We start from the raw sequence: 272,235 nt of genomic DNA, 5'->3' as shown, positions 1-272,235 counted from the left end.
GATCTGTCTCGGGCATGTTCCTGTTAATAGATAAAAAAAAACAACTGGTTTTTGCTATTCTATGATTGCTATAATTTTATTTTTTATCTTTAATACAGTGTTCAGATACCATTTTAAAAACTTTACAAAAACATCATTTTTTTTTATATTTGCAATGTCCAAAGAGATTTCATCCAAATATTGTCTTTTTCGTCTGATGCTTTACCAGTAATTATTACATGTTCTTACTTCTTCCACTATTGTTTGCTGAACAATTTATTTCTATGGAGACAATTTAGTCATTCTACAATTACAAGTCACTATTAGAGTAAGCAATTCTCGTTTTATTCCTGTATAAATTACATTGGAATGCATAACTTCACGTTTTCTAATCATTTATCTAGCTATAATTGATAATATTTGCATAAAAAAATTGTTTGTCGCACCTTTCTTCTGAAAAAAATCAAGAAGTGAGATGACTAGGCAGATAATGAGTCTGCATGAAATTGCAAGCTATCTGTTTCAAACTATAACAAAGATTAAAACAATCTCACAGTGTCTTTGTACCAGTACATGTAATATCGGTCGTCGTACAGTGGCACCATTCGTCTAGCGTCAATGATGACAGCAATGTTTATGTATTGGTAGTTTATAGCGAGAAATCGCCACTGTACAATGTTTGTAAAGGAACGTCCTCGTCTCTGAATGTACTGAGAATTACTTTTTATTGTATATCCACCGCAAGTTTGTTTTACTGATCATAGATTACAATATACTGTTGTAAGGATTGTGTGTTAAATCCGTATATTCCATGTAATATTATCCCTATTTGGATCGCTCCGTCATTGACCAATGGTTCTTACTCATACTGAAAAGAAAAGAACTGGGATTTGGATATTACGTCATTGAGACAGCAGCTCAAAGAAATCAATACCAAAAAGACATAGTCAAGTTCTTAATCATCTGGATACTCTAAAAGTTGTGAATAGAATAAAAAGAAACTATCAAAGATCTGCCATCAACACTTAATTCTCCAAAAAAAAAATAAGCAAAAACATCCAATATGACATTTAACTAACACCGATAAAGTTCCTGACCTAGTTCAATTATATGAAATAATTCATAGAAGCCATAGAGTTGTTTGACATTTACACATGGCCTTGAGCGTTAGCGATGGATTAAATTAACGAATATCACGGCCCAGGCCATGTGTAAATTTACAACAACTCTGTGGCTTCCATGAATTATTTCGATTCTAATAGGACAAATACGGTTATTTAAAAACTGAAGCGAGGGTAGCTATTCCGTGTGTGTGGCTGTTCTATTTTACCCCTGTTAGATAAAGCTTAAAATTTCCAATAAATCTATACCGTGCATGAATTATTTCTTAAATAACCGCTAGAAAAAAATGTGTTCAATTCTTTTAATTCTCAACCCCAACATTTGCCATTTTTGATTTACATTTTTTTTTCTTGTAAGCTACCGTCAAATCCACAGTTGACATTTCGTAACTAAGGAGCCGCCATGTTGACTTGCTGAAATCAGTTAATGTGCGAATAAAGCAATAGCATAGAAAATTGAGCAACACCTACCTCAAAACTTCATGTTAATGTATTATTATCCGAATTTGGAGGGTTCGCTCAACGGAAAACCTTCAGTTTTGGTGTTTTCATTCGTATGACGTCATGTTTTGATATCTATACTACTAAAGGAAAAGACCGATTTCATTGAGCCGCAACTCCTCTGAAACCATACAAAGTCGGAAATATTTGTGATATGACGTATAAATATAGTGTTTTGAAATTCCTAAATTTGACTTTGAAACAATCTTTTTTCCAGAGAAAACGCCATTTTTTGAGAAAATATCCAAATTCTGAGACCGTTATCGATCCGTGTCTTATACGCTTTCTTATGCTCAGTCGACGTACTGCATTGACGAAATTATTTTCTAACTTGCTTCTACTGGCTCAGAAAGCCAGTAAAATAGGCATTAAAACATTTTATTTATATCTACAGACATTCATAATAGGCTAAAATCCAAGAAATTTGCACAGTTCCTTCAAAAACATTGCAAATGGCCGCACTTCCGGTATTTGAAACTAATTACGGACTCAGACTTGGAAAAACCATGATAATTTTCTGGATTTGTTTACGATGTCATAAAAAATTTTTACGGATTTTACGTAGCTCATACGGTTATTGAGTTAAAAGGGTAAAAAACTACTAAAAATCACACTTTGCCACACTTTTCTTAGGGTATTTAATATTTTTATTTTCCAACCGAGATAAATGGGGTCTTTTGCATTATGTTCCTCATTTTCATCTCTTTAAAGAAATAGATTTAAATGCATTAACAGTGTCCAAATCCTTACTGTTTCCACCTTATTACTGTGTCAACACTCTTTTTTTCAACACTTAATACAATTGTACCGCGATTTCGCGGGCATCTTCTAGTGACTTCAATGTGGCAAAAGCATTAACAGAATTTCGCGGACTTTCATTTATTTTGATTTTGTACGTTTTTCCGAGCTCTAATGCATTAAATCTTTTTGTTATGCATCCGAATGAGAATACAGGTTATGTAGTTTTTTTCAATTGCAATTTTATATAACTTTAGTTTGCCTCAACGAAATGTTATGAAACTTCTACACAATGCTTATCAAGTTTGAATTTTGGTTGCGTCACTTTTACCGTTTTAGACACCACCGTTAGGCACCACTTCGGTGTTAACATGTATATCTATTATATAGTCATTTTTATAAATTTACTGTTTGCTAAAGTATGAATTATTCTAAATACTAAGGATTTTCTTATCCCAGGCATATAACCTTAGCCATATTTGGCACAACGTTTTGGAATTTTTGGTCCTCAATGCTCTTCAACTTTGTACTTGTTATGGCTTTCGACCTTTTTTGATCTGAGCGTCGCTGATGGGTCTTATGTAGACGAAATGCGCGTCTGGCGTATTAAATTATAAGCCTGGTACCTTTTGATAACTATTATTTGTGTGTGTCTCTGTCCTATATGTTCTCCCATTTATTTGTATTGTAGTCCTGTCATGTAATCTTGTCATTTTAATGTTATATTTAACATTGCCATAAAAGCGGGAGGTTTGGCTAGCCACAAAACCAGGTTCAACCCACCATTTTTTCTTAAAATGTCCTGTACCAAGTCAGGAAAATGGCCATTGTTATATTATAGTTCGTTTCTGCGTGTGTTGCATTTTAGTGTTGTATTTCTGTTGTGTCGTTGTTCTCCTCTTATATTTGATGTGTTTCCCTCAGTTTTAGTTTGTAACCCGGATTTGTTTTTTTCTCAATCGATTTATGAATTTCGAATAGCGGTATACTACTGTTGCCTTTTTTTGGATCTTTAGATTAATTATGTCAAAACAAATACATGTATCAAAACATTTAGCAAAAAGCAGAAAAGTCTATTACTTTAAACAAACATTTGAAATTTAGGATACAGAAGAGGAAGTATTCATTGCAGTAAAAAAAAAAGGTTACAAAAATATCAATGTACTATTTTAACCAGTAAAAGAAAACAAAATCATTGTCAAACCGAAATTCTGTCATAGAAAACTGCATCATAAGTGTAAATAAAATAAATGTCTTTACATTTTCTTTAACTACTACTCATATTTAGCGATTACGTCTGTTTGCAGTTTATAAAATCAGACACAGAAAACCTTTTATATTATCCGAACACACTTTGGTATCCAATGGTTTCACATCAGTTTGATAAGTTATCATGGCAGTACATCAGTTGACGTCGGCTGTCTCATTCGTTTTTGGAATTTCCATACTATTAATATAATATATTGTAGGGGCTTTTGTTATTGTTAATCACCGTATTTTTGCAAATTTGTCACTTTTACCATCGTCATATTATATTTGATCTTCCGCGGTTCTTTCTGAATCAGGAGCAAACGCGGCCTATTTCATCTTGTGTCAATATCCCACCGAAACCGCGGATGGACAACCTTTCAATTCGTTAGTGTATGACTTCATAAACTCTCACTAATCACAATGGTTGTTTCTAAAAGAGATGCGAAAGATACCAGAGGGGCATTAAAACTCATAAGTCGAAAATAAACTGACAACGCCATGGCTAAAAAAGAAAAAGGCCAACAGACAAACAATAGTTCACAAAACACAACATAGAAAACTAAAGACTGAGCAACACAAACCCCACCAAAAACTGGGGGTAATCTCAGGTGCTCCGGAAGGGTAAGCAGATCCTGATCCACATGTGGCACCCGTCGTGTTACTCATGTTAGTACAAACCCTGTAATAATTCTAATTCGGTAGGTCAAATTCGGGAAAAGGGGACGGGATTGTAGTTACGACATTAGGAACATCCGTTATCATCTATGTAGCAACATTCCAGCAGCGCCTGCATACGGAGTATATATCTCTCAGTTGATACGATATATATTCTAGGGCTTGTATTTCCTATCATGATTTCCTTGATGAAGGGTTGCTGCTCACAAGGAAGCTATTAAACCAAGAGTTTCAAGTGGTGAAGTTGAAATCATCCCTTCATAAGTTTACGGACGTCATCACGAGTTGGTTGACCGTTAAACATAGTCACCAAATTTGAATTATTTAGTGAGAGAACATCATCTATAAAGCGGAAAGTAAAGTTAAAGGATACTGATAACTTCTTTTCTTTCTACCTAAGAAGTTCTTGAATGAAGTCAGCTTCATATGAATAAAGGAGCAAGTCGGCAAGAAGAGGGGCACAGTTTGTCCCCATGGGAATGCCGATTGTTTGTTGAAAAACACGTCCTCCAAACGTAGCAAATATGTTGTCCATCAAGAAATCAAGCATCCTGATAATGTCAGTTTCAGAAAATTTGTTGTTTGAATCAATGTGATTTTTTACAAAGTAGGACGTCTGACGTATTGAATTTTAAGCCTAGTACCTTTTGTTAGCTATTATTCGTGTGTTTCTTTGTCTTATATGTTCTCTCATTTATTTGTATTGTGGTCCTGTCATGTGATGTTGTCGTTTTGGTGTTGTGTTTGACGTTGCCATAAAAGCGGGAGGTTTGGCATGCCACAAAACCAGGTTCAACCCACCATTTTGTTCTTAAAATGTCCTGTACCAAGTCAGGAAAATGGCCATTGTTATAGTATAGTTCGTTTCTGTGTGTGTTACATTTTAATGTTGTGTTTTTGTTGTGTCGTTGTTCTCCTCTTATATTTGATGCGTTTCCCTTAGTTTTAGTTTGTAACCCGGATTTGTTTTTATCTCTATCGATTTATGAGTTTCGAACAGCGGTATACTACTGTTGCCTTTATTTATCCCTTCCTAAGACAAGATACTTGTATCTACGTTGGCCATTCTTTTTTATGAAACAAAGCAGGACCATATCTTTCAATTTGTCTTTTAGTTTGGAATGGGGAATACTTGTGTAAAGTGTACAAAAGTCAAATGTTTTAATACTATTTCAAGATGAAAGAGTCTTTCATTGTATGTACTCTAAAAGATCTTTTGAATTTTTTAGTATCCACATCTGATTCACTCCACCTCTAGAATAGGTAGTGTAAGGACACATGTGTAGATTAGGTATCCAATACAGTGATGGAAGATCCTGTTCTTCATCTTTGGTCGAAATTCCAAAGGAACATAGAAGAGATCTATGATTATCCAGGAATTCCTCTTTAGTAAGTGTCGTGGGGGTATATGTTGAGTTTCCAAAAAGTAAAATCACAAAAATACTGAACTGGTGGGACAAGTGTTTTGCAACATTTGGGTCTTTAAAGATTGATGTAGCATTGGTATTAATAGACCCATTCAGTTTCTTATTTCTGATTTGTATTAACGACCTCACATCCTTAATCCATTCCAAAAGAGTATATACGTCTTCTTTCTGGCGTTTAGCCCATTGCCGGGCATAATCCTGTACTGAATCCATCAGTATTTTGAAGTTGTGTTTCCTGTTAATGGATTTAGGCTCACGATATTTCGTGCACAGTAGGTTTAGACTTGAAGTCGTCAATATTAAGGTTTGTAATTAAAGATTTTAGTTGCAATTGGTTTGGTATAAGAAATGATAGGTAAAGACTGATCTTTAAAATAGGGAGGTATTTTCGAGTGAACTGATTTATGATATTGCCCAAGTTGCTGGAATCGAGACCTTTGTTCGCAAAGGAAAGTTTAAGAAAGCATCTTTTCTCCTTTTCATCTTTTCCAATGCGAACCGGTTTGAAAGTCTGTGACTTGTAATTCGGAAATGATAGCTGTAAGTTTGTAATGGTTTGAATGAGGGTTAGTAACAGTGGTTTCTGAATGCATAACAAGTATATTGTTGGATTTTCTAATGTTTCTAATGCAATCTATGTTCTAAGAATCATATTATCAGAGGTAAAAACTGTTCCAATCGCCTTTTGGGTTTTTGGGGGTTTGGATTAATTTTTTTCTAAATCCTCAAGCAGAAAAGAAAATAATGCGAAGTAATTCAAATATCAAGTTTGACCGAAACTCCCTAGATAGTAAAATGAACCACTTTCAAAAAACAAACTTATTCATAGAAAATATACATAAAGAATTGTCGTTCAATTTTCAGTTAAAGCTCACATATATGGAGAAAAACATGTCAAACATACATACCATGTGATCAACAGAGCGCTGAAATAGGAGTTACTGCTGCGGAAAATGTGAGTGAACTTTTTATCACTTTTCATTGAAATGAAATAATTCCAATTAAAAGCAGATCTGTAAAAATTAAATCAGACCTGTTGTTATAGAAACAATTTAATAAAATTACCGAACTCCAAGGCAAATTACAAAAGGGATGTCCATAAAAACTGACGAAATCAAACGTTATCAATTGTCGGCGCAAGTCACTCGTAAAGAGACCCTTAATTAAAAAAGACACTTTCAAATGAAAAGTTATGATTTTGTTTTTACCGACTAACTTTTAATTAGATTTAGCACAAAAAGACAAAAGACGCAGAACTTGAAACTGCGAAGGCAATATATGTAAAATCTACTACGATAATGTGATTTCTTCCAATTCTCCCAATGAGTATGTTCAAAATTACTGATGATTCCATGTACAATCAGGTTTGAGTTTTTAATTTTAAAAAAAAAACAACCAATTGGCTGCTTTAAAGTATGCACCTAATTCGTGAACAAGTCATTTATTTGAAATAAAGTTGATTCATTATGACAATATAAGCATAGTGATAGTGAGATGACGAGTTGAAACTTTAACCGTGCAGTTTGACAGTATCCGCACAGCAAGATCTCCCTAGTTTACTCTTTCGACAATTCACATCACCTTGCACATGAAGCATAAATATACGATACAAATGACATGAAAAGTTAATTATGTTATACTATGTAGAAATATTAAAAATACAGTAAGAAATTATTATTAAAAGCATATTAAGCAGTTTAAATTACATGAGCAGTTACAGCACATTAAGAATAAAGCCATTATTACTACCATCATTAATACTACTTACTTGCAAACGCTGAATTCAAAAAGAGAAGCGAAAGATACCAAAGGGAAATTCAAACTCATAAGTCGTAAATAAACTGACAACACCATGACTAAAAAGGAAAAAGACAAACAACAGTACACAAAACAAAACATAGAAAACTAAAGACAGAGCAGCAAGAACCCCACCAAAAAATTGGGGTGATCTCAGGTGCCCCCGTCGTGTTACTCATGTATGTACAAACTCGGTGATAAGTCTAATTCTGTACTTCACATTCGGGGATAAGGGGACGGGGTTGTAGTTTTGACACTTGGAACAGGAGCCAAGAACCTTTAATTCAGTGGTTGTCATTTGTTCCTGTATATTATATTTGTTTTGCATTCATTATTTTATACATAATTCAGTTTTGTTTTTACATTTGTCATTTCTGGGCCTGTTATAGCTGACCATGCGGTATGGGGTTTACTCATTGTTGAAGGCCATACGGTGACCTATAGTAGTTTATTTCTGTGTCATTTGGTCTCTTGTGTTGTCTCATTGGCAATAATAACACATCTTCTAATTTTCATATCTGTCGTCATCTGTGAATGCAGATGCGTTCATATATGCGTTCAACAAAGTCAGCAAATTTTGAATTATTTAGTGAGAGAACATTATTTATATAGCGGATAGGGAAGTTAAAGGATACTGCTATCTTCTTTTCCTTTTTCCTGATTATAAGAAGTTCTTGTATGAAGTCATCCTCACATGAATAAATGAACAAGTCGACAAGAAGAGGTGCACAGTTGGTTCCCATGGGAATGCAGATTGTTTGCTGAAAACACGTCCTCCTCACGTAATAAATATGTTATAAATCCAGAAATCAAGCATCTTGATAAAGTCAAGTTCAGAGAATTGTTTCTTTGAATCAGCGTGATTTTGTACAAAGTACGATATATACTTGATAAGGTACTTTCCGTTTTGAATTTTCCTTGTTAAGTTCGGTATTTTTGTTATTTTATTTTTTCCCTCCCTAAGACAAGATACTTGTATCTACGTTGGCCATTGTTTTTGATGAAAGCAGAATCAACAGTTTTAATTTGTCTTTAGTTTGAAATGGTGAATTCTTGTGAAAAGTGTAGAAAGGTCAAATGTTTTAATACTATTGCAAGATGAAAGAATCTTGTATTGTATGTACTCTAAAAGATCTTTTGAATTTTTAAGTATCCACATCACAATTCCTTTGAAGCCCGGTTTTGATTGCTGATAAAATTGATGTTAATAATTTAGAAAGAGGTTTCGAGGAGTACTTGGAAGACCAAGCAATATAACGTTGTTTGTAAGGACACTTGTGTTGTTAAAGTATCCAATACAGTGAAGAAAGATCCTCCTCTTTGGTTGAAATTCCAAAGGAGCATAGAACAGACCTATGATTATCTAGGATTTCCTCCTTGGTAAGTGTCGTGGGGGTATATGTTGATTTTTCGAGTGAATTTTCAATACCTAATTCATTTATCATTCAGTTTATGTAATGTGATTTACACACACAAATGATGTTGTTTGGGCTTTATCTGCGGGGACAACAACATAGTTTTCATGGAGGTGAGGCAGTTGTTTTGCAACATTTGGGCCTTTAAAGATTGATGTAGCATTTGTGTTCACAGACCCATTCAGATAGATAATACTAATTTGTATCATAGCCTTAATCCGTTCGGAAAGAGTATCAACGTCTCCCATCTCGCGTTTAACCCATTGCCTGGCATGATCCTCGACTGAAATCATCAGTATTTTGAAGTCGTGTTTCCTATTGATGGATTTAGGCTCACGATATTTCGGACCTTTGGATAACACACTTCAAAGAGAAGTGTTATTTAAAATGTTTAGGTCAGCAGTAATAACGTGGCCAGTTAGATTAAATATGAATGGGGAACTTGCACACGTGCAATTGAAGTCGTCAATATTAAGATCCTGCAACATGTGTTTGTAATTGAAAATTTAGTTGCAATTGGTTTGGTATAGGTATAAGAAATGATAGATACAGACTGATCTAAAACATAGGAGCTGCTTTAAGGTGAACATGTACCCCTCAAGAAACCGACAGTCTGTCACTATTTATGTATTATATTGTTATATTATATTATATGTGCTAATGTAGGTTATCTTTTAGCCTAAGCTTTTATTAGAATGTTGTTCAGATAATACATGTATCTTCTAGAATATTGCCGTCTGTGTTTGAAAACCAAAGATATACAGTTAAGTACAGCCTATCACTTAGCACTGAAACGTTATAACTTCATTATTCCCACTAATTTTTTTTACTTGAAAATTTTTTAAACCCTCTAAGGTTTTATCTAAATGATGGCAAGAGTCATTCTTAAACCTCCGAATTACAGTTTTGTTTGTAACTTATACGATTACTTTATTGGTAATGAGGCGGTTCTTTTACCTTATGCCAGCCCCAAATTGGCAGTGCTTTTCAATCGTCATCATTCAAAATAAACATTTGATTGTAATACAGAATGTCTCTTTTTTTTGTTGCTCTGAGCACAATAAAATCGGTGTCAATATGTTTATTTTCGAATGAATTCGTCATGTCTCATAATATGCTCAAACGAAATGTTTGTATATGTACACAAATCATTAGTCTACTTTTATGATGCTCGAGTACCAATAGTGCAACAGGCTTTCGTTGTTTAATTAACATTTTTACAATGTTAAACTTAAAGTCCGAATAGTCCAGAATGTTGCATAGATAATGATTAATTATATATATAAGTCGTTGAATCGCAAGATATTTTCTCCAGCAAATCAGAAACAATAAATTCGTTTGAGTAATGGAGTGCGATTGTGTGTTAGCCCTATTGTTCAAACAAGTTCTAAATGAATATTAGGTTGGTAGAGAGTAGTATGATTAATTCATTTGATGAAGCCTATTTATTCAAAACACTTGTACACAAATCCTGTTCAAGGATTTGAATGAATTTTTGGGTGAATTTAACAAATTTAAATATTCTTATCTTAATCACTTGCAGATCATGAAAAACAAACATGAACCTCTTGTTTGACATCTGGAGCAAGAGTTTGGAGTCATATGCCAGTGATCGAAATCTTCAACATCATTGCTCAACGGAAGAAAAACTCCTTGCCGTCTGATGAACCGGTTCAACGACGATTTGAAGTCGCGACTTCTTGATTGTAAATTTGACTAAGACTACACTGTTGATATTCTAACCATCTCTAAAACCTAAATGTGTGATTCTGTACAGGATTTATTTATTACATAATATGATAATATGGTGTAGTAGGATTTTAAAAACACGTGTTCGTAATTTGTCGTCCATTTCTTATTTCACAATGATTCACGTAAATTGGTGTCATATAGAGAGTAATTTGACCAAGTCCAACAAAGATTGTTGTATTAAACGATTCTTTCTAATGTCAAGAAACGTCGAATTTAGTGACATGGAATTTAAAATTACATAAGCCTAAGGTCATTTAAATTTCAAAACGTTTCCAAAAAAAATGTTACGAGAAACAAATAATCGTAGGTCATGATAGTGGAACGACCAAGCCAACGAACTTTCAACTTTAATGGACCACCCTCCCTGCAGGCTAAATTATGATTTTTCGTTTCGAGAAATGTTGAAACTTTTATTTTTTCCTGATCGTCCAATCGAAAAATTTAAAATTTTTTAAAAATTTGAGATTAAGTTCGGAAGTTGAGTGTTTCTTTAGTGCTAAACATTTTCACATGGGGTTATAAATAGTCAGAAAATAATATCAGAATTGTGAAATAGGCAAGACATTACTCGTTTAACAAAAGAATAAACAATAGCAGTTTATTTTTACGAGTCAATTTGAAAATATTGTAATCATCAAATGCCCATTTTTAGGGACATTTAGGTGGGCAAAAAGAAAAAACTAAAGACGAAACAGGAAATGACTTTCAATTGATATTAAAATTGAGATTGGAAATGGGGAATGTGTCAAAGAGACAACAACCCGACCATAGAGCAGACAACAGCTGAAGGCCACCAATGGGTCTTCAATGCAGCGAGAAACTCCCGCACCCGGAGGCGTCCTTCAGCTGGCCCCTAAACAAATATGTATACTAGTTCAGTGATAATGGACGTCATACTAAACTCCAAATTATACACAAGAAACTAAAATTAAAAATGACACAAGACCAACAAAGGCCAGAGGCTCCCGACCAGGGACAGGCGCAAAAACGCGGCGGGGCCAAACATGTCATATTGTTTACATTACATGTACATTTATACATTTTTGAATCTAACGTGGTTTCTTAAAAAATGAATTGAACTTTAATTTGTTTTTGTTTAATTGTTTATTGATTGCCAGCGGCAAATATTTCACTAGGTAACTAAATAAAATGGTTTAAATGTAGTTCTGATCGGTTAGCGTTTATTTTTTTGTTCTGACTATTGAGATTGTATGGGTAATAATTTTGACATCAGCAGTCTACTTTGGACCCGTCAGAATTCAAGGACCGCCTTCCATACGTAAAGAAACCAAGAGAACCTTAAAGGGGATTGCAACTCCTGTAACACCACGATTACACTTTTCGCAAATAAGAATCTGTTTATTGTATTTTGAGCATAAATTCCAAAGACAACATAAAAGTCCGATAGCCCAGCTGAAGTTAATAACTTACCCACTGTTGCTATATAAAAGATGAAAGCCCGTGCCATCCTCATATCCTCGCACCGACCGTGCGAGGGCTGTATAGCCAGTCAAGGTAGTTAAAAACTCCCATCATCATCATTCTCATATTTTTATAATGTGGGAGTAAAAAACATCTGCCATAGACCATTTGTCCTTTTTGGCAACATCAAATAATTGCTGGTCAAACGTTTGCTCTGCATTTTGCTGAACATATCTTAACATTGTTTCATAGTGGTGTATATAATAAATTGTTGCCATGTTGCTAGGTTTGGTGTATATGACCGGAGCATGAGCTTGAAACGTATACGAGTATTCAAATTTTAATTCTGAAAGCCTTTTCTAAAAGCAGGTCCGAATTAGGACAATTTTTAAAGTGTCTTCTGCAGAAATGGGAATAGGAACTAAAGTTTGTCTTGAATTAAGTCGAAGAAATATCCAAGACATATCAGATGTATCCTACATTTGATTCATCCTGCCCTTTCTGTTTCCGTGTAACGATTAATTTTCCACAATATTTGTTTCTAAACTACACTGTAGTTTGGCTGAAGCGTACCTTGTTTTCGTTTTACGAAGTAGGAAGCAGCAGTATTTTTCTAAAAGAAAAGACATGATATAGGCTTCTTATGAACAAGCAACTCTTCATAGATGTAGCCAATAGGGCAATGAGAGACCTAGGCCTTCTCGTAAAACATTCAACTTGTCGCTTAATTCTTCTTTCTTCGGAATGCTAAGTAAACAAATAACCAAGCAGCCCTGTAGTAAGGGGCCTTGGTTTTAAATTCTTGTGAAGAAGGCGTGATTTTATTTCTAAATATCGTTTTTGTCCGATATTTCTATTACTTTTTTGGAGTCCTTCGTCAGTTCCAGTATAACTTTGATGTTTGTCGCGTTTCTACGATCTGTGTTTGCAGAAAATATTACATGTAGGTCGGTTGATCATCGGCATGGAAAGTATCTGTATGAATATCTAAAATATCAGAATGTGTGAACTTTTCTAAATTTATCATTCTAGTGTAAGATTTGTTATAAGATTTGTGATAATGATACTTTTATATTACAACATCATCAGGCGAACTACTCTAACTTCATGGAGTCGGTGGTACACATCCTCTTTTCTTGTGTTCGCAGCATTATAAAGGGTTCCTTTTGCAGTTAGACAGGAAAGTTTTTTACTTGTTTAAATCAGATATACAATTTGTTAAATCCAGTTGTTTGAAGCTCGGCTTCTTTAAGCTTGCAAAGATGTCAAAAGTAAGTATACATATTCCGGGAACACGTATCCGCTCCAAATTAAATCAATTTTTACGGATAGAAAAATTATATGTTTTACTTCAGAAAAAAACAAGATAGAATATCTTTTGTCCAAAAGTAATACAATAATGACAATACTAACATATGTAATTGGCACAAACACGAATAAATGTTATGATGCAGTGCTGGTGGGAAAACGGTAGTATATATTCTTCCATAGGCGACAATACTAACCATCTTCAAAAGGAGCTTAAGGTAGCTGGGGGGCCTAAATTAAAATCCATAGAATTTTTTAATAATTTGTCAAAATGTAGTTTATATCCTGCTTTTTTCGAAAATATAATAAAAGTATGGGTCACCGGGCTTATTTTCACGCTACAGGTTGTGCTAAATTGACATATTTTGTATAGATAATGCATGGAAAACCTAATTTTGTGTCATAAAACGAAAACTACACCATAGAATTTTGAGATAAAATATGAGAAGATAGCTCTAATAATATGCTTTCTGATAAGAAAAAGAAAAAATGGGGTCACCGAACTCGTTTTCTTGCTTCATAATAAAAAAGGTTAATTCTTAACACATTCTATTGTAAATAGGTACCTTTAAAATTACCTCCCTTTGTTGATGTTTATCGTGTGTGGAATCACGCTACTTCGTTCACAAACTGTTGTCAAACCTGAGTCTTCCACAGCGTAAGTAATGACAATTTATAGTCAAAATCTAATCAGATAGTGTATCATCTTTGCATAATATTCGTATGAAACCAGAAATGTGAATTTACAAACTTTGATTGGACAATTTCTGCATCATCACTTGTATGTACCTGCGTATGAATTTCAGTGACAATAACATGTAAGGAAACATTGTATAAGCCGAATTTACCTTTAAATACTATTTATGAACATTTTAATACCCTGTTCTCTCACATTTAGTGAAAATTGGAAATTTTATAGAACACTCCTTTTGTGAAAAATTATTTCTATGGAACACCGTTTGTGGTATTATTTGTAAAGCGTACGTATTTTTAAAATTTCTCAAAATAGCTTATTTTTATGTTTTTTAGTTTTTTACCGCATCATGTCATGTTTGGATGTTAAATTAAAGAATATAGAAACATTAATCTTGGTTATCTGTGGTTATCTTTATGTCTAAATGCTTGAGGCATTACAGTAAAAAAGCCTCAACTGACTCTACTTGGCAATTTGGTGGACATCATGAGTACCAGCGTGGATGAAACATATATTGATGCACCTAGACTACGTACTCTTACCGAAGCAGGACTTTCACTCTACGAAAAAAGGAAAGAGAAACATTGAGCTAGAATTGCTAAATCTTGGGATAATGTTGAGATTATTATCGATAGTGTCGGAAGTCTTCCAGATGAAATCAAATCCGTAAAAGAAGCTGAAGCCGATTTCTATGAATTTGTCGATAATTACGAGACTGTAAGTGAAAATTACATAGACTTTCTAACTAGAGCCAGAACTGAAGACAGTTTAACTGAGAGAGATATTTTCGAGAATAAATTCAAAGGATATAGGATACTAATTCAAAGTACTCAACGAAACTTACGTAAGCATATTTCAGAACTTTTACGCAAAGATGATAGATCATCCACTCATTCCAGAAGATCATCCAATCATTCCAGAAGATCATCTACTCATTCACGGAGATCTAGTAGAAGTAACTCATCAAAAGAAACGTCAAGATTAAGTGTGAGTACAGTTGTCATGAAGTCAAAGGTTAAAACTGAGGCAGCGAAAACACGATTGAAATTTATGGAAGAAGAAGCTGAATTAAAAAAGAAGCAAGTAGTTCTAGATGTGGACTTGGAGGTTCTTCAATGTAAAAAAGAAGCGGCAGTTGCTGTTGCTGATATGGAAGTACTTGAATCAATGAATAATTTACAAGGGATATCTGAAAAAGATAGTAAAGCTGAATCAGTATCAGTGGTTGCTAGAGAACGAACCAAAGAATATGTTAGAGAACAAAAAGAAATTAATAATAACACAATTCCTCATGTTATGACAGATCTGAATGACAACTATGCTTCTAGATGTCTAGAAGAAAATGAACTTCCTGATATCGTGCAAAAATCAACTCTAAACGCCAGTGCACCATCGTTTGTACACAAACCATCTGAGTCTTGCAGTAAAAACAATGAGTCCTTGACAACAGACTTAACTAAATTCCTGTTGAAAAAAGAGCTGCTTATGACAAGACTAATAAATTTTAATGATCAACCTGAGTTTTACTCAACCTGGAAGGCAGGCTTTTCGGAGGTGATTAAAGACTTGGACATCTTACCGATTGAGGAAGTAGACCTGTTAATCAAGTGGACAGGACTCGAGTCACAACAACAAGTACGCAGCATAAAAGCTGCAAATGCCTATCGTCCTCAAAAGGCACTGTTAAGGATATGGGAGCGGTTAGAAGACAGGTATGGGTGTCCGAAAATGGTGGAGGCTGCATTGAGACAGAAGCTAAACTCTTTCCCAAACAATACATATAAAGATTATAAAAAAATCTATCAACTTACAGATATTTTAACGGAAATCGAGTCACTAAAAGAAGATAAGAAGAATTCGACAATGTTGTGCCACTATGACTCGTCGTCTGGTTTAAAACCTATCGTTAACAAACTTCCATATCAGTTACAAGAAAGATGGACTTCAACTGCTGTAAAATACACGAACGATCATTATGTTGCATTTACTCCATATACCGTCTTTGTCAAGTTCATCCGAGATCAGAGCAAAATTAAGAACAATCCAAGTTTTAGTTATACATGTAATGAACAGCCAGTGAACAATACTGGAAAGAGAGATCGAGGATTTCAAAAGTCATCAGATAGGAATGTAAATATTTCAACAAGAAAAACTGTTCTACCAGATAAAGATCAGTCACACAGAACATATCAGACAGTGCAATCAGATCAGAATAATACATCTTGTGCAAAACGTTGTCCTCTGCATAATTCTAACCATAGTTTAGACAAATGTCGTGGTTTTCGGATGAAACCAATTGAAGAAAGGAGACAATTTCTGAAAGAAAACAAACTGTGTTTTAGATGTTTTGAGACATTTCATAGACAGAAAGATTGTACAAAGTCAGTTGAATGCAATGAATGCGGAAACAAAAACCATTCATCAGCACTTCATATAGATAGACCTCAAGAGAAAAGAAACATTACTGAGCATGGCGAGGAGATAAAGTCAGACAGAAATGTTCACTCTGATAGTTCTGTAGAGTAAAAATGCACCCAGATTTGCGGAAAAACATTCAGAGGTAAATCTTGTGCCAAAACACTCTGAGTGAATGTATATCAAAGGTCCAGGCCAGATAAAGCTGTTACATTGTATGCGATTATTGATGACCAGTCAAACAAGTCATTGGCTAAACCAGAACTCTTTGACATGTTCGCTATTAAATGTGAACAAATTGACTATTCATTGTATGATTAAAGCTTCAGGGAGAAAGATAGAAGGACTTGTGATCGAATCTCTCGATAGAAACGCTACCTTCAATTTACCTCCGCTAATAGAGTGTACTGATGTTCCAGGTAATTTGTCAGAAATCGCCACAGCAGAGGTAAAGTTATACTACCCTCATCTAAATAACACCAGAGAATACATTCCACCGTTAAATGAAAATGCACACATTCTTTTGCTCCTAGGTTGAGACATTATTGAAAGTTCATCATGTCCTAGATCAAAGGATAGGACCAGGCTGCTCACCTTATGCACAACCCCTACCACTTGGATGGACCATCATAGGTGAGACATGTCTTGGAAATGCTCACCAGCCAGAGGCAATGAAAACTAATCTGATAGGGAATGACCGTCCCTCGCTATTCTCTCCGTGTGTCAATAACTTTAAGATAAAAGAGAATGTTTTGAAATCTGGCATTGTTTCATTAGGAGAATGCTCACTTTATAGTAGGAAAAGTGAAGTTTTTGGAAAAGAGATTTTTCAGAGATCAGAAGATGACGACACTTCAGGTATATCAGTAGATGATATTGAGTTCATGGAAGTAATGGAATCAGGATTTCACAAAGACAAGGATGGAAGATGGACAGCACCACTTCCATTTCGTAACAATAAGTCAAAATTACATAACAACAAAGATCAAGCAGTTAAAAGAGCAAGATCACTAGACAACAACCTTCGCAAAGATCCCTTGAAAAGAGAACACTTCACAGAATTCATGAGTGACATTTTTAAAAATGAACATGCTGAAATGGCTTCAAAGGTAACCGAAGAAGAGGAATGTTGGTACTTTCCAATCTTTGGTGTGTATCACCCAAAAAAGCCCAACCAGCTGAGGGCAGTGTTTGACTCTTCTGCGAAGTACGATGGCATCTCTCTAAACGATGTACTTTTGTCTGGTCCAAATATGACCAATAGTTTATAAAGTTTACTGATCCGATTCCGTAGAGAAACTTTTGCCATAATTGGAGACATTAGGCAAATGTTTTATTGTTTTCGTGTTGTTAAAGAACACAGGAAGTTTCTTAGATTTTCTGGTATCTAGACAATTATCCAGAAAATCAGCTAGTTGAATTTCAAATGTGCGTGCATGTGTTTGGAAACTGTCCATCCCCAGCCATTGCAACTTATGAATTACGAAAAAAACAGCCAAACTTGGTGAAGACAAATTTGGCACTGAAGTCGTAAGCTTTGTCGAAAGAGACTTTTACGTCGATGATGGACTCACTTCTCTTCCGACAGCATCTCTTGCTATTGATTTAATGCAAAGGACTCAGATGGCACTCAGTTCTGAAGGCAATCTCCGGCTTCATAAGATAGCGTCCAATTCCGAAGAAGTAATGAATGCCTTTCCACGGGAAGATCTAGCTAAAGGGCTAAAAGAACTTGAATTAGGCGAAGATAAATTGCCAGCTCAGAGAAGTCTAGGCTTAAATTGGGATCTAGATTCTGATTTATTAATTTTCAAGCTTGAGACAAACGCTAAACCTTATACACACAGAGGCATACTATCCACTATCAACTCTATATTTGATCCGTTGGGGTTTCTGTCACCAGTAATTATCCAAGGAAAGTTGATATTGAGATCACTACTTCAAAACACATCTGACTGGGATGAGCCTCTTCCTCAAGAACTGTATAACAAATGGGAATCATGGAGAGTTTCGTTAAAGGATCTGGAACATATAAGAATACCTCGTACTTACCTGAAAGAATCATATGTCAAGTCTGCTGACAAATCTATACATATTTTCTCAGATGCCTCTGAAAAGGCTATTGCCGCCGTTGTATATTTGAAATCGACAACCTCAGATGGAAGTTGTGATTTAGGTTTTGTTTTAGGAAAGACTAAAGTTGCACCAGCTCACGGTCATACAATTCATAGACTTGAACTTTGTGCCGCGGTTCTTGCGGTTGAGATAGCTACGTCAATCGCAGACCATTTGGATACTTCTGTTAAGGAATTCCGATTCTACACAGACAGCAAAATCGTACTTGGTTATATCAACAATACCTCACGGAGATTTTATACCTATGTCACGAATAGGGTTGCCTTGATACGCAAATCTACAGCACCGGAACAGTTGAGTTATGTTCCATCAGAGAAAAATCCGGCTGATAAAGCAACAAGATCTATTCCTACTTACGAACTGAATCATAATGAAAGGCTGAGAGGTCCTCATTATCTTAAAAGACATGAACAACCAATAAACAATGATTTTGTTTTGCCCGATCCAGAGAACGACAAAGAGGTTAGACCGACAGTTTCAGTTTTGAAAACTAATCTTGCGCACAAACCTCTACTTGGATCTCATAGATTTGAGAGTTTCTACCCGGAGAGCTTTAGTAGAAACTATTTCAAGAATAAAACACATCGCTAAAACTTATCGTAGTAAAACTAGTTGCAAAGGATGGCATATATGCCAAGAATTCAGAACTGTTGATGACTATGAAAAATCTGAAATAGAGATTTTAAAAGCTGTTCAAGCAGATACATTCAGTGAGGAATTATGTAATCTAAAAGACAACAAACAAGTATCAAGTAGTAGCTCGCTGTCTTCTCTGAATCCATTCATAGATGAAAATTGTATTCTAAGAGTTGGAGGTCGTCTAAGAAGGGCTTCTTTCGATTAAAAGGAATTACACCCAATTATAATTCCGAGCAAGCACCACATTACAGTATTGATCATCCGTCATTTTCATGAAAAGGTCAAACACCAAGGGAGAAAAATCACAAGTGGAGCTATCCGAACAGCAGGATATTGGCTAATTGGATCAAAGAGACTTATTTCTAGTGTTATCAGTAAATGTGTTGTCTGTAGAAAGTTGCCTGGCAAGTTCGAATGCCAATTGATGGCGGATCTTCCCGAAGATCGTCTCAAACCGGGTCACCATTTACATATGTGGGAATTGATACGTTCGGTCCATGGGAAATAACTACTCGTCGAACAAGAGGTGGCGCAGCTAATTCTAAAAGATGGGCGTTCTTTTCACTTGCCTTACTACAAGAGGAATCCACATAGAAGTCGTCGAAGAGATGTCCTCTTCCTATTTCATTAACTATTTCAAAAGATTTACAGCAATTCGAGGATCAGTCAAACAGATAAGATCCGATCGAGGTGCAACGGATGATCTTAAAATAAACGTTGTGAATGTAGAAGATAATTTGTTGAAACAACACTTGTACGAATCTGGAACAACATGGATTTTTAACCCGCCTAACTCCTCCCATATGGGCGGCGTGTGGGAAAGAATGGTCGGGGTTACTAGACGCATTCTTGATGCATTACTTGGAGAAAGAAACAACATTATCTAACCCACGAAGTTCTGAGTACATTTCTTGCTGAAGTATGTGCAATCGTAGATTCTAGACCTTTGGTTGAGATTTCTACCGATCCAGAAGATCCGGTCCCTCTTAGTCCGTCAATGTTGCTAACTCAGAAACCAAACCCTATCGTCGAAACAAACGTAATATGTGACTCTAAAGACTTATACCGTGCTCAATGGAAAAGAGTTCAAATTCTGGCGGACATGTTTTGGAAGAAGTGGAAAACTGAATTCCTTTAACAGTTACAAAATCGTAGAAAATGGAAGACCAATCATAAAAACGTATCAGTAGGAGATGTAGTTCTACTTAAGGACAATTCAGTGGCACGTTGTTATTGACCAATAGGACAAATTACTGCAACATATCCGTCTGATGATGGAAAAGTTTGAAAGGTTTCTCTCGAATTACTAAGTCAGAAGGAGGTGTCACAAACCTTACTCGTCCGATCACCGAGGTTGTTCTACTAGTAGGAACTGACTAACTTTAAAATCAATTGTTTATGTAGTTTGTTTATAAAATACTGTGTGTAGTGATATCTCAAATATCAGACGGGGAGTGTGTCATCTTGCGCTCCATATGTACTTTTAAAATTACTTCCCTTTGTTGATGTTAACTGTGTGTGGAATCACGCTACTTCTTTCACAAACTGTTGTCAAACCTGGATCTTCCACGGCGTAAGTAATGACAATTTCTAGTCAAAGTCTAGTCAGATAGTGTATCATCTTTGCATAATATTCGTATGAAACCAGAAATGTGAATTTACAAACTTTGATTGGACAATTTCTGAATCATCCCTTGTATGTACCGTCGTATGAATTTCAGTGACAATAACATGTAAAGAAACATTGTATAAGCCGAATTTACCTTTAAATACTATTTATGAACATTTTAATACCCTGTTCTCTCAAATTTAGTGAAAATTGGAAATTTTATAGAACACTCATTTTGTGAAAAATTATTTCTATGGAACACCGTTTGTGGTATTATTTGTAAAGCGTACGTATTTTGCAAATTTCTCAAAATAGCTTATTTTTATGTTTTTCAGTTTTTTACCGCATCATGTCATGGTTGGATGTTTAATTAAATAATATAGAAACATTAATCTTGGTTGTCTGTGATAACTGTATGTCTAAATGCTTGAGGCATTACAGTTACTTTATCTGAATTATCTCCCCTTACATTTGAGTTGTCTCCCCTTATGTGGCAAAGTTGAAAAAAATTGAATGAAACAGAAATAATCTGTTTTTTTTTTAAAATACATCCGTAAATATGATAAAACATGTCATTTTCTGTCTTAACTTGAAAAGTCTAACATATGAATCACCTTCTACTCTCGAAATTTGCACATTTCATTAAAGATCTAGACCGGTATTTCAAAATCCAAGATGGAGGAAGACACCCGAGCCACCTTAAGCTTGTGTATGGTATCCATGCCCACCGTCATTTTGCATCAAATCTATGAAAAATTGGAAGCCTATTCGAATAAATCTCAAGAAAATATTTCAATGTATTTCAAAATGTATATTGTAAATTTACACACTGCAGTAGTTCACAAATAAATCAAAATATATATTATACCCTTACATCCAATCTGAGCGCTCAGTAGTTGACTTCCCTCACCTGCCTTGGGTACCGAACCTAAGGCCGGGAAAATGTAATAATACTTTTTTTCCCTGAAGCGATTCGTCATTAAAAGTAAAAATTTAATCTACTTCGTATAAGTAAAAAAAAAAAAAAATCCGGAAATTCACTGAACTATAAGGTCTATTAAAAATATGTCGAAAACGTAATTTTATCAGAAAAACTGAGCCGGAGTGGTCTCATAACTTTACAAAATGAAGATTTATTATTTTATATCACGCACAATTTGGAAGATATCGATGTAATATAAATTTACAAATGTTGTAATCACTCCGTTGAAATAAAACACGGCGCATATTATAAAAACTGGGTAAAAACGAACAAAAGTAAGTTTTTTTTTACAATACAAATTAGCTCTTTAACTCTTCATAAAATGCAAAATCAAGAGTTTGAAGACAAAAAAAAAAAAGAAAAAAGGAAAATGTTTTGACAAGCTGAATTTTGAATGAAAAAATCAAAATATCTTTTTCTTTCTATTTTATGAAAAACTGAACCGTAGGAAAAAGCTAAACAATAATATTAAGGCATTGGCTTTGCCAAAAAAAAACTTTTTAAGCTGCAGTTATATCGGTCCATTAAAGTAAAAAAACAAGCACCGTTTTCTTGATTTGTTACTCTACTATGAACATTTCAGTAAGAATTTACTAATTAAGTTAACGATCAATTTTAGTCGTACTATTTTTTTGTGAAAAGAGTCCCAGGATTGTAACTATAAAGGTACGTCAAATGTGTTAAAATATCTTATAGGTCTAAAAATCCTAGGGATTTGGGGACAGGACATTTTGAACTTCCCCTTTTTCCGAAATCTGTTATTTTTTTGTTTCCATTTAATTTCAGCTATTTTCGTGTTTTTCTGTGTAATATTATCACTACAAACAAGTAAAAGTCTGAAATGGCCTATATTTGTACTCGACTGTACTGATTTTTACTCCACCAGTCTGGATTGGTCTGAAATTTACTTGATAATAATTGACTGTAGTCTGAACCATACTTAACAGTCTGAACTTGTACTCCACCTTTACTCGACCAGTACTTAACCATTTTATTTTCGTCTGAACCATGCTCGACCTAGTCTGAACCATGCTCGACCTAGTCTGAACCATACTCGACCTAGTCTGAACTATACTCGACCTAGTCTGAACCATACTCGACTAAGTCTTTACCAACCTAGACCTAATTTTTGTATCTATCTATTGTATTTCATCAATTTAGGTACTGTTTTTAACAGCTATTTCCCCTGGCTAGAAATTTGAACAACAATTTGAAATTTAAAATGTATTTAATATGGCATTGAATCCAAAATTTCACAATAAACATAATATAAATTCAACACCATATTTATCAACACTTACATATATATATATATATATATCACCTCTAAAATAAAAAAAAAACAAGCTGATCAAATAATCTCAAAACTGAATTGAGACTTATATTTTCAATGTTATTCAATTTTTTTTTTAATGTTTCAGATATATTTTATGGTTACTGGACAATTTTCACCATTTACTTAAGCCTTGTATAGATTTATGGTGTCAGTTGAGTTTAGTTAATAATGCAGTGAACATTTTTTTTTATTAAAATATATTTAAAATAGTATATAAAGCAACTTAATAAATTTTAAAAATCACACTTTTGTTTTGTAAAACCAAGAATGTAATATAATCATGTTAATAGAACTTCCATAGCAATCCTTGATAACCATTTAAAAAAGGAAATGTGTTCTAAAGTTGCAGAAATTTTTTTATTTCAATTAAATTTAAATAACGTTTGTCAAAATTAAAGACATTGCATACAAGAAGCACTTTAATAAGGTTTAATTACCTCAGTACATGTGTGTTTTACAGGTAAAAAGAAAGCCCTTTTTTTCTTAAACTCGTGTATTACTTATCTAGTGAATTCAAAAAGATTTAAGTTTTACAGGATGTTGCAATTTTTAATGAATGTTTATTAGAAATTAATACTCTTTGACCAGGTGTGATCTTTTTAATTAGTTTTCCCCAAGCAGGAGGTATTACTTTATACTTTACCACTAAAAATAATCAGAAGGAAATTTTATCTATTATTTTAATTTTTTTATCCCTTTTTGATATATATTATATATAATATATCCCAAATTATAATAAGAATAGATATATTTCTAATATAAGGTTAAACAATTTCAGTGATTTTTTGGCTGTTGTTACCTCATTAAAAAGATAATTATGTAACTATTGTATGTAACCATGAAACCTATATAGTTTTTCTTTAGGAATTTAGGAAAATTAAGTTTAAAAAAAACAAACAAAACACATGTCAAACAAGAAGCACCTTAATAAGGTTTGATTACCTTCAGTAAAGGTGTGGTTTTTAGTCACAAGAAATTTTTTTTTTTAACAAAACTTTAAAATTAATATTATTAAATTATTATATAAGATAATTTAATTTAGCTATTTCTATTTGATAAATCTGAGAATCATGTAAGGATGTAGAAATATGTTTTTATATATATCTTTATTTTATTGTGGCTGTTGTCATGTCAGAAAAAAAGAACTAATTTTAACAGCTAAAATTTAAAAAAAAGTATAGGTTTTTTGGTCAAGTATGGTTCAGACTGGTCGAGTATTGTTCTGACCTTTGGTCGAGTATGGTTTAGACTGAAAAACTTTGGTCGAGTACAGGTCGAGAATGGGTTAAGACTGTTTCAGACTGGTCGAGTAATAGTTCAAACTATTTTCAATGGCAAAGATAAGGGTCAAGTACAAATCAGTACGGTCGAGTATGGTTAAGACTGGGGTCGAGTAATGTCGAGTAAAATTCAGACCAATTCAGACTGGTCGAGTAAAAATCAGTACAGTCGAGTACAGATATTGGCCATTTCAGACTTTTACTGGTTTGTAGTGCATTAACGGTCCAAAATGCGCACTTCGACAATTTCTCTCTCTCTCTCTCTCCTCTCTCTCTCTCTCTCTCTCTGTTGTAATTACTTTACCTTTGTCGTATGCTTTTGTTTGTTTTAATATATAAAATTGAGAATAGATATGGGGAATGTGTCAAAGAGACAACAACCCGACCAAAGAGCAGAAAACACCCGAAGGCCACCAATGGGTCGAGAAAATCCCGCAACCGGAGGCGGGCTTCAGCTAGCCTCTTAACAAAAATGTGTAAAAATAGATCATGATTATCTTAAATAGGTCCCCCAAGGGTGACTGGGGAGTAGAATATGGTCACTTGGTCTTCTTCCGACCGGCAGTGAACCCCTTGCCAAAGTGGGGCGTCCGTTTGATTGTGTAGGATGTAAAATTACGCAGACACGTCCAGTCAGAATGTGGACGTTAAATCCGATGCCTTGTGTAAAGAAAATGTCACGTTCTCTGCAATTTCAGAAACCTTGCAAAAACCTTTTTGTGGGTCTTTACGTGGCCTGTTGCAAACCAAATTGCTGTCCCTATCCAATATACTCTCATCTTCTAGTGGAATTCAAAATTTACGAGACTTTCATCCTTCACGCCTATTACAGGACCTACCTATTGTATTTATTGTTAATTTGCTCTCGTCCTGAATATGCATCAAATATTTGTCACTGGACGTGAAGCAACTAACAATAAATCAATCAATCCTTAATAAATAGTTCAGGAAAGACTTGATAAAGAAAAAAAATGGGTCAAAGACTCAAATGACCAGGTTACACAGACACCAAAAAAATGTAGCGGCTATTGAAACTTTCTTCTACAGGAAATAACTAATAGTGTTGCTTTTAAGTTTCAAGGCTGTGGGTTGAAACTGTAGGAGTAATTAATGTATTACACAAAAAAGATACAAGCCTGCCCAAACTGTACCAACCTATAAATATAGAAATAAAAAGATGTACTATGATTGTCAAGGAGACAACTATCCATCAGAGATCCAAAGACGAAGATGTAAGCATATATAGTAAGCTGTAAAAAGCCTTGACATGAAAAATGCAAAACAATTAAAAAAAAGCAGCAGCCTCATTTATGTACCAAACAATAAACAAAATACACAAACAAGATAGAATACAACCACATCAACTACTGCAGAAAAGGCTGGGGACAAATTTACAAAATTGACAGCATGGTCAATTTGACACGAAAGAGCAACACATTTTTATAAAACTTTTCAATATAAACACTAACCTATAGTTTTTTTAAGTTAAATTTATTCAGATTGATTAACTTCATCTTAAGTGAAAGTATGAAAAAAGTTTATTGTGAAACTGTGATTTTATTCATGATAATAGCCCATAAATGGGTAAAAAAATGATGAAAAATGGGGTACTTTCAAATGGCCGTAAAAAAAGTGCACCACTATATGATTTTTTTCTTCATCAATTGCTTTAACCTGAAGCGGGATAGACGGACGAACAGATGAACAAACGAATGGACGCACAGACCGAAAAACATAATGCCCATAAATGGGGCATACAAATGGAAAAATTTGTTATTTAAGGAAAATAACTCCTATAAGAAGTCATCTGACAGTTTGAACTTATTTCGACAATTGGTAGGGCTCAACAATCTGAACATTTCTGCTTTGGTTAGATTTTCTCTATTAATAACGGTTTTCAAAATAATAGACAAAACTTGCATTTTACCCCTGTGTTCTATTTTTAGCCATGTCGACCATCTTGGTTGGCTGACGGGGTCATCGGACATATTTTTTAAACTAGATACCCCAATGATGATTGTGGCCCAGTAATTTCGGAGAAGTTTTTTGTAAAATTTAACAGACGACGACGGACGCCACGTGATGAGAAAAGATAAAAAGAACGAGAGTTAACACAAGATAAAGTACCAAAAACCTTAGCCTTTGATAGGCTAAACCTGAACACAAAATGACATAATTCAACCGGTCAAATTGAGGTCAATTTAGACAAGGACAAAAGTAAACAAGTACAAAGCTGGCACTGCTTGCTGATGGTCATAGAACTGCACACTCAGGCAAAGGAAATGCTAATATTTGCTAAGGTTTTAAATACTTATATTCTTGGAAGCACACACCTTTGTAAGCTAATTGTTCACCAGTTTAAATGTGTTAAAATTCAAAACCTTATACCAATTCTTAACAAATTTTAAATAATTGAATAGAAGTGACCTCGACCCCAAAATCGAAAGGATCCTTTCTTTTTCTTCCATATATTTTCCATCTGTATAAGTTTGAATCCAATCAAGCAAGAGAACTCAAGTTACTATCCGAAAACCATTTTTACATATTTTATCTATTCGTATGAACAATGACACTGACCTTTGATCTACTGATCCAAAAAAAAATACATTGGCTTATACCCCTTTCCAATATCTCTAATCTGTATAAATGTCATTACAATCTTGCAAGGTAATATCAAGTTACTATCCAGAAATCATTTTTGTATGTTTCTTCTTATATTATGACCTTGATCTTGACCTTTAAATTACTGACCACAAAATATATAGGCTTCTACCATCCAAAAACCATTTTTACATATTTTTGTTCTATTCTTATGAACTATGACCCTGACCTTTGATCAACTGACCTCAAAAATGCATAGGCTTCTATCCCTTCTCTATATCTTCCATCTGTATGAGTTTTATTCCAATCAAGCAAGGAAAATTCAAGTCACCATCCAGAAACCCTTTTTTCATAACTGTTTCTACTTTTAGTTTAAGCCTATTTTACCTTTGCCTATTGACCCCAAAATTAATAGCGTTCACCTTCCCCTTCCCTATATCTTCAATCTCTACAAGTTTCATTTCATTCATGTAATAAAAACTCAAGGTACAATCCGGAAAACATTTTTTTCGGACACCGGACAGAAGGACGGACAAAGCGATCACTTTATGCTAGCAAAATGTGTTCGGGGAGCATAAATATCAAACTTACATGTATATACATGTACCTAACACCATTGACCTAACATGGATAGGGACTGAAAAACAGCTATAAGGCACATCTGTCCAACCATTAAATTGATTTCAAGGACAAAAGTAAATTGATCTATTAGAATCCCTTCAGTAGTTTCAAAAGAAATTATTTTAAGTTAACAGACGGACGACGGATAGACAACGGACGTCAATTGATATCAATAGCTTTGGGTTAGATATGAGCTATAACAGTCTTCTGTAAACAATTTTAAAATCAACATTTATCCTCCCCCCCCCCTTTCTCTTTAAAATAAACACTGATAGTCATATTGAATTGAAATTTCAATTAAACGAAATGCGATCATGTTTGTTTATACAAAGAGAAATTTGTCTTTTATATAATATCCATTACCCAAACTGAGATCTGCAAAACTGACAAGAATTCATGTTGTCTTGTATGTTTTTTTAATTTTAGTTCATTTATATGTTTTGGAGTTTAGTATGACGTTCATTTTCACTGAACTAGTACACATTTTTATTTAGGGGCCAGCTGAAGCCCGCCTCCGGGTGTGGGATTTTCTCGCTGTGTTGAAGACCCATTGGTGGCCTGTTTTCTGCTCTTTGGTCGGGTTGTTGTCTCTTTCACATATTCCCCATTTCCATTCTCAATTCTATTAAAATCCGGATAGTTAGCATAAAGTTTTGGCAATTCTAATACACACCCACACGTGTGAAGATCGACAAAACGTACTGGATTGCATTTTTTAATCATTAAATCTGATCCTGTAACAAATCTCAGAAAATCTGAGAGTGAATTGTTCTCAAGGTCTTTGATGAACCGTTGCTGATGCTTACTTACGGTTTTTTCTAGCACACCCATATCTGTTAGGTAGCTCAACATATTATTAACCTTTCTTGGAGTTGGTGCAGGATTCTCATATATGGTGTCGAAATGTTCTTTCGACAGTTTTGTCGACAACTACTTGGAAAAATTACAATTCCAAGAATCAATGACGAAATTAGGTTCTTGGATTATTGCCTTATGTGCTAGCTCAGTTATGATTTCTAAAATGTTCTGGTTGTTTAGTAGTGATTTACAATCAAAACTTTCCAAAATTTCCAACAGGTCGTCTGTATCAACTGAATTACAGTCAGTCAATGCCCGATTTAAGACTTCCTTATCTGTTGGGAAACGGTGCAAAGGAATGCATCTATCAGTGACATCGTTTTTTCCATATAGACACTGTTCCATAAAAGCTTTTGAAATTTCATTTGAATTGGGAAATAGCCTTCCTGTTCCCACCCTATTACGATAATTTTAGAAACAGCTTTCCATCGTTTTTTTTTTCGAAATCGTGGCGTAGAATTGATAGTTTGCTTGTAGTACCTGTAGTACACTGTTGGTAGAAGTATTTCCAAAATTTTGTTAAACAATCACGGAGAACGCCCCCGTTATCTTCAGCTGCTTCTGACTTACCGTTTGGTAGGATCACTTCTATTGATAAAATGAGATTATTTGGGTCATTCTCATCTTTTTGGAAAAAAGCTAATAAAGATTGGAGAACTTGACCCCTGAAAACTTTAACTATTTTGCACTGGTAATCATTTACCATTTTCATAGGTAGCTCGGAATTTGGTGCAGCATGTTCAGCATCTACCAAGTTCATAAGCCGTTTTATCATGAAATAATTCTGGAATAGTTTCGTTTAGATCTGCATAGGAACTACTGTCAAATGGGGCAAATTGAACACCATTGTCTGTATCATCATTCTGATATTCATTGATTATATTAGATTCAATTTCCGCCATCTATACTAGTACTAAAGGAAGAGACCGATTTCATTGAGCCGCTGCTCCTCTGAAACCATACAAAGTCGGAAATATTTCATTATTTGTGATATGACGTATAAATGTTATGTTTTGAACTTCCTAAATTTGTCTTTGAAACAATATTTTTTTCCACAGAAAACGTCATTTTTTGAGAAAATATTCAAATTCAGAGACCGTTATCGATCCGAGTCTTATACGCTTTCGCGCATGATCAGTCAGCGTACTGCCCGACAACTCGGTCCACAGACAAATCGAACCACTCAAACACTCTCACTAATTATTACAACTTGCATCACTTTATCAGTTAGCAATTTCCTTTAACTTTACGTACCGCTATATAGATGATGTTCTCTCACTTTATAATACGAAATTTGGTGACTATGTTGAACGAATCTATCCCATCGAACTAGAGATAAAGGATACTACAGATACAGTTAAGTCTGCCTCATATCTTGACTTACATCTACAAATTGACAATGAGGGTCGGTTGAAAACAAAACTGTACGACAAAAGAGATGATTTCAGCTTCCCAATTGTGAACTTTCCATTTCTATGTAGCAACATTCCAGCAGCGCCTGAATACGGAGTATATATCTCCCAATTGATACGATATTCCCGAGCTTGTATTTCCTATCATGATTTCCTTGATAGAAGATTGCTGCTCACAAGGAAGCTATTAAACCAAGAGTTCCAAATGGTGAAGTTGAAATCATTCCTTTGTAAATTTTACGGACGCCATCACGAGTTGGTTGACCGTTACGGAATAACCGTTTCACAGATGGTATCGGATATGTTCCTTATGTCGTAACTACAATACCCTTCCCTTTTCACGAATGTGACCTACCTAATCAGACTATTTACCGGATTTGTAATAACATAAGCTACACGACGGGTGCCACATGTGGAGCAGGATCTGCTTACCCTTCCGGAGCACCTGAGATCACTCCCAGTGGGTGGGGTTCGTGTTGCTTAGTCTTTAGTTTTCTATGTTGTGTCATCTGTACTATTATTTGTCTGTTTGTCTTTTTATTTTTGGCCATGGCGTTGTCAGTTTGTTTTCGATCTATGAGTTTGACTGTCCCTCTGGTATCTTTCGTCCCTCTTTTATCAATCTCGCACCACTCAAAACAAAAAGAAATATAACAAACTCGAAGAAATGTGTTCATTAGATTGTTTTCTTCTTCTCTTAGTAAATTCCTCCTTTCTTGGAGCAGCCGTGTCACACAGAGACAGAACTCGCACCACTCGCAAAAAAATACTACAAACTGGCACCACTGAAGAAATGTTTTAAATCATCAGAGAGTTCTAGATTGTCTTCTTCTTCTCTGAGTTATTTCCTCCGTTCTTGGAGCACCCGTATCACACAGAGACCGTACTTGACTCGCACCTTTCGAGAAAAAATGATACAAACTAGCACCACTGAGAAATGTTTTAATCATCAGTGTTCTAGGTTGTCTTCTTCTTCTCTGAGTTATTTCCTCCGTTCTAGTAGCACCTGTGTAACACCGAGACAGAAGCTACTAATTTGACATTAAAACTTCTATGGAAGAAGAACTGACAAACTTATAAAGACAGAATGCATCAGTGCATAGAAACATCAACCCAAGCTGTGTATCACCATAAACATTTCAAGTAGTCTTCAAGCCGCGCTCGCGCGGGTTTTTCTAGTACGTACAATATTCATCATCGGAGGTTCACTTTCTACAAATACATTTGGTGAACGTTTGGTAACTTTCTTTTTTTCTTTAATTTTCCTTCTTGTATACTTCATCCCTGGTAACCCGTCTGATAATACATTATCAGAATCATCATAATGCTGTATATTCTCTGTTAAACTGTAATCATTACATAATTTCAACTTCTTTCTTTTTGAGTTTTCAGGGTTCTTCTCCTTTTCTAATTCTGTGTATAAGTAATACCTGAGAGAAGACAACCCTATTACTTTATATGTTTCTCCAACAGTTACAGAATCAGGCATTTTGTTTCTTGCAAAATCCCAAATGTCGAAAATGAAGTTTTCAGTAGGCCCTTTTGCTGAGACTCTGTTTGGAGAAAACTTAGCTTTTGCATATTCTAGAATATTAGTTTTCACTGCACCTTTATCTATACTAACATTTCGTGGTTTGGGTTAGGGTTAGTGTTAGGGTCAGGGTTTGGGTCAGGGTTAGGGTCAGGGTTTGGGTTAGGGTTAGGGTTAGGGTCAGGGTTTGGGTTAGGGTAAGGGTCAGGATTAGGTTTAGTGTTAGGGTCAGGGTTTGGGTTTGGATTAGGGTCAGGGTTTGACGTTTTAGAGCGTTAGAACATTTCATATCTTCAGAATCATTATCTTCTTCGTCCTCACAGTTTTCCTCAGTTGTCGTCTGTAATTGCATTTGCATCTTAAGTTTTTCAAAAAGACCAGGATTCTTCTTCTTTGACGATTTGCTATAAAGTTATACAATGCGACTCTATCCCCATAAATCGGCAAGTATTTCGATAATGATACATCATCAATAGAATTTATGACATAGACATCAATCTGAAAGCAAAAGAAAGTATCAATCAACATTTTTTCAATACCGAATGCAAGGTCTTACATTTTCTAGTTTCTAAATGACATATATTTCCCACATAAAAGGGTTATTCTTCTTTACAGAAGGTATTCTATAATAGATCAATAGGGTGAAAGTTTTTGTTTCTTTTCAAAAGATATAAAAGGTTGCAAACTAGACTAAATTCTACTGAAGCGTAATAGGGACATAGTAAAAATTAAATTGACATCGAACTTTATTTTTCAAAATTTAGACTTTAAAAATCTCGAAATTTTGACTTTTAAAATCTAAATTTAGATTTTTAACATCTCAATTGCGCTGTTTTCAAAACCCGAAATTTCGAGTTCAATTTCGTAATTTTTACCCAAAGAAACTCGAAATTTTGACTTTGAATTCAAAATTTCTACTTTTCAATTAAATGTCGAAATATTGACTTTTTGAAACCATGATTTGCTCGGGCTTTTTTTAGAGGTAGGAAATTTATGACACGTTCAGTTCTTTTTAAACATGGCAGAGGATGGCGGACATTTTACAGTTTTAAAAGATTAATTTTCCATAGTAGCAGAATTCTATGATAGTAACTGTTACTATGGATAGTATTGGAGTATATATGTGTTTAAATTGCAGTTTTGGAAGTATAAAGAAATTAAAGAATTCAGTGATTTATTGCTGTTGTCTTATACACTCTCTTCATATTCTCTTATCACCCGTTTCTGTTTTGTCTTGCCTTATTTAAAATTTGAATGCGAGATACATGTTTGTATTGTAACACAGTGACAGTTGTGACTTTTGCATATATTTTAGAAGGTTGTAGAGCTGAATAATCAATATTGTTATAAATAAAAAGGTCTCTTGTACATGGGTACATACAACTCTAAAGTGTTCGTTGGTATCACGACAGACAACATTTAAGGCCGTAATGTGACCTATAATTACTTATATGTACTACTTTTTGTCTTGAGTGGAGTGTTTTCTCATTGGTAATCATACCACATCTTCTTATGTTTATATATATAGTATAGTTTACATATATTTCTGAAATATAAATTTTAATAATATTTCTACAATCCTCAAGATTCATCTTTACAGTTGGGCTAAAATGACGGTTTTTACACTACAAAATTTACTATGAGTGCAGACAAACCTGTGCAAGTGGAAACATTTTATTTAAGGTATAGCATGACCTAGAGATATACATTTCTAATGCATTTTATTTCGGAAAAATAAAATTTAAACTAGATTGTGATGTGCAATATTTCTCGTTTCTGTTAAAGGCAACAAAATAAACAGACTTAAGTCGGGAAAGATATTTGAGATCTTTCAACAATAATTTAAGTACATGTTTATGGCATAAACATGTCCCAAGAGTATAATATCCAATAAATTAAGTGGGGACCTACATCCATGTCTGACATGGTTCATCTGACCATGACCTCATTTCATGGTTATTTTGTCAATGTTCAGTTTGTTTAATAAAGTATGTTTCTTGGATACCATATACAACAGGTTAACTATATTTGATGTATGATAAGAGTGTAAGGTGTACATGCCTGTCTGGTAAGGTTCTTTGACCTTGATCTCATTTACATTGATAATTGATGTTCATTTTATTCGAAACTTATAGTAAAACCCTTATACTACACACTTTCACCATAAATTCAATCATGATAAGTTAAGCAGGCGAGACATTTCAGCATGTGCATTGTTGTTAGTTAGGTTAATCATGCGCTTTGTGTCGATGAATTGAGCTCTTTTAAGCGAATTCTTATATTTTGTTATTATGTGGTACTGTTACACAATTGTTCAAGGCTAAGGGTAGTGACGTTAGCAAACACGTTTAACCCCGACACATTCTGTATGTGCCTGTCTCAAGTCAGGAGCCTGTAATTCAGTTGTTGTCGTTTGTTTCTGTATGTTATATTTTTTCGTTTATTGTTCTGTACATAAATCAAGCCGTTAGCTTTCTCATTTGAACTGTTTTCCTATTTTAATGCCTTTTATAGCTTACTTTGCGGTATGGGACAACCGAAAGAAAATCTTAGACATGTCAAAACATTTGCCTTTACTTTCATGGGTCCTCACGAGTGTCTGCGAGTTGTTACGAGTTATTAATAACGGATACCAACGAGTTATGTACGGATGCCCTTGATTGACTACGAGTTGGCGATCGGTAAGGGCTCACAAAAAATATCCCTCTGTGAAGGGGGTATTAACAATCAGATAAAACGTATACTTTTATATCTTTCAAAACTTATTATTAAACTTGGACCAGAACCATGACTAAATGTATAATTCATTGTGTATGTAATGCACACTTTTAATTTTAGTTTCTTGTGTATAATTTGGAGTTTAGTGTGACGTCCATTATCACTGAACTAGTATACATATTTGTTTAGGGGCCAGCTGAAGGACGCCTCCGGGTGCGGGAGTTTCTCGCTGCATTGAAGACCCATTGGTGGCCTTCGGCTGTTGTCTGCGCTATGGTCGGGTTGTTGTCTCTTTGACACATTGCCCATTTCCATTCTCAATTTTATTTTTTACAGAGTTTGTCTTTAGTGCCGTGTGGAGACAGTTGAGTGCCTCCCCGTGCTTCAGGTTTATGCTCTTATAATATACTAGATTATGGAGTGTGTGTCCGAGCGAGAACTTCTCTATGTTCATTACTTTAGGAATATTTATCAAAAAGTAGTATTTCACATTCAGCCCCATTCTTCTATTTAGTCAGATGTCAGTCGCTACCCTGATATACCCTATTTTTTGTTTTATTTTTCGGGTAATTTATGACGGATAGCGTTTGACGTCTTTAGCCGAACAGTTTTATCATATTCACCTAATTCAATTTATTGTGTGCTGATTCATATTCTGGACGCCAGTCTTTGATCCTTTCTAATAAAATCCACATAACAAAAAACAAATATGAAGCTTATTAATGGAAAAATATTAAATACTAAACTCGTTCAAAGGGTATCTACACGTCTCAATCTTCAAAATCGCGTATCTAAAAATACTACCATCGCTAACATTTTTAACAATAAAAATCGTGGCTACTCTTCTATCGATAAGTGTCATGCCAAAAAATGAATTACATGTCCCCGTCTTTCCACCAACAATACGATAAGGTCTACGTTTAATGGTCGCACATTTTCTTTAAATTTTGAAACTGATATAACTTGAAAAACAAACAGTATTATTTATTTACTCACATGAAACAAACCGGGATGCGGTATTCCGTACGTAGGTGAAACTGGACGATATTTATCTAAACGCACGCAAGAACGCCTGTATCGTTTTAAAAGACCCAATAAATTCAAAAGTATCATTTATCAACATCTTAAAAAGCACAATCATCCTATTAAATAATTAACAGTTCAACCTTTAGAAGTAGTAAATAAGCAGCCTGGTGAATCTCATTCAAAGTTTGTATGATCACGGAAAATAATTGAATTAAATTGGATTAAAAAATTACAGACAGTCTACCCTCTCGGTCTTAATGATAATATCATGGGAATTGGTAATATATCAAGAACCGATTCTGTTAACATTTTGGATATAGTTTCTAAAAATGTTCGTAAAAACCATTCTCATGAGCGTAGAAAAAATCGCAATCAAAGAAAATTTCAGACCAACCATACAAATATTTCGGACCTAATTTCTATTACAAAAAACAACGGCAGACATTATCTATTAACCAGGCTCTGTTCTTTACCTATAAATAAATTAAATAAAATTTTAGAGGATTGCAACACAATTTCATATTGCAGTCCTAAGTATGAAATCCTTCAAATTATAATGGCATATTGTTATTCTAAACTGTTTCCCAAAATTGATCGCCCTGAAGATCATAAAAAACATTTTATTAAAATAAAGTATGTCAATAAAGGTTTTGATTTTGTAAATATTGCCGGTATTTTTAACGACCATTCTGTTAAAGAACAAATTCCTGGATATTTTGATAATACTGAACTCCCTCTTATTTGTTATATTTACAAGAAATCTATCCGAAAATTTGTGTTTAATTATAGCCAAGTCTGTAAAGATGTAAATATCAGTGAAAATACACCTCCGTCATGTAATTGTAGTAATTCCGAATACACTTATGGCCCCATTTCCCATGTTATAACAGGAGACCTTTACATCGTTCGCAACCGAGAATTAAGGACCTAAATATCGTCCCCCGTCAATTATTAATTGGAATGAGTGTCGTAATATCATCCACGACTCACTTCGTGCTTACTGTTTGAAATGGATAAAACGGGAAAAAGCTGACAAAAAATCTTTGGACTCTTTTTTTAATTCAGTAATGAAGATAGTTGATATACGTATACAACATTTTAAAGAACATTTTACTCTTAACAACAACCATAAAAATCCTATTTCTCGTATCAAACATAAACTAACAGAACTAGCCAAGGAATTTGTTTTTGTCCCGGCTGATAAAGCTGCTTATCATATCATTATAGTTTGACGTAAATTTTACATTGAGGTTCTGCAAAAGGAAATCACGAATTCGCCTACATTCCAACTGACTTCATTTTCAGAAAACGATATCTGTAACAAACATAAACTATTAGCTACTTCTTTACAAGCAGAACCAAATACAATGAAAGTCCCAACTATGTACTGGATTCTGAAGCTACACAAATCACCTTACAAATATAGATTTATTTCGTCTTCAAGTCATTGTTCCACTACTAAATTGTCTATTCTACTTACTAGTACACTTGGTACAATCAAAAACCTGATAATAAATTGTTCAAATAAGGCCTTTGAAAATAGTGGAATTAACTACTTTTGGAGTGTCAAAAACTCGTTGGAAGAACTTGATAAATTGCATGCATATATTGGTGATTTTGAATCTGTTCAAAGTTTTGATTTTTCTACCCAAATACCACTTTGCGAATACATATGTTCGAACTCTTTTAGGTCATTTTTTAGTAGCAACAAACAAAAGAGCTATGTCAATTGGACATGCTTTGATACTATATCTGCCCTTGAATTTTTACTTGATAACATTTTTGTTCGCTTTGGAGATTCCGTATATCGTCAAGTTATCGGAATTCCAATGGGGACTAACTGTGCACCACTTATTGCAGACCTGTTTTTGTATTGTTATTATGACTAAAATCAGCAAAGACCCATCGAAACAACATCTGATACAAAAATTTAACAATACTTTTAGATATTTGGATGATATATTGGCTCTCAATAATGACGACTTCAGTATGTATACTAAAGAAATTTATCCTGTTGAACTTACTTTAAATAAAGTTAATACTAACAATGGCCACTGTCCTTTCCTCGATCTTGATATCTATATCATTAACAGGAAGCTTAATACAAAAATTTATGATAAAAGAGATGATTTTTCATTTCCTATCGTTAATTATCCATGTTTAGATGGTGACGTTCCCTTGTCACCATCTTATGGTGTTTATATATCTCAACTTGTACGATTCGCTCGTGTATGTAACAACGTATTAGATTTTAGCGAGAGAAATTTATGTATTACTGAAAAATTACTACACCAGGGTTTTCGATATCATAAACTAGTCAAAACATTTACTAAATTTTATCATCGGTATAAGGACATCATTCGTAAATATAACTCAACATGCAGACATCTTATACCTTCGGGTATTTCACATCCAATCTTTTATGGTAATATTCTTTACAAAGCACAAAAATGTCAGTATTCACCTCAAAAGCTAACAAAACCCTTAAACAGACTTATTCAGAAGGGATATAGTTACGATACTGTTGTCAGGTCATTAAAGATTGTATATTTTGGCTTTAATATTGATTCACTTATAGGGTCTTTGCATCGGAATTAAACATATTTATTCTAAAACCAGTTGTTGGCATGACACGGGTTATGTTCTTCTCATATATTTTATGATGGTATAATACTAAACCCCTAACAAGAGGGATTGTGCCTGATATTCATATGATGAAGACATAATCTTTCAATCAGTTTAATTCAGGTCTGGAGCTGGCATGTAAGTAACTGCTAGTAGTCTGTTGTTATTTATGTATTATTGTCATTTTGTTTATTTTCTTTTGTTTCCTATTCTGACATCGGACTCGGACTTCTCTTGAACTGAGTTTTACTGTTCGTACTGTTGTACGTTTGTTTTTTCTGCATTGTCTAGAGGTATAGGGGGAGGGTTGAGATCTCAAAAAAACATGTTTAACCCCGCCGCCTTTTTGCGCCTGTCTTAAGTCAGGAGCCTCTGGCCTTTGTTAGTCTTGTATCATTTTTAATTTTAGTTTCTTGTGTATAATTTGGAGTTTAGTATGACGTCCATTATCACTGAACTAGTATACATATTTGTTTAGGGGCCAGCTGAAGGACGCCTCCGGGTGCGGGAGTTTCTCGCTGCATTGAAGACCCATTGGTGGCCTTCGGCTGTTGTCTGCTCTATGGTCGGGTTGTTGTCTCTTTGACACATTCCCCATTTCCATTCTCAATTTTACACGTGTACATACTAATTTGGTTCACTGCATGCATCAACTATGGTGGTAAACTATTGTTTGTATATTATGCTGTGTATACACACGACTCTCTATATGATATAATGGACTGCCTATAGCATCCCCTCCTATATGTACTCTTAATCTCTAAGTTATAGGCGTCTTATAGGATATCCCAAGGACGGTCTTCAGGACCCCCCTTTAACTGTACATTATGTATATACTATAGGGTGTTCTATTATCTATAGGATCCCATTGGCGGTCTAAAGGATCTTTCTTAAGCTGTACATTATGTTTCTACTATAGGGCGTTCTATGATCTATCACAATCCCATTGGAGGTCTACAGGGTCCCCCTTTAATCTGCACATCTTGCATCTACTAAAGTGCAATCTATAGGATCCCATTGGCGGTCTACACGATTCCTCTTTATTTGTACATCATGTGTATCTACTATAGGGCGTTGAAATTTGGCATAAAATGAGCACACATATGTCGTTATTGACGAAATGATACAAAAAAAAAAGGGTTTGGCTTTGGATAGGCGCAATATATGTTTGCGGGTATGAACTAGTAACAGTTTAATTGGTACACAACCCTCTCCCTTATACTAAAGAGCAAATTATCAATAGTGTTAAATTTCTTTAAAAAGACCTTTGATACTTGGGGACAGGACAATTTTTTTTAGCCCTTCCCCTTTTTTCCAAAATCGTTTTTTTTTTTTTTCCTATTAATTTCAATTATTTTCGCGTTTTTCTGTTTTATATGAACATATATATTCTACAAATAACTTGTATATTTGCTATTTACTATCAAGAGCAAAGACGCAATAAATTTTGGCGGTATTGAACTAGTAAATAATCTATAGTGTTAAAAGAGAGGCGGAAGGAAGGGGATGTAATCCCGATTTGCCGCAAAAAAACATTGAATCCGGAATTCCCACAAAAATAAATAAACAACTAATCTGGGGCCTGAATTCCCGAAAATTACATCATCCATTCCCGACTCCCGATAAGGGTAAATCGCGAATTCCCGTAAAAATAAAGGCCCAAAAGCGACGTCCCGAAAAATGTCCTTCCGTCCCACTTAAAAAAAAACCAGATAAACGCACAGCCGCTGCCTATCAACGCGTGTCTATCAATAACTCTGGTGCAGGTAATGGGCGATCGTCGAATCTTATTTTCATATTAGAATCGTGTAAAAATTGTAAAAAAGGGGACAATTTCGAAGTGAATTCGTTTTTTGGATGATCTTACCTTATCATTCCTCATTTGTTCAATAATCTTTTGTGAAACGCGTCTTCCCTAAAAAATCCCCCATTTCTGTTACGGTTTCCCGCGTTTAAAAACGCTCGTGCAGCATCAAATGATGTCATTGAAATGACCTCAGTTTTTTTATATGCCTAAATATAATCTCTAAACTACTACTTTTAAAATCTCGAAATTTCGAGTTTTTATCAAGTTGAAATTTCGACTTAAAATAAACTCGAAATTTCGACTTTAACTAAACTCGAAATTTCGAGATTTTAAAAGTAGTAGTTACTCTGAAGTCGAAATTTCAAGTTTTTCCAAAGTTAAAATTTCGTTTTTTACTGAACTCGAAATTTCGAGTTTTCTAAAAGTCGAAATTCCGAGTTTTTATAAAATTGAAATTTCGATTTTAACTAAAATCGAAACTTCGAGATTTTAAAAGTTGAAATTTTGAGTTACTCTAAAGTCGAAATTTCAAGTTTTTCCAAAGTTAGAATTTCTTCTTTTACTGAACTCGAAATTTCGAGTTTTCTAAAAGTCGCAATTTCGAGTTTTCTAAAAGTCGCAATTTCGAGTTTTTATAAAGTTTAAATTTCGACTTTAACTAAACTTGAAATATCGAGATTTTAAAAGTAAAAAGTCTGAGTTACTCTAAAATCAATATTTCAAATCATTTATAAGTTAAAATGTCGTCTTTTTCTGAACTCAAAATTTCGAGTTTTCTAAAAATCGAAATTTCGAGATTTTATTATGTTGAAATTTCGACTTTAACTAAACTCGAAATTTCGAGATTTTAAAAATCAAAAGTTTGAGTTACTCTAAAGTCGAAATTTCAAATTATTCCAAAGTTAAAATTTCGTCTTTTACTGAACTCGAAATTTCGAGTTTTCTAAAAGTCGCAATTTAGAGTTTTTATAAAGTAGAAATTTCGACTTTAACTAAACTTGAAATTTCGAGATTTTAAAAGTAAAAAGTCTAAGTTACTCTAAAATCGAAATTTCAAATAATTCCAAATGTAAAATTTCGTCTTTTACTGAACTCGAAATTTCGAGTTTTATAAAAGTCGAAATTTCGAGTTTTTATAAAGTTGAAATTCCGACTTTAACTAAACTCGAAGTTTCGAGATTTTAAAAGTCGAAATTTTTAGTTACTGAAAAGACGAACTTTCAAGATTTAAAAGTCGAAATTTTGACTCTAAATAAACCCGAAATTTTGAGGTTATTAATAGTTAAAATTACTTGATTTAAAAAAGTCAAAATTTTGCATTAAAGTCAAAATTTCGACATTTAAAAAGTTAAAATTTTGAGTTAAAGTCGAAATTTCAACATTTTAAATGTCAAAATAAAACACGCAAAACAAATATATTTTAGTTATGTCCCTAATACGCTTCTGTAAATTCCTGCATTGCATGTGACATATTTTATTATTTCCAGTCGTCAATCCACGAGATTACCAAGGATCGAAATTTCGAGATTTTATAAACTCGAAATTTCGACTTTAACTAAACTCGAAATTTCGAGATTTTAAAAGTAGTAGTTACAATGTACTCTGAAGTAGAAATTTCAAGTTTTTCCAAAGTTAAAATTTCATTTTTTACTGAACTCGAAATTTTCGAGTTTTCTAAAAGTCGGAATTTCGAGTTTTTATAAAATTGAAATTTCGACTTTAACTAAACTCGAAATTTCGAGATTTTAAAAGTCGAAATTTTGAGTTACTCTAAAGTCGAAATTTCAAGTTTTTCCAAAGTTAGAATTTCTTCTTTTACTGAACTCGAAATTTCGAGTTTTCTAAAAGTCGCAATTTCGAGTTTTTATAAAGTAGAAATTTCGACTTTAACTAAACTTGAAATATCGAGATTTTAAAAGTAAAAAGTCTGAGTTACTCTAAAATCGAAATATCAAATCATTTATAAGTTAAAATTTCGTCTTTTTCTGAACTCAAAATTTCCAGTTTTCTAAAAATCGAAATTTCGAGATTTTATAAAGTTGAAATTTCGACTTTAACTAAAGTCGAAATTTCGAGATTTTAAAAATCAAAAGTTTGAGTTACTCTAAAGTCGAAATTTCAAATTATTCCAAAGTTAAAATTTCGTCTTTTACTGAACTCGAAATTTCGAGTTTTCTAAAAGTCGCAATTTAGAGTTTTTATAAAGTAGAAATTTCGACTTTAACTAAACTTGAAATTTCGAGATTTTAAAAGTAAAAAGTCTAAGTTACTCTAAAATCGAAATTTCAAATCATTCCAAATGTAAAATTTCGTCTTTTACTGAACTCGAAATTTCGAGTTTTATAAAAGTCGAAATTTCGAGTTTTTATAAAGTTGAAATTCCGACTTTAACTAAACTCGAAATTTCGAGATTTTAAAAGTCGAAATTTGTAGTTACTGAAAAGACGAACTTTCAAGATTTAAAAGTCGAAATTTTGATTCTAAATAAACCCGAAATTTTGAGGTTATTAATAGTTAAAATTACTTGATTTAAAAAAGTCAAAGTTTTGAATTAAAGTCAAAATTTCGACATTTAAAAAGTTAAAATTTTGAGTTAAAGTCGAAATTTCAACATTTTAAATGTCAAAATAAAACACGCAAAACAAATAAATTTTAGTTATGTCCCTAATACGCTTCTGTAAATTCCTGCATTGCATGTGACATATTTTATTATTTCCAGTCGTCAATCCACGAGATTACCAAGGATCAAAACGTCACAAGAACATGAGGCATGCAGTCATTTAAAAAGTCCCATTGACATGCTCTGTAGATACATTTACATGTATAAAGATGCTTCAATGCTTTGCTATTAACTGACGTAACCATACATGTACACCTTAGAACATGGTTTACATTTTTAAAAAACTCATTTTCATACACGTAGATTTTCATTAGATACAAACATGTGTTTCAGGGAAAAGAAAAGTTTCTTGTTATTTCATCTCCGGAAATAGTTGTCTGCAAATTTGAGGTTTTCTCTGCTACACAAAAATGCAGCTTACAACATTAAATCACCAGTTTCATATTTAAAAAACGAGGCATTTATCGTCGCGTAATCTGCAGTGGTTTTAGTTGTCGGATGACTCCTGGTAAGAGTAATTGCCCTTAAATGACGATTTTTTAAAACTTTTTTTTAAAAGTTTTTATTAGAAGTAACCAATGCAATTTCATTTAGAGTTGTCTTTAAATCAATGGGATGAAAAAACGTAGTTTTGATCAATTATGGAATCGTAAACCTTAAAGTGCAACCTCGTTTTTTTAGTTGCTGTAAAGTAAGGTTTTTGTCAATAGTGATAGGTAATGTAGATTTTCGTGAATAGTGTCATACTATCACTTCTAAATTATTAATAAAACATTTGTATCTATTTTATATGTGTCGGAAAGTTTAAAGTGTCATTAACCTCAATTTAGTTTTTTTTCAGAATTAAAGAAATGAATCGTTTCTAAGTAACCCCCAAAGTATAGTTTAAAGCTATGAAAGACAATGTTTTGTTTTGTTGTGTATGTAATATGTTTAAGTATCACTTCATATTATTTCACGCTCTATTTGCCAACAAAGGACCGGTTATTTCTTTATGAACATTGTTGTGTTAAAATATTAACTTCCTGGTTGTGGTTTCCGTTATGAAGCAATTTGTGCTAGCTGTCGTTTTAATTATTCTGAGAGTTTATGTATGTGATGGTGGTAAGTAAGTTTAATCAGTTACTCGTATCATTTTATTGAGAAACCGTTGTGTTTGCTATTTCACAATAGACAGATCTGGTAAAGTATAAAATTCTTCTTTCTTTAATAACAGGTTTTAAATGACTAATATTGAAAGCATTACACTTACTGTGTGCATAGTAAAAGTGTGGTTTCTCTGAAAGTTTTGATAGCTTATAAATATTTTATATCAATTATCAATACTTTTTGATAATATGATGTTTCAAAAATTGTAAATTGATTATACAACACGAAGTGCTTTTCTTTATTACAATATATGCAAATACATATAAAATATGGTAGCGCTTCCAAGAAAGTTTGGTATATTATGAGACGGTTTGAAAATGTTCAATCTGCTATATATTTGTAACAAAGGAGGCTGCTGGTACTGGGTTGGCTCCCTGGATATTAAGGGGTTATGCTTTTATTTGTAAATTTATCAGAAAAACATTTCAGTCTTTAAGGTACCACTGACAGAAATTAGTAGGTGCAGTTCACGAATATCCAACACATTCAAGTTTTATCATTGAATTCCAAGCCGAACTTTCATACAATGGTTATTGTCGATACAATATGACTCCTACTGTAATAGTACAATACTACGTATGTTGTTATCCTACTCTGTGTGTTCTATTTTGATGTTCTAATTTCAACATATTTCATAAACAATATTTATACTAAATATTGAAAAGAGACAATGCTCAATTAACATGACAAGTTTGTAATGTAGCAATACTCTGATTAAAATGACATCTCATAACCTTTAGCCATATGTGACAGCTTTCACATTAAAAAATATGAGAGATATTCACAATTATTACTCATATAATCTCATTATTACATTTTTTCCCCTTAACATTATTTTTACACCTTTAGTATGAATAAAGGATTGAAGTTTCTCATATCAATATCAGTTACTTCACAAAATAAAAAAATCTGTCACAAATATCTTAACATCAAATATCACTTGTTAAGATGATACATAACTTGTCTTAACTTGTAAATTTTTAAATTTGTAAAAAAACAATATAAGAAGATGTGGTATGAGTGCCAATGAGACAACTATCCATTCAAGTCACAATGTGTAAAAGTAAACAATTATAGGTCAATTTTTTTAAGCACGGCCTTATTTTCTAAAAACTCAATTTCTCAATAAAAGGATAAAATAAAAATGTAAGTCCAAATTAACCTGGTGACATGTTACAGAAATACCAATGGGAAATATAATGTTCTATCGAAGTTGAAATCTTCAATTTCAAAATTTTGCTTGTTTTCACGAGAGTCTTGTTTGTTTTAAGCTTATTAGAATTCGAATTTAAATTATATCTGTATGTTTTTTATTTGTTTTTTTTTTTAAATCAGTGTTGAGATTTTGATGATATAAAGGATTTTCTTTTACAAAAAAGTTCTAGTACACTAGTACTTGTTTTATAGTAAAACTTAGCCATTCAAGTATATAAAACATATTTAACTTCTTTTTAAATTGAAGTTTCATATGGATTTATAAAGAGTGGCGAAAGATACCAGAGGGCCATTAAAAATCACAAGTCGAAAACAAACTGACAACGCCATGACTAAAAAAGAAAAAGACCAACAGACAAACAATAATACACAAAACACAACACAAAAAACTCAAGACTGAGCAACACTAATCTTACCAAAAACGGGGGGTGATCTCAGGTGATCCAGAAGGGTAAGGAGATCCTGCTCCACATGTATCACCCGTCGTGTTGCTTATGTTAGTACAAACCCGGTAATAAGTCTATTCGGGAAAAGGGGACGGGATTGTAGTTACGACGTCATTAGGAACATATCCGCTATCATCTCAAACAACCAACTCGTGATGGCGCCCGTAAAACTTACGGAGGGATGATTTCAACTTCACCACTTGGAACTTTAAATATCATCCACAAAGATTTTGTCTTCTTTATATATAACACATCAATAACTTTAATATGAACAAAGGTTAAATACGAAAGCGTTGGGGAAGCATACCAACAAAATTAGCCAATCCATACCTTTTAAATTAAGTCACCCAGTTAAAGTAAAAGGAACTTTTTCGGATATACACGTTTATTTGAAAAAGAAATTAAGAAGACTGTGCGTGACTTATTAAAACAACATAAAGATATTTATAATTTACAAAAACATTTTTTATTATAACTAATATTTTATGTTAATTATCTGACTTATGTTGTCATGATCACTACTACATGTAACATTGACCTCATTTGAAACAGTTTAATACAAATATTACTGCTAGCCAGTTATTTTATTTAACACTTGCGGTCTTGTATACACAAGGTTGTGGTGTTGTATAATACTGCTTTTGTTAAATACTTTTCAACTTCGTACTTTTTTTTGGCCTTTTTAACTTTTTGATTTGAGTTTCACTGATGACTCTTTTGTAGACGAAACCTGTGTACAAAATTTTCATCTTGGTATCTATGATTAGTTTATTGTACGTCTTTCACAAAATCTGTCGGATTAATTGATATTTAAGTCTGGGATAGCATGGTTTACTTACAATTTGAAATTGGATTTTGAACTAGTTATCTAACAGAGACCAAATGACGTAGACGATTAGCAACAATATGTCACCGCACGGCTTTCAATAATGATTAAAACCCATACCGCATAGCAAGCTATAAAAGACCCCGAAGTGACAAATGTAAAACAATTAAAACGAGAAAACTAACGGCCTGATTTATGTTCAAAATAATAAACAAAAACAAATTTGATATACAAAAACAAACGGCAACCCCTGGATTACAGGCTCCTGACTTGGGATAAGCACATACAGAATGTGGCGGAGATGAACATGTTATCGAGCCTCCCCTAACCTGGGAAAGTAGTGTCGCCACAGCATAAGAACAAACTATAAAAATAAGCTTAGTAGGGCTTAACTTATCAGATCGACACAAAGCACAAAAACAACTTAAAACACAAAAGACACAAAGAGAGTACTCGCAGTTACTGAAAGCTATTTCAAAGCGAATATAACAACTAATAATAAAAAATATGTATCCAAGAATACAATATCAATAAGCATCCAACTGCAATGGATTTAGTGTTAAGAAGTCATTAACAGACAGGGAAAACATGACCTTGTGCAATGCCAAAACATAGGTTTCTACAGATTGCAGGACCATAAATGTACATATGAATGTACATATTGGTTTGACAATAATATTTAGTTGGATTCGAATTATTGATAACAAAGTAAATATGTATACCGATAAGAACAATAATCTAAGATCTTATTACACTGTTGAATTGGTAACCTTTTTGAATAAGTTTATTTTAAGGATCGATAAGTTTTTCCAGATGGTATCTAAATTTACGGGCTCGGTAAACAACATCACCGTAAACATTAGGATGTCCTTTCCCGTTTGTAATAAGTCTTCTACTGGTACAGACAAACTTTTAAACTAAATTGTGGTATATACGATAGAATTTGGTAAATAGAGAATAATACATGGCAAAATCCGGATCACATGCCGTATCATCCCGAGATACCAATATCAGCCCGAGGGCCTTCAGGCCCTAGGGATGATATTGGTCGAGGGTTATGCGGGATGTGATACGGATTTTGCCATGTTTTATACGCTTTATCATCTTTTTAAACAGGAGAGTATAGGAGAGTATAGGAACTGCTTACTGATCCAAAGCACCTGGGTTACCTTCAGATTTATTTTTGCCATGATTTATAAGCTTTATCATATATAGGAACTGCTTATTCATCCGAAGCACCTGGGTTACCTTACAATTTAGGTTCTGTTGTCCATAGAATTATTTTGTTTATTGTATTTTTTTGTTGTTTGTGTGTGTTTTGTATGGTATTTCATCGAGTTTTTTTTATTCTCCTTTAGTAATGTTGTATTATATAAAAGACATTCTGAATAAAACCTGTTAATAAAAAAAAAATAGTAACAATAAACCAACAATTTAATAACAAGTATACTGTAATAAACAAGAGACTACCTAGAGACTGGTGAGTAAATTGTGCACTTTTAAAATATCAAAATTTAAAGTTTAACAAACATCGGATTTCATGTAAATTTAGTCGGAATCACTACTGTCATGAATGACCCATTTCCGTTTTTTTCAAGGTTTGTCGCTGACTATTTTCTTTTTCCTCAACCGGATTTCTATAATTAATTATGATATTCCCCTTCACAGAAGCACCATTCAGTATTGAAGGCACTGGATATCATTGTGTTCTTATTTTTCATTTGGTCGATGTACTTATCTGTTGTCATCTGCTCAGCAGCACAATCGCGTTTCTCAATTCGATCTTCCGGCTCTAATACATCCTGAGCTAAACGATTCATCACTTCTTCGCCCATTTGAATGCTGTGTGGGCTCCGTGGCCTTGCCATGATGGCCGTCAATGTCGTCTGCTGATCCGAAACTGTCCGAGAGACTCCGTATAGAATACGAACGTGAAATCCGAGTAGGGGTGCGATAAAGGGATGTGAAAAAGGGTAGACATGCAATAAAGTGGTGTGAAAAAGGGTGCTCAACATAGTTGAGTGATACGGATTAAACAGCAGGTTATTTATCAAATATTCAAAACTACTGTATTTATTACTAAATATATGATGAAAGATTTTATGTCATTTGTGGTAAAGAAATTCTTGACTTAATATTTACCAGTAATACATAGATTACGTTCATTGAAATCCTAAACGTCAGTACGGACATGGGGATATCAAACGATTGAACTATATGAATGAATGAATGAATGAATGAATGAATGAATGAATGAATGAATGAATGAATGAATGAATGAATGAATGAATGAATGAATGAAGGAAGGAAGGAATGAAGGAATGAAGGAAGGAAGAAAGGAAGGAAGGAAGGAATTAGCAAATAAAATATGTTAGAAGCATTCATTTCTTAAAGAATGAATAGTAAGCATGGACTAGTGTCAAATTGTTCTAAATATTTAAAGAAATAAAACAAAATATCTGTTATTCGACTTTTAAGGATGTGAATTTAAGCATGGATGCAATTTGGGTACTCCTCATTACAGAACCATTGATCGTTTTGAGGTCTGTTCAAACCCATTTTTATATGATTCAATATGGATTCAAAACTAAATTGGTGGAACTGTAGAGTAAAAAAAGATACATCTACAAAATAAAGACAGAATGGAAACTTTTGTCTCGATCATAAATAAACGTAGGTGGAAAAACCTTCAAAATAGGTGCAATTTGGGTACCCTCACGTTACAATCATTAAGTAAAAGGCACAAGATTTTTCCCAGTCATTTGTGATATAAATATCCAATTATTAAGGTAAAAGTATACAATACTTTGTTTATAAATATTTATACCAGCTGATACAGATACAGCAATCTGAGTAGAAGCCTCATTTTTTTTTCCATTTCATTTTCATAATCTATAAAATACCCTGATAAATTTGGCAAGGGCTACTTAGCTGTGCTAGCTATTCTAATAATTGAAGTTAACTATAATAAAGATTTTAAAATTCAAAATTATGTCACTTATAATTTTAAGTATTATTTTTTACAGAATTCCTGTCAATATTTTTGGTAAACTTATCCTTTTTCTGTAGGATATTTTCTCGGCAGTATTTTACTGTTCGACTAAGAAACATAGGATGGAGGTCAAAGGCTTTTTTACTTTGAAGAAACAATTGTGACTCTGGGTCCAACTTTTTAGAATATGAAATTTAAATGGTCAGTATTATTTGTTGTTTTTATTTCAGAAATATTTAAATTGTACAAAGTATGTTTTTATATTGCATTAAACATTGTTAGATGTATTTAAAAAATAAATCTACTATGAGTGATCTTATATCCCATTATAAAAATTTCAAAGTAAATTTCATCAGCCAGAGCTAATTTACATGTTTATCAATTCAACAAGGTTTCTAGGTGACATTTCGTAATTTTCACCGATATATTGTCTTTTAATTTTTACCTCTAATCCTTCTCTGAAAAGTAGGGAAGTATCTTTTTGTAAACTATACTCCTTTTTATTCATTTTGCTTGGTTTTTATTTTTGACAGGTGATATCAAGGGGAGATAACCACTTGCACAAATCTGTCAAAAAACCACCGCTTCATGTTGAAAATAACTTGACGTTTGCGTATCCAAAACTCTATTGCCTAGATATTCATATCGAGTGTTTGTCTTAAAGAGATGCTTTATTAAATTTAAATTCAGCCCATCATTTTTAGTTTCCTCGAAAATATTTAGATTTTTCGATCTTGAGACTTGACAATTTTCACGCAATTTTCAAGTTTGAAGATAGAATTAAGAAAGAAGTACTTTTAGTTGATGTGTAAGTTTTGACAAGCTAAAACTATGTATATTCAAGATTATTTTGATCAAGAAATTTTTTTCATGACAGTGGTATTTCAGTGAGTAAAAATGAGGTTTGTCTCATCCGTAGTTTTACTGAATTTTCAAGATCACGTGACTCTATTGTTGCTGATAGACTTGGGGTCAAACCGTGACCTGCTTTCCAACTGTATGAAGGATGAAAGCGCTAAACTTGAAATTTTGTGTTTATTTTGGTGCTTATTTCATTTCATATTTATACAAACACGGACAAATCAACTAAAAAGATCAATACATTGTACCAGTTAAAAGTAATAAAACAAAGATCAAATCATGTCTGTAATTAACACTGATGATAGCAGGTAATATTCACCTCAATCCTGGTCCTCATCAGAGACATACCGCAGTGAACCCTTGTGGTGTTTGCAACAGTCACGTGACTTGGTCATGTGAGGGAGTCTGTTGTGACAAAATGCAGTATTTGTCACCAATGATCATGTATTGAGCTCTGCACATATAATTATAAATTGCTACAAAGATCCAATGTACAATAGATGTGCTGCAAATGCGATACCATAAATATTAATTCATTTATAACATACCACAGTTTTAAACTGAACACGTCAAACCTGTTTCACCGCTAAGCAGATCAACATTTACTATCCAGTCAAAATCACACTAGTAGCTCGAATACTCGTACCAACCAAAGAAACACTAACAACAAAATGAACAAAATCAACCAACTAAAATGTGATTAACATATCGCCTAAAGAAAACCTGCGAATAATGACTGTAAATTACATAAGTGTAGTCGACAAAAAAGAAAAACTTGCTGCTTACATAAGCTACATAAAGCCAGCTTAAATCTGCGGGAAGGAGTCATAACTATTAGGAATACAACTTGGTAAATCACAAAAAAGGACACACTTGAAGTATTCCCAGAATACTATAAAAACGACGGAGGTACTCTTGGGAAGGCGTAATCGTTGAAATTCAAGATGATCTTATATCAACATTAAAAAAACCAGAGTATGTCACTGACTGAATAGAATAACAAAAATCAAATTGAAAAACAAGAAAGAACTACATTTCTTCTCATACTACATGGTTCATAGAAATATAAAAAAAAAACATAGAAAGCCCAAAAGCATCAGTAAAGAAAATAACAACAGACAATCATAAACACATCATATTGACTGGAGATTTCAATTGCCCAGATATAAATTGGTCAGACATGGATATTGAAACATATGCATCATAGAGAGATGTCAAACAAGCACTATTAGATGTTACAGTAAAATATGGTCTAGCATATGTTCATGATAAAACCACCAGAGAAGGAAACATATTATCCTTACAAACAACCCATTCCTAACCAAGTCAACCAGTAATGTACCACGAATATCAGAACAGGAAATTTTCATAGCAGACTCGATGAAAAGACCATACTACTGTCAGTAAAAACCAATAAAACGTTGCATCTACTCTTAAATGGAAGGCTAACAAACGATGGCAGATATCTTGATTAGTATTTACTCAAACAAGTACAAGCAAAAGAAATTTACTAATGAAAACGCCAACCTCTATCCTAAAGCTAACAATAACCACTACTGAAAAACATAAACATCTCGACAGCAGTTGGACCGGATAGTAATAATTAACCTGCATATTTAATACATAGTATCATGATTTAATCGACAGTCGTTAATGTGTATTGAAGACCTTCGATATATTTGACCACGGAAATATTCAGTTCATTTAAAGAGATGTTGGGTATACGCAAGAGAGACAACAATCCAACCATGATAACCAAAATAGCATTTTGTCTCGCCTTGACGGAGTCAAAAAGCGAGACATAGGTATGCTGTTTCCGGCGTCGGCGGATTAGTTTGTGATTAGGTCTAGTTCATGGTGAACCACTAGTGGTAGGTCAATGATATTTGGTATGCAGTTGTATTAGCATTGGCACATCTCATTACCATGGAGATTATTTGGCCCCGCCCCCTCAGTCAAGGTCTATTGACTTTGAAACTTTTTATAGTTAACATGTATTAGTTTCTGATTAAGTCAATTTATGGGGAACCATTAGTGATTGGTCAATGATATTTGGTATGCAGTTGTATAAGCATGGGCATATCTCATTTCCATGGAAATTATTTGGCTCCGCCCCCTTAGTCATGGTCTATAGATTTTGAAAATTTTGCTAAGTATACATGTATTTGTTTGTGATTAGGTCAGTTCAAGGGGAACTATTAGTGATAGGCCAATGTTAATTGGTGTTCAGTTGTATAAGCATTAGCACATCTCATTTCCATGGAGAATATTTGGCCCCGCCCCTCAGTCATGGTCTATTTACTTTGAAACTTTTGCTTAGTTTACATGTATTAGTTTGTAATTAGATCAGTTTAAGATGAACTGCTAATGTTAAGTCATTGATATTTGGTATGCAAATTTATTGGCATTTGCAAGTATCGTTTCTATGGAGATTATATAGCCCCACCCCTGATCATGGTTCATTGACTTTGAAACTTTTACATAGTTTACAAGTTAATGTTTGTGTTTAGGTTTGTTTAGAGGGAACGACTTATAATAAGTCAATGGTATTTGGTATGCAGTTGTATTAGCATTAGCACATCTCATTCCATGGAAATTGTTAAGCCATGTACCTTCAGTCATGGTTCATCGACTTTGAATATTTGCATTACTTACATGTTAAAGTATTGCAATTTTAATTTCAACATTTGCATTATCAAAATTACAAAAAGGCGAGACATATCTCTGTGATAACAGTTTATTTATAAACTTGTTTCTTTTGACTTGTGTGTATTACAAATTGGATGTATTTGTTTTTATTTCTTGTGCTTGTAGTATGTACTTGAAATAAAACCGTCTATGGGAATTGTGACATATGTTTTCTTCTGAAGTATCGGAATAAAATAGTAACTTTGATTGTTTTGAAATGTCATAAAAACCAGTTTGCTCAATTCTGTCTCCTTTTGTGGATTGTATGCAAAGTAAAGTAAGAAATGTATTAGACACTCAATGCGTGATTTGAGAAATGGGTGATGCATTCATGTGCTATTCTTAAGAATTGCTTGGTTTCAAATTGTGGCCCGTGGACGATAATAAATCTGTCTTCTCTATTCATTTCGTGGTTGTATTTTTATGTTCATATCTTTTTATTGTTTATTTCGTACACTTGAAAATATCACATAGTACGTGTTATTGTTATAAAAACGCCAGTCAATTGTGTAAATAAAATAAAATACGATTGCAATTTTACTCTGATGCATTGTACGAATTAATTTCCGGAAAAAAAATCGTATTGCGGTCTTTATGTAGAAATAAGAAGATGTGGTATGATTGCCAATGAGTCAACTAGTCACTATAGACCAAATGACATAGAAAATAACAATTACATGTCACCGTACGACCTTCAACAATGAGCAAACCCCATACCACATAGTTAGGCTGTTTTTAGAAATGGAAACAATATTCTGCTATGTTAACCGGCGACTTTTAAACAAACTGCTTAATTCAAATTTACAGAAATGTAACCTGCTGTGTATACATGTGCAGTAAGGTCTTCGAAATTTCAAAATGGCTGCTGTTACCATTGAAACTGCATGTGTGAGAATTTGTTTTTTGTTAATTTGGTGTTAAACTGTTTAGATATTGCTTATCGATCCAAAATGATCAAAAGATATATCTAGATAATTATTGAAATCATGTTAAATGACTATGTAGATATACAGTTGGGTACAGACCAAGCATAACATAAAGTAAACGCACATTAACGCCGCGTGCACGTATTTCGTTTGTTTGCTCCAATTTTCGCGTTTACTATACCTACGTTAACGCGGTCAAAATGGAAACGCGCGTTTACTCTGTGTCCGTTTAGTCAGAAGTTAACGGGCGTTTACTTCAGATTTGACATTTTTAATGGTACGTGCACTTAGAAAACGCGCGTTTACTCTTCCCATTTACTATTTGTGAAAATTACAAATACCCTTTTATTCTTGTTAGAAATATTTTTAGTTTTAAAGTTTGAATATAAAGCAACTATATATATAACTTTCTATCCGATTCTAATGAAATATGTTAATCTTGATTTCAATAACATTTAACACTTTTATTTTCTTTATTTATAATGACTTATTGATCATATGTTACAAATGATAAATTAGTAAAGTATCGCTAAAAAATATTTTCAGAAATTATTGGGTAATTGAATACTGCAAAGCTTAAAAACAAGTTTAATATGTTGCCAACAATATTCATTACGGTAGATTTAACTAGGCAATGCTTCAAGACTTAATATAAAACAGACGACATCATTTAATCTATGAAATTTTGTTTTTAGACCATACATTTACTTCAAAATATTTTCTGTAGTTCGTGGTTTACTGCATTTAACAATGATTGTGTTGGTCGACCTCGATATGCGATGTATAACGTCAATTTCATTAAACCTGTTCATCTCTTCAGACCACAGAAATTGCTTTTTATAACTTTGAAAAATCCGTCAAAATAATTCCTTCCCTTTTATGCATAACAATCCATCCTAAGGTACAAAAAGATAATTTATCAGGCCAGTACAAGCTTTTATTATACAAAAAAAAAAGAAAAAAAAAAAAAAAAAAACTATTGGCAATTTTCATTGTTATCGACATAAATATTAGTAACCGTAAAGAGCACTCAAGTTGTGTTAACCTATTCATCCTTAGGTACAAAAAGAACAGAATTTTAATGCCTTTGTATAATATTCTAACAAAATGGAAAATATAGGCACCTTTTGTTGATGCGACAACAAATTTTAAATTTCTTCCCTTTTATGCCTAACAAGGTAAACACACATACTCAATTATCAGGCAAGTACAAGACTATTAATAAAAAAGAAATATTGGCACATTTTATTGTTATAGACAAACAGACTTATAGAGCTCTCATTTTTTTAAAAATTATTCATCCTGAGGTACCAAAAGAATAATCAGGGAAAAGGTGGATAAATACAACAAACACGTCAATTTGAAACCTTAATTCCTTCACTTTTATGTCTGAAATAAAATTGAAAATGGAAACGGGGAATGTGTCAAAGAGACAACAACCCGACCAAAGAGCAGAAAAACGGCCTAAGGCCACAAATGGGTCTTCAACACAGCGAGAAAATCCCGCACCCGGAGGCGGTTTTCAGCTGGCCCCTAAAACAAATGTATACAGTCTAGTTCAGCTAAAATGGATGTCACACTAATCTCCGAAACATATAACATGAACCAAATTTTTTTAAAAATCCATCTTAAGGTATAAAACGTAGTCTATTATGAGGCCAGTACACGAATATTACAAAAAAGAAGAAATATTGGCACTTTGTATTGTTGTTGACAAATGTTTTAGTAACCGTAAACTTATGAAGCTCATATTCTTTGTGAAGATCCCGATTATCATTTAATATATTTCACATAAAAACAACTTATTATATTCATATGAAAAAACTGATATCAATATACAACATTATTTATAACACAAATACACTTGTTATGATAACAAAGTACGTCCCAAAATTTGTTTCCGTTCTCTAACTTTAGTTTGCCTTGACCAAATGTTATGAAGCGTATACACATTGCGTATTACCACTAAAATCAGACACGTTCAAATATGGGTGGCGTCACTTTCACTATTCTCGATTTATTGGTTTTAGTATTTCTTCTTTGATACGGATTTGTTTATATATGGTTTCCTTGAACCTGTGTTGTTTATCGTATAAAAGAGTGACGTAATGATTTATCATTGTAGTAAAATCCTTGATTTAACACATCCACATGTTCATACGCCATCAAGTCATGAAACTCGGCGGAGTTTGCTTTAATTTGTTATACTTGATGTGTCTTGATTGTTTTTGTATGAATTGGGGAATTATGTTATTGGCAGATAATTGATAGCCTCTGGGAAATAGTGACATGCTTAAAAAATCCATTGTTTACCATTTGACGTGATTAGACTATCCTTGTTTGGCGTAATATAAATTCTTGGTTATAAACTGTGTTTGTTTTGTTGGTAGGTTTCGTTTCTGGTAAATCCATTCCATCATATATAAATGGCAGTGTTTTACAATCCAACGAACTTAGTCCAATTTCAGATGACAAAGGTTCCATAACCGGTAGTTGTTGTATATCAATACAGGAGACTGGATACATGAACGTTCACATACTTTATTTTTCCATCGAACATATATACAGTCAGTTCATAAAACATATTTACAAAACAGTAATCATGGCAACATACATTAACCCGCCGCTACTCGCAGATCGAGAGCGGGGCGAACCGATGCGTCACATGGTTCTCTCTCTTTCTCTCTTTTTTTTTCAAAATAAAACTTTATAAAACATATGATCATAGAAACGTTTTGACCAATAAAAATGGAAAAAGGTACTTCTAAACAAATAGTTTCCAAACAATGAAATATATCAAAAGCAGATTAAATCAAGTGTTAATTGACATTATTCCATCTATATACAATTGGTATATTGACAAATAACTTAAATTGATGACCATTGTTGTCAAAAAGTATTCTGACGACACAAAATTAATCTTAATCCAGAAATATTTCCTAGTAACGCAAACACGATTAATAAATGTCTCTTATAAAAATTCTTTGCAAAATAGTTCAAAATCTTGTTTCCCGAACAAAATGCACTTTTTGCTCAATAAAAATATTGAAACTTATCTACTTATGCGGAATAATTACTTTTGATACCAAACACGACCAAATTCGGACCTCGAAGCTGTATATATTTTTACATGAACATTTACATTTGACATAAACATTTCTCAATTTTTATAATCTTGCGTTTTAATTTAAAAAAAAATAGATCATGCGGACGAACCTCAAATTCGTAAACTTAAGTGAGAACCATTTTACACGAAAATAAAAACAAAGTAATATACAAAAATAAAACATCGTCTATTTAATGCTAGGTTTTGGTCCGTTGAGGTTCGAAATTCATCTAAGGAAGGCCCCCTATAACCTCCTTAAAATTTCAACCCGGACAGAATACCGTTTGCACTTTCAATAGAACAATATCTTGGTCAAAGTTATCAGAATGCCTTCCTTAGCTTTGGATAACATGTCAATTGCCTTAATTAGCTTTGTGACAAATACCAACGATATCCAGTTTTTATGTTTTCGTAGATTACAAGGTGCGTGATCATGCGTTTTAAATCGCTCGTCTTCATGAATTAAAATAAAAAAAATATGTTGCTTACAAATTTATATTGATTTTGACTGAGATTTTAATTTTTTTGTAGTTGTACAGACTACGTTTAGCAATATAAACATCAAGAAAAATAAACAACAGACCGGCTATTAGACTTCAACTAGATACGAAATCGTTCAATCAAAAACAATAAAATATGCAAGTGTAAAATAAAATATAAATTAGAAAGCAAATGTAATATAAGTTCAAACTGAAGTTCAATACAAGTGTCAGTAATTTCAAATAGAATATCATTTCACAATTGAATTCCAACCGTCTTCTCTGCATACAATACATCACATCCATGGTAGAAATCCACCATACTGCGAATATAAGTGGTCACATCCACTTTAGAAATAAATTACAAGCGGTTAATCTTATGTTCTTCCTAGTCATGATCGAGAAATGTCATGTTGTTTCGATATTCGTCATAAGTCGCTGTTCGTTGATCGTGTTTATGGTCGCTTCGTCAAAAGGTATGTCCATATTGAATAAGTGATTCTGGAAACAAATTTCGAATAACTGGTATAAAGTTCTTCAATGGGGACTCTCATCTTGGCAGCGAAAGGTAAACACAGGATCGGCACTCGTCCTCCGCCATTTGACACGCCTAAAAAATCCATTGTTTATAATTTGACGTGATTAGAAAATCCTTGTTTGGCGTAATTTAAATTCTTGATTATAAACTGTGTTTGTTTTGTTGGTAGGTTTCGTTTCTGGTAAATCCATTCCATCATAGATGAATAGCAGTGTTTTACAATCCAACAAACTTAGTCCAATTTCAGATGACAAAGGTTCCATAACCGGTAGTTGTTGTATATCAATACAGGAGACTGGATACATGAATGTTCACATACTTTATTTTTCCATCGAACATATATATATAGTCAGTTCATAAAACATATTTACAAAACAGTAATCATGGCAACATACATTAACCCGCCGCTACTCGCAGATCGAGAGCGGGGCGAACTGATGCGTCACATGATTCTCTCTCTTTCTTACTTTTTTTTCAAAATTAACCTTTATAAAACATATGATCATAGAAACGTTTTGACAAATGAAAATGGAAAAAGGTTCTTATAAACAAATAGTTTTCAAACAATGAAATATATCAAAAGCAGATTAAATCAAGTATTAATTGACATTATTCAATCTATATACAGTTGGTGTGTTAACAAATAAATTAAATTGATGAACATTGATGTCAAAAAGTATTCTGACGACCCAATCTTAATCTTAATCCATAAATATTTCCTAGTAACGTTTAAACGATTAATAAATGTCTCTTATAAAAATTCTTTGCAAAATAGTTCAAAATCTTGTTTCACGAACAAAATGCACTTTTTGCTCAATAAAAATATTGAAACTTATCTACTTATGCGAAATAATTACTGTTGATACCAAACACGACATAAAAAGTAGCAAATGCTAAAACTTACAATTTCAAGCATTTTTACAACATGACAATAGACTCACATTTTGTTTACCTATACTGAACACTAGCTATGCTTAGTGTACAGATTGTAATTGTTCTTTTTAATCAATCGGTTGCAGTCATGTTGTCGTGTATTCCAACTCTCCTTTTATTTATATTTACATTTCAGACTTTTTACTCAACTATCAATTATTTGATCATGCCTACTCCTGTAGTCTAAAAACGTGAAAAATAAAACGAAGAGAATGTATTCATGAAGTATGTTGTCTTTGGTAATAATAGGGTCCACTATATATATAATATCAATATAGATATTTAAGGCTGACAAGTGAACATCATTCAACTTTTTCCCTTTCAGAAACAGTAATTGTTGGTACAACAAGTCAGCTTCTCTGTCAGTTTTTAAATGGAAGCAAATGGCAGAAATTTGACAGCCCGACTGGATTGTGGGAATATATATATGATGGTGAGAAGTACTCCGGTACTTCTTCTAGAGCCCTCACAATATCTAATTTTCAAATAGAAGATTCTGGAAGCTATAGGTGCTTGGCCGGCATGACCGGACCTGGAGGTAACACCACAAGGCTCAATCCTGAAAGTGAGTTGAAATGAATTCAAAAGGTTCTATGTTGTATTGCACTGGACCTCGTAATCATAAGATTACTTATTAAAATACAGTTTTTACGATTTTCAGCAAAACATTGGTTACCAATTTTTCAAGGATAAAGCACAGTTTTATTATCAAGTACGAATGATTTTGGTTATTGTATAATTTGAATATTTATCGGTCTGACAAAAATGCTTTTTCATATTCATATAATCCTGGATTGAACTAATAAAGTTCTAATGAATAATAAAACGTGTTTACCGAAAACAACAGACATCGTGAGTGTGTAGTAGAAGTCATATTTATAATTTAAGCTCTTTTGTAATATTCGATTAAAATTTTAAATGAGAAGAATGAATTGTAAACATGGTAAATAAATGTGGTCAGACGAAGCGCCCCAATAAAAGGCTAACAACATTATTTAGAATATAGCAAAGTGCTCACGACCAATGAAAGTGTACAATTTGGTGTTCCTTAATTGTGAAGAATGAATGTAAATCATGTTCTTAGTAAGGGATTATCCTTTTGCTTAGGCCTATTTACAGTTCAAAACAAAGAATTTCTATAAAATTAGTTATAACTGCCTGGAGCACATTTAGAAGGTTTACTGATTGAAAGTTAAACTTTGAAACAAACAAAAATCATCAAAATAAGTTTGAAGTTTACTTGTGCAGCACAGTTTATACCGTTTGTGTTATTATGTGAATATTTAGAACTTTCAAATTACAAAAAAGAAAAAAAAATAATATCAAGAAGAAAAACAAAAACAAAAACTTTTAAAAATTAAAATTAAATATTACCTAAATCTTTACCTACATGTATTACGCTTACCAATACGCAGGTTACTGTATTCTCAGTAAGTAAGAATAGTCATTTCCGAAATACCGGTACATACTTTTGAATTTCCTATAAAAAGCAATTTCTTTCACTATTTAAAATTTAGTTAATTAAGTAGAATTTAATGCAAAGAGCTGAAATAAAATTGGCTGTAGAATACGATTTAGTTGTCACTCTGATTTTGAATTTATTAAATTGAACTGTAAATAAACAAAAAGATAATTTCTCATTAAAATATTACATAATTTACACTCATACTAACAATTAGGAAACTTCTACAATTTCATTGTAACTTTGTGTCATCTAATGTCTAAAATTTTTTATTGAAATTACCCAAATCAAAAGTAAGTCCTAACATAACTAAGACCAATACATCGATGAAATGCCTAAAAGGGAAGTCATCCATTAATAGTAACCATTGCACTGACAATGAAACAAATTCTGGAATAAAACCAATCAAGACATCATTTGAGCCTTGAGCACTTTACAATATTCTAAGTTTGTAAGAGAATGATAATCCCATTCATCATAATAAGTACTCGCTAACGCTCGTACTTAATCATGAAGAAAGGATTATCATTCTCTTACATATACAAAACGTATAAATGATAAACAACAAAACATGTAAAATCATTTAAAAAAAAATGCTACAAAAGGTATAAACTGATTAGTGATAAAGGGATTATCAATAACTTTGTTTTCACTTAGCAATGATTAATTTTCAGTCGAGAACATTAAACAATTTGCGAGAAATTCAACTAGTTCTATAATAACAATTACCACCTCCGTGCCTCATCAATTCAAGATAGAAATCCTTTCGTTCGGGAAACGACACTTCTGAAATTGTAACAATTCGTTTAAAAAATTCATCAGAAAAAGAGCGTGTAAAGCAACTGAAATGAATTGAATTAGAATACTGCTTCCGAAGGGGACGTTGCTATCGTCTGAAAATTGGATTTTTGTCGAGCCTTCGACATTTATGTCGCGAAAGTGATACATAGTGATCACAGGTTCCGTCGTCGGCGTCGTCAACATTTAGTTTCAGTCTGTGGTTTAAGAGTTTTTTTAGACATTAATAACCTTGTCCAACCTTCATCGAATTTTATGAAATTTAGACAAAAGTGTGATTATGATTAGTATATACAGAATCCAGAGAAAAACTTTTTATTTCATTTTCCAGTATTTTATTGATAGACGGACTGAGTTTTATTTTTACAGTTAACAAGTAGATATAGTATTAATTTAAAGTATGTTACGCACCAATGACTTTGTCAATTCTTCATAGAATTTAATGAAACTTTGACAGAAGCAATTTTAGATTAAGAGAAAATGTCTAAAGCAAACTTTTGAAAATATTTTTTTTTATTTTGTAGTATTTATGGTAGATGGACTTAGTTTTTTACAATTAACATATACAGACAGTCTGGTTATAGATTTTTTTGACATGAAAAATTTGTAAACCTTCATGGATTGTTATAAAACATGAACAGAAGCTCATCTTCAAGACTAAGAAATAACTTTAAAGAAAATTTATGAATGATTTTTAAATTCTGTTTTTTACTGATAAGTGGACTCACTTTTTCAGTCAAAACAACACTTTTACACTGTACTGACTGCAGTAATTGCAGGCGAGACACAGGGTTTCGCGGAACCATTTACGAATGTTATTTTACCTAAATGAAGCAATAGTTGAATAAGGCTGTCATAGATCGGAAAACCTATGCATGAATAAGATAGAAGAAAATGAGCGTCTTCGTACGCTATATATAATCACATAGAAATAATCTTGTGACGTGAATCGACATTTTGGCGTAATTAATGAACACTGCTCTAACCGATGACAAAAGAATAAGGTTTTTTGGTTAATTCCATACATTATTCTACATTGGCTAGAGGTATAGGGGGGGGGGGGGGGTTTGAGATCTCAAAAAACATGTTTAACCCCGCCGCATGTTTGCGCCTGTCCCAAGTCAGGAGCCTCTGGCCTTTGTAAGTCTTGTATGTTTTTTAATTTTAGTTCATTTATATGTTTTGGAGTTTAGTGTGACGTCCATTTTTATTGAACTAGTACACATGTATGTTAAGGAACCAGCTGAAACCCGCCTCCGGGTGCGGGATTTTCTCGCTGTGTTGAAGACCCATTGTTGGCCTTCGGCTGATTTTTGCTGTTTGGTCGAGCTGTTGTCTTTTTGACACATTCCCCATTTCCATTCTCAATTTTATTGGAATGCCGAAAATGATATGAAACATGTTTTTTTCCATTTACATCTATACTATAAGATTTCTGCATGTGAAAGGTTAGTAGTCTTTACTTTTTACCTCTGAACATGAATTTCATAGATACTGACTATTTAAAACGAAAGGGATAAGAAACCAGAAGCTTTCATACCCAGAATGATTGCATTATTTTCGTTTATCCATTTTGAAGTTAAAACAAGATACTAGGAACGTATCTTTAACTGAACATTAATCTAAAATATAATTTGAATGCGCAATTTGTTTGTAACGACGATTTTCATTTTTCATCGTCATATTTTTTTAGGGAGTAAATTCCGTGGTCTACATGACTGTAACTAAGGTAAGTTGCCATTTTGAATACCGGATTTTATAAGGTATTCAATTCCTTCAAAAATAAACGTAAAAAACACATTTTTCTTAACATGAAAACCTTTATTTTGTAAATATATATATAATTCTGAAGCTCTCGCAAAGTATAAATTGACTGGTGTTTACGTTAGTCTATGAGGTCATGATGTTTATGTCAAAGACTAGAACAAGTTTCGCGGAATTTTGTAAGAAAGAGAATTAGAAACAAAAATAATAATGAAGATGGAACGTATTGATTACGTTGCATTTGAATGGAGATTATCGTTTTGTTTATTAAAGCCTAGCCTAAGTTAAACTTGGTTTTACTATCGCAAACAACTCAAGCCTGGCCTACATTAAACTTGGTTTTACTATCGCAAACAAGTCCACAAAGCACTACATATAAAAATAAAGACTGAGCAACACGAAACCCATTTCAAACTGGGGTTGATCTCAGATTCCCCGAAAGAGTAAATAGTTCCTGCTCAACTGATAGTACCCGTCATTTTGCTAATTGTAAGTACAAATTCGGTGATAAGTCTCATTCAGTGATGATCAAATCGAGGAAAAGCGTCCGTAAAATTTTAGATGGATGACTTCAACATATCTCATGGAACCATTGGTTGAAATAAATTCTAGATATCTGTAGAATAAATACGGCTGAAATCAATTTTCGTGTAATTCTTACTTGTCCAAACTGGTCTGGTAATGTTTGTACGTTAGATAACTAAATAGCTTTAATATATAGTTTTTTATTTATCAAACTTATTTGTTATAATGATTTTGGTTGCTAAAGATGTGAACACGTCGAATAAACTATAAATATGTAGTGTTGTATTTCAATTCTGAAAAAAAAAAGATTGTACATGTAAAAGCAACGTTTGGCTACTTAATTTAAGTATTCCATTCCAAACCTTATCATAAGGAAAAGTATCTTGATCTTACAAGTTTAATATTTTATATTACGTGTCTTGGATAGAATCCGTTTCCCATTTTATTGTTCATCTCTCGTTACAATTATATATGTTTGAAACATTATATTCATTTTTCTTTTCGTGAAGAAATTTAGTAAATAGTTGGGATTAAGTAAGATTGTGAAAGTGACATATGGTTTCCATGCGTATGGTCAGTTAAATACTCATGGTCAAATAGTATGGCGTCCGTGGATTTCATATTTTTTAAATAGGATCCCGGAGATTTTCAATCCAGTTGTTTTGTGCTTTACCACCTCTTATGAAAAATTTGTTTTCTGGAGTTTGTATATTCTGCATCAGTAAATTTAAGGTATAATCGTTATTGGACGCGCTGTTGTTGTGGGTTGCTGAACCAATTGTTACCAGTGAACCGGTGGTGGATGTTAAATCACCCGAATATGATGCTGAACTCTATCCAGCATGTTGTTACTAGGGCGATGGCAAGAAATCAACAAAATGATGATTTACAAGAAGACCAGTTTAATTACATGGACCTTTCTGATACTTTCCTTGCCGACATAGGTCCCGGTAGCTCAGAAAAGGCCGTAGTAAGACCACCTAGTACTAACACGAATGTAATTATGCCATGAACAGATGTTAACAGCCATTCATTAGACCGAAGGAAATTTGTTGAAGAACAAAATAAAGACCCTGAGGTTCTTCAGCTCCGCAAGAGGGCTCAACCACAGGAGGAAGCAGACAAAGTTGCGAATGCTACTACCATCAAGACGGCATTTTAATGAAGAAGTAGAAGCCCCCTGATTCTACCCTAGAGGAGGAATGGAGAGTGTTATACCAAGTGGTGGTGCCTAAAAAATTAAAGTTTATAGGCAAGAAGTTATTGGTCTTGCCCATGACACCCCCTTGCAAATCATGCCATATATGCCAGGTTGATGAAAAGCCTAACCAGAAAATACCACCAGCACCACATCTGCCAGTTCCAGCCTTTGCAGAACCTTTCAGCAGAGTACTAATTGACTGCGTTGGACCTTTACCAAAGACCAAGACTGGAAATGCGTATTTATTGACGATCATGTGTACATCAACTCGCTTTCCTGAGGCTATTCCGTTAAGGAATATCAAGACACCAACTATTGTCAAAGCTCCTATCAAATTTTTCACGTTAGTACGACCAGGGTTCAAACTTTATTTCAGGTTTATTTCAGCAAGTCGTGTACCAATTAGGGATCGCTCAGTATAGATCAAGTGCTTATCATCCAGAATCTCGAGGTGCCTTAGAGCGTTTTCATCAAACATTGAAGAACATGATTAGAACTTTTTGTCTTCAATTTAACAGAAACTGGGATGATGGAGTTCACTTTCTACTTTTTGCGGTCCGTGAGGCTGTTCAAGAATCCCTTGGTTTGAGTTGGTGTTTGGTCATACTGTAAGGGGACCTTTGAAAGTGTTAAGGAAAAATGGCTTACGGAACACACTGACTTGAATCTTCTAGACTATGTATCTAGATTTAAAAAAAAAATGTATACTGCTTGTCAAATTGCTCAGAAAAATTTAAAAACTGTTCAGAATAAGATGAAAATATGGTATGATAAGTGTACTTGTATTTTTGCCAGTCCCCGGAAAAATTATAAATTTATCTGGAGTGATCATTATCAAAACTCTTTTGAAAATAGCAAATCACTTTTAATTAATAGTCCAGTTCTGATCACTCCAGACTTTGAAAAACAATTCAAAATTGCCGTTGATGCACGTGATGTAGTTGGAGCCGTTTAACATCAAGAAACTGATGATAATGTTCAGAAACCTATATCATATTTTTCTAAGAATATGATAAACATCAGAAAAAATATTCAACTATTGAAAAAGGGTGTTTTGCACTATTGTCTGCACTATAACATTTTGATGTATTTTTAAATCCCACTATATGCATCGTATTATTGTGTATACTGATAATAATCCTCTCACCTTCATACATAAAATGAGAAACAAGAAACCCAAGGTTGACTAGGTGGAGTTTATTGTTACAGCAATATGATGTTATTGTGAAACATATTAAAGGAAAAGATAATGTAATAGCAGATGCTGTATATAGATCTTTTTAAAACACTGTATACATACTATGTATTTTTGTACATATTATTCATGAAAAGTTTTTGTTACACTCAAACTTTTTTTAAGGGAGGAGGTGTTATGATATTGTAACTATCATATTCATTTAGTTGGCCTAATTTGTTCTATGTGGTCTTATAGTTGTTTACAAAATGATATTGTAACTGTGCAGTTTAGAAATCACTGGAACAATCATAGATACTGATGGAATGATTAGAACTTTCTATTTGACTTACATAACGATTCCAGAATGATCATAATAAAAGATGCGTGATTCAAACTTCTTACACTGTTCTAAAAGATTCCTTTCTACAATTTTCTATGAGTTTCTCTTCTACAGTGTTCTAGAGATTTCCGTGACAACTATATATATATACAGACACTAAAGTTAAATATTCAGACATACGCATAGACATTAATATTCTCAGAAGTTCTCTCAATTGGATTGACACTTTTATTTACGAACAACATCATACTAGATTGTTACCTATTGGACTTAATATTCTGTTTGGATTCCCGAGAACAATTCCGGATAAAGAAAAGACAAAAGATCTGACATATATTTTGAGAGTTAAGTTGACATTTCTATTTGTGTAATACTTCTTGTAAATTTGTGTATACTAAATCTTGTTAAAATTTATAATTGATTTGTGTCTTTTGTTGGCTACAATTTAAAGGTGATTTCTGGCCGAAACAATATTGAGTACAAGGTTTTGCTTAAGGGTGCTATAAACAGTTTTATACAAAAAAGGGGTTATTCCCCGACTAAACACAGCCATGGAGGGAAATCCCTTTTTATTTACATAATTGGTGAAAAAGTATCACGTTTTTTTTTGTATTTGGTGGTAAAAATTAGTTAGTTAGCTTTCAATAAAAACAGGTTGAATAATTAAAATAAGTTTGAAAATTAGATTAAATATACATATTTTAAGGGGAGACAACACTGTAAACTTCCTGTTTTTTTTGGTAGTGAAAATTAAAACTTATTATAGATACTGAAGCTCTTTCCGAAGGAGGAGAATGTACCCTAAAGCGAGAATTTATTAAAAGACCAGGTAAAGATCTATGAAATTCATAGTTTTGATTATCTGAAATGTGCCTGTATCATGTCTACATTGATATAAACATAACCTGATTTCATGTTTTTCATGTTGAGATTTGGGATTTTTTTTTTTCATTTTCTCTGGATAGAACTTTTTTTTATTTTGTTAAAATGACACTTTATTTTTTTATTTCACTATAAACTAGAGAAACTTCTAATTCCAGTGATATCTAGTTTTATACAAGTATCTCCATTAACGATACCACCACTAACGGTCACTTATGCATGTTCGCTCAAAATATGACGTCATAGAAAACAAAACTGTTGATTCACCCTTATAGGAACAAACATATGATATGGTGAGGTTCTAGCATAGTAATGTGTTAGTGTATGGAGTAAAACCATTCTGAAAAACATTGTATGGCATGTATACATTTATTTTAAAGCATCAGTTTGGTATATTTAATGCAAATATTACAGATTTGTATATAGCAACCGGATATAAGAAAACTAGACTCTGTCCAAATTTTGAAGTTTTTTCATCTTTGAGCTACGTCATGATATTTTTATTTATTCTCTCATATATTTTGAACCAAAAGTGGCACATAAAAAGTGTAGATTTTTTCTACCTTGGCCTTTACTACTAATCAGTGTAACATTACAATTTTATTCATTATCATATATATTTGGTACTTTTGATAGTCAAAACGCAACAAGTGCGATTCCTTAAGAAATACACTATTTCAATATTTTTCGCAATTCATTTACAAATAAGTTCATATAATATTGGGGACAAAATGTGTTTACAGAAACTTTATCTATACTTTTTCATAGTTTTCATTCTATTCATTCTAAAGAAACCAAATTTTATGATTCTTTTCTTTGTAAAATTGATGAAAATGAGATAAGGAAATGTTTAGACTATGCCAGTTAAACTATTTGCCACTAGCCAATATGTCAATAGTATGCGACATATAAAGAAAGTTGAAGTTTCACTATTTATATTCGAAATCCTTAAAATAATACATCATTTTATTCGGTATAATGTACAGATTCAGAAAAGCTGAGAATTATTTATATATTGCATACAAGGTTTCGTTTAAGGGTGCTATAAACAGTTTCGTATAAGAAACTAGGGATTATTCCCCGACTAAAAATAGCCATGGAGGGAAATGCGTATTTGATGGTAAAAGACCAGGTAAAAAACTATGAAATTCATACAGTTTTGATTATCTGAAATGTGCCTGTATCATGTCTACATTGGTATATACATGACCTGATTTCAGGTTTTTCATGTTGAGATTTGGCTTTTTTTTTTTCATTTCCTCTGGATAGAATATTTTTATTATGTTAAAATTATACTTTATTTTTCTTTCATTATAAACTAGAAAAACATTCTGATTCCAGTGATATCTAGTTTTATACAAATATCTTTATTGACAATACCATCACTAACGGTCACTTATGCATGGTCCCTCAGCATATGACGTCATAGTAAAAAACTGTTGATTCACCCTTATAGCGACAAACATATGATATGGTGAGGTTCTAGCATAGAAATGTGTTAGTGTATGGAGTAAAACCATTCTGAAAAACATTGTATGGAATGTATACGTTTATTTCAAAGCATCAGTTTGGTATATTTAAGGCAAATATTACAGATTTGTACATAGCAACAAGATAAAAAAAAACCAAATGTCCAAATTTTGAAGTTTTTCCATCTTTGAGAGACGTCATGATATTTTAATTCATTCTCTCATATATTTGGAACTAAAAGTTGCACATAAAAAGTGTAGACGAGCGAGAACTTCTCTATGTTCATTACCTTAGGAATATTTATCAAAAAGTAGTATTTCAACATTCAGCCCATTCTTCTATTAAGTCAGACGTCAGTCGCTACCCTGATATACCCTTTCTTTTGTTTAATTTTTCGGATAATTTATGACGGATAGCGTTTGACGTCTTTAACCGAACAGTTTTATCATATTTACATAATTCAATTTATTGTGTGCTGGTTCATATTCTGGACGCCAGTCTTTGCTCCTTTCTAATAAAATCCACATACCAAAAACAAAATGAAGCTTAGAAATGGAAAAATATTAAATACTAAACTCGTTCAAAGGGTATCTACACGTTTCAATCTTCAAAATCGCTTATCTAACAATACTACCATCGCTAACATTTTTAACAATAAAAATCGTGGTTACTCTTCTATCGACAAGTGTCATGCCAAAAAATGACTTACATGTCCCCGTCTTTCCACCAACAATACGGTAAGGTCTACGTTTAATGGTCACACATTTTCTTTAAATTTTGAAACTGATATAACTTGAAAAACAAACAGTATTATTTATTTACTCACATGAAACAAACCGGGATGCGGTATTCAGTACGTAGGTGAAAGTGGACGATATTTATCTAAACGCACGCAAGAACACCTGTCTCGTTTTAAAAGACCCAATAAATTCAAAAGCATCATTTATCAACATCTTAAAAAGCACAATCATCCTGTTAAATATTTAACAGTTCAACCTTTAGAAGTAGTAAATAAGCAGCCTGGTGAATCACATTCAAAGTTAGTACGATCACGGAAAATAATTGAATTAAATTGGATTAAAAAATTACAGACAGTCTACCCTCTCGGTCTTAATGATAATATCACGGGAATTGGTAATATATCAAGAACCGATTCTGTTAACATTTTGGATATAGTTTCTAAAACTGTCCGTAAAAACCGTTCTCATGGGAGTAGAAAAAATCGCAATCAAAGAAAATTTTGGACCTAATTTCTATTTCAAAAAACAACGGCAGACATTATTTATTAACCAAGCTATGCTCTTTACCTATAAATAAATTAAATAAAATTTTAGAGGATTGCAACACAATTTCATATTGCAGTCCTAAGTATGAAATCGTTCAAATTATAATGGCATATTGTTATTCTAAACTGTTTCCCAAAATTGATCGCCCTGAAGATCATAAAAAACATTTCATTAAAATAAAGTATGTCAATAAAGGTTTTGATTTTGTAAATATTGCCGGTATTTTTAACGACCATTCCGTTAAAGAACAAATTCCTGGATATTTTGATAATACTGAACTCCCTCTTATTTGTTATATTTACAAGAAATCTACCCGGAAATTTGTGTTTAATTATAGCCTAGTCTGTAAAGATGTAAATATCAGTGAAAATACACCTACGTCATGTAATTGTAGTAATTCAGAATACACTTATGGCCCCATTTCCCATGTTATAACAGGAGACCTTAACATCGTTCGCGACCGAGAGTTAAAATTATTCCTCAGTAAAGGACCTAAATATCGTCCCCCGTCAATTATTAATTGGAATGAGTGTCGTAATATCATCAACGACTCACTACGTGCTTATTGTTTGAAATGGATAAAACGGGAAAAAGCTGACAAAAAATCTTTGGACTCTTTTTTTAATTCAGTAATGAAGATAGTTGATATACGTTTACAACATTTTATAGAACATTTTACTCTAAACAACAACCATAAAAATCCTATTTTTCGTATCAAACATAAACTAAAAGAACTAGCCAAGGAATTTGTTTTTGTCCCGGCTGATAAAGCTGTTAATAATATTATTATAGTTTGACGTAAATTTTACATTGATGTTCTGCAAAAGGAAATCACCAATTCACCAACATTCCAACTGACTTCATTTTCAAAAAACGATATCTGTAACAAACATAAACTATTAGCTACTTCTTTACAAGCAGAACCAAATACAATGAGAGTCCCAACTATGTACTGGCTTCCGGAGCTACACAAATCACCTTACAAATATAGATTTATTTCGTCTTCAAGTCATTGTTCCACTACTAAATTGTCTATTCTACTTACTAGTACACTTGGTACAATCAAAAACTGTTAATAAATTGTTCAAATAAGGCCTATGAAAATAGTGGAATTAATTACTTTTGGAGTGTCAAAAACTCGTTGAAAGTACTTGATAAATTGCATGCATATATTGGTGATTTTGAATCGGTTCAAAGTTTTGATTTTTCTACCCTATATACCACTTTGCCTCATATTCTTATTAAGAAAAAATTCACACACCTAATTAAATGGGCATTTAAAAAGTCGGAATGCGAATACATATGTTCAAACTCTTTTAGGTCATTTTTTAGTAGCAACAAACAAAAGAACTATGTCAATTGGACATGCTTTGATACTATATTTGCCCTTGAATTTTTACTTGATAACATTTTTGTTCGCTTTAGAGATTCCGTATATCGTCAAGTTATCGGAATTCCAATGGGGACTAACTGTGCACCACTTATTGCGGACCTGTTTTTGTATTGGTTTGAGTTACAATTTATGACTAAAATCAGCAAAGACCCATCGAAACAACATCTGATACAAAAATTTAACAATACTTTTATATTATAATAATGACGACTTCAGTATGTATACTAAAGAAATTTATCCTGTTGAACTTACTTTAAACAAAGCTAATACTAACAATGACCACTGTCCTTTCCTCGATCTTGATATCAATATCATTAACGGGAAGCTTAATACAAATATTTATAATAGAAGAGATGATTTTTCATTTCCTATCGTTAATTATCCATTTTTAGATGGTGACGTTCCCTTGTCACCATCTTATGGTGTTTATATATCTCAACTTGTACGAATCGCTCGTGTATGTAACAACGTATTAGATTTAAGCGAGAGAAATTTATGTATTACTGAAAAATTATTACACCAGGGTTTTCGATATCATAAACTAGTCAAAACATTTACTAAATTTTATCATCGGTATAAGGACATCATTCGTAAATATAACTCAACATGCAGATATCTTATACGTTCGGGTTTTTCACATCCAATCTTTTATGGTAATATTCTTAACAAAGCACATAAATGTCAGTATTCACCTCAAAAGCTAACAAAACTTTTAAACAGACTTATTAAGAAGGGATATAGTTACGATACTGTTGTCAGGTCATTAAAGATTGCATATTTTGGCTTTAATATTAATTCACTTATAGGGTCTTTGCATCGGAATTAAACACATTTATTCTAAAAACCAGTTGTTGGCATGACACAGGTTTTGTTCTTGTCATATATTTAATGACGGTATAATACTAAACCCCTAAGGGATTGTGCCTGATATTCATATGATGTAGACATAATCTTTTAATCAGTTTAATTCAGGTTTGGAGCTGGCATGTCAGTAACTGCTAGTAGTCTGTTGTTATTTATGTATTATTGTCATTTTGTTTATTTTCTTTTGTTTCCTATTCTGACATCGGACTCGGACTTCTCTCATACTGAGTTTTACTGTACGTACTGTTGTACGTTTGTTTTTTCTACATTGGCTAGAGGTATAGGGGGATCGTTGAGATCTCTAAAAACATGTTTAACCCCGCCGCATTTTTGCGCCTGTCCCAAGTCAGGAGCCTCTGGCCTTTGTTAGTCTTGTATCATTTTTAATTTTAGTTTCCTGTGTATAATTTGGAGTTTGGTATGACGTCCATTATCACTGAACTAGTATACATATTTGTTTAGGGGCCAGCCGAAGGACGCCTTCGGGTGCGGGAGTTTCTCGCTGCATTGAAGACCCATTGGTGGCCTTCGGCTGTTGTCTGCTCTATGGTCGGATAGTTGTCTCTTTGACACATTCCCCATTTCCATTCTCTATTTTAGATATTTTCTACCTTGGCCTTTACTACTAATCAGTGCAACAATACAATTGTATTCATTATCATATATATTTAGTACTTTTTATAGTCATAAGGCAACAAGTGCGATTCCTAAGAAATACACAATTTCAATATTTTTCGAAACTCAGTTACAAATTAGTTCATATAATACTAGGGACAAAATATGTTTATAGTAACTTTATTTATGCTTTGTTCATAGTTTTCATTCTATTTATTCTAAAGAAACCCAATTTTTTTTTCTTTGTAAAATTGATGAAAATGTGATACAGGACATGTTTAGCATATGCCAGTTAAACTATTTGCCACTGGCTAATATGCCAATAGTATGCGATATTTAAAGAAAGCTGAAGTTTCACTATTTATGGTCGAAATCCTTAAAGTAATACATCATTTTATTCGGTATAATGTACAGATACAGAAAAGCTGAGAATTATTTATATATTGCATACAAGGTTTTGCTGAAGGGTGCGATAAACAGTTTCGTATAAGAAACTAGGGGTTATTCCCCGACTAAAAATAGCCATGGAGGGAAATTCCTTTGGTTTACATAATTGGTGAAGAATTATCACGTTTTTTGTATCTGACATGTCTGATGGTAAAATCTTGTTAGTTAGCTTTCAGGAAAAACAGAATGAATGGTTAAAATAATTTTGAAAATTAGATTAAATATGCATGTTTTAAGGGGATACAACACTGTAAATGTCCTGTTTTTTTTTTTTTGGTAGTGAAAATTGAAAACTTATTTGTAGTTACTGTAGCTCTTTCCGAAGCAGGAGAACCTACCCTGAAGCGAGAATCGTTTAAAAGACCAGGTAAAAAACTATGAAATTCATACAGTTTTGATTATCTGAAATGTGCCTGTATCATGTCTACATTGGTATATACATGACCTGATTTCAGGTTTTTCATGTTGAGATTTGGGTTTTTTTTTTTCATTTTCTCTGGATATAACTTTTTTATTATGTTTAAAATTACACTTTATTTTCATTTCATTATCAACTAGAGAAAATTCTCATTCCAGTGATATCTAGTTTTATACAAGAATCTTTTTTAACAATACCACCACTAACGGTCACTTATGCATGGTTCCTCAAAATATGACGTCATAGAAAAAACTGTTGATTGCATACTTAAAGCGACAAATATATGATATGGTGAGGTTCTAGCACAGAAATGTGTTAGTGTACGGATTAAATTATCTGAAAAACATTGTACGATATGTATACATTTATTTCAAAGCATCAGTTTGGTATATTTAATGCAAATATTACAGATTTGTACATAGCAACCAGATATAAGAAAAACCAGACTCTGTCCAAATTTTGAAGTTTTTTCATCTGTGTGCGACGTCATGATATTTTTATTCATTCTCTCATATATTTGGAACCAAAAGTGGCACATAAAAAGTGTAGATTTTTTCTACCTAGGCCTTTACAAATGCTTTACTACTGATCAGTGTAACACTACAATTTTATTCATTATCATATATATTTGGTACTTTTTATAGTCAAAAGGCATCAAGTGAGAATCCTAAGGAATACACATTGTCAATTTTAATATTTTTCGCAACTCAGTTACAAATTAGTTCATATAATACTGGGGACAAAATATGTTTAAAGTAACTTTATTTATGCTTATTTCATAGTTTTCATTCTATTTATTCTAAAGAAACCCAATTTTTTGATTTTTTTCTTTGTAAAATTGATGAAAATGTGATACAGGAGATGTTTAGCATATGCCAGTTAAACTATTTGCCACTGGCCAATATGCCAATAGTATGCGACATTCAAAGAAAGCTGAATTTTTACTATTTATGGTCAAAATCCTTAAAGTAATACATCATTTTATTCGGTATAATGTACAGATTCAGAAAAGCTGAGAATTATTTATATATTGCATAAAATTGAGAATGGAAATGGGGAATGTGTCAAAGAGACAACAACCCGACCACAGAACAGACAACAGCAGAAGGCCACCAACAGGTCTTCAATGCAGCGAGAAATTCCCGCACCCGGAGGCGTCCTTCAGCTGGCCCCTAAACAAATATATATACTAGTTCAGTGATAATGAACGCCATACTAAACTCCAAATTGTACACAAGAAACTAAAATTAAAAATAATACAAGACTAACAAAGGCTAGAGGCTCCTGACTTGGGACAGGCGCAAAAATGCGGCGGGGTTAAACATGTTTATGAGATCTCAACCCTCCCCCTATACCTCTAGCCAATGTAGAAAAGTAAACGCATAACAATACGCACATTAAAATTCAGTTCAAGAGAAGTCCGAGTCTGATGTCAGAAGATGTAACCAAAGAAAATAAACAAAATGACAATAATACATAAATAACAACAGACTACTAGCAGTTAACTGACATGCCAGCTCCAGACTTCAATTAAACTGATTGAAAGATTATGTCTTCATCATATGAATATCAGGCACAATCCTTCCCGTTAGGGGTTTAGTATCATACCATCATAACATATATGAGAAGAACATAACCCGTGTCATGCCAACAACTGGTTTTTAAATAAATGTGTTTAGTGCCGATGCAAAGACCCTATACAAGGTTTTGCTTAAGGGTGCTATAAACTGTTTCGTATAAGAAACTAGGGGTTATTCCCCGACTAAAACAAGATTCCCCAAAAGAGTAAGCAGATCCTACTCAACTAATGGTACCTGTCATTTTGCTCATGATAAATACAAATTCAGTGAGAAGACTCATTCGGTGATGATAAACACGTGTACATCAATAAAAAGCGGATGAGTTACGACAATTATAAAATAGCATTGATTATCTGTGACACAAATATTTAATTACGGTTAACCAATTCGTGTGGTTCGTAAAACTGCCCATCACATCGAACCCTTGGTTCGAATAAATTCTAGATATCTGTAGAAAAAAACACAGGTTTAGGACTTTTTGTGAAATTCTCACTTGTCCAAAGTGGTCTGGTAATGTTCACTACAGTTTTTACGTTTGATATGTAGCTATATAGCTTTAATGGTACGTTCGATATCTATATAGCTTAAATATAAAGTTTTTATTCATCAAATTTATTTGTAATAGTAGTTTAGGTTCATAAAGATGAACACACGTCTTATTAACTATAAGGACAACGTTTTGCTAGTTAATTTAAGTTTTCAATTCCACATTTTATCATCAGGAAAAGTGACTTGATGTAACAAGTTTAAAATTTTATATTACGTGTCTAGGAGATAATCCGTTTCCCATTCTATTGTTCATCTCTCGTTACATTTTATATATTTGTTTAAAACGTTAAATTAATTTTATATTTTTTGTAAAGAAATTTAATAATTAGTTCGGATTAAGTAAGATTGAGAAATAGGCATATGACTTCCAGGCAAATGATCTGATAAATACCAACGGTCAAGTAGTATGGCGTCCTTGCATTTCATAATCTTAAGATAGGTGATTTTCAGTCCGTTTGTATGCTATAATTGAAACAATAATTGTTGTATTGCGTCATTGAAGAAATTATAATATTAAACATCATCTACACTATGTTTTCTATCAGCTTTATTCTCTTTGATTATTTTTTTGATATACTTTCCCGACTGTTATGCAATTAAAAAAATGCATTGCCATTTGTTAATAATCTAAGCTCCTAAGGTAATCTGAAAGTATCGAGTTTGACTACTCGATCTCTTAGCTCACGATAGATGAAATATCTTCTTTTTCTCCTCATCATCTTTCTTTATTTGGTCTTTTTAACTTTTTTGATTCGAGCTACACTGATGAGTCTTTTGTAGACTAAACGTGCGTCTGGCGTACAAAATCTCAATCCTGGTGTCTATGATGATCCCCCCCCCCCCCCCCCTCATAATTCCCGCATGAACCCTGTGTGATTGTCAATAAACGATTCTACCATTTAGAATATCATTCATTTTGGTTCGAGGACCACACAATGCATTTTTGAATTTGAATCAGGGAACGTTATGAAATTTTAATTTCTACCACTATTTCGATTCCGTACGGTGACATTGTATCTCAGTAAATTAGATTTGGTCACATTCCAATAAATATTATGTATTTTAAACTAAATCTTATGTATGCCAGATAGTACAGTAAAATGGAATTTTATATTTTTTTGAAAATGTTGATTATTAAAAAAACAAGGATTTTGTTTAGTTTTATCAAAATAGACCTTGAAAGATCAGGCAACGTATTAGTTTGATCGTGAAAGATCAGGCATCCTGTTATTTTGATCGTAAAAAATCAGTCAGCCTGTTATTTTGATCGTGAAATCAATGCGCGACAAGACCAAACTGTACAGGTTTTACTCATTGTTGAAAACCGTTCGGTGCCATTTACGTCATTTGGTCTCATTAAATTAGTTTTTGTTTTACCAATTGGTATACTTGAATTGAGTGAATCGTGTAATATCTTTATAAGAACGTATATTGATGTTTTCATTTTTGTTAGGTGTAATTGACCACTACATGTACCTCCTTTTCCTAAAAAACTTTAAAAATAATACTTTTTGATAATACATTTATGTATAAACAAGTCGGATTTTGATGGTCATTCACTGAGGGAAAAACAACATAAATATTAAAAGTCTAGCATTTTCATCGTATTGATTATTATCTCTCTATATATAAACACATATTAAGTATAAAAATAAGGATTTATGGTATGATTGCAAATGAGACAGTTATCCACCTGCTTTATTAGGACTGTTTTCACCAAAGAGGCAATAATAACTAGACATCCAAGATAATTGAGCCACCAGGGGCCTTCCTTGTCGATGAATAAGTATATTTGTATCTGTATAGCTAAACTCATTTGCGATTGTGCGAAGCAACAGGGGGTCTCTCCAGTAAATAAATTGAATATGTACGCCACTTCGTTTTTTGCGTAAGGGTTGTTACGCTCCAGGCAACCTGCTATTTTGATCGTGAAATCAATGCGCGAAAAGACCAAACTGTACAGGTTTTACTCATTGTTCAAAACCGTTCGGTGACATCTACGCCATTTGGTCTCATTAAATTAGTTTTTGTTTTACCAATTGGTATTCGTGAATTGAGTGGAGCGTGTGATATCTTAATAAGAACGTATATTAATGTTTTAATTTTTGTTATAGAGAGTTTCGTCCACGTACATAGATATACGACATAGTACCAAACTCCAAACTAGGGGTGAAATATCCAACGCACGTACCTCGAGTGTGGCGGGATCAACTCCCGAGCTCGGTCTGTAAATTTTCCAATTGTATTCAGTCTTTTCTCAATCGCTTGGCTGGTGATGCATATATAGCAAAAGACGCTTATCGTTGAGACACATCAGCTCTAGCTCAGTTTGGTGATAGCTGTCATAAGGTTTTTTTTCTCTTGGTTTATATTCTCAAAAAATGTTTTTAATCTAAAGGGATAGTCAATTCCTTTACGTCTATCTCGCATCACTAGTAATAACAACTAACACAGTCTAACTCTGAGTCAAAAGCATACGTCCGATCATATTTATTCTGCGAACTGTTAGCACTTTTTTTCAGACAGAACGTGAACATTTCAGCTCAGCGTATCTAATACAATTAGAGCAAGACTCTCATTTAATCGTAGCATTCATTGTTTCCATCGCCTCTATTTAGGCGTAGTACTTAAACGTTTAAACAAAATAAATTTAAACCTGGAATTATTTCGGGATATGTCCTTATTGGACACCGCTTATCAATTTAAATAACATATGACCCCTAATTCAATTTCCTTCAAATTCTAAAGCAAGAAGAGAAAGAAGTTTCTTGTGTGCGTGGTTTTTTACTTTTAAAATCAAGCTGTTATAGATAATTTGACACTGAGATTTAATTTGTAAATTCATAGTACACCGTAATATAAATCTTTGTTTTTTATCTGTACATTTTTATCGATATTTAATAATCCTAACTCTTACCTAACTCTAACTCTAACCGATATCATGGATCTCGTCGTCGTGTATCGAGAAGCGTGTAGTCCAGTGGTTTGTCATTCTTTGGTACAGCTGAAAACAATTGTGTTAAGTCTTTTGAATCAATATGACAATAGAAATATTCTGATCTTTTGGTTTATGGAACAATTGAAGATACGTTCAAGCTGGTAATAATCTAATTTTAGTTAATTTGAATCTCTATCATATAGTTAATAATTGACGAGAATTATGCTTGCGTATGTCAATCTAAAATTTGCTTACTCTTTTCTCGGGCATAAATAAAAAAATGATTTACTGCCGGTTACATCACATACGTCGTTATCATGGTTATAATATGTAATTGTCGTTAATTATTCCGAATGTGTCATGGTTTAGTTCATGTAATATATGGTTCAGTTCTGTGATTCTTATCGGTTATGAATGAATAGTAGTGATAAAAATAAACAAACGTTATTCAAGTATTGAAATACTGTAAACAAACGTATTTGGCAGATCCTTTTTTTCGCGTTTAACCCATTCTATCCTATTTCACGGCAATACATTTTCACCATTCCTAATGTTGTTGATTTGTTCCTATCACAGTTGATCTGAATTGCACATATTTGCATTGATTTTTTACTCGCTAAAATAACTTGTTTACGGTAAATTTAAGTTGCATTCGCTGTTGATCACGCTTGTATAAAGAAACGATTGATTGGTTGATTGTTAGTTGCTTAACGTCAAGCGGCAAACATTCCATGCATATTCAGGAAGAGAGCAAATTCACAATAAATACAATATAAATAAACGACGAGGATAATAAAATATTTCATCAGCTCAGTAGTCAGTACTTCGGTACTGACATGATTTATAACAAACTTTTCTAAAATTGCCCGTTTATAAATTTTGAAATTATAAAGAAACTAAGGTTTCAACCCCTTCAGGCAAAGTTGACCTTAGATGGATTTGGCTATTTGTTTTAGGTATTTTTGTCATATAGCTCTTCAACTGTTTCGGTACTTATACATCCCTCGGATTTCAAATGTTTGGCTTTTAGCGTTCCTGATGAAGGTAAATCAAGAAAAGCGCTTCGGACGCATGAAATTATTAAACGTGTTTGTTTTCAAGTTTTTAATACGAGTCAATGGTAACTGTCTTTAAATAGATGTTCCAATTTGGAATAAAAAACGACATAAGAAATTACATAATACTATAAATTAAGGATATGTGATTTGATGTCAATAAGACAACTATCCATCCGAGACCAGATGACGTAGATGTTAGCAATTATAGGTCTAGGTACGGCCTTTAACAATGAACAAACCCATACTGCATAGCAAGTATAAAAGGCCCCGGCATAACCAAATGTAAAAAAATATCAAATGGGTAAAAACAACGGCCTGATTTATCTACAATACAACAAACGAAAAACAAATTGAAGCATGATAAACAGTAACAAACGACAACCACTGAATAACAGGCTCCTGACTTTGGACAGGCACGCAAAGAATTTAGCAGGGTTTAACATGTTTGAGGAATATAAACCATCCTTTTTACTTGGACAGTAGTGTATCAGCACAACACAAGAAAGAAAAAAAATATTAAAAGTAGTTGAAAGACTTGGTTTATCAGATCAATACAGAGCAAAACAAACAACAGCATGTAACATAAACACTTAAGACATGTAGAACAGATTGGAGAGTAATCGCATTTACTATAAACTAGCTCCACCAATAACAACTAATAAAAATCATGTATTTAAGACAAAATGCTGGTTGAAAGGGTTTTTTTTCGTCACGAGGTATCACCAGCAAAGCAGTCAACACTCCTGTGCTGACATTAAATATCATTTATACAGTCATGGCCTGTAAATTTACATGTTTACCCTGTCACAACTTAACGGAATACTTGGTGTTAATATGCATTGCTCTTTAAATTAGTTATTTTTTAGCATTCTAACTGTTAAGATGCGGGCTACACCGACAGGTCAAAAACATATTTCAATTTCTTTTCAGAAATCAACCAAATAAGGATTTTGAGAGGGACTTATGCACTTTAGACTTATATTTGGCCTGAAACTTTTCGATTGTCTCTGTTTGATCTGTTAACACCTTTATAGACACTGGGTGATTAAGAGCTTGACATATTTTATAGACACATGTCTTTTTTTGAAGACTGTATGGTGCACTTTAGTTTAGTTCTGTAGTGGGATTACTGTATCATTGGCGTATATCCCCACATCTCCTTTCATACTGACTTCATACAGGATCTTCTTAGGAAGAAAGAAAAGAAGTTAACTTTAACTTCACTTTCCGCTATATAGATGATGTTTTCTCACTAATTAATTCAAAATTAGATTACGTCCCTTGGTATGCTAAGGCTGTCCACGAGCGAGCTCCGTAAAAATTGTAATTATATTTAAAAGGAAACAACAGTGTCGCAAACAATTGAACAGTTGTGTAAAGAACTTAATCAAGAGCAGATCCAGCAGTAAATTCAAAGTTTAGTTTGTATGAAATCTCCAGAAATTGAATGTCAAGATGAAAATCACAGTGGGAGATATTATGCAAACAATTGTGCAAATCGTGATACAAGCATGAAATTTGGTATAAAGGTTAACTAAATGTTAATTTAAAAAAAACAACAGCTGCTGGCCATAATTTTTTTTAATATTTTAAGATGGCCACCGCTCATTTTGCAAATGGCGTCAGCTCAAATTGGCTACATTTCGTGAATCCTTTGAAAGCTGTGTTGTAAGTATAATCCAATGTAAATTTTGATAACAAAGTAACTTACAGTTCCTAAAGTACGATGAGTCAATACATTTATGGTTCCAAAATTGTGGCCAAAACGGCGAAGATGTCATGTTTTAACATTTCCATCAACTTAACAAGAGATATCTCTTACTTTTTCAGTTCAAATGCATAATTTGGTTAGAAAGACAGGTTGCTTTATCTAATACTTATCTAACTGACAGTTGCATGTACATAAGCCCGTACAAGGAAGGCCAGAACGGTAGCATTTACAGTTACCCACACAGCTGGATTTCCTTCATCCCCATTTCAAAAGTTCCTGACACGAGGATGCGACGGCAAGCAATGAAGTCCAACTGTCATTGTCTTTTCTTTCATCCAACCCCAGTGTTCAGGACTTGGTACCTGTTGAATGCATATATCCGTTTGAGCCCAAACATATCCCGCCTTGATATGCTGCTCTTTTTGTGTGTTCCAGAAGAGCACCTCTGGTAGGTGGAATGGCATCACAAGGCCGTTACTTTCTGGCAAAACAATTCGAATCGTGCCTCGTTAAAAAAAATGTCGTTGTTATTCTGTCATACATTATGCAAACAAATGCTTCTATGATGTCCATGTCTGTGTCTTCAATAGAGTTTGGTCTCATGCTCAAGCGGGTAAAAACGTCCGTTACATCTGGAAAAACTTCCCATGTCTGCCAAGCTTACTTCTTCCTTTCCCACGAAATGCCGATACAGTGTCACATCCACTGAATGCATGGAAGAAAGGAAGATCAGATACACGAGGACCTAACGAATTTGATATGTCATGTAAAGGAAGCCATCGAAAGTCTTTATTCCTTCCAAAACCTATCCACAATTTGTCCACACCTAGTCTTTCGAAAGCTGAAATTCCTAAAACTGCTACATCCGTGTCAGTACTACTTAAGATTACTTCTTTACAAAAATTAACAACAGCATGCTCAACATGGACAACATTCGTGAATCTGCTTCTTCGTGATTACAAGGGAACAGCTGGGAAGTATCCGTATTGAAATTGCAAAGAACATTTTCACCTTAAGTAGCATAAACATGTTTATCTTTAAAGAAGCAATTCTGTCGGCGAGAAACTTGACCAATTCCGTTTTGTTGTCATCTTCACAGAGAAAACTACTCCAAACCCTTGGCGTTCTACCAGAACCAACAACTTTCCGTCTAGCACCAGCACCTCGCTTTCTTCTAGTCCCAGCCTTCAAACTATTCTTTATGTAAACGTCTAATATAATGTCTACTCTTGAATATTTATAGGTGCAAGATTTTATGTAAGGCAGTATGACATCATTTGCATAAATCACCAAATGTTTTTGCCCCACGTCGTGGCCTGGAATTAACCATTGCTACCCTAACAATGATAAAGGCGTCAGAATGTGGATCAGTTAATTACAAATCGCGGAATGATTCAAGTATATCCATTAGCTGCGATTTCATACCACTGTTTAAAGTGCCATCCTGATATCCTGATACAAAGACGGTGGAGCAGTTTGGTTTTCGTGGCTAAAGAAATCTTCCAAGTCACACTGCCTACTTTTACATGAAATGAAAAGTATAGAAAAGATATTGCAATCGCTTTTCATGTTATTTAGTTTTGTTTTTGACGAAGACGTTTCTGGTTTCGTTTTCGGCAAAATACTAGTAATGGGAAATTGATCTTTGTTATCGGGTCATTAAAAGCAGATTCTCCTTCGTTTTGCAATTGTTTCAAAAAGTCTTCGTATTGTTTGGACCCAGTATCTTGGAGTTTACATATCTTACCTGCTTCCGAATCAACAATTTCCTTAGAGTCAAGCTTTTACAAATCAGATGACTCCTCTAAAAATGGATTTTCAAACTCATTCATCACTTTAGAAAGCCTTTGAACCTTTCCGAAGAAATCCTTTTGTGTTGTCGTAGAGTCTTCATGATGTCGTTCATTTGTTGTAGAATGACTCAAACCACTAGATTTTTCAGATAAAATTGAGAATGGAAATGGGGTCTACTGACTTCTGGTCCAGCTACATGTACCATCCATCGTCTCAATGCTGAGGGATCTTCGGTTTAAGCTATGTCATCATCATTGCCCATCACGATTGCGTTATTCTGTTCATGTGCCTGATCAATTGCCATATTAGAAAACAATTTGCTGGTCTTACGTACAGTGAAATTACCATTTGCAAATTCCATTGCCATCTGTGGGTGATGTTCGTTAAAGGGAGGTCATATCTCGAAGATGAATCGGAAACCATCGAGCATAATTTACACGAGCACAATTCAGTGTTAAAGGCTTTCAATTTCGGCCGGAACCGTTGTTTAACCTTCTAACGTCTAGTGATACATGTATAGGTAAGCTATTCATTTCGTGAAACTTGGGGATGTTTGTAGTCAACATTTTATACCCATCGGAAGTTGATTTTAACGTTTCAATTGTTTCTTCCTGACACAAACAACACTTTGACCAGTCAGTTTCCCAACTATCTGTTGAAACTGATGACAGACGAATTATTTTCACCATTGTGAAAAATTAAGACAAATCCAATATAAAAACTAACAATAACAACAATAATTGCAAAACAGAAATCAAAATTAAACCTATCTAAAAGTCACTGTAGAAATATTTGGGAAAATACTGTTAACAGGCCGAGGGATTATCCTTTTACCACCTGAAACTGCACTTTATTGTATGGGATTAGACTTGGTTCGTTGATGTTGTACCTTCACCCAGCCCGATCGTTCAACTATTGCCATTTAACTTCCGTGTGACCTGTACACCATCCGGAGGATTTATGCCAATTCCTTCTTGGCTCGGCTATACCGCGTTGGCACATCCTGTCAGGTACGACTTGATGGCTTAACTAAGGGGCAAACCAGAAAGTATTTGGGAGACTTTAAAAAAAACCTGACAATGGACCCCATGACGTGTTTATAATCGGCAGCGATTTACACCAGTACGTGTGCCCTCGAAGTGCGTGCAAATCGCTCTTTATATATAAAAATAATTTACGCATGCGCGAAATTGTTAAACGCATATGTAGAATAACCTTGAAATAAAATCAATTCATAATATCAATTAAAATCCAAAAAAATTGAGTATATAGTCAATAGTTTCAAGGTTTTTGTGTGATTTTTGTAACATTTTTGCGCATGCGCAAACCCTGAAATGTAAATCATTCATTTATAGTATTTACATCACATGTAAGGAAGGTAACCATCAAACCTTATAATTGTTTACTAAAAGAAAAACAGTTTTCTAGAAAAATAAGTATATTCGAACTGGAAACAACAGCCATTTTAGAAAAAGACTGTGGCCATCTTGAAAAAATGAATTCTTTTATGGCCAGCACTTTTTTCTTAAAAAGTATATAATAATGATGCTTTGTGCTAATGTTCATGCTTGTATCACGATTTTGCTTGCTAATATCTTCCATGTAAACAATGTGAACAAAGCAAATATGGCGTCTTATTCTAATGCGTTAACTGGACAAAATAGTCAAATAGATGATGACAATGATAAAAACAATGATAAAAACTACAGTTATAATCCTATTAGTCAAGACCGAATAAATTCACCAAACAATTCACAATCTAGCGATCGACTGAAAACCATCTTTCTTGATGAAGATGTACACGGCTCGACCAAACCTGCCCGATCTTTATGGCTTACAAATGTCGAAATCTATAAAGCCATATCTCTTAAAGTCCATGCTGGGTATATGAAAGGTATTCAAGGAATCAGAAATATGTGGAGAATATACATGGATAATGAGGAAGACAGACTGTCATTGTTGATTCAAAGGTTAAAATCTGCGTGGCAAGCAGATTCCCTTGCATCCACATAATCCCCGTAATCCTTCCAATCTCCAACCAGATACCATACGAATAAAAGTAAAAAAATGTTCCCTTGTCAGCGGACGACGAGAAATACACAGAGCTCTTACTTTAGCAGGATGCATCATCCAGGGTCTTTTTGGAGAAAGGTTGAGAGTGGATGATAAACTAACAAACTGTCAAACTGGGGACAGATTAGTCATCAGTAAAATATTAGATAAACCCATACCAAGAGATCTAACAATTGGAAAATATTATGCTAGAATATTTCATCCTGGTCAACCTGAATCTAGCCATTTCAAAAATAGCACAAATTGCACAAGTTTCAATGAAAAAATATGCCATAAATATTTGTTAAAAGGGCACATTATGCAAAATTGCCCTAATGACTGGGTGTGAAAGTCTTGTCATGAAAGTGGGCATAAAATGATGGATTGTATAAAAGATTTCTCTGAAAATGAGAATGTCCTAGAAAACGAAACGAATGATGAACACACAAATAGCAAAGTACGATCAACACAGGCACCTATACAAAATGATGTTAGTGACAATATTGTTTACATGAAAAATACCAGTAAATCAGACAAAGATGAACAAAAAATGAAAAACACAACAAAAAGGTTAAGATTGTTGATAATGATGTTCAAGACAAAACAATCAAGTCTCAACAGTCCATGGACAAATTTGTTAAACACCTTCAGGACACATCAAACCAGATCCAAAAGCAAGAACACCGCCTACACCACCAGAAAGACTTAAGGACAGAAACAGTCACAACAGAATGCAAAAGAAACAAAATACAGGGAAAACTTAAACATCTAATATAAATATGATAAATGAAAACTCTGTAAATAATTTTATCTTATTAAAAATATAAAAAATACAAAAAAATATGAAAAATAGTAACCTCAAACTGAAAGAGTTATTAATAACATATTAACAACGTTTTTCGAAATTGACATACATGTATAAACAATTTTGGAAACAATGTTTTTGTTTTGCTGTATTTGTGTATTTTATTATGTACAAGTTGTGGCAATGAGACAATACTAAGTATAGTAACACGTTATAATGTTATGATATATACAAGTAAAGAAAGTGTGATCTCTTATTGTATAGTTGAGCAAGATATAAATATATGTAATATTACAAAAATATTAAGAACATGCTGTAGTAAAACAGTAATAGATCTTTTACATTTCACCTTTTGATACATAAAACGGGAATTTGAATTAAGTTTGAAACAACTAAAATATGATCGTGATATGTACCTATTGCAGTCAATACTAGAAGACATCAATACAGATAAAACGTTGATGAACTCAATATAACTGGTTTATGTTTACATATTATATAGGTTTTTTCCTGTACTATTTATAGAAACGGAACGCCTAATTCAAACATTTAATGATCATAACAATATTAGGTTGCAGTCTTGTAATTGACTGATCCATAGGCTTACATGCAAAACAGCTAGGTGATCTTTGAAAAAAATTTAAAATAAAATGCTACATAGAAAAAATTTTTCATGTGCATATCATGTATGTAGTAATGTGAAATTGTGATTTAATCGAAAAAAAGTGGGTCATGCCACGAAAAATAAAAAGTTATGTAACCCTGAAGTCAAAACTATTTTTTTCTACTTTCTGTTTGCTGTTTTTACTAGGCCGCACCACTTCCAGTAAACATGATATCCTTTCACTTTCATGGTTTGATATCCCCAAAAAGATGCAAGATTTTTTTTTAAATCTAAATATATGTTTCAACTCAGCATAAATTTTTAATCGAAAAAATTGAGTCCAGAAAAAAATTCAGAAAAAAATGGACTATTTCACGTCATGTTTGATATGCACCGAAAACTGAAGTTGTAATACAAGACTGGTACCTATAACTGTAATGGCATGTCTTAAAAAAATAAATCATTTATTTTATTTCATTAAGCAGCCATATTTGAACATAAAATATGCCATTAAAAGAATTGTTTACTTGTATTATTAAATATAATCCCATTATTAAAGGAGTACCCTTTTCTCAAACAAGGCAAACTTTGGAAATCAGTTATGCCTATCAAATGATCTGTAAATCTCATTCTAGTTTATCTTTATGAATGTTAAATAATTATGTGGATACTGTGAGCCTCTTGTTTCAGTCAAATTGAAAAACTACCCCATAACTCTTTCATATTGAAAAATTTGTTGCAATACAACTTTTCAAAGACAAGAAAGACTATACCTTTCTCTTTTTTGACAATACATGTCTTTATACATGCCTACTATATGATGGTTTTGGGCTGTACTTCACACCCCTATGCATATACAATTTGCAATAAAATCCTAGAATAAACAAAATGAATACTCAAGTTGGTGTTTTTGGTAAGAATATTGATTACTTGTCACACCTAGGCACAAAATTCTTTGTCATCATGGATAGTATTAGAAAAATTCTACTTTTTAAACAAATTTTTAACCCAAATATGGAAATTTCAATTAACAATGCAGTGCCGCAGACAGGAAAAGAGTCATAGACTCTGGTAAAGTGAACATTTTGTGAAAATCTTTTCACCAAAAGTTCATTTTATATATATTTTTCTACCTAAATGTCAACAATTGAGCAAAAAAAATAATAACCCTAAAGAAAAAAATTACTTTTGTATATAGCTGTCTATTCAACTTTACACTGATTTCCAATGAAACTGCTCAACTAGAATTTTAATCACAAGAAGAAGTTTCCATGAAGGAAAAAATCTTTCTATGGTCTTTTTAATTGAAAATCATATGTGTAATACTAACAGAATCTCAATTTACCTTAAACTGTTGTGCTTTATATCTTTTTTTATACTTTTGTATGGTGTCTTGTTTAAAAAAAATCATAATTATTACATAATTTCAGTATTTTCAGTGTAACTTGATACCCCATGATTTTTATTTCTGAAAAAGTACTTTAATCATAATGTTTTGTCATTCTGGGCACACAAAAGTCCACATAAGATACTTCCTTGCAGTGAACATAGGGAAAAAAACCCATTGCAGGTTGCAGTCTTGTAATTGACTGCTCCATAGGCTTACATGCAAAACAGCTGATCTTTGAAAAAAATTTAAAATAAAATCCTACATAGAAATTTCGTTCATGTGCATATCATGTATGTAGTAATGTGAAATTGTGATTTAATCGAAAAAAAGTGGGTCATGCCACGAAGCATAAAAAGGTATGTAACCCTGAAGTCAAAACTGTTTTTTTCTTCTTTCTGTTTGCTGTTTTTACTAGGCCGCACCACTTCCAGTAAACATGATATCCTTCCACTTTCATGGTTTGATATCCCCAAAAAGATGCAAGATTTTTTTTAAAATCTAAATATATGTTTCAACTCAGCATAAACTTTTAATCAAACAGAAAAAATTGAGTCCAGAAAAAAATTCAGAAACAAATGGACTATTTCACGCCATGTTTTGACATGCACCGGAAACTGAAGTTGTAATACAAGACTGGTACCTAACCAAACCTATATTTTATTTCAAAAAGTGAAATCGTATGCACACACAAATTATGTATCGTTCTTGATGATATTCTTTCTAATAATACTTTTCTGTGTTTCATATTTATAATAAAAGTGATATATTACTAACCTGTAAAACATCCATTCAACAAAGGTAATTTCCATGATTTCCGTGCAAATTTATATACACATATTTATATCAGTTTCACAAATTCAATGTGTATAAATGAATGTTACATATTTAATCCAACAATGTATGTTACAAGAGAGTATTATAAATATCTCGGTTGTAGAAACATAGAATAGAGTTACACAAAAGATTTTCAGAATAATAATCCATGTATCTGTGAATGTACAAAAAAAATGAGTATGCAATCCCGCATTATGATGTTTATAATTATTACCATTATTTTACAAGATGTGTGTATACCAAATTGATATACGTGTGTAGAGAGAACTGCATGTTTTATTTCAATGTTATTGATAGAATTGTAAACTTGGTAATATGTTATTTGATAACACAGTAAAATTGTGTAATCTTAATGTAAATGGCATGCACTCAAGAGAAAAGCGCAATAAGGTTTTGACATGATTAAAATCTCAAAATATATCAATAGCCTTATTACAAGAAACTCATATAGAGATTTAGACATTAAAAATGAAATCCAAAATCAAACTAACTTTTATGTTTTATGCAGGAATGGTACATCCACAAGCAGGGGGGGGGGGGTCTCGATATTTATTAACAATTTATTGAAATATGAGGTTATAAATCATTTTACAGATAAAGATGGAAGAATTGTGTTATTAAATTTGCAAATTAATGACATAATTTTTTCAATTGTTTGTTTATATGGACCAAACAGCAAAACTGCAAGAAATTCATTTTTTTAAAAAGTGGAACACTTTATAAAAGAAAATGGAATAGGAATTCCAATAGTTGGGGGAGATTGCAATGAAACATTAAAAATATTGACAGAACTAGTGCAAATAACAATCACCAAAACAAACAACCAGTATCAAGCTTGAAAGCATTATTAAAAGAAAAAATCTTATTGATATTTGGCGAATTATGAATGAAATTGTACAACAGTTTACTTGGAGGAGAAAAGATAAATGACAGGCGAGTAGTATAGATCTAATATTGATTGGTAGTAATTTTAGACCTCAGATAGATATATGCAAAATTAAACAAGCAACGATTCAGTATACTGATCATCTGAGTGTTTGTTTAATATTTAAAACGGGGGCGTCGGAAAAGGAGCATGGTTTTAGGAAACTAGATAATTCTTATTTAGAAAATAAAGAATATCAAAGTTTAATAATTAATAATTTGATTACTAACTTTTTAAATTAATACCAAAATAGAGAAACAGACTGTCGGATTTTTTTGGGATATATTAAAACTTGAAATCAAAGACGCTACTTTAAAATATTGTAAATCAAAAGCTAAAACCAAAAGAGAAGTCACACGCACCTTAGAAAAAGAATTACAAGAAAAGATGTTTGAAAGAGACCACTTAAACATGTGTAACTCTAGTTTGAATGATCGTATTAAAAATTTAGAATCAGAACTGAATAAGATTTATAATGAGAAAGCCATTGGGACACACATCAGAGCCAGAGAAAAATGGACTTGAAAAGCAAAGACAAATTCAAAAATCGATAAATAAATTATGAGATGAAAAAAAACAATGTTTTAAAAGATCAAAGCAAGATATTACTTGTAATTAAAAACTATTATGAAAAATTATTTTCATCACAAAATCCGAATGATGCATTATCTCAAGAATACATTAATAATACAAAATTAGAAAAAAAAATAAATGATAAAGAAAAGCTGATGTGTGATGGTTCAGTTACGCGTGAAGAATGTTCTGAGGCAATACAAAACATGAAATTGAATAAGTCTCCTGGGCTTGACGGTCTAACCGTAGAATTTAATAAAAAAATGTTTTGGGAGAGGCTTAAATATATACTTGTTAACGTATATAATAAGGGTCATGAAGAACGTTTATTGACCTACTCGCAATGGTCTAGTGTTTTGTCGTTAATATTCAAAAAGGGGGACCCATTAAAATTAGAAAATTACAGACCAATTTCATTATCAAACGTAGATCTAAAAATTCTGTCCCGTGTACTAGCTCGACGACTGAAAAAAGTTCTACCAAAACTCATAAACATAGATCAATCTGGATACATAAAAAATAGATTTATAGGATTCAATTTAAGGCAAATTCAAGATATTATAGATTATGCAGACATATATAATATAAAAGGGGCTATTGTTTTTGTCGATTTTCAAAAAGCCTTCGACACTCTTGAATGGAAATTATGTTATATACTTTATATCACTTTGGATTCAATGAATCATCATAAATTGGGTTAAAACTTTGTATAATGATATTCAAATATGTATCATTGATAATGGGTGGATTTCAGAAATGTTTAAAAATTCAATAGGGATTAGGCAAGGGTGTCCTTTATCTGCTCTACTTTTTGTCATATCCGTTGAAATATTGGCACTGAGACTTTGAAATAACAAAGATTTAAAAGGATTTCAGATAGGAAAGCACATTGTATTAAAATAAGCCAACTAGTTGATGATACAACTTTATTTTTTAATGATAAAAATGATATCAAACTAGCATTAAATGAAATTAAAATCTTTGGATCTTATTCGGGATTAACTATAAATAAAAATAAAAAAGAAGGTTATGGATAGGAAAACTCGAAAAAAGTAAAGACAAGACAGCAAATATTAATTGGACAGATAAACCTGTAAAAGCTTTAGGAATTTATATTGGATATGATAAAGAAGAATGTGAGAAATTAAATTTTGAAAATAAAATAGAGAAAATGGACAAGTTGTAATTTCCTTAAAAAGAGCGAAATCTCACTATGTTAGGAACAATTTTGATCATCAAATCTTTGATTATACCACTCTTCACCTATTTAGCTAGCTCATGTGTATTTCGAGAAAAATATAAAAAAGAAAAAGAAAGAAAATGTTTTAAATTTATCTGGAATGACAAACCAGATAAAGTTAAAAGAAATATGATGACTGGTAGTTATGAAAACGGGAGTTTGAATATGATTGATTATGAAAGTCACTTTCAATCACTTAAAGCATCATGAATAGGTAGAATCTTAAATACAGATATTGTCAAATGGCAACTTATACCTTTAAAATATTTAAAAGGCTTTGGAAAAAACAGCCTAGTAGTTTATATGAATATGGATTATAATAAAGTTGATTAATATTTACAAAATATTCCAAAATGTTATAAACATGTATTAAAAAGCTAGATGAAAGCAGGAGGAGGACAGACAGATAAACTACAAACCTTTTACGAAATTAGACAAAAAATTATTTGGGGAATAAATACATTAAATTTGATAACAAAAGTCTATGTTTCAAAAATTGCATAAACGGTAATTTGATTTATATAAATGATATTTTAGATGAAAATTGGGAAATTTCACAAAATGTAATTTTGCAAAAAATAGAAAATAAAACCAACTGGATAGCTGAGTTAAAATCCTTAAAAAACGCAATCCCAAAAGATTGGGTACAATGTCTAAGATCAGAGAGTTCCAATAGAAGTAGAGTCAATGTAAAAAGACAATGTTTGTCAATAAGTGGCAATTATACTGACATTTCTTTTTTTGTCAAATAAATTAGTAAAGAAAAAAGTTAGAAAACCGATTGGTATAAATATATGGTTGGATGTATTACCATTGCAAACAGAATTTCATTTGAAATCATTGTACAGTTTTATTGTTTTACTATTTAGAAGAAAATAAATTGAAGATGTATCGATGGAAACTTTTACAAAGTATATTACCTACAAAAAAGTAATTGTTTAGATGGAAGGTAACAAACAATGATTTATGTAACAAATGTTTTACTGAAGAAGATTATTATCATTATTTTATATCACGTTCCTTTTTAAACAAATTTTGGAGAAAAATTTATAATTAATTGCAAAAAGTAAACATAGAAAAAGATATTACATTAAAGGATCTTGTTTTTGGCTATAAAATATCAGATAAATATTACTTTGGTTTTACTATCTTATTACTATTATTGGATATTCAATATATAAATACTACTATTTATCTGATCAGAAAATGAAAAGACTTGATGTATTTTGTCTATTCATTAGAGAATTTACAAAACGAATGTGTTATACTAAAAAGTTGGAAGAAGCTAAATTCTTAGTTAATGTAAAAAAACATTTATTAGATTGATGTTTTATAATTTATTAATATAATAGAATTGTAAATTATATTTATTCTTCACAAGGAGCTTGGACTTGTTGAAGTCAATGTAACAAGCAATTGATGGAAATAAAGTGATATCTAAAAAAAAAAATCAAAATTTGGTGACATGTTGACCGCATTTATCCCATTGAACTTGATATAAAGGATACAACAGATACAGTTAAGTCTGCCTCATATCTTGACTTACATCTAGAAATTGACAATGAGGGTCGGTTGAAAACAAAACTTAACCACAAAAGAGATGATTTCTATTTCTATGTAGCAACATTCCAGCAGCGCCTGCATACGGAGTATATAATATCTACCAGTTGATACGCTATTCCAGGGCTTGTATTTCCTATCATGATTTCCTTGATAGAGGGTTTCTGCTCACAAGGAAGCTATTAAACCAAGAGTTCCAAGTGGTGAAGTTGAAATCATCCCTTTATAAATTTCACGGACGCAATCAGAGTTGGTTTACCGTTATGTTGTCATCTGTTTCACATAGTCTGGTTCAAAATAAAAACAACCCATGAATAGTTTGCTAGAGAAAATATCAAACAAGAATAATTAGCCGCTATGTCTTGCCATTTAAAGCAAACGTCTTTAATCATTTGACTAATGATGCTGCTCATGATGTCTGTAAATCCCCGACAGAGTCCACGCATCATCGACATACAGAAAAATGATTGTAGGTGAAAAAGAAGCAACGCTTTCTGTTTTTGTTATTTATTTTACCGAATGCCAGTTGAAATGGATTATATTATTGAGATTTACTCTATAATTGGAAAAGAGAGGCAACATATACCAAAGGGATATTCAAACTCATCAGTCGAAAACAAGACAGGGTAAAAACAACAAAAAACGAACAGCAGCACACAAAGTACAACAGAGAAAAATAATGACTGATCAACACAAACCCCAACTAACACCGGGTGTGATATCATGTGGTCCGGGAGGGTAAGCAGATCTTGCTCCACATGATGCAGCCGTCGTATTGCTAATGTAAGTACACACCCAGTGACAAGTCTTATTCGGACGGGATTGTGTTTACGACAATTGGAACATATTCGTCGGCATCTGTGAAACAGATATTCCGTAACTGTCGACCAATTCGATCGTGATGGCGTCCATAAAATTTTCGAAGTTTTACGGTTTGCTAATTACGCTCACCAAATTTGGTTAAAAAGTTTACTTTTCTTACTCAATTGGTAAATGGTGCAACTTCTTCTTTTACAAGCGCCTTCAAACAAACCAATAGTATTAAGGTTAACGAGTATATATTAATTTTGATCTAAACCATGACAAATTCGATAAAATTGTTTAGACACTTTACTGAACCATGTCAATCTCTTTTCCTGCGTAAATTCTTAAAAAACAACAATTTCAATGTAGATCGTTTGACTAAAAATATTTTTTCAAACATCTTATTTGCTTTTTATTTGATTATTTGAACAGAACTGAGGCAATCGTTCTGGAAAGTGACCTTACCAAACCATGACCCACTGTACCAAATGATGACAAAATCACTGAACTAAATGCTCCTCGATAAGACGACGTTACTACCCGTTGATATGCTATCTCCTTTCAATAAAGAGAAAGACAGTTTTTCTATGAATGAAGCATTTGGAATGTTTCCTTTTATAAATTCAAACTTATTACTAATTCATTGTTTACTTGATTTAATTAGTTTCCACCGGTTGATTTCCCAATATTTAAACTTGTATATAAATGCGAAACGCTAGCTTTCAAGCAGGTTCAACTCAGGCAGTCTGTCTATTTGTAATAAGAATTATGTGTCATTTGTTAGAGTGTTTGTTGCATATCATCGCACGTAATTTAAATTCCAATATCAGAATACTTTTTTCTTCTTTATTTTTTACAGTTCAAACTTTCATTGATTCAACAGTCGCGCTGACCTGCATTTTATCAGGAACACCTTTATATTGGTATATTATAGACAAGAATAGATTGCAAACATTATCAGACAACGACAAATACGATATGTCTTCAACTAATTCTTTGAAAATAAAAACTATAACAGCAGATGATTTTGCTATTTATTACTGTCAGCCACTAAATGGAATGAAAGGACCGCAAATTACAGTTTCGTTATCAGGTGAATGCGTTATTTTCATGTATACAATTTTCATAATAGGTCTAAAGTTTTAACTACTGGGTGACAATGGGCAAAATGTTTACACACACTTACATTTTGGTCTACTCAAACGAAAAGAAAAAACAAAACTATGAAATAAATACAAACACTATGTGTGATATCAGCCCAGTAGGCATTTATTAATTTTATAACATACATGTATAACTTATGTTAATGTTTTTGAACTGCATGTCCTTAGCAGCTTCCTTATCATTACATTTACAATTTACAATCTACAAAAGAAAAAAATTAATTACTATTTTTTATTATTACAAGTTATTTATTACTATGTTAATTCTTATATTATTCGATACGCACCCATTTCTATCAGTATTACAAGTATGAACACATCGAATAAAACATCAAATCTGATAAACTTTAAGTGGATGGGTCAGAGATTACCAGACCGGACTGTCCGAAAGTCAAGTGTCAAATAACACATTATCAAAAATTGAATTACCTATACAGTTCTTCCCGCTTAATTAAGATCGTATAACCAAGGTAAAAAAAAATACTTAACGAATGTGTTCATGACATTAACAAATACATATATTAATAACTTATTTTTTGTAGTATTTAATTCAATGTTGTAATAAGATATTTGATATTGTTTTTATCGGACCTAACATTGATTTAAATATTAAGAGAAAAAAATACATAACCAGCACTAGTAAACACAATTTTAACTGAACGATAATTTTTATCCTATAGCTCTTAAAAGACTGAACAATAAATTATTCAGTCATTCTAAATCTTTCTGTCAATTTTCAGACATATCCACTGCATTATATTCAGTACCTTTTAGACAATTGGCTTGTAGTTAATTCAAATATGTTTGGTCTTAGTCAAGTCTGTTCTAATTTATCTGTATAAAAAGCAAAATTCTTCGAAAACCTGGTCTATTTTAAAATGTGGCTTTATTTTGATGTATTTCATTTCCAAGAATAGCAAAAGGTACTGGACAAAGTTATGAAAACATTAGAGACGTCATAAATAGAATTTGGACTTAGAACTAGCATCCAGTAGCTCGGAGTTCCCCTTGATCGTTACTATCTTTTTTGTCTTTTGTCATTTTGTTTGTTGCTTTTATGAATAAATAAAAATCGAATCCAAACCATTTTAATTGGTTTTCACAGTGGAATTTCAATCCGTTGTTCTTATGTTGTGCTTTTACACATCCCTCCTATATTGGGTTAAGGGTTAAGGGTTTAAGACTTCCATACATGTGTAAATCTGCCATCTGTTAGTGAGCCTGTATTTAGGTGGAAGTTATTGGTTGCGTTCTGCCGTTATTGTTTTTGCATTATATATTATTTACTTAAATATTACCGTTTGTAAATATTTTTTTGTGTGTGTCTAAAATCACAGATTGGTCGACTTGGACAACGTGGGGTGATTGTAATGCTGCATGTGGCATTGGTGAGCGTCAGAGAACACGCATCTGCTCGGGTACATGTACAGGTGAAGCCATTCAAAGAGAGTCATGTACTGTACTAACCCATAGTAAGTTTCCTTGTGTGTTTCCGTTATTTCATTATTCAACCTTACATGTTAATGCGACTGTAATAAAGCCCAACACTGCAGTTGGTTGTATTTTTTTTTTTGGTTTATTGGTTTATTTTTGCTTGCATAACGTCCAAATGCAAATGTTTTGTGCACATTAAAGACAAAAATATTAACAATTTCTTCAGTAGGCAGGTTCACCCAGGGAAGGTCGACATGGTTAAAAGGGATATAAGTGTATATGTGACAACTCGGACCACTTGTAAAGACAACTCGATCCACGTGTAAAGACAACTAGGAACAGTTAAAAACTAGTCAGATCATTTAAAGACTTAGTTTATTAGTTTTAAAGACAACTCGGACCACTTAAAAATGGAGGGACTTCATATAAAACACAAGCATTTGACTCGTCTCTGAAAGTTTAACTTATATACCTAAATATAACATTCAGATATATAATGTTTTTGTTAGACCAATGCCTGCGAGATAAAACTTCTATTGTTATATTCTATGGATTAGAACAAGAACACATTGAATAACTGATAACAAGTTGGAATATTAAAGAACAGTTACTATAAAAATTCAAACACAAAATATATATGTATATATAGAGAGAGAGAATGAGAAATCAAATCCCTAAGCGCCTGTGTTTTTGATGACATGTTAATGACGCTGTTTATCTTATCTTGCTGTGGCAACTCATCGGCTTGATGCATTATAATTGGCTTGTTTGTTTATAACATATTTCTGTAACTAATAATTCTTTTATGCCTAAAGAGATCAATTAGGTTGATCAACTCATAATTTATTTAGTTTAATTTGGTCTGCCACCGGAAAATAATTGTAGATTGAACATGAGAAGAAATTTGACTTGTAACAGGCCATCTACTGATCCCTCAAACATAGAATTTTGTTCACATTCCACCGCATGTGAGATTAAATGTTAATATAAGATGATATTTTGTTGTCTCTGTTAAATTTATATACAATGTGTCTAGACTTATGGCTATTTAACACTTGACACAAATTGTCAATTTATGAGCAACTAGTAGATTTAATTTTCTACAGTCAGGATCCGCAATCTTTCACTATTCACATTTATGGATGTTGGAAAAACCGGTAGAGAGTACAAAAAGAGCAATAGAAAAAAACCAGTTCGAAAAAGAACAGACAACACCATGAACAAACGAAAATCGATGAAAAAACAAACAACAGTCCAAAACACTACACAGAACGATACAGTTTTACGGGAGTAAATGTAAGATGTCATTTCTCGCAACGTCAAACTGTGACACATCTGCAAAAGATGCATGTTTGACTGATTTTAACCATTAGCTCGAAAACGAGTACATGTACATGAACCCCTCTTTTAAAAAACGACATTTGGCTTGATTATGTATGCAGATTATTTGTATCAAATTTTATGAAAAATCACCAATGATTTTTTTTCAAATTAGATAAATATACAGCCAAAAGTGCTGTTGTTTTCCTAAAATCATTAAGATTTGATAAAAATGAATTCTTTCCAAAAAAGTTTTAAACAAATGTAGAGCATACTTATGTAAAGAAGATATTGCAAATGATTTTACCAAAATCTGCTTGCGTTTTCTAGGAACACAAAAGTTAGGTATGTCTGTATAAAGTATAGAAATGTCCGAGAAACCAAAGTTTTTAGTAAAGGTTAATTCTGACCGCATTTATCTCTAATAAGTAGCACATGAAGATATGTTTTATAACATATTTGAATTGACTAGGTAAAAATATCCTTTAAGCAATTTTCCGTCAAAAATCCATCATGGGTTCAAAATTGTATCGTGTGCCCTTAAGTTGGAGCCACACGATTGTAGCTAATGAACTATAACCATATAACATCTACGAATATACAATAACGGCCAAAGAAGAAGTGCAAACCATAGTATATCGTATCAACTTTGAGAGACCTCTTGGAATTTTGCTTCATAGAAATGAAGGTCCACAATAGGAAAACTCAAATTATATTTTACGATGTGAAGTTTAGCTCACAGCCGACCCTGATTTTGAATTCCTATATGAAATTCCAGAAATTAAGCAAGGAAAAACTACGTGCGCTTTCTCTTAAGCCTTATAGTAATGTGTTATGTAATGGTTTGTTGGTTTGTATAGTTTTATTTATTTTCTTCTTTAATAGTGTTCAGAAACTATTTTTTAAACTTTATAGAATTTGGTTTCTGATTTCTGCAATATCAACAAAGCAGACTACAAATATTATGATAGAATGTCTTTTTCGTCTGCTCCTTTTCCAATATTAAAATAACAATGATATTTGTTCCCAATTCTGCCACTGTTGTTTGCTAAATTTTCATTTCAATAGAGATAATTTGAATCATTCTAAAGTATCAAGTCACTCAAATAGTAAGACAATGCTTATTTTATTCCGGTATCAATTTCATTGGAACAAACAACTTTATATATGTTAACCATTTTTTCTTACTAATCAATAATATTTGCATAAAAATGTGTTTGTCTCGCCTTGCGTTTGATAAAAATCATTAAGCATGATGACTAGGTATACAATCAGTTCACTTCTTTTCTGAATGTATTGACAATTACTTATAATTTCAAATTTACAGCAAGTTTCTTTTACTGTACATACATTACAATGTACTGTAGGTATTTTATGCGTTTAGTCCGTATATTGTATGTAATATTATCCCTATTTGGACCGCTCCGGCCATAACCAATGGTTCGTACTCGTACTGAAAAGAGCAGAACAAAGATTTGGATACTACGTCAATGAGACAGCAATCCAAAGACATCAGTCACAAAAAGAGATACACACATCGACATTCAGTCTTTCACAAAATTCAGACGTGTATACAGTCAGTCAAGTTCCTAATCGTACGGAGACTCTAAAAGTTGTAATTTAATTTAAAAGAAACTATTAAAGGTCTCCCATCAACACCAAATTCTCCAAAATAAAAATAAGCAAACACATGCAATATGACATTAAAAAAAACCGACGAGGTTCCTGACCTAGTTTAGTCATATGCATATGATAACATAAAGGTTTTGTTTTTTATCTTAATCCTCTCCCTTAAACTTCAACCATTTCACGAACAAAGGGTACAAGAAAGAACCAATTGAGAAATGTAGTAATCTCAATAACAATGAGCCAATCAGGAAAGGAAAACTAAAAATTGGAATTCAAAATTCATTCTGTTTATCATTACTTCTAGTCTGCAAATTTCGATTAGGAATTATCATATCAAGATTGAAAAACGGCATCAGTCACTATTAATGTTTAATTAAATTCCATTAAGGTACTTATTCGAATTGTGGTTGTTTACAAGAATATACTGTCTATATATTTGAATTTATAAGTGTTTAGTATATATCTAGTATGTGGTACATGTACGTCGTAGAGGTTAATATAAATTTTCACTACAAAACTCTAGCTTTTTATGAATGTACAATTTCAGTTCAAAGATTTGCAATATCCTACTAGCTCTTATTTGTCTTATATCCTTCCCCATTTTTCCTATCAAAAATATGTAGAGGTATACGTATAAGTATCAAAACCATCTTTCATGTGGTGATTCGTTAAATTCTATATAAAATTTTAACATACATATTTGAAATTACAGGAACGAGAAAATCTACAATAAGACTTAACAGCTAGTCTTTATCGGGATACCAAATAACGTTGCAGTATATTTGAACTCCAAAACGTAATGCAATGTACATATAAGATGAGTCTTCTGACACTCTAACTTTCCATGAATGTACAATTTCAGTTTATAGAATTGCTAACTCCTACGAGCTTTAATATGCTGTACATCCATCCCTGATTCGTTCTGTCACTTAAACTGAGTCTGTGCCCTACAAATTGTAAATTTTACTACTTTACATAAGTATGTCATACGACAGATAGTAATATTTGGAAAACAGTATGTTATCAAACATCTAAATAACATCGCTATTCTTTCAACCAGTAATTTTGTATGAACAATTCACACATTTATGTCCTTTTTATAAATGGCGCCATACAAAGCTAGAGAGCGAGTAATGTATATAGTAAACATAATCAGCCGTTTTTGATATGATCGTGTTCAGGTTGCAAAGTATAAATAGGATGCAATGATAAGGGGAACGCTGAAACGCTGGCTTGCTATATAAGAAATAAAAACAGAAAATATTTGTTTGATCTTGCTACCTGTACATTTCACTCTGTTTTTATATGAGTAAAGTACCATATGGATCAATACAGTGTAACAGGAGGAGGTCAGTGTCGACAACTCCCGGGACGTGTTGTGGCTAGTACTTCGTCCCGATTCGATCATCGTGAAACCTGACATCAGATTTTGGCTAAACAGAGACATACATAAATAGAACTCAAAAATTTATTTACAAATGTACAACAATCAAGAAAAAAAATAGAGGAATGAAATTTAAAAAAGAAATTGTATTTCAAAAGTTAAGTTAAAAAATGAATATAATTAAATAGTAATAGTTTGCAAATACAATCAAAAAGAAAAGTATATCAAGTCAAATGAAATCAAATAAGAATAGTAAATCAAAAAATAAGTTTATAAAGCAAATTCAATTGTATTTTTATACATTGCGTTGTGTAAAGAATTTACTGTGACAGAATTGCTGCGTATTAGTTAATCTTTTAACTTTTAATCTTTTAATCTGATTGATCGGTGCAGCAGATACAATGGGTAATCATTTTAAAACTGATTGACAGGTATCATTTACATGACTGTAACTATAGTTGTTCATTTAGCAATATCCGTAATGTCCACTAGGATTAATTAGGACTATCATGAGATAAAGTTTTCATATCTAACATTGACTTTCCTTTAGAAATAAAGTTATGTTTTGCGGTATAGATCTGTCGTCTGTGAAACCGATGTTTTGAATTAGTCATCCTATTGACATACGTTCATGTGTGGTCTTCATATTCGTGTTCGGATTTCCTTGAAATATTCGCGGTTGTTTTATTTTCGTGTTTCAACTCTGACCGCGAAAATAGCGAAAATAAAGCTGGCGCGAAAATTTCCCTGTTAACAGTAGTAAAACATATCTAAACAATGCAAAAATAGTTGCTGATAATTAACTGGAGTGGAATCAGTGTATTCCTGCAAGCTGTAGTCCAATTTAAACTTCATCTAAAGTGTAATAGAGAAGGGTGGCAATGATACACTACCGGCTCATATATACTTTTTTATATTTCAAACAAATACCGGCTCATATGTACACGTGGAGAGTATGCTTCTTTACATCGGAGTCACTCCTGATCAAGTTTCAAGGAAAACCTTATCAATTTCAAAGATGTGTTAAAATATGGTATTGAAAAAATATTGAAAACAATAATATTCAATAGATATATAAAGTGACTTGATTTTATTTTTATAGTTGAATTAGCAGAGCTACTTTATATTTAAGCAAACATTTAATTCAGAAAATACTTATTTGAAACATACTAATTTGAAACTTAGAAATGGAGACTACCCAATTTACATCCAATACAACAGTAATATTTGAAAATTATGTTAAAATATTTAAAACATACATCTTGGTTGGTCAAATTCATTTCTGCATTTCTATGTTTAAAAAATTAACGTAAGCCCTTTTAGCCGTTACCTAACATTGTTTAAAGATAAAATAAAACATTAAATATTTGATGGAAATTAGCATTTAGTACTTGAAAATTTATTTTTATATATTTTTCTAGCTGATGGAGGTTGGTCGTCATGGGCAAATTCAGGACCTTGTACAGGATCATGCGGAAATGTTTTCCAAAAAAGGATTCGTTTTTGTAATAATCCTCCACAAGCAAATTGTGGTGCAGACTGCAAAGGAAAAGATAATGATTTCATCTCCTGTTTACTATCTGCATGTCCGGGTAACCTGATTTTCCTGTATTTATTTCAGATAATGATATATATGTTAATGTAATTGTTTTTAAAGAATAATGTCCTTAAATAATACTAGGATATGTTACATTTTAGAATAATTGAAAGCTGACTATATAATGTATATACATCTTTGTTTGTAAACAAGTCTAAATTGAAAATAACGTTCAAACCTATGATTGCGTTGGATAAAAAAACCGCAATTTTTATACGTGTGCATGCAAAACAAATGTCTTGGTGGAGGGGTATAAATACAGCACTAACAACATTTTCCAAAAAGACCAAAAAAGTGAAAAAGTATATTTTAACAAAACGCATTTGACTAGCAGGTCGAACAACGGATGTTCTTAAACACTGCTGATTGCCATAGCGATTGCCAAATAAACGGATCACCAGATGTAACAAAATGGATCTTAATTATCAATTTAATACCAAACAGAAAACAATAAACCTGCGGAAAAGATATACATAAGAAGTTTTATTATTTTTGTTTAATGCAGATGATAATGTCGCTTGTGTGTTTCTCTCTATTAAGAGTTATTTCATTAGTCAAGAAAATATTCTGATTTCAAAACGTATAGAAATTTAAACTGATAACCAATTCAACACAACACCGAATCACCGCGATTGTATTCAAATGAAATTATTAAAAGTAATTACACACTTCCTCATTGAAATATTTCACTTACATTGTATTTTAAGTTAATGGAGGATGGACGTCATGGCTTTCCTTGGGAGCTTGTACCGTTTCATGTGGAACTGGACTACAAAGTAGGACCCGTTATTGCACTAATCCTGCACCAGCAAACAACGGATCTCATTGTCAAGGAGAAGAATATGATTACATCTCCTGTACATTATCTGCATGTCCAGGTGACTATTTTTTCCTATTATTTCCTATTTGATATATGAGTATTACTTTTAAACGTGAACAGTTATAATCATGAAAAGTATAATGTTTAACACTAAGTGTTACTCCATTGGTAAAAAAAAAAAAAATTCTAGAATGACTAAAAAATTATTATTGACCTTTGAAAATAAAGAAACACTGCGATTGTTAGCGGACGAAATTATTGAAAACAGGCGCATATTAGATCAAAATAAAATGTTGTATTTCTGTTAATAGTTGATGGAGGATGGTCCTCTTGGAATTCCCTGGGAGATTGTACCGTTACATGTGGAACTGGACAACAAAGAAGGAGACGTTATTGTGACAATCCATTACAAGCCAATGGTGGCGCTAGTTGTCATGGAGAAGAATATGACCTCCTTTCATGTGAACTTTCTGAATGTGCAGGTTACTACAAATAATATTCTTTTAAACTTAATTGTAAGACATTATATGTACTTAAATGTATAGGCATATCAATTAAAACATGTATTCCCGAAATAACAAAAGACGTTGGCAAATTGGCTAATTCATAAGATCAACTATAAAAAGAGGTTAAAAAGATACTGAATTGATATTGAGCGCCAATCTAAATTGAAACAAAATAAGGTATAAATAAAAGTTGTGTATGTGTCTGATAAACTGTATGAAAGGTAAGTACTAACTCTTCTTAAGGGCATTAGCTGTCAAATTCATGTTCAGCGATTTGACTCAAATTCTCATGTTTGATTTAAAACATACTAAAACGTATTTTAAAATTATACAACGTCTAAAATAAACAATTTACGATGCATGGACTTGATTATAGGTATCAGCATTTCATGTGTATTTTAGTCTAGACGCCATCTAATTGATCATCAGGGTGACCTTCGAAGACTGCCGACGGTCATATAGCGGGATATAAACATACATATAGATATAAATAGGTAGCGAACACGTGCTATTGGATTATTTTAGGTCTGTTTGGGTTCATATTATAGATTTAAAAATATGTTCATTATAGTGTTTACCTGTATAAAAATGAGTTTTGTGGATCGAATCAGTCAATCAAATGGTTAAACCTTGTTTCACTTTTAATGTTGACATTCTTTTCCCTTTAATAGCTGAACACGCCTAGTGTATGCGTAACCCATCTCTAGCTTAGGGTTAAATTGAGGTTCAGACGAATACGGATTCAATAAGGTCGATTTATTCACTTGCCAGTCAATTGTTCATCAGCGATGTTTCTTTGCTTATTTTGACAAAGTTGAACCAAACTGGCTGCTAAAAGCGAATTATAATTTCACTATATCACTTTCATTAATGATTGAACAAAACAAAATCATATTTTAATTTTTTTTATGTCTCATAGCTACTGCCCTTTTTATAAAAGACAATTAAAATATACAAAGGAAAATAACAGTCTATCAGACATTTTCTTATAGTTGGCTGATTCAATTATCTCTATAGAAGGCCTCGTATTTGAGAAGCAATTGACATTTACCGATACATTTTTTTTTTATATATTTATAACTTTCCTACCCTTAAATAATATATATGTTATAGATAATGCATATGTTAATATTTTTCTTGTCGTATAACACACCGAGGGGTGTCAGGATTGATCAAATGAAAGCACGACCGTAGGGAGGTCTTTCTTTGGGCAATCCTGATACCCCAAGGTTTTTTTATACGACAAGAAAAACCTTAAAATATGCATTATCTGACTTGTATACCGTAACAAAAATATTATTTTCTGCAAAGATTTGTAGGATTTGTATGAGTGGCCGTTCGTGTCATTGGCAGTATGAACATACCGTATGAAATTTTCAACGCGTTGGTTTTTACTTTCAACGCGTTGGTTTTTATTATCAACGCGTTGGTTTTTACTTTCAACGCGTTGGTTTTTACTTTCAATGCGTTGGTTTTTACTTTCAACGCGTTGGTTTTACTTTCAACGCGTTGGTTTTCACTTTCAACGCCTTGGTCTTCACTTTCAACGCGTTTGAATTCATACGGTATGAAAATTCCATACCGTAAGTTTTTCATTCCATACCGTAAGTTTTCCACTTATGTCTACCAATCAAAATCTTTTTAACAAAGTACAATCTAATTAACCGTTCGGACGGACTCCAAATTGTTGTTAAGTTTGGCGGGAAAATATATTCTCCGTTGTTGAAGATACTTACTGACTTACTACATGGCTACACGTATCGATTCAAGGAAATGGTGAATTATTGCAGCCGGATTAGCACTTCAAATACAATGGACGATGATACATCAGAAAATGTTCGAAGAAGGTACACATGTTTGATATATGTTTAGGGTTAATAAAAACTACATGATAAGTCCAAAGATATTTCTTGACAGTCTGAGTTCTCGTCAGAGCGTACATTCAAGCAGTACCCACTACAAAGAAAATTATTTAGGTGGAAAACTCCTTCAAAAGATATAATTTTCCTTACAAGCAATAACAAATGTTTTGTAGAAACTTTTATTCAACATTTTTTCCATAACCTACAACTCATATTATTATATATTGTCATAAGGTTACGAAACGTCTCAGTTACAAAACGACCTAGTTAGTTACGAATCGTCTATGTACGAAACGACCATGTTACGAAACGAGCTGCACCCATGAAAGTTACAACAATTGGGTTTCAAAGGAATAACGTTCAGATAGTTTGCTATCAGAGGTTCCTTGAAAAATTATATACAATTTATATATAGTAAAGTATTTACACTAAATTTACAGTATTATGAGAAAGTGTGCATGGTTATTGGAACCCGGGAATGAGGGGGTTAAAAATCGGGGGTTAGAGCAGAGGGAATCAGAAGTTAGGGACAGGAACTGGGAGAAAAGATGACTAAAAATATAGTTAATTTATACTTGACAAATAAAATGAAATAACAGGGGAACGGAATTCTGAAAATTTAATGTTTGGGAAGGAAAGTTGGAATTCAGAGGAAAGGAATCAATGACTCCCCATGTCTACCAAGCTGCAGACATGAAGTGTTTTTATACGAAAATTTTAATAACATACACAATTTCTACTCAGCTACAAGCTCAGTGGTTATATTTAGGACACAAGAGGCTTCGCGAAATTTCTTGAACTCTCTTGACTTGAAATAATAATGAAATCACTAAAGTTAATATGCAACGAAATACCTACGACGGTGTAGTTTGAATTTCAACTTGTTATACAAAAATATTTTGCAGATTACAGTTGTTGTGTCGAGATATTGAAAGAGCCAGTGGTGGACTGATACATACATGGAGCACAAAAAAAATACTAGATATAACTGAAGAAGTACACATGCTTTGCTTTTTCTATGTTTTTATTCCACGATTAAATGAAAGCCAAGTTATGTTTAACTATCAGTACAACAATCACCCACTATCAACTGAAAATCACAAAACACCAAGTCAGCTATTCATAACAGGTGTTCTGACTAAGTTCAATTCAGGAAAAAGACCAATAAAAGCTTGTGAAAACTTTTCGAAAATGCTGGAAATCATGACGAATTTCAGAATTCTTTACCTCCAGAAGACTAAGGTGTTAGCGATTTGGATGATGAGGATGTAGCCATTAATAGTGAAGATGAAGACATACAGACAATTCCTCAAAGGACACCTGAAAACCATCTTCTTTCAAGATTGGATGCAGGAATCAACCCACTAGAAAACGTTAGCAGTGTGGAATATGGGCTTAAACTATTTAGGAAAGCATTAAGCATTATTACCACAGAAGAAAATTAAACTTTATATGTAGTCACTTAAATTGAGAGATTAACATTGTTTATAGATTGTTCAGTTTAATGTCTGTTATTTTTCTTTCTTTGCTAGAATAATGAGGTCACAAACACTGCAATGTCTTATCTTCATATGATAACAAAACCTTGCTATGACTGTGCTAATAAAACATTGTAAATAGCATGTACAAGTACATAATGTCTTTATTAATTATCATAAAAGTTTAAAACATCCAAAATAATTAAATCTAACAGACCTCAATAATTCTTTTCTCGATTTAATAAGTGTACATGTTGATTTTAACTTTTGAAGGCCATAATTGTATATTGTTTGGGTTACAATAACAACACAAGATGATGACACTGACATGACTGACAGTGTAAGTAGAGCTGTATCTAAAAACTTAATATTCTATAAAAATATTCAATTAAAACTCGCCTGACCAATTAGACAAGCCCCTTTGATACAAGTTACAACACCGCATCAATAAAATAATAACAGGGACGTGTATAAATATAAATAAAAGTGTTTTGACTTAAATTTTGATTATCAAAAATCTTTTACCGGACCTTACCCAGACAAGAAATCATCGTCATCTTAATTTTCGACAACAGTTGCTTCTGTATTCAATCTTTGTGCCCTGTTTATTAACATTTGCAGACGGGCTGCGGACGATTCAGCCATATTTATACTTTACCGCCAATCTCAAGAAAAATCCGGAGGCTGTCCGAATAGTTAGAGAGATACACTAATGACGACAGGATATTTTTAGAAAATACTTTGTAACAAACATTTTGATTGTTGACAAAAGTGCAAAACTTACGGTATGGAATTGAAAACCAACGCGTTGGTTTTTCATACCGTATGAATTACGAATCAACGCGTTGAAAGTAAAACCAACGCGTTGAGAGTAAAAACCAACGCGTTGAAAGTAAAACCAACGCGTTGAAAGTAAAAACCAACGCGTTGACAAATTCATACGGTATGTACATACCGCCAATGACACGAACGGCCATTCATATATTTGCATCCTATTTTACCGACCACACTAAAGTGGTATATTCTTTTCTGATGCGTTCAGGTTTTAATACGCCCTACGGCTCATTTTTAATGTGAAATAAAACTCAATAATTAATCTAGATATGAACGTTAGCAATCATTATTCAGATTCAATAGAAATATAATTGTAGCTGCATGAAGCAAGGCGCAAATGAATTGTTACGATGTATGAAAAATACAAGTCACTTTGTAAGTAATTTACTGTATCAACTTAGTTTATGAAAGGAGGAAGCTATTTATTTTCATTTTTCCTGACATTTTCATCGCGGAAAAGCAGATGATTTTTTTCAACAATTTTTAACGAACTGCTCAGAGTAATTGTTTTCTTCACTTTTGAATGGCAATACAAATTTTTTTGAACAGAGAACTTAGTCAGAATTAAATAGTATACCCCCCCCCCCCCACCCCCTACCCCCCAACCCAACCCTATCATAAAGTAAGTGGCTGTTATTCTATAGAAATTAGCAATATTTGGTCAATTGATAATTTGATAGAGTAAAATATATACAAAGATGTAAAAGGTTAAGAACTAACACGAATAGAGCACGAAATCGTTATACATGTAAATATAAAACAAAAAAATATCCATAGGTCAAAGTATGATTTCCAATACTATGTGAATTAATAAGATTATCAAAATCCTACACACGAATGTGTTAATTCTGGCTTGTTTTAAAATTGTGATGAAAAGTTTTGCATTATTAAATTCATCTCAAGTAATGTCCCTTTATTGTAGCGATAAATTACCAAAATCTCATTATTTGTTTCGAAAATTAAAATGTGCGATTTTTTGTATTTCAGTCTTAATAAATGGAGGACATGATTGTTTCTGCCTTAATCAACAACACACTTTAACTATCAAACGAATCAAATGTTTAAGTAAATTATAGTTTGCAATTTTAATCAAGGAAAGTAAAAGGTCATTATTTTATGCCTTGAAGCAAATTTCGTTGAAACTTGGTATCGTCCGGGTTGATTCTTCAAGAGAAAATAACTCCATATAGGTATATAATGTATAAAAAATTCATCTAATTTTTTTTCGATTATTCGTTACTAGTAATAATATATATATTTTTTCATATAGAGTCGAAAAGTTTACTGTAACATGTGATAATTAAAATTGGCAAAACGGCATTTTGATAGGAATCAATGTAACATAATGATATACCTTTCAGTGTTTCCAAATTTAATTACTTCCATATTTTTGCACCAAATATACCCTTTAAGTACCTTACTAACCGTTTATGTGTTTCCCTCGTACATATTATCTACCTAAAAATGCTTCGTAAATGACATTTTCCCGACCTACCACAACTAAAATGTGGGTCAGGAATCTGAGCAGGTGTATGATCTCCTGTTACTTTACCCTAGCCGCAGTTGAAGATTCTATCATATATCAATATGAACTCGAAAAAAGCAAATGCAGTTCCAAAAGAGGTATTCTATGACCCAAAACGATTCAATAGAAACAAGAGGCTCAATATAGCTGATATCGCTCACCTGGAACAAAACTATTCATTTTAAATATTAATATCAGTTATTAATGTTTACCGGTAATTCTTGTCTACATGTTTATTGATGCTGTCTTCGTCTTTTATACTTTTCACGAAAATGTACGAAAAAGGAGAAAAGATACAATTAAAAGGTTATAAATCTTACGAAGAATAAATTGACGATTGCAATCGAGGCATCGGATTTAATTTCCCCATTCTGACCGGATTTGGCTGCATACTTGTACATCCCGCACAGCCAAACGGACGCACCACTTTGGCAAGGGTTTTACTGCCGGTTGGAAGAAGACCTGTATTGAACATATTTCGATTCACCCTTGGGGGAAGGTTAATACTAAGATATGTTATAAATACTAGGATATGTTGATTGTGGAATCTGACGTTTTGTTCATGACTTTATTACCCTTTTTCTATAGGAATGTAGGAAGAGAGATAATATTCATTCCCCTTGCTTATACGTTACATCTTTAATCACTGAATTATAATCAAACTAGTGTAAAAAAAAAAGGATATTTATTATTAATCAGTAAAATTGAGAATGAAATGGGGAATGTGTCAAAGAGACAACAACCCGACCATAGAGCAGACAACAGCCGAAGGCCACCAGTAGCTATATGTGGAACTAGTAAACAGATTAGTTTAAATAGAAGGATAGTGAGAAATTTGTTCATGAGACAGCGAATCAGAGACAAAATATAAAACAATCAACACGGGATAAGAATCATTAGTAATGGAGAAATGAGTTATACATTTATGTATGTCAAGCAGACAACATCCTAAGACCACAAAAACCAAATGACATGTAGAAATCAATATACTGTCTTCATCAATAGACAAGTGTCTTTTCAATATGTTATTTTTTATCTTGTCTTGAGGTCTAGAAAAGTTCTTAATAGTTGTAAGAAAGAGTAGCAACACTCTCCCACTAACCAAATTTCCTAAATGACAAATGCAGCAAGACATATCAAAATACAACCACTGGCGAGGTTTCTGATATGAGACAGAAACATTTATAGTATCTCCGTTTAAACTAGTTTTTAAAATCTTAATTCCCCCCCATTATTGTCTCTCGATTAGTGATCCAGAATATCAAAGTACACGTTAGCACACAATACTTTGGCATATACCCGTTTAATTGATAAAACAATTACAACTGTCAAGTAAAACAACAATAAACTTAACCGTATGAAATTCCCACAGTTACTTAAATCATCCGCAACGGACTTCAACTGTAAGTATACAAAAATGCAGGTAAACAGAAGTTGTGTGTGAACAGTGTATATATCATACATCAATGTAGCAATCTTGTGTAATGTCGTGAATAATTAAACTTGTTTTATAGAATAAAAATACACGACAAAATAATTAAACAGCATCTGTATAATTACCTGAATACATCTGCTATTAGAAAGATTTAAAAAATACATGTAAAAAAGATAATTCCTCAACTAGTTTGCCTGATAAATGATATTACCGTCAGCAAATGGGGGTTTAACATGCCTTTTTTAAATTCCTGCAGAAGGAATCATACTCGGTATTGGTTTTGCTCATTGCTGAAGGCCTTACGGTGATATATAGTTGTTTACGTCTATGTCATTTGGGCTCTTGTGGAGAGTTGTCTCATTGCCAATCTTACCACATCTTCTTATTTTAATATTTCACAATACATTCTGTATTTGTGATACACATTACAAAAAGTTTACCAATTGATAACCATGATAACAATAAATCTGCTGTGAAAAATTTTTTGTAATGAAAATATAACCTACATTGATATCGTTCTTTTAAAAACGCTAAAACCACACCAATTCAAAAATGTATGAGAAGGAGGCAGATATGCATCAGCATTAAGGAAGGAACAATTTACAATAATTAAGAAAACTCGTTCTGTTGTGCGTTTGTTTTTTCTACATTGGCTAGAGGTATAGGGCGAGGGTTGAGATCTCAAAAAACATGTTTAACCCCGCCGCATTTTTGCGCCTGTCCCAAGTCAGGAGCCTCTGGCCTTTGTTAGTCTTGTATCATTTTTAATTTTAGTTTCATGTGTATAATTTGGAGTTTAGTATGACGTCCATTATCACTGAACTAGTATACATATATGTTTAGGGGCCAGCTGAAGGACGCCTTCGGGTGCGGGAGTTTCTCGCTGCATTGAAGACCCATTGGTGGCCTTCGGCTGTTGTCTGCTCTATGGTCGGGTTGTTGTCTCCTTGACACATTCCCCATTTCCATTCTCAATTTTATTATCGTCATGCATTTTCGCATAAAGATCTAGATTACCACGAGCTGTTCTTATTATACAAACTTGTTCAGATGTGTAATATATATATGTGTGTGTGTGTGTGTGTGTGTGTGTGTGTGTGTGTGTGTGTGTGTGTGTGTGTGTGTGTGTGTGTGTGTGTGTGTGTGGGTGGTTTTTTTTTATGGTGTGTGTGTGTGTGTGTGTGTGTGTGTGATTTGCGCAATTTAAACAAATGAATTGAGAATGATCAGTTTAATTTTACTAATGTAGAATATATTATTCTTCTAAATTTTAAATTTTAAATTGTAAAGCTGCTCAGATTCCTGGCTTTTATCTGACTTGAGTCAGGTCGCGTTATGTTCAGATAGGTAACTAAGTGTCGTTTAGGAATATAATATGGGCAAGTAGTACATAAACGGTTAAATAATAACATTATGGATATTTTTGGCGCAACATTTTGAAGAAAATCATTTAGGAAACATTAAGAAAAATAATTGTAGCGTGTCATTAGTTTACATAGGTACAAAAAACGATATTTTGCATATATCCCTTGACACAGCCTTAACCTGTGAAAACCATTTAACTGTATATCAATAAATGTGTATGAACAGTCAAAGTCATCATCAAGACTGGAAAATAAATCAAACAACTTTTACAATATGCACTATTTATGAGAAAGAAAATATATTGTAGAATATTGATTATTACTCAAATATAAGCTTTTTAAAATTGAAAGGGCATACAAATAAGAAATGCATGTCTTTGATAAACAATTTAAAAACAATTGCTCAATATCAAATCAATATCTTTATAACATATGTTTGGTAGGTCAACTAACTTACCCGATCGGCCAATTTTTAATCATACTTCAGAAATTGGTAGTTTCGGCTAAATTGAGTTTCTGTTATCTAATACATGCTAACTCTGCTTTGATTATTACTCTTAACGGCTTTGTCGCTAAATATCTTTTAATGTTGAATAATAATACACATTATTTGTGTAATAATATATAATACTACTTTAAATCTTATTGATCAGCACGCTTAAGTAAATTACAACCAATATATTTATGTTTACAGAACCAGAGCAACAGCAATCAGGAAATATACCAATAACAGTGGGAACAGTTTGTGGTGTCTTAGTCATTGTAGTAGTAATGACAGTTGTGGTTATATATGCGAAAAGGTATTGTTAGTTATTGAATCTTCAAGTTCGACACGTTGGAAGCTTTCTGTTTTCTTTTTGTAGCGTTATTTCCTCCCACGATACGGCTTATGCCTATATAGTTTATCATTTCGTCGTTTTTATACTTCGTTTTCCAAAAAGAACACACAGACAAGTATTACCAAAACAATCCACAAATATCATGCATAACGGCGGTTATATGTGCTCATTTCGCTGATAGGACAAAACGTGTCCACGAGATGTACATGTATGCTCCTTCGGATTTTTCAAGTTGTAACTTGTTTCTTTTCTGTAATTCGGAGGCTAAAAGTCTTTTAATCCCATTACAAAGCTGATTGAGACAAACTCATAATCTTTACAATGGTAACGCACACGGACAATAAAATAAAATTAAAATAACAAACTACGCAAACCCTTTCAAGAAATATAGTAATATATTATATATATATAAGTGATTTATGAATATCTTTCTGTAATCCCGAAGGAAATGGTACAACTCAAAGAAGGCGCCGGATTATGAAATAACTGATATAACGAGAGGTTAGTTTCTAGATTTTTAGATTAATTATGTAAAAACAAATACATGCATCAAAACACTTGGCAAAAAGCAGAAAAGTCTATTACGTTAAACAACAATTGAAATGGAAGTAACAGAGGACGAAATCGTCATTGCAGTAGAAAATCATTTATTGAAAAAAAAAGTGAAAACAAATTTCGATGTACTATTTTAACCAGCAGTAGAAATTACAAAATCATTGTCAAACCAAAATGTTGTCAAAGAAAACTACATCATTAGTGTACATAAAATAAATGTAAAATTCTTTGATAACTACGACTCCTATTCAGTGATTACGTCTGTGTGCAGTTTATAAAATCAAACACAGAAAACCTTTTATATTATCTAAACACACTTTGATATCTAGTAGTTTCACATCAGTTTGATAAGTTATCATGGCAGTTCATTGGTTGATGTCGGCTGTCTCATTCGTTTCTTGAAATTCCATACTATTAATATATTGTTCGGGGCTTTATTAATCTCCATATTTTTGCAAATTTGTCTCTTACCATCGACATATTATATTTGTCCTTGCGCGGTTCTTTGTGAAATGGGAGCAAACGTGGCCTATTCCATCTTATGGAAATATCACACTGAGACCGCGGACTGAGAACCTTTCAATTCGTTATTGTATGACTTCATTACCTCACACTGATCACAATGATTGTCTCTAAATACATGACAAGTATATTGTTGGATGTTCCAATGCAATCTATGTTCTTAGAATCATAATATCAGGGGATCGCTGTTGGGTTTTTGGGGGTTTGGATTACATTTTTCTGAATCCACATTCAAGCAGAAACGAAAATAATGCGAAGTAAAGCAAATATCAAGTTTGATTCAAACTCCCTAGATAGTAGTAAATGAAACACTCTCAAAAAAAAATTTATCTATAGAAAATTTAATTAAAGAATACTTGATAAATTTTCAGTTAAAGCTCACATCTATGGAGAAATACATGTCAATCATACATACCATAATGATCAACAGAGCGCTGAAATAGAGGTTACTGCTGCAGAAAATGTAAGTGATTTTTTTATCGCTTTTTATTGAAATGAAATAATTTCAATTAAAAGCAGATCTCTACAAGGTAAATCAGACATGTTGTTATAAAAAAAGTTTGAAAAAAATACCGAAATCCAAGGCAAATAAAAAAGGGGAAGTTCCATAAAAACTGACGAAATCAAACGTTAAATTGACGGAGCAAGTCACTCGTCCAAAACCCTTAATAAAAAAAACCCTTTCAAATGAAAAATTTGTTATTACGTACTAACTTTTAATTAAAGTTGGCACAAAAAGACAAAAGATGCAGAACTTGATACTGCGTACGCAATCTATATAAAATCTACTACGATAATGTGATTTTTTCCAATTCTACCAATGAATATGTTTAAAATTACTAATGATTACATGGACAATTAAGTTTGAATTTTTAATTTTTCAAAAAAGACAACTTAATTGGCTGCTTTATAGTATGCACCTAGTTAGTGAACAAGTCATTTATTTTAAATGTAGGTGATTCATTCTGACAACAAAAGCATATTGATAGTGAGATGACGAGTTGAACATTTAACCCTTACCCTAACACTACACCTGTACACACATCTCTCTCCTAGCGTGCAGTTTGACAGTATCCGCACAGCAAGATCTCCCTAGTTTACTCTTTCGACAATTCATATTATTAATACAAGCATTACTTACTTGCAGGCGCTGAATTCAAAAAGAGAGGCGAAAGATACCAAAGGGGCATTCAAACTCATAAGTCGAAAATAAACTGACAACGCTATCACCAAAAAAGAAAAAGACCAACAGACAAACAACAGTACACAAAACAAAACATAGAAAACTATAGACAGAGCAGACCGACCCGGAAAAGTAAGCAGTGATAAGTCTAATTCGGTAGTTCACATTCGGGGATAAGGGGTTGGGATTGTAGTTTCGACTATTGGAAAATATCTGTCGTCATCTGTGAATGCAGATGCGTTCACAGATGCGTTCAACAAAGTCACCAAATGTTGAATTATTTAGTGAGAGATAATCATCTACATAGCGGAAAGTGAAGTTAAAGGATACTGCTATCGTCTTTTATTTCTTTCTAAGAAGTTCTTGTATGAAGTCAGCCTCATATGAATAAAGGGACAAGTTGACAAGAAGAGGAGCATAGTTGGTTCCCATGGGAATGCCGATTGTTTGCTGAAACCACGTCCTCCAAACGTAACAAATATGTTGTCAATCAAGAAATCAAGCATCTAGATACTGTCAGTTTCAGAGAGTGATTGTGTACAAAGTGAGATGTGTCCCTCCCTAAGACAAGATATTTACTTTTTTTTTTACCTTTTTGGATTATAGCTCTTCATCTCTTTAATAAGCTTTGGATTTTCAAATATTTTGGCCTCGAGCATCACTGATGAGACATTTATTGTCGAAATGCGCATCTGGTGCAGAAAAAAATGGTACCGTTAATGTTATTGTATCTACGTTGGCCATTCTTTTTTATGAAACAATGCAGGACCAACACTTTCAATTTGTCTTTTAGTTTGGAATGAGGAATTCTTGTGTAAAGTGTAGAAAGGTCAAATGTTTTAATATTATTGCAAGATGAAAGAATCTTCTATTGTATGTACTCTAAAAGATCTTTGGAATTTTTAAGTATCCACATCTAATTCACGCCACTCTAGAATAGGTAGTTTCACAATTACTTTGAAGCGCGGTTTTGATTGCTGATACAAGTGATGTTAATAAGTTAGAAAGAAGTTTCGTGGAGCAATTGGAGGACCAAGCAATATAACGTTGTTTGTAAGGACACTTGTGTAGTTTAATACTGATTTACATCAACGACCTCACAGCCTTAATCCATTCGGAATGAGTATCTACGTCTTCTTTCTCGTGTTCAACCTATTGCCTGGCATAATCCCCGACTGAAATCATCGGTATTTTGAAGTTGTGTTTCCAATTGGTGATATTTCGGACTTCTGGATGATACATTTCGGAGAGAAGTGTTATTTACAATGTTTAGGTCACCAGTAATGACGTGGCCAGTCAGATTTCTAAGAAGTTCTTGTATGAAGTCAGCCTCATATGAATAAAGGGACAAGTTGACAAGAAGAGGAGCATAGTTGGTTCCCATGGGAATGCCGATTGTTTGCTGAAACCACGTCCTCCAAACGTAACAAATATGTTGTCAATCAAGAAATCAAGCATCTTGATACTGTCAGTTTCAGAGAGTGATTTTGTACAAAGTGAGATGTGTCCCTCCCTAAGACAAGATACTTACTTTTTTTTACCTTTTTGGATTATAGCTCTTCATCTCTTTAATAAGCTTTGGATTTTCAAATATTTTGGCCTCGAGCATCACTGATGGGACATTTATTGTCGAAATGCGCATCTGGTGCAGAATAAAATGGTACCGTTAATGTTATTGTATCTACGTTGGCCATTCTTTTTTATAAAACAAAGCAGGACCAACACTTTCAATTTGTCTTTTAGTTTGGAATGAGGAATTCTTGTGTAAAATGTAGAAAGGTCAAATGTTTTAATATTATTGCAAGATGAAAGAATCTTCTATTGTATGTACTCTAAAAGATCTTTGGAATTTTTAAGTATCCACATCTAATTCACGCCACTCTAGAATAGGTAGTTTCACAATTACTTTGAAGCGCGGTTTTGATTGCTGATACAAGTGATGTTAATAAGTTAGAAAGAAGTTTCGTGGAGCAATTGGAGGACCAAGCAATATAACGTTGTTTGTAAGGACACTTGTGTAGTTTAATAATGATTTACATCAACGACCTCACAGCCTTAATCCATTCGGAATGAGTATCTACGTCTTCTTTCTCGTGTTCAACCCATTGCCTGGCATAATCCCCGACTGAAATCATCGGTATTTTGAAGTTGTGTTTCCAATTGGTGATATTTCGGACTTCTGGATAACACATTTCGGAGAGAAGTGTTATTTACAATGTTTAGGTCACCAGTAATGACGTGGCCATTCAGATTATATATGAATGTGGAAATTGCACACGTGCGATTCTGCAATATGTGTTTGTAATTGAAAATTTTAGTTGCAATTGGTTTGGTATAGGTATAAGAAATGAGAGATACAGACTGATCTTTAAAATAGGGAGGTGTATTCCAATGAAAATGTATCTCTCAAGAAAACGACTATCTGTCACTATCTAAGTACGATATTTGTGTTAATGTAAGTTATCTTTTAGCCTAAGCTTTTATTAGAATGGTTGTTCAGATCATACATGAATGTTCTAGAACATTACCGTTTGTGTTTGAAAACCAAAGATATACAGTTAAGTACAGTCCATCAATTAGCACTGAAACGTTATAACTTCATTACTCCCACTCTTTTTTTTATCAGTTCAAAATTTTGTAAACCCTCCAAGATTTTATCTAAATGATGGCATGAGTCATTCCAAAAACTCTGAATTACAGTTTTGTTTGTAACTCTTACGATTACTTTATCGACTATGAGGCGGCTCTTTTACCTTATGCCATCCCCAAGCTAGCAGTGATTTTCAATCGTCATTATTCAAATTAAACATTTGATTGTAATACTATATGTCTCTCTTTTTGTTTGCTTTGAGCACAATATAATCGGTGTCAACATGTTTATTTTCAAATGAATTCTATCATGTCTCATAATATGCTCAAATGATATGTTTGTATAGGTACACAAATCATTGGTCTACTTTTATGATGCTCGAGTACCAAGTGCAACTGGCGTTCGTTGTTTAAGTAACATGTGTTTACAATGTTAAACTGAAGGTCTGAATAGCCCAGAATTGTGCATAGATAATAATTAATCATGCATATAAGTCGTTGAAACGCAAGATATTTTCTCCAGCAAATCGGAAACAATAAATTCTTCTGAGTGATGGAGTGCGATTGTATGTTAATATTGGTACAATTAAGATCTTTTAGCCCTATTGTTCAATCAAGTTCTAATTGAATATTAGGTTGGTAAACAGTTAGTATGATTAATTCATTTGACGAAGTCCATTTATTCAAAACACTTTTACACAAATACTGTTTTAATGAATTTTTGGGTGAATTTAACAAATCTAAATATTCTTATCTTAATCTCTTGCAGATCATGAAAAGCAAATGGTGCAAGAGTGTGGAGTTATATACCAATGATCAAAAGCCTTCAACATCATCGCACAACGGAAGAAAAACTTCTTGCCATCTGATGAATCGTTTCAACGACGATATGAAGGCGCTACTACTTAAATGTAAATTTGACTAAGACTACACTGGTGCTATTCTAACCATCTCTAAAATCTAAATGTGTGATTCTGTAGAGATTTTATTTATTAAAAAATATTTTGATAATATGATTTAGTAGGATTTTAAAAACACGTGTTCGCAACTTGTCGTCCATTTCTTAATTTCACTATGATTCACGTAAACTGGTGTCATATAAAGATTGTTGTATGACATGATTCTGTCTAATGTCGAAAAACGTTGAATTGAGTGACACGGAATTCAAAATAGCATTACCCTAAGGTCTTTTGGATTTTAGAACGTTCCCAAAAATAATTACGAGAAAAAATAAACGTAAGTCATGATAGTGGAATTACCAAGCCAGCGAACTTTCAACTTTAATGGACCACCCTACCTGTAAGCTAAATTGTGATTTTTCGTTTCGAGAAATGTTTAAACTTTAATTTTTGCCTGGTCGTCGAATAAAAAAATGGTGCTATTTTTTTTTTTTAAATTGAGGTTTAAGTTCAGTAATTGAGTTTTTCTTATGGCTTTCAATTGATATTTTTAACATTACACTTACATTTAAAGATATATTTCTGAATTTTACGTAGTTTCTTAAAAATGAATTGAAGTTAATTTTGTTTCTGTTTAATTATATACCGATTGCCAGCGGCTAATATTTTACTAGGTAACTGAATAAAATGGTTTGAATGTAGTTCTGATAGGTTAGCGTTTTTTGTTTTTTTTTTTGTTATGACTATCGAGATTGTATGAGTAATAATTTTGACATCAGCTGTCTACTGTGGACCCCTCAGAAAGAATTGCTGTAAGGGTCCTTTAACATGCAAAGTGCATAAAAGTTTCAGAATTCCGGGCCACTCGTTGTCCATCTATGGGTTTAAACATTCGCATAGTCAAAGCAGAGTCCATCCTCCATGAGTTCTAGTGTAATATATTAATTATATACCGGTTGTCAGCGGCAAATATGACTATCGAGATTGTATGAGTAATAATTTTGACATTAGCTGTCTTCTGTGGACCCTTCAGAAAGAATTGCTGTAAGGGTCCTTTAACATGCAAAGTGCATAACAGTTTTAGAATTCCGGGCCACTCATTGTCCATATATGGTTTTAAACATTCGCATAGTCAAAGCTCCATGAGTTCTAGTGTAATATATTTGTGCGAAATAATTTTCCCAATATATCTGATATTACATATGTTGATGAAACATCGTTTTCATCGTCGTCTTCTTCAGAAATTGCTTGGTGAGTAAGATGTTTCCTACACACGATCAAATACTTGTACAAGCCAAATTCTGTTTGTAGCTTACACAACTTTAATTCATGCTCTTTACCCTGGCATGTTAAAATGATGTCTTAAAGGAAATCTAACGACATAGGTCCCTCGAAGAAAACCTGTGTGTGTTCTCGATTCTTCAAACACATGTGTGGTCTTTAAAGACAGTAAAGAAAACCTAAATACCTTCAGTGCTTTTGGATGAACAAGCAATGAACTATGACTGTCAAGGAACGCCTTCCATACGTTTGGTTTCAATACTTTTTATACAGTTTTTGTCTCTGAATCAATTTAATAATGCTTTAAATAAAGGAACCACGAGAGCCTTAAACGGGAATGGTTACTCCTGTAACACCATTATTACACTGTTCGCAAATAAGAATCTGTTTCATTCAAGTAAGAGGTTTCGCTAGCTTTAAAACCAGGTTTAATCCGCCATTTTCTACATAAGAAAATGCCTGTACCAAGTCAGGAATATGACAGTTGTTATCCATTCGTTTGATGTGTTTTAGCTTTTGATTTTGCCATTTGATTAGGGACTTTCCGTTTTGAATTTTCCTCGGAGTTCAGTATTTTTGTGATTTTACTTTTTATTGTATTTCGAGCATAAATTCCAAAGACAACAAAAAAGTCATATAGCCCAGCTGAAGTTAATAACTTACCCACTGTTGGTATATAAAAGATGAAAGCCCATGCCATCCTCATATTCTTATAACATGGGAGTATAAAACATCTGTCATAGACTATTTGTCTTGTTGGGCAACATCATACGATTGGTGGTCAAACGTTTGTTCTGCATTTTAGGCTGTAGTTATGCCGGTCCATTAAAGTCGCAAAATAAGCACCGTTTTCTTGATAAAAGAAACGTTACATGCGTTATAGGTCTAAATATCACAGTGATTAGGGGACAGGACACTTTGCCCTTCCTTTTTTTTCCGAAATCCGTTATTTTTTGGTTTTCTTTTAATTTCAACTATTTTCGTGTTTTTTCTGTGTAATAACATTAACGGTCCCAATTTTTCTGCACCAGATGCGCATTTCGACAATAAATGTCTGTTCAGTGATGCTCGAAGCCAAAATATTTTAAAATCCAAATCTTATTCAAAAAATGAAGAGCTCACATAAATATAATAGAAACAACATTTGATTACTATTTTCTACCAATTGCTAATTTACTATCTACAGCGCTATCTATCTATATATATGCATGTATATACAACAGTCTTTGTTGTAATTACTTTACCTTCGACGTATGCTTTTGTTTGTTTTGAAATATAAATAGATCATGATTATCTTAAATAAGTTCCCCAAGGGTGACTGGGGAGTAGAAATATGGTCACTTGGTCTCCTTCCGACCGGCAGTAAAACCCTTGCCAAATTGGGTGTCCGTTTGTGTGTGGGATTTAAAAGTACGCAGTTTCGTCCGGTAAGAATGGGGACGTTAAATCCGATGCCTCGTGTAAAGAGAGTGCCACGCTCTCTGCAGGTTAAGAAACCTTGCAACAACTCTTTGATGCATGGGTCTGTAGGTGGCCTGTTGCAGACAAAATTTCTGTTTTTTACCCAATAACCCTCATTTTCCAGTGGAATTCAAAATTTCCGAGACCTTCATCCTTCACGCCTTCTATTACAGGACCTACCTATTGTATTTATTGTTAATTTGCTCTCGTCCTGAACATGCAGGAAATATTTGTCACTGGACGTGAAGCAACTAACAATAAATAAATCAATCCTAAATAAATAGTTCAGGAAAGACTTGATAAAAGTAAAAAAAAAAATGGGTCAAAGACTCAAATGACCGGGTTACACAGACACCAAAAAAATTGTAGCGGCTTTTGAAATTTACTTCTGAAGGAAATAACTAAGTTACCAAGATTCCACGATAAACATGTAGACATCATCTTATCTAAAAATTAAAAAAGTTTGTGAACAGTGTTTCTTTTAAGTTTCAAGGCTGTGGGTTGAAAACTATAGGACTAATGTATTACACAAAAAAAGATACCCGCCCGCCCAATAGTACCAACCTATAAATATAGAAATAAGAAGATGTGCTATGATTGTCAATGAGACAACTATCCATCAGAGATCCAAAGACGAAGATGTAAGTATTTATAGTCACCGTACGCTCTTCAACAATGAGCAAAACCAAAAACGTATAGTAAGCTGTAAAAAGCCCTGACATGACAAAATATAAAACAATAAAAAAAAAAAGCAGTAGCCTGATTTATGTACAAAACAATTAACAAAAAACACATATGATAGGATATCGATACAACCACAACTACTACTGAATAAAAGGCTTGGGACAGATCAATATAGAATGTGGCGAGTTTAAGCTCAGCAATCATAAGGCGACTCATAACTTTCGAGCATCTTTAAAAAAAGATGGAAGTTGCGGGAAACAATATAATCTATCAAAATATTTGTTTTTCTTAAGTTGATTCAAACGACTGACAAATAAGTGTATTGTTTGCTTTTGGACCATAATTTTAATATTAATGATGCAGAACTTTCAACATAGTGAAAATTATATCATTTAGAAAACAATACTGAAATTGATGATTTCTAAAAAAAAAAAAAAATATATGAATTTTAGAGATACTCGTAATTGTAGGTAGATATTTAATGTTTAAATAGGAATCTTTCCTGCACTCAAGTGTATAAAAGTTCTTAATTTTATTTTTACACTAAGAAATGAGGTACAAACAAAAACATGTAGTCTTGAACGATGTCAAAAAACAATTTTTTTTCAAATTTACGTTCTCTTTTCGAAAGATAAGAAAGTTGTAGGATTCTACAATTTCCCAACATTCATTTAAAAAAAATGTGGATATTGCTGTAATTTTTAGAAAGTATTCTTATTTTGAAGCGATTTAGAACACGGATTGAAATTGATAATTTTGCGAGCAGTTTCGACACCTTTACAGAGCCAAAGAACCATAAGGCCCAAAGATAATCGACCATTAAACCAATTGTGTCTTGTGGTATAGGATCCTTAGTTCCAGTGTACCAATTCCTCTATTTTAATTTCTCACAAGGGTCAGTTTCCTCTTAATTGATTTCGAAATTTCTACGACCATCCTCCCCTCCATCCCCCAAAAAACACAAACAAATCCTTTTAATCTTTGATTTAAACATTTTGAGGTTCTAACATCATTATGACATAATTATTTCTTGATATATAGCTTTTGACATATTTTAACAGTTTGTGTAAAAAATGAACAAGAAAAACAAAGTCACTATTGCTGAGACAGAGTGATATGGCCAATTTCCTCTCATTTTTTTTCACAGTGAGACCAGTTTCAAAATCTTTACTAAAATTCATAGTATCACAGCTTCATGTGAGTACTATAAGGTTCTAACAACATGTTGGTGTATTTCCGAACACACAATCAAATTATGCATGCCTAATAATGGCTTAGAATTCCAATTTATGATACATTTTAACAAAATTGAGGTATTAGCCAAAAGAAATATTAAGACGGTTGTATTCTTACTCGCAATAATAATATCTATCTTTCAGTTACCAGTTAACCAATGTTTATTAAGGATATCTTTTGATGCAACAAAACCTTATAAAAATATACAGCAATGTGAGCGTGAAAAACATCAATCATATGGATAATTGTAAAATTTTGATAATATTTTACGTGTTATTTCGGCTCTTTCATATTCAAACCCAAATTGGTTTTAATAAAATTATTAATTTGAGCCCTTGATTAAATAATACTAATTCTTTTTTTCATTTTTGGTAAAGGATGTTCTGCACAAAAAATTATATTATTAAGGGCTATGCAACTGGTCAAATATATACAGTTATGGAATTTGAACTGTGAAGAGGCAATGTTGAAAAAATATACGTAAAGCGGCAAATTCAATATTTACGAAATAATTTCAGATTTATTATTTTACTCAATTTGTCTGCGAATTCGTGAGGACAGACAACTATATATGTTTAAAACGTTGAAGTTTTTATACTTATCTGTTTAAACATTTCATAATTCTTGAAAATATGATCAAATGCATTGTAGTCTTTAGTTCTTTCGCAGAATGTAAATAACTTGAGATCAGTAATTAAACGTTGACTGCAAAAAGAATGCTTGAATCCCTGGAAAATTAGCTTCTACCAGCAATTGTATCTATAAGATAAAGGTATTTGAACCAACTGGAGTCAGATCGTATGTTCCATACAGTGCAAATTTTGATTGCTGGACACTTTCCATATTTCAAGATGACAAAAAGCAAAAAAGCATATCGGTTTCCATATTCAGTTCCTGCTGTTTGAACGAAAACAAAACAGAAAAAAACTATTGGGAATGCGCCAATGAGACAGCAGTCTAACGAAACCAAAATACACCTCAAGGGCCACGTACAGTCTTCAACAATGAACAAATGTCTATACAATATGTCGAGTCCTAAATTGTACCGAAACTATAACATTTGAGAAAAGATTTAACAGAAACGAAAAACTGTATGTCATGACATGCGACTACAGTAACTGCTAACGATATCCTTCACCTAGGAAAGGCTCACGAAAATGTGGCAGGGTTCAACTAGTTTATTAAAACCTCAACTCCCTACCTATTTTAAATCTCGATTAGGTAGTTAAACAATACGTAAATTATAGAACATACAAAAACATGAAAAATACTTAATTATAACATAACTTCATAACAAAAACACAAAATAAATAACAATAATATCGTATTAAAGAATGCTCGCAGTTACTGAAAGCAAGCTCAGAGTACTTAACCTGCTCATATGAAATCATGCCGTACGTCCTATATTAATATTGGTTGGAATTCTATGCGACTGTCATACAAGTGAGAGGTTTAGCTAGCTATAAAACCAGGTTTAATTCACCATTTTCTACATAGAAAATGCCTATACCAAGTCAAGTATATGACAGTTGTTTTCCATTCGTTTGATGTGTTTCAGCTTTTGATTTTGCCATTTGCTAAAGGACTTTCCCTTTTGAATTTTCTTTGGAGTTCGGTATTTTTGCTATTTTACTTTTTACTTCATAAAATATCGCATACAACAAACAAAAAGCATGATTATTTGATACACTGATAACTTATTCTTGTGCTAAATTAACACTTGACAAAAATACTCGTTTCTTCACGAGCATCTCTATAATTTCTTTTAAAAAGTTAGCATTATCACAATTTTGCAAAATATTCATAATTGTTCATGATATTTCTATTGAGTTAAGGCAAATGCAACGGGAGCAAACTATCAGCTTCTTCCATTTTAAAATGCTCGTAACAACAGTCATGTGTATCCTCTTTCCTTTATTGAGGTATATGGATCAACAAAACTCACACACAACAAAGAAACTAAATTACTAGTTTGTATCAAAACCGTTTTGATATTCAAGTGCACTGAAAGTGGAGGTTAATTTCCGCATTGCATGTGACATATGTTATTATTTCCAGTTGTCAATCCTCTAGATTACCAAGGATCAAAATGTCACAAGAACATGAGGCATGCAGTCATTGAAAAAGTCCCATTGACATGCTCTATAGATACATTTGTAAATATGCTTGAAAGCTTTGTGATTAACTGACATAAACATACATCTTAGAACATGGTATTACATTTAAAAAACAAAAAAATAATTTTTATACACGTAGATATAGCAGTATTTTTGTCTTTTTTTCATTAAAATACAAACATGTGTTTTAGAGAAAAGAAAAGTTTCTTGTTGTTTCATATCCGGAAATAGTTGTCTGCAAATTTGAGATTTTCTCTGCTAAACAAAAAATGCAGCTTATACCATTAAATCACTAGTTTCATGTTTAAAAAGCGAGGCATTTATTGTCGCGTAATCTGCAGTGGTTTTAGTCGTAAAATTTGAAGTAATGTTAGGGCCTTTTATAGCTGACTTTACGGTAAGGGTTTTGCTCATTGTTGAAGGCTGTACTGTAACCTATAGTTGCTAACAACCGCCTCATTTGAACTCTGTTGGATAAATTTCTCATTGGAAGTCATACCACATCCCCTTATTCTATATTGTCTTTGTGGGTATCAGTATTCATTTTAGTGGTTTCTTTCCAATTTTGCAGGTTATTATTTTAAGGCAATGAAAATTTGGCGGGAAATGATTCTTTCTAGACTTTTCATACATTTAACATTGGCACCTTTTTTCTTTCAAAAACTATGAAAAAATAACAAGGATTTTAGAAGATTTCCAAATATGGCTTTATAAACTATATGTTATAAAATTATGAAAAGAAAAGTAGGGGTTAGCGGTCAAAATTTTAAACTGTCACGCCATGGATAAAACCAGAGGGTTCCGAACATCTGGCAAAAATTCAAAAACAAGAGTAGCGAGCATCCTTAATTGTGATCTTTAAATAAATAAAGATGTCTGCTGCTTTTAATCTTTCAATATTTGATAGTTCTAAATTGTTATACGTACGTAGCATGTCTATCTATTAAGTTACACAGCCGATTTGTAAAATCGTCTTTCATTTCTAGCCTTTGAAAAAAAAAACAGTATCAAAAGCTGGAGCAAGGAAATGAAAGTTTGCTAACTCTGTTATCTGCCTACTTCCAAGTTCCACAAAAAGAATAAATTGACTCCTTATAATAGTTATTGTCCATAAATAACGTTTTTTTGATATTTTCTAGTTTTTTCTTTAATCTCGAAAACCATCATAGATAGGTAGAATCTGCATGGCATTGCTGTAAACCACATAAATGATCAGCTAAACAAGATCTACAAATGAGACCACTAGTTGAAGCTATTGGATGACTCCTGGGAAGAGTAATTGCCCTTAGATGACGATTTTTACTTTTTTTTAAAGTTTTCTTTATAAGTAAGCAATGCAATTTCGTTTAGAATTGTCTTTAAATCGATGGGAAAAATACGTAGTTTTGATCAATTATGGAATCGTATTCCTTAAAGTGTAACCCTGTTTTTTTAGTTGCTGTAAAGTAAGGTCTTTGTCAATAGTGATAGATAATGAAGATTGTCGTGAATAGTGCTGAATTTAGTCATACTATCACTAGTAATTTATATATAAAAACCTTTTTAACTATTTTATATGTGTCGGAAAGTTTTAAGTGTCATTAACCTCAATTTAGTTTTTTTTTCAGAATTAAAAAGAAAGAACCGTTTCTAATTAATCACATAAAGTATAGTTTAAAGCTATGAAAGACTATGTTTTGTTTTGTTTTGTTGTGTATGTAATATGTTTAAATATCACTTCATATTAATTCACGCTCTATTTGCCAACAAAAGACCGGTTATTTCTTTATGAACATTGTTATGTTAAAATATTAACTTCCTGGTTGTGGTTTCCGTTATGAAGCAATTTGTGATAGCTGTCGTTTTAATTATTCTGAGAGTTTATGTGTGTGATGATGGTAAGTAAGTTTAATCAGTCACTCGTATCATTTTAGTGAGAAACTAGATATTGATAAATAAAAAGGATCGAAGGACCGTTGTATTTGTTATTTTACAATAGACAGATCTGGTAAAATATCCTTCTTTATTTATTAACAGGGTTTAAATGACTAATATCGAATATATTACACTTACTGCGTGGTAATATGATGTTTCAAAAATTGATTATACAACACGAAGTGCATTTCTTTATTACAATATATGCAAATATATATAAAATATGGTAGCGCTTCCAAGAAAGTTTGGTATATTATGAGACGGTTTGAAAATTTTCAATCTGCTATGTATTTGTAACAAAGGAGGCTGCTGGTACTGGGTTGGCTCCTGAATGTTGCGGGGTCATGACTTTTATTTGTAGATTCATCAGAAAAACATTAAAGTATTTAGAACACCAATGACAGAAACTAGTAGGTGCAGTTCACGAATATCCAATACATTCAAGTTTTATCATTGAATTCCAAGCCGAACTTTCATACAATGGTTATTGTCAATACAATATGACTCCTACTGTAATAGTACAATACTACGTATGGTATTACCCTACTCTATCAGTTCTATTTTGTGTTCTATTTTAAACATATTTCATAAACAATATTTATACTAAATATTGAAAACAGACAATACTCAATTAATATGACAAGCGTGTAATATAGAAATACTCTGATTAAAATGACATCTCATAACCTTAAGCCATAAGTGACAGCTTTCACATTAAAAAAAGAATATAAAAGATATTCATAATTATTACTCGTATATAAAAAAAAAAATATCATTATTACACACACCCCCCCCCATTTTTTTTGTACATTATTTTTAAACCTTTAGTATGAATTAAGGATAAAAGTTTCTCATATTAATTTTAGTAACTTCACAAAAAATATATCTGTCGCAAATATGTATTTCATCAAATGTCACTAGTTAAGATAATACATGCTTTCTCGTGACATGTAAATTTCTAAATTTGTAAAACCATATTTCTCTAAAATCAAATTTCTAAATAAAATGATAAAATCAAATATAAGTCCAAATTAGCCTGGTGACATTTTACAGAAATATCAATGGGAAATATAATGTTCTATCGAAGTTGAAATTTTCAATTTCAAAATTTTGCTTGTCTTCACTAGAGTCTTGTTATTTTTAAGCTCTCTAGAATTCGAATTCAAATTATATCCGTATGTTATTTGTTTGTTTCCGGATTTTTTATTATCACTTTTTTTTTATTAGTGTTGATGGGAACTTTTTTCGAAATTTTGTAGATTTGCAGTGATTTATAACTTGACATATGAATAATTGGGTAGACGTGCCCATTGATCGTTGTATTGCTGCCGTAATGATGCATCCACATTTTTATTAATTAAAACAGAGTTATCATAATATATACTATTCTTATTTGTCTATAACATATCAACCGAGGAGAGCAGCAAGTTATGAAACGTTTGGTTTGAAAAAGATTATAATGTTACTACATGAACTCTGTATGCGGACTTATTCCTTAAATATCATCCACTAAGATTTTGTCTTCTTTATATATAACACGTCAATAATTTTAATATGAACAAGGGTTAAACATGAAAGCGTTGGGGAAACATACCAACCAAATTAGCAAATCCTTACCTGTTGAATTAAATCACCCTGGCAAAGTTAAAGGGACTTTTTCGGATATACACGTTTATTTAGATTTTTTTTAGAAGATGGCAGTTGACAAATTGAAACGACATAAAGAGATTTATTATTTACAAAAACATATGCAATTTTTAACTAATATTTTATGTTAATTATCTGACTTATGTTGTCATGATCACTACTAACATTCAATTTGATTTGATTTGAAACAGTTTAATACAAATCCACAAATCTAACTGCTAGCCAGTTATTATATTTAACACTCGCAGTCTTATGTCTTATACACAAGGTCGTGGTGTTGTAAGACTGCTTTTGTTAAATACTTTTTAACTTCGTACTTTTTTTTGGCCTTTTTAACTTTTTTGATTCGAGTATCACTGATGACTCTTTTGTAGACGAAACCTGCGTACAAAGTTTTCATCTTGGTATCTATGATGAGTTTATTTGACGTCTTTCACACAATCTGTCGGAAGTTTATTAATTGATATTTAAGTCTGGGATAGCATGGTTTAGTTACAATTTGAAATTGAATTTTGAACTAGCTTACAGTTATCTTAGATCGACGATTTGTGTCTTTTGAATTTTTTTATTATTCGTCTTTGTGCTTAGTACTAATGTGGTGAGTCAAGCTCTTTCTAATTGATTTTGAAGTTTCCCAAACAAAGTTTGAAATAATTTTTCTTTGCTCGGTTTTATTTATTTTCATAGGGTAAATGGCCATTTCGGGTTGTAAAAAATAGATAATTTACGTTGCAAACTAATTTTCATTCGCACTGAAAATACATAAATTTAACACAAATTTATTTTAAATATAAAAATAAGAAGATGTAGTATGATTGCCAATGAGACAAAATCTCCACCAGAGACCAAATGACGTAGAAGATTATCAACTATAGGTCGCTGCACGGTCTTCAGCAATGAGCAAAACCCATATCGCAAATCAAGCTATAAGAGGCATAGAAATGACAAATGTAAACAATTCAAACGAGAAAACTAACGACCTGATTTATGTATAAAATAATAAACAAAAACAAATTATGTTATACAACAACAAACGGCAACCACTAGATTACAGGCTCCTGACATGGGATAGGCACATACAAAATGTGGCGGGGTTAAACATGTTGTCGAGCTTCCCCTTACCTTGGAATGTGGTATAACAGTACAGCTTAAGAACAAATTTTAAAAATAAGCTAAAAGGGCTTAACTTATCAGATCGATAAGAAGCACAAAAACAACTTAAAAAAAAACAAGAGACCCAAAGTACAGATCAGTTACTGAAAACTAGTTCAAAGCCAATAAATACTGATAAAAATCATGTATCTAAGATTAAAGTATCAGTAAGCATCCAACTTCAAATGGATTCAGTGTAAAGAAGCCATTAACAGACAGAGAAAACATGACCTTGTGCAATGCCAAAACATAGGTTTCTACAGATTGTAGGACCGTGAATGTACATATTTGTTTGACAATAATATTTAGTTGAATTCGAATTATTGATAACAAAATAAATATTTATACCGACAAAAAAAAACAATGTTCAAAGATCTTATAACAGTGTTGAATTGGTAACCTTTTAGTATAAGTTTATTTTAAGGATCGATAAGTTTTTCCAGATAGTATCTAAATTCACGGGCTCGGTAAATAACATCACCGTAAACATTATGATGTGCTTTCCCGTTTTTCAATAAGTCGTCTACTGGTACAGACAAACTTCTAAACTAAATGTTGGTATATATCAAATAATTTAGTAAACGTTTTCATGTCATTTGTGGTAAATAAAATGACTTAATAATTTACCAGTCGTACATAGATTACGTTCATATAAATCCAAAACGTCAGTACGGACAAGTGCATAGCGAACGAGTTGGGATGTATAAACACAGTAAGAGATGCCAAAGGAACATCCCTTTTCAAAACGGAAATGTTAATGATCACTATTAAAGTTTCCTTAAAATTTTGACTGTAAATTCGTCTGTTGCAAATTGTGAATGAATGAATGAATGAATGAATGTTTTATTTCATATATATATATGTAGGACTCGGAGGTGCGATGGGGACGCTGAAGTGCTACGGTCACGCTGAAGTGCGATGGTCTGCGCTGAAGTACGATGGTAATTTTGCTGAAGTGCGATGGTTTGGCATGACGCTTAAATATTGTGACGTTTTTAAATACACCGTTACTTTAAATACAACAGGAATTCGCAGGCAGGCGGATGAGATTTTGTAAATGAAGGTTTCATGCTAATAAAGGAAAGGAAAGGAAAGGAAAAAGAAAGTCACGAACGATTCAAGTCCCGAACAGTTTTTTGAGCTGTGTAGGTGGAGGTTACAAACATATCTAAAACCAAGTCCGGCAGCAAATTGTGGGGAACAAAGCGGCTGAACGATGGAACCTGGGGCCTGTATCATGAAAACCTATCTTAAGTTTCATTTAAAAGAAGACTTACGAACGCTTTACGAGAACGTTACGATGGTACTAAGAGCTCTTAACAATTTTACACCTATCTTAGTATACACTTACGACTGTGAGTTAAGATAGCACTCTTGTCGACTTTTCCGAAGTGACCGTCTTTGATTTTTGAAGAGAATATTAGAATTCGCAGCAAAATCGGTAGTAAAATTCATGTGTGCGTTCAAAAGAACGCTAAAAAAACATACTTTGTCGCCTGTTAAAACGTTTAAACCCGCTGCATTTTTATTCACCTATAATTGTGATTTGGATGGATAGTTGTTTCATTGCCACTCATACCACATCTTCTTATCTATATTAAATTAAATACTTGAATTTTATAATTTATTCTATGTTGTACTGTTACACCACTGTCCAGGGTGAGGGGAGGGTTGGCGCCTTCAAACATGTTTAACCCCGCCACATTCTATATGTGCCTGTACCAAGCCTGCAATTGAGTGCATGAGTTGCCGTTTTTTTCTCTTATGGTTGTCGTTGGTTCATGTCTGTCATATGTGTTTTTCGTAAATTGTTTTGTTATTAGTTTACTCAATTGAATTGTTTCATATTTTTCATGTCGGGGCCTTTTATAGCCGACAATACGATATGGGTTTTTTCATTGTTAAAGGCCGTACGATTGCCTATAATTACTTGTATCCACTCCAATTGAACTTTGGTAGATATTTGTTTAATTGGCAATCATACCATATCTCCTTATTTTTATATTAACGAAATATTTTCAAACATTGAATAAAAACAAAAATGGCAAAAGGAGGTGCTCCAAACGGTCCGAAGAAAACAAGTGACAATTTGTCTTTCCATATCGTTAATTTTTCTTTTTTGAACGGTCATGTTGCTTTGGCACCGTCTTGCGGTGTTTATATATCCAAACTCGTTCGGTATGCCCGTGTCTGTAGTAACGTTTTGGATTTTAATGAACGTTATCTATGTATTACTGGTAAATTATTAAGTCATGAATTTCGTTAACACAAATTATTTAAAACCTTTACTAAATTTGTCTATAGATACAAAGATTTGATTTTTAAAGGTTAGGCTGTACCTGTAGAAAACTTATTATAACACAGCAAAACTTTTACGGTGATGTTGTTTACCGAGCCCGGAAATTTAGATACGATCTGGGTAAACTTATCAATCCTTTAAATATACTTATTCTAAAAGGTTACCAATTCAACACTGAGTGTAATTAGATCCTTGAATATTTTTTTTTTGTATTGGTATAAATATTGATTTTGGTATCTGTAAATGTAAATTAAAACCATACTAAATGTTATTGTTTTACACATATGCACGTTCACGATACTACAATCTGTCGATACCTATATTTTGTCATGCTTTTTCTCTGACTGTTAACAACGTCTTTACACTAAATCCTTTGGATGTTGTGTGTGTAGTGATTGACATTTTAGTCTTAGATTCATGATTTTGTTCTTAGTTGTTATTGGCTTTGAACTAGCTGTCAGTAACTGCGAGTACTCTCAGATCTGTACTTTGTGTCTTTTTTGTTGTTATGAATGTATAAATACCTTGCCACGTTCGGTTTGTGTTTTTTTTTTGTTTGAAGTTTTTCTGCTTTGTATCGATCTGATGAGCTAAGCCTTTTTCAACTGATTTTTATAGTTTGTTCTTATATTGTGCTGTAACTCCACTGTCAACTAGGGGAAGACTGAGCGCTCACAAACATGTTTAACCCCGCCATATTCGTTATGTGCCTGTCCCAAGTCATGAGCCTGTAGTTAAGTGGACTAGTTGTCGTTGGTTCATGTCTATCATATTTGTTTTTTCGTAATTGTTTTGTTATAAGTTAGGCCGTTGGTTTTCTCAATTGAATTGTTTGATATTTTTCTTGTCTCATTGTTGAAAGTTGTCTATGATTGCTTACATCCACTTCATATGAACTTTGGACGATAGTTGTCTCATTGTCAATCATACCACATCTCTTTATTTTTTATGAGAAAAGCCAACTTTAACAAAGACGATTTGTAAACAATGCTTACAGCTATTCAGTAGAACAAAATGCTATTACTAGGGACATTTTCCGATTCTGTAATCACGGACAATCTTACGATCGTCTAGGAAAACCAATGGATTTGTTTGATCTCTGAAGACCCTTTTGGATATCCTATTTTGTTCTCTTGAACGCACATGGAAGAACATTGCAAGCGCTATTTTATCAACTAAGAGAGTGATAGGGGTGCCTCTGACCACTCTTAGAATTTTCTGTTAAGGTTTCAGTAAAAAAAGAATGTTGATACACTTAAAATTTGCTAAGAGTAATCAAAGACGATCTTCAGTTGAGTATCGACGTTCGAGATACCCAGTTGATAAGATTAAAACTAAGAGAGCGTTCCGAGAAGGATAAAGCGTACTCTTAGGATTGCGAGTGGGACATGAATTTTAAGGGCTGTCAATCATTCTAAGATTACTTCAAGATACACTCTTAGCAGATAAGTTGATCTTAAGATGATCTTAAGCACTAAGATTGCTTCATGATATCGGCCCCTGGTCTGCAGATGGACTAACCAGTATTCGGAAGTATGCCGCAAACTTTTTGTAATTTTGACTTCTTTTCAAGTATGCTTCACATGATTTTATGTGGACAATTAAATACTAAAATTAATTATCAGCAATGTTTTTGATATATCAAGATGATGTAATTTTGTTTTATTCCTGAGATAAATCCATTCTAAAGTTTTTGGTTGAACACGTGATACGTCTCGACAGCAGTCAAGCATAAATGTACTTGGCGGTTTTTCTTTCTCTTGAAAACTGGTATACGACATCAGATAAACAAATGAATGATTGTTGTGAGTAATTTCTCAGCTACGACATGACGATAACAAGTTACATTTCATAAAATGAGATGGATCCTGCTTAGAACTATAGACCGACACGCTTAAATGTTTTTTTTTATATCGCACTTGAACACTCCATGTAAAGACATGTCCTCCTTTTCGTCGAATCCATTATACTTAATCTGAGCCATCTCTGGCTCCATTGATGTAGGCTAGGCGGAGAATTAGAAAGTTTAAGTTTTAAAGTCTTTGGTTCACCTGACCAGATTCCAAATGACGAGGCTAGCACGCTAAGCACTACACAACCACATTTAATGTGGTATTGCGTTTAAGCTAGTATACACCATCGCACTTCATCGTAAAAATCAACGTCAACGTCACAGTTAGCTATATAGACCATCGCTCTTCAGCGTAATCACCATCGCACTTCAGCGTAACCACCAACGCACTTCAGCGTAGCTAACGACAGGTTAGCGTCACAATGTCCCCATCGCACTTCAGCGCGGACCATCGCACTTCAGCGCGGACAATCGCACTTCAGTGTGACCATCGCACTTCAGCGTGACCATCGCGGTTCGGACTACCATCGTGGTTAAGAGTCCTACATATATATATATATATATATATATATATATATAAACAAGTCTAAATTGAAAACAACGTTCAAACCTTTGATTGCGTTGGATAAAAACCGCAATTTTCATACGTGTGCATGCAAAACAAACTTCTTGGTAGAGGGGTCTAAATACAGCACAAACAACATTTTCCAAAAGACCAAAAAAGTGAAAAAGTATATTTTAACAAAACGCATTTGACCAGCAGGTCGAAAAACATATGTTCTTAAACCCTACTGACTGCCATGACGATTGCCAAATAAACGGATCACCAGATGTAACAAAATGGATCTTAATTAATAATTCAATCCAAACAGAAAACAATAAACTTGCGGAAAAGATGGTATACCGCAAACATAAGGTGCAAAAATTGGTACACCATATCCGGATTTTTCGACAATTAATGTCTCTTCAGTGATGTAAGGAATCGAAACGGTATTTGGAAGGCATATAATTTACCTCAATTTAGGATTGACTTTTGAATTTTGAAGAGTCGAAATAGGATGAACGGATAATATAAACCCGAAGGCAAATATAATACAAGCCCAAACGAAAAATGTAATCAAGTCTAAATTGAAAACAACGTTCAACACGTTCAACATGTTCAAACCTATGATTGCGTTGGATAAAAACCGCAATTTTTATACGTGTGCATGCAAAACAAATGTCTTGGTAGAGGGGTCTAAATACAGCACAAACAACATTTTCCAAAAGACCAAAAAAGTGAAAAAGTATATTTTAGCAAAACGCATTTGACTAGCAGGTCGAACAACATACGTTCTTAAACCCTGCTGACTGCCATGGCGATTGCCAAATAAACGGATCACCAGATGTAACAAAATGAATCTTAATTATTAGTTCAATACCAAACAGAAAACAATAAACTTGCGGAAAAGATGGTATATCGCAAATATAAGGTGCAAAAATTGGTACACCATATCCGGATCTCGACGATTAATGTCTCTTCAGTGATGTTAGGAATCGAAACGGTATTTGGAAGGCCATAAAATTTACCTCAATTTAGAATTGACTTTTGAATTTTGAAGAGTCAAAATAGGATGAACGGATTATATAATCCCGAAGGCAAATATAATACAAGCCCAAACGAAAAAATATAAAAAAGTCTAAATTGAAAACAACGTATGATTGCGTTGGATATATGTATTAATAATTACTCTAAATATCAGCACAACATTGTAAAATCTGCAAATGTGTACAGTGCTCTAGACCACCCGGCCACCTAGACTGAACTAAAAATTCAGCTTTCGGTGGCCTAGTGTTACCTTTCCTCGTCAGTAGAATCTAGAGTTGTAACACAGTACATAAAATATTAGGCATGAAGATGGAATTGATTGCAGATAAGGTAAGTTATCTGTACTAAAGGATCGTATGATGCAGTTATAGAAATAATTATTTTGACAAGTACGTCTAAACAGGTGACAACTCTAGGACAGATCCATCCATTGGATCACCAGTGAAGATGATACACGGCTGAAAACACATATTATATTCATAATTACTCTAAATATCAGCACAATTATGTTAAATCTATACACACACACACACACACACACACACGGACAAATCAACTAAACAGATCATTACCAGCTAAAAGTAATGAAAACAAAGATCAAATCATGTCTGTAATAAAATTAACACTGATGATAGCAGGTGATATTCAACTCCATCCTAGTCTCCACCAGAGACATACCACAGTGAACCCTTATGGTCTTTGCAACAGGTCTGTGAATGAGTCTGTTGTGACGAATGCAGTATTTGGCACCACCGATCATGTATTGAGCTCTGTACATAAAATAATGAACTGTTACAAAGATCCAATCTACAATAGATGTGCTGCAATACCATCAATATTGATTCATTTATAACATACCACAATTTTAGCTGAACACATCACACATGTTTCACCGCTAACATGGCTAAGCAGATCAACATTTACTATCCAGTCAACTTCACACTGGTAGCCCGAATACTCGTACCAACTAGAGAAACACAAACAACGAAAAGAACATAATAAAACCACTCAAATGTGCTTAACATATCATAAAAAAAGACCTGCGAATAACGACTGTATATTACATTAGTGTAGTCGACAAAAAAGATAAAAACTTACTGCTTGCATAAGCTACATAAAGCCAGCTATAATTTGCGGGACGGAGTTATGGCTAAAAGGAATACAACTGGGTAAACCACCAAAAAGGACAGTTGAATCATCTGAAGTATTTCCAGCATACTATAGAAACGACAGGGGTACTCTTGGAAAGGCGTATTTGCTGAAATTTAAAAAGATCTTATATCAACATAAAAAAAACCAGAGTATGGTGTGACTGCTAAATAGAATGGACAAAAATCAAATTGAAAAACAAGATATAACTACATATCTCCTCGTGTTACATGATACATAGAAATATAAAAGACATAGAAAGCCCAAAAGCATTATTAACAGCAGAAAATAACAGCAGATAATCCTAAAAACATCATCTTGACTGGAGATATCAACTGCCAAGACATAACTTGGTCAAACATGGATATTGATAAAAATGCATCATAGAGCAAGCACTGTTAGATTTTATAGTTGAATATGGTCTAGCATATGTTCATGATAAAACCACCAGAGAAGGAAACATGTTCGATCTTGTATTTACAAACAACCCGGTCATAATCAAGTTAACCAGTAATGTACCGCGAATATCAGACCACGAAATCGTCATTACCGACTAGATGACAAGACCATACTACTGCTAGCAAAAACCAATAAAACGTTGCATCGACTCTTCAGCGAATTGCGACCAAATCAAAGTAAATATGAGTAACTTAACATTATTCATCGTAAACACTTTAGAGAAAGGACCCTAGAAAGCTCATGGACTTAGTTTTAAAAAAGTGAATTGAAGCAACCATTGACCTGAATGTACCATAAAAATTATTAAAAAGAGAAATAACCTACCATGGCTATATAAACCACTTAAGGGGGCTTGCGGGTTTAAATTTTCGCGCCTACTGCGCAGGATGTTGCGCAATGATATCGTAAGTCATACCTTTGTCGTATTTGGCAATAACAATTAATTTTGATTATAATGAATAATCTATTTTGTTTGAATACATTACCAAAGAGTGTTGTAATTGAAAACTGTAATTTTAAAATTTTATAAAATTTATTATTGCAATTTTCATTGTTGCAAATGCACTTTCGTTTAGGGGAAAATTGCATGTTCTTGCCGGTGAGAGGAGAAAAAGACAAGATAATTCATAATAATCGAACATGTGGGCTGCTTTTCATGAATACTGAAACGCAGATCGAAAATAATAGAACACGATCATCATTTTATTAGCCTATGAAGCTGGTTCACACTTGTTTTACACTAGAAGAGGACCAGGAAATATGCTTTAAATGTATGTTATATTTTGTAAACAAAGGAAATATACTGTAACGTAAGTATTTCTTCTTTAAATTCCTAGCGATCTCTCGTTTATTGAAGATTATTCGCCTGATATATTACATCGCCTGCAATGATAAGAGTGATTCACGACCATAAAATCATTTGAAAGCCTAAAACTAACGGACATGATTTTCAGCTTAATTCGTGAAAAAAAACAACGGTGACGACCATGAGTCTGTATTATAAATTATATAAAATTAAGAATGGAAACGGGGAATTTGTCAGAGACAACAACCCGACCAAATAGCAGAAAACAGCCCAAGGCCACCAATGGGTCTTCAACACAGCGAGAAAATCCCGCACCAGCTAGCCCCTAAACAATAATGTACAACATGTTTACTAGTTCAGAGAAAATGGACGTCACACTAAACTCCGAAACATATAAATGAACCAAGATTAAAAAAACATACAAGACTAACAAAGGACAGAGGTTCCTGACTTGGGACAGGCGCAAAATGTGGCTGGTTTACACATGTTTTGTGAGATCTTAACCCTTCCCCTATACCTCTAGCCAATGTTGAATAAGCAAACACACAGCAATACGCACAGTAAAACTTGTAGCTCATGGTACAATGCACTTGTGATTAATGTTTTGACAAATTATTTACAGACCTTAACCCCACCTCCCCCCTTTTTCAAAAACTCTGGATCCGCCCCTGTAGATTATTCATGTAAAACTTGGCACATATCAAGCTGTGTTTAACATTTAATGATAAGGTGAAGTTGCATATTAAACTATGACTATGATATTGGATTAAAATGTTGTTTTCTTTGCAAAATCTTATGTCAAATGCCTTAATTACATGTAATAAAGTTATGTGTTTTGCTAGAACAGTACAATTTTCATGGACAGAATTAAAAACTTAAACTAATTTAAATCAGGCTATGCTTAATTAGTTGGAATTAAATAATAGTTTTTATAATTATTATCACAGTGGCAAAATGGTGTCTTCCTCCTATCCCCACTTTTAAAACATCGCTATTCCTTCTATTCCCACATGCAAATAACAATAGATGTTTTGATAAATAATTTGTTTTTATAACAATCAAGGTTAATTAAAAATTCACCTAAGATTTACCTGTATTTTTTAAAAGAAAACATATTTCTTACACTGATTAAGTATAATATTATCTAAAAAAAAAATTTAATACACTGTATATTTGTAAAATGTTTTTTTCTTCTTCAAAGAATTACTTAAAAATAAAAAATAAGTCAGATAAATAGAAGTAAGATTAAAAAATCATTGAATTTGTAAACTTAAAAAATTGTCATTCGAACAAATAAATTGATGATAGATAATATTATAACAAACTTTCCCATCTTGCAAGATTTCCATGTACAACAAACGCAAGAAGAACCTACCAGTTTTACCAAAAACTGTTGATGAAATCAAGATAGATGGTATTTGGGCACGTACTACCAAAGGTGACCCATTCCTGCTAAAAGACGACAACACATGCTATTTTTTCCACTACACATAATGCATCTGGAGAAAAGCACAAGAAACAGGGATTCAGGTTCCATACAAGGAAGACAACAACATTAACCAACTAGTACGCCGTGCCGCTGTCCTTCCACTTGTACCTACAGCTGAGGTCGAAGATGTGTGGTTTAATGCCCTAACCGACATAGATCAGATTGATACTAACATCAAAAACACGCCCTTTACAGACTATGTAGCAACATACTGGGTCAAACAGAACAGTCACCTTTGGGACCATTACACAACACAGGGACCGAGGACTACATATCATCTAGAGGGATGGCACAGCAAGCTGAAGAAAAATGTCCATCACCCACATCCAAACATTTTTAAACTCATAAAACTACTGAAACATGAGGAAGCTTTCAACGCCCTGACCATGGTCCAGTATGCAGCCGGTGAGAAGAGAGTGGCCCAAAAACGAAAGTATGTCGAAATCAACAACAGATTATTTATAAGAGCTTAAGGTTAGACACCGCAACCAGGAAATCACAACAGTACAGTTTGGTGATGCAGCCTCCCACCTTCTTCACTTTGAAAAGACTAATAAACTTTAATAGACTTATACACAGTGAATTTCTCATGTGTGTGCTACAATGTGTGATTTGTTTTAGTGCTGTTAACTTGTATTGTTTGTTTCATATTATAATGCTTGCTTGAATTTATTGTTGAATTTGTGTTATAAAAGAAATGAAATAATTTACTTATATTTTTTTCCATTTCTTTCATATTTATTTTAATTAAAAACACAGAATTCAAACAAATACAAAAATAACCTATTACCTATTCAAAAAACACTTGTCAAATAAAAGTTAATTAAACCATGTATATACAGTATAATCCTCTGTTTGTACAAATTTCCCCCTATTCCCACATGAAATTTTAAATTTTCTTACCAGATTTATTAAAAGTGTGAATAGGAGGAATGAACCGGCAAAATATAAAAGGTTATTTATGTTTTTTCACTGATTTGATTCTATTATAATTTCTATATTACATATAAATGAACGTAAAACAAATGTACATATAAACATATGAGAAGTGAAAGTTTGTGATCTTTCCCTATTTCTAAATTTGAATGCCATCATACAAAATGTACAATGGATCTGCATAATATAGGATCCTTGCGTTATAATTTAGCAAATGCAAACAGTATGGTACACAACATAACTTTCTATTTTGATAGATTAATGTTTAATTTTATAGTACATGTATAATGAAAATAACACTCTAATTCTCTGTATTAACATGATTTAAGAAAGATACCCATTTTCTTAATGTTTTAATATGACATGTTGACTGAAATGTCTGACATTTGGTCCTGGTACACAGTTATCATCCTTTGATTTTCAGTGTCTACAAATATAGTCCCTAGTGTGGACAGTGTCTTACTTGCAAATTATTTTTATACACCTTCCTCACTTATTTCTCAATAATAATGCATAAAATAGTAATAAGGAAGGGATAAAAGTACATATAAAAACAATAAGGATCATAATTATTTAGGTAAAGTAGTAATTTGGGTTAGTTGAACAAGGCAAAAATTAGAACATGTATGTATGGAGCTGTCAAACTGAATTACAGACCCGCTTAACATAATATTGTCCATATTTTGAGTTAGAGCTGGTAGACTATTCTATAATTTTGATATAATTTTTCCTAAAAGTAGTACATGGCACTGTAAAAACCTTATTGAGAAAGTGCAAGTGCGATTTTTTTTTTCATCTATTGTCTAAAAGAAATGCACTAAACAGATGTGGATCCAGGATTTTGAAAAAAAGGGGGCCTAAGGCCCCTAAACTAGGCAACGTTTGGAGTGGGACATGTAACAAGGCTATGTATTAACCATATACTAGTATGTACATCCCACCTAAATCCACCTCTCTTATGAAATAATTGTGTTTTCAAACTAAACGGACCTTTTTTTCTAACTTGGCATGACCTTAGATTAGGGAATTATAAAAGAGTTCAAAAAGTTTCATGACAATATGACCGGACAATTTGGACTGTGCAATGAAATTAGTTTTTAAACAACATTTAATGTTTTCAATTGTTTTAATGTGTATTCTTGTTTTGCATTTATTTTATTATTCTGAACTTTGTCGTAAATTTAGGCATAAGTGTTTTACACGGATTATGTGTCATAATCTTGGACAAAGGACTTAAATTCATTTACTCTATTCATTTAATTACTTATTCTCTGTAACAGTTTAGACAATAATTTACTTATACGTGTCGGACATCAATTACTCTTCTAAACCATTGTTATTTCTATTTGGCATATGTTAATCATCTTAATCCTTTAATTGCTTGTGCTTATATATATTGTTATTGTTTGTATGTTATTTTACATTTGGTTTGGAGTTTGTTGTTCGGTCTTGCCGGACTGCTAAAATAAAAGTTTAAGGAGCGAAATATTCCTTCTTGATTTCCATTTAGCCGGAACGCCATTTTACCCGGCTATATCTGGTGCAAGAACCTCTGGGCAACACATCTTTCGGATACCTTACTCTACCTGTGAAGCTGACCCCCCAGCAAACAGAAAAATGGATACTCGGAGAACCAGAAATTTTGGCCGAGACTGGAGATACCAGATGTCTGATCATGGAACTACCTTTCAGACAAGAAATTTTCAACATATGGACAACTACCTATGTAAGTTTTGTGGAAAGACTGTAAACAATCAATTTCATTTTAGACAATGTATAGCAAAAACGTCATTTTGCTATAAGTGCAGAAATTTTGGACATTTCGCCAGAATGTGTATCTTTCACAGACAACCGGACGTGAAAGTAGTTAAAGTTAAATCCAAATCGAAGTTACGTCGTGACGCAGAAAGAATGAGAAAATTCAAAGAACAGAAAGCTATGTCAATTTTTCCTTGTGCGGAACTCAATACTATTGAACTGATGGACTTCTTTCCAACCTTAGAATATAACAAGGAATTCATAGAAAACTTAAGACTCAGGCACGACCGAGTGAATTCCGAGAGAGTTAAATTCAAAATCAAAAGTGTACACTATGAGAAGAAGTTTAAAGAGTTAAATCAAAAGCATACCAGTGTTGTTAGCAATCTAGAAAAAGTTCAAAAACAAGGTGCAGATGATAAAAAAGATATGGAAAAATTACGGGAACGCATTACTGATCTTGAAGAAGCTAATTTTCGGATATACGATCAACGATGTGAAGCAATCGACCAGCAATACCAATTACAACGCGACAAAGAACATATGCGGGATCGAATCACAAAACTAGAAGACGAATTGGACAATTTTCGAAATAATACAAGAGAAGATAATCATCAAAACCAAAACTATCGTTACAGAGGACGCCACAACCGCAGAAGAAACTTTCGGAACCATAACTTCAGATGAACAGTAAGACCCGGGTCGTGTCTTCAAGGGCCGCGGGAATATATGACCGGACAATTTGGACTGTGCAATGAAATTAGTTTTTAAACAACATTTAATGTTTTCAATTGTTTTAATGTGTATTCTTGTTTTGCATTTATTTTATTATTCTGAACTTTGTCGTAAATTTAGGCATAAGTGTTTTACACGGATTATGTGTCATAATCTTGGACAAAGGACTTAAATTCATTTACTCTATTCATTTAATTACTTATTCTCTGTAACAGTTTAGACAATAATTTACTTATACGTGTCGGACATCAATTACTCTTCTAAACCATTGTTATTTCTATTTGGCATATGTTAATCATCTTAATCCTTTAATTGCTTGTGCTTATATATATTGTTATTGTTTGTATGTTATTTTACATTTGGTTTGGAGTTTGTTGTTCGGTCTTGCCGGACTGCTATAATAAAAGTTTAAGGAGCGAAATATTCCTTCTTGATTTCCATTTAGCCGGAACGCCATTTTACCCGGCTATAACAATACAATCCTTTTATAGACAATATGTTTATTTTATTAATCTAACTTTTGGTGTTTATTTTTTACATTTAATTTAACAATTACAATTACAAAGTATCATTATTTGTGATTTAAAAAGTTAAATATTGCGAAAATTTGCTTTTTAAATGGCCTTATATAAAATTAATGTAGCATGTATTTAAACCAATTGAAGAATCATTCAATATACCGGTATCAAGGAATCAAGATTTATAACAATTATTCAAAACTTAAATTAACATGAGCAACATTGGTTTAAATAATTCTTTCACATATATTTATGAGGGGGGGGGGGGGGGGGGGGGTTAACAGGTATTTGCATTACATGATTTGCAGAACACGTTAAACAAAAACCTGGCACACTTTGAAAAGTCATAAGGTTATGAGGTTATATGAATGGAAAAAGCCTGTAAAGTTGGCCTACTGCTAATCAAACCATGCTTTTCAACATATTTTAATAAATAATTTTTGAGGATTTTATGTCATCTGGATAAGTAATGTATGGGAACTTAAATATGCTCATAATGAATACTTTTGTCACCTATATACTGCATGTTGTTATTTGAAGTAGATACCAAGATTGGATTTTATTATGCCCCGCCACAAATGTGGATGGATTATATAGATATACCCTTGTCCGTCTATAAGAATGTACAATCCTATCCAGTTAAATTTTGCATATAGCCCCATTTCTCAGAAACGTATGGTAATATATCGATGATATTTATTCACCACAGACATTTTGTATACCAGTAGTACAACACATTACTTGAGTCACTATGACCTACATTTCATGCTTTAGTGTCTTTGTTTAAGTCTTGCGTTTAGGTTCATTTCACAGAAACCTATAGTGATATTTCACCACTACAGTATTCTTTTATAGTACCACACAGCTCATCAACAATTTGATTACTGTGACCTACATTTAATGGCAGGAAATTCTGTGTCTTTTAGACACATTTTCTAGTTTCTACAAATCTAACACACTATTGAACCTAAAAAATTTTATGTATGTAATTTCAAAAGCATAAAACGGATAGATTGACAGATATGAAAAAAGATTAAATGGCTGGTGTATCATGTTCAACAATCTCATGTATTAATTTTTATACATAAACAAGAGTACTATGAAATGAAAGAAGAATTTGTCTATCTCAAACTTAAATATAAAAGGCTCCTCTAATAATTCAATATACAACAAACATAGAAGCTGTCCTGTATGTTGTATTTGTCAGCATTATGTCTAAAATTTAAAATATATATAAGAAGGTGGGAAATGATTGCCAATGAGACGTGGTATGATTGCCACTTAGAAAACTTTCCACCAGAGACCAAAATACATAGAAGTTAACAACTATAGATCACCCTATGGCCTTCAACAATGAGCCAACTCCATACCGCATAGCAAGCTATAAAACGAAATGACAAATGTAAAGCAATTCAAAACAGAAAACTAGCAGCCTGATTTATGTACAAAACACAAACAAAAAATTAAAATATGATATACAACAACAAATGACCACCACTGAATTACAGGCTCCTGACTTGGGACAGATACAGACTACATATTAATCTAAATCTTTAACTTTTTCATAAAAAACAAGAAAGTGTAACATAAGTCATGAAGTTTCCAGAGAATTATAATTCCAAATGCCATTATGCACCTATTTTTGTTTTTGATGGAATTGATGTTTGAGGTTTCCCATATCAGACTTGGAGGAAAAGAGGGGAAATCATTTTTGTTTTTATCTATCTAATCATCTAATAGACTAATACATCTTGTTAATTTGTGTGTCCTATTGACATTAGATCTAATAAGGAGCATTATCACAGTAGGTCATAATCTATAAAAGTTTGGTACTTTTCCTTCTGGATATTTGGTTTTCAAAATTATCTAGATTGTTCCCTACAATCAAAAGTTTGGCTTTTTGAAAAATGGCGACTTTGACAATTGAATTATATAATCATTCAGTTCCACCTTCCACTTCTTGCTTCACATAATGTTTTAAAGTATATCTGTAAACTTTGATTTACTTATCAAATGATCTCATAAAAACCCTTCAAAATGAATGAATTTACATTAATTTATGAATGCCACGACCTTGACCTTTGACCTTACGATTTGACCATATGACCTAAAATTCAATGTGGGCCTGCATATCACTACGGGGTATTGTAAACCAAAATTAGGTTTTCATTTCAAATAGTTTTGGATAAAAACGGGAGAAAAAGTTGAATTTTATCAAAAATAGCAATTTTTTTGTTGCCATGGTTTCACCCTTTTAGTGAATTATCTCTTTTAAAAGATCGGTGGCCCCCATTTTTTCGTTGTTGCTTTTTCTGAACTTCACTTATAATTCTCTTAGAATAGAAAGTTTAATGGAAATCAGTAATTCAGATCTCATGATTTTTTAGGATAAAGGTAATGCAGGTGATATTTTCCCTATTAGTCTTTTCCCGCCAAAAATAGATAATTGGATTAAGAATGTAAAATATCTTTCTTAAACCAACGGTGGCCTATATTGTTTTTACCTGAACATGCAAGACTATACTTGTGCTTGTTGTAAAACAAATTTAAACAAAATCTTATATAAATTGAAATCTAAGTATGTCAACACACAATTTTCCCTGTTCTTAGTTTGTAAAACAGCAAAACAACCCTCTTTATTTCGGTAGTCTATTAAACGCTTAAATGAACGGTGCCCCTTTTATTTTATTTCATTATTTTGATCCACTCACTTTTAGGGATAAAATATCAAATTTTCAGGAATTTCTTGTATAAAGTGTTTATAGCCTCGAGCCTCATTAAACGTATGCTTAAAAGAAAGGCCATAATTTATAAACATGCGAAGCGTACTGAAAATTACAAGGAATACAGGCACTTTCATAAAGCATGTAAACGTAAATTTAGACAGGATGTTTGGAACACCATAAACGCCAGCTTTGAAAAGAAAAATTAAAAACCATTTTGGAACTACATGACAGCCAAAAAACAGAACAACATTGGAATTACCCCACTTTAATTAAATGGAGGTCTAACATTTTTTAATGATACATCGATGTTGCTTGCAAGACAATTTGATCAAAGATCCTATAAATGGAGAAATTCGAACGTTTGTAGGACGCCATCAGAATTTGTTTGACCGTAAAGAACCATATGAGTCACAAATGATAATGGATATGTTCCACTTCTACATGCCACAATCTTTCTTTTTCCTCGATTGTAGATAAAGATGGTCAATATATACGACTTATAACCGATGTTTTACTTGCAATGAGTAACACCACTCGTGCTACCAGTTGGCCAGAAACTACACACCCTTCTGAAACACCTCCGTTGACCCCTAGTTTTGATGAAAAGGGACTCGTGTTGTTTTTGCTGTCAATTTTGTGTTATTTCCTCTTTTTTTTTTCAATGTCTGTGTTGTAAACCGGTGAAAGTCTTGTTTATCCATCGTACAGACATGGAAAACCTTACTTCATTTCAAACGTTCACATTCGGTCAAATTTTAAATAAGTTACATATACCAATGATTTTTACATGTTTTAAATTTTGTGATTTTATGGGTTAGAAAAGAGACATTTATAAATGCACTAGTATATGATCTATGCCTAATTACTGGATATGACTCATTAAGCTATTTAAAGAATAGCACCTAGGCAGATGTCACATGCGGAACAGGAACTGCTGATCCTTCAACAGCACCTGAGATCATCCCCGATTTTAAGTGGAGTTGGTGTTGCTCAATTTTTAGATGTTTGTGTAGAGATGTCTTGATTGTTGTTATTCTATTTGTGTTTTTGATTCATGCTGTTATCTGGTTTGTTTTTCTAATGATTTTTAAGTGCCGAAGTATGTTCTCCATCGTTTTTATCATCTAAACAACAACATATTTTCACAGCAGTTTCAAAATGTTTATTAAGGACAGCCCATTTAGTCTTTGCACTATTCTCCGCCACATTTAAAACAGCACTGTACATAACATCATTGTCCACGCAAATTTTTATCTACCATTTTATATCTTTCAACCACATTTTAATTGCTCATTACAAAATGCTGAAACCGTTGTGCTAATTGTCTAATAGGGTATATGCCATCCACATTCACTGGAAGGAGCACTCTAGATAAAAGGCCGAAACATCACCCGCCTAAAGCTTTCACATGCTTTTAAGGTGGACTGAAACCTTTTAATTACTATAGCCATTTCTAGACAAGACACCATATTTGAATACTGTATTTGTGCGATATTAACGGTCAATCCGATTTCCCAACGTTCTCCTTTTACAAGTGTGTACTTCTACTCATGGGCTTCATTTACCATTTTCAAATTACGTTTGCTTGAACTGTATAGTTAAATTGCATAATCGCACACGGGTACTAGAAGCCAAATTTAGGACGGAAAAATGCCAAAAACCATTGCATAAGCAGTATAATGAAATTTATATGCACCCAGAAAGAACATTCTCTTAATGATCTCACATCAAAATGTCCAGCTCAGTCTTTAGTGTTACAAACCAGTTGTGGTTAAGTGGACTCAATCCATTCTTTGAATGTTACATACTTCTCACCAGGGTCTCGTTCCTCAGTTAAATTTGGATATTTGTATAAAAATGAGAAGCACGCCTATTGTAACCTCACGGAAATGTCTTGTTCATGATGCATGAGAGCCTCTAAAAGGAATCTGCTGTTCATGAAGTACTGTTTCCCTTATTGAATACTTGTTCAATTACTGTTTTCTAACCAATCACATTAGGTTATCAACGATGTCATTTCTAAAACAAAACTACTCTTTGTTCTGCTAAAATATGTTTGCATGTTCCACTGTTCTGATTTCGCAAACGCAAAAAACGATGGATCACAAGTGAAGATTGATACATGTCTCGGAAAACAAAATTCACACATTGTTGGAATGTATTCATGAAATGTCGAATCGTAGTGACTGATTTGATCTCTCCCTAAAACATTGGTCAATGTGGACCGATACATAAAGGCGGATGACCATTTGTCTTGGCTCTAAATGCGTGGAATGATTTCCAGACATACTTATTGTGTCATTATCATCTGATTCAAGCCATCTGTGTTATCATTTTGTTAACTTATGTATACCATGTAAGGATGGAGTTGCACATTTGACTACTTATACCAGGTTGGCATACATGTATTTCTGGTTAGACAATTGACAGAGTGCATGTCCATAAAACGGTAATTAGTAGAGGTAAGTATGATCGCATGGTTATATTTGGTTAGTGATAAGGATCTATCTTATTCTATAGTAATATAATTATATACTAAGTTATAGCAATAACACGAACAGTTGTGCTGGCGCATGATAAATTGGTTAAAATACCAGACAATATATTAAGGGAAATGCATATATTTCAAAGCATTAGATTATGACAACTTTGCCAAGTAAGACTAAATTTACGTTAAGAGATGGTTTTAGTTGAGTTGAATGTAATATTAAAGAAGAATAAAACAGAAGTAATTTCGAAATGGATAACGTCGTACTTGCCTCAATTGAATAATTCGACTGCATCTGAATATTTCCCCAAACAATTAGCAACTCATGTTTTTGATGACTGTGGAAAAGACTTTTGCCTACATCATGTTTTTTGAACTACCTGTATGTGCAGCTTATTCACGTATCGTTGTCATACAAGCAGATTGTTGCGGTTGCTTGTTTAATTGCAGCACCAACATAATCTTTAAACAGTAGAAGCAAGCACCTGGCTTGTTAATGGCATTGCAAGCCTGAGATAACTGCAATTTTGTTTAGATCATTACTATGTCCTCTTTTATGTGATCATAAAGAAAACTGATCGAGTCGAGAAGTACACATTCTAGTAAAGTCTAGTTTAAATATTGGAATAACGCCAGTGTCTCGTTGTAGACTACTGCTCTTCTAGAATGGTACCGTAGTCATGATTTTCTATACTTTCCTCACAAATCTTTTGATGTTTGACTTTAGTATATAAATGTGGCATACACTTGGTATCATAGGGCACCTAGATTTACTGAAGGTACATCAAAACAAGACACTTTGTCACTTTATATAAGGAATATTTGTTGATTTTGATGTTATGGCGGCCATCTTGGGAAAACCTCCATATTGAAATTTCAAGTTGGGTCCATAGCTACTATTGTTCGAAGCACATGGGAATTGTGACATATGTTTTCTTCTGAAGTATCGGAATAAAATTGTAACTTTGATTGTTTTGATATGTTATAAATACCAGTTTGCTTAATTCTGTCTCCTTTTGTGGATTGTATGGAAAGTAAGAAATGTATAAGACACTTAATGCGTGATTTGAGAAATGGGTGATACGTAAATTTGCTATTCTTAAGAATTGCTTGGTTTCAAATTGTGGTCCGTCGATGATAATACATTTGTCTTCTCTATTTATTTCGTGGTTGTATTTTTTATGTTCATATGCTTTGTTTTTTATTGCGTACACTTGAAAATATCACAAAGTACGTGTTGCTATTATTTAAACGCCAGTCAATTGTTTGAATAAAATAAAATACGATTGCAATTTTACTCTGATGCATTGTACGAATTAATAATAAAAAAATAATCGTATTGCTGTCTTTATATAAAAAAAAAGAAGATGTGGTATGATTGTCAATGTGACAACTCGCCGCAAGAGACCAAATGACATAGAAAATAACGTTATATGTCACCGTATGGCCTTCAACAATGAGCAAACCCCATACCGCATAGTTAGGCTGTTTTTAGAAATAGACTAATTTATTCTGCAATGTTAGAAATAGACTAATTTATTCTGCAATGTTAACAGGCGACTTTAAAAAAACTGCTTAATTCAAATTTACAGAAATGTAACCTGTCTATGATGAGTTTATTTATATACATGTGCAGTAAGGTCTTCGACATTTCAAAATGGCTGCTGTTACCATTGAAACTGCATGTGTGAGGATTTATGTTTTGTTTATTTTGTGTTAAACTGTTTAAATATTGCATATCGATCCGAAATGAGCAAAATATTTAGAAATCATGTTACATGACGTATGTAGATATACAGTTGGGTGCAGACCAAATATAACATAAAGTAAACGCACATCAACGCTGCGTGCACATATTTCATTTGTTAGCTCCAATTTTCGCGTTTAACGCGGTCAACATTGAAACGCGCGTTAACTCTGTGTCCGTTTAGTCAGTAGTTAACGGACGTTTACTACAGATCTTACATCTTTACTGGTACATGCATTTAGAAAACGCGCATTTACTCTTCCCGTTAACTATTTGTGAAAATTAATAATACCGTTTTATTCTTGTTAGAAAGATTTTTAGGTTTAAAGTTTGAATATAAAACAATAACTTTTTTTAAATTACTTTCTATCCGATTCTAATGAAATATGTTAATCTTGATTTCATTAACATTTAACACTTTTATTTTCTTTATTTATAATGGCTTATTGGTCATATGTTGCAAATGATAAATTAATAATATATCGCTAAAAAATATTTTCAGAAATTATTGGGTAATTAAATACTGCAAAGCTTAAAAAGCCAACAATATTCGTTACAGTAGATTTAACTAGGCAATGCTTCCAGACTTTATGAAATTTTCTTTTTAGACAATTCACTTACTTCAATAAAGGCAACAGTAGTATACCGCTGTTCAATAGTCATAAATCGATTTAACTGAAACAAATCCGGGTCACAAACCAAAACCGAGGGAAACACATCAACTATAAGAGGAAAACAATGGAACAACATAAACACTAGTACTGAACTGCTACAAAAACAAACGCCAACATACATAGAAACGGACTATTTGATAACAACTGCCATATTCAAAATATTTGCTGTAGTTCATTATTTACTGCATGTATCAATGATTGTGTTGGTCGACCTAGATATACGATGTATAACGTCAATTTTATTAAACCTATTCATCCCTGCAGACCACAGAAATTTCTTTTTATAAACTTGAAAAATCCGTCTAAATAATTCCTTCCCTTTTATGCATACATTGTAACGATCCATCCTAAGGTATAAAAAGAAAATTTATCAGGCCAGTACAAGCTTTTGTTATATAAAAAAAATATACTGGCAATTTTCATTGTTATCGACATAAATATTAGTAACTGTAAACTTAAAGAGCACTCAAGTTGTGTAAAACTATTCATCCTTAGGTACCAAAAGAACAGAATTTTAATGCCGTTGTATAATATTCTAACAAAAAGGAAAATATAGGCACCTTTTGTTGATTGTACAACAAATTTTGGAATTTAAAACTTAATTTCTCCACTTTTATGCCTAACAATCCATCCTGAGGTAAACAAACGTATTCAATTATCAGGCCAGGACAAGAATATTAATAAACAAAAAGAAATATTGGCACATTTTATTGTTATCGACATACAGACTTATAGAGCTCTCATTTTTTGTAAAATTATCCATCTGAGGTACCAAAAGAATAATCAGAGAAAAGGTGGCACCATTTATAGATAAATACAACAAACACGTCAATTTGAAACCTAATTCCTTCACTTTTATGTCTGAAATAAAATTGAGAATGGAAACGGGGAATGTGTCAAAGAGACAACAACCCGACCAAAGGGCAGAAAAACAGCCCAAGGCTACCAATGAGTCTTCAGCGAGGCGGGATTCATGTGGCCCCTAAACAAAAATGTGTACTAGTTTAGCGAAAATGGACGTCACATAATCTCCAAAACATATAAATGAACCAAAATTGAAAAAAAAATCAATCTTAAGGTATAAAACGTAGTCTATTATGAGGCCATTACACGAATATTATAAAAAAATTAGAAATATTGGCACTTTTTATTGTTGTTGACAAATGTTTTAGTAAACCTAAACTTATGAAGCTCATATTCCCTGTGAAGATCCCGAATACCATATAATATATTTCATATAAAAACAACATATTATATTCATATAAAAAAGAAACTGATATCAATATAAAAACAACATATTATATTCATATGAAAAAAAATGATATCAGTATAAAACATTCTTTATAACACAAATAAACTTATAATGATAACAAAGTACGTCCCGAAATTTGTTTCCGTTCTCTAACTTTAGTTTGCCTTGACCAAATGTTATGAAGCGTATACACATTGCGTATTACCACTAAAATCAGACACGTTCAAATATGGGTGGCGTCACTTTTATGTCTGAAATAAAATTGAGAATGGAAACGGGGAATGTGTCAAAGAGACAACAACCCGACCAAAGGGCAGAAAAACAGCCCAAGGCTACCAATGAGTCTTCAGCGAGGCGGGATTCATGTGGCCCCTAAACAAAAATGTCAAATAGGAATTATGTTTTTGGCAGATAATTGATAGCCTCTGGGAAATTCACTCACATTTTGTTTACATATACTGAACACTAGATAGGCTAAGTGTACAGATCGTAAGTGTCCTTTTTAATCAATCGGTAACTGTCTCGTTGTCGTGTAATCCAATTCTCCTTTTATTTATATTTACAGTTCAGACTTTTTACTCAAGTAACAATTATTTGATCATGTCTACTCCTGTAGTCTAAATAAGTGAAAAATAAAACGAAGAGAATGTATTTACGAAGTATGTTGTCTCTGGCATTAAAGGGTCCCCATGCAATATAGATATTGAAGGCTAACAAGTGAACATCATTCAACTTTTTCCCTTTCAGAAACAGCAATTGTTGGTACAACAATTCAGCTTCTGTGTCAGTTTTTAAATGGAAGCAAATGGCAGAAATTTGACAGCCCGACTGGTTTTTGGAAATATATATATGATGGTGCAAAGTACTCCGGTACCTCTTCTAGAGCCCTCACAATATCTAATTTTCAGATAGAAGATTCTGGAAACTATAGGTGCTTGGCCGGCATGACCGGACCTGGAGGTAACACCACAAGGCTCAATCCTGAAAGTGAGTTAAAATGAATTCATTACGTTCTATGTTGTATAGCACTGGACCTCTTAATCATAAGATTACTTATTAAAAATACAGTTTCTACGGTTTTCATCAAAACATCGGTTACCAATTTTTCAAGGATAAAGCACAGTTTTTTTTATCAAGTACGAATGATTTTGGTTATTGTATAAGTTGAATATTTATCGGTCCGAAAAAATTGCTTTTGGGAACCCGCACATATTCATATAATCCTGGATTGTACTAATAAAGTTCTGTTGAATAATAAAACCGTGTTTACCAAAACAACAGACATCGTGAGTGTATAGAAGAAGTCATATTTATGATTTAAGCAATTTTGTAATATTCGATTAAAATTTTACAGGAGAAGAATGAATTGTAAACATGGTAAATACATGTGGTCAGACGAAGCCCAAAATAAAGAGTTAACAACATTATAAAACGTATAAATGATAAACAAAAAAACATGTAAAAACATTTTAAAAAAAATGCTACAACAGGTATAAACTGATTAGTAATAAAGGGATTATCAATAACTTTGTTTTCACTTAGCAATGATATGTTTTCAGTCAAAAAATTAAACAATTTGCGAGAAATTCATATAGTTCTATAATAACAATTACCCCTTCCTTGCCTCATCAACTCTAGATAGAAATCATTTCGTTCGGGATACGACACTTCTGAAATTGTAACAATTCTTTTTAAAAAATCATCAGAAAAAGAGCGTGTAAGTCAAATAAAATGAATTGAATTAGAATACTGCTTCCGAAGGGGACGTTGCTATCGTCTTAAAATTGGATTTTTGTCGAGCCTTTGACATTTATGTCGCAAAAGCGAAACAAAACGATCACAGATTCCGTCGTCGGTGTCGTCAACATTTAGTTTCAGTCTGTGGTTAAAGAGTTTTTTTGACATTAATAACATTGTTCCAACCTTCGTCGCATTTTATGAAATTGGACAGAAGCTTGTTTATGATCAGTATATACAGAATCCAGAGCAAAATATAGAAAATTTTTATTTCATTTTGCAGTATTTATTAATGGAGTTTTATTTTTACAGTTAACAAGTAGATACAGTATTGATTTAAAAAGTGTTACACATCAATGACTTTGTCAATTCTTCATAGAATTTTATGAATTTTTGGCAGAAGCAATTTGTGATTAAAAGATAATGTCTGAAGAAAACTTTTTTTTTTTTTTTTTATTTTGTAGTATTTTTCTGGTAGATGGACTTAGTTTTTTACAGTTACCATTTACAGACAGTCTGGGTTTAAATTTTTTTGACATGAAAAATTTGTAAACCTTCATGGATTGTTATAAAACTTGAACAGAAGCTAATCTTCAAAACTGAGAAAATAACTTTAAAGAACATTTTTGATTTTTTTTTAAATTCTGTTTTTTACTGATAAGTGGACTCACTTTTTCAGTCAAAACAACACTTTTACACTGTACTGACTGCAGCAATCGCAGGCTAGACACAGGGTCCCGCGGAACCATTTACGAATGTTAGTTTACCTAAATGAAACAATAGTTGAATAAGGCTGTCATGGATCAGAAAACCTATGCATGATTCAGATAGAAGAAAATGAGCGTCTTCGTACGTTATATACAATCACATATAACTAATCTTGTGTGAATCGACATTTTGGCATAATTAATGAACCCTGCTCCAGCAGATGACGAAAGAATAAGGTTTTTTGGTTAATTTCATACATTGGAATGCGAAAATGACATGAAACATGTTTGTTTTTTATTGACATCTATAATATAAGATTTCTGCATGTAAAAGGTTACTAGTTTTTACTTTTTACCTCTAAAAATGAATTTCATAGATACTGATTATTTAAAACGAAAGGGATAAGAAACCAGAAGCTTTCATACCTAGAATGATTGCATTATTTTCGTTAATTCATTTTGAAGTTAAAACAAGATATTATGAACGTATTTTTAACTTAACATTAATCTAAAATATAATTTGAATTCGCAATTTGTTTGTCGACGATTTTAATTTGTCATCGTCATATTTTTGAGGGGTAAATTCCGCGGTCTACCGGTCTGTAACTAAGGTAAGTCGCCATTTTGAATACCGGATTTTATAAGGTATTCAATTCCTTCAAAAATAAACGTAAAAGTCACATTTTTTTTTAACATGAAAACCTTTATTTTGTCAATATTTATATAATGCTGAAGCGTTCGCAAAGTATAAATTGACTGGTGTTTACGTTAGTGTATGAGTTCATGATGTTTATGTCAAAGACTAGAACAAGTTTCGCGGAATTCTTTAATAAAGAGAATTAGAAACAAAAATAATAATGAAAATGGAACTTAGTGATTACGTTGCATTAGAATGGAGATTATCGTTTTGTTTTTTAAAGCCTGGCCTACGTTAAACTTGGTTTTACTATTGCAAACAACGTTTTTTCTCATCGTTGAAGGCTGTACGGTGACATATAACTGCTTATACTCACGTTGTTTAAACTCAAGTGGATAGTTGTCTCACTGGCAATCATACCACAACTTCTTTTTTTTATATAAACAAAAAAACTTTTAAAGAATGTCAATTTTGGTTGCTTTTAGTTAAGTTCACGTATAGAGATAGTATATCATGAGTGCATCATATCACTTCTTTTTCATTTCAAATAGACGGAAGCAAAGAGTGTAATGAATAAAAAAAAATGATATTTTAGTAATGATCGTTACGGGAAAGGTCTCATGTCTTAATATCGAAAGTAGATAAAAATACGTTTGCGCGCATGGTATATAATACTACAAGGAGATAACTCAGCTGAACGTTTTAATCACGTTCTATTGTTAAGGCAATATTAAGCTTCTCAATGATCAAAATTAGCGTTTGTCAAACTGCTATATATCCAATGAAATTTTTCCGATAAAGTGTGTGGTTCAGGTTTTGTGAAATTTTTATATTTTTGTCAAAGGGTCAAAGTTAATATTTTGTCAAAATTTTATGAAAATTAAACGAGTCAAATTAATTTTAGTCAAGGTGTTTGGTACCACCTTAATTTTATTAACGATTGCTTGCAATAAATTGTTACATTTTGGCGTTTACACATGTAAATTTAAAGATAATTCATTCAAATTGTATACTTTGAAAAAGTTTAAATTTTTTTGAATATTGATGAAAACGTGTTTTTTTTTCATATTCAGATAATAATTTCTATTCTAAAGTGTATTAAATGATTATAAGAAATCCCGTTAGAGCTCAAGACATTTATGTAACCATCTGCAATAGCAAAGAGTGACGATCCGCAAATGAAATGCACCGAATATGAGACTTTGAGTAAAATATTGGTCATGGAATATACAATATAGTTTAAATATTAGCTCTAAAATTTATCCACCAAAATTTTAGTTTAAGTTTTAGTTTTTGGTATCATATGCGTTGATAATTTTGGTCAAACATATCTCCACTCTCTAAAGAACACGTTCTTTACAAGTTTAGCCTCCCAATGCCCATACATTCCTTAATTATATTTGGCGTCTTATCACGGCCGTCATTTTGAATCTCGAGAAAATATATCGTGAACGGTAGCCAAGCATTGCGATCGGATCGTGTAGAACCTATAATGGTCACATTAATCTTATAAATCAAAATTTTGTTAATTGTTAAATAAAAACTAAAATTCTCTAAATCTAAACATGCCACAAATTTGAAATTCCCGGAATCAATTTGGAATAGCATAGCATACATTATTGTCATTTTCCATTGAAATCCTACATGTTGTTTAAAAATATTTTTTTCAAAATTTGTGACTCTTTCAACCAAAATGAATGAGTTTTTATCAAAATTTTCCTCTTTTGTTTTTAATTCGACGACAAGGATAAATACTGTTAATTTAAATTAATGATATTCGATGAGACAATCTCCACTTATAATCTATATATTTAAATGACAAGACCTCATTTTGTGTGTCGCTTCTCTTCCTTCCACAATAAATTAATCGTCATGCCTCTGTGTCCTATAGGTACCATGCATAGTTGCATTTGTCATCATCGCTTATGATTATTCAGTTTGATATATTTTGGGAGGGAAACGAAAATAAAGGCGTCCGGATATTGTTTCCGTCATCGGACGGACTTTTAAGTCATAGACAAGACTTCCGTTATGGACTGTTTTAAAATTACACATAATTGTCATAAGTACTTGGGGACAGGACAATTATATTCGCGTTTTTCTGTATACTATGATCATACATATACTATAGATAAAGTGTATTTGCTATTTACTATCAATTCCAAGTTAACTATCCACGGCGGTCACTGATATATTATATAGAGAGCCGTGGAAAGTAAATTTGGAATTGATAGTAAATAGCAAATACACTTTATTTATAGTTTATGTATGTTCATAGTATACAGAAAAACGCGAAAATAATTGAAATTAACAGAAAAAAAATAATGGACTTTGGAAAAAAGGGGGAAGGCTAAAACAAATTGTCCTGTCCCCAAGTACCTATGACTTTTGATACCGTTCCTGAAATTCTGCAGTCATAAAATCTTTTACAAAAATTCATCCTACAACAGTTTACATACTTTCAACCACGCTCTTAATGCCCGCGATTTCGCGGGTGTGTTCTAGTACTTATAATATGACATAAGAATGCTGACAGACGGACAGCAGAGAGTAAGTGTTATAGGGCACTACGCATTAGTCGGCGTGGTCTTATTAAAAAACAAATTAATTGGCATTGAACAATCATAGCCCAACATGTTCGTTCCCCAACAAAGTGGAACCGGAAAAAGTCATGGAAATCCTAGTCTTTTGCTGTACTAGATACAATAAAAAAACTTCCAATTACATAAGATTTGAACGCTTTCAATTATTTGCGCAAAGACAAATAAGCGACATCAGATCGTTCACGATCCTTTTCACGATCACAAAAAAAGTGGTACTCGATCTTTCACGATCATTAGTATCAAATTTGTATAAATATTTCAATTTCGAACCCCTCTCTGATAAGCTACTACGAAAAAATTTTAAGAGCCATTTGAAACATTAATATAGAATGACATTATTCAGATAATATTAATTTAGTCATTCATATCATAAAAAATAATGTTTATTTACATTTGTCCCGATCCGATACCTGATCTTACACGATCCTTTCGTATTACTTTACCACTGTTACTTATTCTTTCACAATTTGTTTTGTCGATATACCTATGCCGTGCCTATGAGTCTATTATTTATTGGGGGGAAGTGTTTAATGCATTGTTTTTTTTTGTGCTTTATCACTTCTTATGAGAAATTTGTTTTCTGGAGTTTGCATATTCTGCATCAAATTATTTCAGTATCTTATAACTTTGTTTTTGACACTTAATCTATATGTGCCTTTGAAATCAAATAGCAGGACGGGTATCGAGTGCACTACGTTTATACTACATTTGATTTCGTTTGTTATCGCTCTTTCATTTTTTTTCTATCTGTACTTTTTTATCGATAATTGCTTATTCTACCTCTAACCCAAACCCTAACTCTAGCCGATATCACGGATAGTAAGGTCGTCATGTATCGAGAAGCGTTTAGTACAGTGGTTTGTCAAGCTTTGGTTCAGCTGGACATGATTGTGTTAAGTGTTTTGAATTAATAAAACAAGATGATTTTTTGTTAATTGAACTTCTGAAGAAACATTCAAACTGGTAATTGTCTTTGTTTATAGGAACTATGTTTAGTCAATCCGAATTCGCATCATATAGTTAATAGTTTGACGAGAATAATGCTTGCGTATGTCAATCTAAAAATTTGCTTACTCTTTCTCAGACAAAGATTGTTTTACTGTCGGTTCCACCACATATTTCGTTACAATATGTAATTGTCGTTAAATATTTCGAAAAATAGCTACGTTTGCACATAATGTAAGATTACTGAAAAATTCAGTGTATTGGTTTAGTTTAGTAGTGTCATGTCGTTATGAATGAATAGTAGTGATGGCAAACTTACTTATTTGGCAGATCCTTTTTTGTTTCCCTGTTTAACACATTCTACCCTGTTTTGCGGCAATATATTTTCGCCATTGTTTAATGTTGTTGGTTTGTTCCTATCAGAGTAGATCTGAATTTCACATATTTGCATTGATTTTCTAATCGCAAAAATAATTTGTTTACAGTTAATTTAAGATATAATCGTTATTGAACACGCTTGTATAAATAAACGATTGATTGATTGGTTGCTGTTTGCTTTACATCCAGCAGCAACTATTTCATGCATATCCAGGACGAGTACAAATAAAACGATAAATATAATATAAAGAAACGACGAGGATAACATATTAATATATACGATTCAATAGTAACTTTCTTTAAATAAATATTTCATTTAGGAATAAAAAACGATAAAAGAAATTACATACATGTAGTACTGTGAAATAAGGAGATTTGGTTTGATGCCAATAAGACAACTATCAATCCGAGACCAAATGGCGTAGATGTTAGCAATTATGGGACGAAGTACGGCCTTTAACAATGAGCAAACCCATACCACATAGCAAGTATAAAATGCCCCAATATAACCAAATTGAAAACAATTTAAATGAGAAAAAAAAACCTGATTTATGTACAAAACAACAAACGAAAATCAAGCATTATATACAGTAACAAACAACAACCACTGAATATAGTCTCCTGACTTGGGACAGGCACATACATAATTTGACGGGGATAAACATAATTGCGGAACCATCCTTTTTATTTGAAACAGTAGTGTGTGTATCAGCACAACAAAAGAAAAAAAAACTATGAAGATTAATTGAAATAGATTTTGTTCATCAGATCAATTCAGAGCAAAAACAATCAACTAACATAAACACTAAAGACATATAGAACAGATCGGAGAGTAATCGCATTTACTGAAAGCTAGATCGTCCAATAACAACTAATTAAAAATAAATCATGTATTCAATACAAAACGATGGCTGATAGGTTTTTGTTGTCGGACGTTCTGTCACGAGGTGTCACCAGCCAAGAAGTCGTCACTCCTTTGCTGACATTAAATATCTTTTATGCAGTCATGGTCTGTAAATTTACATGTTTTTCTACCCCTGGTACAACTTTACGGAATACTTGATTTTCATATGCATTGCTCTTTAACTTAATTATTTTTTAGCCCTATTATGATGCGGGCAACACCGACGAGTCAAAAACACATTTCAATTTCTTTTTAGAAATCCATGAAATAAGGATTTTGAGGGGAACTTATGCACTTTAGAATTATGTTTGTCCGAAATGATTTTAATTTTTTCTGATTAATTTATTAACAACTTTGAAGACTCTGGACGATTAAGAGCTTGACATATTATATAGACACATGTCTTTTGTTGAAGACTGTATGGTGCACCCTAGTTTGGTTTTGTAGTTGAATTACTGTATCATTTGCGTATACCCCACATCTCCGTTCTACATAGAAAATGCCTGTACCAAGTCAGGAATATGACATTTGTTATCCATTCGTTTGATGTGTTTGAGCTTTTGATTTTGCCATTTGATTAGGGACTTTCCGTTTCGAATATTCCTCGGAGTTCGGTATTTTTGTTATTTTACTTTTTATTCTTCATAGACATAATCTGGTTCAAAATAAAAACAGCAGATATATAGTTTGCTAGAAAAAAATATAAAACATGAATGATTTTGTGACTAACCGCTATTTCTTGCAACTTAAAGCAGACTTCTTTAATAAGTTGACTAGTGATGCTTCTCACGTTGTCTGTAAATCCCCGACAGAGTCCCTACTTCATCGAAATACAGAGAAATGATAATAGGTGAAAAAGGAGCAATGATTGCCTTTTATTGTTATTTATTTTACCGTATGACAGTTCAAAACAGCTTCGGCTATATGAATTATATCATTGAGAGTTATTCTATCCTAGGAAAAGAGAGGCAGAATATACCAAAGGGATATTCAAACTCATTAGTCGAAAAAAACTCGGGGCCTTTTATAGCTGACTATGCGGTATGGATTTTACTAGGAATGTCAACTCGGTGAATATTTACTAATCGAGTACTCGTTGGATTTAACGAGCGATAATCGAGTAATCGGTCTGAAAAACATCTTCAAAATGGAAACACAAAATTATACACATTTTACGTATTGTGGATCGTTGTCTTATGGACGTAAAACCCTCAACATTATGACCTAGGACTAGACAATAGTCCCAGGAATTTTATACGATAATAGCTCATTTACTACATGTACTAACTATGTAGACTGGCAATAATCTAATCAATTAATCAATAAACATCTATACAAAATGATTATTCAAACAACAGTATTTGGGAATCGTAAAGAAAACATTTAATGATCAATAAAGGGGTGATGATTAGAACTTACTGATGCATTTAACCATTTTCTGAGGGTCGGCACAGGATGCAACGAATTTGTTCTTAATTAGAAATATTATCTTGTCAGCTTTTTCTGGGACGAGTCGATTTCTCAACTTTGTTACGTAACTAACAGTCTTGGTGATGAAAATATTTGCTCTGACGGTACAGTGACTAAGACACGATTAGCTAAAAGTGTAAGCCTCGGAAAGGTGCTCTTTTTCACAGCCTACCTCTTTTTTGGGGAATTTTAAATGACAATTAAATGCAAACAGTCGAAACGTATTTCAATTTTGATAAATTTCGATTAATATTTAATTTCCCGGGAGGCGCTCTTAATAAAAAAAAATTTTTCTTTAAGAAGGCAACACCATTCTAACAGGAAACCGATTAGTCGAGTATCATTTTGGTATTCGATACTCGGTACTACCGACCGATACTCGGCTAGATTTTACGCATTGTTGAAGGCCGTACGGTGACCTATAGTTGTTAATTTCTGTGTCATTTGGTCTCTTGTGGAGAGTTGTCTCATTGACATTCATACCACATCTTCTTATTTTTATATGACAAAGCCATGGTAAAAACAATTAAAAAAACAACAGTGCACAAAGCACAACATAGAAAACTAAAGACTGATCAACACGAACTCCAACAAAAACTGGGGGTGATCTCATGTGCCTTTTATTACGATGTTTATATGCAGGACACACGAAGGCAACGCGATGGCTATACGATGTCGTATTGAGAGTACGGTGCGTTCGAACTTGGTCACGAAGGCGTCACGAGATCTCACGGCGTTATAAAACCTTCGGCCGACCGTGGGAAATGTAATTCAATTACCTTTTTTTTTTTTTAACTTTATCCTAACTTTACAAGTTATTTTAATTCCTATATTAAAGTAATTTTCAATCAAAATTTCGGAAATAAAATTTATTACTTCATACACATTTTGCTTTAAGTAACAATGCATTATGTGAAAATAATTTGTTCATCGTCTCAATGTTAGTGTCTATGTATTGATATTACTGTCACTGCTTTGTGGGGATAGTTACTGGATCATTCTGTCTTGCCATGGCATCGAACAAGCCTTTGAAGTAAAGTAGCGACCCAGGTATGTTCTAATTAGCCTCTTTTCCTGGGTTCAAGTGTTCTTACCCTCTCATGGTAGAAGTACTTTGTCATTTCTCCATGCCCCTGGGATGACATTCTGGTTCTGGCCCTCCAAGTCCATCAGGTTGTTGTAAGTGGCAGGATATCTCAGTCTAATGATATTTGAAGGATCACAGAAGTTGTGATGATTTTTCTGCATGTCTGTGGCCAAACTCGAAACTGGTGTGGCAAAATACCAAAGGCATTCTCCACTACACGCCTGGCTCTGGAGAGCCTATAGTTAAATATTCTCTCATGGTGCTCCATTTTTCTAATGGACAACGGGTTCATCAGGCGCTTGTTGATCCTAAAAGCATTGTCCTCTACTATGAAGTATGGGACAGGAACGTCATCACCAGGTAGACTTCTCTTCATGGAGACTGAGTATGTTGTTCGGACTTTTCAGTCCTTCCTTCAGTTCTGAATCATTGTAGATAATGGCATCGTTGCTGGAACCATCGGACTCGACATCAATTCATAGAAACTTGTAGTCTGTGTTGACCAGGGCAATGAGAACAATGGAGAAGAAACCCTTGTAGTTTCAATTCTATACACAGAGCCAGTATTCTATGGACAGGTGACTGCCACATGCTTGCCATCCAGTGCACCACAGCAGTGTAGAAATTTCAATTTTTGCAAACTGCTCAGCAATGGCGGTCTACTCTTCAATTGAGTAGGTAACTTGATCACATCAACAGCAAACTAGTAGAGTGGTGTACAGCTCGAGACGAGGCTTTCTGTATCATGTGTCCTTCTTTTCTATCCTGTCTTATACCCTTCGTAGGACCTCATCGTAGACGACTCTGGGGAGTCTTGTGTAGTTGTAGAAAGCCTTCTCAACTTCTGTCTTTGGCCCCCTTAGGAGAGTGCTATAGTGTCCATAGCGTTATTTTCTTTTGTCAGACAGCCATTTTCTGACCCACATAGATCTCGGTTTCCGACATCGCCTCAGTTTGTCCATGCACTTGAAAATAAAAAGCAAAACAAGATAAGAACTATGTCGAATATTACAAAGGCAAATAGCAAAAACTGAAATAAGACAATGTTTACCTGTAAGATGAGTTGCTTGGCCTGTAAGAGTTGCTGATCATTTTCTTTTAAAATGCAGGCTTCTTTCTCCTTGTTGTCTCATCATTAAAGTATGCCATTCTGCCGGAACTGAATTGTGATTAATTGTGATTAAAGTGTTGGGAATTACAAACGCCTATGTTCTGTACAGTTGCTGAGGACTGTCCGAGGCTAGCCCTTTATATGTCCACGTTACCATGACACCTGTGAAACATTTGAGCCACTCAAATTCGGCTGTCTTCGCCGACAACGTGGTCCCATTTTCGATGTCATAGTATAATTCGATGACTACACGACGACATTGCGTTGGCTTCACGTAGTCGTATGGCCTTCTTAAGACAGTCGTGCATCCTCTTGTTACCCTCGTATTGTCTTCGCGAGGCGAAAAATACCCGATGGCACCAATGACCACACGAGGTCTGAAAACTCAACCAGTAGTCATACGATAGCTTAAGCTGCCCTTTAGAATTGTCCGATATTTCTACGATCACACCCAAATTTGAATATTTCCTTTACCGTGTATCCATCTGGTGTCAATTTCGGGACCTGCATTATTGTAGAATTTGGAATGTTTCATATCATAAATGTAAACTTGTTATTTATTCATTATAAAAATATAAATCAATTGTTTTTAAAACAATTGTTAACGGTCTTTCCCCTCCGAAACATTGATTGATTGATTGACTGATTGATTGGTTGGTTGGTTGGTTGATATACTAATTAAACACATGTGATAGGGTCTCTTGGAACAAGCGAAAAAGAAACAAATGAGATCGTGGACCCCGTATTAAACATATTGATTGATTGATTGATTGGTTGGTTGATTGATTGATTGATTGATTGATTGATTGATTGATTGATTGATTGATTGATTAAAAGTTTGTATGGCACTCTCTGTATGCGAGGCATCGGACTTTACGTCCATATTCTGACCGAACGTGGCTGCGTACTTATACATCCCGGACAGCCAAACGGACGGCCTGGATTTCCTAATGAATAAATATCCTGACATCTTCTTTTTATAAATTTTCTCTATTTTCTGCGGGAACTCGGACTTCTGTTTTTTTTCTTTGTTGTGTGTGCATTTTGTTTGAACTTTTCGGAAAACTGAGTAACATTTTGTCTTGGAAGTTTCACTTTCTATATTTGGATATGGAATGTTTTATTCTAAAATTAGGTCCGCGCGCGCGATGGTGTTGTGAAGTCACGTGACGATCAACTATATATGTCTGGAGTTTAGAATATTAATATCTTTTCAGGGGAGACCGTTGAACAGAGCACATGTGTATTGATGAGAGTAACACGATAACTATTGATTTTATTTTTTACAGGTCATTGATGTCGGATCATGCATGTTTTTTTCGTACACATATTTACGGGAGCACACATTTGTATTGTAATGCATATTTGGAAATTTGATTGTAGGATTTCACAAATATTTACGAATTTGGGAGCGATTTCTACGTCATTGATTTTAATTTCTCAATCCAGGCCAGGCCGTCAACATGGTCAAGCGCACAGCACGTGTATTTATAATGCTAACGGGAATATATTTTTCTTGATTCATTTTACAGGTAAACTATTGTCTAATCGTTGATGACGAGTCTTCATGCATTGCATTGCATGCACACAAAAGTAATGCTGTTGTTATAGAACTTTAACAAAACGTTTATCGATTAATTTCAGAAAAATACATGAATTGGAGCAGATTTTTGTAGGGATGGATTTCTATTTCAGAAGTTTGTACATAAGAAGGATTAGCTTTTTTGCAGTAAAATGTACGGGACTGAAGGCGATTTTCTTTTCATAGAAATGGGATAACTAAAAAAAAATCAGTTGGAAAAGGAGGGGAGTGTAGTGGTAGACTTTTGTTTGATAATTGATATAAGATACATTTACAACATGATAGCTGCAAAGTTTGCAGTTTTAATTAGTAATTTATTGATTTGACCATTTCAGGGGCATTGGCCCTGCAAAAAAAATGACGCGTGCCATTTTGACAAAAAATTCTCAGTAATGACATGTCGCAACAAACATTTTGGTTAAATTGTTTTGTCGATACCTATAACTCTTTCTGGGAAGAAGCGACATAGACTTAGCGTAAAAAATCTGATCATGACCTTGACCTTTGACCTTGACCTAAAGTTCTTTTTTTTTGGACCAAGGACCTCAAATCAAAAGACCCTAGGTCTCTATCACTTATGGTTTACCAGTAACAAATGCATATCCCTTATATCAAATGCAAAAGGGGAAATAACTCTCGTATGGAGTCTCAGGATGGCTTCGGTCAAATAATTCCTCAGATCCTGAGGATATAACAGGCAAATTGGTGAAATAATTATGTCGTAATCTTTTACGGTTGCGAAGGAGATGCGCACACAAGAAAAACAGTGTTTGGGGAGATCACTCTTACAATAAAAAATGTTCGGTTAAACAGGGTCAGTCTCAAAAGCGCAATAACTGTTCGATATTCTATGCAAAAAATCTAAGCGACATCTTGCGAAACAACTACACACCGTAAAAAAAAAATAATAAATAAAAACCAATTGTTCAGAGAACAATTGAAGGTCTTTCCACATCAATTTTCAAAGTTCTTGAAAAGAAGCTAATTTCTGTTTACTCAAAGTTAAAATTGGAATCCCATCATAAGTTTCTTCATACTGATGCGATAAATAAGAGGTTTCTATATACTTTTGAGTGAAATAAGGGAGATAATGTGCTACTTCCGGTGAAGTAAATGTCAGTTTCGGTCTCATATGATAGCTTCTTTCACACTGATTCTAAAAATATATAGTTTATATATACTTTTGCCTGTAAACAAGGAGATAATTGGCCACTTCCGGTTTTTCAAAAGTCACTTCTTGTCTTTAGTGATAAGTTAATGTATTTAAATTACAAAATATGGATTCCGGTTTAAAAAATGTCACTTCTGGTATCATATGATAGCTTTATTCACACTGATTCCAAATATAAATGGTTTATATATGCTTTTGCCTGTAATAAAGGAGATATTAGGTACTTTCGGTTTATTGAAGGTCACTTCCAGTCTCAAATGACAGGTTTATGTATGCGTATTTAAAGAATATATAGTTTATAGGTACTTTTCCATGAAATAAGTGCAAAAATGGCTACTTCCGGTTAACTCGAGGTCACTTAAGCTTCCGGTTGACATTTTTCAATGTCATATGTCAACCAAGATTTGCAAAAGACCCTATGGCGTTATCATGTACCAAGTTGGAGTAATAATAAATTAACCTTAAATTTAATTATTTCAAGGACAATAACTCCTATAAGATGTCATTGTATTGTTTTAGACTAAATGTACCATATCTTCATCACAATCAGGCAAACATTTTGCACTAGTTCTTTTATATATATCTTTAAAAGTGACAGAGGAGATCATAAAAGAAGGAAAAGTAAAAATTTTGAATATGACCTTGATCTCTGACCTTGACCTCAATTTCATTTTTGTGAACCAAGGACCCAAATCAATACACCTAAGGTCTCTATCACTTACCATTCATGCTATACATTAATGTATCACTTATGTCAAATACAGAAGGGGAAATAACTCTCATATGGAGTCTTCTTATCGCTTCGGTCAAAATTGGACTGTCATTCTGAGGATATAACGAGCAATTTGGTAAAATAAATGTGTTGCTTTCTTTTACGGTTATAGAAGAGATGCACTCAAAAGGAAAACAGTGTTCGGGGAGATTACTCCTACAAAGAAAAGTATTCGGTTAAGCAGGGTCAATTTCAAAGGCTCATAAACTGTGCGATATCATATACCAAACATCTAAGCGACATCTTGCGAAGCCAAATTTATATACAAGAAATAAAAGTGGCGGAAGAAGAAAAAAAAAAAAAATTAAAAACCAATTGTTCAAAGAACAATTGAAGGTCTTTCCACATCAATTTTCTAAATAATTGTTAAGAAGCTACTTCTGGTTAACTCAAAGTTACTATTGGCGTCCAATCATAGGTTTCTTCATACTGATTCAATAGATATATGGTTTCTATATACTTTTGCCTGAAATAAGGGAGATAATTGCCAACTTCCGGTTTAGAAAATGTCACTTCTGGTCTCATGTGATAGCTTTATTTACACTGATTCCAAAAATATATGGTTTCTTAATACGTTTGCCTTTAATAAGGGAGATATTAGGTACTTCCTGTTTAGTGAAGGTCACTTTCGGTCTTTAATGATAGGTTTATGGATGCATATTTAAAAAATATATAGTTTCTAGGTACTTTTCCATGAAATAAGTCTACTTCCGGTTTACTCAAGGTCACTTCCGGTTGATATATTTCAAGGTCATATGTCAAGCAACAGTTTGCAAAAGACCCTATGGCTTTATCATGTACCAATTGGATTGATAATCAATTAACCTTAAATTGAATCATTTCAGGGACAATAACTCCTATAAGATGTCATTGGATTGTTTCAGACCAAATTTGTTTCATATCTTAATCACTATTAGGCAAACATTTTGCACTAGTTTTTTTATATATATCTTTAAAAGTGACAGAGGAGATCATAAAACAAGGAAAAGTCAAAATTTAGAATATGACCTTGACCTTTGACCTTGACCTCAATTTCATTTAAATGAACCAAGGACCTCAAATCAATATACCTTAGGTCTTTATCACTTACCATTCATGCTATACATTTATATATCCCTCATGTCAAATACAGAAGGGGAAATAACTCTCATATGGAGTTTTCGTATCGCTTCGGTCAAAATTGGACAAAACATCGTGAGGATATAACGAGCAATTTGATAAAATAAATTTGTCAATTTCTTCTACGGTTACGGAGGAGATGCACTCACTAGGAAAACAGTGTTCGGGGAGATAACTCCTGCAAAGAAAAGTATTCGGTTAAGCAGGGTCAACTTCAAAGGCGCATAAACTAAGAAGAACAAAAAAATAAAAAAACAATTGTTCAGAGAACAATTGAAGGTCTTTCCACGTCAGTCTTTTAAATTTTTGATGAGAAGCTACTTCCGAGTTACTAAAAGTTACTATTGGCGTCCAAGCATAGGTTTCTTCATACTGATTCAATAAATATATGTTTCTATATATTTTTGCCTGAAATAAGGGAGATAATTGTCAACTTCCGGATTAAAAAATGTCATTTCCGGTCTCACATGATAGCTTTATTCACACTGATTCCAAAAATATATGGTTTCTATATACTTTTGCGAGTAATAAGGGAGCTATTAGGTACTTCCGGTTTATTGAAGGTCACTTCCGGTCTCAAATGATAGGAGTATGTATGCGTATTTAAAAAATATATATTTTCTAGGTACTTTGCCGTGAAATAAATGCAAAAATGGCAACTTCCGGTTTACTCCAGGTCACTTCCGGTTGATATTTTTCAAGGTCGTATGTCACCAACAGTTTGCAAAAGACCCTATGGCTTTATCATGTACAAAGTTGGAGCAATAATCAATTAACTTTAAATTTAATCATTTCAGGGACAATAACTCCTTTAAGATGTCATTGGATTGTTTCAGACTTAATGTATCATATCTTCATCACAATCAGGCAAACATTTTGCACTAGTTCTTTTTTATATATCTTTAAAAGTGACAGAGGAGATCATAAAACAAAGAAAAGTCAAAATTTAGAATATGACCTTGACCTTTGACCTTGACCTCAATTTCATTTTAGTGAACCAAGGACCCCAAATCAATATACCTTAGGTCTCTATCACTTACTATTCATGCTATACATTAATGTATCACTTATGTCAAATACAGAAGGGGAAATAACTCTCACATGGAGACTTCGTATCGCTTCGGTTAAGATTGGACAAAACATCCTGAGGATATAACGAGCAATTTGGTAATATAAATTTGTCGCTTTCTTTTACGGTGACGGAGGAGATGCACTCAAAGGGAAAACAGTGTTCGGGGAGATAACTCCTACAAAGAAAAGTTTTCGGTAAAGCAAGCTCATAAACTGTGCGATATCGTATACCTAACATCTAAGCGACATCTTGCGAAACAAAATTTATACGCAAGAAATAAAAGTGGCGGAAGAAGAAAAAAAATATAATAATCAGAAGAAGAAAATCAATATATAGGTCTTTCCACAGAAAAGTGGAAAGACCTAATAATAATCAAAAGAAAATCAATAGGTCTTTTCACAGAAAAGTGGAAACACCTAATAATCAGAAGAAAATCAATAGGTCTTTCCACAGAAAAGTGGAAAGACCTAATGATAATAATCAGAACAAAACGAATAGGTCTTTCCACAGAAAAGTGGAAAGACCTAATAAGGAGATTGTCTACTTGATTAAAAAAAGTCTCCCTGTTGATTATCCAATGTTTAAACTTTCATATTTATGCGAAACGCTTGCTTTAAAGTAAGTTCAACTCATAGTACTGCAACTGACCTCGAAAAAGACGCTAATTCAACTAGTTTAATGTACCGGAGTAACACACGGCTGTAAATTGTTTTGAATGATAAAAGAATATAAAATGTTGAGTCTGTTTATGGGGTATCCCTCAGTTTATGATTTTGGGTAGTCGCTTTAAAATTAAAAAAAAAATAATGTTTTATTCAATTCTATCCTCTGTTCGTAAATACATATTCGATGCAAGGGTCATCAGAATGATGAAGACTTAAATAATAAAATGAAATATTAAAACTTAAAGTTGCCAGGTTTTTAGCTGGAAATGTAACGCATTTTTCTTTGAAAACGAGAAAACATATGATTCAAAAACATTATTTAATATTTGAGTGGGGAGAATATGTAATGAGATACTGCAAAGTTTGATGGACAAACTGCAAATAGTTTTGTTGAAATTCAAGAAATAAAAACATCACCTATATATTTTTTTAACTACGCAAATTTCATATCCGTCATTCACATCCATTATTCTTAGTAACATTTATCAAGTTTAATTATTAGGACGTTTTGTTCAACAATAAATTTGATAGTTTTTACGTCATTTTGTACCTAATCTGTGAATTATTATATATTTTTGAGTTTTTTAAGTGTGCTTTGGTCACATAATTATTGTAGTTCCTTTTCAGTAAATAAGTTATAATTTTTCTGCTTAAATTTTGACTTTTTATAAAAGTTAACCTAATCCTTTGGATAAGATTTTGTTCCGGATAATGGCTAGTTTTGATAGTCCTGTAAAGTTTACTCCTACGATTCCAAAAAAGGAAAACGAATGAGGTTGAGTTGTATCAATGCATTTTGTGTCAATGTTCGTCACAAGAGCAATTAATATGTATGTGAGCGGTCGTGAAAAAATATTATTGAAGCAAGGATGCCCGCAGAGTTTAATGCAGAAATGAGATTAAATTTGAATATACTGCTCCCAAACAAAAACCCTCATGAGGAAACTAGACCAACTGCCTAACTGCGAGATGAAGAGCATGACAAACTTATCATAAACTATGCTAACCAGCGACTGCAAATCCTTTTGATGTAAAGTATCTTACTTCTTATGCAGCAAAAATCCTGCAATCTGATTGGTTAATTACCCGGGTGTAAATAGCACCCCACCCTTGTTCACCGGGAATAAATAAAATGTTGCCAAAAATTCCAAAAAATTTAAATTTTGCCAAAATTTAGGGGGGAAAAAAAATAAATTTGAGGACAAAAAATTTATAAAAAATTAAAAAATTAAAATTTTGTTTTTCTTCACAAAATTAAAAAAACTCAAAAAATTTCCAAATTTCCCAAAAAATAAAGAAAAAAAGTATTTGACAATGCGCAGCAACATCGGTGTTGAAAAAATGTTGCACTGGAAATTCTTCATTAGCATTTTTCAATTTTACATCCCAGTTTAAAATGAGTAAAGGAAACGCTTCGTAAGAAATAAATTCGTTATCTTGGTGTAATCAGGGGTGTATGAATTTTCCACACCGGTGTAAAATTCTGTACACCCCTGCTTACACCAAGATAACTAATAATCTCGTCACCGATCAACATCTCAACTGGAATGCAAGCGCCTAAAGAAATTGGATCCTCAATGACAAAAGCATTTGATGATGGTAAAAAAAATGTCAAATCGTTTGTCGATGGTGCGTTGGAAGAAGGTGACAACTGTGACTTCTATGGCCAAATGTCTAGATCAGAAATCAAAACATTCGAAGACTTAACAAAAAAATCTAAAATCAAGTGCAGGTCAGGAGGGATACTAAATGTACAACAAATGTACATATAAGTCCAGAATAAGTGGCCTAGTTACTGCTGGGTGTCGTGAAGACATTTAAATAGAGAAGGTTCTATCACTCTCAATTTGCTCAACTCTCTGTTCCTCCCTTCCTTTTCCACGGAACGGCACCATGCTAAAACATGTAAGGTCAATCTTTGTCATGAAATAGAAGCAGAATTTAAATCTGTATTTCAGCATCAGTTGGCACCGTATGATCGATCCGCTACCGTACTTATAAGGAACTTAATAGCCTTAGTAAAGTTGTTAAATGTAAAAACATTTCTAGCTGATACTTATGTTGACCCGATTGCTGTGATGAATTTTCTTCAGCATAGGGTACTAACTTTCAGGATTAAGTCAGGACACACGACTAAATACCGAATGATCCTGCATGTCATATTTGGTGACCGAGAGATTGGATGGAAAAACAAGAAGGTTCGAATAGGTCAAAAGTCTCTAGATACAGATGTTCCATTCTTTGTGTGCATTTCTTCGAATTCCCTACGTTGCAAAACAGCCAGGAACTGTTGTTTCGTAATTCATATATCTTAGCCTTTTTGGGGTCCTCAATGGTCTTCAACTTCGTTCTTTTTTTGGCCTTTTTAACTTTTTTTATTCGAGCGTCTCAAATGAATGTTTTGTAAACAAAACGCCCGTCTGACGTACAAAATTTCATCCGAGTATATATGATGAGTTTATTCAAACTGGGACAATAGTCAGCAATAAATATGGTCGTAGATTCCTCCCTGCAATGTCTTTATATTACTTACAAGATTTACTTTGAACCTGTAAATCTGTCTTGCACCGAACTTTGTCCGTGTTAAGGCGACGAAGCGTGTTAAAACGCTTACTGGTTTCGCAAACAATGACGAAGAGATTGGCGTGTAGCTAAGATTCTTGTATATACTTTCTCAAAGTGAAGCATATTTTACTGTTTACCCTTATTTGATGAAAACCAAAGCTAATGTTTGTAGCCCTTCAAAGACAAGTTATATAAGGATCTAGACCGATTGTCAAATTACAACATTAGCAAATTGTCATTATTCTATACAAAGCACAAAAATGTCGACATTCACCTCAAAAGCTAACCAAACCTTTAAACAGACTTATTCAGAAGGGATATAGTTACGATACTGTTGTCAGATCATTAAAGATGGCATATTTTGGTATTATTGATTCACTCATAGGGTCTTTGCATCGGAAATAAACACATTTATTCTAAAACAAGTTGTTGGCATGATACGGGTTATGTTCTTGTCATTTATTTCATGATGGAATGATACTAAACCCTCAACGGGAGGGATTGTGCTTGATTTTCATATGATGAAGACATAATCTTTCAATCAGTTCAATTGAGGTCTGGAGCTGGCATGTCAGTAACTGCTAGTAGTCCCATGTTAATTTATGTATCATTGTCATTTTACTTAGTTTCTTTTGTTACCTATTCTGACATCGGACTCGTACTTCTTTTAAACTGAGTTTTACTGTGCGTATAGCTGTGTGTTTGTTTATTCTACATTGGCTAGAGGTATAGGGGGAGGGTTGAGGTCTCACAAAACATGTTTAACCCCGTCGCATTTTTGCGCCTGTCCCAAGTCAGGAGCATCTGGCCTTTGTTAGTCTTGCACGTTTTTTTAATTTTAGTTCATTTATATGTTTCGGAGTTTAGTGTGACGTCCATTTTCATTGAACTAGTACACATTTCATTTGGGGGCCAGCTGAAGCCCGCCTCCAGGTGCGGGATTTTTTCGCTGTGTTGAAGACCCATTGGTGACCTTCGGTTGTTTTCTGCTCTTTGGTCGGGTTGTTGTCTCTTTGACACATTCCCAATTTCCATTCTCAATTTTATTATTATAATAAATCACTTTGCTAAAAAAAAACCAATGAGACTACACATTTTTAACAGGATAATCCCGCAAAAAAAATGTTCATGGCATAAAACTAATGTTGTTTTACACTGAACCAACAAAGCAAGTTACACCTTTTTTAAACCTCGCTTTTGCCTCTGTGGACAATATTTTTCCATTTGGTTTATAACTGATCTTTCGACTTTAAGTACATGATATCTGTGAATCTATTACCACATACTAATTTCCAAAATACACATCCTGTGTATGCAAAATAGAAAAACACAGTTTCAGTGTTTGAATTTTATTTTTTTTAAATGAAGAAAGATAACTGAAATATATCGAGAAACTGCTAATTTACAATTTAGAAAATAATTCTGTTATATGCTGCGGTGATAAATGATAAGCAATGAAAAAGTCATTGGATGTGAAAAGGTCATAGCCACAACTACATTTTCTTTGTCATAAAATGGGGACAAAAAATCAGAGGATTCATCATTGACGCCATTTTGTAATGGCAGCTGTTCATACAAATAGCTAAACTAGTTGTTTTGTCGTCCTTTGCAGTAGTATATGCTTGTTAATAAATCGTTTTTGTAGCATTCTACTGAATATATTTCAGAAAATTCCTTCTTTTTTCTTCATGTTTGAGGTTTGACTTTGAACTCTATTTCGCAAAAAATTTGACCACTCTGGTTTTTTACTACCTTAACTTTTCTTTCTTATTGTACACATGTTCCTCTTTCCATCGATATGCAATATAGGTGTGAGTATTTCCGGTACATTAAAGTTTTAAAAAAATGAACTCTGATTGCAGTACTATGAGGCAATATGTTCATTTGTAATAAGAATTATATGTCACCTATTACACTATTTGATGCAAATCAACGCACATACTTTGAGTTCCAATATCAGAATACTTTTTTGTTAAATTTTTAATCATACTTTATTACTAATCACCTGTTACATAAACCCTAAGTCGTCCACGGAAGCAACTAAGGGGACCCTGCATTATTACATAGTCTCATTTGTCGGAACATGCAAATGAGGGGAAAAAATTACCATTATAAACAATCATGGTCTAACTATATATTCATAAATAACGCCATATACAAACATTTGAACAAAGTATTCATTTTATCTGTATATTTGTTCTCTTAAGAGCTACCGGTATATACTTTTTTCTTCTTTATTATTTGCAGTTCCAACTTTCATTGATTCAACAGTCACGTTAACCTGCACTTTATCAGGAACAACTTTATATTGGTATATAATAGATAAGAATGGATTGCGAACATTATCAGACAACGACAAATACGATATTTCTTCAACTAATTCTTTGAAAATAATAACTATCACAGCAGATGATTTTGCTATTTACTACTGTCAGCCGCTAAATGGAATGAAAGGACCGCAAATTACAGTATCTTTATCAGGTAAATGCGTTGTTTTCATGAATATAATTTCTATGATAGGTCTAAGTTTTAACTACTGGTAGACGATGGGCAATATGTTTACATACACTTAAATCTTGGTCTACTCAAACGAACATAGAATAACTATGAAATAAAGCCAAAAACTATGTGTGATATCAGCCCAGTAAAGCATTTATTAATTTTATTACATATAACTTATGTTAATATTTTTGAACTGCATGTCCTTCATTGTTGTTCTTAGCAGTTTCCTTATCATTATATTTACAATACACAATCTACAAAAAAAAATATTTAATTACTATTATTTATTATTACTAGTTATGTATTACTATGTTAATTCTTAAATTCTTAAATACGCACCCATTTCTATCAGTATTAGTCGAGTGACATTAACCACACATCTTCATGTTTAATGCACCACCCTAACATACGGTTAAATCATATACCATTCGAAAGCATATCATCTGTACTATCTTTTTTGTCCGGTCGTCAAATATTCGTACGGTGCATTTTTTGTCAAATCGCGATGAAAGGTCAAGGACGGACAATTTCTAATTTTACAAGACGTCCGTATTTTTGCATATTCTGTCTTTGAAATAATAAAATTCTGAATGGAAATGTGAAAAACTTTAAGAACAGAGACTATTTGTCAATTATCAAACACACTTTAAACTACTAATGACGTATTTCTAATTGATAGCGCCGTTTTCCAGAAATTACAGTGAAAATGATAAAAATGAGTGAAAACCAAAATATTTGTCTGTGATTTAATTGATAATAGATATAAAATTAAATAACATATTTCATTTGGTGCTAAGGAAGATTTTGGCATCATCATATTACTGCAATCACACTTCTTGCTAATTACACAACCAATCATAACAACCTATACAGTTGCCCAAAATACAAAAATCTGCAAAAAGATTGCTTTTTAGTTGTTTTAAGTGAACAAAGATATGTAGTCAATATTAGGTTGAAGAAACACAATTTAGAAATGCAAAAATGTATGAAGGCAATAATACACGCGGGATTCATGCTTTTAAGGGGAATTTAGGGAGCTAATTCAAATTTCAATATGTAGTTGAGTTGCCATCCTGTTAAACACTGTTTTGTCATTTCTTGTTATTTTGTTTGTTATTTCATGATTATCATTAAAAGAAATAAAGGATTGTATATATAAATATTAAGCTAGCCCAAAAAATTAAAAACATAAATAGATAATAACATAGTTACAAAGTAAATTATTGAAAGTTGAATTTCAAATATTTCTCTTAAACAAATCATAAAAATTGTTTTCTTGGTTGCTTCAACTGCATCGTGCGTTCTTTGTGTCTATCCGTAGTAGGTAACCCTATTAAACTTCGCAATGTTCTAGTAAACATTGACATGTTGCAGTTACATGCAGTTGCTCGTTTGGAATTTCGGGTCCCCAATGCGCTTCAACTTTCTACTTTATTTGGCTCTTTTAAATGAATGTTAGATTCGAGCGTCATTAATGTGTCTTTTGTAAACAAAACGCGCGTCTGGCGTACATCATTTAAGCCTGCTATCTAAGAGTTTATTTACAACCACTGGGTCGATGATTAATTACTACTGGTGACTACTGGTGGGGGTTTCCTACCCGAGGATATCACCAGCCCTGTAGTCAGCACTTCTGCGTTGACATGAATTATCAATGATATGGGCATAGTTATAAATTAACTGTTTACTAAACATTGCATTTTTACAAATACTACGGCTTTTCTCCCCCGGGAGTAGATAACCTGAGCTGTATTTGACAAAACCTTTCATAATGTTGGGTACTCAATGCTCTCCAACTTCATGCTTTATTTGGCCTTTTTAACTTTTTTGATTCGTGTGTCACTGATGAATCTTTTGTAGACGAAACGCGCGTCCGGCGGACAACATTTTAAGCCTGGTATCTATGAGGATTGTAATTACATTGACTTACAATCTGTTTCTTTTGATTTGAAAATTCTAGCAATTCGCAATAATTATAGTTCTGATAAGACTTCCTAAATAGTTAAATTGTTATATATAGAATAAATAGCTATGAAGAAAACAAAATACTGGGTATGTGTCTCACCAACAATTCAACCAATTATCACCAAGAATGTTTTGTAAAAAAAGTCAACCTCTTACAAAATATAGCATTGTTCATATTGCTGCGTTATGCCCAACTGTTGTTGACCTGGCAGCGATTTTTGGGTAATTTTCACACTTTATTTTCATACTAAAGAAGAACGAGATTAATTCTATTGCGTTATTTTTTTAATCACAAAAGTCACATAAATAAGTTGTTTGCCAAAATTAGTTGATTTGAAGTATTGTCTTTTCCAAAACTAACTTAAAACCTCTAAAACTTTATCCAAACAATAATTTGAATAAGTAAAATCGTTTTTTTTACATTCCAATGCTTTGCATGTTATAATCTGTTCGTTTGGTTTTTTTAATGGTGAGAAGATCTCATAACTGCAATATGTGTCTGTTATAATTTGATCTTAACAAAACCATATAAAATTTTATGTTTAAATGTGAGATAAAGAAGCGTTACAAATGAGATCACTTACAACTAGGACTGTAATGGTAAATTTAAATTACTTGCTATTTAACTCTATTTGAATGTGTTTATCATGAATAAAATCCCTTCCTGTACAATATGCAAATGTGCACTTGAAAACGTTAAACTTCACTAAAATTTACCAAGCGATGTATTGCTCATTATAAAGTTTTTTAGACTAATGGATGGACATATGAATGGAAAGAACAAAACACAAATGGGCGTAGGGACAAGATAATTCCTACCTTTCCGATAAACACCATGAACAAAGCGAAAAAAGTAGGACAGACAAACAACAGTTCTCAAAACGCTACACAGAAATGTACTAACACTACCTTAAACCAGTGGTAATTGAAGTTGGTCAGGAAGGGTAATCCACCTTCCACAGTATAAAACTTCAGTCATTTTTGAAAAAAACAAATGATATACTAAATAAGTATGTAATAATGTGCTAACATAAATTATTTGTGATGTAAAGCGTGTGGTGCAAACAGTATTTGTTCGAATATTGAACGAGAATAAACATCTTAATATGTCTTTCACTTTCGACATCGAATAAAACATATTTCTATAATATATCACTTTTATTAATCCTTTTTTAAATATGGTAAATTATTTTCATTTGATATTTATGGCATGGTATTGGTTGCAAAAATTTGATATATTTCATTTAAATGCAATATTTCATATTTAATTTGTATATTTCTTCATTTAAATGCAATATTTTTTTATTTGAATGGTATATTTTTTCATTTAAATGCAATATTTTTTATTCAAATGGTATAATTTTTCATTCAAATGGTATAATTTTTCATTCAAATGGTATAATTTTCATTCAGCTGCAATAGTTTTTATTCAATTGGTATAAAATGTCATTTGAATGCAATATTTTTTATTCAATTGGTATAGTAGTTTTTATTTATATGCAATAATTGCATTATGGGAAATTCTTTGACGTCATAAGGTCAAATTTGCAACAACGTTTGTGATTGGTCGGAAATTGTTTTGATTTCTACCCTTTCTTTCTAAACATGGGTGACCAAGAATTAAAAAACGCGTCAGAATATCGTCCCTCTAACTAAATCTAACGTTCGTGCGAGTCCTGCACTGGCTGTTAAAATCTTGTGGTCATAACTAGTATTTCTATTGCAAAATTTCGATGGTCAAAACGTTCGGTCCACTTTTTAAAAACCGTTTCATTGTATATGGATTTATATGCAAATATATCGGGTTTTTTTATAGATTAGACACTGTTGCTTTTTCCGTTTGAATGGTTTTACACTACTAATTTTTTGGGGGCCCTTTATAGCTTGCTGTTCGGTTTGAGCCAAGGCTCCGTGTTGAAGACCGTACGTTGACCTTCAATGGTTTACATTTACAAATTATGACTTGGATTGAGAGTTGTCTCATCGGCACTCATACCACATCTTCTTATATCTATATACAACGTAAACCAGACGTTTCTCAGACTGTTTTCTTTTTTTAATAAATCCTTTGCCGCGCGTTGTGTACTGATTGATAACTCAGTCTGGGAGAACAAGATTTATTTCGGTACCAGTTGTAATTAGGTTTGAGCAAACTTCCAGTAATTGCAAATACTCTTATGTCGGTGCTTTGTGTCTATTGTCTTAATGTTAGTTTTTTTGTGTGTCTCGTACCGATCTTTTGAGTTAATTGCTGATTTGTGCAGGTTGTTATTTTATTGTACTGTTACACCACTGTCCCAGCTTCGGGATGGGTTGCTCACAAACATGTTGTTGTACTGTTACATCGCTGTTCCAGATCAGGGGAGGATTGGGATCCCGCTAACATGTTCAACCCCGCCACATTCTGTATGTATGTGCTTGTCCCAAGTCAGGAGCCTGTAATTCAGTGGTTGCCGTTTGTTGCTTTGTTTAAATATTTGTGTTTCGTTCATTTTTTTGTACATTAATTCGGCCGTTAGTTTTCTCGATTGATTTGTTTTACATTTTTGATTTCGGGGCCTTTTATAGCTGACTATGCGGTGTAGGCTTTGCTTATTGTCGAAGGCCGTACGGTGACTTATAGCTGTTCATTTCTGTGTCATTTGATCTCTTGTGGAGAGTTGTCTCATTTGCAATCATACCACATCTTCGTTTTTATATCCACCCTGCCATATTCTTTATTTGCCTGTCCCAGGATGGAGCCTGTAGTTTAGTGGTTGTCGTTGGTTTCTGTCTCGACTCATATTTGATATTTTGTAAATTGTTTTGTTATGTATAATTAGGCTGTTAGTTTTTTCGTTTGAATTGTTCACACTTTTCATGTCGGACCTTTTATAGACGACTTTACAGTATCAGGTTTTTGTCATTGTTGAAGGCCTTACGATTGTCTACAAAAAGCATTTGTCTACATGACGGCAAAAAGCTCTACAGAGCTTATGTTTGTAGTATTTCATGTAACCCGACTTAAAATAATTTTTTCTTATCTTATCTTATCTTATCTTATCTATAATTGCTTACATCCACTTCATATTTGAACTCCGGTGGATAGTTGCCTTATTAGCAATCATATTCCATCTCATTTTTATATTATATACGTGACTTCTAAAGTCGTGTTTTCCTGAACAAGCATGAAACAATTTTCACTGGGCGTTAAAATTAGCAACAAACAATCAATCAATTTATACTTGTGTTAAATAAGAGGAAAACCATTTGATATTTATTGATTTGTTGGGGTGGGGGACAGAAGGATTTCATATATGAATATGGTTGCCTGGTAAGAGCTGAAAAATAGGCATGATTAGCGACAGATTGAAATGAATAATAATGCCCTCTCTTCCCTTCCCCATCCTTCATCTATAAATTTAAACTGACCACCACGGAATAGCCCAATAGTGTTGAAAGTAGCGTTAAACACCAATCAATCAAAATCCCTTCCCTAGAGTATCAAATAATCGTCCCTTAACTGTTATTGTCCGTGTAGTTCTTATATTTATCCAGCTTATCGTCCTACAGGGATGTCCTACTAAGGTTGTCATGCCATAAAAACGTTTATAAAACAGCTCACATTCTAATATATATGCCTTTCTAAATTTATTAATTTCATTTAGACTAAACGACGCCATGTTTGTTATGTGCCTCTGCCGTCAACCTATCAAAAAAGAAGAGGTGGAAGAGAGCCAGAAGATCTTCCCAATGCAAAAAAAAAAAAACAGAAATGGACTTCTTCTAGCTCACTTCCGAAGAACAAGAAAAAAAAAACCGCGCCCCATTGATATGTTTTAAAAACGCCTTGCCCCTACCCTTTTTTCCAAAAAAATGGCATTATTAAATATATAAACATATATATAATCATCAAAATTAAAATGCTATTGTATTTTTATAAGACCTACTTTATTACATGACCTGGGACTAATGACATCTATCTATAAGTCCTAGCATACATTAATTATTATAATATGAATATGTTTCTTGTTTTAATAACCACATATGATGCTATTTCATGAGTCACCATTTATCAGGACATGAATTGGGTTTACATAGAGAGGATAAAGGACGACATCAGAAAATCAATGAAGGATAAAAAAACTTAATTCAAATATTTTTTTTTTTTTTTTTGGGGGGGGGGTCAAAATTGCTGCAAGTTTTGTTTAATTAACATCAATTTTATATATATATCCTTATTGGTCAATCAATTTTTCCCAAATTAAGTTAAGAGGGGGGGGGGGGGGGGTAGGGGGTCAGTGAAAAAAACAAAAAACTATATGAAATAAGTTTTTTATCCTACATTGAACTTTTGATGTCGTCCCTAATGTGCCAAAAAATAGATAAGGGGCGGGACCAAACCTATAGATAACATAATAAAGAAATGATGAAATATAGAGAATACGTTGATTGACTTTTGGTTGCCTTATGTCCAGTGGCAAATATGTCACGCATGTTTAGGACAAATATAATAGAGATCAAAGGATAGAGAATAGAGTGAAATGGTAAAAACTAAAAGATATAGAATTATAGAAACGATCTTTGATCTGAAACCCCTACCCTCACACACACACCATAACCATTACTGCCAATACTCGCATATATACATCTCTATACAAATATCTAAATTTGAACCCACTCCCCCCCCCCCCCCCCCCTAGACACCGAGGTTTTGGATCCGCCCCTGTTAAATGTGTCTAATTATATATATTTTGTACGGGTCTAGATAATAGCTAAACGTACAATCATATAATTTGTTGGATACCTAATTTTATTATATAATGTGTCACAAAATAAACTTGTATACCCCCCTTCCCAATGCAGTATTGAAAAGTAAATCATTTAAAAGTCCTGAAGATAAAATATGTTTTGAAATATGCCCTGCATACTTATTTATGCAAAGACATATAGTAATTATTGAACTACTGTGGGGCTTGAAAAAAATCTATTTAAGGGATTCGGAGACGAGAACAGTAAAAAAAGCTCAGCAACGAATCCTAAATGTAAAATGATTTGCAGCATAAGACATGAGAGCACATATTATAGATAGTATTAAATATGAAGTTCACGCCTCATATAGTGAAGTCCTATGTCATAGGACTATTGTTGTAACATGGGTTAGTAACTGGTTCCAATTTATCCTGAATTGTCTTTATTAAAGAATTAGTTCCGGAGTATAACAGCTTATGTCTCTACTTGTGGGTTTCTGGTTCTGCTGTCGTAATTAGGTGATTTTTTTTCTACATGTAGTAAAAAAGAGGGGGCTTAGTCCAAATAATTGTAACGTCCTGGATGCTTTTTGTTCTTTTTTCATGTGTGCCTTCCTGCAACGTCTCTGAGGATCAAGAAAAGTAAAAAATGATATAGCACTAAAGAACGTCATGATTACATGTATCTGGACTTGGAAGGGGGAGGGGGGCTAGCTATGTATTCTTTTTTATTTCAATGTGTAGACTGTAGGAGAGTTTCTTCAGAAAAGGTTTTCATTGGAGGTGTTTTTGCCATGCACGCAGGCATCTGTTTCTATCCATGAACAAGTTGTGTGTCAAATTAATTATTATTACTTGTCACTCGCATTTTTTGCTCGTCCTGGCCATTAATGGCATTAACAGCCAGTGCACGAACTCGCACGAACGTCAAATTTAGTTAGAGGGGCGATATTCTGACGCGTTTTTTAATTCTTGGTCACTCAAGTTTAGAAAGAAAGAGGGGAGAAATGCGAACAATTACCGACCAATCACAAACGTTGTTGCAAATTTGACCTTATGACGTCAAAGAATTTCCCATAATGCAATTATTGCATATAAATAAAAAAACTACTATACCAATTGAATAAAAAATATTGCATTCAAATGACATTTTATACCAATTGAATAAGAAATATTGCATTTGAACGAAAATTATACCATTTGAATGAAAAATTATACCATCTAAATGAAAAATTATACCATTTGAATGAAAAATTATACCATCTGAATAAAAAATATTGCATTTGAACGAAAATTATACCATTTGAATGAAAAATTATACCATTTGAATGAAAAATTATACCATCTGAATAAGAAATATTGCATTTGAACGAAAATCATACCAATTGAATGCAAAATTATACCATTTGAATGAAAAATTATACCATTTGAATGAAAAATTATACCATCTGAATGAAAAAATTATACCATTTGAATGAAAAATTATACCATCTGAATAAAAAATATTGCATTTGAACGAAAATTATACCATTTGAATGAAAAATTATACCATCTGAATAAAAAATATTGCATTTAAATGAAAAAATATACCATTCAAATAAAAAACTATTGCATTTAAATGAAGAAATATACCAATTAAATAAGAAATATTGCATTTAAATGAAAAATATCAAATTTTTGCAACCAATACCATGCCATAGATATTGACAACAATCGATGTGTTATTTAAACAATGCAATGCAAAATGGTCCTAGTATGCAGATGGTGGTTTTAAGGGCAAATGCAAAAGTTGCTTTAGAAGGCTGATTCCTTACAAGTATTATATTAATTGCAGTAAAAATTTCATTCACCTATAAACTATAGATCTATTTTATTTTTGACATAAAATATTGATACATAAAGAAATATTTTGCTTTTAGCGCAATGTTATCATTTTTGAAAGATTTTTTTCAAAAATGCAATTTTCTGTAACTATTGCGCTATTAACATTTTAATGTGCACCTGATTTAGAATTCTGGTATTCTGTTCTATTATGTTCATATGATTTTTAGAAAAAAATATATCATAAAGAACCAGCAAAGATCATTTTGTTTAATTATTACGAAATTTATGAATGTTCATTCTTGACCTTTGACCTTGAATTAACAAAAAATGCACCGTACGAATTATTGACGACCGGGCAAAACAGAAAGTACAGATAATAAGTTTTCGAATGATGTATAATATAGCCGTATGTTAGGTGGGTGCATTAAAGTCGTTAACTAAGCGTCTTTTTGAAAAATGTCACTCGTCTATATTACAAGTATAAATACATCAAATAAAACATCAAATCTAATAAACTTTTAGTCGGTGGGTCATACATTACCATACCGGACTGTCCGAATGGCAAGCATCAAATAACACATAATCAAACATTGATTTACCGTTACAGTACTTCCTGCTTAATTTATTAAAACAAGGATAGATTTGCCTAGAATTCGGTCTTTATCTGATAGTCTGTAATGCAAACATACCCACTCAGTTTTGATAACTCATCTCAAAATAAAGGTATTTCATTTGACCCATATTTTTGTTTTTTGAGTAATGTGCATTTTTAATGTTAGAAATAGAGAAAGAGTCTCAAAGTATTTTGTTTTATACCTGAACATGGTTTGTTTCCTTTTCAGCTACTATTATGGTCAGGAATTTAAAGAAGCCACGGCTATGGCTTAATGCATAACATGGTTAAAAAAAACATGCAGAGCAGACCTCCGTATAAGATTTGCCCGAAACCGAAGCCACCAACACCTAAACTTCATCAAATTTCTTCACCAGTTTTCTCTACAAAGCACACGTGCATGCCAAAAAAAGGACTTACTCCGAAACATTTGCTTACTCACTCCATAGAAATACTCACTGGCATCTCTATTTACATTCTTTCCTTAAAAAAGTATAAACTAGATAGATCATGTTGGCATACGTCTGTTTCTATGCAGTGAAATACAACTGCATATTTTGATACTATCTAGTTTTAATTATTCATACATATATTATAGTATTGAGCTATGCAAGCCAACAAGGAAAAGAAGAAAGCAAATATTTTCTAATGGAAATTTGTTTTCTTTTACAATTAATTTGGATACTAGTACATGAAAGAAAATCAATCGCTAGATTTTGTTCTTCTAGATTTTTTAATTGCTGTTTTGAAATCGTTTAAGATTGATGTTTCATCTTCTTCAGATCTTCTATTAGCGTTATTTTTATTTGTAAATATAGATGCCGGTGAGTATTTCTGCTCAGTGAGTAATCGAATTCGTTTAGGAGTAAGGACATTTTGCGGCGTGCACGTGTGCTTTGTAGAGAAAACTGGTGAAGAAATTTGATTAAATTTAGGTGTTGGAGATTCGGCTTCGGGCAAATCTTATACGGAGGTCTGCTCATCATTCTGTTTGCTTAATGTTTTGGTACATTAAGCCATAGCCTTGACTTCTTCATGACCATGATAGTAACTGAAAAGGAAAACAAATCATGCTCCAGTATAAAACAAAATACTTAGAGGCTTTTTTTCTATTTCTAACATTAAAAGCACATTACTCAAAAAACTAAAGTATGGACCAAATCAAATACTTTAAGTTTGTGATACGTCATCATAACAGAGTAGGTGTGTTTGAATTACAAACTATCAGATCAAGACCGAAGTATAGGCAAATCTATCCTATGTTAATCAATGCCTCAACCCCTTGAGATGCAAAATCTGACACCCCGCACGACACATTACATTTCAATGAAAAAATAACTTTAAAACCAACAAATTTTGACTAAGAAGCTGGTATTTGGTTACATTCTATGATAGGAACTCATTTATATATATATCATACGTGAATAAATCGTCATAAGTAGTATTTTTATCTTGAAACTTGCAAAAGAAGTATCAAAATCTGCAAAACTAGGTAGAGGTGTTTGAGAAAACTGAGCACCGGAAACGTCTGGTTCTGATTAAAAGAAATTATTTGGTGCAAACAATTCTCAAAAAAGAAATTTAGATACTTTTACTTACCTTGATCGCTTTGTCTCAGTTACAGAAACCGCCACCCCGTGTCAAACATAGCCAACACTCGCATGTGGCATTCTACAGTGATTTACCTGTACAAAAAGCAACATTCTTCGAAAACCTTGTCTTGGCATAATATTTATATATTTCATTTGCAAGAATAGCAAAAGATACTGGACAAAGTTATGACAACATTAGAGATGTCATAAATAGTAATTGGACATAGAACTAGCATCCAGTAGATCGGAGTTCTCCTAGATCGTTACTTTGTCTTTTGCCAGTTGTTTGTTGCTGTTGTGAATAAATGAAGATCGAATTCGAACCATTTCAATTGGTTTTCACAGTGTTATTTCAATCACTTGTTCTAACGTTGTGCTGTTACACATCTCTCCCAGATTTGGTTGAGGTTTAAGGGTTTAAGACTCACATACATGTGTAAATCTGCCATCTTTCAGTGAGCCTGTATTTAAATGAAAGTTGTTGGTTGCGTTCTGCCGTTATTATTTTTGCGTTTTATATTATTTACTTAAATATGACCGTTTGTATATATATCTGTTTTTTTTTAAATTTATTTTCACTTTTTTATGTTTCTAAAATCACAGATTGGTCTATCTGGACAGCGTGGGGTGATTGTAATGCTACATGTGGTATTGGTGAGCGTCATAGAACACGCATCTGCTCGGGTACATGTACAGGTGAAGCCGTTCAAAAAGAGTCGTGTACAGTACAAACCAAGAGTAAGTTTCCTTGTGTGTTTCCGTTATTTCATTATTTATTACGAGCAATACTTTGATGAATACTCAAAATTCAAAACATGTAATCTGACATGTTAATGCGACTGAAATGAATGTCTAGCACTGCAGTTGGTTGTATTTTTTTTTTGGTTGATTGGTTTATTGTTGCTTGCATAACGTCTAATTACAAATATTTTTGTGCATGTTAAGGGTAAAATAACATTAACAATTTCTACAGTAGGTAGGTTCATCAAGGGTAGGCCGACCTGCTTAAAAGAGATACGTGTATGTGGGATTTGGTCGGAATGTTGTCAACTCGGACAAAGACAACTCATACCGATTTAAAGACAACTCGGACAACTTGTAAAGACAACTTGCAACAGTTAAAACACTAGTCAGACCATTTAAAGACATTTTATAAGTTTTATAGACAACTCGGACCACCTTTTGAACGTGGAAAAAAAAGAAAGGGACTTCATAAAACACAGGCCTTTGACTAATATAACATTAAGGTATATAGGTATATTTTTGTTTAGACCAATGCCTGTGGCATACAACTACTGTTGTTGTAATATCGTATGGATTAGAGCAAGAACACGTTAAATAACTGCAAATAAGTTCGAATATTAAAAGATTTTTTGCTATAAAGATTCAAACAAACAAAAAGTACATATATAGAAAAATCAAATCACAAAGGGTCCGTGTTTTTGGTGACATGTTAAAAACGCTAATTATTTTACCTTGCTGTTGCCCTCGTCGGCTTGATGCATTCTAATAAGCTTGTTTGTTTCTACCATATTTTGGTAACTATTAGTTATTCTATGTTTAACGAGATCAAATAGGATGATCAACGCATAAATTATTCAGTTTAACTAAGTCTGCCACCGGAAATTGATGGTACATGTATGTTGGACATGGACAGAAATGTGACTTGTAAAAGCCATCTGCTGATCCCCCAAGCATAGAATTTTGTTCGCAATCCACCGCATGTGAGATTAATTGTTAAAGTCAGATGATATGTTGCAGTCTCTGTTAAATATATTTTTTAGTAACAACAAACAAAAGAACTATGTCAATAGACCTGCTTTGATACGACAACTGCACTTGCATTTTTACTAGATAAAATTTTTTTTCGCTATGGAGATTCCGTATATCGTCAAGTTATCGGAACTCCTATGGGGACTAACTCTGCACCGCTTATTGCGGACCTGTTTCTGTATTGTTACGAGTTACAATTTATGACTAAAACCAGCAAAGACCCATCGAAACAACAGATTCCTCTTATTTGTTATGTTCCCAAAAAATCTAATTGGACATATGTGTTTAATTATAGCGCAGTGTGTAAAGATGTTAATATCAGTGACAAGAAACCTAAGTCATGAAATTGCAGTATTTCAAAATACATTTTATTTATGGCCCCAGTTCCAATGTTATAACAGGAGACTCTAACATCGTCCATAACCGAGAGTTGCAGTCTTTACTCAGTAAAGGACATACATATCGCCCCCCATCAATTATAAATTGGAATGAGTGTCGAAACATCATCCACGACTCACTCCGTACTTACTGCACGAAAAGGATAAAACGAGAAAAAACTGACAAACTATCCTTAGATTCTTTTGTTATTCAGTAATGAAGAGTTGATAATCGTTTTAGACATTTTAAAGAACATTTTACTCCTAACAAAAACCATAATACCTCTATTCCGATAACATGAGATAAAAGAACTCACCAAGAAATTTGTTTTTGTCCCGGCTGATAATGCTGCAAATAATATCCATTTTCGAAAAATGACATCTGTAACAAACATAAAATTTAGCTACTCTTTTACAAGCAGCACCGAATAACATGAAAGTTCCAGCTATGTACTGGCTTCCGAAGCCGCACAAAACTCCTCACAACAATTTTTTTTTTCGTTTTCAAACCATTGTTCCACTACTAAACTGTCTACTCTACTTACTTGTACATTTGGTACAAAAACCTGGTAACAAAGTGTTCAAATAAGGCCTTTGAAAATAGTGGAATTAATTTACTATTGGAGTGTCAAAAATTCGTTGGAAGTACTTGATACATTGCATGCTTATATTGGTGATTTCGAATCTGTTCAAAGTTTTGATTTTTCTACCCTATATACATGTGTACCACTTTGCCTCATAATCTCATTAAGTAAAACAAAATCACACATCTAATTAAATGGGCATTTAAAAAGTCATAATACGAATATAGATGTTCAAACTCTTTTAGGTAATTCTTTAGTAACAACAAACAAAAGAACTATGCCAATTGGACCTGCTTTGATACGAATAACTGCACTTGGATTTTTACTAGATAACATATTTGTTCGCTATGGAGATTCCGTATATCGTCATGTTATCGGAATTCCTATGGGGACTAACTGTGCATCGCTTATTGCGGACCTGTTTCTGTATTATTTAGAGTTACAATTTATGACTAACATCAACAAAGACCCATCGAAACAACATTTGATACAAAAATTTAATAACACTTTTAGATTTTTGGATGATATATTGGCTCTGAATAATGACGACTTCAGTATGCACACTGAAGAGATTTATCCTGCTGAACTGACTTTAAATAAAGCTAATACTAACAATGGACACTGCCCCTTTCTGAATCTTGATATCTTTATCTTTCAGGGGAGGTTTAATACCAAAATATACGATAAAAGAGATGATTTTCATTTCCTATTCTTAACTATCCATTTTTAGATGGTGACGTTCCCTTGTCACCATCTTATGGTGTTTATAAATCTGAACTTGTTAGATTCGCTAGTGTATGTAACAATGTATTTGATTTTAATGCCAGGGTTTTCGGAACAACAAACTTGTCAAAACATTTACTAAATTTTATCATCGGTACAAGGACACCATTCGTAAATATAAATCAACGTGCAGACATCTTATACGTTCAGGTATTTCCCTCGGTTTTAGTTTGTAACCCGGATTTGTTTTCTCTCTATCGATTTATGACTTTTGAACACCGGTATACTACTGTTGCCTTTATTTACATCCAATCTTTTATGGTAGTACTCTATACAAAGCACAAACATGTCGTAATTCACCTCAATAGCTAACAAACCTTTGAACAGACTTATTCCGAACGAATATAGTTACGATACTGTTGTCAGGTCATTAAAGAAGGCGTTTTTTTTTTAATTAATATTGATTAACTCATAGAGTCTTTGTATCGGACATAAACACATTTATTCTAAAACTAGTTGTTGGCATGATACGGGTTGTGTTCTTCTCGTATATTTTATGATAGTATGATACTAAACCCCTAACGGGATTTTCATATGATGAAGACATCATCTTTCAATCGGTTTAGTTGAGGTCTGAAGCTGGCATGTAAGTAACTGCTAGTTGTCCTTTGTTAATGTTTGTTATCATTGTCATTTTGCTTAGTTTCTTCTGTTACTTATTCTAACATTGGACCCGGACTTCTTTTAAACTGAGTATTACTGTACGTATTACTGTGTGTTTGTTTATTTTTCATTGGCTAGAGGTATAGGGGAGGGTTGAGATCTCACAGAACATGTTTAACCCCGCTGCATTTTTGCGCCTGTCCCAAGTCAGGAACCTCTGGCCATTGTAAGCCTTGTATGTTTTTTTTAATTTCGGTTTATTTATATGTTTCGGAGTTTAGGGGCCAGCTGAAGCCCGCCTCCGGTGCGGAATTGTCTCCCTGTGTGAAAGACCGATTGGTGTTCTTGGGCTGTTTTCTGCTCTTTGGTCGGGTTGTTGTCTCTTTGACACGTTCCCCGTTTCCATTCTCAATTTTATTACAGTGTTTCAAGACTTATGGCTATACAACACTTGATACAAATTATTATATATAAGAACAGCTAGTAGATTTATTTTTTTACAGTCAAGATCCGCAATCTATTACTATTAACATTTATTGATTTCGTAAAAACCTGAGGAGGTTACCAAGAGGACAATGAAAAACCACAATCGAAAAAGAACAGACAACACTATGGACAAATGAAAAATTATGAAAAACCAAACAACAGTCCAAAACACTACACAGAACCATACCATCTACGGATTTTCAATAACGGCCAAAGAAGAAATGAAAGCCATAGTATATCGTATCAACCTTGATATATCTACTATGTATGCAACCCCTCTTTGAATGTTGCTGTATAAAAATGAAGGTCCACAATGGGAGAATTAAAATTATATCGTTTGATGTAAAGTTTAGCTCACAGCCGACTATTATTGTGCATTTTCTTGGTGCCTTTTCTGTTAAACAACGTTGTAACGCGTTATATGATGTAAGTGGGTCTGTTTCGGGTATGTTCTTGATAACAGATTCAAAGCTACTGGTCACTACTAGTTTTACTTTTCTTCCTTAATACAGTGTTCAGATACAATTTTTAAACTTTATGAAATTTGGTTTTTGTTTTTCTGCGATATTAACAGAGACGTCATCCACGGCAGACTAAAAATATTCTGATAGAATGTCTGTTTCGTCTGCTACTTTGACAGTATCAAAATAACAATAATATCTGTTCTCAATTCTTTGTTTGCCTATTTTTTTTTTATTTCTATGAAGATATATTAAACATTCTACTATAACAAGTCATTAAAGGGTTAGAAAATGCTCGTGTTATTCCTGTATGAATTACATTGGAACAAACAACTTTATATATTTTAACGATTTACCAAGCTAATCAATAATATGCGCATAACAATGTGTTTGTCTCGCCTTGTAGTTGATAAAAATCATTTAGTAAGATGACTAGGTGGACAATCAGTTCACGTCTTATCTGAATGTAAGGACAATTACTTATAATTGCATATCGACAGCAAGTTTCTATTACTGTACACAAATTACAATGTACTTTTATAGGTATTATGTGTTAAATCTGTATATTACATGTAATATTAATTTATTTGGACCGCTCCGTCCATAAACGATGGTTCGTACTCCTACTTAAAAGAGTAGAACATAGATTTGGATACTATGACATAGTTCAGTCATATGCATGTGATAAAATGAAGGTTTTGTTTTTATCTTAACCCTCTCCCTTCAATTTCGACCATTTCACGAACAAAGGGTACATGAAAGAACCAATTGAGAAATGTTGTAATCTCAATAACAATGAGCCAACGGAACATCACAATCAAGGAAAGGAAAATTCAAAATAGGAATTCCAAATTCGTTCTATTTGTTATTACTTCTGGTCCGTGAATTTCGATTAGAAATTTTCATATCCCCAAGATTGAAAAACGACATCAATCACTATTAATTTTTGAATAAATTTCATTAAATCACTTAATAGAATTTAGAGTGTTGACAAGATTATCCTTCTATATATTTGAAGTTATAAGTGTTACAAATGTGCATTATGTGGTGCGTCGAAATAGAGGTTTATATATATTTTCTCTACAAATTTACAAAGCCTTTTCTGAATGTACAATTTCAGTTCAAAGATTTGCTATATCCTACTAGCTCTAATTTGTTTTACATCCTTCCCCAATTTTTCCTGTCACTGTGTCTCTCACAAATAGTTATATCATCTAAATATCTAAAGATATAAGTATCAAAACCATATTTCATGTGGTGTTTCGTTCAATTCTATATGAAATTTTAACATCGAAAAGTTTTGATTTACAGGAACTGGAAAATCTGCAATAAAACTTTACAGCTAGTCTTTATCGGGATACCAAATAACGTTGCAGTATATTTTAACTCCACAAATGTAATGCAATGTACATAAAAGATGAATATACAATTTCAGTTTATAGAATTGCTAACTCCTACGAGCTTTAATTTGCTGTACATCCACCCTTGATTCGTTCTGTCATTAAACTGACGATGTGCCCTACAAACTGTAAATTTTACTACTTTACATACGTATGTCATACGACAAAGAGTATTATATAGAAAACAGTATGTTATCGAAACATCTAAATAATAACAATTTTTTAACCATTTATTTTGTATCAATAATTCACGCATTTATGTTTTTTGATAAATGGCGCCAAACAAAGATAGAGAGATGTCACGAAATAGAAGTTCCTTTATAATAGAAGTTTCAAATGAAAAACAATATTCTGGAATATTATTTCCACAGGAATAAATATTACAGTATATGTTCCTAACGGAATAAATCGTATAGAATATTACAGGTTGCAAAGTTTATATCTATGGGATGCAATAAGAGGAACTCTGAAACACTGGCTTGCTACATAAGAAATAAAAATAGAAAATATTTATTTGACTTTGCTACCTGTACATTTAACTCTGTTTTGTATGAATTAAGTACAATATAGATCAATACAGTGTAACAGGGGGAGGTCAGTGTCGGCACCTCCCGGGACGTGTAGTGGCTAGTATTTCGTCCCTATTCGATCATGTGGATACCTGATATCAGATTTTGGCTGAAGAGAGGCATACATTAAATAGAACTTAACACTTTATTTACAAATGTACAACAGTTAAGTAAAGATAGTCAAATGAAACAAAAAAGAATAGTTTTTTTTTCTTCAAAAGTTGAGTTAAAAACTAATATTATTAAATAGTAGTAGTTCGCAAACAAAATCAAAAAGAAAAAGTAAAGCAAGTCAAATGAAGTCAAATAAGAATACAATTTCAAAAACTAAGTTTAAAAAGCAAATTCAATTGTATGTTTATACTTCGCGTTGTGTTTTAGAACTTAGTTTAACATATCAAAACAATATCAATATAGTTGATGAAAATTAAATCGAGTGGAATCAGTGGATTCCTGCGAGCTGTAGTCTATTCTAGACTGAATCTGAATTGTGATAGCAAAGGCTGCAATGATAGACTACCGGCTCGTGTTTACTCTTTTTCTCCCAACCGGGGCAACTCCTGATCAACGACGAGGGGGTGGGTCGTATGAGCATGACTACACACGAGGGTCTCGCACCGTAGGGATCAAGTTGTTAGTAAAAACTTATCACTTCCAAAGATGTATGTAAAAATATGGTATTGAAAACATATGGAAAAAATCAACATTCATTAGATATATAAAGTGACTTGAAATTTGAATTTTTTGTAGTATAATTAGCAAAGCTTCTTTTTATTTAAGCAAGTCTAGATCATATTAAACATAACATTAACATTTAATTAAGAAAATACTGATTTGAAAACAGATAAAGGGAGACTACCCAATTTACATCCATTACAACAGTAATATTGGAAAATTAAATTAAAAACATACACCATGGTTGGTCAAATTCATTTCTGTAATTTTAAGATTTAGAAATTAATGTTAGCCTGTTTAGCCGTTACCTAACGTTGTGTAAAGATAAAATAAAACATTAAATTTTGATGTAAATAAGCATTTAGTACTTGAAATTTATTTTTATATATTTATTTAGCTGATGGAGGTTGGTCATCCTGGGAAAATTCAGGACCTTGTACAGGATCATGCGGAAATGTTTTACAAAAAAGGATTCGTTTTTGTAACAATCCTCCACGAGCAAATTGTGGTGAATATTGCCAAGGAGAAGATAATGATTACATATCCTGTTTACTTTCTGCATGTCCAGGTAACCATTTTTCCTTTATTTATTTCAGATTATGATATTATATGCTAATGTATTATTTTTGTAAACGTAAAGGAACAATTTCCTTAATTAACAATAGGATATGTTACATTTTAGAATAATTAAAAGCTGACGTATGTAATGTATATACATCTTATGTAATTATTATGATTAATGTAGATGATAAGATCGCTTGTGTGTTTTTCTCTATTAAGCGTAATTTCATTAGTAAATAAAATAGTTTGATATCAAATCTTATAGAAATTTAAAACTGATAATCTAAACACCGAATCACTGCGATTGTATTCAAATGACATACATACTGGCTCATTGAAATATTTCACTTACATTTCATTCTAAGTTGATGGAGGATGGACGTCATGGATTTCTGTGGGAGCTTGTCCTGTTACATGTGGAACTGGACTGCAAAGTAGGACACGATATTGTACCAATCCTGCACCAGAAAACAACGGATCTCATTGTCAAGGAGAAGAATATGACTACATCTCTTGTACACGAACTGCATGTCCGGGTGACTATATTTTCCTATAATTTCCTATGTAATATATGAGTATTACTTTTAAACGTGAACAGTTATAATCATGAATACTTAACACTATGTGTTACTCCATTGGTAAAAAAATAATATTCTCAAATGATAAAAAATTTAATTAGACATTTAATAATAAAGTAACACTGCGATTGTGAGCAAATAAAATTATTAAAATCAAGCGCATATTACATAAAATTGAAATGTTGTATTCCTTTTAATAGTTGATGGAGGATGGTCCACTTGGAATGCTTGGGGAGCTTGTACCGTTACATGTGGAACTGGACAACAAAGAAGGAGACGTAATTGTGACAATCCTTTACCAGCCAACGGTGGCGCTAGTTGTCATGGAGAAGATTATGACCTCCTCTCATGTAAACCTTCTGAATGTGCAGGTTATTACAAATAATAGTCTTTTAAATTTAATTGTAAGACATTATATTTACATTAAATCTATTGTCATATCAATTCAAATTTCTGAAATATTATAAGAAATTGGCCAATTGGCTAATTCAGTTGATCAACTATAGAAATAGGTAAAACATAATTAGATGTTGTTTACCGTGTCCGGAAATTTAGAATAGATCCTGGTAAACTTATCGATCCTTTCAATAAACTTATTCTAAAAGATTACCAATTCAACACTGTAACTAGATCTTTGAATATTGTTTTTATTGGTATTAATATTGATTTTGTTATCAGTAAATTAAAAGCAAAATAAGTATTATTGTTACATGTGTATATACATATGCACTTTCATGGATCTACAATCTGTCGATTCCTGTATCTTGGCATTGCACAAGGTCATGTTTTCTCTGACTGTTTATGACGTCTTTACACTAAATCCATTGGATGTGTACTGATTTTTTCTATAAGTTGTTATTGGCTTTGAACTAGCTGTCAGTAACTGCGAGTACCCTCAGATCTGTATTTAGTGTCTTTTTGTTGTTGGGATGTACAAGTACCCGGACACGTCCACTCTGTGTTTTTGTTAGATGTATTTCTATTTGTATCCATCGGATTAGTTAAGCCTTTTTCAACTAATATTTATAGTTTTTTCTAATGTTGTACTGTTACACCACTGTCCCAGGTTAGGGGGGTGGATCCCGCTTACATGTTTAACCCCGCCACATTCTGTATGTATGAGCCTGTCCCAAGTCAGGAGCCTGTAATTCAGTGGTTGTCGTGTATTGCTGTGTTACATATGTGACGAAAAGTTGGTTACAACTTAACTTAACTAAACATGCTAAAGTGCGTATCCGTGTGTTTGTGCTGTGTTGTTGGGTATATAAGTTTCAGGTCGTGCCTTTCACTCGTACACGAACGACAAATGCTAATGGAACACTTTTACAGGGTTACACTAGAAATCTACTGGTAGCGTGATTAAGGGAATCCTGGTCACATAAATACATAAATGGATCCTGGTGTAGTCTGAACGAAGTCTTGTAAGTGAACATAAACACAAAAGTCGATTAAAAGTTCAATACTGTAGTATTCAAAACCAAAAGTAACAGTAATACAATTTACAACATCTAAACTGCAGGCTCAACAATACGGTGGCATAATATTAAATCTCCTACGTACACTTCTATCGTACACAAAATCATAACTCCTCCATACAGCTGTTTCTCTCTTTAATACCACTCAATTTGCCCTAGTAGCCCGATTATAAATATGTTTAAATGACTTCTATTAAAGAAGCAATCAACCGGGCACTAGGAGCCATGAGCAACCGGAGCACCTGTATAACCAGAGCAACGGGGCACCAGATTAACATGATTAATTTGACATTAAACAAATAAACTCTTAATGAAGGTGACAAAAAAGATTGTAATTAATGAAATTACAAGGGTAAATGAGAATAAGTAATCTTATACAATAATAATAAAAACCACTGACGTAACATATAAAAACGTTACACAGCCCCCCACATGTTAGGTATATTGATCTCTTAATAACAAAACTATAAAAATTACTCATCTTATCGTGATAACCTAACTATTCTTGGAACACGAAAATTTTAGGGACCCAAGAGTAAATAATAAAGGACCAAATAAAAACAAGATTTAGGCCGAGCGACACCAAGCCAAAAAAAATAAGGGTCACAAGCTCCAAATTTTCAAAACAACTTTAAAGTAATTTTTTCGAACAAAATTGAAGTCTATGTAAAAATAAGCATACAAATTTCATACCTAACCAATCATTACATACTCCTGAGACTTCTGTACTACCCTGTTATTTGGAAAATAGATCCATGCTGCTGCAACAAGGTCAGTACTGACAGTATGCAAACTAATCCATATCAGCCAAGATTTCCTCCAACTATTTCCTATACCACTTTGCGTGTTGCTCATCTCCTGGACAGCTCTATCCTGATTGTTCCTGGGTGAACTATGCCCGATTCTCCGGCGATACTGGACATCTGGCATAGTCTCCGTGCAAACACCATGGAGAGTACCAGTGGCAAGCGTACTACCTAACCCAGAATCTGCTGGGGAAAGTGTTGATTTCTAAAGCAATTCTGCCTTACCTGAGAGAGCATTGGAGCCTGAGTTGATGTCCTTATTGTTCTTCTTGGTGTCTCCATTGTATTATTAAACAAATAAAATTATCACTAACAAGTACGTTGAAGTCACACACAGGAGATCCCACCGCTGCCACCAATGTGACAAAAAGTTATTATATAACTAAAACTAAACTAAAGTGCGTGTGTGTGCTGTGTTGTTGGGTGTATAAGTTTCAGGTCGTGCCTTTCACTCGTACACGAACGACAAATGCCAATGATACACTTTTACAGGGTTACACTAGAAATCTACTGGTAGCGTGATTAAGGGAATCCTGGTCACATAAATAAATAAATAAATAGATCCTGGTGTTGTCTGAACAAAGTCTTGTAAGTGAACATAAACACAAAGTCGATTAAAAGTTCAATACTGTTTTATTCAAAATCCAAAGTAACAGTAATACAATTTACAATATCTAAACTGCAGGCTCAACAATACGGTGGCATAATATTTAATCTTCTTCGTGTACTTTATCGTAAACAAAATCGTAACTCCTCCCTACAGCTGTTTTCTCTTTTATACCACTCTATTTGCCCTAGTAGCCCGATTACAAATATGTTTAAACGACTCCTAACAAAGAAACAAGTAACCGGGCACTAGGAGTCAGGAGCAGTGGTCAACCGGAGCACCTGTATAACCAGAGCAACGGGGCACCAGATTAACATGATTAATTTGACATTAAACAAATAAACTCTTAATAAAGGCGATAAAAAAAGATTGTAATTAATGACTTTACAAGGGTAAATGAGAATAAGTAATCTTATACAATAATAATAAAACTCACTGACATATCATATAAAAACGTTACACATATTTGTTTTTCGTTGAGTTTTTAATCCGTTAGTTTTTTCGTTTGAATTGTTTTACATTTGTGATTTCGGGGCCTTTAATAGCTGACTATGCGGTATGTGCTTTGCTCATTGTTGAAGGCCGTACGGTGACCTATAGCTTTTCTGTGTCATTTGGTCTCTTTTTGAGAGTTGTCTTATTGGCAATCATACCCCATCTTCTTTTTTATACTAAATTGATTTTGAGCGCCTGTCTTAATTGAAATAGAACAAGATATACATAAAGAATTGTGTATGTGTCTGATAAACTGTATGAAAGTTAAATAACTATTCTGAATAAAAGAAAAAAAAGAAAAATTATGCAAAGAAAAATAACTGTCTATCAGGCAATTTTATAGGCTAGATTAATTTTCTATAAAGAAACCATCGTTTTTTAGTACAGTGAAACTTCTCAAAACCGGCCGCCCGTCGGACCACGGAAAACGGCCGGTTTGCGGGTGTGGCCGGGTTGTTGAAAATTGAAATCACCAAGAGTTCCTTCCCTTTAATACGTGTGTTTGAGAATATGTGAAAAAAATGTATTTTACCTTAATCAAAATATATGTTTTCCTCTGTGAATTTTAGTTTTGTATATTATATGGATCATAAAATACAGCTATAACTATATTTAATTTTTTTAATTTGCAGAAATAAAAAATAAAAATACCATACATTAATGATATTTCATTAATAATTTATAAAAATGTTCTACTGATTCTGAATTAATTACAACTATAGAAAAGCATTAAAATAATTTTAATGTGTCAAACCATAAATAGATAGAATACTAAAACAAAATTGACAAGTAAACAGTAATCAGTAAGCATGCAGGTGTCCTAAATGACCGGATTATCTTCTTTGTTTACATAACAATTATATGTGCGGATCAGTGATTTCAGATGAAAAGGCCGGTTTTATGAGGTTAAATTTCATTGATTTCGATTAATTAGATACAAAAATACCGGCCGGTATCCGGTTTAAAGGGGTGGCCTGTTTTATAAATTTACATGACCATTTAATTGAATGCAAATCGCCTGGACTTTTAATTTTGAGAAATTACATACCAAATAAAAATCGGAATTCAAAATGGTGGCTCTCCTTATTTACGGACTGGTAGAAAGTGGAACCTAACCCTTCCAAATATTTGTCAACGTCCAATGACAATTATTACTCTAAATAAATTGACCTAAGACAACATGTTTGATGTGTACCGTTTCTGTCTATCTATTATTAAATCTGGAAGATTATTTTCAATCAGTAAAAGTGTTCTGGAGAATCCATTACTAATTGTAAATCATAGGAAAAAGATAGAAAAAAGTCGACGTCAACAAAGCAGTACAAAAGCAAAAAGAGAGAGAAAATCAGAGGTGGCAATACAAAAATAAATGAATCCAATACAAACAGGCAAAACCATTGACAGAAAGAGAAAGACAAGCACCAATAACAAACCACTTTCTAGAAAATTAAGGACTGAACAGAAGGTACATATCAAAATTCACAGTATTTGAAAATAAGACACTAGAATGAGCAAAAGCGGAAAGATAGAATAAATACAATAAGATTTACTTATCTAAGTATCTGAGAAAAAGTGTTGCTTAAACTTGTTCTCATTAAGACCATTTACTGAACTAGCTATAAAACTACTGTAGCTAATTGATAAGGAAACACTTTTTTTTTCTACGCAAGTTTACAGTTGACATCATGAACCTTTTTGGTAACTTTGTCTCAGTATGTCATCCTGGTGAATTGTTTTATATTAATTGATCTTTCGTGTTCACTAATGCAAATTCATTATTACTTATCGTTTTTTTTAATGAGCTTACCTTTTTGCATTTCCCACTTGCTGTTACCTTGTGAAGGATGGCGAATGTTAATGATCATGTAGACGGACGTTACTTGGCATTCTGAAGTGAAAAAATACAAAATGCTTTTGTTCATGAATATTCATTCAAAGTTTTATTTCAATGTTAATTAAATCTTTTTGGTCAATACGACCAAGTATTTGTTAAAATTATTTTTAAGGATGATAAATATAAAGATTTTGAACATCGAATTCCGACTCTTTATTAACTTTGCAAATGTTGAAATTGAAAACAATCTCGTGTAGTTTTTGTCGAGCCTGCGACTTTTGTCGCAGAAAGCTCGATATAGGGATAGTGATCCGGTGGCGGCTACGGCGGCTGCGGCGACGTTAGCTAACTTCTTAAAAGCTTTATATTTTAGAAGCTAGAAGACTGGATGCTTCATACTTTGTATATAGATGCCTTATGTTACGAAGTTTCCGTCTGTCATATACTATATTTGGTATATGGAATGATTGTAAGGTGTACATGTCCAACTGGTAGGTGTCATCTGACCTTAACCTCATTTTCATGGTTAAGTGGTCAAAGTTAAGTTTTTGAGTTTTGGTCTTTTTTTCTAATACTATATGCAATAGGTCAACTGTATTTGGTGTATGGAAATATTTAATGATGTACATGTCAGTCTCGCAGGTTTTATTTGACCTTGACCTCATTTTCACGGTTCATTTCTCAGTGTTAAGTTTTTGTGTTTTGGTCTGTTTTTCTTCAACTGTTTGTTTATGATTAAAACTGATTTAACTTGAAAACGAGTACATGGACCCCTCTTTTTTAAAATGGCATTATTACGTATGAAGATTATTTGTACCAATTTTAATGAAAAAGTCAACGATGATTTTTTTTTAAATTTGATAAATATACCGTACAAAATGCCGTTTTTTCCTACAATCCTGAAAGTTAACTTTGTTAAAAATTAATTATTTCCAAAGAATTGTTATACATATTAAGAGCATAATTATGTAAAGAAGATTTTCATAATGTGTTTACAAAAATCCGCTTGTGTTTATCTGTTGAAGTTAGGTGTGTCTATCCAAAGGATAGAAATGTAAAAAAAAAACGAAATTTTAAGTAAATGTCTAAAATTTCGACCCCTTCCATCTCTTAAAGTAGCACATGAAGGTATGATTTTTATTACATATTTGAGTTGCTTAGTTGCAAAATAGCTTGTAAGCAAATTTTCATAAACAAATCATCGTGGGATCGAAACTGTATCGTATGCCCTTAAATATTTCAATTGAGGAAAAAGTCATATTTGACCTATCTTCAAATTTTAATAAAAGTAATAATATTACTTTGACATAAATATTATTTCAAACTCTGGCTGTGTAGGTAAGTCTGATTTAAATGAGTGAAAACTATGAAGTCTTGGTTTCTTTATATTGAAAACAATCATATTTGAAATATCTTTAAGAGTTATATTTATTTCTAAGTTGAATTTTCTTGTTTTGCATCCTTTCTTTATGGGTTGATTACAGACAGAGATAGCAAAAAATGAGTCCAACATTTCAGCTTTATTCTAACTAACTATTTTTTTTTTAATCCATAACTTTGTCTAATCTACACGGAATTTTACAAAACTTATACAGAAGCTTTGTATGATCAAATGTCAGTATTCAGAGCAAAATTGTCATTACATGTTTTGTTTTTTGCATTTTCCGATAGAAAGACTTTTTATGCGTTTTTTGTTTTATGTCTGTAGCAAAATTTAAAAAAATATTCATCTGATAAATGGACTTATTTTTCGTTAAGTCAGCATTTACATAGTCTATGATTAGCTTTCGCAGGATTAGAGTTGTTTTCAAACCAACATAGAATGCAGTTAAATATTTGACAACACCCTTGTTCAAAGTCAATAAATGACATAATAATAATAATGACTTTATTTTAAGAGGGTGACTTAATAAGCATTAACTAATCTACCTTGAGGCCTTCTCAAAAAGCATACAGAACAATTATTACAGATATTACAATTTTTGAACATATAACTAAACATGCTATATATATATATATATTGTCTGTAGAAAAGAAGAAAAAAAAACAACAAATAATACATTATACACAAACACTAAAAAGACATGATAGAGTTAGAGAGTTGTTACATATCATTTATAGTTAAAAAATCTACACATTTTCTTTTAAAAGTACCTAGATTTTCACATAGTTTTATTTCATATGGTAGTTTATTCCAACGTATTGAGGAGCTGTATGTGAATAATTTTTTCATCGAATTTGTATTAGGCCTCACTACAGCTAGATTTTTATTTGCAGAAGATCTTAAATTTTGACTTTGTAGGTTTATAATTGGACAACATAGTTCTTTAAGGTAATTAGGAGCTTTATTATTGAGAACTTTATGAACAAGAATCAATTTATGATAAGAAATCCTCGATTTGAAATTTAACCATTTCAGCTCTTTAAATAAATTTACAGTAGGTGTTAGTAATGGTGCGTCAAGTATAATTCTGGCAGCTCTTTTCTGCATCTTAACAATTCTTTGAATTCCATCGCATTACAATTTCCCGATATTGAGCAACAAAAATTCAAATATGGGCAGAATATATGCATTATAAACTAATTTTCTACTACTTATATCTAGGTATTTCTTAATTATGGATAACAGTTCAATACGAGTACTTATGCTTTTACATACATGATCAATTTGAAATTTCCAGTCTAAATTTTTGTCAATATATATAACTAGATACTTTCGTGTTTCAATAGATGTTATTGAGTTATCTTGTATTGATATATTAAGTTTATGACCTATCAAGGCTCTTTTTTTTATCATTCCAACCAGCATAGAAGTTGTTTTAAAAGGATTTATTACCATTTTGTTGTTTGAACACCATTTATTTATAGTGTCGGCATCATAGCTTAGTTTCCTTATTCATACCCTGGGTATAAAGTGTTGTATAATCATCATACATTTCAATTTCTGAATTTGATGCCTCTAAAGTCATATCATTTATGAATAAAACGAACAGTAGAGGACCTAAAATGGATCCTTGAGGAACCCCATATTTATTAATATCAGAATCTGAAGCTGTATTACCAGAGCACACTTTATGTGGTCTATTTGAGAGATATGACTTGAACCATTTCACTGAATGATCGGAGACTTTATCATGTTTATATAAATGCAATTTTTGCAGAGAATGAGATGATCGACAAGATCTTATGCTTTTTTCAGATCTAGAAAGACTGTTCCTACAACATTGCCGTCATCAATATATTTAAACCAGTTATCTATCAATTTGGTTAGGGCTGTTAGGCATGAGTGGTTTGATCTAAACCCAGATTGTGCCTCGTGTAATAGTTTATATTCTGACAGATAAAGATAAAAATGTTTTGCAACATGTTTTTCAAATACTTTAGATATAGTTGGAAGTATTGATATAGGCCTGAAGTTTTCTGGTATGTATTTATCACCACTTTTAAATATTGGATTCACTTTGGCTATTTTTAGATTTTCTGGGAATACACCTTACAGTACACTTAAGTTAAATAAATATGTTATACTTGGTGCTAAAGCTTCTGATGATATTTTAAGGGAAAATGGGCCAACATCATCTACCCAGTTGCTTTGGACGTTTCTAACTTAGAAAGTAATTTTTTTTTTGTTTCATCTATTTTGATAAATGTAATCTTAAATTAAACATTCTGAGGGATTTTATCTTGCACGAAATTAATTAATTTATCATCTTGAAAGGATGTATTACTTGTAATATATTTATCTCTTATTGTTGTAAAGTGGATGGAATTTCATTTTGAACTTAAGGTTTAATTCTTTGAGTAAAGCCCAAATTTCTTTAGATTGTTTGTTATTTTCTATTGCCTGCTTGAAATAGGACTGTTTAGATTTTTCTGTTAATTTTGTACATTTAATGTGCCACTAACGGAAGTTATTCCAGTCCCCTTTGCTTTGGTAGAAATTTCTCTTTTTCAGAGTTCTTCACCTCATCTGTAAGCCTACCTGGTTGCTTTACATGTTTTATTATTTTCACTTTAATGGGAGCATGTTTGTTAACTATTGTAAATAAAACATATCAAAATGGATTTAGAGTTTTTAAAAAATATTTCTATACAGTAGTGTACATTATACTGCTTGTCATTGTATCTGATAAGAAATTCACTGTGTTGTCTAACATCTGTTTAGGATCAGTTTCAGATATATCATTTACACCGCTTTCCAAATAGATAGATTCATTTTGAATTTGTTGATGAATTTTCTTTCCAATATCATTAAAAATGTTTTCGAACCACATAATACAATCACCTCCTTGAATATGTAATAATCTTGTAGTTTCATGTAGGTGAAGTACAACTTTTTTATTGTCAAATTTGGTTTCATGTACTAATCCATTTTTGTGTCGATTTTCAAAAAGACAATTGTCAATTCTGGTAAATAAAACTTGATTCAGTATTTTTAATACTTTAGTATTTGCAAATGTTACGTACAGTAATTGATGATGTTTTGTCTATATAATCAGTTATGTCATAGTACTCACAGTTTGAAATGAATAGTTTTGTATCATCCATTGTTGTTAATATAATTAATTATCCATCATGCATCTTATGTCTTTTTTATCAGTAGGTATGGAACTAGAAATGTTAATCCCTGCATCATAATTTATATTAGAATTTTTTCACCGTAAAATTGTAATTATTTAGATTAGTCAGGAGTTTTGAAAGTTTATACCTCCGGTTATACAGTCAACAAAAACTGAACAATTGCAAATGTAATGTAATCATCTAAATTTCTGTTTTCTCTTCTCAATTTTGGCATTCGGCAGTTTCAAATCGATATTTAAAAAAATGAAGATATTTGTCGCTCATGGAAAATACTGAAATTATCCTTAAATAAATGGTAGTTTATCACTTTTGGTGAGACCGGTAGGCTTGCAAGCTAATTAGCATACAAATGGGAACCAACTGTTCAATCTGCAATCTGCATGAAGAAAACAATTTTGTATTTTGTATTCCATATTTTTCCGATACATGGACTGCACTTTTGAAGATAATTCTTAATAGTGACAGCTGCAAACGTAGGCCCGACACAGGGTTCCGCTTAAACCTATATGGATTTTGAATAGTTTGTATTGTAACAGCACTATCCAAGGTACGAGGAGGGTTAAGATCTTACAAACATGTAAAACAACGCCACATTCTTATCATAAGACAAGAACATGTAATACAGTGGCTGTTGTTGGTTGCTGGCTGCTATGTATTGATGAAATATTAATTAGGCTGTTGGTGCTTCAAAATTATCTGCGTGAGTCCTTTTCTCATGCGTTGATGTATATTGTATGTTTATCTTTTTTGGATAGTTGTCTCATTGGTAATTATACATCATCTTCTTATATACGGTTGCTATATATTGTTTTATATATTATACTAGAATCCAATACAGAAACAGAACCAGTAGCACCCATAGCTGGTGGAGTTGGTGGAGGTATCATGTTATTAGTTATTATAGCAGTTGGTCTAATATATATGAAAAGGTAAGTTCAATAATCATAACCATGTTTCAAATTGTTTAAAGCAATGTTTATTTGTGATACTCCGTTCTTCGGTTTCCAATAATTAACATGTTTTGTATTAACAGTTTTAGAATATTTTATCGAATAAACATCAATCCAGATATACATGAGATAATTTCAGATATGTGTTAAAATGATATTTAGAATTATTCCATCTTTAGTATGTTTGCTATATGAATAATACAATATACATTATCATTTTAAATGAAGTAACTTTTTGCTTCACGCTGTCATTCTTTGTATCAAAATAGAAGAAGGCGTAAGCCTCTAGATGATAGAGTTTCAGGAGAAAACCAAGGACTTCAGATTATAGACAGAAAGGTATCATTACGACAAGGTATGTATTTGGTATCTATCGTAGACACAAGAACACATAAATTAAAACTAAATTGAAGCACACTACGAAAAGGGTCTTGCACGATTGTAAACATTACAGTTTCTCTCTCCCCAAACTTTAGAGAATATTTTATACGGAAAATCGTTATGCCTAAACTGTTTATAACATTTTGTATATGTGTTCTTCCTCTGTTTGTATTGCACGGACCTGTTATATGAAGTTTATTTTTTTTAACCTGGTGTGCCGAAGACAGGTTTTGTATTAATTTCCTGTTTTTCACATCATTTTCTAAAGGGAAGAGGCACATTGTTTGATAATGAATTACTATTGTTGTAATGGTTCATCTTTTCAATATCAGATATCTGACTTCCATGGTCTGCGCTAGTCCAAAATGAATTCGTCTCCTTTTTATGTTCACGAAAAAACATTCTGTTTTTTCACTTAAGGTAGATGAGGTGTCTAAATTATAATCCATAGAATTTTTTGATAATTTGCCAAAATGTAGTTTATATCATGCTTTTTTAAAAAAAAATAATAAAAAGAATGGGTCACGGGGCTTATTTTCACGCTACAGGTTGTGCAAAATTGACAGATTTTGTATAGATTATGCATGGAAAACCCAATTTTCTGCCATAAAACGAAAACTACACCATAGAATTTTGAGATAAAATATGAAAAGATAGCTCTAATATTATGCTTTCAGATAAGAAAAAGAAAAAATGGGGTCACGGGACCCGTTTTCTTGCTACATAATAAAATAGGTAAATTCCTAACACATTCTATTGTAAAAGTAACTTTATCTGCCCTTACATTTGAGTTGCCTCCCCTTATGTGGCAAAGTTGGAAAAAAATAAATCAAACAAAAGTATTCTGTTTTTTTGTAAAATACAACCATAAATATGATAAAACATGTCATTTTCTATATTAAAATGAAAATTCTTACACATGAATTACCTACTACTCTCAAAATTTGCACATTTTCTTAAAGATCTAGACCGATTGTTTTCTGATATTTCAAAATCCAAGATGGAGGAAGACACCCTATCTACCTTAAAATTTTAAAAGAGAGATTTGGTAGGATGGTGCATGATTATACTTACATGCAGCTGGTGACGTACACTTTAATGTCTCAAATACTATCGTCACCGACATTTTACCATTTAGTTTTGGATGGTTTTTAGGCATTTATTCGTTCATTTCGTGTTGCTCAGTCTTTAGTTTTCTATGATTTTTTTTATACTATTGTTTGTCTGTTTGTCTTTTTCTTTTTTAGTCATGGCGTTGTCTGTTTATTTTCGATTGATGAGCTTGAATGTTCCTCTTGTATATTTGCCCCTCTTTTGCTTAGTTTCTTCTGCTAACTACTCTAACATCGGACTCGGACTTCTTTTAAACTGAGTTTTACTGTGCGTATTTCTGTGTGTTTGTTTATTCTACATTGGCTAGATGTATAGGGGAGGGTTGAGATCTCACAAAACATGGTTAACCCCGCCGCATTTTTTTAATTCAAGTTCATTTATATGTTTCGGAGTTTAGTGTGACGTCCATTTCACTGAACTAGTAAACATGTTTGTTCAGCGACCAGCTTTGTGATTTTCTTGCTCTCTCTCTCCTCTCTCGTTTTTGTGGCTTTAATCTGTAACAGTTCAGTTTGCTAGTCAGATACTACAGTGTAAAAATTATCATTACTTTCTATTTCTGACGGCCGTTATAATAGTGTAACGTAACCTATGACTATCTATACTTTATTGCATGTACAAACATAAATGTATTACATTTTTGCATGAACCCAGTCAAACTAAATAAAAGCAATGTATATTTTATACAACATGCTATAACTCGAAATTTATTTTAATTTTGCTTTGCTTCTCAAGCTACTTCACTGATAATTAAAGATTATACGTATGCAACAACTGAACGAACAAAAGAATAATTCACGAATGCTCGTGGTGTGGTAGCTAATTATCAACGGTGTTGGTCATGACTGGAATATTTTTAAATATTTGAACACCTCGGTTAGTTATTCTTTGTATTACATTTTAACATTGCCTTCAAAAAGCGATAAACAGATTATCTATGGTCTTTCAACTCGAGGAAAATTCTAGGCTAAAACTTATCTTAGGACTATCGCCATCACACGTGATTGTACTTGAGAAACTCCCTCTTGTTTTTCAAACCAAAGAAAACTATAAACAAAATCATACTTAAATATTTAAAGTTTTCAGAATTTAGATTTCTTGCTATGTTTAAAACAATCAATCATTATTATTAGTATACACTTTTACAGTAAAACCTAACACTATTATTTTTGCTTTAAATACGCGAAAGACAAAAACAGCTAAATCTACATTGAAAGGTCTATGTAAAATTTTAAATGATTTAAGGAGGAGACCGCCATGAGGGAATGTATATCAATATTGCTAGAGCGAGTCGTCAGTCTTCCTCTGACACAGATGATGCCATTCCGTCTTCAAGAGTATCAACAAAAGTCATCAACACAGATAAAATCAACACATATTATAACAATGCCGATATATTGACCACAGTTAAAATTGATGAATTAAAGGACTACATTAAACAGAAACAAGTAAATGAGGGCCTTCATTCCGAGTACAAGGTATTTTTACTTGGATGAAAATTCGTGACACTTTTTTTAATAACAGAAAGATGCAGTGTTTAAAGGGATGATTTTTTATACATGATATAGTTTTGTAGTTTCAAAGTTCTGCAATACAGAAAAGAAAAACAAAAGAACATTCCGAGATGGATATTTGGTTTCAGAAATTTGACTGTTGCAACATATAAACAAAGTTTAAAATTATTAGTTGGAGACATACCCATTATAGAAATTTTAAATCCGTTGCATGTTAACTTATTCATTTTACTCCTAATGACATTTTATAATACTTTGTATCCTCTATGCTACGAAAAAAAAAACCCAAAACGATCTTATATAAAATGACTGAATTGTGAGTAACGCTTGAAAATATTTCACCTTTAATAAAGCAAAACTGTTTACTAGATTACTATAAATCACATGGTACATTTTGAATTATATTATCGTACATTTTTATCTCTTGAGTGTTAACAATATTGTGAGAATAATTAAATAAACATTACAATATGACCGTTTTATTAGGATAGGAAAACAAGTGTTATTTCACTTTTACAAATTCCTCTACTCTACATCTCATTGCAGACTATCCCTTACGGTCCACAACACCCGACCACTACAGCACAAAAGAAAGAAAACATGCCAAAGAACAGATTTAAAACAACGTTCCCCTGTACGTATTTAGTATAATGTTATAATACACGTGTATTGTATGCACTCTGAACATAGAAGTATTATATATGAAGAAAGAAATACATAACGTTTTCAAATTGCTAAAATTATATAGTATTATTGAATAGAATACGGTGCAATTTCTGTCTTTTCACTCTCATTTGCTTTCGAATTTTAATATAAATATTGCTTGGGAGAATTGATAATTTAACAATAATGAATTTTACTACGTGAAATATATTGTTCTTTGTGTTTTGGACATAAAATAGTATTAGGACATTTACTCACACACTTGGAAGTCTATTATCATTTTTTTTTGGCACTTTAATTTAAAAATAAAAAGCAAATTAACTAAACGGTAAAGCTGTATACCGTAACTCTGGTGAACTTTTGTCGAACAACAGGTTTTATGCGTTTTGCATCCCAAACAAACTTCATTATGAACCTTTTTTTAAATAACTGGCATAAGCATGCCCTATTAAAACCTATGTTATGATTGCTTTAATTGGTGTGGTACACATCTCAGAAGACTCTTCATAACCTTGAGTTTGGGGGGATTTATATATTTGAAAATATGAATTCACACATGTATATGTGTTTTTCAAATAGATTCGTATTGTAATAGGCAAAGATATATGACATTGGATGGACATGCATGTTAATACACTCTCAATCCAAAATGTTCCTTTAGATGTACAACTCTTCCTATAGGGAATTAACATTGTTTCCTATAAGGAAAAATATTCCTGATATTGCATCGGCATAAATAACTCGCTTGTGTTGAAATTATTTAACAAGGTTAGTTGTTCTTCTATTATTTAACTCCAGTTTCATATAATTAAGTACATTCTTTTTTATTATTATCATTTTAGATGACCATACACGAGTAATTTTGCAACCTGTACCTGGATCTCAGCATATGGATTACATCAATGCAAGCTTAGTTGACGTAAGTCCAGTGTATAATACAGTTTCGTTATTTTATTAATCTAATGCATCGATGCAAGTTTTAAGTAAGTTTTTATTTATGGAATATTCATCTTAATGATTTTATTATTATTCTTATTATTAATGCAATACAAACGTGGGAATTTTAATCATTGTAATTGCTAGGAGAAAAAAATGTGTGTATACACCACGTCTCATTGTTTCTTGTATTATAGCTGGTTCGCTATTTCAGTCGTATGACAGTTGTTTTTTCTCAGCGATAGAAATAGTCTTTGAGATTAAAATATTAGGCCATTTGTTTTCTCCTTTGAATTGTTTTATATTTGTCCTTTCGGGACCCTTTATAGCTGACTATGCTGTATGGGCTTTATTCATTGTTGTAGGCCGTACGTTGACCTATAGTTTTTAATTTATGTGTCATTTGCAATTGGTCTATTGTGAAAAGTTGTCTCATTGGCCATCTTCTTATTTTTATACCTAATTATTTTTAATATTATGAATTTCGTGTGCTTTATGTTCCATATCTCTTTTTAATATAACTGTTATAAACTGTTTAACTATAAAATTTACAATATAATCAAAACGTTTTTATTATATACTTTTAGGGATTTGAGAAGGAAAGCTGTTATATAGCATCGCAAGGTAATATGAAGTTGCACTGTTTCAAATAATTATCTGAAAATAGAAAAACAAAATTTGCTTCTCACATATATATGTCGATTGATACATAAAGAATGGATACATGTGCTATATGATGTCACGTACACATGATAGATAAAGAATTCCCTTTTCTCAATTAAAGGTATTCAATCTTTTCCCGCTGAATTATAAAAACCAAATTCATCATCCAATATTTCTATGTAAATAATTTGTGGCAGACAAAGTGTTTTTGCTTTTTCAAGGATTTGTGATATCCTGAACGTTACAATAAAACATAATATAACAATTGCTCCGCTGTCCAATCGCCCAAAAGTCATATGTATAACACACAACAATTAGCATTACTAGTATATAATTTCATATCAAAAGTTCAACAACTGATGCAAATTAATAGTTTACTCTTTAAAATTCACAAATATCACCAACAAAAATAAATGAGACGCGTTGTGGTTTCGTGTATCGAGAAACGATAAAAAAAAACCCGCCAAACATCGTACATAGTAGGCACAAGTCACTTCACGTGGAAGTACTCGTCTTCTATATACACAACGGATCTTGTTTAATATCGAAAAGAAATGCGTATATAATATATGCAGACGAATAAATATATAAAAACGTGTTCCAAGATAAACACATAATTTAACATATAATAATAACACGTGTTTTGAATAAATATATTTTAATTAATGAAAAAGAGTATTGTAGGACCATTAAAGCATACATTCACTGACTTCTGGGCAATGATCTGGCAGAACAACACCAGGAAGATCATTATGCTGACTAACCTGATGGAAGTAGCAAAGGTATACAGATTAATTCTGTTTGTGTATTTGTTTTGTAAAGCAAATTATCTCTACATATTATAGAATTATTTTTGTGAAAGGTAACGAGTACAGCTTTTAGGTGTTATACCACCAAATCATAGTACGTCACATCAGGTTGCATACGAAAAAGGGTCGAAAAAATATTCCCTTGAAGTTGACAGTTGTAGGAAATTAATCCTACATTTCATTGCAGTAAAAACAATCTGTGTCATAGACATATATCTTGTGTGTTTCAAAGCACCAGTATTCTTTTATTTGATGTTTTCTATAGAATATTTTGGAAACTTGAGGTAACATGGCTACTAAAGCTTGGACACAGGAAGAAAAAGGGTGAAAAACTGCTTGGTTAACTTCCAGTGATGGTTTTTTTCTTATATGCATGAAATGTTATGTGAAATTTTGTCTATAGTACTGGACAGGATAAAACTTTACTCATGCAAAGTATTTCTTTATTTGGAACAAAGATAAATTCTGCACAATTTTTTGAAAAGTGCAAGTTTAACAAAGACTAATAGGGGAAAATCAATGGTGGTATTACACCTAATATGGGAAGCTGCACATTCACCTTTGACCTTGTGTGTACTCTGATTTGTTAAAATTTAATGCTATTTACTAGGATTCATGTCTATTATTGGCAAAAAAACAACAGATAATTTTTCTGGATAATCACCGTCCATCACTTTGTACATAATGGCTGACCAACTAGGTCGGTTGCATGTCAAAGGCCAGCATACTTTTGACAGAAGGTCTAACTTTCACGTTGTATCGACCATATTTGGCTCATAATTCATGGTTGCGAACTCTGCCTGTAACGATTGTTTAGATTGCATCTTATAATTATCTATGTTAATCTTCGCTAAGTCAGAGACTTCCTTTAGTGTTGGAGACAGCCTAGGGACAGCTTTGTCAAGTCTAAATCCTGGAGTTACAGCTGCAATCATGCCCATACCATGAAATGTTCCATGACCATCTAAAGTGCGCAGATAATGGTCTAAGTTATCAGCTATATACTGAACGAAAGTGTCATTCCCAAACTGTGTGTCGGTTCTGTCATGAGCAGCAGCAGCAGCATTAAGTTCAAACCTTTGAACCTCTGTGTAAGAAGAAGCAAAACCAAGAGTGTTCAAAGTGTCCAACAAAAACCTTGATCCAAAGTGATGATGCATTTGTACACTGAGGGCAATTTGTAGCGGTGCAATAAGTGTTCTTGGTCGGGTTGCCTGGATTATAGCTTGACCAACAGATGCAACTTTAACAGTAGAGTCGTTTTGACTAAATAATGCACTTAGAAATGTTCGTAACGGATCTGGGACAAAGGCAGTGTTTTGCTGTGAGTTTGTATCAACAGAAGACGAATATATAGATTTTGAATCTTTAAGGCTCATAATATCTGCTTTTATTAGCTTAGCTGCTGTTTCTATCATCGACAGCTTTTCATCTTCTGGACTCTTAGATGATGGTCTTCTGTAAAATTCGTTCAGTATAGATGATGCTGTTCTCCTGAATGTGACTATATTCGACTTTCCGTTTACTTCCGTGATGATGATATCGGATCCAAAATGAGTTTGCAGTCTCTTTTTCATGTGCACCACACTATACGCCTTCTCTCCGTAAATTTCTTCCATAGCCTAAACAAGATCGCTTACGGTTGCAGGTTCGTCTTGTGTTTCTTGTAATTGTCTAACTATTTGCAGGAAATCTTTCTCTGATAAATATTCTTTTGGTCGTCCTGGTGTCGTTCGTTTGACCTCTTTGTTTGCGTGCTTCGAAACGGGGATTTGCTTACCATTTCTAAAATTAACACTACATGTTTGGTGGTATATTGCATCTGCAGCGTGCAAATCGGATGGCGCAATGTTAAGCCTCCTCAAAACGTTTTCGGACCATTCATCATTTCTTTCTTTGCAGTTGTTTCTAGGGGTCTTAGAAAAATCTGTTGTCCTGACAGGAAACACGTCGATTTCCCTTTTGCTCTCCGAAAATTTTGCATAATTTTCACAAAATAAACAGTTCTTCTGGAACTCGAAAACAGGAGTTGAAGAGCGTAAGTCACGACTTAGCTCGGTTGTCGATAAATCCTTGTCTCGCAAGTCCTTCTTGATTGAATTAGCGTTTATGTAATCACGTCGACATTTCTGATGAACTTTTTGTCCTGGAGTTGTGACGACCGTATCATTTCTGGTTTGGCTGGTCCTATTAACTGTGTTACATCCTTTTTCTCTTAGTTGTGTTATTTCTTCACCATTGTTTAGAGACAACCGACAGAAAACACATGCATCCATCATTACCTAAAAAAATGATAAAACTGTTAAGACGAGATTCAATTAATTTGGTTTTGCTTTTATATTATTTTTATCAAAAGATTTGTTTTGGATACAGTATTAAAAAAAGATCTATGTTGAATTTTTTAAAACTATAAAATAATTCATATGTAGTGTCTGTACTCATTTTAATTCAAGTTCAACAGTTATTTTTTTCAGTTTGTTAATAGTTTCTATTTGTCGATATTCTGTTTCTATTTGTACTTTCCGCCGTAGTTCAGTGTGTTTTTATTACTTTATAATGTTAACGCTTATACAGAAACATATGACATTAATACAAGTATTAAGTGGCGCCCCTCCTCCTTTTCTGGTAAAATACCTGCTTGATGTATGCACAGAAAAACAACAGTAATAAAAATTGCCCCAAAATGTAATATGAAGTTTGATAGAGTGCCTTTCCCCTGCTTGGTGCATGGTAGCTCAGTTAAATTGTATAATGGTAGCTTTGTTAAACTGGACAATTCTAATGTCCCTCTATCATTTGATTAATAAATATTCATCTTATTTTGGTAAAACAATTTGTCTGTATCGATTTTTAAATTTTATTATCAGTTCAACTTCCTTTTTCCATGAATTCAATTTTGTTGGATTGTAACCTTTTTGGCACTAACGGCGTTCCATACTTTTTTTTTTCGTCAGCAACTCCTGGCAGTAGACTATAATTTCTTTTTACGGGGCGATTTATATATGAAATGTATATAATTTAGTCCAAATATAAAAAGCAGAGCTGTTTTACACGTGATTTGTGGTTTAGAGACCTCGGCAAACCGAAATGAACTCATTTCTGCCCTGTACTACTTTTTGCCGTCTCCCGTGTATTTACGCCTTTCAAAAACACAAAAAAATACCTTGCATGACAGCTTTTACTCTTAAGAGTGCTAAATACATATAAAACTTTTATATATAAGTCTTATATTTACTTACCAGAATGAAAAGGATGGACACTAGATGCGTCGTCTGCAGTTGACCATTACGAGTTGTCTCCCATATCGTCATTCTCAATCTACGGGCGCCATATCTTTCCATAATATTTGAAGTAAAATCTTGATTTTTTTTTGCCAAAATTGACGACTTTCCCCTATTTCGATATTTCTCGATTTTTAATGTGTTTCTTATACGTTATATCTCTCACGAATTCCGCAAAAAACATTTCTGTTGCAATTAGTTTGAGGTATAACCATAGAATGACTGGACTAATGGTTACTAAAGCTTGAACACAGGAAGAAAAAGGGTGAAAATTGCTTGGTTAACTTCCAGTGATGGTTATTTTTTTATATGCAATGAAACATTATGTGAAATTATGTCTATAGTACTAGACAGGATAAAACTTTACTCATGGAAATTATTTCTTTATTTAAAACAAAGATAAATTCTGCACATTTTTTTGTAAAGTGCAAATTTAACAAAGACTTAGACTAATAGGGGAAAATCAATGGTGGTATTACACCTTTACGATTATTTAAGGATACAGTTCTATTTAGCAGAAACACTAGAGTCGAATGGGATAAATCATTAACCTGCATCCGTAAATGTAACATGTTTATAATATTCTAAACTTAACTTTGTAATTTTATATGAATATGTTCTGCGTTGGACTAGCTTTTAAGATAGATATCTGATAATTTTTCTGATTAATTTACTGAGCAAAACTCCAAAAGAAGACTCATAGCCTTACCCGTGCACATAATTCTAAATTCGAGACGACATTCTCTGTTTAATGCTTAAATGTCGCTTCTATAAGAGAAAACAATCACACCTCAGTTAAACCCGCAACTTTTCTGGTTTTGTAATCCGACGACCTTCCTAGAGTGAGTATGCTACCATGAAATCAGCAAGATGATATATGATTTAAAAATACATTGTGACATCCGATGAAGAAATGATACATACAAGTGGTGATGTATGCACTGTTTAAACAACACGGTTTTAGTTAGAGTATGTGTCAACTATATGATTAATCATTTTTAGAAAAATAAAACATATAGAATATCAAATATGTATATCTACTCTGCTATTGTATGCAAGAAGACTATGATAAATATAATAAAACAATTCACTACATCTTCATTCTTCAGAAAATGCCTGTTCCAAGTCAGTTTTTTTATAAACTTCCGCCATTAACTCTTGTATGCCAATAGAAAATTATGATATACATGCAATTTAAGGGCAATAACAACATCCTATGTGTATTGAAGGTAAAATGTGATAAATATTGGCCTGAAGGAGGGAAGCCCATGGCTTTGGGAAACCTTATTCTTACTCTGCAGTCAGAAAAGGAAAGAGCAGCGTATGTTACCCGAGAAATATCGGTTGAAGATAAAAAGGTGAGTCCTTAACAAGTAGGCATATACATCTGCTTTAACAATTGACAAATGAAAAGCAAAAGGCTCTTATATTCGGTCTCCTCTAGGTGGAAGGTAGACGTTATGTTTTAGTAGTAGTTATTCTACTTCCTGTATCACCTCGAAGAGATGTGTCATTCACCATTGAACATTACTTCTACCTTGACCTTTACGAGACAATTTAAACTGAAATGGTAAGGCTATTTCATTCCACTATATAACACCTAAAATTTAAATATCTTGAACTTTTTTCTCCTTTGAATCTTCTCTCTCTTTCTTTTTACCTCTATACTATATATACTTTCAGTCTACATAACAAGACCTTCTAAGCACCATAGAGCTGTCTTGCCCCGCCCACTCATACCATAAGATGTTAAAAATATTTAAACAGTCGAAATTCATCCTAATAACCAAATATATTCTTAAATTCCAAAATAATGCATTTTCCTAACTTGAATGCATTGTTTTGTCTTCACCGACGTGACTTCTGAAGAGGAAGGTAGACATTTGCCTTAATCGATTAATCAGATTCAATCTCAGATTCTTTTTATAGTTAACAGTATCAAAAACAAATGGTAGATACTTTATTTAATAATAGAAGTTATACGATTTGCTACTGATACCCTACCGATCCATTGAGGGTTATATAAATTCAGTTGCTGGTAAGCCAAATCCCTTATTAACGTTACTAACCCTCTATGGCTCCATATGATGTCATTAAAGAACTGTTTACCGAATTCATCGCACGCTGGACTTTTCGTATCTAGTTTTGTGTAAAAATAAACAATGAAATACAATAACAAATATAAATCAATTGTTTTAAAAAAAATTGTTAACGGTCTTTCCCCTCCGAAACATGATTACTTGATTTTTTTATTGATTGATTGGTTGGTTGGATGGTTAATTGATTTATTGGTTGGTTGGTTGGTTGGTTGGTTGACTGATATACTATTTAACACATGGGATAGGGTCTCTTGGAACAAGCGAAAAAGAAACAAATGAGATTTTGGACCCCGTATTAAACAGATTGATTGGTTGATTATTTGGTTGGTTGGTTGATTGATTGATTGATTGGTTGATTAATTGATTGATTGATTGATTGATTGAAAGTTTGCATGGCACTCTCTCTATGCGAGGCATCGGACTTAACGTCCGTATTCTGACAAAACGTGGCTGCGTACTTGTTTATCCCGGACAGCCAAACGGACGGCATCGATTTCCTAATGAATAAAAGTCCTAATATCTTCCTTTTATTAATTTTCTCTGTTTTCTACGGGAATTTGTTTTTATTTTTTGTTGTGTGTGCATTTTGTTTGAACTTGTATGAAAAAAACTGAGTAACATTTTGTCTTGGAAGTTTCGCTTTCTATATTTGGATATGGAATGTTATATTCTAATTTTAGGTCCGCGCGCGCAATGGTGTTGTGAAGTCACGTGACGCTCAAATATATATGTCTGGAGTTAAAGAATATTAATATATTTTCAGGGGAGATAAGAAACACTTACAACATGATAGCTAAAGGTTGCAATTCTGTAAATACAGACAATGCGATTTCCCATAGGAACTCCCTTTGCGGCTAAAACTGTGACACTTTTACTATGAAGTTTCGTGAAAAAAAATATCCCAGAACGGAAAGTTTATATGCACTACTATTTTATTCAAAGGTCAAAATATAGGGCTGTGCGGCATATTTTCAACATTTATATGCCCTGAACTTCTAAGAGTTTAAACTTATACTAAAATTCTATACTACCCTTACCTCCATTTTTGGACCTCCTAAGAATTAAAATTTAGCCGCTACCATGTTTTTCTATACTGGTTACATTCCCAAGTGATGTCTCTATGAGATGAAACACAGAGATCATCAATGGGAACCAGTACGTTAACAAATTAACATACCTATGAATATTAAATATCTCCCCAAAAGAGGCGTGGTTTGAGAAACAGCTGTATTTACAAAGTGCAACCTATACAAACATTTATTCAAATAGAAAACTCTCTAAAAACACTTTTTCTCACAACAATACTTATTTATCAGAATTATAGCCTTAAAGAAATCACTGCATATACTCTAAGTCTCCTTTTACAGTACATTTTATACCCCTACCCCTGTTTCAATTTTTTAAAGATTTTGAAAACAAGATTCTAATTATTGCCAGCTTACCCTATGTGCATGTTTTCTGACATGAACTGTCTAAAACCTGTTTGAAACTATTCTGATAACAAATTGAAAGCATTTTAGAATACTATAAATGTATTGTTTAGTAGTTAAGCATTCCAACATTCAAGCTTATACAAAGTATCCAATCCTGCCTGTGTCTCCAGTCCACATCTTACTGTATGCCTATTTGCCAATGAAAGTTCACAATTTCTGCCTCAAATGGTCAGTTTAGAATTCTTGTCACAACAGTATCATCCCTAACCATATATCTAACATAAGTTAGTTAATATATGTCCTAGAAGTGTTTAAACAAAGCCATATTTGCAAAAGTTGTATTTATGAAGATATCAGTCAGGTGCATAAATTCACTAAAAGTTTGATTGAAATGACTGCTTACATCTGATTTTTGCATAACTTCCTAGCACAGTTATTGTTTACTTTATAAAAGACCTTTATAATAAAAAATTCATAGCATTTACAAGTTAAATTATCTGTTTTATGACTCAGGGGAAGGCATTTTTCTCTGTTTTTTGCCCCTGGGGCCTCACATTTCCTAATTTTTTTCCCTGTTTCTAGCAATGTGGAATATTTACTACATATTTAGGATAGAACATACTATTGTAAGTTTTACTGAGGTCTTTTTGTAATTCTAGCTTGTACTTTTTTATGCCGCAGTCACAAAAAAGCACATTTAGGCGTTACGGCTTACTTTTGGGTTATCGACAGGACAAAAACACCCCACCAGAAATATTTAGGAAGGATCAATGAGTTGCAATTACTGCGAAGAGTAAATATAAGCACTTCTAAACAATTTAAATTACAAATAGGCATATATTATGAATTTATTTTGAATTCAGGGCTTTAAGTAAACCATGCATACTGTAAACTGTGAATTTATGCTGAGTCATCATAGTTAAGGCCCAGGATTTTCTCAATCTTCATGAAATATTTATAAAACTTCATATTTGAGTTAAATTCTTTAAAATCTCTGAGATAAACCAGATTTTGTGAAATTCTGTATGTTCTATTTTTTAACCCTATATAGGTTGCAATTCTGTAAATACAGACAATGCGATTTCCCATAGGAACTCCCTTTGCGGCTAAAACTGTGACACTTTTACTATGAAGTTTCGTGAAAAAAAATATCCCAGAACGGAAAGTTTATATGCACTACTATTTTATTCAAAGGTCAAAATATAGGGCTGTGCGGCATATTTTCAACATTTATATGCCCTGAACTTCTAAGAGTTTAAACTTATACTAAAATTCTATACTACCCTTACCTCCATTTTTGGACCTCCTAAGAATTAAAATTTAGCCGCTACCATGTTTTTCTATACTGGTTACATTCCCAAGTGATGTCTCTATGAGATGAAACACAGAGATCATCAATGGGAACCAGTACGTTAACAAATTAACATACCTATGAATATTAAATATCTCCCCAAAAGAGGCGTGGTTTGAGAAACAGCTGTATTTACAAAGTGCAACCTATAGGTCTTTTTAGGTCTAAAGTACTTTGTTGATTCGACCATAACAGGGACATTGACCCTGCAATAAAATGACGCGTACCACTTCGACAAAAAATTTCTAGTAAGGACGTGTCGCGACAAACATTTTGGTTAAATTGTTTTGACGATATCTATAACTCTTTCTAGGGAGAAGCGATATGAACTTAATATAAAAAATCACAACATGACCATGACCTAGTTTTCTTACCTTTGGACCAAGGACTTCAAATCAACAGACCCTAGGTCTCTATTACTTATGGTTTACCAGTTACAAATGCATATCACTTATTTCAAATGCATTAGGGGAAATAACTCTCATATGGAGTCTTCGTATCGCTTCCGTCATATTTGGACAAACAATTTTGAGGATATAGCGAGCAATTTTGTAAAATAAATTTGTAGCTTTCTTTTACGGTTACGGAGGAGATGCACCCACAACAGGAGATTACTCTTACAATAAAAAGTCTTCGACTAAACAGGGTCAGTCTCAAAAGCGCAATAACTGTTTGATATCATATGCAAAAAATCTAAGCGACATCTTGCGAAACAAATTTGGCGGAAGAAGAAAAAAAATAATAATCAGAACAAATACAATAGGTCTTTCCACAGAAAAGTGGAAAGACTTAATAATCAGAAAAAATTCAATAGGTCTTTCCACAGAAAGGTGGAAAGACCTAATAATAATCAGAACAAATACAATAGGTCTTTCCACAGAAAAGTGGAAAGACCTTATAATCAGAACAAATACAATAGGTCTTTCCACAGAAAAATGGAAAGACCTAAATAATAGTAGTCGTGAAGTCATGATACCCGTATGAATTTAGCTGACCCCCAGTCACCATGTGACGCCTTTAACCTAACTAATTACATTGTCGTTAAATGTCACAACGTGCGATACAGTTTTCTATTGGTCATTGATGTGTAAACTAGGATTAATTAATTCACAAACTGAATATTCGTTAAAACAACTTGTCTGAAGCACATGAAATCACCCCATGTTTTTGACAGGGTGAGTGTTGCTCAATCGTTAGCTTTCTATGTTTCGTTTTGTATACTTTTATTTTTCTTTTGGTCTTTTTTCTTATTATGCCATTGCGTTGTCAGTTAATCATCGACTTATGGGTTTGAATGTCCTTTTGGTAATTTTCGCTCCGTTTACACATCAATAATCTTTAGAAAAATGTGTGTAATACTAAAATGATCATTAAGTTCTTTGTATTGTCTTTTAATTTCAATTTTCTTGGAACGCAAATATTCCATTCATATTTATCGTGCATGAATATAACACAAAATGAAAACGACATAGTTTTTACATTAGTTACGAAAGCAGCTTCTGCAACATTAACAAAGCGAAAAAATGCAAACTGATGTGTTTTAAAATTGCATTCACGTATTTATACATATGCTTTTAAAAGGGATCACTCGTAACCAACTTATATTCTAAATTTCAACTATCAGCAACGGCTCATTTATAGGACATTTATCTTATTTTTCTGTCTTTGAGTGTTAAACATTTTTATGATTTTTTTTTAAATATTTTTAATATTTTGTATTATTTTTACTATTTAAGGGACACCATCGTGTATTAATGTCTATTATCTTTCTAGACAAAGGAGAAAAGAAATATTATCCAGTACCATTTCACAGCCTGGCCGGATCATGGAACTCCAGATCCTCTGTACCTAGTGTTGTTTCATAAACATGTAATATCTGATCACTCTGATGTCGAGAGTGGGAAACTTCTCGTCCACTGCAGGTAAATAATGTTAGTGTTGGGCATCGTCTACATCTTTGTACTTAGGAAATATATATGACACATTAAAAACATTCATCATCTATACTTATATCGGATTTAATTTACCGGATTTGTAATAACATAAGCAACACGACGGGTGCCATATGTGGAACAGGATCTGCTTACCCTTCCGGATCACCTGAGATCACCCCCAGTTTTTGGTGGGGTTCGTGTTGCTTGGTCTTTGGTTTTCTGTGTTGTGTCATCTGTGTTATTATTTGTCTGTTTGTCTTTTTATTTTTGGCCATGGCGTTGTCAGTTTGTTTTCGATCTATGAGTGTGACTGTCCCTCTGGTATCTTTCGTCCCTCTTTTATATCATAATGGTTAATATTTTTCTTGATGCTGATACGAAAATCAACAATTCTCTGTATCCATCTCCTCATGTATTCAGTTTCCAAATTGATTACCTGTTTAACCGAAGGAGAATTTCCAGTGTTGCGCATATTGAAATTAGTGATATGCGTTCATTTTCGATTCTACGAATTCAAAATTTGATCTTGTCAAGTCTTAATCTCTCAGTGCCATTCTTTTCAGCGGGTGTGTACATGATAAACACGACGGGTGGACCAAGATCTGCTTACCCTTCCGGAGCACCTGAGATCATCCCAGTCTTTAGAGGGGTTCGTGTTGCTCTGTCTTTAGTTTTCTATGTGATGTTTTGTGTACTATTGATATTCTGTCTTTTTATTTTTTAGCAAAGGCGTTGTCAATTTAGTTTCGACTTATGAGTCTGAATATACCTTTGGTATCTTTTGCCCTTCTTTCAGTTACTCTTTACTATACTTGCTACAGTAGTTCTGTCGTATTCAAACGAAAATAAGTAGATCATGTAGTACATATTTTCACAATCAAAACGTCATACTTAGCATAAAGCATTTAAAGTAAGTAATGTCATACACCATAACTGTTTAAATCATACATAGAAATCAAATTACAAAGGTTTATTTGAAAATATATATAATGAATTCTTTCCGAATTTAAACTAATGGTAAAGAACATCCTGTTTGTCTACGACTGAGGTAATCATACACAGCCATGACCGGCATTTGATGAACTAGTCTGTAGGTGACAAGTTGCGAAGCAAAATTTCTGTCCCCATCCCAACATATCCTCATTTGCGCTATGCATGATTTTTAAAGGAATGTTTCAACTTTACGGCTAGAGAAATGTCTGTGCACACGTTAAACTTATTTAACTCCTATAATATATTCGAGTCTGTACTAATGCAGGCTATCGGGATTAGGTGTTGTTTTTCGTTGTTTCTATGTGTATTTTCGATTACATCTGGTTGGTGTAGACTGTTGTTCTGTCCAAAATGTTTGGGGCTTTCATGATCAGCTGTCCATGTTTTCTTTTCTCATTTTCTTTTCATTTTAGAATTTAACAATTTGCACATATTTATCTAGTGGCACATTATCAAGCAATCGAAATGAATAACCATATATTTTATAATTGCATATATACATTAAACATATATATCCATTTCATCAATATCGTAATCATGATTATAATAATAATATTGCCAGCACATCTATTCAATATTATTCAAGAATGAACATATAATCAGTGACCACTATCAGAAGTACTTTGTTTAAATAAAAAACTCATCAAAGATGCTAGGCTTATATATGTGTACTACGCCAGAGTCACGTTTCGTCTACAAGAGACTCATCAGTGACGCTCGAATCAAAATTTGTAAACGTTTAAAGGCCAAACCAAATTGAAGAACATTGAAGATCAAAAATCAGTTCGTGTTGCTCTGTCTTTAGTTTTCTACGTAATGCCTGTCATTGTTGGTTTCTTTTTGTCGTTTCTTTTTTGTTGCCATGGCAATATCTGCTTTTATTGGACTGAGGATTTTTTTTATGTCCCCTTGATGTCTTGGTATTGGCTTTCCCTTTTTGCTTACAATTCAAATTGACAATATAAAAATTGAGCGGAATTTAAGTATGCTGTTTGAAAAATCAACAAATATACACAAATACAAACCGACAGTAAAAGCGAATCATTCAAACTCATAAGTCGAAGACAATAAAAAAAAACTGACAACTCTATTGAAAACAATGAAGACGACCAAAAACAAACTTCTGTCTGTTTAACACAATATTGAAAATTAAAGACTAAGCAACATAAGCCCCATCAAAAAAAGTGGCGATCTCAGATGTTCCGAAAGGAATGACTTCAAAATAATCCCTTAGAACACATGGTGTTATACCTTCCTGGTTCGCAACAACCCGCTATTCATACAATGTTATAATTCATGATAGGAAATGCAAGCTCTGGAATATCATATCATTTGGGATATGAATAATCTATAGGCTTGCGCTGTTGGAATGCTGATACACAAAAAGGAACGTTCCGAAGTAGGAATATATATTCATCTCTTCGGTCGAAAAGTGCAGTTTTCAACCGACCCTTGTAACTTTCTAGACGTAAGTCAAGATATGGGGCGTCTGTTGTATTCTTTATTGTATCTCTAATAGGAAAGATGCATTCAACGTTGTCACCAATATGATTATGTTCTGAGAATACATTATATATCTTTATAGCGGAAGATTAAGTAAGAATCAGAGTAAGCTTGATTTTTTTGTATTCTTTCTAAGAAATTTTGTACGAAGGAAGTCTGTTCCATATAGATAAAGGAACAGGTCATGTGTTTTCAACCAAAAAAAATCAAGGAGTTTGTAATTTTCGGAGTTTGATTCAGAGTGTTGATGTTTATAGTTTATGAAAAGGTTTTGTGGAAACTTTATCCACTTATAAGTTGGCTTAAAACTCTTCTAAACCAAACCATTTTTATCCTTCGTATCAATTTCCTCTTATTAAAAATTTTGAATCCCACCTCTGCGATGAATTCGTCATAAAAGATCCTGCTTTACCTTGCCAGGTGTATCATTCCAAATAAATTAATAAATCTTATTATAAAGTAGACGTTCAAAACTGTCATCTGGAACTGTATCGTTTCACAGATGATAGCGGATATATATATATATATATACTCATATCTTGCTAATGTCGTTACTACCATTCAATCCCCTTTTCCCGAATGTGACCTACCGAATTAGACTTTTACAGGGTTTGTACTAACATGAGCAACATGACGGGTGCTACATGTGGAGCAGGATCTGCTTACCCTTCCGGAGCACCTGAGATCACCCCCAGGTTTAGATGGGGTTAGTGTTGCTCAGTCTTTAGTTTTCTATGATGTGTTTTGTGTACTATTTATTGTTTGTTTGTCTTTTTCTTTTTTTGCCATGGCGTTGTCATTTTATTTTCGACTTATGAGTTTGAGTGTCCCTTTGGCATCTTTCGCCTCTCTATCAATACAGGTTTTAAGTGTAACAGATATTTGAACAACAATTTTGATAAGCATACTTGACGATTATAATTTCCTTTGTTTACGGTCAATGGTCCACTTATTTGGGTACAATTTGCCAAAAAAAGAGAATAAAAGCAAATAGTTTAAGTCAACCACAAATTTAGCAAAAATAAAAAAAAGTAAACTATGCAGGTTGTGCCTTTTTGTGTCCGGGAGGATACACCATATCTTTCTATTAAAGGAAAAAGATATTTTTAAAGGACTACAGAGCTCAATTCGGGAAATAAAAAAATAACAATAATTGTGGCTGAAATTATAGTAAAATTATGAAATACATATATAGATAAATAAATTCGCAGAAACCTTTATAGTTTAATCATAAAGTCAATAATCGGTATTAAATGTTGCATTGTGAAAATGTTTTTATCGCACTGAATACGTTAATGACAATTAACAATATACTGAAGCTACATTGAACACATATTTCGAACTCTAAGAAATCATGTCGAAGAGTATTTGTTTTTCTTCGGTGAAGTGTCTTGCCTAACAAATTGGATATTACCATCAACGGGTATGCATGTCATTTATCATACGTTTTAACATTTTATTCAGCTGTGCGGATAAATAAGTATTCTATAATAAAGGTTTTAGTTCCTAATGTTTTTCTAATAAAGCCAATTTATATGTGTAATACCACCAAATAATAGTACGTCATATCCGGTTGCATACGAAAAAGGGTAGAAAAAAAAACATTCCCTTGAATTTGACAGCTGTGAGAAATTTATCCTACATTTCATTGCAATAAAAAAAATTCTGGGTCATAAACATATCTTTGGTGTTTCTAAGCAACACTATTTTTTTATTTGGTGTTTCTATTGAATATTTTGGAAACTTGAGGTTACATGGTTACTAAAGCTTGCACAAAGGTAAAAAAGATCTGAAAATTTAGTGTAAACAATATTTTTATTATGAATTATACAAATACATTTTATATACACATTCACAAAAAGGATTTAGAAACAAGGAACAAGTGCTTTTGTTAATCTGTTTCCTTGTGAAAATTTGATTGGTTAACTATCAGTGATGGTTAATTTCTTATACATGTATGCAATGAAATGTTATGTGAAATTTTGTCTATAGTACTTGACAGGATAAAACATGCCAAGTATTTTTTAATTTGAAAAAAAAGATAAATTCTGCACAATTTTTGAAAAATGCAAATTTAACAAAGACTAATAGGGGAAAATCAATGGTGGTATTACACCTTATAAGGAAAACAATCATAATGTAATTAATCTGTATTAAATTTTAGAATGAAAATTTTTGAAATGTACAGAGTATCGCACTACATATACATGTTATGTTTTTTTTTAGTATTAGTTATTACTGGTAAAACGTTTAATACAATATAAAAGCTACATATATTTATTCTTATTCTTAAAAGATTGAAGACATAACATTATTCGGAATTACATACATTATATGTGTAGCTCCTTCTCTTTATCTGCTTATAAAACTCTGAAATATTAGCATAGAGACGAGGACTATCTAACCAATAAAATAAAAATGGAATTTTTAAGTGCTGGTATTGGAAGAACAGGAACTTATATTGGATTAGACGCTCTTTATGAGGAGGGACGTGTCACAGGCTGTGTCGATATTGTCAAGTTTGTAAAGAAAATGAGATACAGTCGAATGAATATGGTGCAGACTCCTGTAAGTTCATACATTATTTTTCAAAATTATTTGAAGAAATCAGCTTGAATTAATCTCTTCATAATATATCGTAATATTCATTTTGTCCAATGAAAGATTATTCTGATATAACTGTAAATAATCATATACCTTATACACAACAGATGTGCTCTGATTTCTAATTAAATAAAATGAGATAACAATCCGCAAGAGACTATATGTCAACGTCATTCAGCCTATAAAGCTGTAAAAAGACCCATATTAATTGTATATACAAAAAGTTCAAACAAAACAAAAAGCAACGGCTTGAATTTAACCTAAGACAATTAACGAAAATTATTGTTTAAACGCAACAAGTCCATGATATAATCACGGAAAAATAATTTAATTGATCTACGATACAAAAAATACATGCATTTTGAATTGAACTTTTGAGGTACTTCAACATAAAAGTATATTAAGAAAGTAAATATAAAAATATAATTTTAGGAACAGTATGTGTGTTTGCACTATGCCTTATTAGAAGCTTTTACCATGAAAGACACAAATATCGGAAAAGAAGAATTTGGCAAAATATGGCGAGAAATACAGTCTGATAAACAACCAATCAATCATCAAAAACTGTACAAAGAATTTAAGGTATTTGTAGTTTTTGACTAAAGGTGGAAGGTGACAGACAGTTAATGAATACCCAAACATAACTTTAAAAAAATGTAAAAACATTGCTCCATCGTTAATTGTAAAAAATCTTTATCGTAATCCATTTAAAAGATAAGTAAAAGTGTCTGAAATTGCAAAGATATTAACGTTTTTCCTTAATGATTGTTTCATCATGCAGTACTTTTATATGTGGCATAATAATAATTTTAATTCTACAAAAATATGATTCACAAGGTGAAATGTATAACATCGATTCTAAATACGTATACGTTGAATAAAAAGTATTCCCAAACTGAAAGTTCAATTACTAATTAAAAGTTTCATGTAGCTGGTTTTTTTACAATTGATATGTAATGAGTAACTTAACACGCTGAAAGGACAAATGTGCCATTACATATTGTAGATGCTAGAAGCTAAAACATCTGAGCATGGAAAGTCTGAGTATACCGCTGCAACTAGTCCAGAGAATATGGAGAAAAACAGAAACAAAACAATCATCCCATGTAAGCTATGCATGACTATGAAAACTCAAGTTTATTTAAAACAAAATTATTAGTTGAGGGACGACAATATCAATCTAACATATACTATTCAATTAGATATTTCATGTTCTTTCTACCTTGATGGTCTTCAACTCGCACAGTAAACGAACCGTTATAGCACTATCACATTTAAATAAAAACAATGCATACATTTGCATGAATATAACATTTATCATATTTCAGCCGTACAGGATGTTCGTGAAATGATATAATGCAAATATAACTTCTCATATATTGTTTTTTAAATGTTTAAAAACAACAATTAACACTGCTTAAAAATACTTCTAAATTGATGCTTTCCTTAAATGAAGCATTACAAATTTATAAGTGATGTCAAGATAATCTATGATATCGTTTTAAGTACAAAATTATCCAACTTGGTCAAGCACTTCAACATGCCTCGAAGTAAAAGAAGGGTTTCGAGTAACTCCGTTACTCTGATTTTTCGCAATAAGGAATACTTTTAATATACTTTAACATATAAAAAAACAAAAGAATGTTTTGTTCGGAACGAAGATGATTAAAGCTCTTCCAGAAACATGTGTTATATGCACGAAATCTATAGCATTTGTTTGGTGGTAAACTGACAATCCCTGGCGGTACATTCCGTCCATTGCTGCAATATTGGTCTGTTTTATGTGATGTAAGATTTAATAAAAATGTTAAAAGTAATACGTTAAAAGTAATACGTTAATTAAGTGTATTCAATAAATGTCAAATCGTCTGGCAAATATAACCTTAGACGGTTTTTAAGGTTTTATTTTACCTTTCTTGGTTATATTGATCAAAGCCCTTTGCATTGTTGTTTCCAAACGTTTGATCTCGATAGTCCAGTGCACAATTTATTCCAATAAGTCGAGATATGCCCATTCATTTTTCTATAAGATTTGATTTCTAAGAATTTAAAATATAAAATTTTAGAAGCCTTAATTTCTTTTTTTCAAACATTTGTATCTATTTCGTATTAAAAAGGATGCTACTAAAAGTATATTCGTCAATTGTAAGGTGCAAATATCTGTTTATGCTGTTTACAAATGATAAAAATCACTATGAAAACACAAACGACGTCCTTTCTATAAACAACACCTCTTCTTATACATGTCGTAAATATTAAAGATGCAAAAGGAATATAACAAAAGGCTATAATTGTTATTCCTCCTTTTCTTCATTGAACAGCTAAAGGAAACTGAAATTCAATGATGCCTTTACTTATATTTTACCAATATGGTTAACGAATATTACGTTAATAAAATGTATTGTGAAATAGTCTTATAAAGCAATGCATGCATGCAAAATCCAGCAACGAGAAAATCTAACACAAATGTAGTAATTTTCTATATATAGCAATCTGAACATCTTTTGTAACACATGTACCACTTGATGATTATTCTTTTTTACTTTTGACAGCGGACAACAACAGATTGTTTCTAACAACATACGACAAAGGAAGAACTGATTATATCAATGCTGTTCAAGCTCCTGTATGTATAGGATAATAGGAATAATCCAAATGTTAATACAATTCTTATTTGTTTGTAATTATTTTACTCTTTAGTCTTCTATGTAGAGTTTTTTAATACTTTATTTTCCTTTTTTGCCCTTGGTTTTGTTTTTGTTATTGCACTGTTGGTTCCTCTCGACTTCTAAGCTTTACATTTGTAAATTACTTCCTTGTATACTCCTCTTATTCATCTCTTTCGGGATACATTCACATTTCCGAAAATCTTGATTAATGCCCAGTAAGAAAGCTGTATGCATGTTTGCACTGCTATGTTACCACGAGGAACACGCAAATAATAGCTGAAATATTGTAATTGATTTTTGAAGAAGCTAGCATAACTGAATCAAAATTGGACAGCGTGTATGTGTATAGATTCAAATGAGAATAAATTAACCACAAACTACGCATAATGCACAAGCCATTTGCGCTCACATTGTTTAAAACTGTTAACGTTGCAACATAAAACACTATAAACTGCAATATTTGATTGAGAAATGATGAGTTTTTAAGAAAAGAACGAAATAATTTTTTTCAAGTTGATAGCAAGCATAAGCGTATTAATTGATGTGATACATTTCTGCGGAAATCAACAGAGTAATTGATTTCTTTTTAAATTTTAACGTATTTTGTATATGGGAGAGTGGGGAGTGCGAACAAATCTTATATTATTTATTCAATTTTACTTTTATCAGTGTTGTTATGGAAAATGCAGTCAACAATATGAAAATGTAGAGTTTTAAGGTTCTAGCAAAATAACAGCACGTTCTTATAAAAAGTTGTGGCAAAATTTCCGTTAAATCAAAGAATATTCATGTTAGAAAAGGATTTTTATTATCTGTTGACAAACGAATGAAAATTGTTGGCGCATAGTAAACGTATCTCAAAATAATCTCTTGTTTTATCGTACACCTTTTGTGTATAAAAATATCAGTTAAAATATTTACGCAGTTTCAAATCTTCTTCTCAAAACTACAATTTGAAAATTTAGTAAATAATCTCAAAACGTTCGTGTACATTTTCGCCATACACTTGTCATTTTAAACTGAAAAATAAATTTTGCAAATTGCTATGCAACTTTTAAAGTTAATTGGTTTGAAAAATGTAACAAAAATCTTTTGAAATCACTTTTGAAAAATCATTTTTTTAATGAGATTTGAAATTTGTAATTTTCATGAGATTACATTTTTTGATTTCACGAGGATATTAAAAAAAATAATAATAAGTTTGTGTTAAAAATGATTTAATTTATCAACAGTTTGAATAAATCAAAACATTTGCAGTTAATTGTTTTATAAAAAAAAACATATTTCAATCTCATTCTAAACAGCAAATATTGAAATTGCTGACCTTAAGCATTTTTCATTTTGACTTTAAATATTGAAAAATGAAAAATGCTCCAACGTGGAGCATTTTTCAATTTGACTTTTAATATTGAAAAATGAAAAATACTACAAGATGGAGCATTTTTCATTTTGACATTATAAATAAGAAAATGAAAAATGCTCTAAGGTAGAGCATTTTTCATTTTACTTTGCAATATTAAAATTTGAAAAATGATCCAATCTGCATCATTTTTTTAATTTTTGATAAGTAGAACGAAATGCAATTTGTTTCAATAAAGGTGTTTTAAATTTTCAAATTGACGACACCATTTTTAAATGTTTCACTGTTTCTTTTTTCTTTTTCCTTGTTTTAAGCAAAATATCTTGAGAAACTTGTTAATGATGTACATACGTGTGCACTGTGTGTGGTATCACAATTTATTTTTAATATTTTTACTGACTCGTGGTCTTTTAGTATGTGCTCCCCCTGAGTGCGGGAGGTTGTGGGTTTGAATCCGACGCGGTCAAACCAAATATTTGAAAATACATATTTGCTGTTTCTCCTCTAGGCACTGTGCATTTAGGAGTTAGAACAAAGACTAGTCGACGCGGAGGCACAATAATGTGTCGGCGTAGGCTGGCATGTCTACCTATGGACTGTTTCCCTGTGAAAGAGCACATTAGAAATCAGGCTCAGTGTGACGTCTAATACAAAGTAGGGTTTAAATTATGGTCATATGTTCTCGTCTTAAATATGCATTTAATTTGCCATTTGACCTTAAACGGCCATTCGTCATCATCACCATAATTTTTTGTTGATGTTTGATAGAAAAAGTCTTAACTATCATATAAACACGAACACGGCATCAGTGTTACTCCATTTAGTCATATTTCGCCTATTGTTGCACGTAAAAATATTTTCAGGAACATGAGCTCACTGTTTGAACGCTCACATTCGAAACTAGTGACTATCGTGGAGACCATTTATGAATGACAACGATACCTTTGGATGATCAAACTAGATGCATTTCTTAATTCTTTCAGTTTCTGACCTTTTGGAATTATGTTTCTTCAACATTTTGCCAGAAATACAATCACATTAATACTTCGGAAATAAACCCACTTGTCTTAACAAGTTCCAGAATTGTTTAAGGTTTTCGAGCCATGACATGCAAGGTCTATACTCGGGGGAGGGGGCACTTACTATATCAATGTGTGTTGGGGGAAGGGGTGAAATTTAGTAGGCACTGTATTCCAATTTACGAATTCAAGCAAACCAAACAACAAAATCAGATCGATTTGAATTTTTAATTTCGCAAAAGGTCAATAGATGTCCATGTATGTTAAACTTTTTGTTAGGTTGCTGACCCTGATTATCTCCTTATGCATATCTTAAATATAAGTATACTATAAGGTTTGGTTCCTTCCTACTCCCCTTATTAATACATCCCCTTTTCAATAGTTCCTTGATCCACTACTGATTAAGCTAAGAGAATAGACTTCTGTAAATTACTTCTTCCGTGTAGACAGTTCATCAAGACAAATAAAACAATTAATATTATAAACATGGTATATATTACACGAGTTCAATATTAGAGGGATCATGTTATGAAATAGGCGAGGTCCGACTTAAAATTAGATTTATTTAAAACTTATCAAAAAAGAACAAAAACGTTTTCCGCTGTGAAATTTTATTGAAAATAGCAACCAACGCATACTGAATATGTAAATGCTCTTTTTGTTCCGACGTTGGAAAGTTCCGGGCGGAAAGAACTAACTAGCCGAAAAGTTCGGGTGGAACTTATTAACTAGTTACTTTGTTCTTCCTCTGGTTTAAAAGTTCCACCGGAACAAAGTGACTAGTTGAAAAGTTCCAACGAAACATATCAACTAGTTAGAAAGTTCCTTTTTGCCAAATTAGTCAAAACCGGAACTAACAAACTAGCCCAAAAGTTCCAACGGAACTTATCAACCAGGCAGAAAGTTCCATTTGGAGAATTGATGCAAAGTAAAAGCGCAACATATTATATTTGAACCTTTCAAAGGGAAACCAAGATACTGATTACAAAAGTCAAATGGAACTTATCAACTAGCCACAAAGTTCCTCTTTGGCAAATAAGTCAAAACCGGAACTAACAAACTAGCCCAAAAGTTCCAACGGAACTTATCAACCAGTCACAAAGTCCCATTTGGAGAATTGATGCAAAGAACCACATGAGGAGGGGGGTATTCTTCCCTCTCTTGAGGGTACTATGAATACTAAATTTGCATGATAATGCAACTTATTCCGTTTTATGTGAGCTATGAAATACAACTTAAATTTTGCATATTTGTCTCCAAAGAAACCCCTTTCAGTGCGTTGGGTATTCTTGTAAATTAATGATTTGCTCTTATATATACTGATACTCATTCTTCCCCCTCTTTCTACAAAAAGGACGAAATATGGTATATGCGGAACGATGTAACTAGTTGTTCTGTTTCGCCAGAACTATTCAACTAGCTACATTGTTTCGGGACTTTTCAACTAGCTACTTTTTTCCGGAACTAGTCGACTGCACTCGGAATAAAACAACTAGTTGGAAAGTTCCATCGGAACGAAATAACTAGTTGAAAAGTTCCGCCGGAACAAAGTAACTGACGGAACATAGTGGCTGTTACAAATACACATCAAGGATCAAATCAGTATAGAATTATATTCACTTAAACTTTTTCAGTCTCGTATTAGGGAAGGGTATACAATCACGTCAGACCGACATTCGAACATTCAATGAACGCATTTAATGTGTCTAGTGTTCAGACAGTGCAAAACACATTTAATTATTTTATGATGTCCTATCCGACCCACTGTGCCCAAATAACCTAGCCCATTGCTTTAATCTTAAATACTAGTATGTTAACGTCTTAAATGTGGCTGAAATGTTTACCACTCGACTTGAGAAAGCAACTGATAGTACTGTAGTCTTGAGATTGCAATCTGTATGATTTATTCGCCAGCCATCAGATATTATGTCTACCAGAGTAAACAGTACATCAGTACTTTGATTTGTTTTACTCTCATGCATTCACACCTTGTTATCAAATTCCTTATTTTGAGATGTCCTAGATAAGCTAAATTAATTTGAAAATCAGATGTCTCTGTGATTTCATCAGATCTTTTGTTTACTCTCAGATTGGTAAATTTATAGGCATGATATATTTTATAACCCAACCAGTTTGGGGTTTGTTTTTTTTTGTGTCGTTTGGTTGCTTACGTATTTTTATATACCTCACATTTCATTTAATTCATACATGCCATCACAAAATGACAAGTGTGGTTTCTGGTTTTGGCACTCTCATGCACATGAAAAGTAAAAAAGTAATTAAAAGGAACATTGAGGTGCATCATAGTTTATCCGCCTTTAAAATATATCCCCCACCTTGTGTATCAACCAAAACATTATTAATAGTTTTCATAATTTAATAAATATGCATTACCAAAGAACATGAAGAAGCAGTGATATGAAAATTACGTAGCGACTGAGCAGGTTGATATAGACGTAGGGAAGGACGATAGATATCATAATTGTATGATAGTTTTTTTTTTCTACGAAGTCGATATTAATAACGAATTTGTTACCTTTGACCATAATGTTGCTAAACTGGTAACAGTGTGGTCGTTGTTGCTGATCTGTTCTCTGATTAGACGAAATATTTTTTTCGATGTTCGATCTCACGGTTTGTTTAATATTGTGTTATGTATTGTTGGTGATAGTTTAGATACAGATATCTAAGATAAAAACTTTCAATTAATGTTTCTTGAGTAATTATACCTTTTTACTTTAATAGAAAATACTTACTTGTGGAAAATTTCGAATCCAATACAAACTATACTAGAACGCCTCCATCCATGCTTTATTTTTAGATAAAGTGCTGGTTAGCTTTGTGAGCTGAGAAAGGCGCGTAGCTATATTCCGACAGTCCGCAAGTCCGACTTCCCAATTTGCCAGACAGTATTCTTTTCCGACACCTCCTTTAGTCGTCAGTTCAAAAGTTGGCTCATTAACACCTTTTTCCAGAAATGTTTTGACGACAGGTAAAAAAATTGTGTCTATTTCATTTTTATCTTTAAATGAAAATGAAAAAGAAGGAGTATGTAGTAATGTCAAAGAGACAACATGCATCCCGTAAGAAACTAGACATCTGGAGTTCACACTTGATCTCCAATAAAGTTGGAAACCAATTACCATATGACGAGCCTTAAAATATCTCCAGCAAAATAACCAAGTGGATAAATTGGCGGACACAACACTTTATCTTCAAATATGTCGAGCAATTACAACATATATAGAGACAATAACATGTCAATGACCACAAATTTCTAACTTGGGACAGACGCAAATTATTTGCAGAAGAGTGAAAATAGTTTTGTTGGAAGGTGAAATTTCACGTAAAAACAAAACACACACACACACACACACACACACACACACACACACAAAGAAACAGTCGAAATTAACCGGAATGTACTGGTATTAAATTCCTCCAAAAGTACTTAAACATCAATTGACAGTATCGACGGACAAGCAAACCAAATATTAACGATGAATGCTCGAAGTTCAGGACGCAAATAATGATGAAGTACTGCAAATTTAGAAATTATTGCGATGATTTTATTAATGCGAATAATTCAACAGGATGTTCGTCGCATTAATAAAAACTCGTATTTTGATTTTATCAGTAACTATTTTAGTAGGGTGCCCAATGTCCAAAAAGTCCTCTAGTTAACGAGTTTAAGTTAACGGATAACACACGGCTGATTTTTTTGCACATTATAGGAAAATCATTATATTTCACAATCATGATTGTCGTCGTAAGTCCCCGTGGTCACGATTTTCTAAATTTCGTGTTTTTACAGGGTACCACCAGATACCGTATTGTACGGGGAATCTTTAACATTAAAAATAAAATTATTGCGTTCTTTGTTGGTAGTTAAAACAGTACCTATAATATAGTTTATATATTAAATATATCATATAACGAAATCGGAAAGTATTTAAGTGATTTTGATATAAGTATTTCAGCATTTTAGTAAGAGTAAAATTTTACCCGAAATTTACCCTATTTTCATCGAAAGCAAAATTATTACGTGTATCATCACAATATATTTTACTCTGATTTAAGCAATAAGACACAGTACATGTGTGTGCCAAATTGCATGCGTGAAATAAAAATCGTTTTGAAGAATTAGCAATTAAAAACACAAATTACGTCAAAATTTTGGTATTGATTAAACACGGATAATCTCGTGCCATTAATCATTGTGTTGCTTACACTATTAGGTCATTAACAAGGACAGAGGTCACTCAAAACATTTGTCTTTTTTGCTTGTTGTGTGGTTGATTTATTTGTTGTGAATAGCCAGCTTACTTTGTAGATTGTCACTTTGCTCGGAGAAATCTGTTTTGTATCTGTTTTTCAAAACTTTAAACTTTTTATTGGATAAATATGTTGTCATAATTTAAGTATAAGAATCAAATCGGTCAGTTTTGTTTCACACCCGGAATATGGCAAATCAAAAGTCTTGTATGATGTTTTCGACCTAAATCCCTCTCGGTGGGAACGACAACAGAAAATATACCACCGTTCGTGCAACAAAAAAAAACCCAGATAAAACAGACAGCAAACAACGACAATTTTAGACAGACATATACATAATTTGGAGAGGTTAAAAAGTGTTTATGATCCTTCAACCCTCCCCTGACCTGGACAATGGTATAACAACACAGCATAAGAAAAATCTGCTGAAAAACAGTTTGATATGGCTTGACTTATTAAATCGGCATGAAGCACAAAAACAACTAACATGAAAACAAAAAACACAAAGTACCGATATAATATTACTCGCCGTTAGGGTAGAACATTTTATATTCTGAAGAAAGGGATGGAGCTGGCGGCGCGAAAATTTATTTTCACTTTTGTACACATTCATATCCTCAACTATCCTGCATTTCATGTTGAAGAGTGTTCATTCTCATCCTGTCTTGTGCAAAGTCAATTATTTCAGTTCGTACCAGGCCAAGTAATTCATTTTCGAAATCCTCATTCCCTCCCTGTTTTCGAAATCAAATGGGTGTTCCCTTACTGAAAACCAATGAAAGGACGTCATTAATAGTCTGAGAAAAGTATGACCATAAACACCATAACCGTAAAAACTAGCTTTTGTCCCCCTTTTTCACCGTTTGCAGTTTTGTTTTTTTTTATTTCTGTAAAGCAAATATATACTCAGACCTGCTTATTCAATCGATTCTGCGTTAATATTCATCAGTTTTTGAAGTAAGTACTATTTGATGTGCTTCCACGTTCACCAAAAGAAAATTGGATATTTACCCAGAAAATCATGACGAACACCTTCTATCAAAAGACGGAAAAAATAACATTTTGGGAGGGCAACTTATAAATGTTAATATCTAATAAACATCTCTTAAAGATCACTTGTACCGAATCGTATGTAAAAATTCTGATTTTGGAACTTTTAAAAAGTTCAAGGTCACTGTTACTTAACAGCTGAATGAAAATTGTAAATGTGCACCCTATAAGTACAAATGTCAATCTCGAACCATATTTGGCAATAAAATTATCAAACTAGTCCTAAATATAGAAACTATAGTTATAATCCTTTGAATTATTCGAATTCATTTTGCTATAAACGCAAATATATAGGGGTGGACAGCTGTATAAACGTGACTCTACGTTTTCGTTGAAATTTTAGATTTAACCTTTGACCCATATTTAAGAAAATCGTGACCACTGTAGACAACGACGACATCAATATTTCGACGAGGCTTGTTCTCCTCTTTCCAATGATATAAAATATAGCCGTTTGTTATTCCGTTAACCCAAATCGATCAAATTTGTTGACTGGGCACCCTACTATTTATTTAACATTTACTGAAATCGCAGTAAAATTATTAAACGCAAATTTTGAATTGCAAAATTAAATGCACGTATTGATCTCTGAATTTCAGTACTTATCTAGCCGACATAACAATTGTATCAGTCGCAAAACTTTCACATTTATTTCGTATTTCAGCATCATAGACGATGATATTCTCTTACCGGCCTTCTTCATACAGTTACCCCGTATATGACAGTTAGAGAACGTCACACACATCTTATGTTTATTATTTATTCTTACATATATAACATGTAATATAAAAATAAAGGACTTTTATCTCAACCAAAACGTTGTTATATGGACCTCCTAAATCAAAATATCAACCTCGGACTACGTTCTTTGTCGACATAGCTTCAACAGATGCATATAACAACGAATTGACCTCGTCAAACGTCCATAATTGATAAGTAATTGATGGCATTAATATTCAGGTCGAGGTCGAAGGCTTTTGATCATTATAAAATATTTTGATTAAATCAGTTTCAATAAATTTATATTTTTACCACATCAAAGGAAAAAGTAAAAGAAATGGCACTGAATGTGATGCTTTTGAGGATTTTAATAGCTTTTTTTTCCAATTAGAGCTTATTTAAATATTCGGACTTTCACTGCTTGCATCCCAGATCTTTATATCGTACTTGTGCTTCATTCAAGATATGACTGCATTATCATTGTTGGTTCCAAAGAATATTTTTAAAGCTTTTGTACATTGATGACTATTATTAGCTTTTTCCTCATAAATTCTGGTACCCACATATCACTGGGCATTGATTTATATAAATTTGAATTTGTATGTCCTATTCATGCTTCATGCAAAACATGACTGCTTCATCATTGTTGGTTCGTGTAATTTTTTTCATTGTTCAAAGTTGAATATTTTCATATCTTTTTGATGTTTCATGCTAAACATGACTGCATTGCTACTGTTGATTCATAAGAACAAGACTTTTATAGAATTTTCAAATTAAAGCTCATGTTAAACTGTGGACCCCAGTTGCTCGGACCGCATGGACCCCCAGACTTTCATTTATATAAACTTGAAACATCATGTCCTTTTGATGAGTCAGACAATATGACTGCCTTGCTACTGCTGGTTTTTACGTTTTTTAAAGCTTTCCCCTTCCTTTGAAGCCTATATTAAAACTTTAAGTTAACCTCAAGTTCTTAGACCCCATAGACCTATTGACCACCACATGAGAAAAACAAAACATGAATCCCCTCCTACCAAGGATCATCCCTGACAAGTTTGGTCCGAATTGGCTCAGTGGTTTCAGAGGAGAAAATTAAAATGTGAATTGTGGACGGGCGGACAACTGTCGCTTATTGATGACAATAGCTCACATGGTCCTTCGGCTAACACCTCAAATATTTGAAATAGCGTCAATGCCAGAAACTGCAGTATATGTATATCCTTATGATTTATTCCCCAAATAATATACGTAAAAATCAGGCCCATCCTTGTTTGATTAATTAGCAAATGCAAGCATGTTTATAGACATATATGACTGACAGTTCTGTGGACAGTTTAAAAAGTTGTACGTTCAAGTTTACAAAAGTTGTGCGCACAAGATTTAAAGTTGTGCGCATAAGATTAAAAGTTGTGCGCACAAGATTTAAAGTTGTGCGAACAAGTTTCTAAAAATTGTGCGCACAAGTTTCAAAAATTTGTGCGCACACGTTTTAAAAAGTTGTGCGCACAAGTTTAAAAGTTGTGCGCACAAGATTTAAAGATGTACGCACAAGATTTAAAGTCGCGCATACAAATAATTAAAATTTCTTCTTTGGGACTTAAGGGGCTCCGTAGATATGCACATACTCCATAAAAATAAACAACTTTACGGACGGATAATCTCACATTACCATTGACATCGCCATTATCACCATTGAAATTATCATTATCACCATTGACATTGTCATATCTCCATATTGACCAATGGGTTACTGTTATTTCAAACTTGCAGGTTTTCTGTTCACTGCAATAATCTATGGATAGCATTGCAGTAAGTGCAGACAAATCTTGGTTTTAAACCAGGTTCAGAAAATCTACAATGAACGTTTTTTCAGCTTGAATGCTATAAAAATATCTGTCATAGACTCTTTTCAACGGAAATTTAATTCTTCTTCATAGATCATCCCCGTGACAATTTTTTGTGTTGTATGCAAGTGCAGTAAACATATATTGGTACAAAATATAAGAGTTGAATTGAAGCGCGTTCTAGTATTTAGCATATTTAAGCTTAATAACCTGTTAAATTGTTGTCGATAATCACTCTTTGGCGTCCGTCCGTTGTACACACAGGCACAGGAAAGGTTTGTGTCTGTAATTGCTAAATGCAGCCTTGTATAGTTATCATTGACATCCTCCCATGTTCGAAATCCTATTTTTTTTTTTTTTTTTTTTTTTGTTCAAGTTTATTTTTATTTAATATATCAATATCAGGGTCACAAGAAAATACTCCACGAATCGTTTTGTCGGTATATTATTGGGCAATTTTAAGAAGACGTTTGATGTATACTTAACGGCATTTAAATTTGACCAGAAGGACCAAAGAAGAAAAAAACAATTAAGTTTTAAAAATATGTTCCATCTGAAGGCGTCTAATATCGTTTTTTAAGATATAACTTATATAACTTAATCATGAAGAGTCAGTACACTAAGAGAGAAAACTCAGGTATTTCACATCCAATCTTATACGGTAATATTCTATACAAAACACAAAAAAGTCGGCATTCGCCTCAAAAGCTAACCAAACATTTAAACAGACTTATTCAGAAGGGATATGGTTACGATACTGTTGTCATGTCATTAAATATGGCATATTTTGGTATAAATATTTATTCACTCATGGAGTCTTTGCATAGGAAATAAAAAAAAATATTCTAAAACAAGTTGTTGGCATGAAACGGGTTATGTTCTTCTCATATATTTTATGATGGTATGATACTAAATCCCTAACGGGTGAGATTGTGCTTGATTTTCATATGATGAAGAAATTATCTTTCAATCAGATTAATTTAGGTCTGGAGGTGGCAAATCAGTAACTGCTTGTTGTCCGTTGTTAATTTATGTATCATTGCCATTTTGCTTAGTTTCTTTTGTAATCTATTCAGACATCGGACTCTGAGTTTTACTGTGCGTGTTGGTGTGTGTTTGTATATTCTACATTGATTAGAGGTATAGGGCGAGGGTTTAGATCTCACAAAACATATTTAACCCCTGTCCCAAGCCAGGAGCCGCTGGCCTTTGTTAGTCTTGTTTTTTTTTCAATTTTAATTCATTTATATTTTGGATTTTAGTGTGACGTCCATTTTCACTGAACAAGAACATTTTTTGAAGGGGCCAGCTGAAGCCCGCGTCCGAGTGCTGGATTTTCTCGCTGTGTTGAAGACCCAGTGGTGGCCTTAAGCTGTTTTCTGCTCTTTGATCGGGTTGTTGTCTCTTTTACACGTTCCCCATTTCCATTCTCAATGTTATCATATATACATACGGATATTTGGCATGTTCCACACACATGTGGTATACAGTCGTGTGTTCTGCGGGTAAACTACTTAATAAAAATTCACATCTTTTTGGTTATTATCGTACTTTTCAGTATACTACTCATGTTCGGAATTAGTTGATACCACACACAGTGCACACGTATACATCATTAACAAGTTCTTCAAGATATTTTGCTTAAAACAAGGAAAAAAGAAAAAAAAAAAGAAACAGTGAAACATTTAAAAATAGTGTCGACAATTTGAAAATTTAAAACACCTTTATTGAAACACATTTCATTTTGTTCTACTTATTAAAAATAGAAATAATGATGCAGATTGGATCATTTTTCAAATTTTAATATTGCAAAGTAAAATGAAAATGCTCTACATTAGAGCATTTTTCATTTTCCAATTTACAATGTCAAAATGAAAAATGCACCATCTTAGAGCATTTTTCATTTTTCAAGATTAAAAGTCCGCGTTGGAGCATTTTTCAATATTTAAAGTCAAAATGAAAAATGCTACAGTAAGAGCATTTTTCATTTTTTAATATTCAAAGTCAAAATGAAAAATGCTTAAGGTTAGCAATTTCAATATTTGCTTTTTAGAATGAGATTGAAAAATGTTTTTTTTTTCTAAAACAAGCAAATGCAAAGGTTTTAATTAATTCAAACTGTTGATAAATTAAATCATTTTTAACAAAAACTTATTATTATTTTTAATATCCTCATGAAATAAAAAAAATGTAATCTCATGAAATATACAAATTTCAATTCTCATTAAGAAAATGATTTTAAAAAGTGACCTCAGAAGATTTTTGTTACATTTTTCCAACCAATTGACTTTAAAATTTGTAGATCAATTTGCAAATCTATTTTTTCAGTTTAAAATGAAAAGCGTTTGGCGTAAATATACACGGTCTTCAAAATATTAATACGATGCTAAAATACAATTTGATGCGACGACGGAAAGAACAGGCAGCACTTTTATCAAACAGCTTAAGTAAACAAAACAACATATTGGAAACCAACAATTAAGCAAAATAAGCATATAAATACAATGGGTAAATAACACAAAACGTAAAAAAGCAGGTAACAACAGGGAACTTTATATGCCAGCAAATATGTGCTTAACTAATGTTTTCAATACTGTAATTCATCGACTTAGTTTTCATCTGTGTACTATAATTTATGCTGTTGCATTGTGTAAAATAACTCCCGTTAATTTGATATATCGTTTTTATGCGTTTACCCAAGATATTCATATTTTCAATTCATCATTCATAAATATCGTAAATAATTGGGTGAAAATATCACTACGAATTTATTGGTTCAATAGTCTAAATCTTGTGTTTATTTTATTTGTTATGTAACATTATTCTATTTAAGTCATACACAAAGTTTGTGGGATATCTGATGACACAGCTTCCACTGCCTGAGACTAAGATTGACTTTTGGACAATGATCCGGGACCATAACTCATCTACTATAGTCATGTTTATAAATGAACAAACGGAGGTAGTGTATCCGTTATCTTAAATTAAAACGTACACCTAGTCATGGAATGATATTTTTAAAATACAAATTGTCTTATTCAAGTTAGTTAGTTAAATTGTAATAATTTATAGTTTATTTCATTTATTGTATGCACATGTTAACCTACTTCTGAGACCTTCTTACCTAATGTATCCTTTTAATTTTTTGTTGTCTTGAATATGGATAATTTAGTTGTCAGTGACATAAGACAAACCACACACAATCCCTAACATTTAACCTGTAATTTACGATTCAGTTTTGTTCTACATATAGGCTGAGTTGGTGTATGCTACTTCAGACGACACATTTTCATGTGGGTCTTTCACTATGAAGATAACGAGACGAGAAAATGACGGATCAGATATATCGTCTTGTACAGTTGTTATGTCAAGAAAGGTAATGTTGTTCTCGTCCAATTATTACAACGTGTATTTCTAGATCTGACATATATGTTCATGAGAGTCAACTAGCTCACAGACGAAAACAAAAACATTGTTTGCAAAATGAAACGTTATTGCAGATTTAGTCTATTGTAGAACCTGATAGTTATCTTCTCTCTTTCTTTTAAAAGAAATAATAGCTAAGACAGTCTATAGATTTTCATTAAAGAACACATAGAAATGAGCAATAATTGTTTTGATATTTCATTTTAGGATGAAAAATCAAAGGAGATTGTGATATACTATGCTGTTTGTAGTGGTTACCCTAAGCCAAGTGTGTTGTGTAAACTGGTGAATTTGATATCAACACGTGTCAGTATGTCACATGATGCAGTCACTGTTGTCAGCGGGTATGTATTAAACGTGCGCAGATAAATGCATAATTGATATATAATATTTATACTGAATTAACGTTAGATATTGTCATCATTAAAATATTTTTTTTTTTACATCAATGCATTTCTTATTTAGGGAACAAAATAAAAGTACTGATAAAAGTCGTATTAATATTTTTCCTTATCTGCTTAATTGGTGTGATTTGAATGATAGATGAGCAGTCTTTGAAAATAATTTTTATACATGTTCATAAATAGTTAATATTTGAATTATTAATTGAAATATTAAAAATTTTCCTTTTAAACATTGCTTTTAAATTATAAGATATTAGTAGACGATAGTGACGTTTGACCCACTGGCAGTATCACTCATTTTGATAAGCATATCAGTTTGACTTCGTGATTTCAGAATGATTTTCCCATTGCACACCGTTACAAGAACGTTCGTTAACTCGTTACTATGATGTAGCTTCTAATGATATGAGATACGTTATTCATGAGATAACTTTATTCAACTTATTACATTGGTATTTCTTGATCCATGTGAAATTGTTACTAATATAATCTTATTATCAACATACTTTAACAGCTTGGACATTATTTAACCATTTTTTTTTTTATTTTAAATACTTTGTTGTTCAAATAGTGATGGTGCTAAAAGCTGTGGACTGTTTTGTACATTTTCAAACGCTGTGTCCAGTATGACAATAGATGATAATGCCGACATATTCCAGCTAGCTAGGCTACTGCAGTTGAGGAGACCAGAGTTTTTCGCAGATTTTGTAAGTATAAAATGACAACTTCAGTTAACAATCATAAATGAAAAGTGCACTCAGTTGGTATTAAAGTGTATTTTTGATTACTTGAAATGAAACAACCAAAAGTAGTGAATGACTTGGGATGAAAGATGAAACGAACACAGCATATCATACATACTTTCGTCCAGAATGAAACTACTTATCGACAAACATCTTTAACCAAAATTTTATTAATGTTTAGTTAATTACTCATATAACTGTAACATTGATAATTTATTATATTATCTTCAAAATACGAATGCATAAATGCAACGTTTTTGATGGGGTTGGTTTACCCAGTCATTCAGTTCTTAGTTTTTTTTTTGTGTGAAGTGTTTTGTTAATTGTTTACTTGTCGTTTATACAGCTGTAATGTGGGTTTTTCTTCAGATTATCAATCATGGGTGTCTCCGAATTATCGTCTGAATCATGTTTGTTCCGTGTCATGTTCATAAATCTGCAATATTTATGTTAGATATACTTAAGGAACACTTTGGTAGTTTTTGGATAACTGAAATTTCAGTAAATGTTTCGACGTTTCGATAATGGATCTTTCTTTTTATTAAGTGATAAATTTAACATGGACGTTTTCGTATATTTTCAGGACGAGTACCGTCTGTGTTATGAAGCTTTGAACTTTTATTTGGAGTCTTCAAATGTGTATGCCAATTTCTGATGATCTGTGAAATTGTAAGCCTTCAGAAAGAGATATATTAGATACAATGATATAATATATTTCTAACAATATCAGAGGATGCTTAACATATGTTTGTATTAATGCAACGACTAATGTTCAATTACTTATTTTGAAGACTCAAACGTGTATACAATTGCACCAGTATATTCGGAGCCAAAGAAATTTGATTTTTGTTTTGCTAAGCTACCGAGTAACAATGTAATATGTAGTTCCAAAACAATGTGGAGGAAATACACTTTTCTTTCCATACGAATTGCAAACTTGTAATTACATGTTCAGACGTAGCTATGGTTCGATAATCTGAACTAGAAGTTGCACTGATATTATGTTTTAGTGTAGATAGATTTTTAATTTTGTAATGTTTGATTTTAGATTTAAAATCTGTATTGCAGACCAGTGATAATTCTGACTCAATATGAGTCAATTTATATACGATAGCATTCCGTTTTCAATCTCTCAAATAATCTAATAATTGAGATTCATATGCGAATACTTTTTGAGAAAACCTTATTTGAGACCAATTCAATAGACAACTTTCGAGTTCGTTGCATTTCCGTCAAAAATTTGGTTTTAGTGAACATCATTCGTGCGTTTAGGGGCGTCGTCACTTCCGTTTCTATGTTGAGCGATTGGTTGAAAAAATGATAATGCTATATTGCACAAATTATTCGGCAAATTAAATTCTTATGATTGATAATCAGCACTGCTGTCATTAGGGAATTGTGATTAAGTACTTACGGAACAAATATTATTTCTAGTTTATCCTGCATATTGACGATCACAAAGACGCTTGATGATCTTTAATAGAGCAGGGATACAGGCGATCCCCTCTATCTGGTAAATGACGTCACAAAGGCGCACAAAATTGACGAACTTTTCCGGTGAAGGACATAACTCGAAAGTGGTCTATTACTCTCAATTCGACGAATTAAAACCTAGATAAGATATTTTATACGTCCTAGACAAAGGCATTCCATAGAAATCTCTAATCTTTGTGAAAGATCAGCTGTCTCTTAATACCGGTTTTTATAATCCCTCTCGCAGTGGATCACAAAGTTCTTTGCTCTCTTACGTAATACAGGCGTAAATCAACTGAAGTGAAATTCAAAAATATTCGAAAATGGTACAACTCAACTTGTATGTTTAGGTGTTCTTCTATTTATTGAGTTCAAGTGTTTGAAAAATTTGAAGAATTTTGTTAAAATGGTGAATGAATAATCTTTTATAAAAGGTCGTGTTACTTAATCACCCACATATTTTCTTTAATGCCAAATATCTCTTGTATGTCAAGCAGTGTCTCTGTGGACAGCACTTGTTACGATGAATACCATGTGACTGACGTTTAGGTTATCTCCTGATAGTTCGCTCCTACTTTTCACTTTACACTGAGTTTTTTTCGAACATGTCTTTTTTGTGTGAGATCATCGATTGTTTACAGTACAGATGTTTATTACTACAATTAATAATACAAAAAATGATTTTGACTTTTTATAAGAGTACTACTGAGTTGTTGTATATAAGTTCATTTTTATGTATTTTGTGATTTCCAATATATATGCAATTTTTATGCATAAATGTGATGTAAATTTTTATCCCTTGTAGCAGCTTTGTGTTTCAGACGCACCAGTTTCTTTCAATTTTCGATCAAAGGGTCGGTCCCTAGCAGAGATGAGGCTAACAACCCAAGTACGAATAACAATGCATCCAAAATTACATATTAACAAAACCGTAGAAACAAAGTCCTTTAAAATACGCATGCAATTTGTCACATTACACATATTTTCACGCCGTCTTGTTTGTCCAATTTGTCAATGCTATGATAATATCGGGGAGTAAACCTTCACCAACAATCGACATTATGACTGTACTGAGAGCATATATAATGAAGGACTACTGATTTTAGTTTACGTTACGCTTAAAGTCATTTTAATATTTTGTGCATTTAATTTTTGGAGAAAATTTTTTAAATGAGGATCTAGGATCAGTCATGAAGACTTTAAAATACATCGATTGCATTTATTACCCATTTTCTTGTTGGGTATTTTATACAATATTGCCCTCTGAATATTTCTCTATATATGTTTCATCTTCAACGATCCAAGGCCAGTAATGAAGCCTTTTTGTAGCTACCTGTTTAAAATGGAATAACCTCTAAACAGTTATGTCAACCGGAATGCATTGAGACACATCCTGATTATTATAATTAGTCAGTTTTTTTCATTTGTTGATATTAAGAAGTATTTAAAGATAAGCCATTATGTAAATCTGCATTATAAAAACAGTATGTATATATTTGTTTAACCGTGCATATGGTTTGTTTTATTTAGTACTTGCAGTAGATTTGCCTTGCAGAAGATATTTGACAATATCAATTTGTTTTAAGATAATCATTTATTACAAGTAATATCATAACAATAGAAGCAATTGAAAAGGTGTATTTATAACTTTGTTTTAGATCTCCGACTAACGGTCTTTCACACTGTCAATACTCGAAACAATGTTTTATACCTTATCTAAAATTGGATCCTTTATAACTTTTCCATTTATGTCTATTATCACATATTGCCATACACGATCTCTATTTTGTTTGCTATATCTTTAATTAGCTTAATAAGCAAGAAATAAATACAACAGTTTAATACTTTACGCAAACAAGGCTTATGCACAGTTTTGGTGCATTGTAACCGTTATTGGTAAATAAATAAAGCATAACTAATGGGGTTTTGTCTTTGATACATATTACACGCCCGATGGAAGATATAAGCTTACATAAAGCTGACTCACCCTTATAAGTACCCCCGGTAGATAATTTCTATGTTCACATATTTGATAGATCTTCTTATGCTGAATCCAAAAATTAAAATAAGGGTTGAACGAGCTTTTTTTTCCTAAAAATAAAAAAAAAAAACGGTATGTGCGATTTGACCATATTTTCAAATATTTCTAGCTTTTCAACAATAAAGCTACATTAAATCTATAGAATTTTAAAACTGAGTAAGTATTATCATTAGTTCAAAATGTAAACGTTTCCTTTGGTTGTTTTCGACTTAACATTCCTTAAGCTGTAAGATTTTTGTCCAAATTTAACCATTTTCTTATTCTAGTCTTATATAAGATATCTGAATATAGATTTGTTGAACGTATATTTGTTTGTAATGACAAAGCGAATTTTTTATTATTTATGTGAAAACGATACTTTTGTCAGGCACAAGTTGGTACCCCTTTATATTACATATTAAATTTTGAAATTATAAAGAAACTAAGGTTTCAACTCCCTCAGGCAAAGTTGACCTTAGATGGATTTGGCTATTTGTTTTAGGTATTTTTGTCATATAGCTCTACAACTGTTTCGGTACTTATACATCCCTCGGATTTCAAATGTTTGGCTTTGAGCGTTCCTGATGAAGGTAAATCCAGAAAAGCGCTTCGGACGCATGAAATTATTAAACGTGTTGTTTTCAATTTTTACATCACTGGGTCGATACCTCTGCTGGTGGACTATCAGTCCCCGAGGGTATCATCAGCTCAGTAGTCAGTACTTCGGTACTGACATGATTTATAACAAACTTTTCTAAAATTGCCCGTTTATAAATTTTGAAATTATAAAGAAACTAAGGTTTCAACTCCCTCAGGCAAAGTTAACCTTAGATGAATTTTGCTATTTGTTTTAGGTATTTTTGTCATATCGCTCTTCAACTGTTTCGGTAATTATACATCCCTCGGATTTCAAATGTTTGGCTTTGAGCGTTCCTGATGAAGGTAAATCCAGAAAAGCGCTGTGGACGCATGAAATTATTAAACGTGTTGTTTTCAATTTTTAATTTGGCGTCAACAAAATAACGTGGTCGCCGTTGTTGTGCAACATACACTACTGATGACTAGGACCATGTACCTGAATAATTGACATATTGGCGAATAGACAATGCTAAAGGTAGAGTCATTATACATATTAAAAACAAATATTTTAATATTTTGGACAACCAAATATTATTAGAATAACTGAAAATACAAAGTGGGGGTTGTCTCAAAATAATCGCTATTATAGAAAAAGTTAGTGGATACAAACTTCCATGGACTAAAACATGAAAACTGTTGCGCAATGTATTCTTAATTTCTGTTTTATAGTTTGATGTGGTATATTCGTTATGGGTGGGTATCTTTCTGTGTTAAGTTGACGTTTAGTTGGTCATCAAACGGAAATGAGAAATATGGTCGTGTTCAAACCACACAATGTACTCTGGGTACAGAAAAACCGATGCATTTAAGAAATATTTAAGTGATACAAGTGGGAAGAACCCCTTATATTCATGAAATCTATTTGATAGAGTTAGAATATTGACATCTGGGAAACTATAAATGAATGTGACATTTGCTATCAATGAGTCATTAACAAAACATACACAGAACGACAATGATATTAAATGCTCAATGAGCGTACTTATATTCAGCTTTTAATGCGACACCCATTGCACATTTATCACTTAGTGGTCTAATCATTCGCTCATCAAGGATCAAAACTCAAACAGTATGAAGCAATCATGAAAAAGATGCATTGCCATTGGTAGGCAAAAGCTAAGGGACAACAAATGGTTGAAAGCCGTATATGTAAGTATACACATAATAACAAACATGAACTAACGCATTTCCAATGGTATCATCTGCCCAGCTGACAATTATGAAGTACAATGTCATTCTTATTTTCGAGGATTCACTTTATTTTATTTCATCAAATATTTCTTAACTGACGTGTCTGTATGATACATCTAAGTTCTTGGAACCACATTCGCTGGCAATACAGGGCAACTCAGCGTGAGTTTTGTTTATTAATAGTTTATAACTTACTTTTAATTTGCTTTCAAGTAGTACGATGGAACAGAAATTAATATGGCAATACGGAGTACTAATTCGTTGATTTTATCTTATTTTGTTTCGTTCTTTTATTTTAATCGATTAACCGCTATATATATGTCGGTTAACCGCTAATTTTATCAATTAACCGCTTTTTTTATCGGTTAATCGCTATTTATATATCGGTTAACAGCTATTTTATCGGTTAATCGCTATTAATATATCGATTAACCGCTATTTTTATCGGTTAACCGCTATTTCTTATTGTTAATCACTTCTAATTGATCGTCTATGCACAAAACAACTAACTATTAGAAATAAGTATACTAAGTGATTGATGGATGAAGTTTATCGCTTAACCTGTAACAGTAATTTGAATTGCTTACTCCTCCCATGTTGGTCAATTATTCCCACCCAACTTATAGAATTGTTTGACGAACGCCCACATTGTTTCGAGTGTTGAGCACGTGGCAATATTATAGCACATAACACTATTATATTGTACGTCAAAAATCTTTATTTTATTTATGACAAAACGTATTGCTTTGCATGAATTAAACACCAAAGAATGAATTCATTTACCTCTCATCTTCCCCTCTTCTCCTGCCCTCGTCTCCTTTTTTAGCTCACCTGGCCCAAAGGGCCAAGTGAGCTTTTCTCATCACTTGGCGTCCGTCGTCCGTCGTCCGTCGTCCGTCGTCTTCGTTAACTTTTTACATTTTGAACTTCTTCTAGAGAACCATTTAATGGAATGAAACCAAACATGACATGAATGTTCCTTACGAGGTGCTGACCAAGTGTTGTTACTTTGAAGCCGATCAACCATCCAAGATGGCCGCAAGCGGGGGACTTAGTTTAAAATAGGACCCTATGGGAAATACATACAAATGTCTTCTTTTAGAGAACCACTGAATGGAATGAAACCAAACATGACATGAATGTTCCTTACGAGGTGCTGACCAAGTGTTGTTACTTTGTAGCCGATCCATCATCCAAGATTGCCGCCAGCGGGGGACTTAGTTAAAAATAGGACCTTATTGGAAATACATACAAATGTCTCCTTTTAGAGAACCACTGAATGGAATGAAACCAAACATGGCATGAATGTTCCTTATGAGGTGTTGACAAAGTGTTGTTACTTAGAAGCCGATCCATCATCCAAGATTGCCGCCAGCGGGGGACTTAGTTTAACATAAGACCCTATGGGAAATACATACAAATGTCTTCTTTTAGAGAACCACTGAATGGAATGACACCAAACATGGCATGAATGTTCCTTATGAGGTACTGACCAAGTGTTGTTACTTTGTAGCCGATCCATCATTGAAGATGGCCGCCAGTGGGGGACTTAGTTTAACATAGGACCCTATGGGAAATACATACAAATGTCTTCTTTTAGAGAACCACTAAATGGAATGAAACCATAAATGGCATGTATGTTCCTTATGAGGTGCTAAACAAGTGTTGTTACTTTGAAGCCGATCCATCATCCAAGATGGCCGCCAGCGGGGGACTTATTTTAACATAGGACCCTATGGGAAATACATACAAATGTCTTCTTTTAGAGAACCACTGAATGGAATGAAACCAAACATGACATGAATGATCCTTACGAGGTGCTGACCAAGTGTTGTTACTTTGTAGCCGATCCATCATCCAAGATTGCCGCCAGCGGGGGACTTAGTTAAAAATAGGACCTTATGGGAAATACATACAAATGTCTCCTTTTAGAGAACCACTGAATGGAATGAAACCAAACATGGCATGAATGTTCCTTATGAGGTGTTGACAAAGTGTTGTTACTTTGAAGCCGATCCATCATCCAAGATTGCCACCAGCGGGGGACTTAGTTTAACATAGGACCCTATGGGAAATACATACAAATGTCTTGTTATAGAGAACCACCGAATGGAATGACACCAAACATGGCATGAATGTTCCTTATGAGGTACTGACCAAGTGTTGTTACTTTGTAGCCGATCCATCATTGAAGATGGCCGCCAGTGGGGGACTTAGTTTAACATAGGACCCTATGGGAAATACATACAAATGTCTTCTTTTAGAGAACCACTAAATGGAATGAAACCATAAATGGCATGTATGTTCCTTATGAAGTGCTAAACAAGTGTTGTTACTTTGAAGCCGATCCATCATCCAAGATGGCCGCCAGCGGGGGACTTATTTTAACATAGGACCATATGGGAAATATATACAAATGCCTTCTTTTAGAGAACCACTGAATGGAATGAAACCAAACATGGCATGAATGTTTCTTATGAGGTGCTGACCAAGTTTTGTTACTTTGAAGCCGATCCATAATCCAAGATGTCCGCCAGTGGAGGACTTAGTTTAACATAGGACCCTATGGGAAATATTTACAAATGTCTTCTTTTAGAGAACCACTAAATGGAATGAAACCAAACATGGCATGAATGTTCCTTATGAAGTGTTGAACAAGTGTTGTTACTTTGAAGCCGATCCATCATCCAAGATGGCCGCCAGCTGGGGACAATGTTTAACAAAGGACCCTATGGACAATACATACAAATGTCTTCTTTTAGAGAACCACGTACTGAATGGAATGAAACCAAACATGGCACGACTGTTCCTTATGAGGTGCTGACTAAGTGTTGTTACTTTGAAGCTGATCTTTCATCCACGATGGCCGCCAGCGGGGGACTTCGTCTAACATACGACCCTATGGGAAATACATACAAATGCTACTTCTAGAGGTGCACTGAATGGAATGAAACCAAACAAGGCATAAATTTTTCTTATGAGGTGCTGATGAAGTGTTGCTACTTTGTTGCCGATTTACTGTTCAAGATGGCCACCAGGATTTTTTATTAAATTACAGGACCAATATTAAACCAAATTTGGCCTCACTCATTATTAGGGAATCTGTTATGATTTTAATCTATTTTTACATGATTTCCAAATTCAAAGTAGAATCAGGTGAGCGACACAGGCTCTTGATAGCCTCTAGTTATATTTACGCCGACATAACCACGCGATAAACGCTTTCCTGTTGGTAGAATTTACATTTCCCCCTCTTTATTCCTAAATATCATAATTTCTAGATCGATTTGTGAATTATTGTTTGTTTTGTACATTCTTTTTATAAAACATTGGAAAACATAGTATTCATTGGTTGTTTTTGGCTTTTTAAGCATTCTTAACGCTTCCACAAGAGACCAAATGACACAGAAAATAACAACTATAGGTCACCGTGCGGCCTTCAAAAATGAGAAAAGCCCGTACCGCATAGTCAGCTATAAAAGGCCTCAAAATGGCAAATGTAAAACAATTCAAACGAGAAAACTAACGGCCTAATTTCTGTACAAAATAATGAATGAAAAACAAATATGTAACATAGCAACAAACGGCAACCACTGAATTACAGGCACCGGACTTGGGACAGGCACATACAGAATTTGGTGGGGTTAGAATAGCTATTTTCTTGAATTTATATCACTTGAATTTTTAAGAAGAGGTTTTTTGTTTAGGTAAAACACATTATACTATCACATGAACCCAGAATCCTTCATGTGATGATATAAAATTAAAACCATATACTGTGACCTCTAAGAGTCTAGTAGTTATTCGTGTCGTTGGATTGCTGTCTAAATGACGTATACACCTGTCTCTAAAAATTCATACCGAAAAGTATAAGGAGAATGTTCACAGAATTATGAGAATAAAATGTTTCTTTTGAAATGGTTAAGATATGTTATAAACCAGAAAACCATTGAATGGTAATAAAATAGATGCATGGAATGTCCCACAGGAGTTCACAATACATTTTAAGGCACAAGTAATATGATACCGAAGGGAATACCTCCCGATATCTAAAATATTTTGCACACTTGTACTTTGATCAGAGTTACATCGGAATATGAAATAAAAAATGGGGGTCACCCTTTGTTTTCTTGTAATTTTCATAGGAAAACGTTAATTTTGGGGACATAGGACAATGTTCACTTTAGGCCAAAAATGGCCCTGAATTTCAGGTTTATCGTAAAGTTTCAAAGTCGCCAGAATTTGGTTCTTAAATGGATCTTTTTCAAAAGATTTATTTCCTTGGTAAAAGAAATCTCTTCATAAGAGAGCATTTTTTGCTTCAAAATCAGTATATTTTTTATATTTTGTCAAAATACGATGATTTTGTGAATTTTCCGGACCTATAAGCTTGAGAGTACCTTTGACTACAACCTAGAATCCAAAATGTTCTGTAACCAAGAGTTTCCAGTGATGATAGTGAATACCTAGACACAAAACTTTCTGGATCTTGGATGGCGACCAAAGGAAATTATGCTAAAACATGCTAAGAATTATTGAAAACTTCGTCATATTTGATATGATGTGCCAAAATGAAGTTATTTTGTATTAATAGTAATATCATAACTATTTCTATGGGATATTTGTAGTATTATGGCCTGATTAAAAAAAAAAACCATCAAAATCATAGGGCCAATTTTAACCCTTCGTGAACTTATATAACCGGAAGAAAAGTGACATTGGGAACTTTTACCATAATTCGAAAAGTGCTTTATATGAACTCTTGTTTTAGATTGAATATTTATATGAACTCTCGTTTAAGATTGGATGTTTCTATGAACTCTCGTTTTAGTTTTAAATTGAATATTTCTTGTTTTAAAATGTTTCTTTATTCTTAAATATAATGTTTCTTTATTTCAAATACCCAAAGAGATTATAGATTTACTATTTTACAACTTAATCCGATGGCTGTCAAAAGTGCGAAAGATAATACATGTATCTTATATTAGCACATACTTACAACTTCTCGTCCAATCAAATTGCTTATATTTGCCTTCTAATTTTCATAGTACATACTTTTCCTGTGTACTAAGTAACTACGCATGAATGACCACAAGGGTAAGATTTCATTGTATCATAATCAAGATATTTAAAACAAAAATTGCCACTGGCTATTTTGAAATAAAATGCTGTGTTCCAAATTAAATTAAATAGTTTGTAATTAGTTTTCACGTTGATCTTTAAATATCCTGCTATTAAAATCTTTGGATCTAAAAATTGTTTTTAACAATTGCAAATTTTATCATTTAAATAAAGGGTAATACATATGGTTCTTTAAACCTTGATTAGAGTACAACGATATCTTAAAATTATGATAATGTATCATCCATGCAATTACTTTGTACACAGAAAAGTGTGTACTATGAAACCTTGTGCAGGAAAATTAAAGCAACTTGGTGATAAACTTTCTTAAGGAAGGTGATCTATTTCGTCATGAATTGATTGATTTATTGATTATTGGTTGCTTAATGTTCAGTGGCAAATATTTCATGCATGTTCAGGACGATATCATGAATTGAAAAACTGTGATATGTCTGAAGATAATGTGCCACCTATATATATATATAAACATATTCTAATAAATCTTTTAGTTATTACTTTGAAATAATAATAAAAAAAAAGCACAAAACACAAAACACAAAACCTATAATCTCTGATCTATTGGTAGTTGCTTTTTAATGCCTATCTGCTAGACTTTATCTATGGGGACAAACTATCTCTATGTTTCAAATTTATTATAGCTTTAGTTTTACTGTGAAATTAAAAAATGTTTTCAAAACATGTAAAGCTTCCACTGCAATTTAATTATTGCCTGCTTTTGGTCAATTTATTTTGTCATCTTACCATGTAAGAAGAACATGTATAGTAAAACACCACTTTATATCAATATACATACTTACACCAGCAGCTACCATCTTTTCATTCTGGAGTGAAGGGCCTTTTGAAATCACATATTTTACTAGACGTGTTAGGAAAGGGGTTTAAATACTGCGCTGATGTTAAATACCAATACCGATACAAGATTTAAGTGTGGACTTTCTCAAAATGCAATTGTACTGAAAAGTATCCCGGCGTATTATATTGGTTTACCTTTGTGGTGTGTTTGATACAACATGAAGTGAACAGTTAACGTCGACTCCAAATTTTAAGACGTGCATTGGCCTTACGTAGATATTCATCCATTCATACATTAATTTGTATTTGTTTGATTTAAGAGTGCAAAACAAAACATAACAAAAATATATGTAAGAGTCAAGAATGGGAATGACGGATTTTACGGCCACAAATCCAAATTTATATATTAAGCGATATGATTAGAATATGTTTAATAGTTAAATAACTCAGTTTGTCTCTCCACAATAGATATGTCCTATTTCCGTTGCAAAATATAGTTAGCATGCATTTTGTGTCCAGGGATACAGGGACGCGTATATATGTGTGGCTTAAACAAATCAGTACTAATCTGAACTCATCGTTATATCTATATATACAAAAGAAAATAAAAAGTGGACACAAGTGGATACAGTGCTATTTCTATATAAAACTTTAAGAAGCAGGGGGCTACAGAAGAAGGTTGTCTTGCTGCGCATTGTTTTAATGTTCAAGAAAAACACTTTCCATGAGCTATATGTGATTCGTATGGTCTACTACTTTCTGGGTATGAATGCAATGAATGGACAGAGGGACGAAAGAACGGACGGATGGACCAATTCACCCATCACTATATACCGTCCAATTTAGAAAGCGGAGTGTATAGTAAATCTGTGGCAAAACAAAATGAAGCAAATCGAAAAAAAAAAAATGCCCGACATATAATTTAGCAGATTTTGTTTTGAAAGAGGTGAAAATGAATATTCCATTTTCAAAATAACCCCCTGACCCAAAGATACTAACATTAACTTCTCCATATGAAAGTTTAACGCCACTTTCAACAATATCTCAATTTAATAGTGGTGTTCTGTTTTGTTGGTGGAGGAAGCCGTGGTAACAAGAAAAAAAAAACAACTTTCGACCCTTCACCGAAACGTAAATTTAACATGCTTGATAATGTCCAAACGTTGTAATCTTTTAATACTTAATTCGATAACCTCTCTTTTCCTAAAAACTAACTGATAAAAGTTGATAGAAGGAAAATGTCAGGGCAAAATTTTTTATGTGAATAAGAATTAATTCATTTAACATTATATAAAATTGTCAGTGACCTTTCTAGATCAAATAAAAATATAAAGACAATCAAATTGAAAACGCTTTTGTTTCAGTCTTTTTTTTAATTGTCAAGTACACAAATTTCTAGTTTGGTTTATTTTTAGAATTTTACGCTACTGTGTAACACATTTCTCTATTCTAGAAAATGATATAAAATAAGGAGATGTGGTATGATTGCCAAAATAGACAACTATCTACCAGAGACCAAATGACGTAAATGTTTGCAACTATAGATCACCGTATGACAGACCCCCAACACGGAGCAATACCATTCCCGCATATAAAAGCTAAGAAAGGCCCCGATATGCCAATTATTTTTTAAATAAATTTCCAATAAACGAACGTTTTGAACAAAGATTGATGTAGAGTAAAAAATCGGATTCGAATGTGATTTGATTCCTGTGTTTTTTTCTATTCATTTATTTTGATCACTTTGTAGATTTTCCTTGTAGTCGTTCAACAAAATAGTAAGAAATTGGGGAACAACGATCTTAAACTTAATCGATCCCTACTATGACACAATGCAAGAATAATGTTCGTGTTGTTTTGCTTGGTCCTCGTCCGTGTATTGCGGAATAAATTTACTATTTTATTGTTTAAAAATCATCTCAGAATTATCAAACAAACCCATACAGGTAACTATAATGAATGATTATCTGTGCTTTTTGAGATGGTCCCCACTATAGCCTGTAGTGTATTGGTATTTAACATCAGCGTCAAAATCGTATTGACTTTCCTAACACGTCTACTATAATACTAGTGAGTAGATTTACAAAACTTCGCTAATGAGCTCCTTTTTACAAACACCTGTGATACAAGTAGTCAGCCAAAATAAACTATCAATTGACCAATTAAAAGATTACTCGAGTTGTAAATATGTGCTAAATTGGATAGTCTATGAAAAGGTATATACTATGAAATTAAGAGCTCGGGGCAAGCCCCTCGCTCTAAGTTTCATAGTATATACCTTTCCATAGACTAACCTAGACCTCGAACTACAAACGAAGCAATTATCGCTATTTTACCAAGTTTAGCCGGAGGACAATAATCCGATTATTATTACATAAGATTAGACAATAATATATATTTTATGAGAACCTTTCATAATGTTTTAATACCCTTATCTTGGACTTAATTTATGTTTTGTAAACTGTTGCTTGGGCAGTCCTCCCCTAGCTCTCAAGCTGTACACTTGTGAATAAATTTGTATATATTGTATACGGTCTTGCGTTTAAAGCAGCCACAGAGTCGATTATAGACCTACAGACTTTAATGTAACCCGTACCAAAATTCACGGAGTTGTACCGAAATTAACGGGGTTATACTTACATGGATATAGGGAAAATGCATTTTTTCGAATTATCTATTTAGATTTTTCAATGTATGGCTATTTTCTGATATACGGACAAAGACTAAAGACTAACATAATATCCGGGATTGTACATACTGATTCCATGCAAGTATATAAATACTATTGTTACCATCCCTTGTTTTTTAGATAAATTGCTTCAAAGTTGATCAATCAATACGCTTAGAATTTGACAGAAAACGTGTATCAGTAACAGTGACGTTATACACCTTATCGCTATTTCCGCTTGACCCGAGAATCTGTCCCGCTCGAACTTTTGACGTCATACAACAATCACTTTTCCATTGTGGCGTCAGACATTTTCTATTTTGACGTCAAAATTTTACGGGAACTTGTGTGATGTCCAGTAATGGCGGACAAATAGTGATAAGGTGTATTGAATACTTGATAAAAAAATATGTGTCGGGATCTGACAGATGTTTTTTTTTTACTTTTATTTCGCCTGTCGTTTTTCGTAAATTTCATGGTTATTCAATATAAATTTCTACTGATTTAATTTATTTCGTCCTACACAGGGATACTTCGCTATCGTGTGAAATCCACATGAATTTCACCTTAAACGAGCTTAACTTGACGTGAAACTCACGTGAATTGATTTCCACGTGAATCTTGTGATAATTTCATGTATAAATCACATGAATTTTGTACACGTGAAATTCACGTGAATCAAACTACAGTTATTCAGTAATATAATATCTAAATTTTCATATCTAGTTAACATTATGAAAAATATCATGTTTTATATTTTTTAACCATACTTGGCAATGGTGATGCCACCACTTCATCCATGCATGAATAAAGTGCTCCAAAAATTTGATTCAGTAAACAGTGATGTTGAAGTACAATTTAAACTGATTAATTGATGGTTGCTTAACGTTCAGTGGCAAATATTTCATGCATGTCCAGGACGATACAATACAATTCGAAACAGTTGTGTCTTAAAGACACATTTTATGCACTGGTCAAAAAGGTTAAACATACTGTTGTGAAAATTATTAAGAAAATAAAGATCCTGATTAAATACACATTCTAAAAAGTAAAATAACAAAAAATGCCGTACTCCAAGGAAAATTCAAAACGAAAAGTCCCTTATCATGCTTATCGACTGGCAAAAGAAAAAACTCAAACACAACAATGAATGGAAAACAACTGTCATGTTCCTGAATTGATACAGGCAATAATATAGTATACTCTGTATGGTGTAAACGTGTGAGTTGTGTGCGTAGTTAGTCGGACAAACTTTGTAAACTGTATGCAAAATTTCTCTTAAAAAGACAAAGTTCAACATTCTGTCATTCGTGGAAAATTATACCAAAATAAAAAAAAACAACCTGAGAATATATATGTACCCTCTTTATAAGTAAAACACTCTGCGCAAAACGTATGTTCCATCTTGAAATTATACATTTGGGAGGAGTAAGCCGGAGTCCGTACTCTGCGTGCCTTTATTCATTATCAAAATGCCATATTCAACAATCTGTCATTTAAAAAATAATCCTGACGATATGCACACCTTTAGTATATGCAGTAACATCAAGTACATAATTAAAACAAAGGTAAAGCCTAAAAACTGTAGTCCTAAGAAATTAGTCTAAACCTTATATACCAAGTAATGGATGGACGGTCGAACGGACACGAGTAAAACAAGATGTTACTGTCATTTTTTCGAGGGAGCAAAATGTATATTAGCGTATATATGATGATGTTTTATTTTATAAGGCATTTGGTGACAAAATATCTTTTTGAATATATGCAGTTCATAGTTCATAGTTGAATGGAATTTGTAGCAATGTAAGTAAGCTAACATCTACATCATTTGGTCTTTGATGGAAAGTTGTCTTATTGGCAATCATACCACAACTCCTTATTTCATAATGGTTTCAGTTTTCTCCCGGAATACAAGAATTTAAGACTTTAACAAATGTGTACTAGGAGACACAATATATGCTACTGTGATAATTAAAATCTGGCGATTGATGTGAACACGTGATGTTGTAATTTGATAGATCCAATACTTGCTATACTAAATATACCTATTAACTTTCTATTTCAAGGGACCAACGAATCTTAACTAAAACTACAAATTAGCAGTAAAAAAAATACACGTTCATCTTCATCTATATCTCACATCTCCATTTATTCACAAAAAAAAATACCAACACTTTCAACACCTTTTTCACATACATACATACTTGTATACTTGTAATAAAAACTCCTTATAAGGCTGCGAATACGCTAGGGCTTTTCCTGACGCCTATTTGAGCAATATGCCTCTCCCAAAAAAGGCAACTTTGATAATCATCCTTCCCCACTTTGTGAAATGGTGCGTTTTTTATAATCTGGACTTGTACATTATGTCCACCTCATACTCCAAAAACACACCCATCCCCGAATATCCACGCGTAAATTAAAATGAATATAAGATCTAAATGATTTTAAGATCTAGCTGGTTTTTTTTTTCAGTTTGTTTCTGCCGTTTGAATAATATAGGTTAATGAAAATATCTCTTAATAATTTGTTTGCGTTCGAAGCGCTTTTCAGGATTAACTTTCATCAGAGCACCGATCATTTTTTTATCGCGGAGCCAAGCATTTTTTTTTTATGAATCGTTTGATTGTAAATTTCGAGAAAATAATTTCAGAATGGGAATGAAAAAAAAATATGTTACGGGAAATTGAATTATTTAATTTCATTTCGTCCTAACCAAGTGCACATGTATTTTAAGCCTTTGTTAACTTTCTCCTCAATCCGATGTTGTTGTCCTGTTTAGACTGCGCTTATACGAATACAAAGCTAGCAAAATAGTTGCATAGCTATATCGGATTTCGTCTGTACAGTCCAATAAATGTCAGAGAATGTTTACGCTTTGAACACAGGGAAAGTTGTTCGGCCAAATAACCAAGTTAATGATTTTTTTTTTTTTTCATTCCATGCCAAACAACTATTTGCTGTCCAAGTTTGAACGTCTGCTTGTACGGGGCTTTTTCGCCTGATTCTAATCGTAATATGTTCCAATTAAATTTCCCTTTTCTATTTTGCTAGTGGTGTTTTTTTGGCGACCATTTAAGACGAATGAGTTTCTTAGCGAAGTTGCATTAATAGTGGTACAATTCCCCGTATTTTCACACATCATCCTTTCTATAAATTGGATTTCTACTTTCAAAACAAAATTTCATCGGGAAACAGCGTGCATCATAAATAAGAATGTATTGCAAACTAATAACCAAGAATAAAAAAAACTCTGTTATGCATAAGGATATATATAGATAAATCAATCGTACTTATGCTTACTAATTAATAGAAACAGAACGTTTGAAAAGTCTTTTCAAATGTAAAGATTGAGCAGAAGAATTTTCGTAAGACGACGAAGCATTCAATATCAACTAATGTATTATTGCAATAAATGGATTCTTATATCATTTAATCAATTAGCGATTAAAGTACAGCGTAAGGCCTACATGTATTGTGTCGACAACCGCAAGAAACACGATGGAACCTGCTGCATTGACTGATATTTATATGAATTAAAGTTGTTCAATAACGTCAAGAACGACAACTCGTGGCGTAACGTCATTCGGTATCGTTAAAAAGCATCACCATTTCAAAACCAAATCCAACTAAATTGTTGAATTAAACAGCTTTACCTAAAGTTTCACTTATAGAAACCATATATATTCCGAATTCTTCGTGTATAATTTTTGTTATGCTAATTCATGACCAATGTTTAAATCTTTAAGAGGCAGACGCCGAATCACTAACGACTGAAAAAAGACCCTCTGACATTGTGAAAACCTTTACGAACATACTTCGTAGCACATTTACCCTAAACTCGTAATGTAAATTAATGAACAAAAAAATTTCGGGCTAAAATTATATCATCCCACAATTGTTTTGCATTAATTTGTTATTTCTCATTTGTTTTGCTAAGCAACAACACCAAAAGAACTATATATGTTCGTGAGAGTCGGGCTCGATGATTTAATTGGCTGCACGAGTATTTTCATCGATTGTTAAAATGAAAAGATTTTCGTGTACATTTTTTATTATCATAAAACGCCTATGCAACCTTGCATCCAATGTCGTCTGATAGGACCCGACACTATTTAAGTATTTCGGCAGTTAAAGCCTGGTATGGTCCTCTTAGACTTAAATACAATCAAATATAAAAAATATTCATATACCAGCACATGTTAAATTATAAATATTTGAATGATTCATCAATACATATCATGACAGATCTGTCATCATCAGGGGTCCAACTGTCAATTGTTTGTTTTAAAAGTCTTGATCTAGTAAGCATGTCCCCTTGACTTTTGTGTTTGCTCTACATAACTATTGGTTCAACATTAAACACTTGCCCACAGTCTTCGTCAAACTGTAATAAATGCTAATATTTTATGATACTTTTTTTACGTATATATAGGTTATATTTTGTTATTAAAACTAAAGAATATATTCTTTCTTATTTAAGTTTCTGTGCTGCAATATTTCAGAAGAATCAATAAATAAAGCATAAATACTTATACTAGTTTCGTCTTTTTTGACGTTATCATAACCACTATCTAAAATTTGTTAGATTTGTATTAATTTGTTATGGTCACTTGTTGTTTCTGTATCAGCCGCTTCATCTTTAATAAATCCTTGGAATACATGCTGTGATGGACAGCTATTTCAATGCAAATTGAGAACATTTTTTCTTTTAAATGTACTTCAAGGTCAAGAATGCCATATGTTGTAAATTTTTTACCTTTAGTTACAATAACATCTGTGATTAGTTTGAGATTTCATGGTTAGACTTCAGTAAAGGATTGTTCGAACGAAAAAAATCTTTTATTTCATCTGATGCTCCATTACATATTATAAATCCATGACCCTGTATTTTCCATGATATTTCGTGTTTATGTTGAAATGCAGAAACTATCTGATTCATTATTTCAAACATAAGTATGCCACAGATTTCCGGTTAAAGGACTGCATGCCGCCAATTGCCGTACCTATTATTATTATTTTTTTAATTTTCCCATCAAATTCAAATAAAAAGTAATCTATAATGAGTTTAAGTCAACAGATGTATTTTATTACATTGACCGTTGGAACATCGGCTTTGAATATGTCAGTTTGGATTGCTCTATAAACAACTGTCATACAAGTTTGAGGTTTAGCTAGCTATAAAATCAGGTTTACCTCACTATTTTCTTCAGAAAATGCTTTTACCAAGACAGAGATATGACAGTTGTTTTTTCACTCGTTCCGTTGATTGATAATCTTTGATTTTGTCATTTTATATGGACCCCACCCCCACCCCAACCCCCTGTCCCTCCTTTTTGAATTAACCTTGGAGTTCTTTTTGTTATACATTTTGTCATAGGCTCCTAATAGAACAATTTTAGGAAGATTTGAAAATATTTGTGTTGGATCAAACGAAACCGAAAGGCTATTTGCTGTAGTTTTTTTAAATTTCTCATTGATATTAATGAATGTTGAAAGTATAGATCTGTTATATAGGTAGACTGATTTTTACGAAGCTCGGTATAGATATATGCAGACACAAAATACATATCGTTCGACAATACACAATATTCTGTGCGCTCATTATGTATTTTGTGCGTTTAATAGAGATTTCCAATAAAATGACTTTACTCGACATAACCGACCTAACTCAACGTATATCGTCCTATTGCAACGAAGCATGACGGAGGGGAGCATACACTGCATGCATTTTTTTCTCTTTGGACACGAATTGTTTGCTGATATAGACTTAACGTAAAAATCAACCCCAACTACTTTTTTTAATCTTTCAATATTTTGTTATTAAATTTTTAATGATTTTATTGACAAAAATATTTTAAGGGAATAAGTAAGCTAGCAACTTGTAATCAAATACACCCATCATTTCTTGTCATTTCACTTGACCCATATTTCAGTTCTTCTCAACATATGAATTTTAAAAACTACCAAGTAAACATTTAGCATGAAAATATTAAAATAATGAAATCCGAAGCGAGAAGGTTGTCTCTTTTTTTGTTTTTATAAGTTTTAACGTTTAAAAAGTGGATTCCAACACACCGAATGTAAAAGGTGTACGCGACTAACTTCAAAAAAAAATATTTTTCTTTAATTCATTTCAAGATAATTTGAAGTAGGCAGAAATTCATATCATTGATACATTTATCAAAAAGTACTTTTTAGTCTTTAACTATAATAATGCATGGGACGAGGTTTTGATCATGTATACCTAAACGTGCATTCGCAGATACAGGGGTAGAGGGCGTACCCCCTCCCCCCTTTCGATCGCCAAGTAATTTTTGAACATCTCACATTTTCCACGTTATCTATACAAATGTTTAATATAAAATTGTCCAATTTTTTTCGCGTTGCTTTGCTCGGCAATATAAATTCAATTATCGGGAACTACGCCCTCTTTCAAATATCTTGGATCCGGCCATAATCACAAATTGTATAGCACAAAAAAAATTAAATGATTGTCGTTTGACTTTGATAAATACGTTTTAAAAACAACAATATTTGAACATTAGACATCTCGCACGAGATTTAAACGTTTAAGACTACATACTGAATTGGATTTTTTCCTGGATTTCGAGCTCACTTAACACGGAAATGTGATACTGGCGTGTAATCTAATGGACACATATTCTTGTTTCTGATGTTTCTTTTAATATAAATATTCATTTATTTAGTTATATATAATCCCACTAACAAATAATCAGATATCTTTTACTGATAAATTATCACTACATTTTATAGAAACTACATATAATCTGCTATACAGTTACATGTATGAACACTAATGGTCCTACAGACACTCTGTGCTTTTGACATGACACAAGGTCTTGCTTTTCTAGAGTGTTTATGTACTTTTTTACCTAATTTGTGATATGTACAAAAAAGAAGATGTAGTATTATTACCAATGAGACAACTCTTCACAAGAGACCAAATGACACAGAAATTAACAACTATAGGCCACCGTACGACCTTCAACAATGAGCAAAGCCCATACCGAATAGTCAGCTATAAGAGGACACAAAATGACAAATGTAAAACAACAAAAACGATAAAACTAAAGGTATAATTAATGTACAGAAAAAATGAACGTAAGCACAGCAGCAAATGATAACCACTGAATTACAGGCTCCTTAATTACTTGGGACAGTCACCGCCATACATAATGTGGCGGAGTTAACGGGCCCACTTTCCTGGGACAGTGGTGTAACAATACGAAATAATTGATTAATATTCTAGACTGGATAATTATTCTGTATTTATTAGTTGTAGTTGTTTTTAAGATAGTGTTCGGTTGATCGGTACATGGAGTTTATTTTGAAATACTAGTATTTGCTGTTTTTGTGCTTCGTTTTAGTCGGACGAGTCAATCCCTTTCTTACTGTTTTAATTATAAGTAGACATGATCATTTGATAAACATACTTCTATGATCTCTATTGGCTTTAACTTGGACATTTATAAAAATCATGTAGCAAAGAGATGCATGCATAAAATAAGTTCTCGACATAAATTGGCTAAAATATCAGATAAGAATTTAGCCTCAAGCCATAAAACTTACAAGCTATAATAAATACGACGAAGATTTAGCCTCAAGCTATAATACTTATAATAATGATGATACTGATGTATGTCTTATATCCAGCGACAAATATTACATATATATTTAGGTTGATGAAATGATAGCGATTCGCTCGATCGAATTGTCCAACAAAATAATTGAACCCGTAATCGAGGCTGGCCTGTTACCAGTCAATTCCATATTTAATAAAAAACCTGTTTATATATTTTATGCTTTAAGTGCATATATTATTATTCTAGCTACACTTGTTTTGATATCACTTTTTGTTGCAAAATTTGTTTGATTTTTCTCCTTGTTTCTTTGTATCAAAAAGCTTAGTTTTTATTGTAAAATGGTGTTTCACAGCTTCCATTATCCTTGTGACTTGCTATTGTACTAATATCGAGTAGGCATGCAATTATTATTCTAAATAGTAAAGAATATTTTTTAACAAGTAAAGATTACCCCGTTTTGATCCAGAATTCCTTACCACTAGCATCTAAGATACATACACTGACAAAATATTGTACCCGCACTCATATTACAATCATCCTGTCTGTTCGTCCGCCAGTCTGTCCGTTCAACAAATATTTTCAATTTTCTCTTCAAAAGCATTAGTATGCTTAGCATGCATTCTTTTTTCGATTTATTCCTTACACTCCTGGGGTCAAACTATCAAACAGAGTCCAAATGGTGTGAATTACGGCTACAGTGGCTCGTACTGTCGTCAATAATAAGCAAATACTCAGTATTATCAGATACTAGTATATAAGGCCTTGACTTTGAAAAATGTTAACTTTTCAAACGAAAATAAACATTTTTTCAAAAGTAAAATTAACACAAAAATGACAGAAAGTAGCCAACGACATCCACTGAATTGAAAGCATCTGACTTGGGAAAGCCAATATAGAATTTGCCCTGATTAAACGCGTTTACCAGCGCTCAACACTCTGGTGTAACAGCACAATATAAGAAAAAAAAACCTGTAAAATTCAGTTGGAAATAGCTCAACTAATCAATTTTGAATTAAGCCCAAAAACAATTACATTTTAATGATGAAAGACACAGAGTACCGATATTAAAGTACCCCCAGGTACTGAAAGCTGATTCTTAAATGTTAAATTACCTGAGAATATTAAACGTATTTAGTTAAAAAGAACCAAAAAAAAATAAGGAGATATGGTATGATTGCCATTAAGAAATGAAGTTGATGTAAGCAATGATAGGCAACCGTACGGCCTTCATCAATGAGAAAAATCCATACCGTATAGTCGACTATAAAAGGAACCAACTTGAAAAATATGAAACAATTCAATTGAGAAAACTACCGGCCTGATTTAAAACAAAACAAGTTACGAAAAATAAATATAACAGATATGAACCAACTTAACTCAATCAATATGTGATAGTTTTAAAATCCACTTCTAATTGGATTAGTAAGTGTTGTCTTAATCCAAAAACAACTATGACAATATCAAGCCTTGCTTATTAAAAGTACATTTTAAAATGAAAGTTACTGTAAAGACTGAAGTGGCAATATAGTTGTCTTAAAAGTGTAACAAGTATATAAATTGGCATTCTCGTCCACTATTAATCAGAGATACCTGGGACAGGACATTTTTTTAGCCAATTACTATGAACTATTAATTGTTATTTTACTATCCACAGCGGTCAATGTTTATATGCAGATTAGTCATCAATTGCTAATCAAGTGCACCTTCCAAATTACAATATATATAACGAATTGGTGTACACATTTATTTACATATATCATTATAAATTACAAAATTCTTTTTTTTTTATGTTAGTTGACTTTTATTTGAAAGAAATGTGTATGTCAACTATTAGAATTAAAAGAAGTACAAGACCTGTATTAATTATTTTTAAATATACACATCCCTTTGTCGAACGTTTTCCCTTGGGAAAAAAATCGGAGATTGTAAATTAACAAGATTAACTGCAGAAGAAGAGATCGTTTGAAATGATGCTTAATAAAGTATGATGCAATCCCAGTTATCAACTTTAACAGAGACAAATTCTGAATTCTGAATTCGATATTTCTGAAATTGCTAGAAAAATCTCTGTCATATGATAAATACCCAAGGAAATTAAATATTATAAAACATTAAGAGACGAAAGGAAAAAGGGACACCAATCTGATAACGACAAATAAAAGCATGTCAAATATTAAATAATAAAAGGTTCATTTGCAAAGTATATCGAAAAACAAAGTCATGGTCAAAACCATGAAAGACAACTCAAATCAATCGTATGATAGGTAAAGATACGTGTATATACGTGGTCTTATGACAGTGATGTTTTGGCGGGAATCTCAATAATCACGTGATATATAAAATCATGATTTCTTTCGTTTTTCATCATCTTAGAAATACTTGATATTGATAAAATTTATCCTGAATGGGTTTTAAAGTTTAGGAATACTTAGTTAAAACTTGCATGACGCATTTAACAAAATTAATAGGTTAGCAATAACCGGTCCCGTTACGTGCGTACGTCGAGTTAGGTACGTATGTCATTTTATTGGAAATCTCTAAATATAACTATATAGTGCACACAAATAAATATGTTGATTGCTCGATATAAAATATTGTGGTCTCAACTAAATTTATATGGAGTTTACATGTGGTAGTTCTGTCTTATGTTTCCAGTTCATAGAGATTCATCAGTCATAATAGAAGATTTTTAAGGTTTTATTTTGACAAAATGATACTACGGAAGCCCATTTAGGACCTTCCAAAAATATAATTTGAATTCGAAATCACGAATTTAAATCGTTATCACGAATTGTATAATTTGTTATAACAGATTAAATTTGTGATAACGAATTGTTGAAAATCGTTATAACAGATTTTATAATTCGTAATTACGAATTAAATTTGTTATCACAATTTTTTGTAATTTGTGATAATGAATTAAAATCGTTATAACGAATTGTATTATTTGTTATAACGGATTATATTCGTGATAACGAATTTGTGGAATTTATTTTGTAATTTGTGATTTCGGATTAAAATTCATTATCACAGATTTTTCGCTCACCTGACCCACAGGATTAAGTGAGATTTTCTCCTCACTTTGCGCCCGTCGTTGTTCATTAAATTTTACAAAAATCTTCTTTTTTTAAACCTTTTGGCCAAAGTGAAACATGCTTGGCCACAATCAATTTAGTTTTAACGAATTTTATTTGCAAATTTAGAAAAAGGGATTGGACACTTAATTAGGGATATTGTTTGTTTTTTTGTTTTTGTAAAGGAGCATAACTCAAGAACGGTAAAAGTGCTTAATTAGCTCACCTGACCCACAGGGTTAAGTGAGCTTTTCTCCTCACTTTACGCCCATCGCTCATTACTTTTACAAAAATCTTCTTCACTGAAAACTTTTTGGCAAAGTGAAACAAACTTGACCACAATCCGGGGCGATTCAGTTTTAACCCATTTTATTTGCAAAATTAGCAAAAGGGATTGGACACAAACTAAAACAACATTAGTGACGTCTTCTCCATGGACAAATATAAACACAAAAACACTACCTAGAAGTTTTTATCGTGTAAAACGGGTGGGTTAACTCACAAACTGATATGCAAGTTTATAAGTCAACGACCCAGTTTACACACCAAAAATCTCCTGAAAAAAAAATGTGTCTAATCCTCATATTTCTTGATAGATATAGTGTTATTCCTTATTTTTCATTTAAAGTCTTTTTAGACCGGCGAATATCATTAGTGTGTATCGCGCATGGATACATTTTACACAGAGGCAACGAAAGTAGTTTTGCCAACATGGTTTATCGAAGTGTAAACCTAGGAAAGAAAATCTAACAGACCAATCACATTTATTGATATGCTAATAATATAACAATTATTTAATAATGACGAAAACATAATAGTAGTGCATGTAATTCAAAAACAAACACAAGATATAAAGAAGAAGAAAATAGAAGTGCACAAGTAGATAAGGCTAGCCTGGAGTGAAGTGAAGTGAGAGCAATAAATCATGGTTTCTAGCTTGAAGAATGTGTGCAATGAGCCAGCAAGCGTAACAAAATGGACGACATGGCCTAAAATAGAACACAAGGGTAAAATGCAAGTTTTTTTTCTTTTATCTTGAAAACCGCTATAGAAAGAGAATTATTTGGAATCACAAGATTTACGTACTGTCTATTTACATAAAAATTGTAAGATGACTATTTATAGGAATAATTTTCCTTTATTGACGTTTTTTTTTTATTTTGTGTTTTGTCTATTATTTTGAAAATTATAATAGACAGAGAGAATCTTTCAATCAATTATTATAGCGAAAATGATCACTGCAGAAAGCAAAGATCTACAAATAATTCCACATGATTGTAAGCTGCAATTGACCCTTTTTTACCCTTGTGTTTTATTTTTGGCCATGTTGGCCATGTTGTTCTGCAGGCGGGCTCATCGCACACATTTTTTATAGTAGATACCCTTATTTATTTCTCTCACTTCACTACACTCCAGACTAACCTTATCTTATATATACTTTTGCACATTATATTCCATTTTCTTCTTCCCTATATCTGTTGTTTATTTTTGAATTGCATGCACTCCTATTATGTTTTCGTCATTATCAAATAATTCTTGAATTATTAGCATATCAACAAAAACTTGAATATGATTAGTCTGTTCGATTTTCTTTCCTGGGTTTTACACTTCGATAAACCATGGTGCACTATTAAAGAAGGAGGACATTATCAATATCCATAATCTTTCGGCAAGTCTATGCTATAAACTTCATACACATAGAATCAGACTTTTAAAGTAATAACTCAGATATATAGGATACAAGGAGATGATCATAAACTGACATTGTATATAATGTGGCTACTGAACAGTGCTTTGCCAAATTTTTGTATGTATGTATATAGACAGATAAACAGGGAGAGACAGGGTATTCTTCCCGCTTAACTTATACTGTATAAAGTATCCTTGTAGATTTTAAGTTTATTCCCGCTTAACTTTTACTGTACAAAAGTATCCTCTTAGATTTTAAATTTAGTCGTATATATAAATTTTAAAATTAATTTCCCCTATTTATACTGTTTAAAAGTGTCCTTTTAGATTTTAAATTTATTAGTATAAATAAATTTTAAAATTGTGTGACACATTTCAATACACATACAGAGCTGTATGTGGTGTTCCATGAATGGAAGGATATCCATGCAATAGAAGAAGAAGTTGCCAAAACTACTTCTGTTGTCTCTGTGTAAAACATATTCATGGGCGATACACACGAAGGAAATCGCCGGTCTAAAAAGACTTTAAATAAAAAATAATGAATAAAAATGTATCGGTTACGAATTATGAGTATTAAACACATTTTGTATGCCCCCGCCGCTAAGCGATGGGGGCATTAAGTCTAGTCCATGTCTGTCAGTCCAGTCCGTCCGTCGTGTACGTTCCCAAAATTGGTTTCCGTCCTCTAACTTTAGTTTGCCTCAACCAAATGTTATAAAACTTATTCACTATGCTTATTACCACAAAACACAGATCAAATGATTTGAAATTGAATGGCGCCTCTTCTACCGATCTTGAGTTTTGCCCCTTTATAAATAGACAAATTGCTAAATCTGTCGTTTCCATTCTCTACATTTAGTTTGCCTAAACCAAATGTTATTAAACTACTACACAATGTTTATTACTTCAAAACACAGATCAAATTTGAAATTGGGTGACATCACTTTTACCGTTCTTGAGTTATGCTCCTTTACAAAAACAAAAAACAAACAATATCCCTAATTAAGTGTCCAGTCCCTTTTTCTAAATTTGCAAATAAAATTCGTTAAAACTAAATTGATTGTGGCCAAGCATGTTTCACTTTGGCCAAAAGGTTTAAAAAAAGAAGGTTTTTGTAAAATTTAATGAACAACGACGGGCGCAAAGTGAGGAGAAAATCTCACTTAATCCTGTGGGTCAGGTGAGCGAAAAATCTGTGATAATGAATTTTAATCCGAAATCACAAATTACAAAATAAATTCCACAAATTCGTTATCACGAATATAATCCGTTATAACAAATTATACAATTCGTTATAACGATTTTAATTCGTTATCACAAATTACAAAAAATTGTGATAACGAATTTAATTCGTAATTACGAATTTTAAAAACTGTTATAAA

The 272,235-nt window shown here is 32.7% G+C and overlaps 2 protein-coding genes across 2 annotated transcripts; both read left to right on the top strand.

Annotated features, from left to right (window-relative positions):
* The first annotated feature begins 43,336 nt into the window (after positions 1 to 43,336).
* LOC127706689 (hemicentin-1-like) lies at positions 43,337 to 122,029 on the top strand. The gene is made up of 11 exons (XM_052211348.1): positions 43,337 to 43,400; positions 58,781 to 59,020; positions 94,374 to 94,607; positions 96,015 to 96,149; positions 101,866 to 102,036; positions 102,749 to 102,919; positions 103,173 to 103,343; positions 112,560 to 112,665; positions 113,150 to 113,205; positions 114,153 to 114,244; positions 121,997 to 122,029. The coding sequence occupies exons 1-11, from the start codon at positions 43,340 to 43,342 to the stop codon at positions 122,027 to 122,029; spliced, it is 1,470 nt and encodes a 489-aa protein (XP_052067308.1). The 5' UTR covers positions 43,337 to 43,339.
* Positions 122,030 to 127,042: 5,013 nt separating this feature from the next.
* Positions 127,043 to 247,952, top strand: LOC127704233 (receptor-type tyrosine-protein phosphatase mu-like). Its single transcript, XM_052208186.1, has 25 exons — positions 127,043 to 127,108; positions 153,167 to 153,406; positions 175,192 to 175,425; positions 186,774 to 186,908; positions 194,279 to 194,449; positions 194,808 to 194,978; positions 195,221 to 195,391; positions 205,645 to 205,747; positions 206,038 to 206,123; positions 208,508 to 208,740; positions 209,323 to 209,410; positions 210,282 to 210,358; positions 210,963 to 210,999; positions 211,723 to 211,820; positions 216,358 to 216,486; positions 221,785 to 221,933; positions 226,874 to 227,009; positions 227,478 to 227,627; positions 228,052 to 228,151; positions 229,598 to 229,671; positions 242,816 to 242,944; positions 243,236 to 243,358; positions 243,616 to 243,752; positions 244,384 to 244,519; positions 245,139 to 247,952. The coding sequence occupies exons 1-25, from the start codon at positions 127,048 to 127,050 to the stop codon at positions 245,208 to 245,210; spliced, it is 3,240 nt and encodes a 1,079-aa protein (XP_052064146.1). The 5' UTR covers positions 127,043 to 127,047; the 3' UTR covers positions 245,211 to 247,952.
* The last annotated feature ends 24,283 nt before the right edge of the window (positions 247,953 to 272,235 follow it).

This window comes from Mytilus californianus, unplaced genomic scaffold, assembly GCF_021869535.1.
Source record: "Mytilus californianus isolate M0D057914Y unplaced genomic scaffold, xbMytCali1.0.p SCAF_6, whole genome shotgun sequence".
NCBI classification, from domain to species: Eukaryota; Metazoa; Mollusca; class Bivalvia; order Mytilida; family Mytilidae; genus Mytilus; species Mytilus californianus.
This window is presented reverse-complemented; position numbering and strand designations above follow the sequence as displayed.

What these genes read in the sequence shown, in the direction of transcription:
- LOC127706689 (XM_052211348.1), top strand. Translation starts at nt 43,340, where the DNA reads ATGAAGCAATTTGTGCTAGCTGTCGTTTTAATTATTCTGAGAGTTTAT. An exon ending in TACATTATCTGCATGTCCAG is followed by an intron (nt 102,920 to 103,172) that starts GTGACTATTTTT and finishes TTCTGTTAATAG; the next exon opens with TTGATGGAGGATGGTCCTCT. An exon ending in TGAACTTTCTGAATGTGCAG is followed by an intron (nt 103,344 to 112,559) that starts GTTACTACAAAT and finishes TTATGTTTACAG; the next exon opens with AACCAGAGCAACAGCAATCA.
- LOC127704233 (XM_052208186.1), top strand. Translation starts at nt 127,048, where the DNA reads ATGAAGCAATTTGTGATAGCTGTCGTTTTAATTATTCTGAGAGTTTAT. An exon ending in AAAGGTATCATTACGACAAG is followed by an intron (nt 206,124 to 208,507) that starts GTATGTATTTGG and finishes AAATGATTTAAG; the next exon opens with GAGGAGACCGCCATGAGGGA. An exon ending in CAGAGTTTTTCGCAGATTTT is followed by an intron (nt 244,520 to 245,138) that starts GTAAGTATAAAA and finishes GTATATTTTCAG; the next exon opens with GACGAGTACCGTCTGTGTTA.